At 43.5% G+C, this 260147-nt stretch overlaps 2 protein-coding genes across 3 annotated transcripts; one reads left to right on the forward strand and one right to left on the reverse strand.

Moving 5' to 3' along the window:
• Positions 1–256: 256 nt before the first annotated feature.
• Positions 257–149562, forward strand: MAP3K15 (mitogen-activated protein kinase kinase kinase 15). Of its 2 annotated transcripts, none has more exons than XM_064364478.1 (29): positions 257–892; positions 24267–24406; positions 26627–26650; positions 46541–46734; positions 50342–50510; positions 53451–53557; positions 79602–79772; positions 85157–85269; positions 85825–85984; positions 91051–91201; positions 92832–92939; positions 96367–96416; positions 99053–99148; positions 108738–108825; positions 111017–111150; positions 114079–114206; positions 117073–117203; positions 117439–117544; positions 129617–129774; positions 135530–135713; positions 136496–136655; positions 137340–137514; positions 138940–139125; positions 139385–139490; positions 141211–141376; positions 147126–147238; positions 148361–148461; positions 148539–148615; positions 149110–149562. In XM_064364478.1, exons 1-29 carry the CDS (start codon positions 517–519, stop codon positions 149192–149194), a joined length of 3957 nt encoding a protein of 1318 aa, XP_064220548.1. In that variant the 5' UTR covers positions 257–516; the 3' UTR covers positions 149195–149562. The 2 variants fall into 2 exon arrangements, with proteins under 2 accessions (XP_064220548.1, XP_012289493.1); XM_012434070.3 differs by lacking the exon at positions 257–892 and adding an exon at positions 20997–21049.
• A 532-nt stretch (positions 149563–150094) lies between these two features.
• Positions 150095–165744, reverse strand: PDHA1 (pyruvate dehydrogenase E1 subunit alpha 1). Its single transcript, XM_012434083.3, has 11 exons — positions 165583–165744; positions 160344–160403; positions 159616–159789; positions 158429–158555; positions 156724–156815; positions 155367–155459; positions 154422–154577; positions 154181–154252; positions 152247–152314; positions 150928–151036; positions 150095–150464 (listed from the first exon to the last, which is right to left on the reverse strand). Exons 1-11 carry the CDS (start codon positions 165637–165639, stop codon positions 150300–150302), a joined length of 1173 nt encoding a protein of 390 aa, XP_012289506.2. The 5' UTR covers positions 165640–165744; the 3' UTR covers positions 150095–150299.
• Between the last annotated feature and the right edge of the window lie 94403 nt (positions 165745–260147).

The following is a 260147-nucleotide window of genomic DNA, read 5'->3' on the forward strand; positions in this document are numbered from 1 at the left end:
TTTTACCCTGCTCGAAAGCTTCAAGTTATTTTGAGGAAAAAAGAAATTAGAGCTCATAATGGTGGTCAGGTTAGAGGGATGGCCAAAAAAAAAAAAAAAAAAAGACCCCCAATTCCTGTTCCCGGTACGGCGTCCCCTGGCTGCGAGAGGGCGCTGCCTGGAGGGGGCAGCAGGGGGCACCCTCCCCGCTCCTGCCCTGCAGCCCTCCCCGGCCCCCTCCCCGCCCCTCGCTCGCCCTGACGTCCCCAGCACCCGCCTCTTTCTCTCCGGCCTTCAAAGGGCGCTGGGGGCCGCGGGGCCTGAGCTTCAGGCTGTAGCCAAGCGGCACTGCCGTCTTCGGCCAGCCGCGGGGCACCTAGTGCACGCCGGGTCCCTGGATTCCCGTCGCGTCCCGCGCCTCGGGAGCAGGTGCCAGGACCGCCGCGCGGCCGCAGTAACTTGTGCCTCCTAGCGGATCGTAGCCGCGGGCCGCTAACGCAGGGGTGGGACGGAGGAAGGGCGCGCAGGTGGGGGCACATGGAGAGCGGCAACGGGAATGCTACGGCTGGGGCCATCGGGGCGGCGAGCGAGTCCCCTCAGTGCTCGCCGCTGCCGGGTGTGGAGGGCGCGTTCGCGCCGGCAGAGCCCGACGGGGCGGCGGAAGGCGCGGAAGGCGCGGCAGGCGGCAGCGGCTGCGGCGACGGCGAGGGCGGGGGCGGACCGCGGCGGGCTCTGCGGGCAGTTTACGTGCGCAGTGAGAGCTCTCAGGGCTGCGCGGCCGGCGGCCCGGAGGCGGGGGCGTGGCAGTGCCTGCTGCGGGCCTGCGAGGCCCAGGGCGCTCACCTCACCTCCGTGTCCTTCGGGGAGCTGGACTTCGGGGAGACGGCCGTGCTCGACGCCTTCTACGACGCAGGTGAGAGCGGCTTCGTCCCCACCTCAGTCCTACTTTACCTCCCCTCACAAGAGCCAGGGTACCCGCCCTGCCCCCTTGTTCCCCTCTCCTCGCCCGCCTCTCCTCGCCCCCCACCCTCTCGGCCCTCTCCCCCTCGTCCCCTCTCCTTGCCCCCTCCCCTTAGTCTCCGACCCCTTCCCCCCTCCCCTAGTCCCCGCCCCTTAGTCCCCCTCCACTCCTCCTGCAGTTCTCCCCTCTTCCCCTTGCCTCCAGTCCCCATCCCCTAGTCCCCCTCCCCCAGCCCCCCTCCTATCCTCTCACCCCCTGAGTCCTTAACATTGCGCCCTTTTACAGATAAGAAAATAGAGCCCACGGGCATTTAGACTCTCATTCTTGAGGCGTTTTAAACATCAGATAACCCAAGAAACAGCCTGTAACCCAGACCCTACCAAGCCCCCCTTCTCCCGAGTTATCCAACTTTTGCATTCGCACTCCTGGCAGGTCTCTTACGGGACGTGGGTCCCAACGCAGGCTATACATTAGAATCACCTGGGGAGCGTTTAAAACTCTGGCTGCCCAGATCGGATCCCAGGCAAATGATATCAGCACCGGAGGCCTCAGAAGTGTGTCATGCTTCCCAGGCGATTTCATTCTGCAGCCAGGAGTGGAAATTGGTGTCTCACGTGTGTGTGTTGCTTCTACTTAGAAATACTCCAGTGTTCTTTTGCACACTTCAGTTCTCGTCCCCAAAACACTGATGGTGGAGTGTAATCCACCACCCTGTGATGTATATTTTATCCCATAATGCCCAGCATTCACGGGTTCGGGGGTACCTTTGCTGGAGTGGGACTCTAGGTCTTTAAACTCACTGTAATATATGTGCCGTGAGAATCCAGCCTTAAGAACCGGACTTGAGGTTGGCAAGAGTTTCTTTCGGTGTGGAATAAATTGTTGCTTGGTGTTTTTTCCCTTACAGCGCATTTGGTGACAAACCTCTGGCTCTTGGGTGACGTTCAGAAGCATTATATGTGAGACAGTAATTACCTGGGAGTCCTTGTGCCTCAGTTTCTCCACTGGTCAAAGGGAGTAACAGTGCCTACCCTACACCTAAAAGCAGATGAGCTAGGAAATGGGAAGTTACTTTGCTGTAATAGTAAGCTAGGATTATTAGGATTCAGCCTCTGCTGGAGGCAGCACGGATCTGTTTTTCTTGCAGAGCAAATTCTCCCCAGCTGGAGGGGTGGGGGGGTGGGTGTCAGGCTTGTTTAAACAAGTGGCAGCTGGACCCGTTGAAAGCAGTCTCCTGACACTTCTGACCACACTGACGATACTCTTCAGCACAACATCTTTTTAGAAAAGTCGTTCAGGAGCCCACTTCACCTAGAACCACTCCGTTTTCTCGATTTCTATTCATTCTGCTCCAAAATTGGAGTTTGAACAGATTCTTCTCTGAACGGTTACATGTTCCTTTTGCCGTCAGGCACAACACTCTCCTTCCTGCTGGTGCCAGTTCTGAAAGATTCGTGTGCAGTGGCTTTTGCTTTTTCTGGGGTGGTGTGTGTGTGTACGGGTCGAGTGTGAAACTACAGGCTTTCAATTCTAGAGCCACACAACAGACGTCACCTTGGCTCACTCCAGCCCAGATAGCCTAGGATGTTGGGCTGCACTATGAGCTCCCTTTGGTTAACCTTGTCCTGGTCTTGAGTAAATCATTTCTCAGTGTATTAGAATTACATTCAGAGATTTGAAAAAGTACCTACACAGTAAGTGGGTTCCTGGGCTAAACAGATGACCTCCACTGACTCCTGGATTCCTCCTCTATCACTCACAGCTTTTTGGTCTTTGCACCAAAAAGATACAGAGCTCTCACTCTGGCTTCTTTGTAAAAATTCTAAAACCACGCTGTCCAATTTGGTAGCCACTAGACACAGGTGGCTCTTGACAGTTAAATTGGTTAGAATACAATAAAAATGGTCAGTTCCTTAGTTGCGGGAGTGGCTTTTAAGGTACTTGATAGGCCAGGTGCAGTGGCTTACACCTGTAATCCCAACACTTTGGGAGGCTGAGGCGGGAGGATTGCTTGAATACAGGAGTTTGAGACCAACTTGGGCAAAAAAAAAAAGGCAAAAATTAGCGGGATGTGGCAGCATACATGTACCTGTGGTCCCAGCTACACGGGACGCTGAGACAGGAGGATCACTTAAGCCCAGGAGGTCGATGCTGCGGTGACCTGTGTTTATGCCACTGTGCTCCAGCCTGAGAGACTCTGTCTCTAAATAAGTAAATAAATGCGTGCTCTGTAGGCACAAGTAACTCCCAGGTGAGACAGTGAAGTTATAGAACCCTTTCCTCATCTCGGAAGGTCCCGTTAAGCAATGCTGTTCTGGAAAAAATGCTTGTCGGGGAGGGGAACTGTTGAATGGCCCAAGTTTTTTGTACTTTTTTTAACTTTAAGTTCTGGGATACATGTGCTGAACGTGCAGGATTGTTACATAGGTATACATGTGCCATGGTGGTTTGCTGCACCTATCAACCCATCATCTGGGTTTTAAGCCCCGAATGCATTAGGTATTTGTCCTAATGCTCTCTTTCCCCACTTCCATCCCCCACAGGCCCCAGTGTGTGATGTTCCCCTCCCTGTGTCCTTGTGTTCTCATTGTTCAATTCTCAATTATGAGTGAGAACATGCAGTGTTTGGTTTTCTGTTCCTGTGTTAGTTTGCTGAGGATGATGGTTTCCAGTTTCATCTATGTTCCTGCAAAGGACATGAACTCATCCTTCTTTATGGCTGTATAGTATTCCATGGTGTATATGTGCCACATTTTCCCTGTCCAGTCTATCATTGATGGGCATTTTGCTACTGTAAATAGTGCTGCAGTCAACATGCATGTGCATGTGTCTTTATAGTAGAATGATTTATAATCCTTTGGGTTTATACCATTTGACCCAGTAATGGGATTGCTGGGTTAAATGGTATTTCTGGTTCTAGATCCTTGAGGAATCGCCACACTGTCTTCCACAGTGGTTGAACTAATTTACACTCCCACTAACAGTGTAAAAGTGTTCCTATTTCTCCACATCCTCTCCAGCATCTGTTGTCTCCAGACTTTTTAATGATCGCCGTTCTAACTGGCGTGAGATGGTATCTCATAGTGGTTTTGATTTGCTTTCTCTAATGACCAGTGATGATGAGCTTTTTTTCATATATTTGTTGGCCTCATAAATGTCTTCTTTTGAGAAGTGCCTGTTCATATCCTTTGCCCGCTTTTTTGATGGGGTTGTTTTTTTTCTTGTAAATTTAAGTTCCTTGTAAATTCTGGATATTAGACCTTTGTCAGATGGATAGATTGCAAAAATTTTCTCCCATTCTGTAGGTCGCCTGTTCACTCTGATGATATTTTCTTTTGCTGAGCAGAAACTCTAGTTTAATTAGATCCTATTTGTCAATTACTTCGTGCAGTATGTCCATTTTCATGATGTTGATTCTTCCTATCCATGAGCATGGAATGTTTTTCCATCTGTTTGTGTCCTCTCTTATTTCCTTGAGCAGTGGTTTGTAGTTCTCCTTGAAGAGGTCCTTCACGTCCCTTGTTAGTTGTATTCCTAGCTATTTTATTTTCTTTGTAGCAATTGTGAATGGGAGTTCACTCATGCTTTGACTCTCTGTTTGTCTATTATTGGTGTATAGGAATGCTTGTGATTTTTGCACATTGATTTTATATTCTGAGACTTTGCTGAAGTTGTTTATCAGCTTAAGGAGTTTTGGGGCTAAGACCATGGGATTTTTTAAATATACAATCATGTTGTCCACAAACAGAGAAAATTTGACTTCCTCTCTTCCTATTTGAATACCCTTTATTTCTTTGTCTTACCTGATTGTTCTGGCCAGAACTTCCAATACTATGTTGAATAGGAGTGGTGAGAGAGGGCATCCTTGTCTTGTGCAGGCTTTCTAAGGGAATGCTTTCAGCTTTTGCCCATTCAGTATGATATTGGCTATGGGTTTGTCATAAATAGCTCTTATTATTTTGAGATATGTTCCATCAACACCTAGTTTATGGAGAGTTTTTAGCATGAAGGAGTGTTGAAGTTTATTGAAGGTCTTTTCTGTATCTATTGAGGTAATCATAGTTTTTGTCTTTGGAACTGTTTATGTGACGGATTATGTTTATAGATTTGCATATGTTGAACCAGCCTTGCATCCCAGGAATGAAGCCGAGTTGATGGATAAGCTTTTTGATTTGCTGCTGGATTCGGTTTGCCAGTATTTTATTGAGGATTTTCACATCGATATTCATCAGAGATATTGGCCTGAAATTGTCCTTTTTTGTTGTGTCTCTGCCAGGTTTTGGAATCAGGATAATGCTGGCCTCATAAAATGAATTAGAGAGGAGTCCCTCTTTTTCTATTGTTTGGAATAATTTCAGAAGGAATGGTACCAGCTCCTCTTTGTACCTCTGGTAGAATTAGGATGTGAATCTGTCTGGTCCTGGGCTTTTTTTGGTTGGTAGGATATTACTGCCTGAATTTCAGAATTTGTTATTGGTCTATTCAGGGATTTGACTACTTCCTGGTTTAGTCTTTGGAGGGTGTACGTGTCCAAAACTTTATCCATTTCTTCTAGATTTTCTAGTTTATTTGCCTAGAGGTGTTCATAGTATTCTCTGATGGTGGTTTCTATTTCTGTGGGATCAGTGGTGATCTCCCCTTTATCATTTTTTATTGTGTCTATTTGATTCTTCTCTCTTTATTAGTCTAGCTAGTGGTCTGTTTTGTTAATCTTTTGAAAAAACCAGCTCCTGGATTCATTGATTTTTTTTTGAAGGGTTTTTCATGTCTCTATTTCCTTCTGTTCTGCTTTGATCTTAGTTATTTCTTGTCTTCTGCTAGCTTTTGAATTTGTTCGCTCTTGCTTCTCTAGTTCTTTTAATTGTGATGTTAGGGTGTCAGTTTTAGATCTTTCCTGCTTTCTGATGTGGGGATTTAGTGCTATAAATTTCCCTTTAACAACTGCTTTAGCTGTGGCCCAGAGATTCTGGTATGTTTTCTCTTTGTTCTCATTGGTTTCAAATAACTTATTTATTTCTGTCTTAATTTTGTTATTTACCCACTAGTCATTTAGGAGCAGGTTGTTCAGTTTCCATGTAGTTTTGCAGTTTTGAGTGAGTTTCTTAATTCTGAGTTCTAATTTGATTGCAATATGGTCTGAGAGGCTGTTTGTTATATTTCCATTCTTTTGCATTTGCTGAGGAGTGTGTTACTTCCAGTTATGCGGTTGATTTTAGAATAAATGCTATGTGGTGCTGAAAAGAATGTATATTCTGTTGATTTGGGGTGGAGAGTTCTGTAGATGTCTATCAGGTCTGCTTCGGCCCAAGTATGTTTTAGGGGCCATCATCTATGGGAAATTTAAGCACTTCCTGTCTCCTGTTCTCACAGCAAGTCAAAGCCAGGTTTGACTGTGGCTTTTCATCTCCTTGTACTGTTTCTTGGGGTCCTGTGTGGGTCTAAATCTTGAGGCTCTGTGTCACTAGTGCATATGGTGGATTGGCTGAGCTGCAGGAAAGTGGCAGGCAGGCCTTGGACGTAAGCAAGAACAAGTGGATGCTGTTGGAAAAGGAAAGTCCCATGGGCTAGGAGGGGCGGAGCATGTCCCATTTGTGTTTTCTAAACTATTTTAAAATTATTTATCTTTAATTTTTGTACATATATATATATATAGATTTTTTTTTATACAGGGTCTCACTCTGTTGCCCAGTCTAGAGTGCAGTGGCGCGATCTTGGCACACTGCAGCTTCAACCTCCCAGGCTCAAATGATTCTCCTGCCTCAGCCTCCCAAAATGCTGGAATTACAGGTGTGAGCCACCCCCATGGCTCATTTTGTTTATTTTTTGTAAAGATGAAATCTCACTCTAAGAGATCTTATGGACTCGAACTCCTGGGCTCAAGTGATCCTCCCACCTCGGCCTCCCAAAGCACTAGGATTACAGGCGTGAGCCACCACCCCTAGTCCTTGTGGTTTTTTAAATTGTGACAAAATATGTATAACAAAATTTACTATTTTGACCATTTTAAGTGTTCATTTCAGTGGCATTACATATATTCACACTGTTATGTGACCGTCAACAATATCCATCTCCAAGCTGGGTGTAGTGGCTCATGCCTGTAATCCCAGCACTTTGGGAGGCTGAGGTAGGCGGATCACCTGAGCTGAGGAGTTTGAGACCAGCCTGGTCAACATGGTGAAACCCCGTTTCTACTAAAAATATAAAAATTAGCCGGGCATGGTGGTGTGCACCTGTAGTCCCAGCTACTCAGAAGGCTGAGGCAGGAGAATCGCCTGAGCCCAGGAGACGGAGGTTGCAGTGAGCCAAGATTGCATCACTGCTCTCCAGCCTGGGTGACAGAGCGAGACTCCATTTCAAAAAACAAACCCCCCCCCCATACCCTGGCTGGGTACAGTGGCTCATGCCTATAATCCCAGCACTTTGGGAGGCTGAGGCGGGTGGATCACCTGAGGTCAAGAGTTCGAGACCAGCCTGGCTAACATGGTGAAACCCTGTCTCTACTAAAAATACAAAAATTAGCTGGGCATGGTGGTAGGCACCTGTAATCTCAGTTACTCGGGAGGCTGAGGCAGGAGAACTGCTGGAAGCCGGGAGGCGGAGGTTACAGTGAGCCAAGATCGTGCCACTGCACTCCAGCCTGGGCCGACAACAGCGAGACTCTGTCAAAAAAAAAACAAAAAACAAAAAAATGCATCTCCAGAACTTTTTTAATGCATCTCCTAGTATGCATCTCCAGAACTTTTTTTTAAAGACTTTTTTTTTTTTTTTTTTTAACAGCAGTTGTAGATTCACAGCAAACTTGAGAGGAAAAGTTCAGAGTGTTCCCATCAACACCCCTGCCCTTATCATGAATATCTTCCACCAGACTATGGCACTTGTGACAATTGATGAACTTACACGTATGTTGACACATCATGATGACTTGAAATGTTTAGTTTACGTTAGGGTTTAGTTTATGTTAGTTTTTTTTTTATTTTTTTTTATTTTTTTTTTATTTTAAAAAAAAGCAAGGTCTCACTCTGTCACCCAGGCTGGAGTGCAGTAGCGTGATCACGGCTCACTGCAGCCACGACCCACCTCCCTGGGCTCAAGTGATCCTCCCACCTCAGCCTCCCAAGTAGCTGGGACTTACAGGCAAAGGCCACCATGCCTAGACTTTTTTCAGCTGCATCCTGTGTCTCCCTTCTAGAGGTTCTCATTGTTTGCTAATGTCTTAAAGACTTGAGGCAACTTGCAGGAAGCAAAGAGATCTGTGTGATTTCATCTTAAGCTTTCCCAAATGTTGTGACTGTGGAAACTATTCTCCTAGGATGCTATAATTGAATACACTTACTGTAGTAGGAAATCTTAAAATGACTTCAGGACTGGAAGAATACAATGCTTTTATCTTCGGGGAGTACACCATTTTGTTTACTCTTAGAATAGTTAGGTGGTTAGTTAATGACCAGTGTAAATGAGACCTCCACCTAGATGCTAATTAGCAGCCTTCTAGAGTTAGCTATTAACTGCTTAAATGACAAGAACAGCTTCTGAGGCACAAGTGATCTTCCTATACCTGTTGTGTCTGGCTTTGCCTAACTTCACTCTTCTCTGACCTCATTTAAATGTCACTTCCCTGATCCAAGAGTCCTGCTTCTGATTTTTTTCCTTTGGTTATGTGCACAGAAAAGTTGTGAAGTATTGCAATAGACACTAGGACATTTTCATATTTTCTGAATATTGATAGAAAAACTAAGTCTAGGCTGGGCGCAGTGGCCTCGTGACTAGTGCTGGCCAATGCGATGTGAGCAGCAGCAGCAAGCGTCACTTTGGGCTTGAGGCAGTTAGATGGTGCGGTCCTCCGTGTCTCTGCCTCTATTGTGGCAGACTTGAAGATCAGGGATTGAAGATAGCAATTAAACCATTGAAGCGTTGGGGATTTGCCTGTTGTGGCAGCATAGCTTAGCTTATCCTGACTAATAGAGCTTGTTGTGCGTTCTGCTAAAAATGCCTGAATGCATCTCTTTTCTCTTTCTTTTCTTTTCCTTTCCCCCTCCTCTCCCCTCCCCTCCCACAGGGTCTTGCTCTGTCACCCAGGCTAGAGTGCAGTGGCGCAAACAGGGCTCACTGTAGCCTCACCTTCCTGGGCTCAAGCAATCTTCCCACCTCAGCCTCCTGTGTGTGTGATTGGGACTACAGGTGCATGCCACTATGCCCAGTTATTTTTATCTTTTTTTGTAGAGTTGGGGGTCTCACTATATTGCCCAGGCTGGTCTTGAACTCCTGGGCTCAAGTGATCCTTGTGCCTCAGCCTTCCAAAGTGCTGGGATTACAGGTGTGAGCCACCATACCCAGCCCAAACGTACCTGTCGTTTCAGCTCATTTTAGTGGGCTCAGCCCAGGTGTGCATTTGCTGCTACAAGAAGGAGCCTGAAAAATGCCTTAAGACTTCTTATATCCTGTGGCCAGGCATGGTGGCTCACGCCTGTAATCCCAGCACTTTGGGAGGCTGAAGCGGGCAGATCACCTGAGGCGAGGAGTTCAAGACCATCCTGGCCAACATGATGAAACCCTGTCTCTCCCCAAAAATACAAAAAGTAGCCGGGCATGGTAGCCCATGCCTGTAGTCCCAGCTCCTTGGGAGGCTGAGACAGGAGAATCTCTTGAATACAGGAGGTGGAGGTTGCAGCAAGCTGAGACGGTGCCACTGCACTCCAGCCTAGGCAACAGAGCGAGACTCTCAAAAAAAAAAAAAAAGAAGATGACTTCTTGACTTCTTATAACTCGCTGAATATTCCTTCCTCATCATTCTGGAGAATGCATAAAGTTCAGATGAAGATGGACCTGTGGGAGATGTGGGTTCGATGGCTGTGCAGTGATGAAACACGCAGCCCTCTGATTTAGCGCATACATTTTGCATGCCATCTACACATGGTCGGGACACTGGCCACATCTATTTAGCAGAGCATAGGGGCAGTTGTTAATTTAGACACTGCCTTCTGTAAGGTAAGTAAACATGGATGAGGAAAATCCCCTACCTAGCAGTTCATGTCAGAAAGCTAGGAGTCAGCGATTCCACTCCCTCCCTCATTGTTAAATCCAAGTAGTTCCAAAATGGTTCTCAAATCTGCCTGCTTCTCTCTATATGTCCTGCTACTGTCATGGTCTAAGCACCATTTTCTCTCCAAGTTACTGCCAGTAGCTTTGTAACTGGTCTCTCAAAGTTGGGCCAGTGTTGCTGCATTCAAATTTATGTATCTGCCTAGAGGCCACTGTATCCTGGTTTCTGTCCCCATATTAGTCCATTTTCACACTGCTAAAAGATAGTACCTGAGACTGGGTAGTTTATATGCAAAAGAGGTAATTTTGTTTTGTTTTGAGACAGGGTCTCACTCTGTTATCCAGGCTGGAGTACAGTGGCACAATCTTGGTTCACTGCAACCTCTACTTTCCTGGATTCTCCAGCCTCAGCCTCCAGAGTAGCTGGGATTACAGGCATGAGTCACCAATGTCCGGCTAATTTTTGTATTTTTTGTGGAGGGTTTTGCCATGTTGGCCAGGCTGATCTCGAACTCCTGAGCTTAGGTGATCCACCCGCCTAGGCCCCCCAAAGTGTTGGGATTGCAGGCATGAGCCACTGTGCCTGGCCCCAAAAGAGATTTAATTGACTCACAGTTTGGCATGGCTGGGGAGGCCTCAGGAAACTTACGATCATGGCAGAAGGGGAAGGGGAGGCAAGGCACGTCTTACATGGTGGCAGGAGAGAGCACAGGAGAAACTGCCAGTTTTAAGCCATCAGATCTCATGAGTACTTCCTCACTATCATGAGAACAGCCTGGGGGAGCCGCCCCCATGATCCAGTCACCTTCCACCAGGTCCTTCCCTCCCACACGTGGGTTTTACAATTTAAGATGAGGTTTGGATGGGGACACAGCCAAACCATATGAGTCCCCACCCCCACCTGTAGTCTTCCTCTGAGCAGTACCTGTTCACCTTTCATATCCAAGTTCTTCAAGGGAGCCTGCATGGACTCCCTTCCTTCTCCCTGTTGGCTTTCGTATGCTGAGGTTTTCTTTCCTTGCAGGCAACACAATTGTGATTAAATAATAATAATTATTATTTTTTGAGACTGAGTCTCGGTCTGTCACCAAGGCTGGAGTACAGTGGCATGGTGTTGGCTCACTGGAACCTTCACCTCCCAGGTTCAAGCAATTCGCCTGCCTCAACCTCCTGAGTAACTGGGATTACAGGCATGTACCACCTCACCTGGCTAATTTTTGTATTTTTAGTAGAGATGGGGTTTCATCAGGTTGGCCAGGCTGGTCTCGAGCTCCTGACCTCAGGTGATCCGCCTGCCTCGGCCTCCCAAAGTGCTGAGATTACAGGCGTAAGCCACCGTGCCTGGCTCTTAAATAATTATTGATTTAATGATTGATCTTCTGCCAGACAGTGAACTCGTCAATGGCCGGGAGCCAGGTACAGTTTTCTTTGCAACCATTTGAGTGATTGCTAGGAATATCTACCCAGCTCCTGTTAAAAATAATCATCAGTGGGCACAGATGACAGCTGGCTTCTCCTGTTGAGATAAAGCAGAACTTATGTGGTGCCCTCAAAAGAAATTTAGGATGCAGTTTCCAGTGGCATGTTGAAAATGGTAGCCAGGCCATAGATAGAGTGCGCTTACGATTTTATTAAGAAATAACGTCCATCCTAATGGCACATTTCTACGTCTGAACCTTTCTCTTCAGTGGTGCATATCTGACAGAAGAGACTAGAAGAACTCACATTGGACGTGCTAGGATGGAAGTAGTGGTTTCAATTATATGCTGGGAATCCTGGTTCCATTTTGGTTTGTCCATATTTTCTATGCTGTATTTTCTAGAATATAAGTATGATTTTTACTTTAAATAAGTACAGTAGGAGATTAAAGATAGGGTTGTAACTCAGAAGCTTTCTCCCTCTCTCCCTTCCTGCTGGAGAGAGTAGCTGGGTATGCTCAGTCTAGACAGCAATGACTGCTCCCAGGGACCTGGCTGCAGAAGTCCCTGGCTGGACCTTAGCTGTCTTCTGCTGGACTTGGTTGTTGCCTTGCCCATAGGGGACCTTCCCTGAGCCTCCTTCCTTTTGATGCTGCTGTTAGTGCTACTGACTCAGAATTGAGCCTGGAACTTCCCTCAACTTAGTCATGTGGGCCAACTTTGAAACAAGTATTGCACCTGCAGCGTTTAATGGAGACATTGCTGTCTCAGGCTTGAGTCCATTTTAGAGTAGATATCTGTGGGCTGGGCTGCTACCTTACTGGCTGTGTATTATCTGTTACTAGGGCAAAATGCATTTTCAGTTCCCCACAGTCAACTTCCAAACATAGTTTTGGAATACGAACCATAAACTGTTTTTTAAAAGCCTTCTATGTATCTGGCTTTGAAATAGGTGCTGTTTCAATCTTGGCCAAATAACATGATTGGAATAGGACTGAACTTTCTATAAAGTAGGCTGGAAAAATTCTTGTTTCCCAGTAACTTGCACAGGTTTTGGCAATTGAGTGTGGTGGGACTGGCAAAAATGCCTGTCAGTTGTTGGGGCTTGGTGTGGGGAGAAAGAGTGGTTGCGGAGCCGAAGGGAGTGGAGTGGTGGGTGAGTCTTGGCAGGAAGGAGAGCTCATTCAGGAATTGGGGTCTGTGGCAGGCCATCCCAGGGGCCAGGCAGAACTGGACACACACAGGGAGGGGAAAGAGAAGGTAGAGAGAAGCAGGAGAATTTGATGTAGATAACTTTCTCTCTTGGTTTTTTATATCATGGAAAATTTCAAGCATGTACATTACCCAGCTCTGACAATTATTAACATCCTGCTGTTCTCATTTCTTCTTTACCTCTGTCCATTCCCTGATTATTCTTTTTATTTTATTTTATTTTATTATTTTTTTTTTTGAGATGGAGTCTTCCTCTGTTGCCCAGCCTGGAGTGCAGTGGCGTGATCTCGGTTCATCGCAACCTCCATCTCCTGGATTCAAGTGATTCTCTTGCCTCAGCCTCCTGAGTAGCTGGGATTACAGGCATGTGCCACCATACCCTTGTATTTTTAGTGGAGATGGGATTTCGCCATGTTGGCCAGCCTGGTCTTGAAGTCCTGACCTCAGGTGATCTGCCCGTCCTGACCTCCCAAAGTGCTGGGATTTCAGGTGCGAGCCACTGTACCTGGCTGATTATTCTTTTTAAATATTTTGAATGTAAAATGTGTAGACATTGTGATGTACAAATCTCAGCTGAGAATATGCCAGTTAGTTTAGGCATTCTCCTATTGGTGAGTGTTTAGGTTGCTTCTAGTTTGGATTTGTACAACCAAAGAAGCTCTGAACATTTGCAATTTGCAAGTCTTTTTGTGAACCAATGTTTTTATTCCTCTTAAGTAAATACCTACAAGTAGAATGGCTGGATCAAAGGGTTATGTGTGTGTTGAAATATATCAGAAACTTCCAACCCTTTTTCTGAAGTGGTTGTACCATTTTATATTCCTAGCACCCATGCCTGACAGTTTCAGTGGCTTCACATCATCTCCAACACTGTATTATCAATTTTGTCAATTTTGGCCTTCTCATAAGGGTTGTGGTGGTTTCTCCTAACAGTTTTAATTTGCCTTTCCCTCATGATTAATGATGTTGAATACCTCTCCATGTGCTTTTTGGACATGGAGATATCTTCCTTTGTGAGGTGTCCATTCTAGCCATTGACCTATCTAATTGGTTTGTCTGTCATCTTATTATTGAATTATGAGAGATTTTTATATATTTTGGGTTTAAGTGCTTTGTCAGAAATATATATTGTGAATATTTGCTTCCAGAGTGTGGCTAGCTCTTCATGTACATAATGGTGGCTTAAAAAATATATATATATATGTGTGTATACATGCACACACACTTTATTGCACTTTAGGTTCTGGGGTACATGTGCAGAACGTGCAGGATTGTTGCATAGGTACATACATGGCAATGTGGTTTGCTGCCTCCATCCCCATCACCTATATCTGGCATTTCTCCCCATGTTATCCCTCTGTCGCTCCCCTAGTTTTCCCCCACAGACCTCAGTGTGTGATGTTCCCCTCCCTGTGTCCATGTGTTCTTATTGTTCAACACCCACCTATGAGTGAGAACATGCCGTGCTTGATTTTCTGTTCTTGTGTCAGTTTGCTGAGAATGGTGGCTTTTGATGAGTAGAAGCTCTTTGTTTTAATGAAGTCTAATCTAGAATATTATTACTTTATGGTTGTCGGCTGTATCTTCCTTAAGGTTGCAGTTGTGCAGATACTCTTTTTATGTGTTCTTCCAAAAACTTCGTTATTTCAGATTTTACACTTAGGTCTGTGATTCATCTTAAATGAAGTTTGACACAGGTGCCTCTTGACAAACTGAGCCTGACACCTTAAACACATGGGACGCCTCTCAATGAGTGCCCCCAGGCACTTTGAGTCCGGAAGGCAGGACTACTACTGCCTCCTTTTCATCTCATTATCCAGGAAAGTACAGGAAGTGCAGGTTGTCCTTGACACAGTGGCCTTCCTGCCTTCCAGAACAAAAACTTCCACCAGAGACCTGTAATGAAACCTTCTCAACATGTCTTCTATCCTTGTGTCCCACTGGCCCTGGTGGTACAAGTGGTGATGGAGAAAGAACATTCGCTTTATTGGCCGAGTTTGGATTTCTACCTTCTCTTTTACTGACTGTGCGAGCTTGGGTAACTTACTTATTATCTCTGAGCCTCATTTAAAAAGATTCCTGTGTAGAGATTCAAACTCTATGCCTTGAACTCAGTAAGTGCTCAATAAATGTCAGCACTCTCTCACCTGCACCACTCCCCTCGACCCCCACCAATAAACATACCAGAACCCCAGTGTAGAATGAAATGTGCTTTGTGAAATGATAAATTGCTGAACCCCAGTGTGTGAATTTTTTCACTAAGTATTAGGTTAATGTTTCCATAATTTAGACTAGTTTATTGGAATAACTACATTATGAAATATACATGCCAAAGCTTGCATTTATGTTTAAATTAATGGTATCGATCAATAGCTATATATTTCCATTTATCACATTTCATTTGTTAGTATATATTCTTTTTATACATTATTTAAAAGCAACAAAGTTATATAGTAAAATAAAAAATGTAGGGCTCAGATCCTCTGGGCAGTTATCATGTAATGGGGTTGCCTTATACACCTAGAGTTTGGAAGGAAAGAAATTTTGAGGTTGAAGATTTCATTCTAACTCCATTCCTTGTCCTGTGCAGAGGAACTCAAACTTTTGCCATTGGATTTTGAGGTGTTTTGTCAGGTAGTAGTAGTAATCAGAACAGAAAAATATATCTCTGCATCTTACTGACAGTGCTTACTAATGCACCAGAATGTCCTAATGCCAGCCATGTCACATCAGCCCGGTTCTAGCCATACCAGATGCCTTGTAAGGCCATTAAGGTTGAGGGTAAAAGAAGCAGAATAAATGGGACAAAAAGGAAATGGAAATTGTTGATACTGTAAAGGTGGTCCATTGGTCTCCAGTAAATCCCACCAAATATGGTCGAGCTGGAAGCAAAGACCATTTTGATGTTCACAGTGACCGTTGGATTGTCATTGGCTCTCACAAGGCTAAAGTTTCAACACTTGTTAGATGGGTTTATTTTTTTAAAATGTGTTATCTGGGCCAGATGTGGTGGCTTATGCCTGTAATCCCAGCCCTTTGGGAGGCCGAGGCGGGTGGATTACTTCAGGTCAGGAGTTTGAGACCAGCCTGACCAGCATGGTAAAACCCCATTTCCACTAAAAAGACAAAAATTAGCCAGCTATGGTGGTGCATGCCTGTAATCCCAGCTGCTCAGGAGGCTGAGGCAGGAGAATCGCCTGAACCTGGGAGGCAGAGGTTGCAGTGAGCCGAGATCACGCCACTGCACTCCAGCCTGGGCAACAGTGAGATTCTGTCTCCGAAAAAAAAAGCGTTACCTATCCTGAGAATGGGAATGCTGCAGCCAATGAACTTACCATTCCTAAGAAGCAAATAGATAAGTTTTGTAAAGCACTCTGGCTATGGAGTGCTTGATGCAGATCATAAACTATGCACATCCTTTCTCAAAGGACCACCTACAAAAAAAGAAATTGGTACATGAAAAGAAAAAGGAAATTAGAAGGGGTAAGGACCAAGCAACATGGCCCGGTATCCGGCAAGAGTCACCACTCCCTCAGGCTATAGGGACAGATACTGCTGAGGAAGCATAGAGCACAAAGTGGGTGAAATTGGCAGTCAGGCCGAAGTCCGGATGCTTAGTGATGATCTCTAAGGACCTGCTGATTTTCTTAAGGAGAGAGTGTATTATTGTGGGAGGAGTATTCATACAGGCGATGGTTCTCTCCAGCCGACTGACATTCAACTGAACGAGACAATTGGAGAACAAATTAAGAAATGCAGGAGCTACTTACTGTGATTTTGTCACTGCAACAGGAAAGCTCAGCGGTACTCTTGTCAGGGTCTACGGCGTGTGGCTGCAGTACATCAAACTCTGCACAACTCTAGAATTGTGCACAGTTTGAAGGTGATGTGTGACATGGACCTTTTGAAAGAAGAGGTTGTTATCTGCTGGTCAGAAAAGGCTTCTCAGAATATGTCTCCAAAAATCTTGCTACAGAGAGTCATGTCAAAGCGCTCCTTTAGAAAAGGGTTGAGGAAAACTGAAAAGGAATCTTCAGATGATGAAGATGAAAATATTGGGATGGTGGCCGGGCATGGTGGCTTAAGCCTGTAATCCCAGCAATTTGGGAGGCTGAGGCAGGTGGATCCTTTGAGGTCAGGAGGTCAAGACCAGCCTGGCCAACATGGTGAAACCCTGTCTCTCCTAAAAATACAAAAAATTAGCCCGGCGTGGTGGTGCACATCTATAGTCCCAGCTATTCAGAAGGCTGAGGCACAAGAATCGCTTGAAGCTGGGAGATGGAGGTTGCAGTGACCTGAGATCATGCCACTGTACTCCAGCCTGGGCAACAGAGCGAGACTCCATGTCAAAAAAAAAAAAAAAAAAAATCAGGGTGGGTGTTCACAGGCTTCCAGGGAACCCAGAGCTGAAACTGTGAAGTGTGGCAGCAAGGATAATGATGATGATGATAAAAATACTCATGTATTTTTATTTTATTTTTTTTTTAGAGATAGGGTCTTGCTCTGTCGCCTAAGCTGGAGTGTAGTGGCACGATCATAGCTCAGTGCATCCGCGAAGTCCTGGGCTCAAGCGATCCTCTTGTCTCAGCCTCCCAAGTAGCAATATTGATAGCTTTTAAAGTGATGAATGCAGTCTAGCTTGCGGTTATCATGCTGCATATTTTTTCTGCATTGTCAGCTGGAAGAACAATATGTGCAAAAGATAAAATGGCTAAATTCATGCTATACTCTATATTGCAAATGTTTCGTGGTGAGTGGTCTGAAATTAAGCCCAATGAGTCCATCCATCTTAGTGAGTAAAACATAGTTGGCTTATATATGCTGAATTTCTTTTGGAAAAATTGGTAGTGAACACATGTTAATCACACACAGTTAAAAAAAGAGATTTATTTTCATTCTTACAAAAAAATTTGATACTGGGAAGCAAAAGATAGGAGGCCAGGTAGATTATTGATGTCCTCACGCTTCCTGTCCTTCCTCCTAGTTAAAACCGGATCCCCCAGGCAAGAGGACCCACCTGCTGTGACAATTGTTAAGGACCTGCTGATGTCCTGACACTGAATTGGTATATTGGCTCCGCCTTATGAGATTGGAAAATAAGATTCAAGTGACACTTCAGGCTGGGCACCGTGGCTCATGCCTGTAATCCCAGCACTTTAGGAGGCCGAGGTGGGCGGATCACTTGAGGTCAGGAGTTGAAGACCAGCCTGGCCAACATGGGGAAACTCATGTCTAATAAAAGTACAAAAACTAGCTGGGCATGGTGGTACATGCCTGTAATTCCAGCTACTCGGGAGGCTGAGGCAGAAGAATCACTTGAACCCAGGAGGCAGAGGTTGCAGTGAGCCGAGCTCGCACCATTTCACTCCAGTCTGGGCAACAGAGGAACACTCCATCTCAAAAAAAAAAACAAAAAAGAAAGGACGCTTCACAACTTTCTTCATTGACTTGACCTGAAGTATGTTGGAAATAAGCAGCAGTGGAGAAGTAAGATCTAAATTATGGTAGGAGTTAAGAGAAGTGCCTTCTGTCCAGTACATCTGGGCTTTTTTTTTTTTAAGGTAGCTTTCAGGTGACTAGTGTTGTCATATGTCCAATCTGATTTTTGTTTTAAAGTCTTTGGCCGAAAACTTGTAAAATCTAGCGCTTTTCATTTAGACAAAGCCAGTCTTATTTACTTTCATAATTTCTCTTTTTCTGCAGGGAGTTAGATAGGCTTAAGGATAACCTGGTATGAATTTAAAGACTGGCATGAGCCAGTACAATCACAGAATTACTATATGGTAAATCATTTGCCATCGTATCACTTTGTTGACTAATACTTTGCTTCAGAAATCAGATGCTTTTAACCACACTAGAAAATTACAGTTTTATGTATTACCCATAAAACATTTAGCAAAAATAGTATTCAAGTTAGTGTTCAAAAGTTTTTAATGAACTAAAGTCCTATGCATCATTCATCTTTCTTATTTGTTACCAGCATGTTTCAAGGTCCTTGTAATTGACCTCATGCTTGAGATCATTGTAACTGGTTATTAAATTACATTCACTTTTCTGCTAAGCATAGATTACAACTGGAACATTGGCTTTTTGCAATCCTTGATGTAGTGTGTGTGTGTGTGTGTGTGTGTGTGTGTGTGTCTCTCTCTCTCTCTCTCTCTCTCAGTCTCACTCACTCACTCTCACTCTCTTTCTCACTCTTACTCTTACAAAGACAGAGTCTCATTATGTTGCCCAGACTGGACTTGAACTCCTAGGCTCAAGTGATCCCCTTGCCTCAGCCTCCAGAGTAACTGGGACTCTAGGCACACGCCACCATGCCTGGTATCGCTTCTTAAAGTTTGCTAAACCAAGATAGGTAGGGTGGTTGTGTGTGCCTGCCTCAGGCTCAGAGAAGATGGTTTATACGATATGTGTTTTTTTCCCTGAAGCTGGCCTGCATCAGTAGGAACTGGAAGGTAATGGTTGCTAGGAGCACAGGGTGTATTTGGGAAGGAAAATCTGAATTTTATCTCTTCCTTTTTACTTGTGATCTTTTTGCTTAAGATTTAGCCTGATATATAAATTTGTTTTGCCCCCAGGTAGTTCAGTTTTACAGAGTGTGTCAGGAATGTACTGAGCCTCATCAGGGTGTTGGGGAACACAGGACTTGGGGTTGGAAAAGCTGATTTTGAGCCCTGACTCTTTCATGCTCTCATTGAGTGACCTTGGGTGAGTCTATTAACCTCTCAGCACTTCATTTTTCTACCTGTGAAGTAAAGCCAGTACCTGCCCTGCCTGCCTGCTAGGGTTCTGAAATTCAACTGAGATGTCCGTGAAAGTGTTTTGTAAATGGCAAAGCATGTGACCACAGTGATGATGAAAGCTTTTAGGTAATTGGTGCTCTCTTTAAGGGATAAAGCCCTTTTATCTTTGTATAGAATAAAAGTTCCGATCTGGTGTTTTATCACAATTAACATTTATAAGTCAAATGCTAAATTCATGTCTTAGAAATTCTGAAAGTAAGCCATACTGTTTTGGTATAAATCCTCAAAGTGAACTTGGTCTACTGGCCTGAGTGACAGATGTCAGGCAAAAATTCCAGCTTTAGATTTGAGGCAGTTTTCCTATTGAACATGCATTGCTCAGAATGTTGTTTTTTTTTGAGTAGCAGTATTAATATGTTCCCTTTTCATTGACAATGAAAAGTCTCCCAGTCCTTGGTAGAGAGGCCAATGGGTCCCAGCACAGAATGTTGAGAAGGCAAAGGAAGGGAGAAACTCATGTCACTTGATCAAAATGGAATCTTCCTGGCAACAAGTTCCTCTGCCAAGTTCAAGGTTGCCTGTGAAAATGGGCTGCATGACTTCAGGGCTGCTGTCCCTAACCCTCCCTTCTGCCCCTTTCTGTGACTCCCCTTAGAGTCAAGATAACACACCACTGCAACTGAGTAAATTAGATATTCTGCCTATAGGATCGCTTCCTGGACACTTACTTATCTACATTAAAAATTGTTTCATATATATGAAACAATGTTTTTGTTATAAACAAGTTAGATGACTCCCCTTTATCTGTTTCTATTTGCTTCCTTGCCTTTATGGACTAATTATAACAGTCACCATGGCCTTGAAATTATTATCTATGTTTCTACTTTTTCATAGCATCACTATGAAACATATAATTTTTTTTTCTCTTGAGACAGAGTTTTGCTCTTGTTGCCAAGGCTGGAGTGCAGTGGCGCGATCTTGGCTCACTGCAACCTCCACCTCCCAGATTCAAGTGATTCTCCTGTCTCAGCCTCCTGAGTAGCTGAGATTACAGGTGCCTGCCACCACACCCAGCTGATTTTTTGTATTTTTAGTAGAGACAGGGTTTCGCCATGTTGAGCAGGCTGGTCTTGAACTCCTGACCTCAGGTGATCTGCCCACCTCAGCCTCCCAAAGTGTTGGGATTACAGGTATGAGCCACCGTGCCCAGCCTCAAACATAATTTTTAATGTAGATAAGTAAGAGTCCAGGAAGCAATCCTATAGGCAGAATGGCTAATTTACTCAGCTACAGTGGCATGTTATCTTGACTCTAAGCAAATGGGGAGTGGAATTATCCATTTGAGAGAAACTGATTAGGCTGGGTTGTAGAGAGTTTCCTCAGCATAGATGTGGGTCCTTTCATTACTAGGTGACCTCTAAAGGGTAAATTAGACTCTGAGAATCTTCTGCTAAAAAAACAAACAAACAAAAACCCCTCATGATTCTTTAAAAATATTTTTAGGTGAAACATTGATACTACTTTCAGTTCTCATCTTTTAGTGATATACCCTGAAATGCTGAGGGATGAAATGAAACGACATGGTGTCTGGTAGGATTTATTTCAACATAACACAGTGGGGAGGGGTGGACGTTGCGGATGGTTGTAAAGATGAAACAAAGCCGGCCTTGAGTTGATCCTTGTTGAGGTGGGAGGTATGGAGATTTCATTATACTATTCTATCTACTTTTAATGTGTATTTATAGTTCTGCATAATATAATGCTTTTAAAAGCCCAGGAGCAGTGGCTCACACCTGTAATCCTAGCACTTTAAGAGACCGAGGCAGGAGGATTGCTTGAGCCCAAGAGTTCAAGACCACTCTGAGCAACATAGTGAGACCCCATCTCTGTTAAAAAAATAAATAAATAAATAAATAATAAATAGCCAGGTGCGGTGGCCCATGCCTGTAATCCCAGCAATTTGGGAGGCTGAGGCAGGTGGATCACTTGAGGTTAGGAGTTCAAGACCAGCCTGGCCAACATGGTGAAACCCTGTCTCTACTAAAAATACAAAAAAATTAGCCGGGCATGGTGGCGCACGCCTGTAGTTCCAACTACTCAGGAGGCTGAGGCACAAGAATTGTTGGAGCCTGGGAGGTGGAGGTTGCAGTGAGCCGAGATCATAACAGTGCACTCCAGCCTGTGCAACAGAGTGAGGCTCTGTCTCAAAAACAAATAAATAATTAAATAAGTAAGTAAATAAAAATAAAAAGTTAAAAAACTCAACCATAGGTTTCCCATTGCCTCAAGTTAGGTCCAGCCCTCCCCCTCCAGGCTCATTTTCTGGGGTGTTCTGGCCCCAGTAAGTGATCTGTGGGTGGCCTTCACACTTACACCCTGGCTTTCCAGTGTCCCCTTGCACTAGCTGGCTTCTCTTCCTGCACCGCTCTTTCCTTCCCTTTCATCCCCCGCATCCTCATCCCATTTGCCTGCCTAACTCTTACAGAGTCTTGGGTCATGGACAATACCCCTTCCTCTAGGCCTTCCGTGACTGCCCTCTTCCCAAGTGTGGATTATGTACCCTCCTGTGAGTGCTCTGTTCACTGTGTTTCCCTCATTTTGGTCGCCCTCACGGTTATCCTAACCATCCCCTTTCTTCTGGTTACCCACATTCTATTGTAGTTGGTTTTTTCTTTTGAGAGAAGGGATTATTCCCTGTTGACACTTCTATCCCTGGTACCCAGCACAATCCTGCCATACAGCAGGCAATCCATAAATAAAGAATAAAAGGCCCACTCTGGGGCTTAGTGGCACTTGGCCTCAGGTTCCCAGCACCTCTGTACAGAGCCCGCAGTGTCTGGTGCTGATGTGCCGCCTGCCTGTCTTCTTGTTTCTTCATGCCCTTGTCAACTGGCCTCTTCTGTCCCATTGGGATTTTCAGTGACTTTCTAGTAGTCACAGCAGTGTGAGCGTGAGTTTGACACTACATTCCTATATCTGTACTGCACGTGGTGAAGAGCTCCCATCGAACTTGGAACTCTTACGTCCTTTAGAATATTTTGAGTTTTGAAATGGTGCCCCATACTACTAGGTATAATTTAAACATGCTCATTATTCAAGGAATAAGTTGCTCTTCTGTTTTGCATAGGTCTCTATTACAGGATGCAACTCCAGGGTGCATTTTATTTATTTTTTTTATTTTTTGAGACAGGGTCTTACTCTGTCACTTACGCTGGAAAGCAGTGGCATGATCATGGCTCACTTCAGCCTCTACCTCCCAGGCTCAAACTCTCCTCCCACCTCATCCTCCCAAGTAGCTGGGACTGCAGGCACACACCACCACACCCAGCTCATTTTTGGTATTTTTTGTAGAGGCTTCCTAAAGTGTTGGGATTACACTGCGCCCAGCCAGGGCACAGTTTATATTGTCAAGTTGATGGTGGGCATGTGAGCCAGGCGCTATGACAGGACTGCTTATTGCAGCAGTTTGAAATAGGAAAATGAATACAAATCTGCCATACAACAGAATTCTATACAGAAGCAAAAATGCATGAACTGGACCTAGATGTACAAATTGGCTGAATGCCACCAAAAAATAGAGAATATATACAATGCAATATCATTTATATGAAGTCTAAAGACATGCAAAATTGAGCAATATACTGTTAAGGAATATATATGTATATGTATACACACACACACACATATATATATATATATCTCTGCCTCCCAGGTTCAAGCGATTCTCCTGCCTAGGCATTTTTATAATATGCCTATACACGCCTGTACATATTGTCTTAGTTTGTTTGGACTGCTATAACATAATACCTTAGCCTGGGCATGGCTTCTAAACAACAGAAACTTATTTATTTATTTAAAGACAGAGTTCACGCTGTTGCCCAGGCTGGAGTGTAGTGGCATGATCTCACTTCACTGCAACCTCCGCCTCCTGGGCTCACACGATTCTCCTGCCTCAGCCTCTGGAGTAGCTGGGATTACAGGCACCTGCCACCATGCCCAGCTAATTTATGTATTTTTCATAAAGAGGGGGTTTCACCGTGTTGGCCAGACTGGTCTTGAGCTCCTGACCTCAGGTGATCCACAGCTTGCCACAGTGCTGGTATTACAGGCGTGAGCCACTGTACCCGGCCAGAAATTTATGTCTCATAATTATGGACACTAGGAAGTCCAAGATCAAGGCAGATTCAGTGTCTGGTGAGGACCTACTTTCTAGTTCATAGATGGGACCTTCTCTCTGTGTCCTGGAATGATGAAAGGGGGAAGGCAGCTCTCCGTGGTCTCTTTTATAAGGGTCCTAATCCAATTTACAAGGGCTTCATCCTCATTATCTAATCACCTCCCAAAGGCCTCATCTTCAGGTACCATCATATTGGGGGTTAGGTTTCAACATATGAACCTTGAGGAGACATAAACGTTTATTCTATAGCACACATACATGCATGGAACTGATAAATACATAGATGAGGATAGAAGTGTTCTCTGGGCAAGAGGGAGGAGATGTAATCAGGGAGGGGCATGTGGGGCCCTGAGAGTGCAGGTAACCCTCTGACTTGGGCTGTGCAGTAGGTGCGTGGTTTCTCATTGCATTATACTTTATGCCTCATATATAAGCTAAATATATTCTTCGGATGTATGATATGTCATAATAAAAATAGCATTAAAAATCCATCAGCAAGTTCTAAGTGAGGTTACATTCTCAGCACTTTGAAGAAGAAAGAGGATTAAAAAAAAATTCTTACTGCATTTCTTCCACAGTTCATAGGGTAATTTTAATCAAATCATTCCTTACTTTACCTAAAAGGCTGATGGCAGAAATATACATTGCTATAGCTCCCCACTGGTGATCACCAGTGAGTAGATGAAGTAGACAGATCATCTCCCCTAATCCTGTCATCTCCTTGTTCATTACAGATGTTGCTGTGGTAGACATGAGTGATGTCTCCAGACAGCCTTCTCTCTTCTACCATCTTGGAGTCCGAGAAAGCTTTGATATGGCCAATAACGTGATCTTGTACCATGACACCGATGCCGACACTGCTCTCTCCTTGAAGGTAAAGGGTATTGTTCTCCTTCTCCTGAGTACTTCTTTTTGGGAAAGCAGAATTATATGTCTAGCTGAAAAGCTACTGTAGCACAGAAAGTTGGAGAAAAACAAAGACTTGCTTGTGCAATTATTTCCTTCCCATCACAGGTTCTAGTTCATACAGATGACTTCCTGACCACTTTGTGAGCATCTGTGCTACAGTCATATGTTTGCAGGCAACTTGGGCATTTCCAGGCTCATTAGGGAAATGAAGGCAAACACTTCTGTTAGCTTCCATTGAAGCAGACACACTGTTCTGAATTCCTTCATGAGCAATCGGATCCAAACCTACACATAAAAAGCAGTTCTCAACTTGGATAATAATATGAAGACATTGAACAGTTACCGAAATGGACAGAATATTTTAGCATAGACACGATTGGTCTTTGATGTTATTTCCCCCAATCTGAAAGCAAAGCAAAACTGAAAACTTGTGTGTTCCTGCACAACTCATTCATTGTTAAGAATTTTTAAAATGTATTTTTGCAAGTTTGAGACAAGCTTTTTTGGATAGCGTAGTATTTTTTAAAAATCCTTATATTCGTATAATGGAAATGTTTAACATGAGTTATTCCAAATTCAATGGATATTGGTATCATTGAATATTTTAGTCAGAAAATCCTGGCCTATATTAAATCATTTTAGAAATAATGGATTAGTTTGTTTACAGCAATGCTTCTCAGCCTTGAGTGCACTTCAGAATTACTGGGAGAGCTTGTAAATATCCCCATGCCTAGCCCCACCCAAAACCAATTACATCACAATCTCAGGGATGGGGGCGGGACCCAGCTCGGAGAGTTTTTTTAACCTCCCAAATGTGCAACCAGGGGTGAGAACCGATGGTTTGGAGAGTCAGCCTTCACAGACGTTATTTCTAAAGGTTCAGTTCCGTCAGTATTAAAAATCAGTGGTAGATAATAGTACAAATTTATGCCGAAGTTGGACATTTTCATTGTGTTTCTTGAGATTTAATATTAACTAGATTTTCTGGGTTGTGTAAGGATTTGAGATTATTTCCTGGTAGAAATGCCACCTGCTTGAGATGTGTAACTTGTATGTACTCAACATCACATATACTTTACCTAGATATGTATTCAGTAATTATAGCAAAATACGTATTTTAAGAAGTCATTCAAATGACAGTGAAAGAAGAAACTTTTATTAGTGTACTTTACATTGTAGAATAATTTCCCCAGGGCTAGAAACCAATGTAAACTACATTAGATATTTAGATACTGACTTTTTCTTTTACTGATTTTCACCAAGGTAGCTATGCTTAGGAATATTTAGAACTTAGCAAGTATGAAAGATATAGATAATTAACCTATATTTTGATGAGAAACATGAAATTATAATGTGTTTTTTTTCCCAATTTAGGACAGTTGTTTCTTCAACTGTGCCTTAGCAAAGCCCTCTGGAAAGTTCTGTGGACTAGATATTTTAATTTTTAATGATACAGAAAAATATTTCCTAAAATGGAAATGGGTAGTCAGTTATATCTAATACCAGAAGAAGCAGTTTGTACTTGTTATCAGGAAATAAAAATCTCAGGATATGTAACACATGTTACAGGGCAGCTGTCTAACTATGCTTTCTCCCCTGGAAATAGTGGTTGTCAGTGTATAAATGAGACAGTCAAGGGGTGCCTAACTATCGCACTAAATTTACTGACTAACACTAACATTGTCGTCATTGAACTTGAAGATTCCTAGACAGTTGTAGTGAGGCGTCAGGAATTCTACCACCAACATCCCTTCTGTAGGTAGGCTGACTGTGGTGTGGCCTTCATGTTGATTGATTCAAAAAATGGTTCCATCAGGGATAGCATGTTGCCTTCCAGGCCTTTCCTTGCCATTGCTGACATTCTTCTCTGGAAAGGCGAGGCGCAAGGCACTGAGCCCCCCAAACTTGAAGCTCAAAATATCTTTTGGGCAAAAACACTGGCACTGTTCTGGGGAAATCCTTAAAAGCATAAATGCCCTCTAATAGTCCCACAGGCTAACCAGTGGTGATCAATTTTCTTTGGAACATGGGTGTTGCAATTCAGAGGTTCATTCTGTTAGCAGCTTTTGGAGTGGGAGGTTTCACATGATTAATTCTTGCTCTATAGAGGGGAATGCTGGCTAACGCTTATGGAAATTAACTGTTTTTAAAAAAAGCTATATTTATCTTTTCTTTTTCTTTTCAGGACATGGTAACTCAAAAAAACACAGTAAGTATTATATTTTCAGAATTTTATTTCTGAAATTAAATGTAAATGTCAATTCGTAAAATGCTTGCCTGAAAATCGCCCAGGTAGCAAGATGACTTGTAATCATGCCTGTGGGTTCTGTTTCTAAGGAGGACAGCTAGAAATCTCCCTATGCCTCAACCTGCCAGCTAGCCCCAGGCCCTACTCAGCCATCAAGTGTGTGGGCCAGAAGGCAAGGCCAGGCAAGAACGTGTGTGTTCTTCATTACCCACTAGGACTTTGAGCCGGCATCTTCTGGGTGATTCCTTGTGAGCTGGGTCGATGTTCCATGGACCACCAAGAATCTTTTTGCTGGAGTCAGTACCTTCCTCTCTCCAAGCAGAGTTTCCCTAATGATGGAGGAACGTGAACTTGTATCCCAGTTAATATGGGGCACAAGTTCCTTGCCACAAACTGGAAAGAAGTGGGATGGAATTCTACTTGCTTCTGTCCCATTTATGTACTGAGGTCTCCTGATTTGGCTCAAAAGTTCTTGAAATTACATAGTTTTATTGCCACGTTGGTTTGAATAGTATAATGAAATCACCACCCTAAAAATGTTTTTAAAAGATCTTGGCCTTGGAAATGATGCTAAGATGATTGTATACCTTTGAATGCACCCCATGCTGCCCATCCCTCCAGACCTATGGCATTGTGGTTTGAGAAACCATGACCTAGACACGGGACAGGCCCTTGGTCCCTCTCCTTGGAGCCTTAGTCTCCTTCCTGCTAGCCCTTCTAGAAGGAGCAGGCCTGCAGACTCTTCCTATTCCAGTTGGTGTTCCTAGGAGAGGGAGAAAGGGCCCAGGAGGCAAAGGTCTTCTCAGGGCGCCCTCTGCAGAAGGTCTCAACCTGCAGCTTGGGGGCCCAGACTTCCCCAGGACCCTGACAGAGCTCCCCACCTGACACAGAAGTTCCAGAAACAAAGCAAGTGGTATAGTGCACAGGATTACTATTGGAGCATGAATTTTACAGGCAGGCCTGGAAGATAAGGCATCGGGTGGTTTTAGGTTCCTTTTGGAAAAGAAATGGGATCATATGTGACTTTCTTTTGCCCATTTACATGCTGATGTTGTCTACCTGTGAGAGTCTTTCCTATTCTTCCTAGACCTTGATTTTTTTTTTTTTTTTTTTTTGAGGCAGTCTCTCTCTGTCGGCCAGGCTGGAGTGCAGTGGTGCAATCTTGGCTCACTGCAATCTCTGCCTCCTAGGCTCAAGCAATTCTCCCGCCTCAGCCTGCCGAGTAGGGATTACAGGCACCCGGCTAATTTTTGTATTTTTAGTAGAGACAGGGTTTCGCCATGTTGGCCAGGCTAGTCTCGAATTTCTGACCTCAAGTGATCTGCCAACCTTGGCCTCTCAAAGTGCTGGGATTTACAGGCGTCAGCCGCCACACCTGGCCTTGATTTTTAAAATTACCTAATTTGTGGAAAATGGGGAAGAAGTCCAAGGAGACTGGGCCTGGGGCCCAGGAGGTGCAGTTGTAGCTGCAGGCCTGTCTCTACGTAACACTGGGCAGTCGGTCATTCCACCTCTGCCTAGGCCTCAGGATCCTCAGCAGTAAAATGAGAAATGTTGAACTGTGCTATTTTGTTCATTGATGCCTTCCAGCCCTCAACATCTGTGGTTCCATATTTGCTATACAAGCAAGAAGATGTAACCTGGATTTAATGCAAGAGATGGCTATGAAATGCTGATTCCTTAAAACAGCACGAGTTACACTGAGGCAAGGGGCAAGAAGGCAACTTGTTTTCTTTCTCCATTCCTGACTGTTGCATGCTTCAGCACTCAGAAATATTCTGTCCTCCCGGAGACTTGGTGTCATGCTGTTACAGTTCCACTGCATACCTCCCTTCTGGTGCATTCTCCCTCCTCCCAAACACCCAGGAATTCCTTAACATCCTTGGTAATTCCAAGCATACTTCGGCACTGTTCTTTCTTTTTTTTTTTTTTTTTGTATGTTATTAAAATTTTATTGCTAATAATTTTCAGTTTTAATTAATAAGCATTTAATATTCAGCATTATGATACCCATATTTGAAGTGTAATTTCCCCTTGCTTAAATTACTTTTCAGTGCCCACCAATACTGTCTTACAACACTAGAAATTTCATACTATGGTACACAAATGATGGCAAATTTAGGATAAGATGTGTGGATTCAAGTTGTAGACGTCAGTGCACTTGGCACTGATTCATCTTAGGGCTGATCACTGTTAGCAGAATACTACAGTTTGTTATTCCTGTTTTGCTGAGGGGCAGCACGTTCAGAGCATGGGGTTTGCACACAGAACTCCAGTCTCCTGTGTTGCTAGTTTTCTCTCTTTAAGATCCCAGACTCTTCAGTCAGCTTCTCTTGCTATGTAGAATTAAATGGATGTTGGAAAGCTGTCACTATTTATTCTTACAGGACTTCTTTAGAAGGTGAGAAGAGCTTCTGCCCAGGAAGCTAGTTTGGCCAAAGGACTTCATGCATGAGAAGTCTGAGCACATTCACAGGTCCTTGGAGCTGTTAGCACCTGTCTGTGAGCAACCCTCGATCTTTGCTCTCTTCTGGTCCATGCTTTATTTTCTTTTCTTTTTCTTTTTCTTTTTTTTTTTTGGCTTTTTTTTTTAATTGTGTTTTAGGTTTTGGGGTACATGTGAAGAACATGCAAGATTGCATAGGTACACACATGGCAGTGTGATTTGCTGCCTTCCTCCCCTTCACCTATATCTGGCATTTCTCCCCATGCTATCTCTCCCCACCTCCCCACCCCCCGGCACTGTTCTTTCTAGGTATTTTGTTTGGTTTTTAGGAATAACCTTACTCTAAGGCAGTGGTCCCCAGCCTTTTCATTACCAGGGACCGGTTTCATGGAAGACAATTTTTCCACAGAGCAGAAGTGGGAGATGGTTTTAGAAAACTGTTCCACCTCACATCATCAAGCATTAGATTGATGCTCATAAGGAGCATGCAGCCTAGATCCCTCGCATGCGCAGTTCACAATAGGGTTTGCGCTCCTATAAGAATCTAATGCCACCAATGATCTGACGGGAGGTGGAGTTCAGGCAGTCATGCTGGCTCACCCATGGCTCACCTCCTGCTATGTGGCCTGGTTCCTAACAGGCCACTGACTGGTACCGGTCCATGGTCTGGGAGTTGGGGACTCCTGTTCTAAAGGATTTGGCAGCTAATCTCTTTGCTGTATTTGGCATTATGTTAGAATTTGGTGCCCAGTATTGGTTGTCATGCTTGGTGAGATATGACAATTTAGAGCACTCAGAAGAATAAAAAAGGATCCCAGGTGATGTGACGAGTGGAAAATTGTACCTAAGAGGAAAAGCTAAAGGGAACTAAGCCTTGAGAGGGACCATTAGTAGTCATCTTCAAATGCGATCCTCTTTCTGAAAGTAAAGAGATGTTTACTTTTTCCACTCCAGATGGGATGGAAGTAGGGTAAACAGAAAAATGGTTTGGGTCAGCAGAATGGACATCTTGCAACTAATGGTGATTAAACATTAAAATAGGGGCTGGGTGCAGTGGCTCATGCCTGTAGTCCTAGCACTTTGAGAAGCCGAGGTGGGTGGATCATCTAAGGTCAGGAGTTCAAGACCAACCTGGCCAACATGGCAAAACCCCATCTCTGCTAAAAATACAAAAATTAGCCAGGCATGGTGGTGTATGCCTATAATCCCAGCTACTCAGGAGGCTGAAGCAGGAGAACTGCTTGAACTCAGGAGGTTGAAGCGAGTTGAGATCACCCCACTGCACTCCAGCCTGGGCGACAGAGTGAGACTCTGTCTCAAAAACAAACAAAAAACCATTAAAATACAATGTCACAGTAAATTGGGTGGCTTCTAAGGAGAATTTGCTCGTTTGTCCCCTCCATGTGGACTGGGGTAACCCTGGAATCAGACACCTGGATCATCTGACCCCAGAGATTCCGAGAGAAAATCTGATGGAATTGTGGGTTTGTGATCATTTTGGAAAGATTTTTATTCAAACACACACACACACAGTCACAGTTAGTGAGTGGTAAATTCTTGTGAATAAGGAGTACAAATTAGATGCCATACCCTGAACATGTAGCCAGATGTTTGAAATGATTTATGAACATGTGAAAACCAAGGTGCTTTGAGATCTCTTTTCAGGGAGTCATTTGATATTTCGAAAATTGTACTTTTACCCAGAAAGGGAGATGGAAAAATGAAAAAATAATAACATTAAAATTGTGCTTGATGATGTGCTTCATTTGGCAGCAGAATGGGCACATTTGTCTCCATTTCTTTTTCTTTTTAGATGGAGTCTTGCTCTATAGCCCAGGCTGGAGTGCAGAGGCATGATCTTGGCTCACTGCAACTTTTGCCTCCCAGGTTCAAGTGATTCTCCTGCCTCAGCCTCCTGAGTGCCTGGGACTACAGGCATGTGCCACCATGACCAGCCAAGTTTTGTATTTTTTTTTTTTTTTTCAGTAGAGGCAGCGTTTCACCATGTTGGCCAGGCTGATCTCAAACTCCTGGCCTCAGGTGATCACCTGCCTTGGCCTCCCAAAGTGTTGGGATTACAGGCCACATTGCCCGGACATCTGTCTCCATTTCTAGAAGAAGTTGATTTGCACGGATGCCGAGGCCAGGAAGCTAATCTTCAGGCTTCAGAGTGGACCACCTGCAGCTCTTCTGGGCCTCTTGCTCTTTGGAAACATGCTAACAGTTTTTGTGCTCACCTCTTGATCAGATGATGCTCATATTCTTGTGTTCTGGTTTTGTTTTGTTTTTTGAAATGCTTTATGTAGGTATAATTTACATACCATAAAATGTACCTAGTTTAAGCACACACAATTCAATGACTTTTAATAAATGACAGAATTGTGCAGCCAGTTGTGGGTTGTTTACCACAATCTAGTTTTAGAGCATTTCCCTGACCCCAAAATGATTATTTGCTGACAATCTCTCGGCCCACACCCAGCCCCAGGCAACTGCCAATCTGTTTTTTGTCTTATAGATTTGCCTTTTCAAGACTTTTCACGTGAAAGGAACCATACAATACGTGGTGTTTAGCATCTGGCTTCTATCACTTAGGATGATGTTTTTGAAGTTCATCCATGACGTTGCATGGATCAGTAGTTCTTTCCTTTTTATTACTGAATTACCGTATTCTACTGCATAGATTTTGCACATTTTATCTATCCATTCCCTAGTAGGTGGACATTTGGATCGTTTCCACTTTCTGGCCGTTAGGAATAATGCCACTGTGAACATTCAAGTACAAATCTTTGTGTGGGCGCATGTTTTTATTCCTCTTGGATACATACCTAGGAACGGAATTGCCAAGTCACATTGTAAATATAGCCTTTTTTTTTTTTTAAACTTGAATCTCACTCTGTTGCTCAGGCTGGAGTGCAGTGGTGCTATCTCAGCTCACTGCAACTTCTGCCTCCTGGGTTCAAGCGATTCTCCTGCCTCAGCCTCCCAAGTAGCTGTGATTACAGGCATCTGCAACCACACCTAGCTAAGTTTTTTTGTATTTTTATTAGAGACGGGGTTTCACCATGTTGGACAGGCTTGTCTCGAACTCCTGACCTCAAGTGATCCGCCTGTCTCAGCCTCCCAAAGTGCTGGGATTACAGGCATTAGCCACTGTGCCCAGGCAGTAAATATACCTTTAACTTCTTAAGGAACTGTCAAAATAATCCAAAGTGGCTGTACTATTTTACATTTCCAGCAGCAATGGGACGTCCAGTTTCTTCACATCCTCGCCGATACTTGGTGTCATCTGTCTTTTTATTATAGCCATTCTAGTGAGTATGAAATGATACATGCGTGTAGTTTTAGTTTGCATTTCCCTAGTGGCTAATGATGTTGAGCATCTTTTCATGTGCTGGTTAGTCACTCATAGTCGTCTTTGGTGAAATGTCTATTCAAATCTTTTGCCCATTTAAAATTGGGCTGTGTTGTTATTACAAAGCTGTGTAAGAGTTCTCTATACATTTTGGAAGCAAGGCTCTTATTAGAGGTTTTATCAGTTATTTCTTTTATGGATCATGTTTTTGGTGTTGTATCTGTGAACTCTTAGCCCAAACCAAGGTCATGAAGTATGACTATGTTTTCTTTTAAAATTTTTATAGTTTTAGCTCTTACGTTTAGGTCTCTGATCCATTTTGAGTTCATTTTTGTGTTTGGTACGCGGTAGATGTCCAGCTTCATTCTTGCACATTTGGATAGCTAGTTGTCCCAGCACTGTTTCTTAAAAAAAAAAAAAACTATCTTGTCATCTTTGAGTCGTATTGCCACCCTTGTCAAAATCAATTGACTGTATATGTAAGGGTTTATTTTTGGACTCTCAATATTATATTCCATTGATATATGTGTCTACTCTTGTAGCACCCTGGTTTAAAACTTTTTTTTTTTTTTTTTGAGACAAGGTCTTAGTCTGTCACTCAGGCTGGAGTGCAGTGGTGTGATCACAGCTCACTACAGCTTTGCCCTCCCCTGGCGCAGGTAATTCTCCCACCTCAATCTCACAAGTACCTGGAATTATAGGCATGTGCCACCCTGCCTAGCTAATTTTTCTTTTGTAGAGATGGGTTTTTGCCATGTTGCCCAGGCTGATCTCAAACTCCTGACCTCAGGTGATCCACCTGCCTCGGCCTCCCAAAGTATTGGGACTACGGGTGCAAGCCACCACACCTGGCCTGCCCCTGGCCCTTTAAAAAAAAAAAAAATATATATATATATATATATTTATGAATGACAGGGTCTTACTCTGTCAGCCTGGCTAGGGTGCAGTAGTGTGATCACAGCTCACTGCAGTCTGCACTATTTTGATTACTATAGCTTTGTAGTAATTTTTGAAATTGGGAAATGTGAATCCTCTTTGTTCTTTTTCAACATTGTTTTGGCCATTTGGGGCCCTTTGAAGTTCCATATGAGTTTGAAGATCAGCTTTTTCATTTCTGGGGGAAAAAAAGCCATTGAATGTTGATAAAGATTACATTGTATCTGTGAATTGCTTGGGCGATATTGACATCTTAACAGTTTTAAGTCTACTAATCCATGAATGTGGGATGTCTTTCCATTTATTTAGATCTTCTTTAATTTATTTCAGCATTATTGTTTAGTTTTTAGTATACAAATCTTGCACTTTCTCGGTTACACTTACTCCTGTGTATTATTCTTTTGGATACTCTTGTGAATGGAATTGTTTTCTTAATTTCCTTTTCAGGATTGACTTTAAAAAAAATACCTGTCACAGAAATTTTTAACACTACATTTCACTTCATATTTCAGTATTTGATTGAGTTGAAAATGTAATTGACTTTTTGGTCGGAGTTCTATAAAAATGGCTTCTGTTTTTTCCTGTATTATTTTCATCCATTTTAATTCTTACCCTATTTTATGCTGCTTTGGAGATGACAGAGATAGCCACTTTCAGCAGTTTATCAGTTTAGAAAACATGTTTATGTAGTGACAGATCAAGGTTGAGCCTTTATGAAAGTAAAAGAGTGAAAAAAAACAGCCAACCTCAAGGCTACTTTATCTGTTTAACCTTGGAACTTCTTAGTACTTTGCCACTAGTGTACATGGTCCATAGGCATTGCATAGCTTCATTTGTTTTAATTTTCCTTAGCAAGGGTAATCATACCTTCATCTTTACAGCTTATTTTGCAGGTTGATTTCCTTTAGACCCAGACTCTGAGGCTGAGGTTGGGGTACAGGAGGTTTATTAAGGGATGCCTTTGGGATGGCTGCTGGGGAAGGGGGAGTAAAAGAAGCAGGACTGGCCAGAGGGACACATGCAGCTGAGATACAGGCTCCATGACAGCCTTGGCTGACCACATCCGGAGGGAGGTCTGGAGCTGAAATGGCCTTTCTGAGTTGTCTTGGGTTGGGATGAAATGGCCAGGCCTCTATGTTCCTCCGTTTGTCCTGCTTCACTGAAAGGAATGTAGTTTGGATGAGATACTCTCTGGAATTGAGGCAGTTCAGAAGGGACTAACGGTAAGGGGCTGCTAGTTAGAGCGCTCTCAGCAACTAGGGCAACACATCCTTCCTTGAAGCAGGAGTTCTGGGTAGCATACCTGAGCTGAGTGTCCACTGCATTATAATTATTTCATTTGAGAAATGTGTGTATGTATGTGTGTCATATATAACCCAAGACTAAGAAACACATTTCCCAGGCTTAGAGGCACAGCCATAATTTTTTCCACTGAATTGGTGGGTAAATTACCTGAAAGCTGTGCATAGTGTTGCTAGAGATGCACCATGGAGACATGCACCTTCTCTGTCTGCCAGGAGAATTACTGGGAGAAAACAAGGTGTTCTACCCAGTACTTGCAGAAGGAATTGTTAAAAGTACATTGGACTTTATTTTCATTTGTCATGTCCTAAAGCCAGAGTTCACAGTTGTTTTTTTAAAAAGCAGAGTTAAATTTCCAAGGTAGGATCATGTTATTTTTTTAAAAAAACAAAACCTTATTAAAAAACGCATTATTAAAAAACTAATCTGATTCTTGACCTCTGGTCTAGGTGATTTTTTTTTTCTGGAAAGCCAGTGGGATTTAAGAGAAACTCATTGTTCCCATTAAAATAGTTATCTTTATAATCGAAATAAATTAGAAATTATTTGAGAAATAGTCACTGGCAATATTAGGGACATCGTCTTCAATACTGGAAGTCTTTCCTCTGGCCAAGGAACATGTGTAGGCCTCGAGGTCAGGGTAACAAAATTTCTCCTGGTTTTTTCCTGTTGCCTTTCTCAGGTCTTCAGTTTCCTGTGGCTTAGGACTCAAGACGATCAAAGATGATATGGATTGCTTAGGGACACTTTGGTGGAAGACAGTTAAGTTTCTTTTCTCTTTTCTGTATCCTTTGGATTTTCTGAGTTCAAAATCAAGATTTCTAGTCTTTTATTAGCAAAGACTCAATTTCAGACAAGAAAGCTACATCTCGTAATAGAGAGGGATAATTTTATTTTACAAATAGAACATAAATCATGTAAAAATCAGTTCTTTGCTTCCTCCCTCCCCTCCCCTTCCCTCCCCTCCCCTTCCCGTCCTCCTTTCTTTTTCTCTTTCTCTTTTTCTCTCTCTCTTTCTCTCTTTCTCTTTCTCTCTTTTTTTCTTTTCTTTCTTTTTTCCCTCCCTCCCTCCCTTCCTTTTCCTTTTTCTTTTTCACAATCTTGCTCTGTTGCCCAGTCTGGAGTGCAGTGGCATGATCTTGACTCACTGCAAACTCTACCTCCCAGGTTCAAACAATTCTCCTGCCTCAACCTCCTGAGTAGCTGGGAATGTAGGTGCCCAGTACCATGCCCAGCTACTTTTTGTATTTTTAGTAGAGATGGAGTTTCACCATGTTGGCCAGTCTGGTCTTGAACTCCTGAGCTCAGACGATCTGCCTACCTTGGCTTCCCAAAGTGCTGGGATTACAGGCCAGAGCCACCACGCCCGGCCCCTTTGCATATTTATTTTATTTGTGTATGTTCTCTTATTTCTGCCTCATCTTAGATTGTTAGTCTTTTTGTCTTTTTTGTCGTTGTTGTTCCTGATTGTGGTCTTGCTCCTGTGTGTTCTCTTCAGTTGGAGTACTCTGGGTCTGTGAACCATAAAACTTTTCTCTGAACCTCTTGAATATCATAGGGGTAATGTCAGAACCAAATTATTTATATTTAATTCTATCTACCAACTGGATATGTCTTTCATATCCATGGCACCCTTCGATTTTTTTAAATTGAGACATAATTCACACACCATAGAATTCACCATTCACCCATCTGTTGAGCACTTCGTACAGCTTTATTTATTTAAGGATATTTCAGAATTAAGCGGAAGTGAAGGTTAGTGACAAGAATCATGGTAGGGCCTGAGATTGTCTGGCTGTGTGGTCTTCTGTAGGCCAGTTGGTTAACCTTGCTGGGTCTTGGTTTCTTTCTCTGTTAAATGAAATGATTTTAATGAGGTGACTTTTGAGATTTGTGCCAGCTCTGAAATAATCCTGTGACTTTGTGATGGCCATTCAGTTGTATAAACAAAGTAAATCAACTGTCGCAACAGCTTAGTTAGCACTCCATGGCACATTTCCAGCAGGGATATCTTCATTTACTTTTAAGTGGCACAGTATCCTGATTATTCTGGTGAAATTGTTATATAGCTTCTGATTATTTTCTTCCTGTTATGACCACATAATTAGGCAAAAGGAGTAATGTAGAATGCTATTTGCATTGATCTAAAAAGAAAACCACTGCATTTTTCTGGACAATGTATACATGTGTATCTAGCTGGCTGGACAATTATCTCTTGAGCCTATGTTTTTTGGAGTTGTGTCAACTTGGATTTTCTTCTGTAATAAATTAACTTTGTTATACCTGGTCACATGAAATAATTTTTAAAATCTATTGTCCCATATTTGTTCCTTTGCTCCCTAAATTTTCCTGGAAACAATCTTCTGTGTTTTTTCAGTTGTGGTTTTCACTAAGTATTTGTGACCCACTTGTATTACAAGATACAAACTCCAAAGTACCACATTGCGCCAGCAATTGAGATGTGCATTCTTCTGAAAGTGCTTAGAAATCAGTTCATCTCGAGTAATATTAAGTAGCTTTCCATCTACCTTAGATACTTTTTCCCCCTCTTCTTACTCGGCCATTTATTGACTGATTAAATGTATGTATCACTATAAAAAATGTTTTCTGGAAGCTCAAGTCACAAGTCTCATTATGAAGTTGGCTGGCACAAACTCAGACATATCATACTTGCTCCAAAGAATTAATTTATAAACCCTGTGCTGCTGTTGACCAGCTTTGCCACCTGCTGTGAGCCATAAATAAAAATAAGTGCTGGTGTCATGAGGGACCTTGGCTTGTGTATCCTTCTTGGCCTTCTTGGACCTTTGGATGCCTTACATGGGGCGCCTGCGGAAAAGAGGGAAAATACAGCCAAGCCCAAGGCTGCTTTATCTGTTAAAGCTTGCAGTTTTTTAGTAGTTTGCCACTAGTATACATAGTCCATAGGTATCGCGTAGCTTCATTTGTTTTAATATTCCAGCTGCAGAGGAGCCAGCTGAGGAGCAAATCCTAGGTGTCCTTAGTTAGTGGCCATGATTGAAGCCAATGGACAATTGAGTGGAGGCTCTGACATGCTCTGCTCTCCTGGACTGTCCTAAAGCACCTAGGAAGTTGTTTGCAGATCTGCCTTACACTGTTTATTCATGGAGAGCTTTGTACGTGCAGCCCACTGAAGAAACTCTGACATTTTAGGCCTGCAGTTAGGATGTTCTACATGAAGCATCTAAGAGTCATGATTGGGGGTTTTTAGCCTTTTAGGGGTCACAGGACCCCTATGCCAGTCTGGAAGAACCTATGGGCTCTTCCCAGAATGTGTTTTTTTTTTTTTTTTTTTTTTTGAGACAGTGTCACTCTGTCACCAGGCTGGGGTGCAGTGGTGTGATCTCAGCTTACTGCAACCTCTGCCTCTGGGTTCAAACAATTCTCCGGCCTCCACTTCCCAAGTAGCTGGGACTACAGGCGGGCACCACAACACCCAGCTAATTTTTGTATTTTTAGTAGAGATGGGGTTTCACCATGTTGTCCAGGATGGTCTTGATCTTTTGACCTTGTGATCTGCCTGCTTCGGCCTCCCAAAGTGCTGGGATTACAGGCGTGAGCCACTACGCCTGGCCCACAGAATATGTTTTAAAGCAGGGGTCCTCAACCCCTGGGCTACCAATGGGCCACACAGCAGGAGATAAGCAGCGAGTGAGCAAAGCTTCGTCTGTATTTACAGCTGCTCCCCATTGCTCGTATTACTGCCTGAGCTCTGCCTCCTGTCAGATCAGCAGTGGCATTAGATTCTCATAGAACCGCAAACCCTATTGTGAACCATGCATGTGAAGGATCTAGTTCACATGTTCCTTATGAGAATCTAATGCCTGATGATCTGTCACTGTCTCCCATCACCCCCAGATGGGACTGTCTAGTTGCAGGAAAACAGTCTCTGGGCTCTCATTGATTCTAAATTATGGTGAGTTGTACAATTATTTCATTATATATTACAATGTTATAACAGTAGAAATAAAGTGCACAATTAATATAATGCACTTGAATCATCCTGAAACCATCCCCAACCCCCACCCATCTGCTCCATGGAAAAATTGTCTTCCATGACACCAACCCCTGGTGCCAAAAAGGTTGGGGACCACTGTTTTAAAGTGTTTAAATATAAGGAATTACAAAGGAGACCCTTCATATAAAAATATAGTTATCAAAATATTTTAAAGTTATATGTAATTATGTGCTTCTTTAGTAATGTCTTAAATAATGAGATCAAACAGCAAGTCTTAAAAACTGTCATAATATTTGGAGTAGTGATGGGTATAAAAGTTATTTTGAGATCTCTGCAGGAACTGTAATGTGATATGAAAAAGTCTGTGACTTCTATTACCAACAAAGTCTTAAGTCTCAAGTCTACTACTACTAGGGTATGTTACCTACATTCCTAAGTGAAGGAAACGTTACTCAATTGAGGGCAAATGATAAAGGCTGAATTTTTTTCTCTTTCAAGTTCACAGACACCCCCCCACCACCACAAGAATGAATGGATCTCAGGTTTAGAACTCCTAGTCCATTCTAGAACTATTGCACATAGAGAATATTTGTGCAAGACAAAGGGCCATGATTAAGCCTGTATTGTCTAATGAGGCTGACGCTATTATAATCTCCATCTTAAAGATGAGAAAACTGAGGTTTGGATAGATGAGTACATTTTCTAAGGTCATCTGTTTAGGATGGGATGAAGCTGGAATTCAATCCTTGGCCCTCTGAATTCTTCACTACATTGCTATGCTTGAGTTGAGATGATACTTTGTTTCTATATTGATAAAGTATTTCTTGTTCACTAAACTGCACACGTGAAAAACAACACTACTGAGTTCAGCTGAGAGGAGGAAGAAATTAGCATGCCCTTATACACTGTGGGTAGGAGTGTAAATTGCTCTATCCTTTTTGACAGCAGTTTGGTCAACATATATTAAGAACCTTAAATTCGTTCTAGTAATTTCACTCCTGGGAAGCTATCCTTAGGAAAAGACCACAGTACAAAGATGCCGTATGCAAAGATGTTCATCTCAGTGACACAGGAAATTTCAAAACAAACTGAAAGTTAAGCAATAGAAGAATGGTTAAGTATCTTATATATATTTACCAGATGGTGTATTGGGCAAACATTGAAAATTATGGCACTTAATACTATATAACTGAGCTTTTCTAATGAGTGCTTATTAAAAGTACCTCTTATTTAATCTGAGTGATGACATGGGACAGTCTTTTCATGGTGGTAATATTTATAGATGGTAATATGGAAAATGTTAATTGCTAGGTCAGGAACTAAACCCTTTAGAGGAAAAATTCCTCTACTTCCTAGCCCTACACTGTCAGAAACCAGTGGCTTTTCCTTGGCCCTCTGACTTCACTTACTATATCAGAATCACCCTTTTGGAAATATTTGGAGAGAGTTTAGAATAAGAGTTTACATATTAATGTGGTTAGCATACTGGTTCAAATGCCTCTTTATGTAGGGAACTAAACTGCCTTTGTTAAATTTGTTTTGATGAGTTGGATTCTTGAGATGTTTCCATTTATAAATGTAACAACTACAGATAACTGATCCTAGTTTGCTATTGAACATGTGTTATGCTAATCATTGTTTTTATTTTTAATTTCTCGTCTCTTGACCAACAAGAGTCTGAATGTGTTCCATCTCTTGAAGATCTTTAGTTCTATTCTTCCTTGTTGTAAGAACAAAAGTACTGTACTTAAGAGCTTGTGCTTTCGTTTGGAATTCTGTGAATTCCTTTTAAAAATGTAGTCATTAGTCCCAATTTCTGTCAAATTTCTTAAACTTTCTGGAAGAGTTTCTCAAAGGAAGTATTCTTACCTTCCCGAGTCTCTAGCTTCCTGCTGTCTCTTCAGTTCTTTTCATTAAACTCACTCAGCTGGTTTCAGAGTTCATGCATTTCTTCTCTTTCTCCTTATTTTTCTCTTAACTATGGCTAAACATTTTCTCCATGGATCAGATCCTCTGCTAACTGGCGGTAGTCTTCATCAGTCTCTGCTGCTACTGCTCTGCCTTCTTGAACAGTACTTCTTGTTCACCAAGGAACTTGTGATGGCACATATCATGTTTGTCAAAATCCACTTTTTTACACTTCATTATTTAGGATTTGAGCAGAACTGAGGCAAAGTTTACTCTTGTAATATTTGGGAAGACTAGGTTTGCTAAAGGAATAACGTCAAGATTTCAGCAGAAATGTTTGTTTTGGAAACAATTTTAAGACATAATTCTATACAAATAGGTTAGAGTCTTGTACCTTCAATTTACCTACCTGTTAAGCTCAGAGTTATATAATTGTAATGTTTATAAGTATGTTTGTATTATTTCTATTAAAGAAACAAGAAAAGAGAATGTAGGTGGGGGGATAGAGAGAGTTGAATTAATCTTTTAATTAACCATTTCTGGTACTTTTCATTTGTTCCTGTGGATTCAAGTTACCATTTGGTGTCATTTCCTTATTCCAATATAGCCTTGTTCCTACCAGTATCCTTTTGCTGTTATTTTCAAATATATTATATTTCTGTATGAGCCCCAATACATGATTATATATAGCATTTTCTGCAATTCCGTTTTAAATCAGTTGAGAGAACAGAGGAGAGGAAATTTGCAATTATACTATCTTTTATAGTTGCATACATAACTACCTTTACTGGTATTCTTTGCTTTTTATCGTGTGAATTCAAATTACTGTCTGGTGTCATTTGTTTTCAGCCTGAAGAAATTCCTTTAGTATTTTCATAAGATGGGGTCTGCTAGCATTATCTCAGCTTTTGTTTATCTGAAAATTTTCATATTTCATCTTCATTTTTGAAAAAATAGTTTTAGTGGACATAAAATTCTTGATTGACTTTTTTTCTTTCAGCATTTTGAATATGTCATCCCGTGGCCTTCATAGTTTCTGATGAAAAGTCAGACATAAATCTTACTGGAATTCTCCTGTGTGTGACAATATATTTTTTTTCTTGCCGCTTTCAGGATTTTCTCTTTATCTTTCCAAGTTTTGATTGTGACATGTCTGGGTGTGGACCCCTTTGCCTTTATTTCACTTGGAGTACATTTAGCTTCATGGATATATAGATTTAATTTTTTTTTTAAATCACATTTGGGAAGTTTTCAGCAATTATTTCTTTGGGTATTTTTCTGCTCCTTTCTCTCCTCTTCTGCGACTCCTATTAGGTGTCATGTATGTTGGTGCACTCAATGTGTCCTGTGTTCCTTTAAGACTCTGTTCATTTTTTCTTTTTCTCTGTGTTCTCCACGTTTGCTGATTATTTCTTCTGCCACTCAAATTGCCCGTTGAGCCCCTTGAGTGAATTTTTCATTTTGGCTGTTGTACTTTTCAACTCCAGAATTCCTTCCCCAGTCCCTTTTTTTTTTTTGGTAATTGTTCTTTATATTCTGCATTTGAGATATTGTTATAATACCTTTCCTTAATTCTTTAAGTATGGTTTCCCTTAGTTCTTTGAACATATTTGTAATATCTGCTTTCAAGTCGTTGTCTGCTACATTTAATAGCTGGGTCCTTTCAAAGACAGTTACCATTGCCTGCTGTTTTTCCCATATGTGGATCACACTGTCCTGTCTCTGCATGTTTTGTATTTCTTTGTTGAAAATTGAACATATTAGATAATATGTTGTAGAAACTCCAGATACTGATCTTTCTCCCTTCTGCCTCTGGGGCATGTTGTTTTTGTTGTTTGCTTGTTTATTTGTTTGATGACTTGACTAGTTCAGTGAAGTCTATTTTTCTGCAATGTGCAGCCTCTGATGTCACTCCTTAAATGGCACAGTCTTGGGCATGTGCACAGTTACTCTGACTCTTGTATCCTCACCCAGGAATGACAGTAGTTGCAGCTAGGCTCTCTTTGACTCACTGTTTCCCTGATCTCACTGTTAAGTTTCTGACTAATCTTCTGTATTGGTCTTATACAACTGGTATTACACCAGTTGTTAATTTCCCTCCTTAGCTGATTGCTCTATTGTTTTTGACAATACCCTGAGGCATAGTTGTTCCACAGTTTGATTCAATTAAAGATTTGCAGGAATACTCCTCAAATCTAATCCCTGAGGCTTGCTCTGACCTTGGGAAGGTTACTCTTAGCTGTCTCTTTCCTAGTTCTCTCTGTTAAACTTCCACCTGGTCTATCCTTTACTTATTCCTATCCTAGACCTACCAACCTTCTCTTAATTGCCATCCACCCAAATCTCCATGATGTTTTGTACAGCACTCATATATGTGAACTTCCCCATGCCATGTTCCGCATAAACTCACTCCCCTTGTGAAGAGCTGCAGTCCTTACAACCTGCCTTTCCCCTGGGCAGAGCTCTGCACTACAGCTGTGGAGATGACAGTGGAGACAGCAGCCTGCTTCTCTTGGGGTGACACCCTGCTCTGTGAATGGGGTGCTGGGTAGAGGTGACAGCCTCTGGTCTTCTCAGCTTGCCTCTCTTGGCATGGAACCTTCATTCTATGAGGGATCTGGGGCAGGGTCTTGGCCTGTTTTGTTTTGTTTTGTTTATTTGAGTCAGAGTCTTGCTCTGTTGCCCAGGCTGGAGTGCAGGCTCATGATCTTGGCTCACTGCAACCTCTGCCTCCCGGGTTCAAGTGATTGTCTTGCCTCAGCTTCCCAAGTAGCTGGGATTATAAGCACCCACCACCACACCCGGCTAATTTTTGTATTTTTAGTAGAGACAGGGTTATACCATGTTGACCAGGCTGGTCTTGAACTCCTGACCTCGTGATCTGCCCGCTTCAGCCTCCCAAAGTGCTGGGATTACAGGCATGAGCCACTGCACCTGGCCTCTTGGCCTGTTTTGCCTAGGGTAGAGCTTCTGCCCTGTAGGTGTAGACTGGGTAGAGCACAGAAGCCCTGGTCATCTTGACCACACTTGCCTGGAATAGAGCTTCTACAATACCAGGCTGTGGGGGATAAGAATGCTGGTGGCGTGGTCTTCCCAGGGAGAAACAGTGACTCTGGACAGCGTGGAAGAAGGAGCCCTGTTTTGTCTTGGCCACACCTACTTAGAGTAGAACTTCAGTCAGTCTGGGCTGGGTGTGGGGGCAGGGGAGCAGGTTATGACCCAAATGCTGCAGAATCTCACTGTTATTACCAAGATTTAGATATTCTTGAATAAAATGTTTTTCCATTTGCTGCATGCTCTTAGCACAACTTACAGAGACTTAAAATCAGGTGTGTTCAATCTTTTGGCTTCGCTGGGCCACATTGGAGGAAGAAGAATTGTTTGGGCCACATGTAAAATACACTAACAATAGCTAATGAGCTATTTAAAAAAAACTGCATAAATCTCATAATGTTTTAAGAAAGTTTACAAATTTGTGTTGGGCCACAATCAAAGCCATCCTGGGCCATATGTGGCTGGTGGGCCATGGTTGGAAAAGCTTGCTTTAAATGGTTTTTAAAAAGATTTTTCACCAGTTATGGTTGTCTTTCTGGGGATAGGATCTGGGAAGCTCCTTACACCTCCAGTCTAGCTTTAACTTTTTGAAAATAACAAACTACGTTTCTTCAAAGATATTTTCCCTTCTAGACCTCACTGATCCACACAGCCCTTTTCTCCCTCTGTCTGAACTAGGAAGGCTTTGACCATAAACTCAACCAATTTTTCATTTTCATACTGCTATAAATAACTGCCCAAGACCGGGTACTTTGTAAAAGAAACATGTTTAATTGACTCACAGTTCAGCATGGCTGGGGAGGCCTCAGGAAACTTACAATCATGGCAGAAGGGGAAGCGGGAGCAAGACACCTTCTTCACAAGGTGGCAGCAAGGAGAACTGCTGAGCTAAGGGGGAAGAGCCCCTTATAAAACCATCACTCACTACCAGGAGAACAGCATGGGGGAAACTGCCCCCGATGATCCAATTGCCTCCACCTGGTCTCTCCCTTGATACATGGGGATTACGGAAATTATAATTCAAGATGAGATTTGGGTGGGGACACAACACCTAAGCTTATCAAGGTGGAAGAAAGAAAGTCTAACATTTGAATATATAAATGGCATTTAATTTAGTCTAGGAACGTGGCTTCCTTGGCATGGATGAGGGAGAAATTTATTTCTAACTTACCAAAACCTTAATGTTGGATGATTTGAGTCTCTTTAAGAACTTGAAAGTATTACAAGACTGGGTGCAGGGGCCCACACCTGTAATCCTAACACTTTGGGCGGCTGAGGCAGGAGGATCGCTTGAGCCCAGGAGTTTGAGGCTGCAGTGAGCTGTGATCACGCCACTGTACTCCAGCCTGGGTGACAGAGCAAGACTTTGTCAAAAAAAAAAAAAAAATTACCAAAGGTAGCAAAGGGACTTTGTCCCCATGGGGTAGGCAATTCCTAATGGTTGTGAAGTAGATATGAGCCCGCTACCCCACTTATCACACACACACCCCTGAATTTTTACCCCTTCTGCTTATAGCACTGGTATTTGTGGGTTTGGTTTTGTTTTGAGATAGAGTCTTGCTTTGTCACCCAGGCTGGAGTCCGGTAGTACAATCTTGGCTGACTGCAACGTCTGCCTCCTGGGTTCAAGTGATTCTCCTGTCTCAGCCTCCTGAGTAGCTGGGACTATAGGCATGTGCCACCATACCCAGCTAATTTTTTTTTTTTTTTGTATTTTTAGAAGAGATGGGGTTTTACCATGTTGGTCAGGCTGATCTCCAACTCCTGACCTCAAATGATCCACCTGCCTTGGCCTTCCAAAGTGCTGGGATTACAGGCGTGAGCCACCGCACCTGGCCAGTATTTGTATTTTGATGGGCTTAGTGCCAATAGCTGGTACTCTCTCCAGCTGCTGTTTTGCAGCAGGGTGTAAGTATTCTCAGAAAACCCTATTTTCAGGGATAATAGAATATCAGAAGCTTTGTCTAAGAGAACATTGACTTGCCACCTGTTTTTGTATGGCCTGGGAGCTAAGAATGGTTTTTACATTTTTTAATGGTTGGAAAATATCAAAATAAGATGATGATTTCAGGACATGTAAAAATATGAAATTTAGGCTATGTATGGTGGCTCAAGCCTGTAATCCTAGCACTTTGGGAGGCTAAGGTGGGCGGATTGTTTGAGCCCAGGAGTTTGAGACCAGCCTGGGCAACATGACAAAACCCCAGCCTCTGCAAACTAATAGAAATAGTAGCTGAGCACTGTGGCATGCACTTGTAGTCCCAGCTACCAGGGAGGCTGAGGTGGGAGGATTGCTTAAGCCTGGGAGATTGAGGCTGCAGTGAGCCATGTTCGTGACATTGCACTCCAGTCTGGGTGAACAGAGCAAGACGCTGTCTCAAAAAAACAAAAGATCTGAGACTTACTATATTAATATGTGTTTCCTAGAAAACAATTTTTATTCCACAAAGTTTATAATGGTTCACCTACAGTTAAATGATCAAATAATATGCCTTTTTTATCTATGCTGAAAGAAAAACAATATGCCATGTTGCAATCCTTGCTTATGAGGGGGATTAAGTTCCCTCTGGTTTTGGGTACATATACAATATGATTTCTGAGATTTAAAACCCTAAACTTTCTGCCAGTGAAGTTCAGAGATACATACAGGTCAGTTCAGTATTTGAAACCAAATTTTTGTCGTATATCTATGTGGTAGAGCTTTTGAAATTGGGCGGTTTCCTGTTTTGTGCCTGGTAGATCCATAGTTGTATTGCACAAATTGTTTTCATCCTCAGGCATTTTCTCCGTGCCTGCCCCACCAGGTCCCACCTGCCCAGACCCTACACTTCCACGTCCGTTACTTTCTGGAACATCTTTGTTTCTTTTTTCCAGGCATCCAGTGGAAATTATTATTTCATCCCGTACATCATGACACCGTGCGCTGATTATTTTTGCTGCGAGAGCGATGCCCAGAGGCGAGCCTCCGAGTACATACAGCCCAACTGGGACACCATCCTGGGCCCGCTGTGCATGCCTTTGGTGGACAGGTTCATTAGCCTCCTTAAGGACATCCACGTGACCTCATGGTAATTCCCATCAGCTACCAATAACCCTTGGAGACTCACTAAGATATCCCCCTCAATTTCAGGGAAGCGGTACACCTCCAAATGACCAGAGTTGCTGGAGAACCCACTATTGTCCCTTCCTGGCTCACTTAGCTGGGCCACTGAGATGAAGCCAAAACAGAATAGAACTGGAGTGAGGAAGTCAGGATTGAGCCTGTGGCCCTGACTCCCTGTTTGATCTTGACATGTAACTCTTCTTCTCTGACTGGTCTCCCTCTTGTAGATAAGACAACTTAAAGGATGTTGTCAGTGATGTTTTTTTGAAAGATCTCTTTCAGCTCTGAGATTCTGTGTTTCAAGATTATTTCTGAGCGTGGCTTTACACTCTCGTGGCTGTTGAGGCTCTTGAAACATCTTAGTGAGGTCATTCTGACCTTATGCTCTTGTGCTTTAAAAGTCTGCATGCGTTGAGTGGAGCTGCAGCCATCCTCGGGATGTACTGTGCTGTGTTCTCTTTAGGGTTACATTAGGTGAGGTGAAGTATGCAGACAGAGGTGAGTAGGTTTTAGATTGGAATCTTGGCTTAGGTGATTCCTACCTGTGTAGCCCTGAAATAGTGAGCTCGCCTATTGGAGCCTCAGTGCCCAAGAAACCATACCTTCAGATGTTCTTATTGTGAAAGTGAAAGACAGAAAAATTCTTCTTAACCAACGGATCCAGTTATGTTGCTTGCAGCCAATTTAAAGGATTTAGTCCCGTAAGTTGTGTCACAAGGAGAAGGATTTGTCCTTCCAAAACAAATGAAAATCCCAAACACTGGCAGAGCTGACCTGAAATGAAATGTAGAGGACCTCCTGTCCCACTGTGGCTCAAATAGTGGCACCCTGAACCGTGGAGTGTTGGACTGTAGTGTTGGTGTGAGGGACACACTTGTTAATGGTCTCCTTTTCCATCGCATCACCTCTTCTCTGGCTGCAGACCTTCTACAGACTTTAATGGAAAAGGAGATTGGGAACCTAAACGTGTTACCACATGCCAACATAGAGAGCAAATGGGGGACATTTTATGGCACATTCCTGGAAAACCTCATGCACTCATGCCTTGCTAACTATTGTCTGGTTGCAAAACAAACACTTCGATGAAATTTTATGGAAGGCTCTCCTAATATCATATTTTCAGGTCTGACAAGGACGTAGACTTGCTTGGATCTGCCAGATGATTGAGGTCTTTGCAAGACATGGATTCAAGTTTGTTTCTCATTCAGTGTGTGTATGTATCAGTAGGCAAACAACTCTTGTGATTTCGTTTAATTTCAGAGGACTTGAAATACCTGTTGGTGGATTCCACCCCATGAGCTGGCAGTGTCTGGCAGCAGTTACTAAGAGGGGAAGTGGTGCTTATAGTTTAAAACATCTATAACACAGATGGAAAGTAAGTTTTTAGCTCAAGTGCCAACTCTGATAGATTTATAAAGTCTATTTTGAGTCCTGTGCTGAAATTGCTTTGAAGCCATTTCCAAGTTCTTATTGATCAGGAACATCTACCCTGGTTACAGAGGCAGAAATGGCTGCATGCTTATTACATATCTGATGTCTCCAAGCCATACTCAAGTCAGTGTTTAATTTACCTAAAAGTTACTATTCTTTTTAGGTTTCTTAGTTTATTAAAATCATTTTTCAGAATTACCCTTGAAAAATAAGGCTGAAGTACAACTTTTTACTTATCAGGCTAACCAAATAACACTTAATAGCTTTGATGCCTTTATAGTCCACCAAATGGGCAATGGCTGGCATCCAACTTAATGACTCATTCAATTAGTGACATAATTTTAAACACTGGCAGAATCTGCTAATTTGTTAATCAATGGGATGACGGCGATCGACAAGGAAATAGAAAACTAAAGCAAGGCATTGATGTTATTCTATCAGAATCCTTTCCGTGGGCATCACTTCATTCTTTAAATGTTAATGGAGGTCCTCTTGTGAGCATTGGACCAGGTCATGTAGTGTATGTACACTTGTTTGACATTGTTTTGTAATTATCGAAAGTAAGCACTATTTGTTCTTCTCCTATCTCATTGTTTTTCTCTCTCTGAAGACTATTATTAAATTTAGCTTACTCTCTTTTTTATGGACAGCCTAATTTTACACTCTGCAGTTAGACCATTTCAGCTTCTTTTTTTTGTATTTTTTTAAATTTTGAGACTGAGTCTCACTCTGTCACCCAGGCTGGAGTGCAGGGATGCAATCTTGGCTCACTACAACCTCTGCCTCCTGTGTTCGAGCCATTGTCCTGCCTGGACCTCCTGAGTAGCTGGGATTACAGGCGCCTGCCACCACACCCAGCTAATTTTTGTTTTTTGAGTAGAGACGAGGTTTCACCATATTTGCCAGGCTGGTCGTGAACTCCTAAGCTCAGGTGATCTGCGTGCCTCGGTCTCCCAAAGTGCTGAGATTACAGGTGTGAACCACCGCTCCTGGCCCCATTTCAGTTTCTTAATGGGGGCAACAGTATTACTGTCAGACAGTGTCCTGTCTCCACTTAAAAATTCCTTTGGAAAATAGACAAGATATTTTAAATCAATCTACGGTTGTTGTAACCTGACCTCTGTATATGAAAGTAGGTCATTTTTCAAGGTTTTAAACCAAGTACCAGATAATCGTATTGACTCTTTGAGAGCCTATGGTGATATTTCAGTGTGAATTTAAACTACTTTAAGTGTTTTTAAACTTCCTTGTGCTTAGCTAGGTGCCCACCTGAAGGAAGTTTTGTATTTTACATTAGAAAAACCATTCTTGGGGCCAGGTGTGGTGGCTCATACCTGTAATCCCAGCACTTTGGGAGGCCGAGGCGGGTGGATCACTTGAGTCCAGGAGTTTGAGACCAGCCTGACCAACATGGTAAAACTCCATCTCTATTAAAAATACAAAAATTAGCCAGGCATGGTGGCACATGCCTATAGTCCCAGCTACTTGGGAAGCTGAGGCAGGAGAATCACTTGAACTCAGGAGGTAAAGTGAGCCAAGATCACGCCATTGCACTCTAGCCTGGGCAACAGAGAGCAAGGCTGTCAATAAGTTTCCAGGCATGACCTCTGTGCATCCCATCTTGTATTGCTCAGGGACACAACACCAGTTTCCAGCTCTCACCTCAGTTGGAGAAAGCTTAATGACTACTAACGAGAGACACCTGATAGAGAAATTCACTTGAAAGACATTCTCATGTATGTTTCATGGGTTTTGGAGCTCTGTTTGGCTTTGTTACTAGTAGGGAAAATAAATATGCAAGAAAGGTACCTTCTTGCCCTGTATATATTTGAAAATGCCAGAGAAAGTGGGTTTGGTTGGCAGCAAGTCCTGTGTGTTGTCCAAGTACAGATGGGAGTCACCTTTGAAAATATCTTCAAGGTTGAATGAACTGATTTTTGTTTGTCATTTATTGGTCAGTTTATACAAGATGTGAATAAGTAGAAAGCATCTCCTGTTTATTGGTGCAGGGAGGCTCAAGTCTGGGCCGAGGTCCCCATGTGTTAGCCTAAATCACATCAATGTGAACCATTTTGGGTGCAAGATAGTCCTGGGTGTGTGCGTAGCTATGACTGGAGGTTTTCGTGTTTTTCTTTCTCTAGTGTTTATTACAAAGAAACCTTGTTAAATGACATCCGGAAAGCCAGAGAGAAATACCAAGGCGAGGAACTGGCGAAAGAGCTGGCTCGGATCAAGCTCCGCATGGATAATACTGAGGTTCTGACCTCAGACATCGTCATTAACTTACTCCTGTCCTACCGTGATATCCAGGTATGAAATCCACCTAGCTGAGGCTCATGTATGCTGCATTCTGTCTTGGCTTGAGGAACTTCTTGTGAAGTATTTGAATACTCAGTGTGTGGTGAGGTGGCTTTTTTTTTTTGAGATGGAGTTTCACTCTTGTTGCCCAGGCTGGAGTGCAATGATGCTATCTTGGCTATCTGTAACCTCTGCCTCCTGGGTTCAAGCGATTCTCCTGCCTCAGCCTCCTGAGTAGCTGGGATTACAGGCATGCACCACCATGCCTGGCTTATTTTGTAATTTCTTTAGTAGAGATGGGGTTTCACCATGTTGGTCAGGCTGGTCTCGAACTCCTGACCTCAAGAGATCCACCTGCCTTGGCCTCCCAAAGTGCTGGGATTACAGGCGTGAGCTACTGCGCCTGGCCAGAGGTGGTGGCTGTTTTATAGACAAATAGGTATGTGGCTAGGTCATAGGTCATCCAGCTTATCTGTTACTGTGGACATTTTGGAGAAGGTTTGGTCACATGGAGGCTGGTGTGACGACTCCCACCAGAAGAGATGTCATAAACAGGACTGTTTAGCAGAAGGAGCTAAGAATTTAACAGTTTATATGAACTTTAGGCATTGTTCCAAGCCCTTTGCCAAATCCGAATTCATTTAATACTCTTAACAACTCTATATAGGGTCTGTATAGTCTGATTATCCCCATTTTACACATGAGGAAACTGAAGCACAGAGCCGTTAAGTAACTTGTCCGAGGTCACGCAGTTAGGTCAGTTAGGTCAGAATTCAGACTGAGACTGACTGGCTCCATTGTCCTTCTTTCTAACCCCTCTGGTGTGTGACTTCCTTTAGGCTTTTGTCACTTCCTTCTTTGTTTACCCCTATACATCAGTGACAGGGAGAACAGGTCTAGCGAAGACACATTCAGGACCAAGGGAATGTAGGTGTTTATTCTAAGACAAGCATCAGAAGCTACTGGAGAGTTCTGAGACTGGGCTTTGGTCTATGGTTCCCTGAAGGAAATTGAACCTTTCCTCCCTCCAAGTTGAATGCCATTGAGCCCCCTCTAAATGTGTCTTGCCTTCCTTCCCTTTGGAGGAACACAGGGTCATGTACCTTACTTGTAGATTTCCACAATGCCATATTGAGGGTTGCTGGCGAGAAGTCTTTAAATTGAAGGGATGGAGGCATCCATTTATGACCTGGATTAAAATAGAGTCAGCCACTAAGGAACTCCTGCCCCTAGTGATAGACAGATGCAACTAGCTGATTGTATTTTATTTCTGTTTTTTTTAATATTTATTTATTTATTGAACCAGATTCTTGCTGTGTTGCCCAGGCTGGAGTGCAGTGGTGTGGTCTCGGCTCACTGCAACCTTTGCCTCCCAGGTTCAAGTGATTCTCCTGCCTCAGCCTCCTGAGTAGCTGGGATTACAGGTGCCCACCACCACAGCTGGCTAATTTTTTTTATTTTTAGTAGAGACGCAGTTTCACCTTGTTGGCCAGGTTGGTTTCAAACTCCTGACCTCAAGTGATCCACCCGCCTCAACCTTCCAAAGTGCTGGGATTATAGGAGTGAGCCCCTGCACCCAGCCAGCTAGCTGATCTTAATAGCAGGTGCTACTAGGGATGATGATAATGATTAGGTCATGTCCTCCAGGGCAAGAAAATGGGAATGGCTTTTCTTGAAGCCTTTCTTCCCTCCAGGTGCTTCATTTTGTCCTTCCCTTCATGCATCCGTTTTTTTCATAACCTTCCATTCAGGCTCAAAGATGGGCCAAGATGTTCTGAGAATACACCACCTTCTCCCTTGTGGGGCAGCAGCATCGAGGTGCAGAGCCACAGGACAGGCGTGGGGTTTCAGTGGGAAGCGCTGCTCTGCTGACTGCAGCTGGTTGTCAGCAAGTTGGCCAGTTCCAAGGAGTCTAAGCCTGGGCTGAAGGAGTAATAGGTGGCACTACTAAGAGGGGGCTTAGCTGAGACATGATCTCAGCTTTTTTTAAAAAAAGAATGGTCGCATTTTTTTCCTGGGTATTTATGAAGTTTAGAGCAATGGTTCTCAACCCGAGGACATTTTTGGCAGTGTCTGGAGACATTTTCAGTTGTAAAAACTAAATGTGTGCTGGGGGGGGGGCATGAGGGGGTGGTGTGCTGTTGGCTTCCTGTGGGTCAAGGCCAGCACCCTACAGTGCCCAGGACAGCTCCCACAACAGAGAATTATGGTCCAGAAATGTCACTAGTGCCAAGGTTGAAAAACACTCGTTTAGATTAATGTATTTGATTCTGGCAAAATAGGAAGGACTGGCGTCTAGCTGCTTTGACTGTAAGCCTGTGTGTATTTGTCCAGCTCGCTTTAACACACATCTCTGCTGACACTGTTTTTTTATTTTGTTTTGGTTTTCATTTTTTTGACAGAGTCTTGCTCTGTTGCCCAGGTTGGAGCATAATGGCATGATCTTGGCTCACTGCAACCTCCACCTCCCAGGTTCAAGCAATTCTCCTGCCTCATCCTCCTCAGTAGGTGGGATTACAGGCAGCCACCACCATGCCCAGCTAATTTTTGTATTTTTAGTAGAGACGGGGTTTCACCATGTTGTCCAGGCTGGTCTTTAACTCCAAACTTCAAATGATCCACCTGCCTTGGCCTCCCAAAGTGCTGGGATTACAGGTGTGAGCCACCACGCCCGGCCTCAGCTGTTTCCTGGCTGCTGGGCTCATTTACTTTGATTGCCTTTGGATGTTTCCTGCCCCTTGATAGCAGGGATTCCTTTTCTGTTCTATCATCCCTCTTATTTTCTGGTCTTTTTCCCTCCTGTTAAAGGTTGCAAGTAACTTCACTAAATTCCCTTTGTAAGAAAGGCCCTGTCTTTAAGTGCTGAGGCTGTCTCATGGTTATAACAATTCAGAAAAATCAGTGAAGAGCTGTGTCTGTTCTCTTGCTCACTCTGGGACCTCTTGCCAACAGGACTATGATGCGATGGTGAAGCTGGTGGAAACACTGGAGATGCTGCCTACGTGTGATTTGGCCGATCAGCATAACATTAAATTCCACTATGCATTTGCACTGAATAGGTAAGAACAATAATGTATGTGCAGGGTTTTGAAACATGCCACCTGTTGAATTCTGCTTCCTTCTTTCGTTCAACATTGAGTATGAGCCAGGTCACGTGCTAAATGCCAAGGTTATGAAGATGGACAAGGCCCAGTCTTTGTCCTCATGGGCTTTGTATTTGGAATATACATTCTAGCTGTGAGATCAGACAGATCATTCCATCCTGATAGCTTAGGACAGCAGCAACACAGGCACCCCCTGGCTTCATGCATCTCATCGTCACACATATGAGGTCACATCTCTTTTAAATTGAGGTAAAATTTATAGTCAGTGAAATGCACAGATCTTAAGTATATCATTTGTGTTTGATAATTGGCTGTACGCATAGAAATAACACTCTCATCAAAAAAGAAAATGTTTCCATCACCCCAGAAGTTCCCTTGTGCTCCTTTGCAGGCAGTCCTTACCCCCTCCATAGGCGACCACTGTTGCAGCCTTTATGTCCATAGATGAGTTTGGCTTGTCCTTGAACTTCACATAAATGGAATCACACAGTGTACACTCTTTTGTGTCCTTCAGCATTGTATTCGTGAGATTAGTGGTTTGCTCATTCCCATTTCTGTCGCGTAGTGCTTTGTATGGCTATGCCTCGATCATCTGTTTTACTGCTGATGGGCCTCTAGGTTGTTTCCGGTTTGGGGATACTGAGAACAGTGCTGCCGTGGACATTGTTGTATGTGCTTTTTCTACACATATTAGATACATTTCTCTTGGGTATATAGCTTGTTTGTAGTAGACATCGACAAACAATGATAGGATTCTGATTCCTTTTTGGGAGGAAGCTTCGTGTCACTATAGAAATGTGTCTACTCTCTCCCCAGCAGCCTTTAAACCCAGCATCCCAAGGTGGGAAGCATTGTTGTGTATTAAGGCCAGTCTTCATTTAGCCTGAAAAAGCAGTCTTGTAACCTTGTTCCCCCAGCATCGTGAGCTCCATTCTTATTTATATTTACCTGTGCTTGATTTATAACAATTAAATGAGTTATCACTTCTAAGGTTCTTGGGAGAGTGCCTGGCACATTGTAAGTGCTATTAAAAAATTGGCTCATTAAATAAAAATCATAAGGGCCTTTTAAGTTAGTCTTCACTAAGTCTTTTTCCCAGAGGTAGTAGAGGTAACTGTTGTCAAACAGAGAATGAAATAATAGATTGCCATCTTCTCAAAATAACAAGAATCAAACAAGATTTGAAATGGAAAATTGGGGCCGGGCGCAGTGGCTCATGCTTGTAATCCCAGCACTTTGGTAGGCCGAGGCAGGCAGATTACTTGAGCTCTGGAGTTTGAGACCAGCCTGGGCAACATGGTGAAATCCCGTCTCTACGAAAAATACAAAAGTTAGCCAGGTGTGATGGCTTGTGCTTGTAGTCTCAGCTACTCAGGAGGCTCAGGTGGGAGGCTTGCTTGAGCCTGGGAAGTGGAGGCTATAGTAAGCCATGACTGCACCATTGCAATCCAGCCTGCGTGACAGAGTAGAGACCCTGTTTCAAAAAAAAAAAAAAGAGAGAGAAAGAAATGGAAAATTGCTATTTAGGAGAAACAGGTATAGCAGAATGAAGTGATCCTGAGATGAATACGGTTCCAGTTTGGAAGCAGAATGGCTGGGATTGCACACCGGAGAGCCACCTTTCTCCTTGATGAGTCTTTTCCTTCTAGTCCAATTATCTCCTATTAGACAGTGGCTCTATTTAATAGGGCCAGACAGGGTCCTCAGTGCTGAGAACCTCATTTTCTCCAAGAAACTAAGGCTTTTCTGTAGGATTGCCATACTTGCTTCATTTATACATGTAATCTGATCCTGAATTTCACATTTTTGCTTTAGGCTTAACTTGGCCAGCCATCAGCGTAGTAGGAGTTTGCATTACACATTGAGCATCTCTAATCTGAAAATCTGAACTCCAAAGTGCTCCTAAATCCAAAACTTTTTGAGTGCTGACCTGATGCTCAAAGGAAATGCTCATTGTAGTGTTTTGGATTTCGACTTAGGGATGCTCAACTCATAAGTATAATGCAAATAGTCCCAAATCTGAAATACCCCAAATCCAAAGCACTTCTGGTCCCAAGCGTTTCGGATAGGAGATACCCAACTGGTATATATAGTTTTCAGGGAGTTTATGGCATTACCTTTTATCTGTAAAGGGGAAAACAGTGGTGAACAAGAAACAAGTTTTCCTGCATTAAAGTTGACCTTTAGCTCTCAGAAAGTGGAGCAAATCATGGCCAGAAATGAGTTACTGAAGGTTGGCAGTAATGGATGTCTTTTGACCCTCAGATGTCAAGAGCTCTCTGTTAGTGGGAAAGTCGGCTCCAACCGGTCAGCTTTCCCTGCTACCTCCCACTTCACTGAATTCAGGAGCCCATTCAGGGCTACTTTAAGTTAAACTGCTTGCTGCTTGATGGCATGGAATCCTCTATGAGTAATTTTTATTTGCTGTTGCTTTTACAAATGGGACTTTGTTAGATACATGAGTGTATTCAGAATTTTCTGACCAGGGATCCAGCCAGTGAGCTGGATGGTCTAGAAGAAGAAAATCAGAATCAAAGTCCCAGGTTAAAAACAAAACAGAACTTGCCAGTCGCAAAATAGAAGGCCCGTACTCGTGTTCTACTTCCAGCATCTTTGGATAGAGACTGCCAGCTCTGGCAAAATTGACCTCTTTGAATTACTCATCAAGTGGCAGGGCAGTTGGATGTGTGCGACACTGATTGGAATGTCTGATGTGTCATTCTGTAAATAAGGGGAGTGCTAGACAAGGATGCTCTGCAGACCCTAGAAATGTGTGCAGGGGACATCAGATGAACGTGACTGAACCCAACCCATAGCAGAGGGGCTGCATGCTTGTTCCAGAACCTACAGTAGTCACCTGGGCCTTAGTCTCTGAGCTTCCCAGCCAGGTCATTGCTCAGGTAGAGGGACACATGTCCCTAAGAGGGCAGAGTGGGCTCATCACTACAGTAGCCACGAGCCTCCTTTCGTCTCCTCTATTTGTGTTCACTGTTTGATCTCGCTGTCTTAATTTCCATGTTGATACAAGTAGCATTCTTTATGACATGTTTGTCAAAATTAGAAAAATGATGAAATATTCTCACTTTTTTTTTTTTTTTTCCTGAGATGGAGTTTCCTCTGTAGCTCAGGCTGGAGTACAATGGCCCAATCTTGGCTCACTGCAACTTCTGCCTCCCAGGTTCAAGCGATTCTTCTGCCTCAGCCTCCTGACTAGCTGGGACTACAGGTGTGCACCACCACCCCTAGCTAATTTTTTATTTTTAGTAGAGATGGGGTTTCACCATATTGGCTAGGCTGGTCTCGAACTCCTGACCTCGTGATCTGCCCGCCTTGGCCTCCCAAAGTGCTGGGATTACAGGTGTGAGCCATCGCGCCCGGCCTGACATCTTCCTGCTTTTCTAAGGCATTGTCTCCAGGCACCTAAAAGGATCTTGCAAAAGAAGGATATGTACTCGTTGCTTTTCTGGTGAAGAGAACCACACAATCTGCCAACTTAAAATGAATCATTTAGTCCAAATCCTTTGTTTTGGAGAGGAGAAAGAAAGAAGCAAAAAGGCAAGTGCCCAAAATATAACAGCTGGTCAATAAGAGATCTAGACCAGATCGCCCTAATTTTACCACAGCATGCTGCATATACTACTTTTTAAAGCTGATGTTAATAGTATCATGGCAAAATCAATTAAACTCTTTCCAGCAGGCTTTAGCTTATATATATTTTGGTTGTCTGAAGGACAACCAAAATAAGGCAGGGCCCTCCACTCGAAATTGTGTCATTCTGTAAGTAAGGGGAGTGCTATCCCTTTACATGTCCTGGGCTTTTCATATGCAGTGAGAGCATTGGAGGATAGCTGAATATTGAAGCTGCCGTCAGAATAGAAACTTTTGCTTTGTTTTGTTTTCTTTTTTGTTTTTTTGAGATGGAGTCTCGCTCTGTCGCCCAGGCTGGAGTACAGTGGTGCGATCGTGGCTCACTGCAACCTCCACCTCCTGGGTTCAAGTGATTCTCCTGCCTCAGCCTCCTGAGTAGCTAGGATTACAGGTACATACCACCACGCCCAGCTGATTTTTGTATTTTAATAGAGACGGGGTTTCACCATGTTGGCCAGGCCGGTCTCGAACTCCAGACCTCAAGTAATCCACCCACCTCCGCCTCCCAAAGTGCTGGGATTACAGATGTGAGCCACCGCACCTGCCCTTGGCTTGGTTTTTATTGTGGCAAAAAAAATACATATAAAATTTACCATGTTAACCACTTTTAAGCATATAGTTCAGTATGGTTAAATATGTCCACATATGGTGAAACAGAGCTCTAGAACTTTTCATGTTGTAAATCTGGAACTCTGTACCCATTCATTAAACAGCTGCCCACTGCTCTCTTCCCCAGTCCCTGGCAACCACCATTCTCCTTTCTGTTTCTGTGACTATCCCAGGTACCTCATATAAGTGAAATTGCACAGCACTACTGTCCAATCTTCTGGCTTCCCTGGCCACATTAGAAGAAGAATTATCTTGGGCCACACATAAAATACACTAATGATCACTGATGAGCTAAAAAAAAAAAAAATTGCAAAAAAATCACATAATGTTTTAAGAAAGTTTACAAATTTGTGTTGGGCTGCATTCAAAGCCATCCTGGGCCGCATGGGCCACGGGTTGAACAACCTTGTTGTACAGGATTTGTCTCTCTCCGATTGCCTTATTTCACTTAGTGTAATGTTCTCAAGGTTCATTCATGGTTGTAGCTTGTGTCAGAACTTCCTTTCTGAGGCTGAGTAATCCATTGTATGTACAGACCACATTTTGTTTATCCATTCCTCTGTCAGTGGACATTTAGGTTACCTCTTAAGTATTGTGAATAATGCTACTATGAACATAGTGTGCAAATATTTCTTCTAGATCCTGCTTATAATTCTTTTGGATGTATGCCCAGAAGTAAAATTGTTGGATCATACGATAGTCCTATTTTTAATTTTTTTTCTACTTCTTTTTTTTTCTTGAGACAGAGTCCTGCTCTGTTGCCCAGGCTGGAGTGCAGGGGCACGATCTTGGCTCACTGCAACCTCTGCCTCCCAAGGTCAAGTGATTCTCCTGCTTCAGCCACCTGAGTAGCTGGGACTACAGGGGCACCACCACGCCTGGCTAATTTTTTTTGTAGAGATGGAGTTTCACTATGTTTCCTAGACTGGTCTTGAACTCCTAACCTCAAGCGATCCATCTGTCTCAGCCTCCCAAAGTGCTGAGATTACAGACATGAGCCACCATGCCTAGCCTATTTTTAATTTTTTGAGGAGTCTCCAAATTGTTTTCAATAGTGCCTGCCCCATTTACATCCTACCAGTAGTATACAGTTTCTCAAATCCTTGCCAACACTTATTTTCTGTTTTTTTTTTTTTTTTTTTGAGACGGAGTTTCGCTCGTTACCCAGGCTGGAGTGCAATGGCGCGATCTCGGCTCACCGCAACCTCCGCCTCCTGGGTTCAGGCAATTCTCCTGCCTCAGCCTCCTGAGTAGCTGGGATTACAGGCACGCGCCACCATGCCCAGCTAATTTTTTGTATTAGTAGAGACGGGGTTTCACCATGTTGACCAGGATGGTCTCGATCTCTTGACCTCGTGATCCACCCGCCTCGGCCTCCCAAAGTGTTGAGATTACAGGCGTGAGCCACCACGCCCGGCCTATTTTCTGTTTTTTTTATTAGCCACCCTAATAGGTATAAGATGATAGCTTATTGTAGTTTCAATGGACATTTCTCTGATTGGTGACATTGAGCATCTTTTCATCTGCTTGTTGGCCATTTGTATATTATCTTTGGAGAAATGTCTATTCAAGTCCTTTCCCATTTTTTTAAAAAGGTTATTTGATTTTTTTGTTGTTAAGTTGTAGGAGGGGGTATGTGTGTATTTATATATATTCTGGCTATTGACTCGTGATCAGATACACAATTTGTAAATATTTTCCTGTATTCTATAGGTTGATTTTTCACTCTGTTAATTGTATCCTTTGATGCCCAAAAGTTTTTAAGTTTGACGTCTCATCTAATCTTTTTTTTTTTTTTTTTTTGAGACAGAGTCTTGTTCTGTTGCCGTCTGGAGTGCAGTGGCATGATTTCGATTTCTGCTGACTGTAACCTCCACCTCCCAGGTTCAAGCGATTCACCTGTCTCAGTCTCCAGGGTAGCTGAGATTACAGGCGTCCACCCCCACGCCCAGCTAATTTTTTAATTTTTAGTAGAGATAGGGTTTTGCCCTATTGGCAGGGCTGGTCTCGAACTCCTGACCTCAAGTAATCCACCTGCCTCAGCCTCGCAGAAGTGCTAGGATTACAGGCATGAGCCACCCCGCCTGGCCAGATGTCTCATTTACCTAATCCTGCTTTTGTTGCCTGTTTTTTCAGTGTCATACCCATGAAACTTTTGCCGTATATATACTTTTTATAGCAAAAACCCAGTTGTATTTTTTTGCTTGTTAAAGAACTGTCTTATCTTCTGAGCAGCGGCCTTGCCAATAATACATGTTATCTTCTTTTACAAAAGTATTTACTCAAAGAGCTCCGTCTTTATTCCTATTCACTGGCCTCCTTGAGCCCATGATATCTTCCTTTTCTGTTTCCTTCTTCAGTTCCCTCCTTTTTGTCCTTCCTCCTTTATTTACTAACTTATTCATGTGTCAGTGGAAGGTCTGTGTGTACAGGAAAAGAGTTCATGAGAGGTGACTGAAGTTAACAGGTGGTTTTTGAAAAATCACATTTTCAAGTCCAACAGAGCTTAAAGGTAAAATTTAAAAATTACACATGTGTATATTTATCTCACACACACACACCTGAATTTATACAGACAAGTGAATTTGTTTGATTCAAATGAATTTCACTGCAGTGTTCTGCATTAACTTTGGCAATGCTGCCATTATTCAGCCTATTATGGCATCAGAGTGGAGTTTTTTCTTTGGAATTGCCAGCTTGCTTTATTTTTTCATCTCTTCTCCCTCTTCTTCTGTCCTCCTCTACTCTGTTGCCCATGCTAGAGTGCAGTGGCATGATCATGGCTCATTGCAGCCTTGAATTTCTGGGCTCAAGTGATCCTCCCACCTGAGCCTACTGAGTAGCTGGGACCACAGACACACGCCACCATGCCCAGCTAATTTGGAATTGCCGCTTTTAAGGCACATAGGAAATCAATATCATTCCAGTGGGTTCTAAAGACAGATCTGGGTTCCAGTTCCAGCTTCTGTACTTCAGTGTTACGGCGTGGTCAAGCCACTTAACCTCCTGAAACATTAGTGTCCCTATTTATGAAATGGGATACTGGCTTCTGCCATGTAGTACAACTTGGAGTACTCCTGGCATGAAGCGGGTGCTTGGCTATGGCTATTACTGTGTACCTCAATCACCGATATCCCTCTACCAGGTTTGACCATTTCCAAATACCAAAACTACTAGCAAACTACAGAGATTGCCACCACAGACAATATTTAAAATAACATACCTTTGGCTCTGAAAAAAATTCTTAAGAGAAATTTATAGATGTGCTGTTAGCACAAGAACATTGTTAGAATAAGCATCTGGACCTCTGAGATGACTATTTTGCATGGGATGGGGTTTATATGAATATAGATATTTATAGGAAAAAAGGATCGTTTGGTAAATTCACAGTTTATTGATTTAGAGCAGGTTTCTTCACCTTGGCACTGTTGCTATGTGGAGCTGGATAACTCTGTCATGGGGGCTGTTCTATGTAGACCAAGATGTTTAGCAACATCCCTTGTTTTTACCCACTAGATGCTGATAGTACTCCCCCCACACCTTGCCCAATGTAACAACCAAAAATGTCTCTAGGCATTGAAAAACACCTAGGTATTGAAAAAAACATAGGGGACAAAAATCACTCCTGGTTGAGACGACTGCTTTATAGGGAGGCATTTGAGGTATAGAAAGAGCACACACTTTGACATTTGCATCAGCAGCAATATGATGTTGCCAAGCTAATTAAACTCGTTAAGCCTGAATGCATTCATCTGTAAACCAGGATGGTGATGCCTATAGTGAGGATTAAATACGATATGCCATATGCAAATGACTGTACCACCCCTGGCAGCTAGAAGGCAGTTCATAAAAGTTTGATATCTCCTCCATTTATCCCTCATTTACACTTCTTCATTCTAATCGGGAGATAACCTAGTGTTACATAAAAAGATTACAGAGTCAGCAGGGCAAGTGCCAAGTGGCTTAGTCTGTAGGAATTACGGTTGTTTAAAGTAGACAAGAAAAACTGCTTGTAATGTGGCCAGAAAGTGATCCGGAGCTCTCAACTGGCTGTTGGTCATCCAGAGAGTGTTCAACTGGGGAATGGTTTGAGAAATATTCCAGAACCACTGTGCTGTGTACAGCCCACAAAACTGTGCACTGGACTGCTGTGAAAAAAAGTAGGATGATGGGAATTAATTAGAGGCTCTAAAAATCAAATAAGAATATCATAAGTAAAATATTTAGCATGGTGCCTGGTGCATAGATAATGCTGGATGAATGTTAATTGCCCTTCTATTTCCCAACAAAGAATTCCAACCACCAGTGTTAGGTCATCCTCAATGATAGTCTGAACTGAAAACAGTGTTATGACCAAGCTTTCTGTCAGACTAAGAAAATGCAACACTGAGAGAGCTAAGACTAATGAATACAATGAGTAAAGGACTTTCAAGTAAATTTTTTCCTGACCTGACATCAAATTTTCCGTCAATGAGATTTAAGAATACAGTTCCTTATGTTTTTTTCATGCATTTTTTATTTTTTGAAAAAAACTTCCTCTAGTGGTTTAAGGTATTTTTCCTCCATAACAGTAAGGTCAGATACAGGAGACTTTGTTTTAACATATCTTTTGTGATTGGGCATCTAGAAAATTAGTTTACAGTGTTAACAGCCTTGCCAGTTGCTCACTTGATTAATGTTTTGAGGCTCATGATAGCATGTATTGCAGTTACCAGTCTCAGGTATCAGTTGAGGACGTAAGGACTGGGAATTTATTTGTAATACATTTTGACATACAGGGTAAACCATTAATGATTAACCATTCCTGAGGAAAATCCTGACCCATGTAAGTTGCTACCAGGGCCTCCACTTGACACTCTGAATCAATTGCTTGTGGACATTCCCTGTTATCTGCATTCTGAAGTTCTGGTTGCATTGTTGAATCTGAAAGACCAAACTGGAAATTCAGGAGACACTAACCCTGGAAAAACTGCCTTCTTTCCCTCTGCCTGAGGATTTCACACAAATGAGAAAAGCCACAGTTCCACTTAGGAAACATTGACTTTTCTGTAGATTCAGCCTCCTAGGCCTTAGAGCGGATGTTGAGAGACTTCACATGCGTTCATCCCGGTCGCTGTTGCCCTTGAGATAAGGACATTGATAAAGAGAAACTGGGAGGGAGACAGCCTTTCAGATTTTCCTGGACGAGTTTCTAAAGAGACACAAGAGCCACTAAATCAACCCTATATAACCCCCTTCTAAATTCAGGATGGGAATTTACATTTTACTTTAGATAAAATATTATCAGTAAGTGAATTTGGACAATGCTTCACTTAGGATTCAGAACAGTTGTGTTTCAGTGTGTGTGAACACTTTGTAGTGTATCACAGCTCTTATTTCAGCAATGCAGAAAGGATACATTTATATCTGTGTTGAAGGACTTACAAAGAAGGGATTTTGTGTTGTAGGGAAAGTGTTGGTTTGAGAGTTATGCAGCCTGTATTTTTTTTTTTTTTTTTTTTTTTTTTTTTTTTTTGAGACAGAGGAGTCTTGCTCTGTCGCCAGGCGCCAGGCTGGAGTGCAGTGATGCGGTCTTGGCTCACTGCAACCTCTGCCTCCCGGGTTCAAGCAATTCTCCTGCCTCAGCCTCCTGAGTAGGTGGGACTACAGGCACACGCCACCACACCCAGCTAAATTTGTATTTTTTAGTAGAGATGGGGTTTCACCGTGGTGGCCAGGAGGGCCTCAATCTCTCGACCTCGTGATCCGCCCGCCTTAGCCTCCCAAAGTGCTGGGATTACAGGTGTGAGCCACTGCACCCTGCCAGGCAGCTTGTATTCTATCCCAGTTCTGCTACTAACTAGCTGGGTATCTGTGGGCAAGTCACTTTACTTCTCAGGAATTAGTAGAAGTGGACATACTGAAGATAAGAAATAAAAAGGGCCAAGCACAGTGGCTTGCACCTGTAATCCCAGCAACTTGGGAGACCTGAGGACAGGAGTCTGAGACCAGCCTGGGCAACATAACAAGACCCCATCACTACAAAACAAAATTTAAAAATTAGCCGGTGCGGTGGTGTACAGCTATAGTCCCAACTACTCAGGAGACTGAGGCAGGAGTATTACATGAGCCTGGAAGGTCGAGGCTGCAGCGAGCTATGATTGCACCACTGCGTTCCAGCCTGGGCGACAGAGCCAGACCCTGTCTCAATCAATAAATCAATAAGTTTAAAAAATAAATTACCTGATTAATTTTAAAAATATAGAAATAATTTTTTAAAAAAGGAAGGCTGCAGGTTGGGTACCAGTTCCAGTTCAGGGTGTCTCTTTAGTTGTACTACATGTGCCAGATTACAGGTTCACCCGATGCCACCCAGTGTATTTCAGTGGTTGATGTTTGACGAGACTGGAGGGGAAGATGGGCGCTGACTACAATGAACAGTGCAGTTTTGCCTGACTGAAGGGTTTGTTTAGGTGATAGGGAGAAATGGGTGGCCAGAGGGAGGCTGGCCCCAGGGGTTGAGGACCTTGACTGATAAGCTAAGGAATTTGGATTTTGTTCTGTAGGCCCCAGGGAGTAGTTACTGAAGGTTTTGTAAACAGGGGACTAACATTTGCCAGGTTCAGACTCCACTACTGTCTGCGTGGCCTGAGGCAGGTCACCAAACCTTGCTGGACCCCATAGTCATCTTTTTTAAAGGCAGAGTGATTTGGACCAGATGATTTGGAATATTGCTCTCCTTTCAAAAGTTCTAAGTCTATATCATGAAGCGTCATTGTATTGGTTGAATGATTAGAAACAGATCCTTTAAGACCTTGCTTTATGATGGATGCTTTATCCTATCGGTGATCGATCTCAGTCCTATTTGTTGTTGTAAACTCAACTATGTCACTGCTCCAGCGAGAGGAAAAGTTACTCTGTGTGCTTTCTCACTTTGCTTCCTAGTAACATGTGAGAATAAAAAGGAATTTTTGCTTAAACAGTAAAAGATTTTGTTAGAACACAGGTTCAGTGAACTAAAAGGCATAAATACAATTTATTTCACTGCCAAATGCCACATTTCCCTCAAATTATGTGCCCGCTGCCTCAGCTAGTCTCTGTCTAGTTTTGTTGCTGTTGCTGGCTGATTTTATGTGTGTGTGTGTGTGTGTGTGTGTGCGCGCGTGTGTGTATATATATATATATTATTGCATTTTGGGTTCTGGGGTACATGTGCAGGTCATGCAGGATTGTTGCATAGGTACATTCATGGCAATGTGGTTTACTGCCTCCATCCCCCCATCACCTATATCTGGCATTTCTCCCCATTATCCCTCCCCAACCTCCCCACCCCCTCTGCTGTCCCTCCCCTATTTCCCCACAACAGACCCCAGTGTGTGATGCTCCCCTCCCTGTGTCCATGTGTTATCATTGTTCAACACCTGCTTATGAGTGAGAACATGCGGTGTTTGATTTTCTGTTCTTGTGTCAGTTTGCTGACAATGATGGTTTCCAGATTCATCCATGTCCCTACAAAGGACACAAACTCATCGTTTTTTATGGCTGCATAATATTCCATGGTGTATATGTGCCACATTTTCCTTGTCCAGTCTATCGTCGATGGGCATTTGGGTTGCTTCCAGGTCTTTGCTATTGTAAACAGTGCTGCAATGAACATACGTGTACTTGTGTCTTTGTAATAGAATGATTGATAATCCTTTGGATATATACCCAGTAATGGCATTGCTGGGTCAAATGGAATTTCTATTTCTAGATCCTTGAGGAATCGCCACACTGTCTTCCACAATGGTTGAACTAATTTATACTCCCACCAACAGTGTAAAAGTGTTCCTTTTTCTCCACATCCTCTCTAGCATCTGTTGTCTCCAGATTTTTTAATGATTGCAATTCTAACTGGCATGAGATGGTATCTCATTATGGTTTCTCTAATGACCAGTGATGATGAGCATTTTTTCATGTTTGTTGGCCTCATAAATGTCTTCTTTTGAAAAGTGTCTGTTCATGTCCTTCACCCACTTTTGAATGGGTTCATTTGTTTTTTTCTTGTAAATCTGTTTTAGTTCTTTGTAGATTCTGGATCTTAGCCCTTTTGTCAGATGGGTAGATTGCAAAATTTTTACCCATTCTGTTGGTTGCCAGTTCACTCTAATGATTGTTTCTTTTGCTGTACAGAAGCTCTGGAGTTTGATTAGGTCCCATTTGTCTACTTTGGCTTTTGTTGCCAGTGCTTTTGGTGTTTTGGTCATGAAATCCTTGCCTATGCCTATGTCCTGAATGGTTTTGCCTAGGCTTTCTTCTAGGGTTTTTATGGTGTTAGGTCTTATGTTTAAGTCTTTAATCCATCTGGAATTAATTTTAGTGTAAGGTGTAAGGAAGGGGTCCAGTTTCTGCTTTCTGCACACTGCTAGCCAGTTTTCCCAACACCATTTATTAAACAGGGAATCCTTTCCCCATTGCTTGTTTTTGTCAGGTTTGGCAAAGATCAGATGGTTGTAGATGTGTGGTGTCGCCTCTGAGGCCTCTGTTCTGTTCCATTGGTCTATATCTCTGTTTTGGTACCAGTACCATGCTGTTTTGATTATTGTACACTTGTTCAATTTTTTTTTTTTTTTTTTTGATACGGAGTTTCACTCTTGTTGCTCAGGCTGGAGTGCGATGGCAGGATCTCAGCTCACTGCAATCTCTGCCTCCCAGGTGCAAGTGATTCTCCTGCCTCAGCCTCCCTAGTAGTTGGGATCACAGGCGCCTGCCACTACACCTGGCTAATTTTTGTTTTTTAGTGGAGATGGGCTTTCACCATGTTGGCCAGGCTGGTCTTGAACTCCTGACCTCAGGTGATCCACCTGCCTCAGCCTACCAAAGTGCTGGGATTACAGGCGTGAGCCACCACACCTGGCCTTTGGCTGGTTAATTTTAAAAGCAATTTTAGTTAGATATTTTCATCACTAAATTTTTTCTTTTTTGAGACAGAGTCTCACTCTGTCACCTAGGTTGGAGTATAGTGGTACAATCTCAGCTCACTGCAACCTCTGCCTCCTGGGTTCAAGTGATTTTCCTGCCTCAGCCTCCTGAGTAGCTGGAATTATAGGTGTGTGCCACCCTGGCTAATTTTTATACTTTTAGTAGAGGTGGGGTTTCACCATGTTGGCCAGGCTGATCTCGAACTCCTGGTCTCAAATAATCCACTCACCTTGGCCTCCCAAAGTGCTGGAATTACAGGCATCAGCCACCACACTTGGCCCCTAATTTTTCTTAATAAGAACTTTTAATATACATCTAGAGTCATAATCTAGATCTCCCCCCACCCTGAAACAGCCCCTGAGAAAAGAATTTGGGGGCAGATGGTTTATTTGGGAGGTTATCCTAGGAAGTTTCAGAAGGGGGACAGGGAAATGAGACAGGGAAAGGAAGAAAGGCAACAGAAGGTGTGTTAATGAGCAGATGATCATTGTGTGGGAAACTGGGGCTCTATAGCATTGAGGAGCTTGGGGAGGCTCTATACAACATTCATAGAACAACATATACAGTTGTCTCACCCAACGGGCTAGGAAGCTGGGGACTTGTCCACTAACTCGCATCCATCACTGGATGAGGGCTGCTCTGGAGGTGAGACACTCCCAGAGCAGGTGGGGAGAGGGAGAATGGCAGTGGCACTAGAACCCATCAAGCCTGTATGCACAGGTGAATGCCAATGGGACGCAAGCGGGCCGTTGTGTGTCTTTTGCACCTACTGCCCTTGTGGGAGTTGATGTTGGTTTAAATCTCTAATGCCTTCTTTTTCTGATCAATCATTTTTCTTCAAATATCAGTTTCTGGGGAGCTTCTGAGTCTTTCTGTGTTCTGCTTTTTAGAGAATTCTAGGGAGAATTTAACTTTCATTTCTTGGTAGTTTGTTCTGCTGTGCAGAAGATGCCAGGAATGACCTAAATGTCGACTTCAAGACGTATTGATGCCATAGTTGCCTGGCTACTGTATTGAAGGTTTTTCCTTTAGATGTTTCTTTATTCAGAAGTGGTTCTGTTTTTTTAATGCATGATTAAGCGGCTAACGAATATCGTTCTGAGCAGGCAGAAAAGTTTTAGTGGCGTATCTCTGGATTTTGCACACATAGATTTGGCTTCTCCTCACAGCAGCTCGGGAGAATCACTGCAGAGAGAAAACTCTCCTGTGATCCCTGCCTTTAAGAACAGATGGCGATCTTGGCTCTGCCATCAAGCCAAAGGAAACATCAGTGATATCCACCAGAGGACCTGCGTGAGATGAGAAAATTCCCCTGAAAAATGACCTGGACGCTCACTCTTCGCAGCACATCAGAATAGGTCTCGTGGTGATCTTAGGCGGCATGCACTAAATATTACTTTAACAACAATGCCACTTGTCTTGAGGTTTTAAAGAATAGTTGCTCAGCAAGTCAGATGAAAGGAAGTTCTGACCATCAGCCAGCCACTTGGGTTATTCATAGATGGCAGGAATACACAGAAAAGGATTCAGGAGACATGAAGGAGCTATCTATGTGCTAGTTTTGCTGTGCAGTTGGGGGTGGGAGGAGGGCCTGGTGAGTAGGGCACATTTATGGCAAAATAGCTGTTCCTTGGGTATTTGGGGGAAGGCTTCATGGGAGGAGCTAGAATCTGGAGAGCCATTTAGAGTGACATGTGAAAACTAGGAATAGCTCCTGAGTCCTTTGGGGTAGGAAGTTTCTTGATTAGGCAGAGCCTTTCAGAGACAGCGTAAGAGGAATAGAAATGACTTCGTGTGGCCTGGCCTGGCCTCCCCTTCTGTCCTGTCCTTCCCGGTTTGCTCCTCTCTAGCTGCTCTCATCCACCTTCAGTCTTAGGGTCAGCGGGCTGTTCTCACCTGTGGGTGTTAGCATATGCTGTTCTGCCACATGGAACACTCTCCCTCATCACTTACCTGACTGAAACTGATGATCCTTCCGGGTCTAGTTTCAGTGTCTCTTTCTGAGAAAAGCTGATGTCGCAAAGAATGCCAAGTCTGGAAAGGATGTCCCTGTTGTTACTCATTCTCATAGCGCTTGCTATTTCCCTTCATAGCACTCAGTTTCTGTGTTTACTTGTTTAATACCTGTCATCTTTCCTGCTGGGCTGTAAGCCTGAGGGGGCAGGGGCCATGGTATATACTAGGCCATGATATAGCCAGTGCCTAGAAACATTGTGCCACCCACAGAGTAGGCACTCAGTAAAGATTTGTTGAATGGGGTTAGGCGCAGTGGCTCATGCCTGTCATCCCAGCACTTTGGGAGGTTGAGGCAGGCGGATTACTTGAGGTCAGGAGTTTGAGACCAGTCTGGTCTACATAGTAAAACCCTGTCTCTACTAAAAATACAAAAATTAGCCAGGCATAGTGGCATGCTACTCCAGCTACTCAGAAGGCTGAGGCATGAGAATCACTTGAACCTGGGAGGCAGAGGTTGCAGTGAGCTGAGATTGTGCCACTGCACTCCAGCCTGGCTGACAGAGCAAGACTCCATCTCAAAAAAAGAAAGAAATGGCCAGGCACGATGGTTCATGCCTGTAATCCCAGCATTTTGGGAGGTTGAGGCAAGTGGATCACTTGAGGTCAGGAGTTTGAAACCAGCCTGGCCAACATGGTGAGACCCCGTCTCTGCTAAAAATATAAAAAATTAGCCAGGTGTGGTGGTGTGTGCCTGTAATCCCAGCTACTTGGGATGGCTTGAGTCCTGGAGGCTGAGGTTGCAGTGAGATTGCACCACTGCACTCCAGCCTGGATGACAGAGCCAGACGTTGTCTGAAAAAAGACCCCAAGAACAACCCATTTAGAGTGTACAAGTCAGTGGTTTTTAGCATAGAGGTGTACAACCATCACTACAATCAATTTTAAAATATTTTCATTATCCTCCCCCTGCCACCAAAAGCCCATACCCATTACCAGTTACCCCCACTTCCTGGTTTCCCTCAATCTTTCTCCTCGTTCCTAAGCAATCACCGATCCATTTTGGCAACCTGTTAGTAGTTACCTCCTCTTCTCCCACCTCACTCTCTAGCCTGAGGAAACCACTAGTCTCTTTTTCTGTCTCTATGGCTTTGCCTATTCTGGCCATTTCATATAAAAGGAATCATACAATATATTGTTTTTGTGTGTCTGGCTTCCTTTACTTAGCATAATATCTTCAAGGTTCATCCATGTGGTAGCATGTGTCAGGACTTCATTCCTTCTTATGGTTGAATAACATTCCATTGTACAGATAGGCCTCATTTTATCAATTGTGGCCACCTCATCAGTTGATGGGCATTTGAGTTGTTTCCACTGTTGACTATACCAGAGAGGGTTATAGGAGCGCTCAGGAAGTGATGTTCATTACTTCTTTGCATGTTTCATTGGCCACAAGTGAGTCTCGTGTCCTAATCTCACTACAAGGGAAGTTGGGAAATGTGGTTTGGCTGAGTGCCCAGGAAAAAAAAAAAAGAAATGGGGCTTGGTGATGCTGCTCCAGTTTGCAAACAAGGAGTAGATTTTAACTGGATCTGTCAGCGTGGGGATTCCTGGTGACATGTCACTGAGTAGGACAGAGAGTTTAGGCAAGGCCTCTCTTCAACTCCTGCTGCATTTGTGTGAATGGGAAAGCCAGCTTGAGAAATGCCCAGCTCCATCAGAGGGCCTGCCAGCCCACTGGAGAGCCTAGCCTTCACAGGTGGTGCTTTGCCATCCCAGGAGACTGGGGAAGGTTGGCATGATGGGAGCTAGAGTGAGTGACTTAATGGTGGTTGTACCCTGATACATAACTGGGTTCTATTTGTAGAGTAGAAAAACAACCATTCGGGTGTGTGCATTTCTTTGGTGCTGAACATTGTTCACACTAAGACACCGGTTGCCTCTAGTTGTTCCCTTCCATCTATGTAAATACAAGGCATCTGGCCAGAGCAGGGCACCTGCTTTCTTGTGGCAGGTGTGTATCTGTCAGGGTCCAGTCAGGAAACAGAACCACTCTAAGTATTTAAAGTAGAGGAAACTGATTATAGGAAATTGGTTGCACAGGTGATAGAAGAGCTGACAAACCTGACAGGAAACGGTGAGGCAGTCCTGAATTTAGCATCAGCAGGAAGCTGCTGTCACTCCTTGGCTGGAGGGACCCAGAGAAGAGGTGATATTACCAGGGCCCAGGTGCCAGGATCCCCTGGAACAGTTGTGTGCCAGCCCAGTGGGAGCTGGGTCTAACAAAGAGATGTGGCTGTTGCTGCAGTGACCATGCACACCAAGAAAAATAGGGAGAAACTGCACTGCCTTCTTCCTCCTTCCCATCCTCCAGGGCCCCACCCGCTGCCTCCAGTGCCTCCCACCGGTTGCTGTCAGCTGAGCACAGCAGCCTAGAGGAGTCAGCTGCCCTGTAACACACAGCAGGGCCACAGAAAGACCAAGAATGCATTTTAAGGCAGACACCAGTGATTGCCCAGTAGGACACTATCAGAATTACTGCCCAGTTTCTAGTATTTTTAAGTGGACTTTATTAAGGTATAACTTACATACAATAGGCCAGACATGGTGGCTCACGCCTGTAATCCCAGTACTTCAGGAAGCCAAGGTGGAAGGATCACTTGAGGCCAGGAGTTCGAGGCTAGCCTGGGTAACACAGCGAGACCTTGTCTATTAAAAAAATTAAAAGAAAAAAATTAGCTTGCTGTGGTGGTGTATGCCTGTAGTTCCAGCTACTTGGGAGGCTGAGATAGGAGGATTGCTTGAGCCTGGGAGTTCAAGGCTGTAGTGAGCTGTGATCATGCCATAGTACTCCAGCCTGGGTGACAGGGTAAGATCCTGTCTCAAAAAACTACTATACGATAAATTAAAATTTTAAGTGCACAATTTGATGAGTTTGGTCAAATAAACACACCCATGAAACTACTACCACAATCAAGATACAGAATATCATATCCCTGTGTTAGGCTGTTCTCATATTGCTATAAAGAAATACCAGAGACTGGGTGATGTATTAGAAAAAGAGGTTTAATTGGCTCCCAGTTCTGCAGACTGTACAAGCCTGGCACTGGTGTTGGCTCAGCTTCTGGGGAGGCCTTGGGTAGGTTTTATCCATGGGGGAAGGTGAAGAAAGAACAGGCAGCTCAGATGCTGAGAGAAGGAGCAAGAGGGAGAGTGAGGGCAGGTGTCACACACTTTTTTTTTTTTGAGGCAGAGTCTCCTCTGTCGCCCAGGCTGGAATGCAGTGGCGCAATCTCGGCTAACTGCAACCTTCACCTTCTGGGTTTGAGCAATTCTTCTGCCTCAGCCTCCTGCCTAGCACCTGCCACCACACCCGGCTATTTTTTGTATCTTTGTAGAGACAGGTTTTATCTTGTTGGTCAGGCTAGTCTCAAACTTCTGACCTCAAGTGATCTGCCCACCTCGGCCTCCCAGAGTACTGGGATTACAGGTGTGAGCCACCACACTTGGCCTCAGTGTGATTTTTATATTTGTTTGGGTTTTTATTGTCACTACAGGAGTGAAGGCCTTTCACATTCTTCTACATCTTAATTGGAAGCAGAAGTCTCTTGTAAGGTTTTTGACTGGTGACCCAATACAAAGTGCACTGTAGAAAGGACACTGGTCTAATGAGACCTTTTGTGTGTTAAAGCTCAGGGCTGGCTTAAAAGAAGGATTTATTGGGATTCTATCTGTCTCTTGTCCTGTGAATTTCCCCTGGTTGATAGACACACAGTATAGAAAAGAGGGCCAGGCAGACGGGATGCTTGGTGGCAAGTCAGTGCTCTGGCGGATCCATAGCTCATGGCAATGCTTTGAGGTAAGCAAAGTCAGACACTTCAGATGAAGCACTGGGGCACAGAAGGGCTGAATGCCTGGCTCAAAATTCAGATGGCTAGTAAATGGTGCGAAAATAACCAGAATCTAGCTCCATATGATTCCCAGTTCAGTGTTCTGTTTTTATTCTGTGCATTTGATTGCATAAGTAATAGATGAAGCCAGGTCTGTTGGCTCATGCCTGCAATCTCAGGACTTTGGGAGGCCGAGGCAAGAGGATCACTTTAGCCTACGAGTTCAAGGCAAGCCTGGGCCACATAGCGAGACCCTGTCTCTACCCACCCCTCTTGACCAAAAAAAAAAAAGCTGGGTGTGGTGGTGCATGCCTGTATTCCCAGCACTCTGAGACAGGAGTTTCGCTTGAGCCCCAGAGCTTGAGGCTGCAGTGAGCCGTGATCACACCACTGCATTCCAGCCTGGGCAACAGAGCAAGACCCTATCTCAAAAAGCAAAAACAAAAGAATAATAGATGAATATATTTGTATATTACTGTGAAAAACTGAAAAACAACCCATCTAAAGCAGTTACCCTTCTGAACTCTAATCTGTTATCCCATCCATATTCCAGAAGTAACCTCTCTTGTCAGTTTGGTGTATATCCTTGGAGACAATTTTCTATGCACTTACATATTGTGAAAACGTCATACTGCAGAGTTTTTAAGCTATAGGACCACACAGGAGGTATTCTGTTGTGTTTTTTCACTTAGTAATCAATGCTTAGAGATCTTTCCATGCCACTACACTAACCCTGCTCAGTTAGTCATTCATTTAACGACACTTATTGATCACCTACTTTGAGCCAGATCCAGTTCTAAGCACTGGGGCACAGTAGTTAACAAACCAGACACAAAAGTCTCCACCCTCTTGGAGCTTGCATTCTAAAATGAGGAGATAGAATTATTAAAAAAACAACCTGGCCCGGCACAGTGGCTCACGCCTGTAATCCCAGCACTTTGGGAGGCCGAGGTGGTTGGATCACAAGGTCAAGAGATCGAGAGCATCCTGGCCAACATGGTGAAACCCTGTGTCTACTAAAAAATACAAAAATTAGCTGGGCGTCATGGCGCGTGCCTGTAGTCCCAGCTACTCAGGAGTCTGAGGCAGGAGAATCGCTTGAACCCAGGAGGCAGAGGTTGCAGTGAGCCGAGATCGTGCCACTGCACTTGGGCCTGGTGACAGAGTGAGACTCTATCTCAAAAAAACAAAAAACAACTAAATTTATTAAAACAGTTTAGGATGATGGGGGGCCAGTAAGTAGGGTGGGAAGATTGCAATTCTAAGTTGAGTGCTGAGAGAAGACCACACCTACTAGAAAGTGACTAGAAAAGATCAGAAAGAGGCAAGGGAACATACCATGTGATATGTGGGGGAAGATCATTTCAGGTAGAGGGATCAGCATGCGGAACAGCAAGGAAGCTTGTGTAGCCGGAGGATAGCAGGTGATGGGGGTGGGGGCAAGAGTGGTAAGAGATGAGGTTGGAGAAATAACTAGGAATATATCTTGTAGATCCTAACAGGCCATTTAAAGAAAATTGGTGTTTGCTCTAAGATGGGAGCCACTGGTGAGTTTTGAGTAGAAGGATGACATGATCTGCCTTACAGTGTAGAGGATCACTATGACTTCTGTGTTGAGATTAGATTGTAGAGAGGCAAGGGTGGAAGCAGGAAATGATGTGGCTTAGACCAGAGTGGTAAAGGTGGGCCTCATGAGAAATGGGTCAATTTCATATATAGTTTGAAATAAAAGCCAATGGAATCTACTGGTACAATGAAGGATGTTAGAGGAACCAAACATGACTGCAAAGTTTTTGGCCTGAATAGGAGGAAGAATGGATTGGCCATTTAACAAGAAGGGGAAGACTGTAGAACCGGCTTGGTGGGACAATCAAGAGTTTGACTTGGGGCTGGGCACGGTGGTGCACGTCTGTAATCCCAGCACTTTAGGAGGCCAAAGTGGGCAGATCACTTGAGGCCAGGAGTTCAAGACCAGCCTGGTCATCGTGGCTAAACCCTGTCTCTACTACAAATGCAAAAATTAGCTGAGCATGGTGGTGCATGCCTGTAATCCCAGCTACTTGGGAGGCTGAGGCATGAGAATCGCTTCAATCCATGAGTTAGAGGTTGCAGTGAGCTGAGAATGCACCACTGCACTCCAGCCTGGGCGACAGAGTGAGACTGTCTCAGGGGAAAAAAAAAAAGTTTGATTTGGGACACGTTAAGTTTGAGGTATTAAAATGCAAATGAGATGCTGAGAAGACAGTTGGATATGTGAGTGTGGAGTTTAGGGGAGAGGCCTGGGCTGGAGATAGAAATTTGGAAGTCATCAGAATATGGATGGTTTGAAAAGTTATGGCAATGGATGATATCAAGGGATCTAGGGTAGTTACCAAGAAAGATGAAATGCCCAAGGGTAGTGCCAAGTGACACTCCAATGTGAAAAAATCAGAGAGAAGGACTAAAGTAGGAGAAAATCAGGCAAGTGTGGTGTCCAGCAAATCAAATGACAAAAGTAGTCCAGGGAGGAAGGAGTGCATGGTTGTGAAATGCACATGTATGTGAAATAGGACAAGGAGCGAGAAGGGAGCGGTGGATTTAGCAATGATGCCAACCCACTGACTTAGAAAGTCCAGCGTGAAAAGCACTGATGTCTGGGTCTCATCTCCAGAGATTCAGATTTAAGCTCCCAGGTGATTCTATTTTTGTTTTGTTTTGTTTTGTTTTGAGACAGAGTCTCACTCTGTCACCCAGGCTGGAGTGCAAGGGCACTATCTTGGCTCACTGCAACCTTCACATCCCGGGTTCAAGTGATTCTCCTGCCTCAGCCTCCTGAGTAGCTGGGACTATAGGCACCTGTCACCACGCTCAACTAATTTTCGAATTTTTTTTTTGGTGGAGATGGGGTTTCACCATGTTGGCCAGGCTGGTCTCGAACTCCTGACCTCAGGTGATCTGCCCGCATTGGCCTCCCAGAGTGCTGGGATTATAGGCGTGAGCCGCCACGCCCAGCCTCCCAGGTGATTCTGATATGTAGCCAAGGTTCAGACCCACTGTCAAAGTTTCCTTCTCTTAATTGTGAAATGGCCTTAATTGTCAGAAACAGATGTTGCTGACCGATTCAACATAGGAGTTTTTATCTGTAGGCTTGTTCTTGGATACCTTGGGATCTGAAAATGATAAGCAGATCTAAAAGCTGATTATTAACCACTAAAGGGATTAGCTATTTAACACCTGTCTTAAAATGGCTTTTAAGCTGAAAATCTCTTTGCTTATAATTTTTTCAAATGTTTGATTTTTGTTTTGTTTATACTCAAAAGACCTTTTGTTTCGAGTAACAAGGGTAAATTTCAAGTTAATGAGAAAATTCAAGAAAAATCTTGATGTAACTGGTCCAAAAAACTAAAATCCAAACAAACCTGAACTCATATCAATAATTAAGCATTAGCTTGGGCAACATGGTGAAAGCCCGTCTCTACAAAAAATACGTGAATTAGCCGAGCATGGTAGTACGTGCCTGTAGTCACAGCTACTTGGGAGGCTGGGGTGGGTGGGGTGGACCTGGGAGGTCGAGGCTGTAGTGAGCTGAAATCATACCACTGAACTCCAGCCTGGGCAACAAAGCCCTATCTCAAAAAAAAAAAAAAAAGAAAGAAAGAAAGAAAAGGCATTTCAGTGAGTTTATTGAGTTTAGTACATTCTTTTCAGAATCATGAATATTTTACATCTCCAAAGTTGGCTAATTACAGATGTAGAAATGTGCCTCATTAAAGTTTCAATCTTTTTCGTATTCTTGCCACAGACATTAGAAATTATGTAAATGCTCTATAAATTTGAGTTGGTGTCTGTTGGCTCTTAAAAATTAAAGAATATTATATGATGGCTGTGCAACAAGAGATCTGGTTTGCAGGTTAGTTCAGTTGGATTCTATATGACAAAAAGAGGAACGATCAAATACGTTAGAACAGGATCAAGGTAGAAAATGGGAAAAGTCCGAGTCAAAATGCAGGCTTAATTATTACAGGTTTCCAGAAGGTCGCCAAGTGTCTAGATTAGCCGTTTTCAAACCAGGTTGGGTTCCACAAGAGAATTAAGCCCTAATGCCTGCTGGCATCCATTGTATGAAATGATTGAATTTCTCTTCTGCATCCAGTGAGGCTGGCTACATACCATCCTTGGGAGCACTGAAAACATAGTCACTCAAATAATCAAATAATTTTTTCCAGAGGTTAATCCTGTCATGGAACCCCAGTTGAGAAAGACTGGCTGTTTTAGGTACTAATTTGACATCTTGAATGTTGAAGTAGTTTTTGAGATGCATGTCCTCAGGAAAGAAAACACAAAAGGAGCCTGTTGTGGCCAGGCATGGCGGCTCACGCCTACGATCCCAGCACTTTGGGAGGCAGGCGGATCACCTGAGGTTGCGAGTTTGAGACCAGCCTGGCCAACATGGTGAAACCCTGTTTCTCCAAAAAAAAAAAAAAAAAAAAAAAAAATTCAAAAATTAGCCAAGTGTGGTGGCAGGCATCTGCAATCCCAGCTACTCGGGAGGCTGAGGTGGGAGAATTGCTTGAACCTGGGAGGCGGAGGTTGCAGTGAGCTGAGATCGTGCCACTGCACTCCAGGCTGGGTAACAGAGTAAGACTCCATCTCCAAAAATAAAAACAGCCTATTGTAAAATCACCAAAAAATTAAAAAGAATAATTTATTTATTAGAATAGTTATTAATAAAATATACCTAGGACCACCTTGTATAAATCCCAGCAGTGATTTTCTGAACATTTTAATATGTATCCTTACAGACTTTTGTCTGTGTGCATAAACATATGTGAATACTGTTTATTTCAAAGAATGTAGTCATGCTTTTCACTTAGTTCAGCAGGTTTTTTCCATGAAATGTTACTATTACGGATGTTCCTCTGTGTAATTACATGTGGATCTGCCCCTTTATAATGATTACATTATTCTGTAGTCTGGTTGTTGCAAAATATATTTTGCTGTTCTTCCATTAATGGACATCTGAGTCATCTCCAGTTCCTTAACTATTACAGGCAGTGCCATAATAAACATCTTTGTTCAAAAAATTCTTGAGAAAAGAGAAAAGATGTACATATTATAGATTCTAGAAGTGTAATCGTTGGGTTGGGATGGATACCTTTTATGTTTTTGTTTTTATTATGTAAAATCACAAATATATTTAAAAGTAGGGACTAGTGTAATTGTTTAGGCAAGTTTCTTCCGAGGAACAAACCAATAGGATGTATAGCGATCTAGAGGAAGAGATGGATTATGAGAATTGGCTCAGGTGATTCTAGAGGCTGGCAAGTGCCATGCAAGCTGGAGAACCAGGAATGCTTGTGGTATGATTTGGTCTGAGTCCGAAGGCCTGAGAACCAGGGATGCTGCTGGGGTAAGTCCTGAAGTCTGAAGGCCCAAAAGCCAGAAATGCCGATGTCCAAGGCCAGGAGATGATGAATTTCTCAGTTCAAAGAAAGAAAGAAAATGCGCTCTTCCTTGACCTTTCTTTCTGTTCTCTTGGTACCCTCAGTGGATTGTATGATGCCACCTACATTGGTGAGGGTGGTGAGGGTGGTCTTCTTTACTCAGACTGTTGATTCAGATGCTAATCTCATCCAGAAACCCCCTCATAGACACACCCAGAAATAATGTTTTACTAGCTGTCTGGCCTTCCTTAGCCCAGTCAAGCTGAAACATAAAATTAACCATCACAATAATAAACCCCCGTCTACCCCGTATCCACTTCGATAATTATCATTGTATGGCCAATTTTGTTTCCCCTTTGCCCCTACCCAGTGCTGGACTTATTATGAAGACATACCATTTTATCCCCAGATATTTCAGTGTGTATCTTTAAAAGTTAAGGACACTTATAAAACATAGTCATGATTACATTATAATACCTAAAAATGAATAGTTTTCAGGTTTTACATTATACTGAAAAATTAACGATTTCTCAGTATCAGGACTCAACTTTTCCCAATTGTCTCTCTCTCTCTCTCTTTTTTTTTTTTTTTTTTTTGAGACGAGGTCTCACTCTGTTGCCCAGGCTGGAGTGCAGTGGCATGATCTCGGCTCACTGCAACCTCCACCTCCTGGGCTCAAGTGATTCTCCTGCCTCAGCCTCCCTAGTATGTGGGACCATAGGTGTATGACACCACGCCTGGCTAATTTTTGTATTTTTGTAAAGACAGGGTTTTACCATGTTGGCCAGGCTGGTCTGGAACTCCTGACCTAAAGTGATCTACCTGCCTTGACCTCCCAAAGTGCTGAGATTACAGGCGTGAGCCACTGCACCCAGCCTCATATTTTTTTTGGTGGGTTTGTTTGAATCACAATCCAGACAAAGTCTGTACGTTGCATTTAGTTGACATGACTCTTAAGTCTTATTATATAGGCTTCCCCTTTGCTTATTTTTTCATTTCCTTATGATTTACTTGTTGAGGTAGGATCAAGTAGGGACTGAGTATAATTGATAAGATTTACTGGTGTGGATCTTAAGAAGTGACTACATTGGAAAATGAAAAATATCATTTAGAATTAATTTTTCTGCTAAAGTACAGCATCCTTGCACCTAGTCTTTCAGCAGAATGAATGCATATATATTCTGCTTTCTTTTTTTTTTTAAACGGGGTTTCACTCTGTTGCCCAGACTGGAGTGCAATGGCACCATCTTGGCTCACTGCAACCTCTACCTCCTAGGCTCAAGCAAGTCTCCTGCCTCAGCCTCCCAAGTAGCTGGAATTACAGGCGCACACCACTACCACCCGGCTAATTTTATATTTTTAGTAGAGACGGGGTTTCACCATGTTGGCCAGGCTGGTCTCGAACTCCTGACGTCAAATGATCCACCCGCCTCAGCCTCCCAAAGTGCTGAGATTACAGGTGTGAGCCACTGCACCCGGCCACTATTTCAGTGTTTTGATTCAGACATATGTGACCTTATAACATCTGTCTTTCAGGAGAAACAGCACAGGTGACCGTGAGAAGGCTCTGCAGATCATGCTCCAGGTTCTGCAGAGCTGTGATCACCCAGGCCCTGACATGTTCTGCCTGTGTGGGAGGATCTACAAGGACATCTTCTTGGATTCAGACTGCAAAGATGCCACCAGCCGAGACAGCGCCATTGAGTGGTAAACCCGCAGCCCGAGTTACCAGCACATGCATCTGTTCAAGAAACAGAATCGCATAGGCTAAGCATGTGCATCTCTTCCCTATGTACATGTCTGTCTGCTAGCAGTGAGCATACATTTGTAGTAAATGTGGTCTGGAAATTTCCAGATTCTCTTTTTTGAGAGAAAACTATGAGAAACAGGGTTTCTACTGGTCACACTCTTCCCACAAGTACACTTGTTTATGGGCCAAGAAAGAGGCCCAGCACACTCCTTCTCAGCTCCTACTTCCAGAACCTTGTCCACCACCACCAGGGCATCATCTTCCCAGTGATCTGTTCATTCATTTGATTATTCATTCATTTATTTAACCATGTTCAGTGATGGCTTACTGTGTGCCAGAAACTTTTCTAGGTAGTGGGGATACAGACACAACAGACATGAATCTGCCCTTGGGGGCCTCACATTGCTGGTGAGTGAAGTCAAAGAAAGTGACACATGTAGGATGTCATGTGAGGGCTATGGGGAAAGGTTAGGCAGGGAAGGGGATAAAGGAGGGCTCAGAGGGGTAGTCTGCAATTTTAAATAGGGTGGTCAGTGAAGGTGTCTAAAGATACCAAAGTGATAAGGGAGTGAGCTTCACAGGTAATTGGAGAAGGTGTTCTTGGCAGAGGGAACAGCAAGAGCAGAGACTCTGAGGATGAAGCATGCCAGGCACACTCTAGGATGGTGAGCAGTAAGCGAAGGGCGGGTGGAGAGCAACATGAAATGGGAAGGGGGCATGACCTTCTTGCTCTGAGTGAGAAGGCACATCAAATGGAGGGTTCTGAGCAGAGGAGTGACAAGATTGGACGTGCATTTCAACAGGAGTACTCACTGTTAGGCAAAGAATATATTTTAGGGGGTGTATCAGCTATCACTTGCTGCATAACAAATAACTCCAAAACTTAGCAGCTTTGAACAGCAATGATTTATGATTTTTCATGGTTCTGTGGCTTTGCCAGGCAGTTCTTCTGCTGGTTTCACCTGGACTCACTTCTAAAATTGAAGTCAGCTGTAGGGTCAGGTATGGCTGGAAGATCCAAATGACCCCATACACGTTTGGCAGCTAGTGTTGGCTACTGATAATGTGCCTCAGTTCTCCCTCATGTGATTCTAATCCTGGTAGACCAGCTTTCTTATGTGGTATGCAGAACTCTCTGAGTGAGTGAGCAAGGGAGCTGCAAAGCCTTTGGAGGCTTAGGCTCAGGAACTCACACCTGGTTACTGTTGCCACATGCTATTGGTCAAAGCAAATCACATGGCTTGCCCAAGTTCAAAAGGGGAGAAATATGCCTCACCTCCAGATAGGAGGAATAGCAGTTACATTGCAAAGGTGCATACATATTGCAGTGGGAGGAATTTGTGGCCATAAACAGTTTATCACAGGGACAAGGACAGAAGCAGGGAACGGTTAGGAGAATCTAGCAGTAATTCAGGGGAGAGCTGGTGGTGGCTTGAGTCCAGGTGGTGGGGACAAAAGCGTTGAGAAGTTGGATGCAGGGTATATTCTGAAGGTGGAACCCACAGGCTCAAGTCGTTCATTTCCATCAGAAGAGCTCTTGTGTTGAGGTTCTGCTTTCATTCAGTTCTAACTGCTCCTTCTCTCTCTCTCTCTTCCTTTCATACACACAGGAGGCTCTGTCCTCCCCACCTTCTCTCCATCCACACTTACTTCTCTGGCAATCCCAGCCACTCTCACACCTAGGGACCCTTAGCTGGAGCTCTCCAGCCCAGCCTCCTAAGTGATGGCCTTACATCTCCCCCCTTTGCCCACCTGTTCTACCTCAAGATGATGCTGGTATTTCAGACTCAACATTTTGAAGGCTGAAGTCATTTCCTCTTCTCCACAACGTATGGCTTCCAATGTCTTGCCTTCTTCCTACTATTCTCTACCCTCCTAGCTGTAAACTTTCAGTCAGTGTTCTATTCCTTTCACTTAATTACCTCCCCGTCCAGTCGGGCCCCATTTCCAGCCCTTCTGCGAGGTTTCTTTCACTGCTTGCCAACCCTTTCCCCAGTCAGTGCATTTTTTTTTTTTTTTCACTTTCTTGCCAGGAATGTTCTAACAGTACCCAAGTAGACTCCCTGCTTGCTGTCTGGTCAGTCTCTCCTTCACAGATTTGCAGCTTACTCTTCCTAAAGCTCAAAAACCGACCATGGCTCCCTGCTCCCTATTATATAAAAATTCAGACTCTCAGATCACCATTCTACGTGTCCTGAACACTTTCTCCAATCTGCCTCTAGCCCCGTTTCTCACTATCTGGTGTGTGTCCAACTAAACTGAAGTTCCTAAGGAGTTTTCCAAACTCCTGTCTCTGTTGCTGCTGTTTTCTATGCTAGGGGTTCTCTTTCCAAATCACTGCTGTTTCATTTCTCCCTCCCTCCCTCTCTCTCTCTCTCTCTCTCTCTCTCTCTCTCTCTCTCTCTCTCTCTCTCACTCTCTCACTTACTCACTCTCAGACGGAGTCTCTCTCTGTCATTAGGCTGGAGTACAGTGGCACAATCTCAGCTCAGTGCAAGTTCCACCTCCCTGGTTCAAGCAATTGCTCTGCCTCAGCCTCCTGAGTAGCTGGGATTACGGGTGCATGCCACCATGCCTGGCTAATTTTTTTGTATTTTTAGTAGAGATGGGGTTTCACCATGTTGGCCAGACTGGTCTTGAACTCCTGACCTCAGGCAATCTGCCCACCTTAGCCTCCCAAAATGCTGGAATTACAGGCGTGAGCCACCGCGCCCAGCCTCATTTCTCTTTATCTGTATGCCATGTCTCAAGTCTCGAGGTGAAATGACCCTATATATCTTCTGTGAGTTCCCATAGACTTGGATTTGTGTGATTTTAAGATACTTACCACATTCTTGCTTCTATTGTCACTAATTATGTTTAGCTCTTATTCCCTTTCACCAGAGTGTAAGTTCTTGGAACATAATGACCTTATTTTCTTTTTTTAAATTCCCGGTACTTCCTAATGCACTGTGTGGTTGAGAGGAGTCACTCAGGGTAATGAAGGGAAGTTAATGTTTGGTAAAGCCAAAACAGAAAGCTCTGTTCCCACGATAGTGGTTGGGAATTCAACCCCCAGGTCAAAAAATCACTGCCTTTGGCTCCTTTGAGTAAGTCCTAGGAGTTTTTCTCCACCACCTTCAGAAGGAAGCGGCGGTAGGTGCAGGAGCAAATGAAGCTTCGTCTTCTGCTCAGGGTGTGGTGGCTGCAGCTAAGATCTATCTTGGGTATCATCTAACCCAGACCCTCCAGTGCAGACGTGGAGCGTATGGCTTGAGGAGGTGGGGGCTGGTCCACGATCACAGGGCTGGTTAGTGGCGAATCTGGGACTACAGTCCTGCCTGGACTTCAGATCTTCTCTGTCCCTAAGTTGGACCTGTTTGACTTCTGAGAAGCCACCCTCTCTGCCCTCTTCTCGATATAACTTTTCATAGTAAAATAAAATAAAACAGTCAAATCCAGAAGGATGTAGAATTTAAAATTCCCAAAACATACAGGAAAAAAAAAGGTTAAATTTTGTTGACTAAGGTAGGAAGGATTTTCTCAGTGTCCTCTGGTCAGTCTGAGGGTATTTGTATTATGCCTCAGAATTGATAAAGCCACATATATATTTTTTTGAGATGGAGTCTTGCTCTGTCACCCAGCTGGAGTGCAGGAGTGCAATCTCAGCTCACTGCAACGTCTGCCGCCCGGGTTCAAGCAATTCCCCTGCCCCAGCCTCCTGAGTAGTTGGGACTATAGACGCCCGCCACCACGCCCAGCTAATTTTTTGTATTTTAGTAGAGACAGGGTTTCACCATGTTGGCCAGGATGGTCTTGATCTCCTGACCTCGTGATTCGCCCGCTTCGGCCTCCCAACGTGCTGGGATTACAGGCATGAGCCACCGTGCCCGGCCGATAAAGCCATATTTTAACTGACTTCAGTGATAACTTCTCCTTTCAAGAATTAATATTTTGTGGTTGTTGAATTCTCTTGCCGTCACAGAGTGTCAAAATTACTACTAGGAAGTCTTTGGTATAAACTGTGCCACTTAAAGACATTTGTGTCATTACTTCATTATTTTCTTTTTTCTTGCCTATAATTTTCATACTTGTTCATAGAACAGAAATAAACCTTTTATGTAGAAAAGAATAAAGAGAGTGAAAATGGCACTGTTAATCTTTTGGTATAAAAATAGGATTCCCAATTTTGTATCCTGTTCCTTATCCGGATATAGTAGATCCCTGTCACTGGCCTCACTTTGTGCCACTGCTTCTGTAGTTATTTGGGATCCAGGATTTTGGCAATACTGCTTCATGCATGAAAAAACAACTCTATATTGTTCAAAGCAAACAAACAACTTGCAGAGAAATGGCCTACCATTGATGCTGTTTCGATGTAATAAAAAATACTCAATGCATAATTGGAATCCAACTTTAGAAACAAGGTTTAGGTGGGCACAGTGGCTCATGACTGTAATCCCAGCTACTTGGGAGGCCGAGGTGGGAGGATCACTTGAGCCCAGGGCTTCAAGGCTGTAGCTAGGATCATGCCACTGCATTCCAGCCTGGGTGGCAGAGTGAGACCCTGTCTCTAAAAAAATGAAAAAAAAATTAATTGGGCCTGATGGCACATACCTGTAGTCCTAGTTGCTTGGAAGGCTGAGGTGGAAGGATCGCTTAGGTCCAGGAGTTCAAGGCTGCAGTGAGCTATGATTATTATACCAGTGCACTTCAGACATCAAATCATGGTTATCTTTTGGGAGTAGGATTAGAATTGATTTTAAATTTCGTGTATGTCATGATGATTTCCCTATTTTATATAATCATTGAGGCTTTTATGATAAACATCTTATGAACAAAAACAATTAAAACTCCCTAGTGTAAGTTACTGTGTTGCTATTATGACTTTTTTTTTGAGACAGAGTCTTGTTCTGTCACCCATGCTGGAGTGCAGTGGCACGATCTTGACTCACTGCAGCTTCTTCCTCCCGGATTCAAGAGATTCTCCTGCCTCTGCCTCCTGAATAGCTAGGATTACAGGCACACACCACCACACCCAGCTAATTTTTGTATTTTTTTTTAATAGAGATGGGGTTTCACCATATTCGCCAGGCTGGTCTTGAACTCGTGGCCTCAAGTGATCCATCTGCCTCGGCCTCCCAAAGTGCTGGGATTACACGCATGAGCCACCATGGCTGGCCTATTATGACGTTTTTAAAGTACTAGAGAGCTGCGTGTGGCTGTTTGTAAAGGTGGTGGGAGGTGAGGGGAATGGGCAACAACAGATTAAAGAAATAAAACTTTTCATTAGAATGTTGGTTTATACCATTATTTACACATTTTCTGTTGTAATAAGACTTTGGTGGTTCTGTGATTATAGGTATCGCAAAGGGTTTGAACTCCAGTCATCTCTCTATTCAGGAATTAACCTTGCAGTTTTGCTGATAGTTGCTGGACAACAATTTGAAACTTCCTTGGAACTAAGGAAAATAGGTAACGCTGTTTATTATTGCAGATGTTATACAAGTTTGGCATTAAAAAAAAAAGTTCAAATAACTACCATTGTATCATTCTATTTCTTTTTTTTTTTTTTTTTTTTTTTTTGAGACAGAGTCTCACTCTGTTGCTCAGGCTGGAGTGTAGTGGCATGATCTTGGCTCACTGCAACCTCCACCTCCCAGGTTCAAGCAATTCTCCTGCCTCAGCCTCCTGAGTAGCTAGGATTACAGGTGCCTGTCACCACACCCAGCCATTTTTTTTTTTTTTTTTTTTTGTATTTTTAGTAGAGATGGGGTTTCACCATGTTGGCCAGGCTGGTCTCAAACTCTTGACCTCAAGTGATCCACCCGCCTCAGCCTCCCAAAGTGCTGGGATTGCAGGCGTGAGCCACCACGCCTGATCTACTAGCATTATATTTCAAAAGGAGCAATCAGTTATTTTTTCCAATAGCAGGCCTGAGACAGCAGCCAAAACAAAATGCCTGCTTATCCTCAATATGACAGAAACTAAGGAATGTTTTTCTGACCATCTAAAATACAAATTCTTAAGGTGTCCGGCTGAACAGTTTGTTGGGAAGAAAAGGGAGCTTGGAGAAAATGAACAATTACTGGGATGTGGGTCAGTTCTTCACCGTCAGCATGCTGGCCAGTGATGTCGGGAAAGCTGTCCAGGCAGCAGAGAGGTTGTTCAAACTGAAACCTCCAGTCTGGTGAGTTGCGTCTGTGTGTTGTCATCATCATCTCAATGTATGACCTTGTTCTTAAATGTCTTCCCCCCAGGGGAAAAACATGGAAATGCAAAAACAGTAATAATCACTATGTTTCTCCTTCTGACTTTTCATTAAAGCAAAGTTAGCACAGACCCAACTGCTCTGAGAATTCCCTTTTATGTGAAGGGAGGGAAAGACAGATCCACACAGAATATATCCCTGCCTGCTCCAAACTCGAGATTAGACCTTATATCCTGTTAATTTCTTCAGGTTGTCTAGGTTCTCAAGAGAAAAACACTCTTGCTTACTAGTATGTATTATGCATTTTGTGAGAAAGCATATAATAAGGTGAAAAAAGGACACCAAGAAAATGTTTATCACAAATGAAAACTGGAACTAAAGGAACAATAATAAGGTATGGTAAATAAAACAGTGGCACAGCAACAGCCTTATACGGCCATTTCAACGTGCAGGAAAGAATACTTGGAGATGTGAAAGTGTGTTTGTAGTTTGTTGTAGAATAAGAACAGCCAGTTCCTGGGTGGGTTTTACTGTATCAGTGGTTCTCAAATTTTATTGTGTGTCAGAATCAACCTATGTTGATTACAACACAGGCTGGGCGTAGTGGCTTATACCTGTAATCCCAGCATTCTGGGAGGCTGAGGTGGGAGGATTGCTTGAGCCCAGTAGCTTGAGACCAGTTTGGGTAACAGAGTGAGACCCTGTCTCTACAACAGCAACAACAACAACAACAAAAATAGCCAGGCATCATGGCGGCGCACCCCTGTGGTTCCAGCTACTCGGGAAGACGTGGGAGTATCGCTTGAGCCCAGGAGGTCAAGTCTGCAGAGAGCTGTGATCGCACCACTGCAATCCAGCCTGGGTGACAGAGTGAGACCCTGTCTCAAAAATAAATAGATGAAATAAAGAAATAAAACACAAATTGCTGGGCTCACTCTCAGGATTTCTGGCTCAGTAGGTCTCGGGTGGAGCCTGAGAATTTGCACTTACAAATTACAAGCTGCTGCTGCTGTTGCTCTGACAACCACACTTTGAGAACCACTGTTCTGTTTGATGCTTGTTTTAATTAAAAGTATATGCTTGGTGTGTGACTCGTAGGGAAAGGCCTGGGAGGGCTGGGCAGAATCGGATTTCCCTGTAGGCACGAAGCTCTGTTAGAACTGTGGTTATCTTACTGATTGCTGTAGTCTCATAATAAATGCTCAATAGATATTTGTATAATCAATAAATGATGAATTATTTTCTTCAGAATATTGACAGTGGTTATCTCAGGGAGATAGCCTTATAAGTAGTTTTTTGTTTTTTGTTTTTTTTTTGAGACAGAGTCTCGCTCTGTCACCAGGTGCCAGGCTGGAGTGCAGTGGCGTGATCTCGGCTCACTGCAACCTCTGCGCCTCCCAGGTTCAAGCAATTCTCCCACCTCAGCCTCCTGAGTAGCTGGGACTGCAGGCACGTGCCACCACACCCAGCTAATTTTTGTATTTTTTAGTAGAGACAGGGTTTCACCATGTTGGCCAGGATGATCTCGATCTCTTGACCTCGTGATCCACCTGCCTCGGCCTCCCACAGTGCTGGGATTACAGACATGAGCCACTGTGCCCAGCCTATACGGAGTTTTTATTCTGTTGTTGTTTTTTTTCACCTTTGTTTTCTGATTTTTCTTAAATGCATATGGATTATTTATATAACTTAAAAAAACATATTTTTAACGATTTGTTTTCATTAGCCATCTCTTACATCCTAGTTCAGCAGGTCAGTCTGGATTACCACGGGTAGGAATCTCTTCAGTCATATCTAGTTTGACCCCATTTCTTCCCAATCTGAGGGAACTTAAATTTGGCACGCAAACCTCTAGAAAGTTATCTGAGGCTGAGGGAACACAGAGCTAGGCTGGGCCTCCAGCCCTCCTGGAGTGGCTGCTGTTTGAAAAGTCCTAATCTTAAAGTGCAGTGCTGGTATCTGGGCCAGATGGAGCCGACTTTAGGGAGTGGAGACCCCAGGGTTGGAGACAATCCCATGACATCAGCACCTCGGCTGACTTATAGGCCTTACAGTGTTAATACCTGTTGTTAGGGGTTCCCGAGACCCTTCTCAGGTTCATGGTTTGCTGTAAGGACTCACAGAACTCGGAAAAGCTGTTATACTCTCAGTTATGGTTTATTACAATGAAAGGATACTGATTAAAGTCAGCAAAGGCAGAAAGGTACATAGGGCAGAGTCCGGGGGAGACCAGGTACAAGCTTCCAGTAGTCCTTTCCCAGTGGAGTCATATGGACAGTGCCTAATTCTCCCAGCAACAACGTGTGACAACATGCGTGAAGTCTTGCCAACCAGTGAAACTCATTGAGCCTTAACGTCCAGGGTTTTTATTGGGGATGGGTCACATGGTCATGGAGTCCTCATGCAGCTGATATGAATACCTTAGCTCCAACCTCTCCAGAGGTCAAACTGATACAATGTTGCCCAGGGCCCCGACTATGAATCATATTGTTAGTTAGCATCAACTATCTGGCGTGGCCCAAGGCCCCAGATAAACAGAGAGGCTCTTAGCTGGCAGTATATCCCAAGGGCTTAGAGGTGATCTCCCAATAGCTAGTCCAGGGCCAGATCTTTCTTTTGAATGTGTAGAGTTTGGACAACCCAGGCCTGCTGAGTACCCAAGCAAGTCGGTTGGAGTCTAGCTGGTCTATCTTCCCAGGAGAACTCCAGCTTTCTTTTCTTTCTTCTTTTTATTTCTTTTTTAAAAACAAAAAAAGTTTATTTACTTTTTATCAAGATGGGGTTTCACCATGTTGGTCAGGCTGGTCTTGAACTCCCAACCTCAGGTGATCCGCCCGTCTTGGCCTCCAAAGTGCTTGGATTACAGGCGTGAGCCACCACGCCCGGCTGAGAGCTCCAGCTTTTGTTCTCAAATGGCAAAATAATACTATAGTGCTTTCAGTGGAACCAATCCATTTAGTACCAAAGAGGATGTGATCACTACTACCTGGCAACTATATTCCAAAAAGTTGAATTTGCCTGAAAAGAGCAAAGGTATGGTCAGAGTCAAGATGTCATAACATCAAAATCTACCTGGTCAGATTCTAATTTTTTTAAAAAATGAAAGACAGTGAGTTTGACTAGTGATTGCCGGGAGTTAGGGAGGGGGGTTGCATGGGAGGGAAGTAGGCGTGACTATGGGAAGGCAACGCGGGGGTCCCTGTGGGGATATGGAACTTCCTCTCTCTTGTCTTGTATCAGTGACAACATCTGGTTGTGATATTGTACTATAGTTTTCCAAGATGTTACCGTTGGAGTAAACCTGTCAAAGATACATGGGTTCTCTCTATATTATTTCTTAGAACTTCATGTAAATCTAAAATTATCTGAAAATAACATGTTTAATTAAAAAGATAATGAGATTGAAATTTTGTCATTTTGTAATAGCTTTGATCTTTGAACTACAGCTGACCCTTGAACAATGTGGGGGTTAGGGGCTTAGTTGAAAATTCACCGAAAGCTTAACTACTAATAGCCTATAGCCTACTGTTGACCGGAAGCCTGACTAATAACGTAAACCATATTTTATATTTTATATTTTGCGAAAAGTGCAGGGTTTTCACAACCGCTGACATGGTGCATGGATTTCATTTTTTATTTTTCCAACGATTTTTACACTGGATTCATTTATGTTGAAATGGCAGCAGCCGTAACTGCAGAACTTAATCTGCAGTATCAAGCAATTCAACTTTTTCTAGTAATGTCCTGACTTTTCTCTGCTTCTTGGGAGTGTTTCCAGTATCACTAGTGGCACTCTTTATGCGTCCTATGGTATTATTATTCAAGGTTTATGGTATTGCACTAAATACAATGAAGAATGCTCGAGAACCATGAGTGATCACATTTTACTGTGATCTGCAGTTTACTGGAGAGGTGAACTGCTCATGCAAAAGTGATCAGTTTCACACAGTGGAGTTTTTTGTTTTTGTTTTTGTGATTTAGACGGAGCCTTGCTCTGTCGCCCAGGCTGGAGTGCAGTGGGGCAATCTCAGCTCACTGCAACCTCTGCCTCTCAGCTTCAAGCAATCCTCCTGCCTCAGCCTCCCAAGTTGAGACTGTAGATGCCTGCCACTGCATCCAGCTAATTTGTGTACTTTTGGTAGAGACAGGGTTTTGCCTTGTTGGCCAGGCTGGTCTTGAACTCCTGACCTCAGGTGATCTGCCCACCTTGGCCTCCCAAAGTGCTGGGATTACAGGCATGAGCCACCGCACCCCACCACATGGTGGAGTTTTAAGCAGATACAACACGAGCTCACCACAATAGCAACAGGACGTGGCTACGAAATTTTTACAGTAGCGCAGTATGCACTACAGTTAATTTTATGCAGTCTTGATTTAATACCACATCTTTACATTTGTTTATATTCTCTTGACTGGGAATGGTGCCATATGCAGTCCGTTAAGTGTTTGTGTGTGTAAGTTTTGATACATTTTTAACTTTCTATAAGAGATTTGTAGATATTTTGGGTAGAAAATGATAAAATAGACCAGTATCCACATATATATATGCATTCATGGCATACCTAACTTTTTGATTTTTTTGATATTTCTAGGCTCCACATTTCATCTGCAAAGTTTTTCAAATTGTCGCAAATCTCCAGAACATTTTCCAGTGTATTTATTGGGGGAAAAAAATCAGTGTAAAAGTATACGTGCACGGTTCATACCTTTGTTGTTCGAGAGTCAGCTGCGCTTGCCCTTGTTATGTAAAACAGTTATCACATGCTTTCCAATCTCCGTATTTTAGACAGTAGGTACCCAAATTGAGGTTCAGCCCATGTTGGTGAAAAGCCACATTATGTCCTTTTGTTGGATGGACTTACTTTATCTACTGCTTGGGTTTTTCTTAATAAGTTTTGTGGCTGCTGAGCAATCGTTTATAAAGCACTCATGACATAATATGAATTTAAGAGAATAAAAGCTTTTGGAAAGCTTCTTTTAAAAGGAGATGAATTGAATTCCATTTCCTTAGGAATCCAATATATTGCTGTTCATGATTTTTCCAGGTACCTGCGATCATTAGTTCAGAACTTGTTATTAATTCGGTGCTTCAAGAAACCTAATATCGAACACTCACCCAGGCAAGAGCAGCTGAACTTCTGGTTAGATATAATTTTTGAGGCAACAAACAAAGTCACTAATGCACTCAGATTTCCGGTAAGATATGCTAAATATATATATTCTTTTTAAGATTAGGAAAAAAAACTAAGAATTGGTGCTATTTAATTACTGAATACTCTGAGCTGAAGAAAACCGTAACATCAGTCTTCTGTGAAATCAGCAAGTGACAGATCAACTCACTGGTAGATAGTTGGCCGTATCCTCTATAATCGTCATTCTCAATCAGAAGCAATTTTGTCCCCCCAAGGTACATCTGGCAATGTTCCGAGACATTTTTGGTGGTCATGACTTGGGAAGAACGTGGCGCTACTGGCATCTGGTGGGTAGAGACCAGGATGCTGTTGAACATCCCACAGTGCACAGGACAGCCCCTCCAATAAAGAATTACCCAGCCCAAAATGTCACTAGTACCAAAATGGACAAACCTTCCTTTAAAACAATATGGCATCATGAGTGGAAACTTGGAATTCAGCGTGGTTTCCTGTTAAGCTTTGGTTTGCCTCTAAGGCCACTAATTAATATTTAAAACTTTATCAAAAAGGCAAAATTGCTTTTAGCTTTTCATTGAGTTTTGCTTTAATGTTATGACCATCTTAGAGTCATGAGTGAAATACGTGAGTGTTTTGGAAATGGAACGTCAGATAATTGTGTTCCATATTTATGCTTTGAGAGTTTGTGAACATGCCCATGCCATTTGCAAGAATTTCATTAAGCATCTCATAAAAGATTGCTTGAAATGATTATGGTAATTTTTTGCCAGTTAATAATACATTTTAAAATCTTCTTTTAATTATGACTATTTCAAACCTACTGAAAGGTACAGAAAAATAACGGAGCAGACACCATGTAATCTCTAACCAGGTTTAGTGATCTTAAATATGTTGCTTTATTTGTTTTGGAGATTTATTTCCTCTCTGCCTCCCTATCTCACTCCTCCTCTTTCTCTTCCCCTCCTTTTATTTATTAATTTATTTTTTTCGAGACGGAGTCTCATGCAGTGGTGTGATCGTGGCTCACTGCATCCTCTGCCGCCCGGGTTCAAGCAATTCTCCCACCTCAGCCTCCTGAGTAGCTGGGATTACAAATGTGAATGACCACACCTGGCTGATTTTTGTATTTTTAGTAGAGACAGGGTTTCACCATGTTGGCCAGGCTGGTCTTGAACTCCTGACCTCAGGTGATCTGCCCACCTTGGCCTCCCAAAGTGCCTTCCTCTTTCTCGCCCCACTTTCTTCCTTTTGCTGCCTTCTTCCCTCCTTTTTCCCCTCTTCTCTTTCTTCCCCCCTCTTCTTCCTCCCTTCTCCTCCTCCTAGCTCCCTTTCTCCCTGCCCTTTCTGTCCCCACTCTCCTCCTCCTCACCCTTTTCCCCCTCTCTCCCCTCTTCTCTCTTAAGAAAACAACACCTTACTGATGGGCCATCACCTCCTTTTTTATCTCCTTGCATCTTTTTTTTTTCAAGAGATGGAATCTTGATATGTTGCCCTTGAACTCCTGGGCTCAAGTGATCCTTCGATCTCAGCCTCCCAAAGTGCTGGGATTACAGGCGTGAGCCACTGCGCTTAGCCCTCAGTTAGGATTTATTGAGGATGGACCTCCTCGCCTCCTCACTGGTCAGGGTGCGCCATGTCTACCCATGCACGTTAACAGGCATCTGTTCTTGTTTCAGGTTCTGGTGATAGAGCCAACCAAAGTGTACCAGCCTTCTTACGTTTCCATAAACAATGAAGCCGAGGAGAGAATGGTTTCTTTATGGCATGTCTCACCCACAGAAATGGTAAGGAGGAAAAATTGCAAGCAATGGAATCAAATATTCGATTTTCAAATAGGATAATCTAGATGGTAGTATTTGAAGGAAAAGGCACACATGTTGAACTCCTGAGTTGTGAGAACATATGAGAGAGTATGATCACAGATGAGTAAAAGTAGGTTTTTCCATTGTGTGTGTGTGTATGCATACATACATGTGTGTGGGCATGTGTGTATGTGGGCATGTGGTGAGGTGTTGGGGTGTGGGAGAGTGTGTGTGTGTGTGTGTGTGTGTGTGTGAAAACATTAAAACAAATACAGGTTTTTGGGTTTTTTTTTAATAGTTAAACCATAGGGAAGTGGGTAGGGGATATAGGCTGGTGTGTTGGCTTGTACATGTAGTCCCAGCACTTTGCGAGGCCAAGGCAGGCTGATTGCTTGAGCCCAGAAGTTCAAGACCAGCATGGGTGACCCAGCAAAACCCTGTCTCTACAAAAAAATAAATTTAAAAAATTAACCGGGCATGGTGGTGCACACCTGTAGTCCCAGCTACTTGGGAGACTGAGGTGGAGGAGGATCGCTTGAGCCTGGAAGGTCGAGGCCACAGTGAGCTACGATTGCACCACTGCACTCAAGCCTGGGTGACAGTGAGACCCTGTCTCTAGAAAAATAAAATAGTAATATATTTTTAGAAGCATCTATACTGCCTTTCTGATACCCCTCAACCACTACTGGATCTTGTGGCTTTCCACATAAAACTCAAACTCTTTTACTAAGTGTTCAAGTCCCTCCCTCTACAATCCTGCCCCCCACTTCCTCTTTCTCTCCAACCGTCGGGGCCAGTCAAACTGTCCTCTTACCAGCCCTCAGCTGTCCCTGTGGGAGCTCCTGTCTACCCTTTTATTTCCATCCTTGTTTCTTTTGGGAATTCCTTCTTCCAATTCTCTAAGTCCTAGCTTTTGCAAAGTCTTCTTTAACCACCCTTTCATTCCTTCCACGGAATGTCTCTAGGCTACCAATGCCTGTATCATGCCCAGAAGAACATCCTAAGAATGCCCATACGTGACTTCTATATGTTTGTAGCCGTAGGAGCTACAGAACGGTTGCCCACTCCGGAACAAGTGCCATTGATTATGACATAAAATAAAAGCAGCGGGGGGAGGGGGGTGTCTGTGTTGTGTACTTAACTAGTAAATGTTTCTCCCAAATCAAGAAATTCTCTAAAGCACCCTGGAATAGACCTGCCATCAGGGAATACTTTGGACACTCATGTGGTTAAGCTTTCTGTATATGTGCAGCCTCCTGCAGGTGGCTGTGGGTCAGACAAGGCTCTCTTGAGTCTGCCCTGGTTCCCATTTCTGTGCCTGAATCCAAAGACAGACTCCTGCTGCCCACCACCGTCCTCTCTGCATGACTTTGGACTCATGTCTCCTCTGAAATACACTCAGCTTTTCTGTGCAGTTTGATGTGATTTGATGGCTTTCATATTCTCATACCCTATTTTGAGAAGTCCCCAATGGCTTCCTGTCTCACGCACAGTAAAAGCTGAAGTCCTGAGGGTGGCCTAGAGGCTCTGCGTGATTTGACCCCATGAGCTCTCCAACCTCCTCTTTCACTCTCACCCCACTTACTTCACTGCCGCCATATTCGCTCTTTTGTTGGTCCCCAGACGTGCCAAGTGTACTCCTGCCTCAGGGCCTTTGCCCTTGCTTTTCCGTCTTCCTGGAACTCTTCCCCCAGACATCTGTGTGGCTCCCTCTTTCCCCTGCTTTAGCTTTCTGTTCAGAAGTCAGCAGCGACACCTGCCCTCAACATCCTGCTGAGCAGTGCGACCCGCTGCTGTATCTTAATGCCCTTCCCTGCTTTATTTCTTTGTCTTCACTTTTCACCCTCCCTCATGCCATGATTTTACTATTTAATCTATTGTCCATCTCTCTTCACTCACATATAAGGCCCATAAGGGCAGGGACTTTGTGGTTCTCTGCTGTGTCTTCAGTATTAGTACTTTGCCTAGCACATGGTAGGTGCTTGATCAACACGTATGACCAGAGCTTTTCCCGTGGGGAACCATCTTCCCAGCCTGTTCCTGTTGTCATTGCTCCAGGATGGCAGGAAACTAATCATGTGCCTGCTCATGGCAGTTCTCTTGAGTCATGCTCAGTCACGTGGCTCTCATACTTTTTTTTTCCCTGGGTGGCTTAGTTGGTCACTTGTGATATTCCTCAGGCCAACCAAATGGATTTTTTTTTTTGAGATAGTCTCTCACTCTATCACCCTGGCTAGAGGACAGTGGTGTGATCTTGACTCACTGCAAACTCCACCCCCTGGGTTCAACTGATTCTGCCACCTCAGCCTCGAGATTAGTTGGGATTACAGGTGCATGCTACCACTCCCAGCTAATTTTTGTATTTTTAGTTCAGACGGTGTTTCACCATGTTGGCCAGGGTGGTCTTGAACTCCTGACCTCAAGTGATCTGCTCGCCTCAGCCTCCCAAAGTGCTAGGATTACAGGTGTGAGCCACCACACCTGGCCCAAATGGATTTTCCTACTTAAAATTATTTTCTGTGGTTGTGATGTATTGATTTTATTGCCTATGGATTTTTGAAACTGGAGTTTCAGATGTTCCTTCTGAGGCTTGGCTTTGTGCAAAGTTTAATAGTAGTGAAGGAGGGTACAGAGTTGGTTTTTGTTTGTAAGTGCATCTTGTTGCTGCTTGAAATCCCAGTTTTTTCTATTAGTCATGGTAGGCTAGCTTCTAAAACAAAGACAGCCCCCAAATTTCAGTATCTTGACATGATAAAAGTTTATGCCACATGTTGTATCCAGGTTGCAGAGGGTGGCAGTGGGGGAATATTCCATCTTGCAATGGATGGGAAAAGAGGAAATAGAGGATTGCTGTGGAGTTTATGACCCAGGCCTGCAGGTGATGCACAGCATTCCTGCTCACATCTCATTGGTCAGACTCCATTGTATAGCTCCCTAGCTGCAAGAGAGCCTGGGAAATGTAGTTCAGCTCTATGTTCAGGGAGAAAAGGAAGATTGATGAGTGCTGAAACGTGTCTGCCATAGCCTTGCCTCTCCCAACATTTTTGCAAGTCACTCAACTTAGGTGGGCTGTTCCCATACTTGTTTTAGAGTTTGCCTACTATGTTGATAGAAGATGAAAAGCCACTCACTGTGTGCTTATTCTGTGCTTATCATATCTATTTGAACCTTAGATTATTTGAAATTTACATCATTTAAACTGTTTTAGAGATAGAAACAAATTTTTGTAATACATAAGAAAATGTTTCTGTTGTTTCAAGGTTTGCAAGGTATATTGCTGTAACCCCTAGAAAAATCACTACTGCAGGTAAAATAGCAGAAATGATTGACCATAGAATAAAGCAAAACAAAAAAAATCCTTTGCTTAGAAAAACTCAAACTATTAACTTCTGTCTTTGATAACTTACAGAAACAAATGCATGAATGGAATTTTACAGCCTCTTCCATAAAGGGAATAAGGTAAGAACACAGGAGAAAATGGAGTTACTGTTCTAATGCAAATGATGATAATGTTTTATGCACTTTAATGTTTCCACTTACTCATAATATGGAATGTTCCTATTTTTAATGGGATCCAGAACGGACTCTCTTCTGTTTTGTTGCCCTGTCTGAGCTAGTTATTAATACTAGAGTGCTCCTAGGAAGAGCTTCTTGGGTTGTTACAAAAGAGTAGCTTTGCTCATACTCAGCAGACTAAACTTACTTGTGTCAATTTTTTTTTTTAAAGTAATCTGCAGAAAGAGAAGATAGATGTATCTTTTTTGAGCCAAAGATGTTCCAGTGCTCAGCAACTCTGAGAAGTGAAGCCAGGAGATAGTTGGTAGCAACACTTGGATTAGGGTCTTGTGAACAGAGTAATGGAGCTGGGAGATTGTTTTCAGGGAGGGCATGAGGTGGTGTATTCTGGGGAGAGGCGCAGCTCTTGTATTTTGGATCATGAGTGGTGACCATTTGGGCCTGAGCCGTGTGGCCTTACCCAAGCAGGGCTAATACATCTCGACTGTACTTGTCACCCTGCCAGCTCATTTGAGGGTGAGACTGGCTCTGAAGTAGATGTGAATTCTAGTCTCTCTCTGCTGTGTGACATTGGGAAAGTCCCTCAATTTCTTTAAGTCTCAGTTTTTTCACTATTTATATCAAATAAAGGGCTTGCACTAGGACATTCCTTTCTCTGATTCTGAGGCTATCTCAGGCACTGAATGAATCCTCAGTTACTTCCAGACACAGTGTGGTACTGTCCTGGACACATCAGTATTGAAATGAGAATGCTGTCAACATCACTTAAAAGGAGGGAAATAATTTAAGTAGAGAATAATGCATTGGGATGATACTGCCCAGGAAATACAAGGCAATTTGAAATACACTAAGCAAAGCATACACAAAGCAACAGAAAAGGGAATAAAATATGATCTCTGCCCTCAAGGAGTTTATAATCTCATGAAAAAGAAAGGCAAGGTATTTGTGAAATAATTTATTGTGGTATTAAGGGAATTTCTAGACTTGGAAAATTTGTGGCCACACAAGAGAAATGGAAATACACATGGCGTTGTAGCTCAAGAAAAGCCTTGAAATGTTGTCTGGTCCATCTCCACCCAGGGTCTCTACATGACTCTACAGCTTGTCCAACAAAAAATATTCAGCTTGCCTGGACATAGCCAGTGACAGAAAAGCTGCAAGTAGATTGTATGTTAGAGAGTTCTTCACCCACACGGCGCTAGAGCCTCTGCAGTGGCCCTCATTCTGCCAGGTTAGGTATTACGAAGACGAAGACTACATTCTCTTCTATAATTGGCCCTTCAAACAACTGAAGCCACTTTATCTCACCCCTTCTAAGTTGTCTCTTCCTGAGATCCAAACTGCCCTAGACCGTGCTTTATGTCATAGATTGCATGACAGATACTGAGTTGGAACTCCAAGAGTGCAGGGGAGATTTAAAAAGAATTAGAACTAGATTATAAGTGAGCAGGTTTTGAAAATCAATCTGTAAAGCAACTACCACAGTTAGCTGGAGAGCCTCTGGAATGCGCAAAGCATATGCTTCAGGTCACATCAGTCCCAGGGAGGGGTGGGGCATGGCTGATACACCTCCAGGCCCTTTGTAAATCCCCACTGATGGTTGAAATGGCACCTAGAGGTATCTCTATGAGGAGGTACAAACAGAATGTTCTTGACTACATGCTCTAACACAGCTTAATTACTAAGAAATACATTTTTTAAAATCGTCGCCAGGCATGGTGGCTCATGCCTGTAATCCCAGCACTTTGGGAGGCTGAGGCAGACGGATCACTTGAGGTCAGGAGTTCGAGACCAGCCTGACCAACATGGTGAAACCCCAACTCTACAAAAAATACAAAAATCAGCCAGGCGTCGTGGCGCATGCCTGTAGTCCCAGCTACTCAGGAGGCTGAGGCAGGAGAATCGCTTGAACCCGGGAGGCAGAGGTTGCAGTGAGCCGAGATTGTGCCATTGCACTCCAGCCTAGGTGACAAAGCAAGACTCTGCCTCAAAAAAAGAAAAAAGAAAAAATCTTCCACTAGCATATTTTCTGTCACTGACTGTGTCCAGGCAAGCTGAATATTGCTTGTTGGACGAGTTGTAGAGTCAGGTACAGACAGTGTGGGGAGATGGACCAGATAATACTTCAAGGCCTTTCTTGAGCTACAATGCCGTGTTTATTTCCATTTCCCTTGTGTGGCCATAAATACTGTGTCCTGATATTTTCTGAGTTTAGAAATTCCCTTAATGCCACAATAAATTATTTCACAAATACCTTGCCTTTCTTTTTCATGAGACTATAAGCCCCTTGAGGACAGAGATCATATTTTATTTCCTTTTCTTTTGCCTGTATGCTTTGCTTAGCACTGAATTATATTGAGTAAGTTCATATTAAAGTCAGTTGATAAATACAAACTCAAATATAAGTAAGATAAGTTCTCTGGTATTTAAATTTCATAGAGAATTAAAAGGCAGACTTGGGGGGTGTTTGTTAAAACATTAATGAATCTTTCAGAAACTGGTAAAATAGAAAAGATTGTCTCACATATGTAGAATTGGTATCATAACAGGTATAAACATTATGCTTTGAAATTTTACAGCCTATCGAAGTTTGATGAACGGTGTTGTTTTCTATATGTCCATGATAATTCCGATGACTTTCAAATCTACTTTTCCACCGAAGAGCAGTGTAGTAGGTGAGTTATAGCCAGTTCAGGTATTTGTGATCTGATTATGGTGAATCATTTTTAAAGGCCTTTGTTTTGAAAGATATTTACCTTCTGTGCTGTCTTTCTTGAAATGTTAACTTACATCTCAAAAAAACCTCTACAATTTTCTGTAATTCACATAGCAGGCAATTCAGCCATTTAAAATATACAACTTGGCTGGGCGCAGTGGCTCACACGTATAATCTCAGCACTTTGGGAGGCTGGGGAGGGTGGACCACCTGAGGTTAGGAGTTGAGGCCAGCCTGACAAACATGGTGACACCTTGCCTCTACTAAAAATAAAACATTAGCTGGGCGTGGTGGTGCCTGCCTGTAATCCCAGCTACTTGAGAGACTGAGGCAGGAGGATTATTTCAACCTGGGAAGCAGAGGTTGCAGTGAGCCAAGATTGCGCCATTGCACCCCAGCCTGGGCAGCAAGAGTAAAACTCCATTTAAAAATAAATAAATAACATAACATAATATTCAGTGTTTTTTAGTATATTTATAGTTTTCCAATCAACACCAGAATCTAACTTTAGAATATTTTCATCACTCCCACAAGACACCCAGTATTCATTAGAGTCACTCCTCCTTCCTTCAACTCATCCCCTCTTGGCCCCAGGCCTAGGCAACCATTAATTTTTGTGTCTCTATCATTTTGTCTCTTCTGGCCATTTCATATAAATGGAATCATACAGTATGTGGTCTTTTACGACTGGCTTTTTTCACTTAGCGTAATGTTTTTAAGGTTTATTCCTTTGTAACAGGTATCAGTACTTCATTTGGTTTTGTGGCTGAATTACATTCTTTTGTATGGCTATACCACAGTGTATTTGTTTGTCAGCTGATAGGCATTTGGGTTGTTTGCACTTTTTAGCAGTTATGAATTTTACTTCTGTGAACATTCACATGCAAGTCTTTGTGAGGATATGTTTTTATTTCTCTTGGAGTCAAATTGCTGGGTCTTATGGTAACTCTACGTTTAACCTTTTGAGGAACTGCCAGACCATTTTCCCATTAACAATGTATATTGCTATGGGAACTGTCTTCCAATAAGCTATGGCTTCCAATTTCTCTATGTCCCTGTCAACACCTGTTATTATCTGTCTTTTGAGTATCATAATCCTAGTGGATATGAGGCAAAATTTCATTGTGGTTTTGATTCGCATTTTCCTGATGACTAACTGTACTGAGTATCATTTCATTTGCCTACTGGCCATGTATTTATTTATTTATTTATTTCACATACCTATCCATTCTTTCTCTTTTCTACACACATAACAAGCCACCTCCTGTCTCAACTCCAGGAGAAATTACGTATATAAAGGATAGATGAAATGCTAAGAGGCAGGTAAAGGGATGTGTTCTATGGGACTAAATATACGGGCCCCTGCTCTAGAAGCCTTTTAAAAACCATAAGCACTAATTTACATTCCTACCAACAATGTAAAAGCATTCCTATTTCTCCATAGCATGGCCAGCATTTACTGTTTCCTGACTTTTTAATAATTGCCATTCTGACTGGCATGAGATGGATCTCACTGTGGTTTTGATTTGCATTTCTCTAATTACCAGTGATGTTGAGCTTTTTTTCTTTTTCTTTTTTTTTTTGGTATCCTGAACTTTACTGAGATTATTTATCAGTTTCAGGAGCCTTCTGGCAGAGTCTTTTGGGTTTTCTAGGCATAGAATCATATCATCAGCAAAGAGAGGCAATCTGACTTTTTTTCCTACTTGAATATTCTTTATTTCTTTCTGTTGCCTGATTTCTCTGGTGAGGACTTACAGAACTATTAATAGGAGCGATGAGAGTGGGCATCCTCATCTTGTTCCAGTTCTTTTTTTTTTTTTTTTTTCTTAAGAAAGAAAGAAAGAGAAAGGGGGAGAGAGAACAGGAGTCTTTCTCTATTGCCTAGCCTGGAATGCAATCTAAAAATAGGTATTAAAAACCTCTTTTATGCCGATAATTGTGAGGAGACAGGAAGGAATAAGGGAAGAAAATAACAAACAGCCAACCAATATTTCATTTAAGTCTGTGAAATGCTATGCAAATGCTGAAGAGTGATTTACTTCCAATTATGTGGTCACTTTCAAAATAGGTGTAATGTGATACTGAGAAACATGTATGTTTTGTGGACCTGGTGTGAAGAATTCTATAAATATTCACTGAGTTTACTTGTTCCAGGTCTGAGTTCAAATCATAGATGTCCCTGTTAATTTTCTATCTCGTTGATCCATTGAATATTAACAATGTGGTGTCAAAGTCTCCCGCTATTATTGTGCGGGAGTCCAAGTCTCTTTATAAGTCATTAAGAACTTGTCTTATGTATCTGGGTGCTCCTATATTGGGTGCATATATATTTATGATCATTGACTCCTGTTGTTGCATTGATCCTTTTACTATTATATAATGTCCTTCTTTGTTTCTTTTAGTCTTTGTTACTATTAAAGTCTATTTTGTCAGAGACGAAAGTTACAAAGCCTGTTTTTTTTTGCTCTCCATTTGATTGGTAAGTCTTCCACCAACCCTTTGTTTTGGGTCTTAGTGTGTCTTTGCTTATGAGATGGATCTGGATACAGTGTAATGATGGGTTTTGACTTTTTATTCAATTTGCCTGTCTGTGTCTTTGATTGGGGCATTTAATCCATTTAAATTCAGGATTAATATTGATATATGTGAGTTTAATATTGCCATTTAATGCTAGCTGGCTATTTTTCCCATTAGTTGATATAGATTCTTCATTATGGAGATACTCTTTACCTTTTGGTAAGTTTTTGGGATGACTGATACTGGTTGTTCCTTTCTGCGTGTAATGCTTCTTTCAGAAGCTCTTGTAAAGCAGGCCTGGTGATGATGAAATCTCTGCTTGCTTGTTCGTGAAAAATTTTATTTTTCCTTCATTTATGAAGCTTAGTTTGGCTGGATATGAGATTCTGGGTTGAAAATTATTTTCTTTGAGGATATTGAATATTGACCCCCACTCTCTTCTAGTTTGTAGGGTTTCTACTGAGAGATCTGCTGTGAGTGTGATAGGCTTCCCTTTATGGGTAACCTGACCTTTCTCTCTAGCTGCCCTTAGAATTTTCTCCTTTATTTCAACCCTGGTGAATCTAACGGTTATGTGTCTTGGGGTTGCTCTACTTGAGGAATATCTTTGTGGTGTTCTCTGGATTAGCTGGAGTTGAGTATTGTCCTGCCTTACTAGGTTAGGAAAGTTTTCCTGAATAATATCCTGAAGAATATTTTCCAGCTTGGATTCATTCTCTTCATGACATTCAGGTACACCTATCAAACGTAAATTAGGTCTTTTCACATAGTCCCATATTTCTTGGAGACTTTGCTCATTCCTTTTTACTCTTTCTTCTCTAATCTTGTCTTCTCATTTCATTTCATTAAGTTGGTCTTCGACCTCTGATGTCCTTTCTTCTGCTTGATCAATTCGACTGTTAAAACCTGTGCATACTTAGTGGTGTTCTCCTATTGTATTCTTCAGTTCCATTAATTCACTTATATTCCTCTCTAAATTGTCTATTCTTGTTAGGATTTCGTCAAACCTCTTTTCAAGGTTCTTAGTTTCTTTACATTGGGCTAGAACATGTTCTTTTAACTCAGAAGTTTCTTATTATCCACCTTCTGAAGCCTAATTCTGTTAATTGAACACACTCATTCTCCATCAGGCCTAGTTCCCCTGTTGATGAGGAACTGTGATCCCCTGTAGAGGGAGAGGAATTCTGATTTTGGGTATTCTCAGCCTTTTTACGCTGGTTTCTTCCCATCGTTGTAAATTTATCCACTTGTCGTCTTTGTAATTACCGACTTTCAAATTAGGTCTCTGAGTGGACGTCAAACTTGTTGATTCCCCGCGCTGGAATCTGAGCAACCCACTGCGCCAGCTAAAACAGTGGCATTAAGATTCATGGTGCTTTTCTGCCTGGGAATCTCTGGTCTGGCTTCCCTCTTGAGTCCCTTTTACAATCAGCTGAATGGGCGACTCTGCCTTCCCGGAGCTCCAAATGTCAACCGAAAGGGGACCCAGTCCCATTTACTCTGCACCGAGAATCACCGTGCCGAGGCGCTGGCAAAACTGCCGCGCTGGCCACAGAGTCGCGCTGGCGACCCGTGGAGCTCCTCCGCTGGGAATCTCCTGGTCCATGAGCAACAAAAATTCGTCTGAAAGTGTGGCATCCTCTCGTTCTCTGTGCTTTCACTGGGAGCTACAATCCTGAGCTGCTAGTAATCGGCCATCTTGGATCTCTCTCTTGCCTACTGGCCATTTATATACCTCTGGAGAAATGTCTATTCAAATTCTTTGCCCAGTTAAAAAAATTAAAATTTTTATGTTTGAAAATATTCAGAACCACAGGAAAGTTTCCAAAAAAAATGCAAATAATTTCCATATATGTTTCACACAGAATTTCTCAGAGTTAACCCTTTACTGCATTTGTTTTACATTCTCTATGCATATGGTTATTTTTTCCTGAACTGTTTAAAAATAAATCGTAGATATAATGCTCCATTACCTCTAAATACTTAAGTGTATTTCGCGAAAACAAGGATATTCACTTATGTAATTACAGTACAGTTATCTAATGAGGAAATTAAGATAGATATAGTTCTATAATCTATAACATTTATCCAAATTTTACTTAGTGTCCCAATTATGTCTTTTATAGCGAAACAAAAGGTTTTTCTTCTGGTTCACGTTCCAATCCAGGATCACATGTTGCATTTACTTGTCATGTCCACATAGTCTCTTTTCATCTGGAAGAGTTCATCATCAGTCTTTTTTTGTCTTTTTTGACTTAATACTTTCCAAGAGTACAGTCAGTTTATTTTGGGTAGTCCTTTGACTTGGATTTGTTGATCGTTTCCTCATGAGTACGCTGATGTTATGTATCTGGCAGGAATCTCACAAAAGTGATGTTGTGTCCTTCTCAGTGCCTTATAACAAGGGACACGATATCTCTGTGTCAGTATTGGTGATGTTAACTTGGATCATCTGGTGAAAGTGGTGTTTGCCAGCTATCTCCAAACTTTGCCCACTTATAACTGGGTTATTTATCCTTTCGTTATTGAGTTTTAAGAGTTATATATATATATATATATATATATATATATATATGTATGTATCTATGTATTCTTTTTTCCTCCATGCAATTTCCTTATCAGATGTAATTTGCAAATGTTTTTTCCCATCCCATAGGTTGTCTTTTCACTCTCTTGACGGTATCATTTGCAGCACAAAAGTTTTTAATTTGGACAGAGTTCAACTTGCCTACTTTTCTATTGTCATTTGTGCTTTTGGTTCCTGTCTTAGAAGGTTTTGTCTAACCTGAGCTGTTCTATGGTTTTTATGTTTTCTTCTAAGAGTTTTATAGTTTTAGCTTTTATTTTTAAGTTTTTGACCCATTTTGAATTCATTTTTGGATATGGTGTAAGGTAGGGGTTCCAGCTTTATTCTTTAATATGTGGATATGTGGTTGTCCCAGCATCATTTGTTGAAGACTATTCTTTCCCTCATTGCATGGTCTTGGTACTCTTTTAGGAAATCAGTTGACCACAAATGTAGGAGTTTATTTCTGGAGTCTCAATTCTGTTTCATTGTTTTGTATGTCTATTCTTATGTAAGCACCATACTTTCTCGATTACTGTAGCTTTGCAGTAAGTTGTAAAATCAGGAAATGTGAGCCCTCCAACTTTGTTCTTGTTTTTCAAGATTATTTTGGTTATTGTGGATGCTTGCATTTCCACTTGAATTTTAGGATCAGCTTATCAATTTCTGTTCAAAAATGGCAGCTAGGACTTTGACAGGGAATACGTTGGATATCTAGATCAATTTGGAGAGCATTGCCATGTTAACCATTCTGGCTTCCAATCCATGAATACAGGATGGATTTCTCTTTACTTAGCTTTTCTTGAATTTCTTTCAACAATATTTCTGTAGTTTCCGCATACAAATTTTGTACTTATTTTGTTAAATACATACCTAAGGATTTTATTCTTTTGATACTAAATGGAGTTGTTTTTTGAACTTCACTTTTGGGTTGTTTCACTGATGATGTATAGAAATACACTTGATTTTTTAATATTGATTTTGTAACTTACAACCTTGCTTAACTCTTATATTGTTTCTAATGGGTTTTGAATTAGGATTTTCTGTATACAATATTATGTCATTGGCAGATACAGGTTTAGTTTTTCCTTTCCAACCTAGATGCCTTTATTTTCTTTGCCTAATTATCCTAGCTAGAATCTCTAGCATAATGCGGAATAGCAGTGTAAGAGTAGACATCCTTATTTTGTTCCTGTTCTTAAGAAGAAAGAAGCTAGTCTTTCATTGTTGAGTATGATAGCAGCAGATTTTTCATAGATAACCTTTATCAGATTGAGGAAGGTCCCTTTATTCATAGTTTGAGTATTTGTATCATGTAATTTGAGAAAATCTTAATTGATTGTGTCTCAGACAATCATTGTCACAACATATTTAAAGATTAGGCTAGGCTGGGTGTGGTGGCTGATGCCTCTAATCCTAGCACTTTGGGAGGCTGAGGAAGGAGGATTGCTTGAGCGGGCAGTTCAAGACCAACCTGGGCAACATGGTGAAACCCTGTCTCTACAAAAAGTACAAAAAAAAAAAAATTAGCTCAGTGTGGTGACATACACCTGTAGTCCCAGCTACTCAGGAGGCAGAAGTGGGAGGATCTCCTGAGCCTGAGGGGTTGAGGCTGCAGTGAGCTGTGATCATGCCACTGCACTCCAGCCTGGATGGCAGAGGAAGACCCTATCTCAAAAAAAAAAAAAAGCAGACTAGGGAATCCTTGGATCATAACCTTCAATTGACAGTAGAAAAAATTCTGCCAAATATAAATTGGTGTAAAAGTAATTGTGGTTTTTGCCCTTAAAAACCTAATATTAGCCAGAACATACTTTTTTTTTTTTTTTTACCACAAAATATGCCCTTTTGACCCTCATTCAGTACTCAGTACCTTTTCTGCCATATATTTTAATAATTTTTTATTGATGTGTAACATACAAGTAAAGTTTGAAATGTGCACTTAAGTGTACAGCTTGATAATGTTTGGTACATGTCTATGCCCTGTACCTGCCTCCCAGGGCAGCATCCCAGAAGTTGCTTTGTGCCCCTTCCCAGTCATTAAACTCCCTCTAGTGATAACTATTTTGATTTTTACCCCAACAGTTAGTTTCACCTGTTCTTGACCTACAAATAAATAGAATCATATAGTTTGTACTCTTGTTTCTTACATCTTTCACTTAAAATAATATTCATAGCTGGGCACAGTGGCTCACACCTGTAATCCCAGCACTTTGGGAGGCCAAGGCAGGAGGATCGCTTGATCCCAGGAGTTTGAGATCAGCCTGGGCAACATACGGAGACCCTTGTCTCTACCAAAAGTAAAAAAATTAGCTGGGCATGGTGATGCACGCCTCTAGTCCTAGCTACTCGGGAGGCTGAGGTGGGAGGATTGCTTGAGCCTGGGAGGTCAAGGTGACAGTAAGCCATGATTGCACCACCGCACTCCAACCTGGGTGACAGAGTGATACTCCGTTTCAAAAACAACAACAAAAAAATGAGATTGAACTGTGAAATGTATATCAGTTCATTCTTTCTCTGTGTAGCATTCCATTGTGTTCCAATTTGTCTGTTCTTCTATTAATGAAGACTTGGATTGTTTGTGTTTGGGAGCTATTATGAAGAAAATAACTATGAACATTTTTATATATGCCTTTTGATGAACATATACATTGATTTCTATTGAGTGTGTACCTAGGAGTGGATTACTGGTTCATAGGGTAGGTTTATTTTCAGCTTTGGTTGATACTGCCGAGAGTTTTCCAAAGTGGTCATGTCAATTTACACTCCCGCTAGCAATGTGTGAGAGTTCCAGTTGTTCCATATTCTTAAGAACAGCTGATATCACCTTACTTCATTTTATTCTATTGAGACAGCGTATTGCTCTCTTGCCCAGCTGGAATGCAGTGGCACAGTCTTGGCTCACTGCAACCTCTGCCTCCTGGGCTCAAGCGGCCCTCCCACCTCAGCCTCCTGAGTAGCTGGGACTACAGTCATCTGCCACCACCACGCCTGGCTAATTTTTTAAAAATGTTGTAGAAACAGGGTTTCGCCACGTTGCCCAGGTTGGTATCGAACTCCTGGGCTCAAACGATCTTCCCGCTTCGGCCTCCCAAAGTGCTGAGTTTACAGGCATGAGCCACTGGGCCTGGCTGATACAATCTTTTAAATCTTAGTTCTTCTGTAAGTGCATACTGTATGTCTCTTAAGAAGCCCGACTATTGGGTTTCCCAGCTTTCAAATATTAGAAGAAGGTGAAATGGGTTAGCTAGAAAAAAGAGCATTTTAATGGTTTATAGAAGTTATCCTGAAATGTACAGTATTCCTCCATGACTTATTAAGAGAATTGTGAGTAAAAATTTTCTAATGAGTCAAAATGACTCATATCCAAATAAACAAGTACACAAGTCTAGGAAGTGGCCCATGTGGCCCAGCAGAATTTGTGAGAAAGATTTATGGGTCAGTATTAAGCTTGCTCTGTTTCAGCAGAATGATGTGGCCGCCTTATGCGTTTCCTCCTCATCTTTCCCCTTACACAACACCCTATGTCTTACTGAGAACTAGATTGTCTACACCTTGAAAGGTGATAGTCCTACTATCCTTAGCATTGATTAGATCACTTTTGAACACTGGTCTTGCAGCCAGACTTCAAGAATAATACAGGAGGCTGGGTGTGGTGGGTCATGCCTCCCAACACTTTGGGAGGCCAAGGTGGGAGTATCAATTGAGTCCAGGAGTTCGAGACCAACCTAGACAACATAATGAGACCCCCTCTCTACAAAAAATACAAAAATTGGCTGGGCTCAGTGATGGGTGCCTGTAGTCTCAGCTGCTTGAGAGGCTGAGGTGGGAGGATGGCTTGTGCTCAGGAGGTTGAGGCTGCAGTGAGCCATGATCACACCACTGCACTCCAGTGTGGGTGACAGAGCGAGACCCTGTCTTTAAAAAAGTAAATAACACAGGGACAGCATTTTAAGTATTACCTGCTAGTGGAGTAACTCACAAGTCCTGGGGAAAACTGTGATGGGACAGAAAGGGAAGACTTAACGGGACATGATAAAATTATGAGCATTTCTAATGGAGTGTTGTATAGAAAAGTGGTTATTTCTAAGCAAGCTGTGGATGGAACCCACATAAAAGAAGTCTTTGGTTCAATAAAAGGGAAACATTTCTCATTAAGATCTTTCAAGAATGAGCTGTCTTTGGGAGATAATCAGTTCCCTGTTGCTGGAGGTACTCGGGTATCAGTTGGCCAACCAGTTGGTGGAGATACTGTATAGAGGGGATTCAGGTGTCACATCGGTAGTTGCCCTAGATTTGATAACCACTAAAGTACCATGTCAAATCAAGGAGGGGATCGATTGTTTCATGGACTTGTAAAAATCTGGTTTATATTTAAGTACAGTTTAATAAAGCTAAGTAAAAAACAAGGAACAAGAGCAGTCCTGATTTGGCAACATATTTGTGACATTTGCTGTTCTAGATTTTTCTCTTTGGTCAAAGCAATGACAACCAATACAGTGGGCAGTACAGTGGAGCTGGAGGGAGAGACCGATGGAGACACCTTGGAGGTGAGTCGTGGATGATCCAGAATATGGAAAACATGACTGATTGTGTGTTTGATGCTTCAAGAAAATGTCCCGTCTTTCTCTAAGAATCCTGTTGAGTATGTTTTATGAACCAGCCAGCCATCACTGCATGGCTCTCAGAGATAAGGTTTAATGTGTCTCCATAGAGGAATCTCATTAGTTTAGGATTCTCTCCGTTAGAATGCTTAAGAAAAATTTGGTCATGGACTACTAAAATTTCCTTTTGTGTACAACCTACGGAAGTTTTCTGTAAGCTAATTAGTGATGTTGATGAGACTACAAGAGAATTAGCCAACTGGAAGCAGACTTTTTCATTTATGCCTAAAATGACTTTAGTTATAGCTACGTGCATATAGTATATTAAATATAACAACTTTAAAGTTATTTTCAAAAGTCGGCTCATCATAAGCACTTTTGGCGCACGGTTATAGTCCGCAGTTATTAAACCACTGTACATGTGTTTAAATCTTGAAGAGTTATTCAGATTTGCCACTCAGGTTCTTCCAATGATTACAATTTAATGAGATTTTACTGTACTTTCGGGTTAGAGCGAAAGGAACTCCTTAAGGTTTCTTTCAGAAAATATCAAAGGCTTCATTTTAATAATTGAGTTAACTACTAGAATTCTTAGGTCAGGACCAAAGTTTGTTGTAGAAATGAACTGAACAATGGTGCTTTGAGGGCAGCAGGTGTGGGAAATGGAAGAAAGCGTGAGATAAAAGTCTTCTATGGAGCAGGCTCATTGCTAATTACATCAGACAGTGATGGAGGTCCTTTAGTAATCTTTTTTTTTTTTTTTTAAGACAGAGTCTAGCTCTGTCATCCAGGCTGGAGTGGAGTGCAGTGGTGCAATCTCGGCTTACTGCACCCTCTGCCTCCTGGGTTCAAGTGATTCTCCTGCTTTGGCCTCCCATGTAACTGGGACTACAAGCATGTGCCATCATGCCTGGCTAATTTTTATATTTTATTTATTCATTTATTTAGAGAGGCTGGAGTGCAGTGGTATGGTCTTGGCTTACTGCAACGTCCACCTCCTGGGTTCAAGTGATTCTCCTGCCTCAGCCTCCTGAGTAGCTGGGACCACAGGCGTGTACCACCACACCTGGCTAATTTTTTTGTCTTTTTAGTAGAGATGGGGTTTCTCTATGTTGGCCAGGCTGGTCATGAACTCCTGACCTCAGGTGATCCGCCCACCTTGGCCTCCCAAAGTGCTGGGATTACAGGCATGAGTCACCATGTCTGGCCTAATTTTTGTATTTTTAGTCGAGACAGGGTTTCGCCATGTTGGCCAGGCTGGTCTTGAACTCCTGACCTCAGGTGATCCTCCCGCCTCAGCCTCCCAAAGTGCTAGGATTACAGGTGTGAGCTACTGTGCCTGTCAACCCTTTAAGCACTCTTAATTGTCATGAGCATCCCTAGAAGTAGATGGGAAAGGACACCCACATACCCCCGACTATTCCGTGTATAAACTGCACTTCTGTAAGTAGACGCAGTGGAGCGTGCAAAATAACAGAAAGAATTGATTGCTGCCTCTCTGCTTTAAATAAGTGTTGCTCAGCCTACAGTCACATTTGTTTTAGTCATTGAAAAGAATCAAATGCATCTGTATGTGACAGCTTTTGATGGTAAGATGGGGAAACAAAATAGTAATGCTAATTGTAAATCAAGTGTTTGCACTAGGTGTTTACCGCTAGATCCAGATGCCTGAAAGAGTGGGGAAACCCCAGCATATTTACTTTTTGTATTAAGGTAACTTTAATTATATTGACCTTTAATTCCTTTCTGGGCTATTGAAAGAGATTTGTTTCCTGACAAGTTGATAAGGGATTATGCAGGAAGACACCTATTTTGGGTATTCAGTGTGCTTAGAAGCAGTTTTAAATTGCAGCATTAAAATGGAAAGGAATTTCCAAAAGTGAGCCATTTATGTTCAAACTGTATTTTTAATTTTCTTGGATTTCATAAAGTCATACCACAAACATGTGAACAATGGAGAATTCTACCCCTTTAAAGTCATTTAATGAAAAGCACCTAGGCTAAGCACTGTGACTTGCCTGGCACTCAAATAATGATATTTGTATTTTTTTTAGTTGCTAGACAACTCTGAGGCCCTTAGAGGGCTTCTCCGCTACAAGTTGTGTGCTCTTTTGTCCTGTTGTTTCTTCTTCTTCAGTATGAGTATGACCATGATGCGAATGGTGAGAGAGTTGTGTTGGGGAAAGGCACGTATGGGATTGTGTATGCTGGCCGAGATCTGAGCAATCAAGTGCGAATAGCCATCAAAGAAGTCCCGGAGAAAGACAGCAGGCAAGTCCAGGCAGGCCTTCCACATTCCGGGTGCCATCTCTACACACCAGATTCCATATCCACCGCCGATGGTGTGGAGGAGTTAAGGATGAAAGCATTATGTTATCACAAAACCTGCCATTCTCTTGTAATAGGGGTGGTTTGCTTTTTTTTTTTTTTTGGAACAGAGTCACGCTCTATTGCCTAGGCTGGCGTGCAGTGGCATGATCTCCGCTCACTGCAATCTCTGCCTCCCAGGTTCAAGCGATTCTCATGGCTCAACCTATAGCTGGGATTATACCACACCTGGCTTATTTTTTTGTATTTTTAGTAGAGATGGGGTTTCACCATGTTGGTCAGGTTGGTCTCAAACTCCTGACCTCAAGTGATCCACCCGCCTCAGCCTACCAAAGTGCTGGGATTACAGGTGTGAGCCACTGTGCCCAGCCAGGGTGATCTGCTTTTGTTTTGTGTATTACAGATTGAGAAAATGGAACAACTTCACTTAAGAGGCACGTGGATTGCAGAGGATTATAGTTTAAAAGAAAACTTTCATTGTGTTTCCACCCGTTGACTAGGGCTAAAGTTTTACATTTTTTGCATAGTTAGTTGTTTACAAGTATGATTTATATGTATTTTTGAGACGAGCTCTCACTCGTCACTCAGGAAGGAGTGCAGTGGTGGATCTTGGCTCACTGCATTCTCCACCTCCCGGGCTCAAGCGATCTTTCCACCTCAGCTGCCCGAGGAGCTGGGACTGTAGACGCACGTCACCATGCCTGGCTAATTTTTGAGTGCAAATATAATTTTTAAATGTGAACGACTTATTTTAAATTCACATTGTAACAGTTGAAAATGGCTATGATTTGTTCAGATGCATCATTGTGGAAAATTACATGCAGTTAAACAAAAATCAGATTTTTGCAGTACAGACTTTTTCAACATCCTACCCTTCAACCTCACCCGTGGATTTTGGACTATTTTTCTTCCATCAGTACTGCTAATTTATTCCTTTGACTTTTTTTAGTTTTAAAAAATGTTTGTTTCTAGCCGGGCACAGTGGATCACACCTGTAATCCCTGTACTTTGGGAGGTTGAGGCGGGCAGATCACTTGAGGTCAAGAGTTTGAGACCAGCCCGGGCAACATGGTGAAACCCCATCTCTACTAAAAATACAAAACTTAGCTAGGCATGGTGGTGCACACTTGTAGTTCCAGCTAGTTGGGAGGCTGAGGCATGAGAATCATTTGAACCCGGGAGGCGGAGGCTGCAGTGAGTCAAGATTGCACGACTGCACTCTAGCCTGGATGACAGAGTGAGACCCTGTCTCAAAAAAAAAAAAAAAGTTCATTTCTTTTTAAACTTATACCCCCACAGAATTATAAATAAGCATTGCAATATTGACTGCGAAGTGTTTCTGTAGAGAAGCTATATACACAGTTGGAATTAATCATCCCGTGGTCCACAGGTGTGTCAGACCACAGCTGTACAGTTGCCTTCAGTGCCGAGTGCTGAGGAATATGTGTAAATACCCCTTTATCTGGGTGATTGCTGATATATTGGGGATGAATTACAAGGGATTTCTGCCAGCTGTAAGACCCATCATTCATCCATTCATGTATTTGTTGATTTTCAGTGGGATAGCATGTTATGATACATGAATTATGAGACAGGACCTGAAATGAACTATTTCCATTTCTTCATTTCACCAATAAGAAAATCAAGACTGAGGAAGATTAAATGACTTTCCCAAAAATGCTTAGAAACAAGACTAGGATCCAAGTCTCTTGAGTTCCTCATCCAGCATCTAGTCTCTTTCCTCGTGATGGATAAAGGGTTGCATTTGTATATATTTGGGGAAATTTCTGGCATGTACCATCTCCTTCAATTGGTAGGAATAGGCTGAACTTATGATGATACCTTCTCTGTGTCAGACTCTGGGCTGGCACTGGGGACCAGCAGGTGACTAGGATAGTGTCCCAGGATGCTGCTGGTTTGGCAGGAAATGCAGATACTTTGCCTGTGAGTGAAAGTGACAAGTGCCACGATAGAGGAGTTCACAGAGTGTTTTTTAGAACACAGAAGAGGAATGAATTACTCTCCTTAGTGAGTTGTGGCAAGTTTGAAAAAAATAGATCAACTTTGAGCTGGCCTTTGAGGGATGAGTAGGAGTTTGTTTAGCGGAAAAGGAGGCCTGTGCTGTTGGAAAAACAGAGTTGTTAAAACACGAAGTTTATTCAGAGAACAACAGGTTGTCTGATATGACTTGAATGGAGGCTGCAGAGCAGTGAAATGCTCTTGAAATGAGGGCAAAAAAAATTTTTTTAAAGGCTTAGCCTGAACGGATCTTTGAAAGTCCTTGTATATGACATTAAATAGAATGGTCTTGATGTGGAATTTATGTGGGGAAGTGATGTGGTGAAGTGTGTGTTTTAAGAAGAGGTACTATAATGGCCAAGGGTAGGGAATGGATTAAAAAGGCCAGACGCTGGGGCTGGATGGCCCATGAGGTGGCTGCTGTTGTGGTCTGGAGCGACTCTGTAGAATCAGACTAGAGGGCAGCTGAGGACAGAACCTTCCAGAACACCACCCTTCACGGGAGGCAGAGGAAGAGGGGCTGCTGAGAGAAGTAAAGAATGTTTGGTGGGTTCAGGCCTTAACAATAACAGTAGTAACAATAGCAGTCATTCATTGAATATTCACCACATACCAGCTACTCCACTGAGTGCTCAAGGAAATGGACATGGCTTACCCTGGCAGTCCTGCATGGCTGTAGGCTTGTCTGTCCACTCTCGTACACATGGGAAATTGAGTGGTCTCATGGAAGCCAGAAGAGAGGGTTTCCAGAAAGGAGGGATGGGCAGCAGTGGGGCAGGTACTGGTGAGGTGAGATGGGGGTCTGGAGCCCTGGGATTTGGCATGTGACCCTGGCTCTGCTTTTCCCAATAGATATTCCCAGCCTCTGCACGAGGAGATAGCCCTGCACAAGTACCTTAAGCACCGCAATATTGTTCAGTACCTGGGCTCTGTTTCAGAGAACGGCTACATTAAGATATTTATGGAGCAGGTGCCTGGAGGTGAGTAGTCGCTGTGTTCTCATCTCACATTCTGAAAATCACTACAACATGGATAGCATTTGTTGTCCTGCCATTTACAAAACAACAGACCCCTAAGCCAGGCCTGGAGGGCGCCTGTAGTCCCAGCTACTTGGGAGGCCGAGTTGGGAGGATCACTTGAGCCCACGCGGTCAAGGCTGCAGTGAGCCGTGATCACAACACTGCATTCCAGCCTGGGTGACAGAGCAAAAGCCCATCACTCTAAAAACAACAAAACAAAAAAGCAACAGACCTTTTAGATGTTGGAAAGTTGGATACTTTCCAAATGTCACATAAGCGTCTATTTCTTGATGCAGTTTGTTCAACCCACAAGTATTCATTGACTGTCTACGGAGAACACATAGTCTGGCCTTGAGGCCTTCACAGTCTAGGAGTTTAAAGATGAGTTTGGACAAGGGTGCAGAAGAGGGAACATAGGTTTTAAAAGTGACAATGCAAAATGGCTTTTTGATAATGAAATCAAGCACCAGTGTCTTATCCACAAAAATCCCTGAATGCAAGAGATAGGGCAGGGGAGGCGTGTTCCTGGGATCTGGAGCCAGACCATCTAGTTTGAATCAGTTCCTCCATCCACAGGCTGTGTGATCTCAGGCAAATTTTCACCTCTCTGTGCCCTCAGCATTCTGTTGGAATAAATGAATGATAAAATTGGAGTAATAATGACTAATAATTGGAGTAATAATTACTGGGATAACATTAGCCCTGTCTCAGTGGGCTGTTGGGTGGATTCTGCCTGGCAGAGAACAAGAGCTCAGTAAGTGCTCATTGAAATAATAAAATCAATCAAACTCTTTAATTAAATAATTATAGTTACTATCTGAATACAGATGTTAAAACTTGAGTTGGAAATCTGCATTCATTCGTTCATTCATTCAGCCGACAGTTATTAAGAGTCTACTATTACAGGAAGAGTCTTAAGTATATTCATTAAAAGCCAAGCAGTCAGTCAGGTACAATGGCTCATACCCGTAATCCCAGCACTTTGGGATGCCAAGGCAGGTGGATCACTTGAGGCCAGGAGTTCGAGACCAGCATGGCCAACATGGTGAAACCCCCTTTCTGCTAAAAGTACAACAAATTAGCCAGGTGTGGTGGCGTGCACCTGTAATCCCAGCTACTTGGGAGGCTGAGGCACCAGAATCGCTTGAATCCGGGAGGTGGAGGTTGCAGTGAGCCAAGATCACACCACTGCACTCCAGCCTGGGTGACACAGTGAGACCCTGTCTCCAAAAAAAAAAAAAAAAAAAAAAAAGTCAGCAGTGGGCTAGATTTTCAGGGATAAATGAAGTAGTTTCTTTTCCCCTTAAGTTGCTCATAGTCTAGCAGAAAACTTGTCCATTGCTTTTTTTTTTGAGTCAGAGTCTCTGTTGCCAAGGCTGGAGTGCAGTGGCATGATACTGGCTCACTGCACCCTCTGCCTCTTGGGTTCAAGCAATTCTCCCTGCCTCAGCCTCCCCAGTAGCTGGGATTACAGGTGCCCACCACCATGCCTGGCTAATTTTTATATTTTTAGTATCTGAGGTTTTGCCATGTTGACCAGGCTGGTCTTGAACGCCTGAGCTCAGGTGATCTGCCTGCCTTGGCCTTCCAAAGTTCTGGGATTATAGGCGTGAGCCACTGCACGTGGCCCATTACTCTTCTCATTAGTTGATACCTCATCCCAGGTGTTAGGTTTAAGGGTATCGACAGAATTAGAGACAGACGTGTTCATCCCCTTTTACAGATGGAGAAACCAAGGTAGATCAAGGTCCTATAACATTGGGTAAGTGGGAAGCTGAGACCAGCCGATGTCTGAGGGCCCGTTCCTGCCAGTGGACAGGACGTCCTGCAGCTCACATGATGTCCTTTGAGACATGTGGTCCAAGTATCCTGAAGGGAGCTTTTCTTTTGGCCCAAATGTTCAGTGTTTAATAGCGTAATTGGGGGAAGTGGTTGTTAATTAAGACAGTCCCGCCCTGTGACCTGCCTCTGTGGCTTTCTCACACTGAGGACAGAGAGGCCCATCTTCCTCCATTCCTAGTCCTTGTTACCCTAAAGGGCCCCTCACTCTGGACCTATCTACCTCTGATTCCAGGCAAGATATAAAACGTGGCTTTGACCCAAGCAGAATGGCTGAGACAGACCTCCTGTAAACAAGTGTCATGGGACCTGCGTTATCTGCGCCAGCAGGCCGTGACCCTCGAGTTTAGAGAGCATTGTTTTGCTCTCCTAACTTCATGCAGCTGAACAGAGCTAAACCCACAATTGGCCCCCACTGAATTTCAGGGGACACAAGGTGTTCGTGTTCACCCTCCGCCTCTGCTCAGGTTCATGTTCTGAATCGCTTTCAGTTCATTCCCTGGCTGTAGCTATAGAGGGGAGGAAATACACTACATTTAGCCCAGATCCGATGGTCTTGGTTTAAACGCTTGTTAGGTTAGAAACCTCACCTCACTTCATTTCCCTGAATCCATTTTTTTTTTTTTTTTTTGAGGCAGCATCTCGCTCTGTCGCTAGGTGCCGGGCTGGAGTGCAGTGGTGCGATCTCGGCTCACTGCAACCTCCACCTCCTGGGTTCAAGCAATTCTGCTGCCTCAGCCTCCTGAGTAGCTGGGACTACAGGCACGTGCCACCATGCCCAGCTAATTTTTGTATTTTTTAATAGAGATGGGGTTTCACCATGTTGGCCAGGATGGTCTCAATCTCTTGACCTTGTGATACGCCCGCCTTGGCCTTCCAAAGTGCTGGGATTACAGGCCTGAGCCACCCACTCCCGACCTCATTTCCCTGAATTCTTATCATTGAATCTTTCTCATCCTGATAAGCTTTTTGCTGTGACTGTCTCTAGGAAGCCTTTCTGCTCTTTTGCGATCCAAATGGGGGCCGATGAAGGAACCAACGATCAAGTTTTACACCAAACAGATCCTAGAGGGCCTTAAGTATCTCCATGAAAACCAGATCGTGCACAGAGACATAAAGGTATTTGCTTTTCTAAGCTGATGAAGTTGCCTTTGCTTGAATCAGATCATGAGAGCTGTGGGTGGTGTCTGCTGAGTGACTGGCTGACAGAGGGGTATGATTGAGCATGACAGTCCCCAAAATGCAAAGTTTGGTTTTCCTAGAGACTTGTGACAGTTTCTCAAGGTCCATATCTGTTTCATATGAGTTTGTTTCAACCTGTCTTTTAAGCGCTTGATGTTGTTCTTTTCCAAAGGGCGATAATGTTCTGGTGAACACCTACAGCGGAGTGGTGAAAATCTCTGATTTTGGGACCTCGAAACGTCTTGCGGGTGTAAACCCCTGCACAGAGACTTTTACTGGTGAGTGGACCAGAGCTTGGCACGGGGTGCCCATCCCAGAGTTAGGCTTTCTGTACAAGCTGCGACTGTTCAGCAGTTACTTACTGAGCGCCTTCTTGGAGCACAGCGAGCAATTGATACTTGAAGTGGACAGTGTATCATTCCCAACTTCAAATTGTTTTTAACTTTATCATACTGATGCAGCTAGCTAGCTACTTGTGGCAAGATTGCCCTACTTTTTCTTCTTTGTCATCCAAAAGTTGGGTAGATGTAGTGCTCTGCAAAGGTTTTTTTTTTTTTTTCTTCTTTGAAACAGAGTCTCTTTCTGTTGTCCAGGCTGGAGGGCAGTGGTGTGATCTCGACTCACTGCAACCTCCACCTCCTGGGTTCAAGCAATTCTCCTGCCTCAGCCTCCTGAGTAGCTGGGACTACAGGCACGTGCCACCATGCCCAGCTAATTTTTGTATTTTTTAATAGAGACGGGGTTTCACCATGTTGACCAGGGGCTGCTCTAGAACTTCTGACCTCAAGTGATTCGCCCACCTTGGCCTCCCAAAGTGCTGAAATTGCACGTGTGAGAGCCACCGTGCCTGGCCTTTGCTTAGGTTTTTTGAAGGTCCCTCAACCAATCGGCAAGATGGCAGCACATCTCTTTAAAGTTAATGGCCCATAATTTGAAATCATGGGTAATGCTGAATAACAATATTCCTCAGACAACCGATTAAGACATTTTATTGGTCTGTCATAAAAATAGCCTGTTACCGCAGTGAATTCTGGTGCCTTGTGTTTTGATATGATTGTGTGTCCCAGAGAGGCTATTCTTCCAGGGGAGTGTGGTATTCCAAGTGATTTTGAGGAATTGGATTTTCTTGTCCATGTGTCGATGATGGAGTAAGTTGAGCATTGACAGGGGCTGGGTTCAAAGGGTGGTGTAAAATTATCAACTAGTTTTACAGTTGCAAGACCAGTAAGTAGAGTGATGGTCAGAAGCTGCCTTTGGCTTTTGGAAATTCCTGCTGAAACCTGACTAATAACAAGAACTTTGATCCTTGGAAAGAAGTTCTGATTTTTGATTAAGTAAAGGTTTATAGTCCTCCAAGGAGTAACATAAAGATCACAAAGATCTTGCTTGACAGAACTATGAAACAGCTGGGGCCTGGCACAGTGGCTTGCGCCTGTAATCTCAGCACTTAATGTAAGAGGCCAAGATGGGAGGATCACTTGAAGCCGGGAGTGCAAGACCTGCCTGGTCAACATAGTGAGACCCCATTTCTTAAAAAAAAAATTCTGAAACGGCTTTCATAGGCTGAGCACTTTGTGAGACTGAGGCATGAGGATCTCGCTTGAGCTCAGGAGTTCAAGACCAGCCTGGGCAACATAAGGAGAACCCCATCTCTACAAAAAATAAATAATAATAATTCTGTATTATATTATAGATAATAGATTATAGATAATATATCATTTGTAACTTTGTCATAGCAATGCACTTAGCCAGCTACTTGTGGCAACAAGATTACCCTACTTTCTTCTTTGTCATCCAAAAGATGGGTAGATGTATATTATATATCACATATTACATATGATGTATATATGTTATATATACATATTATGTAATAATATAATTATTATTATTACTAGCTGTGTGTGTGCCTGTGTTCCCAGCTACTAAGGAGGCTGAGGTGCTTGAGCCCGGGAGGTCGAGGCTGCAGTGAGCTGTGATTGTACCACTGCACTCCAGCCTGGATGACAGAGCAAGACTCTGTTTCAAAAAAACAAAGAAAAGAAACAGCTCTTACAATAATACAGCTCAGAAATGAGCTATAAAAGATGGGTGACTGTTCTCTATCTCTGCAGTCACCAAAGCTTTAGAGTAGACAGCTTGGGTCTTACTTTTGGTGAATAATGTCTCAGCTTTGAAAGACTTTTTGTCAACGAGAGAGTTGTTGTGTGTCAGCCACTGGACACCCACAGTGGAGACACATTCACCATCTAAAAAGAATTTTAATACATCACAAAATGACTTCTCACTTGTAACACAAGAGGAAGTAAGCACATGTGCCTGAAAATGGGAAAATATTCTACCGGGGACACTATCAGAATCTCCCAAAGAAAGAGTGCATTGAATTTTCATTCATTGTTTCTGGTGTAAATATACATCTATCAATATGTGTATATGAATATGTATGTATGACTAGCACTTTATTTTCTTTTAGCATTTTACTACCCTAATTGAAAATGACTTGTATCCTCCTCTTTGGAAGCTACCAATTAGCTTAGCAATACGTAGCAAGAGGGGCTCTGATATGACAAGGAGTTATTTCAAGACATAAAACCCCCAACAATTTATCTCATAATTAGCATCCCTGAGGAGGAAAAAACTCACAAGGAAAACACATGCATAATTCATCCTTGCATCTCACATTTCCCAAGTAATTGGCTTGGGGAGGCACAGATTTTACATTGCAAAAGAATGCAGGGGTGTTCGGGGGATAATGAAGAAGGGGTCTCATTTTGGTTAGGAAATTCCCCCGCATATAATTGCTCTTTGCAAAACAGAGCAGTTCTGTAGCTGGCTGGTGCAGAAGTCTGGGTCGGTGGTTGCTCAGCCTGGCAGGAGAGCCAGAGGGTTTCAGGCAACTTCCTGGCCTGGAGCCCTCCCCTCCTGTGTTCCTCTGAAGGGTTTGCCCCACACATGGGAACCTGCGGGAACAGGAGGAAGGGCCGTTGTAGCCAGGGTCGGCCCTGCCTTATCTTTTTTTTTTTTTTTTTTAATAGCCTTATTGAGGTATAGCTGACATATCATCAAAGCACCCATTAGAAGTGCCCAATTCATTGGTTTTCAGTAAATTCACTGAGTTGCTCGGCCATCACCATGATCCAGGGTCTGAACCTAGCAGACCCCTGTGCCCCTTGGAATTCAATCCCCATTCCCACCACAGCCCCAGCTCATCACTTTTCTACTTTGTTGTGTTTGTGTGGCTTGGCCTGTTGTGGATATTCACACGCATGGATGTGGGGTTTTGCACTTGGGGTTTTGCATCTACCTTCTTGTCCTTTGAGTTTCCGCAGTTCCTCCATGCAGTGGTATGTATGGGTACTTCGTTGACGTTCTTTGGGGCCGAATAGCGTTCCATTGTGTGGAGAACCACGTTTGTTCATCCATTTACCGGTTAATAGTCATTTGGGATTGTTTCCGCTTTTTGGCCACTGTGTATAATGCTGCTGTGAATATTCGCATACAAAGCTTATGTGAACATGTGTTTTCTGCCCTCGGGTAGATACCTAGGAGGAGAACTCGGGATAGGAACTCTGTTCTCGTCCGGCTGCAAACGTTGGTTTAAATCCTGGCTCAACCACTTGCTAGCTGTGTGACCTTGGGCATGTTACTTAACCTCCACGTGCCTCAGTTGCTTCATAAGTAAAATAGAAATGCTACTCATAGGGCTTTTATGAGGGTAAAGTGAGTTATTGATGAAGTGCTTTGACTGGTACCTGGCACATAGCAGGTGCAATTGAAGTGTTTGCTAATTAAATACTCACTTGTACTCAGAAGTCATGGGTTATTAGAGCTGGAAGGAGCCTTTAAGAGAACAGAGTTTATGTGCGTAACTTAACATGTTGAACCCATTGGACTCAAAGGGTGTAATTACAAAAGCAAGTGGCTTTTTCTCTCCCGCTTTTCCTCCTGCCCAGGGCGGGAGTTCTTTCCTTGCACTTCTCCAGCCACCCTTACATAACGGAGAAAGTCATAACGACACTTGAAGGGGCACGCGCAGTCTGAATTCAGGAATTAAAAAGGATTCATCACTTGAACCCGGGAGGTGGAGGTTGCATGAGCCAAGATCGTGCCACTGCATTCCAGCCTGGGCTACAGAGCAAGACCCTGTCTCAAAAACAAACAAACAAAAAAAGGATTCAGGATAACATACTGATCAATGCACTGTTCCTCATTCAAAAGGCAGACTCCTCTCCCTTCTCCCCGCAGGCAGTGACTTGTGGTCAGGAGCAGGGTGTTGGCTTTTTCTCCCTAATCACCAGCTGCAGGAAGGAGAGGACAGGGGCAGGGAAAGTTGTCACCTGACTAGCATGATTGGAAGCTGGCTTTGTGCGCTGTGGGCCTGGCTGATGTTTATCTTCCCTTGCTGGCTCCCTCTGGATGTAACTTCTGTGTTGTGGGCTGGGGCCTGCCCTTTGGCTGACTGCCCCTCCCCCCAGTCATTTACCCCTTACATTATATCCTCCATCTCGTTCTGCTGAGGGACTTGGGCTGTGGAAGACTGCGTTTGAGCAGGAATTCCTTTTCTTTTTTTTCTTTTCTTTATTTTTTATTGGGCAGCCCCTGGAACCAGACTAGGTTCTGAGAGAGACTCCCAGGATTCCTTTTTAAAAGATCGTAGGCTGGGCGCAGTGGCTCATGCCTATAATCCCAACACTCTGGGAGGCCAAGGTGGAGGATCGCTTGAGCTCAGGAGTTTGAGACCAGCCTGGCTAACATACTGAGACCTTGTCTCTACCAAAAATATAAAAATTAGCTGGGTGTGGTGGTTTGCACTTGTAGTTCCAGCTACTCGGGAGGCTGAGGTGAGAGGATCACTGAAGCCTGGGAGAATGAGGCTGCAGTGAGCCATGATTGTGCCACTGCACTCCAGCCTCGGTGACAGTGCGCGACCCTGTCAGTTAATCAGTCAATCAAATAAATAATAAAGATAAAAGATAAACCCTAAGCCAGTATTTCTACAATAGGTCCCATATCTGGTGTCTGGGGTTCATGCAGCTTCAACGTACTGTTGAGAGGGTGTAGCAGTGTCCCCAGACCTCACAGTCCCCTGTCTGCTGCTGGGAGTTACCTTTGCTCCCTTGGGAGCCAGTGCACTGTGCAGTTTACCTGCAGGAACATATTCACATGGAGCAGAGTTGGCTCAGTGAAGCCCCCTTCAAAGGCTTTGGGTTAGGAACAAGTGGCACCCCCTTCCCACCAGGCTCATCCCGTGGGCAGGTCAGCTAGGGTAGTCCCTGGGGCCATGGGAAAATCGTACCTTACTTCTCTTTTCTGTACTTGATCAATATGAAATTTTGACATTTGGGCTCTAATAGTATCTCCAGGGGCCTGTGGAAGATGTGATAATCCTGAGTTGGTATTGAGTGGCTTGAGTCGCCCGGGGCCCACACCCTTTTGGGGACAGTCCTGCCCCAACTCCTGTAACTTGGGAGAGGGTAGGCAGCCCAGCATAGCTCTCTCTATAGAAGCTGCCTCAGCACTACCCCCAAAACTACTCTCTCAACTCTCTCAGCCCCTTGATCAGAATAGAAGGCCGCTGGGCCTCAGTGATTAACTGTTGTCTTCCGCCGTGTATCTTCTTTGCTGGTAATCTGAAAATCCTAGCGACAGTTATCCAGGAGCCCCCAGTGGACTGTATGCCCTAGCGGGGCTGAGTCAGTGCCGGTGGGTCTCCTTGTCACCTTGTTCTGAACTGCCCCACTGCACCGGTGTAGGTGCCTAAGAGCCATAGCCGGCAGTGACCAAGCTGTGTGTGGAAGGCCACACCTTGGAGGAGATATAGTTTAGAGAGCATATGGCACCCCGGGAGAGCCATGTTCAAATGATCCTCCTGCCTCAGCCTCCCGAGTAGCTGGGACCACAGGCACATGCCACCATGCCTGGCTAATATATATATATATATGTATGTATGTATTTTTTTTTGAGACAAAGTCTTGCTCTTATTGCCCAGACTGGAGTGCAGTGGCGCAATCTCGGCTCACTTACAACCTCCACCTCCCAGGTTCAAATGATTCTCCTGCCTCAGCCTCCCAAGTAGCTGGGAGTACAGGCATGTGCCACCACACCCAGCTAATTTTTTGTATTTTTAGTAGAGACGGGGTTTCTCCATGTTGGTCAGGCTGGTTTCGAACTCCCAACCTCAGGTGATCTGCCCGCCTCGGCCTCCCAAAGTGCTGGGATTACAGGTGTGAGCCACCGTGCCCGACCTAATTTTTGTATTTTTCAGTTGAGATGGGATTTCACCACGTTGGCGAGGCTGGTCTTGAACTCCTGACTTTAAGCAGTCTGCCTGCTTCGACTCCCAAAGTGCTGCGATTGCAGGCGTGAGCCACCATGCCTGGCCTATGAGAGCCAGATTTAAGGCAACCCAATTTTCCAGGATCTGTGCATGATTCAGATGCCCCGCAATGCCATCTTCAGTTGCTTTTCTCGACAGAATCCAGCCTTTGGGATAGCTAAGGTACACACCAAATAGGCATCCCACCAGGGGATGTTCCCTTGAGTATTTGAAATAGTTGTGTGCGTCCGTCTCTCTCTCTTGGCTGTACTGAGAGTGGATGGTTACCCTGTGAATACAGTAGTGAATAAAATAGAGCGCCCAGTTTTTCATTATTGCCTGTACCTTCCAGTTATATGGAAAGAAGCTCCATTGTGGCTTTGGAAATCCTTACAACTGCTGCTGTTATTCAGGCAGCTTTGTTTTCAGCAGGGCTTCTTGATGTAGCATATAGATCAGTGATGTTATGGTGTGTAGTTGTGAACTTGGAGGTAGAAGATGTGGGTTCTAGCTTAAGCGAATCCTCTAGCCTCTGTCAACCTCAGTTGCCTCCTGTGTAAAGTTGGAATAGTGGTAGATGGTGCTTCCTCTGCCTAACCTCCCAGAGTCATTTGAGTTAGATGGACAAAGCTGTGTGGAGACACTTGGCGTAAGCCATCAAATGCTCACCAGAAGTCAGAATTTGTGGCAAGCAGCCTCCAAAATGACCCCCAATGATCCGTACCTCTGTTAGTCACACCCTTGTGTGGTTCCTTCCCTTCGAATGTGGACTGTACTTAGCAACTTGCTTCTAATGATTAGGAAGAAGTAGGACTGATGGTGTGTGACCTGGAGGCTCGGTCATAAAAGGCAGTGTGCCATTCCTCTTTCCACCAAGGGATAAGTCCCTTGGCAGAGGAGTAGTTTGCAAATATTTCCTCCCATTCTGTTGGATCACTCACTCTGGCCATGCTGCAAGCCAGTCCTATGAAGGATCCCATGTAGTGAAAAACTGAAGCCTCCCACCAGCTCCATCCTTAGTAAGTGAGCTTGGAAAATGATCCTCCAGCCCCAGTCCAGCCTTCAGATGACTGTAGCCCCAGCTGACATCTGGACTGTAACTTCCTGGGAGACCCTGAGCCAGGTCCAGCCAGCTAGCTAGTTGCTCCTGGGTTTCAACCCATAGAAACTATGTAATACCTATTTGTTGTTTGAGTTGATAGATTTGGGGGATCATTCCTTAAACAGCAATAAATACTACGAATATTATTATGGAGTCCTTTCCTTTAGAAAGACATTCACCATGGCTCCATATAAAGAAATCTGCAAATTTATTTATAACTTTTGTGGGTACATAGTAAGTGTATGTTTATGGAATATAGACTATTTTGATACAGGCATGCAGTATGTAATAGTCACATCAGGGTAAATTAGGTATTCATTACCTCAGGCATTTATCCTTTGTGTTACAAACAATCCAGTTATGCTCTTTTCATTTTTTTAACATACTTTTTTTTTTTTTTTTGAGACAAGGTCTCCCATCCAACCAAGCTGGAGTACAGTGGCATGATGTCGGTTCACGGCAGCCTCACTTCCTGGGCTAAGGTGATCCTCCCACCTCAGCCTCCCAAGTTTCTGGGACTACAGGTGCACACCACCACACCTGGCTAATATTTTGTACTTTTTTAGTAGACAGGGGGTCTCACTCTGTTGCCCAGGCTGGTCTCAAACTCCTGGGCTCAAGTGATTCCCCCCACCTTGGCCTCCCAAAGTGCTGGGATTACAGGCATGAGCCACCAGGCCCGGCCAAAATGTATTGACTGTAGTCACCCTGTTGTGCTATCAAATACTAGATCTTATTCATTCTTTTTCTTTTGTACCCACTAACCATCCCCACCTTACCTCAGCCCCCACTGCCCTTCCCAGCCTCTGGTCGCCATCCTTCTACTCTGTGTCCCTGAGTTGAATTGTTTTGATTTTTAGCTCCCACAAAAAAGTGAGAACGTGCAATGTTTCTCTTTCTATGCCTGGCTTATTTCACTTAACGTAATCATCTCCAGTTCCATCCGTGCTGTTGCAGATGACAGAATCTCATTCTTTTTGATGGCTAAATAGTACTTCATTGTGTATATGTAGCACATTTTCTTTATCCATTCATCTGTTGATGGACACTTAGATTGCCTCCAAATCTCAGCTATTGTAAACAGTGCCACAGCAAACACCAGAGTATAGATATCTCTTGGATATCCTGATTTCCTTTCTTTTGGGTATGTACCTAGGAGTGGGATTGCCGGATCCTATGACGACTCTGTTTTTAGTTTTTGGAGGAACCTCCAAACTGTTCTCCATAGCGATTGTACTAATTTCCATTCCCGCCAACAGTGTGCAAGTGTTCCCTTTTCTCCACATCCTCGCCGACGTTTGCTATTGCCTGTCTTTTGGGTATCAGCTGTTTTCACTGCGTGAGATGCTATCTCCTTGTGGTTTTGATTTGCATTTCTCTGATGATTGGTGATGTTGAGTACCCTTTCGTATGCCTGTTGCCATTTGTATGTCTTCTTTTGAGAAATGTCTATTCAGATCTTTTGCCCATTTTTTGATGAAATTATTAGACTTTTTTCTTGTAGCGTTGTTTAAGCTCCTTACATATTCTGGTTATTAGTCCCTTGGCAGAGGGGCAGTTTGCAAATATTTTCTCCCATTTTGTGGGTTGTCTCTTCGCTTTGCTGTTTCCTTTGCAAAAAGGAAAAATCTCCAAATTTAGAAGTAAGCAGACTAAGTAGTCTTCAATTAAGAAATAATTGTACCAGGACGGACATCTATTTGACTGGAGCCAATTAGCCGTTGACATTTGGTTTAGCGTTTTTTTCTACTGCTGGATACATCTCTAAATGTATTCTCTTGCTCTTTGAAGAAATAAATTGAATGATTATATTAGAGTCCAGGCAGAAAAACAAAAATAACCCCACTTATTTCCACAGAGAGAATTAAATAGAAATAACTGTTTGCTGGGTATTGAAAACCAAAAAGGCAGAAAGGGAGGCCCTGAGGTGTCAGGAATCTCATACCCCTGGGGCTTGGGGGCAGATGGGAGGGTGAGATTAGAACTTGTTGAGAGGGAGTGTCACCAGGCTGGAGCAAGTACCTCTGAGGGGCAGGATGAGGCTGGTTCTGGAAGTACAAGGTGACACAGAACTGGAGACTGGGGCCAACTGAGGGTCCAGCTCGAAGCTTAGGGCCACAGCAAGTACCTAGCAGGTCTCCGCTCCCTCCCCCATCCTTCCAGGGGTTCTCTTTAGCGCCACCTGGTTGCAGAGCCCTAATAGGGAGCTAGCTGCAGGCGAAGCAGTCCGAGACTCAGTATCAGAGAGCAGAGCTGAGAGAGGATCGCTTCATAAGCAGCACGGTGTCAGATCCTTCCTCAATTATGGATTCGTCAGAAGGCACATTCCCTGCCAGGCCCTCTCCCTCTGTTACTCACAGCAGCAAGAGCCCATAGGGGATATTGTGTCACCGGACGTTCCCTTCCTGGGGCTCTGGGATTTCCTAATGGGGCATCAAGTGTAATGCGCCGCCATGTTGCCCAACTCTGCAACTCACTGAACACTTCCCCGCCAGGGCATCAGCTCTGGAGACCAAAGCCATCATTCGTGCCGCACGATCTCTTGTGCTCACTGATACAACCTGATTCATATTGAAACTTATATTGAAGTCACTTGGAATTGCATAAAATTAAAACTTGAAAATGCATTTCTTCAGTCTCACTAGCCACATTTCAAGGCCCCAACAGTCAAATATATGAGCGTAGTCACTGCCATATTGAACCACACAGAACAGAACGTTGCCATCATCGCCACACATTCTGTCTGTCACAGCTGCCCCTAGAGACTTTCAAATGGTCATGGGAAGAATGCTATTAAGACATTGCATCTTCCAGAGGGGGCGTAGTAGGTAGCTTCTCCAAACTTTCTTTTTAGCCAGTGTGCCCTTTGCTTTATTATGATTTTGTTTTTGTTTTTGAGACGGAGCCTTGCTCTGTCGCCCAGGCTGGAGTTACGGTGGCATGATCTCAGCTTACTACAACCTGCGCTTCCCAGGTTCAAGCGATTCTCCTGTCTCAGCCTCCCGAGTAGCTGGGATTACAAGCACCCACCACCAAGCCTGGCTAATTTTTTATTTTTAGTAGCAACAGGGTTTCACCATGTTGGCCAGGCTGATCTTGAACTTCTGACCTCAAGTGATCCGCCCACCTTGGCCTCCCAAAGTGCTGGAATTACAGGCGTGAGCCGCCATGCCTGGCCCTGCTTTCATTGATTAAAACTCAGGAAACCTTTGGTTGTGTGATCCTGAAATAGGCCTTTGAGTTTCTCTGGGTGTCAGTGTTCTGTTCATGCGTGGCCAAGGTCATCTCTGACTTTGCTATCTTCTTCTAAACCTCTTTGCCTGCCCTCAGTATCTGCTGTCACTTCCACACGTGTCCCCTTTGCATAGGCTGTGTTTCAAGGAAAACAGGATTTTCTTTGCAGAGCCCTTGACTGTCCTCCCTGCATGCTGTCTGCTCTCAACGACCCTTCGACTTCCTGCCTCCACAGCTGATCGCCACCTTCCCGTGGCACACCTCTGGTAGCTCATGACCCACAGGAGCACGTCCAAAGCCAGAGCCCTGGGCCCACGCAGCTTGCCACTGGGCCTGTGCCCTTGCCATTGCCTCCTTAACTCTTCCCACACCCTGCTCTGTGTCAGACACCACTCGTCCCGGACCCGCTGTCTATCTCACACCATGGTCCCCTTTGTCCAGCTCTCCAGCCTTCACAGCAGGACCCTGCTTCCCTGACAGCCCCAGGTCCCAACCCAGCAAAGTCACGCTTTACCCAGGCTGCTCCCCACCAAGGTCTGAGCCTGGCGGGGGTGCCGGAACCTAGGTGGGTCTCTTCCAGTGGACAGCTCTGGGCTGCAGACTCCCCAGCGGCCTGGCTGAAGCCCTCTCCAGGCTGCTCTGCCATCTGAGATTCTCCCTGTCTGAATCTGCCTTCCTCTCCACTCCCAGGTGTTGGCCTGCTGTGTGGTCTGCAGCTGGCCCTGCCTGCCCAGCTCCCTCCCGCGTTGTCATTCAGCGACCTTCTCCCCAATAAATCTCTTGTATGTTTCACCTTGCCTTGGCATTTACTCCTCAGAGACCCAAATGGACAGAGCCCTAGATTTCCCTGACCTGAACCAGGCAGAGAGTCAAACCCTGTTTTATTAATGTTCTCATAGCGTTCTGTTATTTCTCTGTCCTAGCACCTACCACAGTTTGCCGTTACTGCCACCGATGCCAGCATTCTGTCTCCTCCACTAGGCAGCTCCTTACCATCAGGCTGTGTTTCTCACATTCTGGCTTTCCTGTATTTGGCATGTACTAATACGTGCTTACAGAATTGCGCCATTTGTGCTTCGAGGGACCAGGCGGTCTTCTCTCATGTGATTAGTAGTAAAGGAAGGCATATTGCATGTCTCTGGTCAGAAAGATAGAACTGGGCCGGGCATGGTGACTCATGCTTGTAAATCCCAGCACTTTGGGAGGCCGAGGCAGGCACATCACCTGAGGTCAGGAGTTCGAGACCAGCCTGACCAACATGGTGAAACCCCGTCTCTACTAAAAATACAAAAATTAGCCAGGCATGGTGGTGTGCACCTGTAATCCCAACTACCTGGGTGGCTGTGGCATGAGAATTGCTTGAACCCAGGAGGCAGAGGTTGCAGTGAGCCAAGATCACCCCACTATACTCCAGCCTGGGCAACAGAGTGAGTCTCTCAAAAAAAAAAAAGCAACCATATTATTTATGCATGGGATAAGACTCCATCTGCCATTCATGAGGCCATTCATTTCACAGTTAGTGGTGGGTTTTTGTTTTGTTTAGTTTTTGAGACAAGGTATTGCTGTATTGCCCAGGCTGGTCTCTAACACCTGGGCTCAAGTGATCCTCCTGCCTCAGCCTCCCGAGCAGCTGGGACTGTGGATCACTTAGTTTCTAAGCAATACAGGTACCCACAGTCTGTTTGTTTATTTTCCAAATAGGTACCCTGCAGTACATGGCACCGGAGATCATTGATCAGGGGCCTCGTGGGTATGGTGCCCCGGCTGATATCTGGTCCCTGGGCTGCACCATCATCGAGATGGCCACCAGCAAGCCTCCGTTCCATGAGCTCGGTGAGCCACAGGCAGCCATGTTCAAAGTAAGTCGTGCTTCATGATTGAGGTTGGGGGTGGTTGGGAAGTCGAATTAAAAACAGTCTCCTCCCAATCCAGAAAACCTCTCCACAAAGATAGGAGAAAAGGAAACGGTTTTATTACTGAATAAGCATTAAACCAGAATGCAAGATGTATCACAGGCAATCCACTGAGACTGCAAAGGCGGAAAGCAACCTCACTCTTTGATAGAGCCGAGCAGATGCAACCTGTGACATCTGTGTTCTCAGAAGCCATAACTAGTCCTCAAGTACGACAGCTCAGCAGCGCCCCTGGTCACATGAAGCTCATCTTAGATTCACCCGTGATTGGGTGACCATTTGTCTTCCTGGTTTGGCTTCATTCAAAGGAAAAAATAGGCTGGGTGTAGTGGCTCATGCCTGTAATCCCAGCAATTTGGGAGGCCGAGGCAGGTGGATCACCTGAGGTCAGGGGTTTGTTGACCATCCTGGGCAACATTGCAAAACCCCTTCTCTAATAAAATATACAAAAATCAGCCAGATGTGGTGGCGTGTGCCTGTAGTCCCAGCTACTTGGGAGGCTGAAACAGGAGAATTGCTTGAACCCGGGAGGTGGAGGTTGCAGTGAGCTGAATTTGCGCCATTGCACTCCAGCCTGGGTGACAGAGCAAGACTCCGCCTCAAAAAAAAAAGGAAAAAATAAACTTCTCATATCTTTAACAGTAGGTAGTTTTGGAGTGAAGCTACCACCAAAGTTAGAAACCTACCTTCCTATTTCTGGGGAGAGCAGAGTTATGAAAAAATTAATAAAAGATGACAAGTTTTAAAAAAAAGAAAAAGGAAGCTAGGAGACAGAGGCCCTACCTTCTTTGATGATTACATTTCAAAGAGATGGCTTCCAGGTCCTTGAGAAAGACATTTCTGGCAGAGGCTTATTTAGCTGTTAAAAAGATTCACATGTGTCTCAGAGAAAAAACCTTACAGTTGTAAGTTCTCCGAAGTCAAGGCTCTAAGGAAGCTGGGCAGGGTGAGGTTGGGGCGGGGAACCTTTCCTCTTATTTTCAACAGGGAAAATCTAGCCCCTTAGTTTCCCTTCGTGTTTGCTCTTACAGTGGGTAGGGCTCAAAGCCATGTGGAATCTGTGCCTTTGGGGGACAGGTTTCTGACTGGCTTCTGCAGAGGTGGGAGTTTGGCTATCAGGTAAATATATCCGTTATCATTCCAGCACCCCTCCTGGAGCTAATAGGAAGGGCAGCCCATGTGCTGGGGCCAGCATAGTATGGTGAATCTTGACCATTGCGGGTGGGGGTTTTACTGCTGAGCAGCTGAGATTGTGGAAAAGGATGTCCTTTGTGACCACGGGAAGCTGATGCCAGGACAGCCCTGTGTACCAAGGCTTGGTGTGCGGCTTCTGGCTTCGTGTATACTTAGAAACGTTTAAGGGGCTTGATATGGTTTGGTTGTGTCCCCACTCAAATCTTATCTTGAATTGTAGTTCCCATAATTCCCCTGGTCCCTGGAGGGACCAGGTGGGGATAATTGAATCATGGGGGGGATTTCCCCCATCCTGTTCTTGTGATAGTGGGTTCTCATGAGATCCTGTGGTTTTATAAGGGGCTTCCCCCTTCGCTGGCTCTCATTATCTCTCCTGCCACCCTGTGAAGAGGGGTCTTCTGCCATGATTGTAAATTTCCTGAGGCCTCCCCAGCCACGTGGAACTGAGTCAATTAAGCCTCTTTATAAATTACCCAGTCTCGGGTATTTCTTCATAGCAGCATGAGAATGGACTAATCAGGGCTCTAGCCCTAGGATGCTGTTACCAGCACTGACCTTCCGTGGAGCATTTTTGCTTGCCCTGAGAGAGCAGGGTCACAAAAGGCCGAATGGCCATTGCTTATAGATGATGGGGCCACAGTGCATGGACACGGCCCTGATAGAACGTGATTCCAGCGGCCTCTTCCTGGTGTTTCTACCAAACGTAACATCTTCATGGCCTCTGTCTGTGCCGGGCTCCCTGCTTGGCCTCTTGGGCAGAAGGAACTTGGAGGTGTGAGTGCGGGTTTCTACCGGTTGAGGTGAGGGCAGCACATACAGTGCTGCATGCTTGGGTGCCTCGGCTGCTCTCTCCAGCCCGGCCAGACACCTGCGGAAGGTTCTCAGAGCTTCTCACCCTCCTATCAGTGGCTTGGGTTCAGCGCCAAGGCCAAGACCTCAAGTCGACAAGAGTCTTCTGACACCTGCAATTGCAAGAGGATGCTGAGCACCTGGGCTGGAAGACAGCCACGGCATTCCTTAGCACTTTGACCGTCTGCGGTGGACCCTATTGGGGCTATTGTAGATCTGACCCACAGCTTCCATGGCAGCCTTGGAATAAACAGCAGCTGGTGATGAGGAAAACATGAGGCCCACCTGAGAGCCACGGCTGGCTGCTTTCTGAGCCGCTGCTGACTTCTGGGGAGACTAGGGAGAGAGCTGAAGGCTGTGACTGGCTCCATTCATGCGCAGGGCATGAGCCCCGCTCCCTGCCTCCCTTGTTTTTGTTTAGCTAATTCATGGTGCAAAGGCTTTTTTTTTTTTTTTTTGAGACCGAGTCTTGCTCTGTCGACCAGGCTAGAGTGCAGTGGTGCGATCTTGGCTCACTGCAGCCTCTGCCTCGTGGGTTCAAGCAGTTCTCCTGCCTCAGCCTCCCGAGTAGCCTGGATTATAGACATGTGCCACCATGCCTGGCAATTTTGTATTTTTATTAGAGACAGGGTTTCACTATGTTGGCCAGGCTGGTCTTGAACTCCTGGCCTCCAGTGATCCACCTTCCTTGGCCTCCCGAACTGCTGGGACAACAGGCAAGAGCCACCGCGCCCAGCCTGTACAAAGGCTTTGAAAATACATTGACTTTTTTGAATGGCTATGAAGTCACTTTGCATTGCCAATGAGAACGTTATTAAGTAAGTAGTGGCCCCTGTGTTATTTGTTTCTGGGATCCTAGACTCTTTTAGAAAAATTCCAAGAAACTTCTGAGCAGTGCCTGAAACAAAGGAAACTCTCTTTCCCCCGAAGGGACTGTTACAGATTTATCTTGTGTCACCCGAAAATGATACATGGAAGTCCTAACCCGCAGTACCTCAGAGTGTGGTCTTCTTTGGAAATAAGGTTTTCACAGAGAAAATCAAATGAAAATGGGGTCTGGAAAGTGGCTCCTCATCCAGTATGACTGGTGTCTTTATACTTTTTGTTCTCGTTTTAATTTTCTTTTTTTTTTTTTTTAACTAGTCAAGTGAAACAGTGGGAGTGGAGAAGGAACAAGGGAATCTGTACCTGGTGGCCATCAGCTAGCTGCAAACGCCGCTGCACTCGGACCAGCCTGGTGTCTTTAAAAGGGGGGAAAATATTTGAGTCAGGTGCGGTGGCTCACCCCTATAATCCCAGCACTTTGGGAGGCCGAGGCAAGAGGATCATTTGAGGCCAGGAGTTCAAGGTTGCTCGGGGCAACATAGCAAGACCCCTGTGTCTACAAAAGATAAAAAAAAATTAGCCCATGTGGTGGAGCACACCTCTGTGGTCCCAGCTACTCAGGAAGCTGAAGGGGGAGGATCCCTTGAGCCCAGGAGTTGGAGGCTGCAGCGAGCTCTTATCATGACTGCACTCCAGCCTGGGCAACCAAGGGAGACCCTGTCTCAAAAACTTGGGGGTGGGGGTGGAGATTTGGACACACATGCTCAGATAGAAGGCAAATTGCAATTCCCAGGGGAATGCCTCAGGCAGGCAGAGGAGTGAGGGTGCATCTAGGAGCCAAGGAGCGCCAGAGACCTCCTGACGACCACGAGAAGCTGGAAGAGGCAAAGGGGGATTCCCTACATGTGTCAGGAGTCGCTGGTCCTGCCGACACCTGGGTCTTGGACTTCCGTGCTCCAGGACTGTGAGACAATAAGCGCCTGTTGTTTCAGCCACCCAGTTTGTGGGATTTTGTCACAGTGGCCCTAGGAGACCAATACGAGGAGCTTTTGGGTAACAGCTAAGTGCCCTTAAAGAGGACGTCCCGGCCAGATGTCGGTGTGCTGCCCACATTTGCTGTCTTCTTTCTGGAGGCCAGGGGAGAGGCCACCCTTTCCTCTTGATGTTCTTGCCTGGATGTTGGTCTTTGTGCCCCTAGTTCCTGTGGGCACTGCCAGCTTACCTCCCCACCGCTCAGGTGACAGGAGCCACCTGTCAGGCGCCCTGCATTGCAGAGCTGTCGGTGGGGTTTCACCCAGCATTTAGTTTTCTTCCAATCCCTAACTCCTGAGCTGTGCAGCCTGGCCAGGAGGAGCAGTGCATTGAAACAGCACGTGGCCGTGGCTGCCAGGTCGAGGGCCTTGGGGACATGAACTCGGGAGGCCCTGCCCTCTGCTCTCTGCAGCACCCTGAGCTCACTCGGCAGGGCTCCTGGAGGCCAAGCCAGCCCCCAGGAGCGCTGAGGAGCTGGGAATGGGCGTGGGTGTGGATGACAGAGCAGCTTCCACGCCTGGGTTGTTGGGTGGCCTGGGAAAAGACAGGGTGGACTGTGAAACTGAAGGTGACAAGTCCTAAAAAGATGAGAGGTCCACCCTGATGGGGACAGTTATGCAGGAGGGGGCTACGTAAGATGTCATGGAAGCATGCCCTTGTCACCTGGAGATGTGACAGCTCAGAACCAACTCTTGCTCCCCACAGGTCACAGGGACAGAGAGCCATTAGTTACGTTGGCAGCTTCAAGGCTTTGTCTGCTTGTGGTTTTGAGCTGGAGGCTGGGAATCTGGGCTGTGGATGCAGAGGGAGTGAGAGGTGTTAAAGGCATCTCTTGGGGACCTTGTGCTTCAGGGAACAGGTAACAGATGCCTTTGAGTATCCTTAGAGGACATCCCGCCCCAGGCTGTGGCCCAAGTCCTATCTCAGTTCTCTTCTGCTATGTACCAAACCATCCTGAAACCTCAGAAACTTAAAACCATGAGGTTTTTTTTGTTTTTGTTTTGTTTTGTTTTTGATACAGAGTCTTGTTCTGTTGCCCAGGCTGGAGTGCAGTGGTGTGATCTCGGCTCCCTGCAACCTGCGCCTCCCAGGTTCAAGCGATTCTCCTGTCTCAGCCTCCCAAGTAGCTGGGACTACAGGCGTATGCCACCGTGCCTGGCTAATTTTTTGTATTTTTAGTAGAGACAGGGTTACACCAAGTTGGCCAGGATGGTCGCAATCTCTTGACCTCGTGATCCGCCCACCTCAGCCTCCCAATATGCTGGGATTACAGGCTTGAGCCACTGTGTCCAGCCAAAATGATGAGTTTTTCTCACAGTTCTGTGAGCTGACTGTTGGCTCTTCTGTGGGTGTCGCCTGGGCTGACTCACGTGGTTGTAGCCAGTGCTGGTTTGGCCGGAGCAGGGTGACCTGAGGGGCCCCTCCCTCGTGGCTGGATTCCAGCTGGGATGGCTGGGCATCCTCTCACGGGTGGTGCCTCCTGAGCTTCCTCTCTGCGTGGCGGTCTCGGGGCTTTAAGGGGGACTAGCGGGGCTACAAGACCTCTTGAGGCCCAGGCTCTGAAACTCTCACCGTCTCACTTCTGCCACAATCTGTTGGTCAAAGTCAAGTCACAAGATGCCCGGGAGGGGGAAACGGACTCCACCTCAGAGTGGGAGGAGCAGGAACACGGCATCGCAAAGGGGTGTGGGTCACGCCCCTCCTGGGATGCCAGGTGTGTGGGAGCTTTGGACTGAGCCGTGGATCCCTGAGTTCACCAGAGGCCTCACTGACACGCCAGTCACCTCTCCCTTCAATGCAGGTGGGCATGTTTAAGATCCACCCTGAGATTCCAGAAGCCCTTTCAGCTGAAGCCCGAGCCTTCATTTTATCCTGTTTCGAGCCTGACCCCCACAAACGTGCCACCACCGCTGAGCTACTCAGAGAGGGGTTCTTAAGACAGGTGAACAAGGGCAAGAAAAACCGAATTGCCTTCAAGCCCTCAGGTGAGGCCTCCTCGGACTGCTGGGGCGGTGCCCTGGCCGGGTGAGCGCTGGGCCCCGGGCTTCTCTGCTGTTCAGGAGGGAGAGTTCCGGCTGTCCAGAGCGCTGGGCTGCCCACGTCATGCCTGTTTTTGTGAAGAGTGACGGGGACTGTGCAGTAGGTTTGGAGGTTGTCACAGTCCAACCTATCAGTGCACGAGGATCTCCTGACAGAGGCCCAGGGAGTCTGGGCGGCTGGGCTGCCCTCTGCTGGAAGTGGTTCCTCCGGATTGGGAGGAGAGGGGAGGGAAGAGCTACCTCAGCTGGGGTTTCGGGTCTTCCCCATGTGCAGAGCCTGGGCCTTCGCTTTTGCAGCCTGGCCTGTCATCCTGTGCCAGCCCTGACCTTGATGAAAGGATGTGTCAGGGAGGTTTGCCTGGGGTGGCTGTCCTGCAGGCCATCAAAGCCCAGTGACACCTTCTGGGGCAGTCAGTTCTAAGTGGCAGTGACGTAGAGTGGCCCCTGAGAAAGAGGCTGTTTGTCCTCTTTTCCCTGGTACGGATCAGGGTCAGAAGTTGCCACAGAGTGGCCCAGCAGCTTGCTCCATGAGGGACCCCACCCTGCTCCCGCCCCCCGACTGCAGACACCTGAGTAGAAATGCAGCACCTGGGGCCTGTCCCCCACCCACATTTCCCCAGGATCCTGGGAGCCTGCGTGGTTCACCTGGGCTTAAGGGGCTGCCGGGGCTCAGCCTCACTCCGCCCCTCTCTGAGCCTCCCCATTCTGTGTCTGGCTGTCCCCTACAGAGGGTCCGCGGGGTGTCATCCTGGCCCTGCCCACACAGGAGGAGCCCATGGCCACCAGCAGCAGCGAGCACAGCTCCGTCTCCCCGGACTCCGAGGCCCATCCCGATGCGCTCTGTGAGAGGACCCGGGCGCCCAGGCCTCACCTTGGCCACCTTCTCAGGTACGCCCACGTCCTGTCCCTCCTCTGCGGGCCCCCCCGAGAAGGTGCTGGCAGTCTTCTGCCATGGGGCACCTCCCTGATCCTAGCCAGATGGCCACGGAGAGGTTTTGCTTCCCTTCTGCAAGGCAGTAGGGTGGCCTGGCCACCCCATCCCAGCAGGGAGGGCACTTTGTTCACCTGCTGTCCCTTCCTGGCCCTCTCTGTCCTTTCATTCCCCATGTGTACCCTCCCCCACTTCTCCTCTTCCCTTCTCTCTCCCCTCTCCCCTCACCTCTTCCCCTCTCACCTCTCCCCCTCACCTACCCTCGACCCACTGTCCCTTCATCTTCCAGCCCCTTCCTCCCATCCTCCTTTTCCTGCCTCTGTCTTCCTCCTTCCCCTGTCCCCCTTACCTTCCCTCCCTCACCTCTCCTCCTGCGCTAGCCCCCTTCCCCCTCCCCGCCTCCTGGGAGGTTCCTTTACCCTGCCTCCCCCTCCCTCTGCTCCCCTCTGTCAAGGCCAGTGCTGTGGGGGTTGACCTAGCACTGCGTGTCCATGTCCTTCTTCCAGCAATTTCATCTTCTTGAGCACAGAGAGTGTGTCGTAGTTACCTCTCAGCCCCTCCTCCAGGGCATCCTAAGATGACATACTGCCAGGGACAGTGCTCTGGAACGCACAGCAATTGTCACACGTGTTTGTCCACAGTGTTCCAGATGAGAGCTCAGCCTTGGAAGACCGGAGCTTGGCCTCGTCCCCAGAGGACAGGGACCAGGGCCTCTTCCTGCTACGTAAAGACAGCGAGCGCCGCGCCATCCTGTACAAAATCCTCTGGGAGGAGCAGAACCAGGTGGCTTCCAACCTGCAGGAGTGCGTGGCCCAGGTACCTGCCAGAGGGAGGCCACTGGTTCCTCCCGCTCCCTCTGCCCAGGTCCCAGTCCTAGACAGGGACCGTGGCTCCTGCCGCCCTTGAACATCTGCATAGTTACAGTGATCACCGTGAATGTCTCCCCAACGTCCTTCCCTTCCCCAACAAAACAAAAGAAAATACAAAGAAAAAAAGCTCTGCCGAAACATGAATTTGGAGACACTGCAGTGATTCCAGGCGTTGGTGGGGTGGTGCTGCCCCCTGGTGGAAAACCAGCCAGATGGTAGCAGAAAGCCCGAAGCACCTTCTCTGGCCTCTCTCCTGATGGGGTTTTGAGTCCTGGAGTTAATCCTGAGCTGTAGGACGTTAGAGCTGCCCTCAGAAGCTGGGAGAACAGCCAGCCACCTTGGAGAGAGTGGTTATGGCTGAAAACAAGTGAGTTTGAACTAGGGCACAGGATGGCAAACCGGTCCCCCTCCCTTCTTTCAGTTTATCTTTTTTTCCCCTCCCAAGACAGAATCTCGCTCTGTCACCAGGCTGCAGTGCAGTGGCGTGATCTCGGCTCACTGCAACCTCCTGGGTTCAAGCGACTCTCATACCTTAGCCTCCCGAGTAGCTGGGATTATAGGCGTGTACTACCACGCCCGGCTAATTTTTTTGTATTTTTAGTAGAGACGGGGTTTCACCATGTTAGCCAGTCTGGTCTCAAACTCCTGACCTCGTGATCCGACCACCTCAGCCTCCTAAAGTGCTGAGATTACAGGCGTGAGCCACTATGCCCAGCCCTTTATCTTATTATTATTATTATTATTATTATTATTTTGAGACAGTCTCACTCTGTCCCCCAGGCTGGAGTGCAGCGGCATGGCCTTGGCTTACTGCAACCTCCGCCTCCTCCCAGGTTCAAGTGATTATCCTGCCTCAGCCTTCTGAGTAGCTGGGATTACAAGGTGCCTGCCACCATGCCCAGCTAATTTTTGTATTTTTTGTAGAGACAGGATTTCGCCATGTTGGCCAGGCTGGTCTCTAACTCCTGACCTCAGCTGATCCACCTGCCTAGATCTCCCAAAGTGCTGGGATTACATGTGTGGGCCACCACGACCAGACCCCCTCCCTTATTTCGGATGGAAAAGGGCCTTTTAGGAAGAGGCCGCTGCTCTGCTATGAACTATGTCTGTGTCCTTGATGGGGGCTCTTACAAGGGGTTCAACAGGAAGCCATTCACCGAAGGGCTTAGCTGTGTACCCACCAGGAAGAAGGGGCCAGAACCCTGACAGGAAGGTTATGGAGGGAATTCCAGGAATAGACAGAGACCCCTTCTCACCCGGGGCTTCCACAAGCTCCTTAGCAAATGGACCATCTCGTTTCCCATAGTATGTTCTGAGTTCTTGCTGTCTCTCTCTGACTGACTCAATGAAAATGATTTGTGTGTGTGGTCAGAGTTCCGAAGAGCTGCATCTCTCAGTTGGCCACATCAAGCAAATCATTGGCATCCTGCGAGACTTCATCCGCTCCCCGGAGCACCGGGTGATGGCGACCACAATATCAAAGCTCAAGGTGGACCTGGACTTTGACAGCTCGTCCATCAGTCAGATTCAGCTGGTGCTGTTCGGATTTCAGGATGCCGTAAGTGCTCCATCCGGCCCTAGGCAACACACCAGATCGTGGAATTCAGTTATCATCTCCTCCCATAGCCCACCATTTCTTCTTAACTGTGTACACCCGAATCCCGAGCTTCAGCAGCTCCTCCTAAACAATGAAGTCCAGGAAATGGCATCTGTGTGAGCGGGCCGACTGCATGCAGCCCCCAGGAGGATGAGTATAGGTTGCCATGATTCTCCGTGCAACACACTGGAAATCTGGATTTTTGTGATTTTTTTTTTAGGTGAATAAAATCTTGAGGAACCACTTAATTAGGCCCCACTGGATGTTTGCAATGGACAACATCATCCGCCGAGCGGTGCAGGCTGCAGTCACCATTCTCATCCCAGGTGAGCGCCCCCTTTGTGGTCAAGGGCAGCTTTAGGCCGTGAGAAGGTAAGACATATCCTCATCATGTAACAATTGTTGCTTTTCTCTTTTCCATCTTGGTTATCTACTTCCTTGCAATAAAATGCATGTTGTCATAGACCCCTTCCGGGGCCGATTCTGTGGTTCTGAGAGTATCTCATGGTGTTGTATTTACGTGTCCCCGAAGCATAATGAAGGTGACTGCACATAAACTAAACTCATGATCTCAAAAGGGAGCATGGGGCTGGGTGCAGTAGCTCACGCCTGTAATCCCAACATTTTGGGAGACTGAGGCAGGTGGATCACCTGAGGTCAGGAGTTCAAGACCAGCCTGGCCAACATGGTGAAACCCCATCTCCACTAAAAATGCCAAAAATTTAGCTGGGCATGGTGGCTCACGCCTGTAGTCCCAGCTACTAGAGAGGCTGAGCGGGGAGAATTGCTTGAACCCAGGTGGTGGAGGTTGCAGTGAGCCAAGATCGTGCCACTGCACTCCAGCCTGGGCAACAGAGTGAGACTCCATCTCAATTAAATAAATAACTAAAAATAAAATAAAAAGGGAGCATGATAAATGAATGAATGAACGAATAAGTTAAATAAAAAGGGAGCATGGGGCCGGAGGGGAACAATGCTCCAGTCCCCTGGTATCCACCTCAGCGTGCCCTCAGGAATGCCTCCCCTGTAGTCTCAGCTACTCAGGAGGCTGATGCATGAGAATCGCTTGAACCCAAGAGGCAGAGGTTGCAGTGAGCTGAGATCATGTCACTGCACAGCCTGGGTGACAAGAGTAAGACTCTGTCTAAAAAAAAAACAAAAAAAAAAAACAAAAAAAAACTTTGTTTTTTGTGTATTTCCTTTTTGAAACGTTACCAAAGCTGATTCTCTTTCTCTGGCTACTTCTTCCTGCTAAGGGAGGCTTTATAGCCCATTCTGTTGCCATCACTGTTTCCCCCTTTCCTTCAGCCCCTTGCTGATCGGCTCCGGCCCGCCCTCCTGAGTGCACTGTGTAGCCCAGGCTCCGCTGCAGGAGAGGCTTGGGAAGCCTCAGTGCTTAATTCCTCTCCCACTCCAAGCAGACACCTTCTGTAGTAACATGGCACAGGCTTGGGTGGCCTGGCTGTAGCTTTTTTTTTTGAGACAGAGCCTTGCTCTGTCCCCTAGGCTAGAGTGCAGTGGCTTGGTCTTGGTTCACTGCAACCTCCACCTCCTGGGTTCAAGTGATTCTCATGCATCAGCCTCCTGAGTAGCTGGGATTACAGGGGCACACACTATCATGCCTGGCTAATTTTTGTATCTATTTTTTAGTAGAGACAGGGTTTCACCATGTTGGCCAGGCTGGTCTTGAACTCCTGACCTCAAGTGACCTACCCACCTCGGCCTCCCAAAGCGCTGGGATTACAGGTGTGAGCTACTGCACCGGGCCTGGTTATACCTTTTGAATGCTGGCCTTGGCCAACTTCACATCCTTAAGCCTCAGTTTCTTCCTCTGGAAAGCGTGATCGGCTTATACGCTGCAGAAAACCAAATGGAATGGTCTCCTCTGCTTGTAAAGTCAGTAGTCCCCTGATGGAGCATGGCACGGGCCAGGCCAGCTTCCTAACATTCCGGTTTGCTGTCCCGGGGCGTTTGCGACCCCAGTCCCTGTTGACCGTGTAGACACACTGCTTTGCTCACCATGGTCACGTCTTGTGTGATTCGCAGAGCTCCGAGCCCACTTTGAGCCTGCCTCTGAGGCCGAAGGGGTAGATAAGGACACAGATGAAGCAGAAGAGGGCTATCCCCCAGTGGCCGGACATGGCCAGGAGCCCCAGCCTCACCAGCAGCACCTGAGCCTCCAGCTGGGTGAGCTCAGGCAGGAGACCAACAGGTGAGGAGCTTCAGGGCCCTCCACTGGGAGCAGGGGCTGGGACAGTGGCCTGAGCCACCAAGATGCTGATTAATCGGTTTGGCTGTTGAGTGTGTCACCCAGCTCTTAGGAAAATGCAGCTTCATCATCCGTGAACTGGGTAAGGGCGTATTCTCAGCCTCAATTGAGGGACTAGAGGAATACCTTCTTTTTTTAAAAAAAAAAGTCAGAATCAGAGAGGTGTAGTACCTTGCCCCAGGCCACACAGAAATTACCCATACTAAAGGCAGCAGCATCTCTGAATTCTTTCTCTGTCTCTTTTCACCAAGACAGGGCCCCTGGCATGGTACGTGGTCTCACAGGTGCAGCAGCCTGCCCCTGCAGGAGTAGCGGGCTTTGCGGGTTGGGTAGCACTTCGTCAGTGGATGCACATCCCATAACCTCAACCCCAAGGAAGCTTGTTCTGTTGTCATCTGTTCCATGTGGTTTGTCACAATCCCTAGACAGGCATTAGAGGACTACTCTAACCAGGGAACCCTGGCATCACCATCATATTCCTCTAGTGCACTGGTCTGTTTTGTTCACTTCCTGGCATAGTGGGTGCTTAATAAATATTTGTGAAATGGCCGGGTGCGGTGGCTCACGCCTGTAATCCCAGCACTTTGAGAGGTCAACTTGAGTGGATCACTTAAGGTCAGGAATTTGAGACCAGTCTGACCAACATGGTGAAACCCCATCTCTATTTAAACTACAAAATTAGCCAGGCATGGTGGGGCACACCTGTAATCTCAGCTACTTGGGAGCCTGAGGCAGGAGAACTGCTTGAACCCAGGAGGCGGAGGTTAAAGTGGGCAGAGATCGCACCATTGCGCTCCAGCCTGGGCAACAAGAGTGAAACTCCGTCTCAAAAAAAAAAGAATAAATATTTGTGAAATGAGTAAAATTATTCCCGTTTGCTCTTGGGAATCACATTACCAGCTGAGCTGCGTGATTGGGTTTTTTAAAGTAATCCATAGTTAGAGCAAACAAGTTGGTACTCAGTCCAAATGACAGTTCTTTGCTGTGTGATCATGGGCGAGTAATGCCGATGACTATGTCACTGGCAGACAAGGGGCCAGCTACGTATTTTGGATGAAAAGTTGTTTATGCTGTCAGGGATCTCTCAAGTTCAATCTTAGACAGATCATCTAATCATTTCTTTTTTAAAAGACCCAGAGTTTTAGTTAAATGGTAGAGGTGGCAACATTTTGAAACTTTAAAAAATATAATAGATATTAAAATTGGTAATGATACCTAGTATTTCTTTAATATTTTTTCCCAGTAAATTTGTTTTTAACTTTTAAGTTCAGGGGTACAACTGCAGGTTTGTTACACAGGTAAACGCGTGTCGTGGGGGTTTGTTGTACAGATTGTTTCATCACCCAGGTATTAAGCCCAGTACCCGTTAGTTATTTTTCCTGATCCTCTCCCTCCTCCCACCCTGCGATAGGCCCCAGTGTGTGCTGATCCCCTCTGTGTGTCTATGTGTTCTCATCATTGAGCTCCCTCTAAGTGAGAACATGTGGTATTTGGTTTTCTGTTCCTGTGTTAGTTTGCTAAGGATAATGGCCTCCAGCTCAACCATGTCCCTGCAAAGGACATGCTCTTGTTCCTTTTTTATGGCTGCATAGTACTCCATGGTGTGCATGTACCACATTTTCTTTACCTAGTCTATCACTGATGGACATTTAGGGTGGTTCCATGTCTTCACTATTGTGAATAGTGTGATATAAATATAAATCATTCTATTATAAAGATACATGCACGAACATACATGTGCATGTATCTTTATAACAGAACGATTTATATTCCTTTGGGTATAAATCCAGTAATGGGGTTGCTGGGTCGCCCAGTAAGATTTATCATCACCAAAGTCACAAATTGATTATATGTGGGTTTGAAGGTTGTTCCTCTCCACTGTTGATAGTCATCGTGTTATTTTCCAGTCTCAGTGGTTAGACAGTGGCCAGTCTGTGAATGGCATTGATGTGAACTGCACATTCCTGCGTAGGGTGCCTATCCTTGTGTGTATTAGTCTGTTTTCATGCTGCTGATAAAGACAAATGTGAAACTGGGGACTTTATAAGAAAAAGAGGTTTAATGGACTTACAGTTCCACATGGCTGGGGAGGCGTCACAATCATGGTGAAAGGCACGTCTTCCAGGGCAGCAGATGAGAGCATGAGAGCCAGGCGAAGGAGGCTTCCCTTTATAAAACCATCAGATCTCCTGAGACTTATTCACTACCATGAGAACAGTGTGGGGGAACCACCCTCATGATTCATTTATCTCCCACTGGGTCCCTCCCACAACATGAGGGTATTACGGGAGGTACAATTCAGGATGAGATTTGGGTGGGGACACCCAAACCATAGCACTGTGTTATGAAGTGCCTTGGCTGTGGGGCAGTTGAGCAGAGCTGAAGGAAGATGGCACCTCTTGGACAGGATGATGTGTCTGTCCTGATGAATGACAGTACTGAGAGCCTTTCCTGCTGGATACAGGCAAGAGCTTGAGCTGTCTCCTTCACTAACGCAGAAGGAGGGCTCCTACAGAGACCAGAATGATGGCAGGCAGGGGAGGGCTGGGAGAGGACTTCAGTTTGCTGAGCGCCAGTGTCTCCTCTTCGCTGTTGCGCTAGGGTGGAAGCATTCTCCTCTCCCCACCCCGCTTTGCCACCAAATAGCGCATGAGTTCGTGTGTTCGCATCTCTCTACAATGCAGTGACTTCTCATGGCAACTTCAGTAATTACCTTCAGTAATTCAGTAATTTCTTCTTCTTTTTTTTTTTTTTTTTGAGATGGAGCTTTTCCTCTGTCGCCAGGCTGGAGTGCAGTCGCACGATCTTGGTTCACTGCAACCCCCACCTCCCGGGTACAAGGGATTCTCCTGCCTCAGCCTCCTGAGTACCTGGGACCACAGGCGCCTGCCACCACGCCCAGCTAAATTTTCTAGTTTTAGTAGAGACGGGGTTTCAGTAAGTTCAGTAAAGCTTAGTTCTATATTCCCAAGTTTACCAGCATGGATCATATTAAAGGAACACACAGTTAAGAAACAAATTCTGTGTACCAGGTATGTCAGTAAACAACGGAAGTGTGGGAGCCAAGGCTCTTGGCCCCTGGAGGTTTGCTGAAAACCGCCGGCACGAGGCTGATTAGAGAAAAGGCATGCAGATGTATTTAACATGTATACACGGGAGCCTTCAGCATGAAGACCCAAAGATCCAGGGGAAATTGTCCATTTTTATGCTCAGGCTTAACAAAGTATGGAGAGCTGTGGAGAAACAGGGATAAAAAGGGCCTGATTGAATGCTGATAGACTGAGTGGGGAAACCCAGCAAGGCCTGTCTGTCTAGATCCTTCTCGGCCTCTCTGAGCAGCGTTCCTTTCTTCTGGATGTGGGGCAGGACCCTCTGGAATGGGGGTCTTATGACCTACAGTCAAACAAAGTAGGTCGAAGAACTTTTTTTTTTTTTTTTTTGAAATGGAGTCTGGCTCTGTCGCCCAGGCTGGAATACAGTGGTGCGATGTCTGCTCACTGCAACATCCGCCTCCTGGGTTTGAGTGATTCTTCTGCCTCAGCCTCCCCAGCAGCTAGGATTACAGGCAAGCACCACCATGCCTGGCTAATTTTTTATTTTTAGTGGAGATGGGGTTTCGCCGTGTTGGCCAGGCTGGTCTCAAACTCCTGACCTCAGGTGATCCACCTGCCTCAACCTCCCAAAGTGTTGGGATTATAGGCATGAGCCACCACGCCTGACCTGAAGAATTTCTTTGTGACCAATTTCTACACAGAAAGGCAGAGGGAAAGTTAGTCATATTTTTAGGGTTTTTGGCTGGCTTTGGGGAGAAGTTCTGGTTTCTATGCCCCACTTTGGGGAAGGTGGATTCTAGTTTTTATGGCGCCTAGGGGAGAATGGGACTGAGAAAGGGAGACAGGAGGTGGTCAGGGGAAAACTTCTGCTGCTCAGGCCATTTGGGGGCACTGTTGTCTAAGTCCCAAGAAAAGCTAGACATGGCTCCAATGTGCCAGCCCTCTCCTGCAAGGCATGCTATCCCCAAGCTGGCATGTGGGGACTCGGAAGTTTGAGGCACAACTGTGCCTAAGATCCCAGAGAGCCATGAGGAAGACTGGGTGTCAGGAGGCGGTCCTATGGCAAGAGCCTAGCCTGTGGACTCTGGGCGTTACTTAACTGCTCTTCCTCAGTTACCTCAGCCTCAAAACGGGGGTTTAGAACAACTGGTGCTTCCTAGAAGTGCTGTAAGGCATCAGTGATTGAATTCATGCAGTGTTTGGCGCAGTCCTGGATTCTGGGTAGGAAGTGCTTGGTGGATGTTGGCAGGAGCCTTTGTGCTATGTCTCACTGTCCCCGTCCTGCCCCAGCTGTTATATCAGAAGCTAGGGGCTGCTGGGTGTGGTGGCTCATGCCTGTAACCCCAGCACTTTAAGAGGCCAAGGCAGGTGGATCACTTGAGGTCAGGAATTCAAGACAAGCCTAACATGACGAAACCCCATCTCTACTAAAAAAACAAAAAAATTTGCCTGCCGTGGTGGTGGCAGGCACCTCTAGTCCTAGCTGCTCAGGAAGCTGAGGCAGGAAAATCACTTGAACCCAGGAGGCGGAGGTTGAAGTAAGCCAAGAGTTGCAGCAAGACTCCATCTTAAAAAAAAAAAAAAGACCCGGCGCGGTGGCTCACACCTGTAATCCCAGCACTGTGGGAGGCCGAGGCAGATGGATCACCTGAGGTCAGGAGTTTGAGACCAGCCTGGCCAACATGATGAAACCTCGTCTCTACTAAAAATACAAAATTAGCTGGTTGTGGTGGTGGCACGCGCCTATAGTCCCAGCTCCTTGGGAGGCTGAGGCAGAAGAATCGCTTGAGCCCAGGAGGTGGAGCCAGTGAGCTGTGGCGGCGCCACTGCACTCCAGCCTGGGCCACCCAGAAGACTCCGTCTCAAACAAACAAACAAAAAAAAGAGGAGCTTCTGTGGCCTTGGTTTAGTCCCCATGTGAGGAGGAAAGAAGCTTACCATTCTATTCTAGTTTCAGCTGCCTTATCTGACTTAGGTTTAAATAATCATGTCATCCTTCTGGCTGAGTTCTGATCATCAGTATCTTTTGGTTCACGGTATGTTTTGAGACAAAACTGACTGAGTGCCTTCAGACTGCTGCAACAAAATACCAGAGACCAGGCAGCTTGTAAACAACAGAAATGTGTTTCTCACAGTTCTGGAGACTCGAAGTCCAAGATCGAGGCACCGGCAGATTCTGTGGCCAGTGAGGGCCTGGCTCCCCGTTCACAGATGGCCTTTTTCTCGCTCTGTGTCCTCACGTGGTGGACGGGATGAGGGAGTGTCTGGGGTCTCCTTTCAGAAGAGTAGTCCTCTCACCTACCTCTCAAACCTGCACCTCCTCATCCCATACCTTGGGGGTTAGGATCTCAACAGATGAACTTAGGGCGGGTGAGGAGGACACACTGAGTCCACTGCAAAAATAAACCCAAACTGTGAGCACTGGCCTTTGTTGTCAAGGGGAGAAAAACACAAGGTTCCCCTCTGCAGACTGGAGTCTGACTCACAGAACCTGCGGAAACACGTTTCCCTCTCTAGGCTGACTCTTAGACTTGGCCCATTTTGCACTTTTTCAGTGTCTAATGTATGCACAGCAGATGCTTGAGTTAAACTGAATGGTGTTGAATGCTCTCTGGATAATGGCTTTTTTTTTTAACCAGACTTTTGGAACACCTAGTTCAAAAAGAGAGAGAGTACCAGAATCTTCTGCGGCAAACTCTAGAACAGAAAACTCAAGAATTGTATCACCTTCAGTTAAAATTAAAATCGAATTGTGAGTAATTTTCCACTTGCTCTTAGGTGTGTTTGAGGTGAAGACTTTAAAATCTAGCTGATATTCTAGTTAGCTTTGCTTTGAAGAAACAGTTGAGGTTATCTTCTGTTACACCAGGACTCGTGGATTTTAGACTACTCGATAATAAAAAGGGACTGCTGATACATTCAGCAACATGGCTGCATTATAAATGCAGTATGCTAAGTGAAAGAGCTAGATTCATAGCCAGTGTGGTGGCTCGTGCCTGTAATCCCAAGGCTAGCAGATCACTTGAGCCCAGGAGTTCAAAAGCAGCCAAGGCAACAGGGCGAAACCCTATCCCTACAAAAAATAGAAAAAAAACCAGTAGGCTTGGTGTTTGTGTACCTGGTAGTCCTAGCTACTCAGGAGGCTGAGGTGGGAGGATCACCTGAACCCAGATGGTCGAGGCTGCAGTAAGCCGAGGTCTGTGCCACTGTACTCCACCGTAGGTGACAGTGAGACCGTCTCAGAAAGGAAAAAAAAATAGATTCAAAAGGCCACATACCATGTCTTTTCCTCCAGAAAAGGCAAGACTACAGGGACAGAATCGGAAGAGGGAGGAGAGGGGACTGACTGTAAAGGGCACATGAAGGCTTTTGGGAGTGATGGTCATCTGTGCTGCCACCTTCACAGCACACTGGACACCTAAAAAGGGTGCTTTCCTGCATAAGTACATAAATATGCCTCTGTCAGCCGACATTCATTTTGGGCCACTTAGAAACGAGCTCCAGAGCTACCTCTTGGAATGTGGACCAGATAAGCTCTGACGTAAAACCTCAACACTAAAACCTATTTCCAGAGCAGTTAGGGATGTGGTTCCTAAGGAAAGGCATTTGAAAGATGTGGGGATAAACACTTAAAGTGGTAGACCTAACAAGTCAAATTCCAAATTAACTGAAGGCATCCTAGATGAGGCCTCTAGAACGTGAATCTCAGAATTAGGAATTGTGTAATACGAATTGGAGTGGCTGAGTGACAGAAGGTTAATTCATCTCTTTTTCACATCACATTTACATTCTGGAATCATGTATTCATCCAGCTGGTTACTTTGGAAGACTTTTATGGTTAGACTAATATGTAACAAATTGCCAATTGTTACAGGTATTACAGAGAACCCAGCAGCCCTCCACGGGCAGAGAACAGATAAAGAGCTTATAGACTGGTTGCAGCTGCAAGGAGCTGATGCAAAGACAATCGAAAAGGTAAACATACAACAAAGAAGTTCTTAGGCTGTTGTTACACAGCTGCTTCGCTCTTATGGATCTGATCTTTATTTCAGATTATTGAAGAGGGTTATACACTGTCTGATATTCTTAATGAGATCACTAAGGAAGATCTAAGATACCTTCGACTACGGTAAGAGCCTCAAAACAGTTTGTATAAGAGAACACGCCTTTTTATGTGTGAATATGCTTAAAGAGCAGAAAACAAAGGGCTGGGCCTCCCTCCAAACTCTGGAGTTCTGCTAGATTCAAGCTGGTAAAAAGCCAACACATGGCAGATACTGAAAGCCAGGCAGGAGCAGTCAGAAGTAGGCAGGTGACAGAGGAGCTGGCCAGTCAGTCTCCTGCCATGAATGCCTGGCTGGGAGTTGGGGAGGCACACGGCTTGAGGGCCCACACGCTGGACCCCTCCCCTTCTGTAAACTGCAGCCTGCCTTCTTGTTCCTGAGTCATTTGAAATAGCCAGCTCTCTGCAGGCATGTACTTCTAAGGCCATGTCCTAACACTGCTGGGACACAAGTGTCATGTCCATATGTGAAGAGAATGTTTATAAGTAAGTTAGGGGCTGCATTTCTAAGCACTGTTGGCTTGAGGCTCTGACTCTGAAGACAGCTGTTTGTTTCCTAGGGGTGGTCTCCTCTGCAGGCTCTGGAGCGCGGTCTCCCAGTACAGAAGGGCTCAGGAGGCCTCAGAAACCAAAGAGGAGGCTTGATGCCTATCAGCTGAGCTGGGGGCAGAGTGTGCCACCACGCTACATGTTTTGTTAAAGCTTCTGTTAGTGTATAGATGCAGTCTGCTGTGTTTACATATTTAAAAAAATGCCATTGTTCAAGAACTTAAAGTTTTAAATACTGTCCATACTGAGTTTCTTTTGAAACCTATTATTTATAAACATAGAACTGTGTGTATTGTGAGAACAGTGGAGCCCTGGTTTTGACCTCCCAGAATATTTATTAGGGAATTCACCTGTGGTCCCAGCAGCTTGGGAGGCTAAGGTGGGAGGATCGCTTGAGCCCAGGAGGTGGAGGCTGCAGTGGGCCTTGATGACACCACTGCACTCCAGCCCGGGCAACAGAGGGAGACTCTGTCTCAAAAAAAAAAAAAAAAAGTACCTCCTTTAGCACTTGCTGGAATGGTGAAACAAGGGGCGTTTAACATGGAAGCTGGGACTTGCTTCAGAACTGTTATGGTACTTAAATTTGAGAAACACAACATTGCTACAAATGTGCCTTGTATTTAATGTTTGATATGAACAGAAAATAGCTTCATATTTATACTGAATGTATAAGTAGAGAAAACTATGTGGCCTTTGATTATGAAACAGTCTTATTTTAAAATGGACCTGTCCTGCTGCCTGATTATAATAAATATTGTGTCTTAAAGAGAAATGATGGTCAGCGTGAACAGGCCGCTGCATGCGGCGGGGTGGGTGCTATGGCTGGAGGCCGTGGGCTGTTACCACAAGTATGCCTGTGAGGGGCCCCACGATAATGGTCTCCTCTCAAAAAGGTGGCGGGGCACAGGCATACTAGGAATCGTTCTTCCTTTTCATAATTAAAATAGTTGTATACTTTGAACAAATACTCTAAGTCAAAAATAATCTTTTCTAATATTCACACTAAGCACTCAATAACATCTTTTAATGCAACAATGTACAAACTGCATGCAATTACTACCTGCTCAATCTACACACTTAAGACTAAGTGGACGTTTACAAGCATTTCATTGACTGGGTTTTCTTCCTCCTTAACCAAGTTGAAAACACTGAACACTGTCTAGTAGCCCCTGAAGGTATAGCGGCTCACCTTCTACTCCCCTTAACTGACTGACTTAAACTTGATCCACTGATTGGCACCACGAACTTCGAAAGGTGGGTCGCTGGAGTAGATGTGGTAGCCCAGCTCCTCCAAAGGCGGCTCAGGATCGGCTGTGGCAAACTGGGCAGCATCCTCGATTTCCTTCCTCACTTCCACATCGATTTCCTAAAAAGTGTGAGAGGTTTTTGAATGAACAGCAGCTTAGGTACCAACCAGAGTTCTACTGAGGACCTGTTGCTGGTGTAACTCTTCTAACTACAAGCACAGTTGCTAACTTGGAAGATTCTGGAATACAGATTTCTAGTGTGTATCTTTTTTATGAATTAAAAATCTAAAGTATACTCTTGGGAAAAAAGAACTATGCTACTGAGGGGGCTTGGCCACTGTGATTAGTGATAGCATTTACTCAGGTGGTCCACAGTCCACCAAAATCTAAAGAGTAATAGAATTTGGAGGAGAGGAAACTAAAAGGAAACCCCGCCCCGAGGGACTTTGGAATTCATTATGCCCCAGCACATCACTTTCTGGGCTTAGAGAAACCTACACAAACTCTGTGCCCACCCAGGGGGTGGCAACTTTTTGGGGGGGGGGGCCAAAAAAAAGCCAACCTTCAAACGAGTGACTGTACCTTTAATTCTTCCACACTGGCAAGATTGCTGTTCACCATCCTGTCCTTGAGAAGCATAATAGGGTCACTCTTACTTCTTACTTCCTGAATTTCTTCTCGTGTACGGTAACTATGGGGAGGGAAAAAGAGTAATTGATCAGTAAGAACAGCTCCAGGAGAGCAAGGACAGCATGAAGAAATAGGATATTGGGTTGGACTGTCCCAATGAGGTGAGATACAGAAGTGTGTTTGTAAAACAAAGGGGCACATCAATGCCTATGTCACCATAGGAGTGGCAGAGTTAGTTACACTTTCAAAATACCAGAACACAGCTTAACATTCTGTAAGAACTGCTTCTGTCTTTTCTAGAAAACCATACACTGGTAAGTCACAGGGCTTCTCTGGCATTCTGACAACAGGGGCGAAGTTTGTGCTTGCTGCTTTAATTCAGACATAAGGGTCTAAAGAAGTGTCTCTTGTCCCACCCATTTGGGCTCCAGTATACTACATGGGTGGGGACAGCAGACATAGATAGTTTTGTGCCGATAATTAGACTTTGAGACATGAGACCGCCCAGCAAGAAATCCATGTGCCTTGCCTTTCTCCCTTAAGTTCCCCTAAAGAAGCACAGCCAGCAAAACCTTGGATACCAAGTCTTCCAATTCTATGATGTAGAATTTTTGCCTACATCATTTGAAGTATCACTACATCACTAAAAGGATTCTACCACTTTCAACAACAGATTTACACAAAGTACATTTTTCCATATACTATACTCTCTACATGATTTTCCCGTAGAAGTCCACTCTACGAAGGCTTGTTTATTCAACTGTGTCACACCTGGGATTCCAGAATTACATGCCACAGCTACTAAGCCAAAAAGTAAGATTCATACCTTCCTAGCGACTGATGTATTTCAACACATTGAACACCCAGTTAGCCTTGCTCTATGCCAGACAGAAGAACATCTCCAAATTCTGATCCTCGTCAGGTGGGGTATGCCATCTGTGGACTTGGGGTAATACCTACAAAAGCTAATGCCCCCAAAGATACTACCCTACCATCAGCCCTGTTTTATGTAACGATTTCCAATGCTCTTTTTAAAATCGCTGTTTGTGCTCACACACTACACACTCTAGGAATTTTCAGAAAGCTTTCTTTTTAGGAGGCACTGCTTTCAGACCAGGACTCCAGATAACTTGATGCCAACAAAACTAACTGCATACAAGAAGTGAACTGGTATGTAGCTGCAAAACCAAATGTTGAAATGTGTTACCTTTTGCCATGTAACACCATTCAAAGCCCACCACCTCTGGAAACCACATTGCCCATGAGTGTACCTGACTCCAGGATCACTCATGCTGTGTCCGTGGTAACGATAAGTCTGCAGTTCCATCAGGATGGGCCCCTAAAACAGAACCGGTAGGCAGTTAGGAATAATGATGGGAACAGCAGCCCGACGATCCATGGCCTCAAACACAGGCCCTTTATTAAGTGTCCAGTGCATTCTTATCAGATCTTCTGAGTTGTCACGAATTTATTTGTTGACTGATTATCTGTTCTTATTTCTAGCATGTATCGATTACATATTTCATCTTATTTTTAATAAGGCAATCTGGCAATAGCTTGTTTTGGATCAAAAAGGCCAGGTATGGTGGCTCATGCCTGTAATCCCAGCACTTTGGGAGGCTGAGGCAAGTGGATTACTTGAGCCCAGGAGTTCGAGACCATCCTAGACAACATAGCAAAACCCCATCTCTTAAAAAAAAAAAAAAATAGCCAGGCATGGTGGCATGCACCTGTAGTCCCAGCTAAGCTACTTGGGAGGATCACCTGAGCCTGGAAAGTTAAGGCCACAGTGAGCTGTGAATGTGCCACTGCCCGAGACCCTGTCAAAAAAGAAAAAGGCTTTGAACATGTGCTAGAGCCTCCTGATGTTGGCTAGGCAGATTTCCACCTCATGCTCCTTTCTCGTGGTGTGTTGTGGGGCTGGCAGCCACTTGTACTTCACAGATCTTGCTAGTGTGTAACAAAGTTGGCAGGTACCAACAACCTCTGCTCCCCAAACCCGAGGCTCTGCTGGGAGTCTGCCCAGTTGGGCTCTGTATCACCAAGTGGCCTGCTCATGCTACACTAGCCCACTTCCAGGAGATGGCTCTGAACACTGAGGGGTGGGGAAGCATTGCGGATCCTTGGTTGGTTTGGTGCAGCAGTTAAAACGAGGGAGTAGGGAGCTGGCTCAGAGTCCAGGTGCTTGGGTTCCAATCCGGGCTCCAAGGTAGAGTAGCTCTGTCCCTTTAACTGCTCTGTGGCTATTTCCCTGTCTGTGAAATGGGCAAAACAGTTAACACCTAACTCAGAATTGTGAAGGTTATCTGGCTGGGAAAGTCAACACCATGTCTCCAGCCAGGGCTGGCCCCCACGGATTCTTTTCAAGAATTGGGAGAGGTGGGGTCAAAACCCACTGTCAGGGCCTGGCGCTCCCAGCCTTAGAGTCCTGACATAGACTGCTCAGCCCCTCTCCCCAGGCTGTGGTCTTGGTCCTGCTCCAGTTCATTCTACTCACTAGCGCTTGTTTTATGCTCCATTTCCCGCCCTCGCCTCCCCATCTCTTCCATCATTCCGGCCACATCTGATACGCACCACCGCCCAAACATACATGGTATCGCACTGAAGTACAAACTGCAGAAACCTTGTTTCTGGGCTGGGGAACATTGATTTAGGGAGAACACCCAAACCTACTAAGCCTATACTAGCACCAAAGGAACTGAAACCTCTCTTCAGGCCCATCTCCCTCACTGCATACGCTGGGAGGGAAAGATCCTTAGGACTGAGCAAGACTAAGATTACAAGCTTCAGTCATTCTACTTAATGTGTCTAAGACACACACATTAAATGCCTATTGTAAACATGACACTCTATGCTGGACACTGCGGATCCCCTATCTGTTCCTTCAAGGGGCTCCTGATTAATGGGGGTTGGGGAGGAGGTACAGAATTAACCTAACTAAAAGGCAAAGTAGCTGTCATGAAGAAGACAGAGGCCAAAGCAGAGGAAGCACCAGAACAGATTTCCCCCAAATGAGAGCAATGTGGGCTTCCCAGCGGGTGAGCTAAAGACCAAGCTACTCAGAAAGGAGCCCTGCTCTCTTCACTCGCCTTCCAGCTCATGCACCTCAATTAGCAGCTACTCCCTAACAGCTTCAACAGACACATGGGAGGCAGTCTTTGAACTTCTAAAGATGTCATTAGCCCAGAGGCCTTTAGAGCCTTACCTTCCCAGATCTACAATAGGCAGCGGCAAACCTTGTCGCCTCTCGGACACACAGGATATCCATTCCATCCACCTGTGAATAAACATGGGAGGGGCAAAGCATGAATCCAACTGCCCCAAACCATTTTACTTTCACATGGCCTGCCCATGCATGAGAATCAAACTCTTCAATTTTTCTAAGATCGGTAAGGCTCTGCACAAGGGCATACCCTGGGCCCCAGCCCCACCACAGGTGTCCTTACTCTCAACCCAGGAATGAAATCCCCTCTCTTGTAGTAATCAGTGCTGGCTGCTGCTCTCTCAACAGACGTTCCCATTCCATAGCGGTTATTCTCACAGATGAAAATACAAGGTAATTTCCACAAAGCTGCCATGTTGTAAGCTTCGAATATCTGGCCCTGGAAGTAGTTATGAAAAGGGGTTTCATTTGGCTTCTTTCTCTAGGCTTCATCATCTGTAACAGCTGCTGCTCTGCCCGGCACAGAAGGCTTTCATCAAGCACAGAGAGCCCCCTCTTCTAAAACTGAGCTTTGGGTGGTGAGGGAAAGCGTGGTGGGGGGTGGAGGAGAAGCAGCAGGCATCACTCTTGTAGCTGAGGGAGGTGAATAACCAAATACTACCACTTGTTTCTTTGGGGCCGTGCTAGCAGTAAGGAACACACTGGAAAAAAGATCAATATGCAAAAACGTGTGGCTACCTAGTTTTATACTTTATTAGAAATCTACCAGGCCCACTGGGTAGCCAGAGTGAACCAGGACCTGAGAATCGGCCTCTAGGACAGGGCTTCACAGAGTGCCGGTCGCAGACTGCAGATTACTCGGTAACAAGAGAAGCACAGAAACTGAGTTAGGACTCAGACGCTATTATCTGAATCTGACACTGCCTGCCCTGGCATCCAAAAGAGTGGGTCTGTATTGTTTGGCACTAGGTTGGGGGGAGGGCCTTTACCAAGCACTGATGTAGAGCAAAGGCGAGCTCCTTCACAGGAATGCACCCCCATAAGGCTCTTGTGAAACAGCGCTAAGAGGTCAATCTCTAATCTGGCCATAAATCAGCCAAATTTGAGTTAGCCATAGGAATTGCTATTTCACCTAATAAGCAATACACTACTACTTTAGAAACTCAACTGTGAATATTAAACACTTTGAAAATAAAGTTGTTATTGGGAAGTTAAGAGACATAATTACCTGATTAGCAGCGCCATCGCCATATAAAGTCAGGCAGACCTCATCTTTTCCATTATACTTACAGGCTAGAGCAATCCCAGCACCCAGGGGCACCTAACATGAAGGACAACCGAGAAAGGAACCACAAAAATCCATGAGGGGAGATATAAATGCCCTGCATTTTAACTCCTGGCCAGAATCTGGCACAGAAATTACACTGCTGCTACAAACTCGCCTTCCAATCCCATCTCTCTGCTTATCCCACCCCCATTATTTTCAACGAACCAGTAAAGTAATACATAAATACTATGTTCTATTTTAACCAGTAAGCAATAACATTTCTGCATTCAAGAGTTAAAAAATAAAACTTGGCCAGGCATGGTCCCAGCACTTTGGGAGGCCGAGGCGGGTGGATCACGAGGTCAAGAGATCGAGACCATCCTGGCCAACATGGTGAAACCCCACTTGTACTAAAAATACAAAAATTAGCTGGGCATGGTGGCGCATGCCTGTAATCTCAGCTACTTGGGAAGTTGAGGCAGGAGAATCACCTGAACCTGGGAGGCGGAGGTTGCGGTGAGCCAAGATCGTGCCACTGCACTCCAGCCTGGTGACAGAGCCAGACTCCATTAAAAAAAAAAAAAAACCAGAAAACACATAATAGAATCTCAGTATGTTAGAAAATAAAAAAAAGTCTGGATATAATTTTGTGCTGTTAATTCTTCATCATTCACTAACTGATGAGAACAAGGACTCCATAATGAAGTTGACAAGATAAACCAATGAATGTACTGAAATAGAAATAAGAAGGGGAAGGTATGGCCCCACTGCTAGAGGCTCCTGCTTACTTAGAAAACAGCAAACACCTCAAAGGAAACATTATAAATCACCATCCAAGTCTACTTCTCTCTCAGATGGTGGGCTATGAGGCACTAGATCTTTAAAGGCAAACCAAGCCCCCAAAATACAGTCATGCATTGCTTCACAACAGGGATATAGTCTCAGAATTGCATCACTAGGCGATTTTGTCGTGTGAACACCTTACTGTACTTGCACAAACCTAGATGGTACAGCCTACTGCACACCTCGGCTGCAACCCTGCACAGCATGACTGTACTAAATCCTGCGGGCAAAATATTTGTGTACCTAAACGTGGAAAAGGCAATCTGTTGTGTCACTACATCACTAGGTGACAGGAAGTTTTCAGCTCCATTAGAATCTCATGGACTACCATCGTATATGTGACACTGACCAAAGCGTCACTGAGCAGCACAAGGCTGTGCTACTTCAGGGAAAAGCTGTCTGGGGCTGGGAACGTTTCTGAAGACAAAGGCCAGGGCCAAATCTAAGGAAGCACACAACCCTCGTCCTTGACTACCTGTGCTCCCACGATGCCATTACCCCCGTAGAAGTTCTTGGCATACATGTGCATCGATCCTCCTTTCCCTTTAGCACAACCTCCTTTTCGTCCTGGAAATGGCAGAACATACACATGTGCAACACAAACCAAATCTACGAAGCAAACCCAAGTGCACCCCAAGTATGTACTCCGAGGCTCCACCATTAGAACTCGGAGGCCAACTCAGTGGTCTAAGTACCTGTCCCACCAGCCAAACACGTTTCTCCTTGTCCTTCCACTAGTTCCATGTGCTTCGACCTTTCCAGCTTTTCCTACTCTAATCCCTGAGTCAAAAGTCCAGATGGTACCCTAGACTTTTTTGTTTTTCTGGCCAGTTACGATCATCTTAGGACCTCTCCTATACTGGTACACTAAATATATTCGATCCTTGAACAGGGTTTGAACTGCATGGGTACACTTATACACAGATTTTTTTTCAGCTGCACGTGGATCAAAAATACAATATTCTCAGGATGGAAACCCGAAGACATGGAAGGCTGTCTTCTGGACTTGAGTATTTGAGGATTTTGGTATACTTGAAGGTCCTAGAACCAATCCCCTGGATATATGGAGGGACAACCATAGTTAAATAGTCAAGGAGGGCTGGGCACGGGGGCACACGCCTATAATCCCAGCACTTTGGGAGGCTGAAGTGGGTGGATCACCTGAGGTCGGGAATTCGAGACCAGCCTGGCCAACACAGTGAAACCTGGTCTCTACTAAAAATACAAAATAGCCAGGTATGGTGGTGGACACCTATAATCCCAGCTACTTGGGAGGCTGAGGGAGGAGAACTGCTTGAACCCAGAGGGTGGAGGGTGCAGTGAGCTGAGATCACACCACTTCACTCCAGCCTGGGTGAAAGAGCAAAACTGTCTCCAGGGGAAAAAAAAAAAAAAAAAGTCAAGGAGAGCTGGGTGCAGTGGTTCATGCCTTAATCCTAGCACTTTGGGAGGTGAGAGCAGGCCACTGCACTCCAGCCTGGGCAACAGAGTGAGACTCTGTCTCAAAAACAACAAAACAGGTGGGGCGCAATGGCTCACACCTGTAATTCCAGCACTTTGGGAGGGTGAGGCAGGTAGATCACCTGAGGTCAGGAGTTCGAGAGCAGCCTGGCCAACATGGTGAAACCCCGTATTTACCAGAAATATAAAAATTAGCCAGGCGTGGTGGCACACACCTGTAGTCCCAGCTACTTGGGAGGCTGAGGCATGAGAATCACTTGAACCAGGGAGGTGGAGGTTGCAGTGAACCAAGATCACACCACTGCACTCCAGCCTGAGCAACAGAGTGAGACTCGGTCTCAAAAAAGAAACCAAAACGAAACAAAAAGGGGGACAAAGAAAAGGGGAATATTACGATTTCTAGAATTTACATCGCATACCATGGAGTGCCTCAACCCAATTTACTTTCTATGATCGCTAGACTTCTGTTGGCAAGCTTGAATGATAACCAAACCTACTGTGATTTTATAGCACTAATCTTTTTTAAACTTTTACCTGAGGGGCCAGAGGCCTTCAAAAATGGTCATTTAACTCAAGAGCACAACGGAGGTAACAGACCACCAAAGGAGAATTAAAAAAGAAACAAAACTTTTAACAAATATTAACTCAGTCAGCATTGTAATGGAAGATATTTAAAAACTTCATCCACTCATATCCCCTTCTGTAAATCAACAGCAAACCTGTCAGCTCTGCGAGAATTTCTCGGACAGAAAGGCCCCGGGTGAAGGTAAAGCCGTGAGCCCGGTAGGCTGTGATGAGATGGTCTGTGGGCTTTATGCCGGCTTCCAGGCCCACACAGCAAGCTTCCTGGTTAGAGGAAGGAGAAACCGTGAGGCCATACGATACATGTTTCTGAAGAAAAACATTTCCTAGACAGCAGTGAAATATTTAGGCTAGTAGAATTGTCACTAATGACCACACATGTGCCACTTCCTTTCTCCTGTATGACCTAAAACAAAATCTTACATCAGATGTCAACATTAAAACATCGGGGAATGTCACATGAAAATCCAGACTTCCGCCTTCTCTTGAAGTCATGAAAAACAGGAAGCATTACCCATGACTTCCACACGGCACCAAGTGGCTGGAACCAAGTCATGGCGTTCCTCTGGGTAGGGCATGCTGGCCCCAGTTCAGCACGAGTCCCTGTCACCATTCTTTGTTATGTATACCTAGCCTTATTCACCGATTTATTCTACCTGGCTGGCCCTTGAAGACATTTGATTCTATAACCCTTGACCTAAACCCACAAAACAAAAAACAAACAAACTAATCCTTTCTCCCCAAATTGTATACAGTACAGGCGATCACAGTGCCAGAAAGTTTTAAAATAGTAAAACTCTAAGAACAGGTACATAAACTGGCAATGTTATGTGTGAATGAATTGTTTAGCCTAAGCTTCATAGTGGGTTTTGGCGTTCTACTTTTTATTCTAAGATACTGGCTTCAGCCAGGCACAGTGGCTCACCCCTATAATCCCGGCACCTTGGGAGGCTAAGTTGGGCAGACTGTTTGAGCCCAGGAGTTTGAGACCAGCCTGGGCAACATAGTGGGACCCCGTCTCTACAAAAAAGCACAAAAATTAGCTGGGTGTGGTGGCGTGTACCTGTGGTCCCAGCTACTCGGGAGGCTGAGGTGAGAGGACTGCTTGAGCCCAGGGGGCAGAGGCTGCAGTGAGCCGAGATCATACCACTGTACTCTAGCCTGGGCAACAGACAGAGACTGTCTCAACAAAATAAATAAAGAAAAGAAAATTACATTACCAGCCTCAAATGCTGCCGATACATAAGGCAGGGTAAAGCCCAGTAAGTACAAGCCATACTTCAATACCTAAATAACACAGCTCTATCACAAACCTACCACTCACCTGACCATCACACAAGTGACAGAAACCGCGAATAATTTTCTGTTTATACAGCTGATCTGCTTTTAACTCCATTCGGCGCACAGTCTGCATCATCCTGTAGTATTTCAGCCCATCCTCCCTGGTGAGCACTGTTGTGACAGGTGGGCCTTCTTCCAGCCGGTGAAGGTCACATTTCTGAAATGGAGCAAGGTGGTTATTATCCTCCACATACTGCACTGCAAACACTGTTGACCACTCTGAGATCTAACTCCATTGCAAGTCACATTGAACTTGAAAAACTGCAAAGGAGCACGTTAGCAATGCTTCATACTGCCTCTGCTCCTTCAATCTGCAAACCTCACTGTGCAATGAGATGAGGCCTGAGGGGAAGGAAATCTTTCTAAGATGATTTTCACTGAAAGCGCCTAAAAGTCAACTGAGTTACAGGTTGAAAGAACCTTCAAAAAAACAACTAAGACTCTTCTTATTCAAAGATCTCACTGAATTACATTCTAAACTTTAAAATAGGCTTTTATTTTTATTTCTTAGCTTCTCCCCGTTCACCCCACAGAACACCAGCAAGCCGCTAATAATAAATTCTAGTTTTTGTGAAACTTCTCTGAACCTTTGATCTTGGAACGTTAAGAAAATGACTAAGCATGAACATCAAAATGTTCTATTCTAAAGGTGAAACTGTGTATCAGAGTGTACCTGTGAAAAAATTATTAACAAAGTAAAATACTTCTTACCTTAATTTCAAATGTAGCATCATTTGCAAAATTACGGGATGCTACCAGCACTCTGCTTGCCTGGAAAGACAAAAATATACAAGCAAATCAGTACTTTTTAATTGTCAGCAATTTTGGAAAGTATAATTGCTATTCATCAGTTACCAGGATGAAGTAAGGAAAGTTAATGAGCCCCAGCATATGCATGGACTTCTCTCCCACTCTGTGCACTGTGCCTGCAGCCTCCTTGTCCTCCAAAATGAATCCATGCTTTGGCCGATGAAACACCATCATACCGCCATCTGAAGGCGAGCAGTGCAAAGAGAAAGGGGCAAAAACCAATCCCATCCTTTGTTGTCAAAGAAATTATAGTGAGAATATAATGAAATTAGTGGCTAAAGAGACTGGAGCATCTGTGAGCTGAGTTTGTTTTTGCCACCTTTTTTTTGAGATCGAGTTTTGCTTTTGTCATCCAGGCTGGAGTGCAGTGGCACTATCTTGGCTCACTGCAACCTCTGCCTCCTGGGTTCAAATGATTCTCCTGCCTCAGCCTCCCGGCTAGCTGGGATTACAGGTGCTCGCCACCATGCCCGCTAATTTTTGTATTTTTAGTAGTGATGGGGTTTCATCATGCTGGCCAGGCGGGTTCTAAACTCCTGACCTGGTGATCCACCTGCCTCGGCCTCCCAAACTGCTGGGATTACAGGTGTGAGCCACCGCGCCTGGCCTGTTTATGCCATTCTTAGTCATAACCAGATACTGTTCATTTTAAGCAAGCTGAAATTATACTTCAAATAAAACTATGATTTAATCCCCACTCCAGGCAAACTTCACTCTTCTATCAAATTGGATCTGCAAGAAAAAATATTTTAAATTGGTTGAAGTATGAGATAAATACATTAGGGAGACAAGATAAAAGAACAGATACTTAGTCCTCTCTGACTTAAACATAATGGGCTTGAGCCAGCTGTTTTATAATTTACAATTTGAACAGCCTAAAGCTTGGGTAGGCTCCTCTTGAAGCCCCAGTGGAAAGAAACGTTCTTTTGATGTTTGGGTGGCTATCACTGTTTGGAGGCAAAAAGCTTTGGGGGGAAGCGGGAAATGATTCCTTTCCAGTTTTACAATTGAGCAAACCTGCTCACAGCAAGTCTTCTATGCGATGGCTCAGGTTTAGGTTAGACCACAAAAATGTATCCAGTTAGTATTATCATATTATTTTAGTCCCGTTCTGCCACACACTCACACACTGACATGTAAACCAAGATGATTTCTCCATAAAAAGCACATCTGATGTGTTCGTACCTTACCTAGTCCAGCACTGGACTGGATCTTGGTGAGAAGAGTTAAGACTGATCTGCCAAGTATATCCTGGAGTGTACAAGCCAACAGGCAGAAAGCTAATTATGTATCTCTTCACCCCTCAATAGACCATCATGGGACAAAGCCGACAAACACAGACTATGACACCGCTGGAAAACAGTTCAAATACTAGGAATCAGTGTTTCCGTTAACTTAGAGGTAGAGACAGTTCACCAACGTATCTCAGAAAAAGTGTATTTGAGAAGTAAAGCTGAGACAGGGTGAAATAGCAAATGAATGGTTATGCCTGGCAATCATCAAACAGATGTGTTCTTGGCAGTTAATCAATTATTTTGTGAGGTCAGAAATTGTTACTGTATTGTGAAATAAATTTCCAAATACACCTACAGAAACTGCAGTTTTTGGAATGCAGGAGTCCAAACCAGCCAGCTAACAGTAACAGGGAAAAGGTAACTTCTTTCTCAATCCCAGAGTTGAAACAGTGAGGCAGGATAATGCTATACAATGACGACTAAGAGGGGCCGGTGCCGTAGCACGTGCCTGTAATCTGCGGCCGGTGCCGTAGCACGTGCCTGTAATCTGGGGCCGGTGCCGTAGCACGTGCCTGTAATCTGGGGCCGGTGCCGTAGCACGTGCCTGTAATCTGCCGCCGGTGCCGTAGCATGTGCCTGTAATCTTGTGCCTGCAAAGATTAGGACTGCCAGAAAGCTACTCAGATACATTCTCCCCTTGCTTCAATATTGTGTATCTCAAAAGTAACCACTGAGATGAGTGAAAGCAACAAAGTTAAAGAAGCTAAAAGTCCTGTCAGAAGTGCAAGTATATTGTAATTTCTGAGTGAGAGCTTGTTGAAAAGATACTTTTGCCATTTATTTTCTCTGGAGAGCCATAAAAAGATTCTCTGTTAAATGGGATTCCTCTCTCACAGAGACCACAAACAACCCATTCAAATTAAAAAGAAATAAAAACTAGGCTGGGCATTGTGGCTCACACCTGTAATCCCCAGCACTTTGTGAGGCCAAGGTGGGAGGATCACTTGAGGCAAGGAGTTCAAAGCCAGCCTGGGCAACATAGTGAGACTGTCATCGCTACAAAAATAGAAATTACAAAATTAGCCAGGTGTGGTGGCGCACACCTGAGGCTACAGTGAACTATGATTGTGCCACTGCACTCTGGCCTGAAAAAAAATTAAATAAAAAAAGTAAAACTTTAACTTCCTAAATAGGACCTATTCGTGTGAAAGAGGAAAAATGTTTCAAAAATTCCAGATTCTAACACAGTGTAAATTAGAACTCTTACCTACCACTTATAAAGTCAAAAGAATACTGATAGTAAAGATTTCACAAAAGGAGTCATACAGAAATGCAAACAATAAAACAAAGAATAACATTTTAAAATGCAATTCCGTCTTCTTCCAGGAAATAAGAATTTTGAAAACGATAAACCTTATTCAAAAATGAAAACACAATCTTGTAATTCATTTCAAAGTTTCACACCAGACACTCTTTGATGAGACAATGGCAATGTTAAGCCTGAGATAAATCTCCCTGCCTGCCTTTTAGAGAGTGAGAGTAATCCCAGCACTTTGGGAGGCCGAAGTGGGAGGACTGCTTAAGCCTGGAGTTGGACACCAGACTGGGCAATAGAGCGAGACCATGGCTCTACTAAATTTTTTTTTTTTTAAATGGCTGGGCGTGGTGGTGCATGCCTGTGTTCCCAACTACTCGAGAGGCTAAGGTAGGAGGATCACTTGAGCCTAGCAGGCTGAGGCTGCAGTGAGCTGTCATCATACCACTGCACTCTAGCCTGGGTGACACAGAGACCTGTCTCAAACGAAACAGACACCAGGGAGAATAAAAAAACGAAAAAGGAGAAAACACACAGTGTCTTGGGAGGTTAAGGGGATTAACTTTGTCCCAGCCATCAGACCAGCTGCCTCCCCTTCTCTGCCCTTCATGGAGTACCACACAGATGGCGGGACTGCGGTGCAGTAAGTCTGCCTAATTTGGGTGAGCCAGTGCTCATCGTTTACTGTCCGGACTTTGGTCAAAGGCTTATATGCAAAATGTCTTACACGTACAATATAGAAAATTAAAACCTTGATCTATTTTGTGTTATTTATAGTTAAGTAAAAAGACATCCATATGTATGAAGAATTACAAAATACAGACAGTCAACAGGTTAGAGTTTATTATTCCACCCTTTAAAAAGATAAAGGTGAAACTTAGTTCTACCCTTAGAAGCTTCGGGAATGGTTCCTAATTAATTAGTGCATGACAAGTACAGTGACACAGAAAACTTCTAATTATCTGAAGAGTTTACACCACCAAGTGGAAAGATACCTGGGCACTTTTCTAAAGTGACTTCATATCTGGAACTCAATTTTCTTCCTACTGTAAGGTGGAGGAGGGGGAAGAACCCTGCAAATTGATACAGGAAACCTGACTTGCAGAAGAAACAACCTACATCAGGTGCCTAAGGGAAGGGTGCTTCTGAGCCCCTAACTACCGGCACAGCCCTCTACTCACAGATATCCCTAAAGGGAATGACGTCCCCCACAACTTTTTTTTTTTTTTTTAAGAAAGAGTCTTGCTCCTGTTGCCCAGGCTGGAGTGCAATGGCCTGATCTCGGCTCACTGCAATCTCTGCCTCCCAGGTTCAAGCGATTCTCCTGCCTCAGCCTCTCAAGTAGCTGGGATTACAGGGGCCTGCCATCATGCCCAGCTAATTTTTGTATTTTTAGTAGAGACAGGATTTCATCACGTTGGCCAGGCTGGTCCCGAACTCCTGACCTCAGGTGATCCACCCACCTCGGCCTCCCGATTACAGGCGTGAGCCACACATGGCCATGTCATAGACATCAAGTCCTGGGGGGAATTACCAGAGCCAGAATCAAGAGGGCTGCAGTTACACCAATTAACACGTCCTCACTGTGCCTAGGCGTCAGAATGCTAGAAGCTTAGGTGTTAGACAACTCTAAATGCTGAGGCCATGAAATAGCCCTAACTCTAACCCCTCAAGCATCGTTGCTGTTTGCTTTAGCTACTTGTACCCTAAGACTGTGTAGGTGAGGGGAGGGCAGTGTCCTCTGAGTTCCGCTTCAGCGCTCTTGAACTCACTGCCAAGAAGAGCTGAGATGTTGAGAGAGAAGGGGAGGAAGTTTGTTTCTGAAGAGGCTGACTCTCTGTGAACCCGCCTCCTAACTGAGCACAGGTGTTCAAGACATGTATACCGAACTGGGCACTCAATAAATAACACTATTCAACACACATGCTATCGACTATGTGCCAGGTGCTAGTTGGAACCGTTTCCACACGTGTCACTCGTTGAATCCTCAAGACAACCCGAAGAGGTGGGGACTCTCTATTATCTCTCCATTTTAGAGTTAACTGATAACATTTCAAAGACAACTCTTATCTCCACTTAGAGATTAACTCCATCTAGAGCAAACATTTTAGGAAAGAGGATCCCCAGGACCTTTAAAAACTTGCTCAAGGTCACAGGGCTAGTCAATGGTGAGGGTGCTGTTTGAACGCAGCCACCCCGTCTCCAGATTGTACGCTATTTATTACAAAGCCTCTCTGTCAAGAGAAATTAAGGAAGATGTGAAATGACTGGAGTTAATTGGAGACTCGAAGGAGGCCAAGGCCCCCCTTTCCGTGTCCTGTCAACCAAAAGGCACCTCTTGAGCACACCGACTTCGCCCGGCGCACAGCTGGGTCCGGGGGAAGGGGGGAGTCGGAAGAGGGAAGTCCACACGGACCTTGGCGGGATCCCTGTCCGCGCCGCTTCTCCTGGGGCCAGGAACGGAATGCAGGGCGTGGAAGCAAAGTAAAGGCTCCCTGACTCCCCTACAGCCTTCCACCCCGCGCTGGGTGGCCCGGCCCCCACTCCGGCCCCGCTCGCGCCCCACCCCGGCCCGCCCGGGAGGTCTCACCGGCTTCTGGGAAGCACCAGACAACACGCGGGAGACTGCAGCGAGCATCTTCCTCATGAAGCACAGGCAGTGGCAGCAGCGGCGACGCGTAACAGCCCAAAAGGCAAGACTCGGGTGCCCCCAAGTCTCCTTCAGGTGCCCCAGCAAATGCCACGCCTCAATCAGAACGCGGCGTAACCGAGTCATAATGAAGTCATGCGCTGCGCCGGGCCGCGGACCAACCAGAACGGCGTCCAGGGGTGCCCCGCCCCTACGAAAGGACTGCGGCTGCCCATTGGGCATCGGCGCCAGAGAGGAAGGGCTGCGGGCTCTCCGTCGCCACGCGGCGGGCGGGTCGGGAGGCGGGGGCCTGAGAGCGCCTGCGTGGGAAAGTGGGGTCCCTCCTCCAGGGCACCGCGGAAAAGGATGTTTCCTAGATTCTGCCCTGCAGACTGGCAGGGACCCCGGTCGTCCAGGCCCCGTCCTACCGAGCGCCTAGTCCTACCGGTACTGCAGCTCTGCAGCTTTCGCTCACTACACAAGACGATGAAGATTAGCAGCGTGCTCGAAGCCAAAAGACAGAACATCTGGTTTCTGTAAATGGTGTGCCACTAACTTGTCTTTAAAAGATCACGTAGCGGTTCGAAAATTCTGCCCTGTCTACTTGAACGCGGATCAAAAAATCAGTTTCCCGATATATGTCGAGAGGTCAATAAATTCTCTAGTTATTGGTTCACAGGCTCACTGCGAGTTAACAGAGTGGCTCAACGAATAAAAGCACACACAGAGACAAACACCAAAGCAAGGAGAGGGTCTATTCAGAGGATCAAATGGCTCAGGAACCCATTCTGTTGTGCCCTAGAGGGATTGCACCTGGGGTTCCGGGTTTAGATTTGGGCTCCACATTTTAAGGGGGATAATGACAAAACTGAGTGGAATCCAGGGGACAGTGGTCAGAATGGCCAGTGGCTGAGACTGTGACTTAGGAAGAACGATTAAAGAAGTTAGGAAGAAAACAGACTAACTAGAATTGGCTAGGTTATGTTGTGGCAACTGACTTCCAAATTTCAGGCACTTCAAGGATTTGAAGTGACAGAAGCCATCTTGCTCATAACACAGGTCCCTCACAGCTTGGCAACCCTCTGGAACTTAGCTTGTCTCATGATGAAGGGAAAGGGGATCATTTAAACCGGCTCTCAAAGCTTCTGCCCAGAAGTGACACACATGTCAGTTCCTCTCAGTTTCCACGGACCAGAGCTAGTTACTCAACCATGTCTGAGTTCCACAAGGTGAAATATAGTCCTCCTGCCAGGAGGAGACCAGAAAATTAGATGAACAGTAAAACCAGAGAAGATTGGATATGTCTTCACACGTTTTCAGATCAGTCATATTCCAGGAGGAAGAGCCTGCGTGTGTGGGTGTGTGTAAAATCCTTTCAGTATAACAATGGATTTTCTAACAATGAGAATGGTCCCCTGAGATAATTCTTTCCCAGTGTCACTGCAAGTATTCAAAGCAGAAGTTCAAAGCATGGCCAGCTCTCAGGATAGCTAGAGAAAGAATTTGGGGCCAGGCGCGGTGGCTCATGCCTGTAATCCCAGCACTTTGGGAGGTTGAGGTGGGTGGATCCCTTGAAGTCAGGAGTTTGAGACCAGCCTGGCCAACATGGTGAAACCCCATCTCTACTAAAAATACAAAAATTAGCCAGGCGTGGTGATACGTGCCTGTAATCCCAGCTACTCAGGAGGCTGAGGCAGGAGAATTGCTTGAACCCAGGAAGCAGAGGTCGCAGTGAGCCGAGATCATGCCATTGCACTCCAGCCTGGGTGACAGAGGGAGACTTCGTCTCAAAAAAAAAAAAAAAAGAAAAGAAATACAACAAACCAATTTAATGACATATCAAGTAATTGGCATAACCCCGCAGAGAATGATTTCAAGTTATTAAACACCACAGCAATCTGACTGTACATATTTGGTGGGGTATAGCCTAAAGACAAAAGGAACTAGAAAAAAAATCTTAAAGCCAGGCTGAGACCTGCAATCCCAGCACTTTGGGAGGCTGAGGTGGGAGGATCATTTGAGCCGGGAGTTTGAGACCAGCCTGGGCAACATAGGGAGACCCCATCACTACAGAAAAAAAAAAAACCTTTAATTGTTCTCAGTTGTCAGATGTTATTATTTGAGATGGCACATACCCATACTGATAAAGTAAATATATAATTACATTAATGCCATTGGGAACCAAGATTTTCAGTATTAAAAAAAAGAGAGACACAAATGTAAAATTCAAGTCAAAGCCTAGTGGTCCTGAATTTGAATTGGAAACATCAGTATAAAATCATGATTATTTCCCCCTTAAATATATATATATATAAATATATATATATATATATCTTGGCTGGGCACGATGGCTCACAATTGAATCCCAGTACTTTAGAGCTCAAGGTGGGCTCACTTGAGCTCAGGAGTTCAAGACCAGCCTGGGCAACATGGTGAGACCCTGTCTCTACACAATATAAAAAATTAGCCGGCCGTGGTGGCGCACACCTGCAGCCCCAGCTCCTAGGGAGGCCGAAGTAGGAGGATCACCTGAGCCTGGGAAGTGGGGGCTATAGTGAGCCATCATCGTGCCAGTGCACTCCAGCCTGGGCAACGGAATAAGACTGTGTCTCAAAACAATAACAAAAACGTGTGCGTGTCTGTGTGTGTGTGTGTGTGTGTGTGTGTGTGTGTGTATCTTAACTTTCTCCCCTGGAAAGACCTAGAAGCAAAGATCAGCCCAGTAGTAATTATTGTGAAAACTGGTGAAGGGGAAGAACCAAGAATTTCTCCTGCCTTTCTTACACAGTCTGAATTTCAATGTCAACAAATAGTTGATGAGGAATAGTTCTTTATAGAACAATTTCCAACAGTAAATAAAAAAGGAACCATATAATGTTAATACCCCTGTCTTGTAACCCCTGAGGAATTACTACATCAAGCTGTTGGGGGACTTCGTAATGTTTGGGCAGCTTTAACAAAATACCTGTGCCTGGGTAACTTACAAACAGCAAACACTGACACGGCGTGGTGGCTCATGCCTGTGATCTTAGGACTCTCCGAGGCTGAAGCAGATGGATGGCTTGAGCCCGGGTGGAACTTGAGACCAGTCTAGGCAACATGGTGAAACCCCATCTCTACAAAAAATACAAAAATTATCCAGGCATAGTGGCAGGTACCTGTAGTCCCAGCTACTTGGGAAGCTGAGGTGGGAGGATGGCTTGAACCCGGGAGGTCAAAGCCATAGTGAGCCATGATTGCACCACTGCACTCCAGCCTGCGTGGCAAAGCAAGACCTTGTCTCAAAAAAAAAACAACAAACAACAACAAAACCAACAAAACCAACCAACCAATGAAACAAACCCAGACATTGATTTCTTACGGTTCTGGCTGTTGGGAAGTCCACCGTCAAGGCATTCGGTGTCTGATGAGGGCCCTGTAGCTGAGTCCTCACATGGCAGAAGAGTGGAAGAGCCAAAAAAGGCCTGGGTGCTCCCTTTAACCTCTTCCATCAGGGTGTTCATTCCATTCAAGGCAGCCTGGTGGGGGCAGGGCTCCATCTCATCACCCAATCACCTCTCAAAGGCCCCGCTTCCTAGTACCCTCACATTGGAGGTGAAGTTTCAGCAGATGAATTTCAGGGGGCACATTCAGACCTCAGCACTGAGGAGGAGACCTTTTAGCTGTGGTCTGAGCGCTGAGCACGAGGTTGGCAGTAGATTGTCCTGGTCCTGTTAGACCTTATTAAGGATGTAGACACTTTTCCTAAGAAAGGGAAGCCAAAGAAGGATGTTAATGTCAACTCCGCATTTTGTAAACATGGATGATGAGCTGTGCCCTCTCATGACAGGACCCTAAAGGAAATTAATGGAAGGAGGAGCCATAGAGTGCTCAGGAGAGCATGGGGTTCCTGAATCTAAGCCGGGTGAGCCACAGTGAGTATGATCACATCTTTCTATATGATTTTTTAAAACAGAGACAGGGTCTCACTATGTTGCCCAGGCCAGTCTCAAACTCCTGGGCTCAAGTGATCCTCCCACCTCGGCCTCCCAAAGTGCTGGGATCACAGGTGTGAGTCACTGCACCTGGCCCTCCATGTCTTTCCATTATCCAGTGGAGATATGTGGAAAAATGGGTTCTTAAATCCTCCCTATTAAAATTATGGGAGTGCTCAAGCCAGAGAGAATGCAAATGCGAAACGCTGGAGCCATCAGATTTGTATCTGAGACGCAGTGCCACCCGTGACCAATTCTACATACCCTGCCAAGAGCAGGGACAGAACCTCTCGTTCCATCTGTGGTTGCATCACCCCGGGCTGGCTTTCAATCAGACTGCAGCTTGCAGCACACAACGTATCTGTCTAGGTCTGGCCCCGTTTTCCATCACGTACATCATGGCTGATGAGAGAGTAAACACATACGTGCTCAGTCTGGCCTGAAGTTACTATCAATCGTTTTCTGTGGCTGATCCCCAACCTGAAGCAGCCTTGGAAAACCTAAGAACTGTCCTACAGAGAGGCGGCCTAGCCTCTGGGCTCTGGCACCAGTCCGCCTGGTCTTAAATCCTGGCTCAACCACTTAACCAGCTGTGTGACCTCGGGCAATTTGCCTAAACTCTCTGTGCTTCGGTTTCCTTATCTTTAAATGGAGCACAGTGACAACAATCATCTCATAGGGCTGGCTGTCATAAAGCTTGTATGGATTAATATTTGTCAGGCACTTAAGACACTGCCCCATCTTTAATGAGCACTGTACTAGAATCTTGTGACTGTAAGTAAATATGCAAATCTTTTCACTTCTTGGTGACCTGGGTCCTCATCGGTAAAGCAAAGCTTAGAAATTTCTATCTTCCGGCCAGGCGCAGTGGCTGCAACCCCTGTGGGGAGGCGAGTGGGCGCTCAGCGCAGCCCACCCCATGTCTGCCATTGCCAGAAAGAAATAGCATCACTGGGCCGGGTGCAGGGATGCAGTGGCTCACGCCTGTAATCCCAGCACTTTGGGAGGCTGAGGTGGGTGAATCACTTGAGGTCAGGAGTTCGAGACCCACCTGGCCAACATGGGGAAACCCCGTCTCTGCTAAAAATATAAAAAATTAGCCAGGCATGGTGGTGGGCACCTGTAGTCCCAGCTACTCGGCAGGCTGAGGCAGGAGAATCACTTGAACCCGGGAGGTGGAGGTTGCAGCGAGCTGAGACTGTGCCACTATGCTCTAGCCTGGGCAACAAGAGTGAAACTCCATCTCAAAAAAAGAAAAGAAATACCGTCGCTGGCTGTGTATACTGCTTCGTGAAAAGTCCTGACCCTGCCATGATTCCCCATGAGATGGGACCTTGAGGTGGCCAAACAGCTGGGAGGAAGGGGAGGGAGCCAGTGAGGACCCTGCTGGGTTACTCGGGTGTGGTGGCCCCAGTCCCTTCTCACTTTGGCACACAATCTGTCTTGCCTCGGTGGCTTGGAGCAGCATGCCTTTACTAACTCCCAGTTTCTGCGAGCCAGGGATCTGGGAGCAGTGTAGCTGGCTTAGCTGGGCAGGCCGGGTTCGGGGTCTCTCCCAGCCAGGACGCAGGCAGCTGCCATCCCCTAAAGGTCTGGCCAGGGCCGGGGCTCCACTTCCCAGCTGGCACTCAGGGCTGGTGACAGTGCGTAGGGCCCTGCCCTTGCCCAGGCCTCTTCCAGAGCCAGTGGTCCGAGTCAGGAGAGCTGGGGGACAGTCACAGGGCCTCTTAGAACCTGGGCTTCAAAGTGACAGAGCATCACTGCTGCTGTGTGGCTGTTGTCACACAGGCCAGCTCTGGCACGGTGTGGCTATCAGGAGGCGGGACCATCTGGGCCTCTTGGAGGCTGCCAGCCCCACGGAGAGATATGGGGTCCACATCTCCCAAGATCTCAGGGGAGTTGTGGGAACCTTACCTTTGTGAAGCATTGCCCGTGGGGTGCCTGCCAGCCTCCTGCGTGAAGGGAAGGTTGCTGTTTTGTGCTGCCTCCAATTCCTCTCTCGTCCCTCTTTCAGTGCTCTTCTCTCTCCAGAAAGCAAGCCAGTCCTCTCTCTCTCTCTCTGCCTCTCTCTCTTTTATTCTTAATCTCTCTTTCTTCCCTCCAGTTTCTTTTTTTCCTCTTCCTCTCTTATTTTTGAGAGAGGCCATGAAGATTTTTATTTTCAAAATGATCAGGCCAGTTCGTGGTGGCTCATGCCTGTAATCCCAGCACTTTGGGAGGCCAAGGCAGGCGGATCACCTGAGGTCAGGAGTTTGAGACCAGCCTGACCAACATGGTGAAGCCTCGTCTCTACTAAAAATACAAAACAATTAGCCAGGAGTGCTGGTGCGTATCTGTAATCCCAGCTACTCAGGAGGCTAAGGCAGGATAATTGCCTGAACCTGAGAGATGGAAGTTGCAGTGAGCCAAGATTGCGTCACTACACTTCAGCCTGAATGACAGAGCGAGACTCCATCTCAAAAAAAAAAAAAAAAAAAAAAAGATCAAAAGGAAGAAGTCCAAGAGTCCAAGAGAATACACAAATAATAAAGCACGAATTCACTTTCCTCAGTTAAGTGTTTAATTAATTTTTTATTTTATTTTATTTATTTTTGAGATGGAGTCTTGCTCTGTCACCCAGGCTGGAGTGCAGGGGCTTGATCTTGACTCACTGCAGCCTCCGCCTCCCGGGTTCAAGCAATCCTCCTGTCTCAGCCTCCCAAGCAGCTGGGATTACAGGTGCGCATCACTACGCTTGGCTAATTTTTTGTATTTTTTGAGTAGACACTGGGTTTCATCATGTTGGCCAGGCTGGTCTCGAACTCCTGAACTCAAGCAATCCTCCTGCCTTGGCCTACCAAAGTGCTGGGATTACAGGTATGAGCCACTGTGCCCAGCCTAAGCATTTAATTTAAAGGCACGGGGCTCATCTGTGGGGGGATAGTGTCACACAGAAAGTCTCACTTCCCCCGTGGAGACTTCATCACAGCCCCAGGAAAAAGATGTCTTAGAAAGCTGCAAAGTTCCTTAAAATCCAGACACTTTGGAAACTGAGAATAGTCTCACGATCTCCTAAGGTGAGACTAATAGCTGTCATCCTAAGGCACTATGTGAGCAGGTCCTCCAGATGAACCCCATTCGTGTCACCCTGGAGTTCATCAGAAATGCAGTCCCTGCCCCCATTCCTGCAGAGCCAGAAACTCTGGGGGTGGCACTGACAAGCTACGTTTTAACAGCCTGAAGGTGACACGGACACTGGCTCCAGCTGGAGAAGCACAGATCTAAGAAAAGCAGGGGCAGAAAAGGTCCGGATCCTCTGCCACTGGGCCTGATGGGATTGCAAATTTTGGCTAATATTTTCTAGGTACCAGCAGATTGATATATAGGCCTGGCACCCCCAATTTTCCCACCGTCTACCCCAGTCAGGCCCTGACACACTAATTGAGACTTGGCCAGTTCAAAGGTGTCCCCTTCCACAGAAATGACCAAGATTCACTTTAGGGGATCCAAGAGACGGCAGATGGTAGACAGGGCTGAGAGCAACTCGGGGAGCTTTGTCCTTTGAATCTTGTAAAAACAAAACAAAACAAAACCCTGGTCATTGCCTTACCACATTTTGAAGCCAACAAACTTTTCAACCCAAGCAGCCCCGACCGAATGCTCGAGCTGCCAGCAGGGGTCACTAGCAAGCTGGAGGAACGCCCCACGCCTTCTCTCACAGCACGTGGGTTTAAACGCCCCCTCTACAAGCCAGAAACAAAATGTCTAGGTAATAGAGTCTTCCCACGCACAACAGCTTTGGATTTTTTTTTTGACTATCATATAAAGAAGAAATGATAGCCATTTGTTATAAACCATTATGCATGCTTGGACATGGTGGGCTGTTTATAATGCCGAAACATAGAATCACTGTGACTGTTTATTCAGTGGCTCGGATACCACTATTAGAATCATTGCTGCTGACAGGATTAGTCTGCAATGTTACAGGGAAAAAAAAATCTTGAAAAAGCTCAGAACAAAACTAATTACTGACCCAATCTTTCCTCAGTTTATCTAGTAAATATCTTTGTATTGCTGGCAGAGTCTAGGTCTCAGATCATTATATCCAGGTTTTATTTTTATTATTTATTTATTGAGACAGATTTTCTTGTTGCCCAGGCTGGAGTGCAGTGGTGCAATCTCAGCTCACTACAACCTCCGCCTCCTGGGTTCAAGCAATTCTCCTGCCTCAGCCTCCCGAGTGGCTGGGATTACAAGCATGCACCACCACGCCCGGCTGATTTTATATTTTTTAGCAGAGATGGGGTTTCTCCATGTTGGTCAGGCTGTTCTCGAACTCCAGACCTCAGGTGATCTGCCTGCCTTGGCCTCCCAAAGTGCTGGGATTACAGGCGTGAGTGAGCCACCGCACCGGGCCTTATATCCAGGTTTTAAACAAAGACTTTTCACTTCCCTAGATATCCAGGGGGACAATGGAACGTCATGTGAGAAACAGGAAAACTTTTCACTGTACAGGATGCCTGCCCTCTCTGGCCCTGCCCCCAGTCACTGTGACCACAGACCCCACCACCAGCCAAAGAAATGTGAAAATAAAGAAACCATCTATCTGTTCAACAATAAGGGACTGGTTGAATGAATTATAGCTACAGTGGAATATTAGGAGTTAACATCAGATTGTTAAAAATATTGGACCACATATTTTATAACATTAGTTACCTTCTGATATCAATTCTATAATTTTTAAAAATATGTAACTGTAGGAAAAGGCTAGAAGGTGACATATTGGCTTATTAACGGGTTATGTGGACTATATGATTATAGAATATTTTCACTTTAAAATTTTTTTGTCTTTGAGATAGAGACTCACTCTGTCGCCCAGGCTGGAGTACAATGGCACGATCTTGACTCACTGCAACCTCCTCCTCCTGGATTCAAGCCATTCTCCTGCCTCAGCCTCTTCAGTAGCTGGGATTACAGATGTGCACCACCATGCCCAACTAAGTTTTTTGTATATTTAATAGAGATGAGGTTTCACCATGTTGGCAAGGCTGGTCTCGAACTCCTGACCTCAGGTAATCCACCCACCTCGGCACGAACCAATGTGCCCAGCCTCATTTTAAAATTTTGATTTATCTTTAGTTTACAAAATTTCTACAATGAACGTTTCTCTTTTAAAATGAGAAGAACAGGCCAGGCACAGTGGCTCACGCCTGTAATCCCAGCATTTTGGGAGGCTGAGGCGGGTGGATCACCTGAAGTCGGGAGTTCGAGACCAACCCTACCAACATGGAGAAACCCCCATCTCCACTAAGAATACAAAAATTGACCAGGCATGCTAGCGCATGCTTGTAATCCCAGCTACTCAGGAGGCTGAGGCAGGAGAATCACTTGAACCCAGGAGGCGGAGGTTGCGGTGAGCCAAGATCACGCCATTGCACTCCAGCCCAGGCAACAAGAGTGAGACTCCATTTCAAAAAAAAAAAAAGAGAGAGAGAGAGAATAGTTTGGGCACGGTGGGTCACGCCTGTAATCCCAGCACTTTGGGAGGCCATGGTGGGAGGATCACTTGAAGCCAGCAGTTTGAGACCAGCCAGGGCAACATGGTGACATGTCATCTCTACCAAAAAAAAAAAAAATGTATATATATGTATATATGTGTGTGTTTGTGTGTGTGTGTCTGTATATATATATGCACATATGTATGAATTAGCCGGGCATGGTGGCACACGTCTGTAGTCCCAGCTACTCAGGAGGCTAAAGTGAGAGGATCCCTTGAGCCCAGGAATTTGAGGCTGCAGTGAGCCGTGATCATGCTACTGCACTCTAGCCCAGGTGACAAAATGAGACCTTGTCTCTAAAAAAAATAACAATTTTAAAATGAGAAGAATGCTAGTTATGAGATGATGAAAAAAAGCTTTATGGAAGGAATCCTATCACAACTATTTGGTAAAGACAGTGAATGCTGCCTACTTTGCATTTGATAAATCTCAATTTTAATTTCTTTACGATTGGCAAAGTTGATAGGCAGTTAAGATAGTTATGCAGACAGCTGGCGAATTCTAGCCATTTTTTTCTGAGCAGGGAACTTGACACAGAAGGAAGCTTTGAGCTGTGGTAATGGCGATGGGTGCAAGTGCCACTGAGGTCCCCACCCCATCTGCACGCTCCATTGGACATGATCGGCCTCTGGTTCGGCTGCTTAAGTCACATGCCCTCCTTTCTTCAGCAGCAGCTGCCGGTGTCCCCAGAAAGATGGCAGTTACTACTCAAATTTGCCAAGTGCCCAACTGATTCATTCCCAAAGTGCACCTAGAAGACAGAAATTCCCCTTCCCTCCCCTCCCCCTCCCCTCTCCTTTTCTTTGACAGAATCCTGTTCTGTTGCCCAGGCTGGAGTGCAATGGTGGGATCTCAGCTCACTGCAACCTCCGCCTCCGGGATTCAGGCAATTCTTCTGCCTCAGCCTCCCAAGCAGCTGTGATTACAGGCACACACCACCACGCCCAGCTAATTTTTGTAATTTTAGTAGAGACCGGGTTTCACCATGTTGGCCAGGCTGTCTCGAACTCCTGACCTCAAGTGATTCACCCACCTCAGCCTCCCAAAGTGCTGGGATTACAGGCATGAGCTACTTCACCCCTGCACCCGGCCCAGCGATGCTATTTCTTTCTGGCAGTGGCAGACATGGGCTGGTCTGTACTGAGCGCCCACTCGCCTCCCCACAGGGGTCGCAGCCACTGCTGAAGCTAAGAGTACAGCATTTTGGCATCCCTGGGATTCATCTGTGGCACCTCAATTGCGGGGCTCTGCCCAAGATGATCTGTAGCAAGCTTTGCACCCTTTCTCACGCCAGGGCCCTCATCTGAGCCACAAGGATAAGTTAATTCATGACCTAGGACAGGTACTCCAGGACTTTAGGGCCTAATCCTCACTCAGGCTGAGACAGGGGAGTGGACAACTGGAACTGCAAGTAGGGCACGGTGACTTTCCGAGAGAAGGCAATCATGCCATGGTAGACCTGGAGGTGGCTTTAACAATGGCCAGTCCAGGCCTCTTGCTCACAAATGAACAGACGAAGGCCCAGGGAGGTTAAGTAATTTGTCTGAGGTCACACAGCTAGTCAGTAACAGAGCTGAGACTAGAACTCAGGATTCCTGATTTTTGGCCCAAATTCCTGTTGTATCAGACTTTTTATAAAGAATGGGTGAATAAATGCAAGAACAAAACTTCATGTTTTCTGGACTTATACTGTCTGCAATTTACTTTAACAGAATATGGCATCAATGGAGTGCTATCAACGTGTCTGAAAATCAGCTTTAATCTTCCACACTCAGTGGGCACCCAGTTAACTTGTGAGGAAGTTCATTTCAGGGATAGGCCGTGGACAGTTGAAGGCCCATAAACAGAGAACCTAGAGAAGCTGGAAATACCCTGTCTCAATTTGCACCAGCGAGCTTATTAGGAATAATTTTCAACTGGTGAAATGAGTGGGGTTCAAGATATATGGTTAGCCAGGCTCACACCTGTAATCCCAGCACTTAGGGAGGCTGAGGTGGGTGAATCACTTGAGGTCAGGAGTTCGAGACAGCCTGGCCAATGTGCCAAAACCCTGTCTCTACTTGAAATACAAAAATTAGCCAGGTGTGGTCACGGACACCTGTAATCCCAGCTATTTGGAAGTCTGAGGCAGGAGAATCGCCTCAGCCAGGGAGACGGAGGTTGCAGTGAGCCGAGATTGCACCACTGCACTCCAGCCTGGGTGACAGAGTGAGACTTCGTCTTAAAAAAAAAAAAAGATATGCGGTTGGCTCAAAAGACTCTCAGGGCCGCCAGCCCTCGTGTGAATACAGTCTAACCGTCTGACAAGCCACCTGCTTGGGTCTGCCTGGGATCAACACTTCATGAAGAAGCTTGTCACAGCTCCCAGAAGGAGAGAACAGGCCGTTGCCAAGCGTGAGGGAACAGGATGGATGGCACATTTTGTGCCTGCATAAATAAATGATCTGGACAGAATTCTGTCTATGACTTCTTTTATTGTAGCATAATAGTGAGGTTTTAGAGAAGGAAAGAGACAAAGGGCTTCACCTGCTTTAATTGTGGGACACTACCCTATTTATCCAAGTGACATGATGTCGAAGGGCCATATTCATCCATTCTTCCAATAGATATTTCAAGAGTGCCTATTCTAGGATGAAGGACTATAAAAACCAGACAAAAACCCTACATTGTAAAGTGGTTTAGATCAGGTTGTAAAAACTGGTTTCAAAAGCAACTGGTAGATTTAATCAAAAGGTATCCCAAGCTGCACACGGTGGCACGTGCCTGTGGTCCCAGCTACTCAGGAGTCAGAAGGATCACTTGAGCCCAAGAGTTTGAGACCAGCCTGGGCAACATAGTAAGACCCCAACTCTTAAAAAACAAATGGTATCCTGAATTCTTTGCAAAACTCCAGAAAGCCAAGATTTCAAATTTCTACAGTTCTTCAAAGATGAAATAGTTATGAAATTTTGAGGGGGGGGGACGGAGTCTCACTCTGTCACCCAGGCTGGAGTACAATGGCATGATCTCTCACTGCAACCTCCACCTCCCAGGTTCAAGTGATTCTCCTGCCACAGCCTCCCAAAGTAGTTAGGATTACAGGCGCCCACCACCACACCCGGCTAATTTTTTGTATTTTTAGTAAAGACAGGGTTTCACCACATTGCCCAGGCTGGCCTCGAACTCCTGACCTCAGGCGATCCACCTGCCTTGGCCTCCCAAAGTGCTAGGATTACAGGCATGAGCCACCACGCCTGGACTGTGAAAATCATATAGGAAAAAACTCTACTTATGTGTGCAACTAAAATTTAAGGAGTGAGGACTTAGTAATTCTCAAAGTGCAGCCTCAGACAGGCAGCATCAACAAAAATGGGGAAATCTGTTAGAAATGCAAGCTCCCAGACCCCATCCCAAACCTCCTGAATAAGAAACTCTGGGAGTGGGGACCTGCAATCTTTGATTTAAAAAGCTCTCCAGGTTGGATACTCTGGCTCACGCCTGTAATCCCAGCATTGTGGGAGACTGAGGCAGGAGGATTGCTTGAGATCAGGAGTTTGAGACCAGCCTGGACAACATAGTGAAACACCATTTCTACTAAAAGTACAGAGATTAGCTGGGCATGGTGGCGCACCTGTGGTCCCAGCTACTTGGGAGGCTAAGGCAGGAGAATCTCTTGAGCCCAGGAGGTTGAGGTTGCAGTGAACTGTGATCACACCACTGCATTCCAGCCTGGGTGCTAGAGCAAGACCCTGTCTCAGAAATAAAATAAAATTTAAAGCTCTCCAGGTGTTTTGGATGCCAAGTTTGAGGACCATAGGTGTACTTTATAACAAAGGACAATTCCGCCAGGCATTCATTCCAGCATGAGAAATAACACCACATCTGTTCTGCAGTTTCAGAAAAATTCCACCAGGTGGCGCACTAACCTGCGTACAGCCGTCCCCTTTATCCACGGTTTTGCTTTCTGCAGTTTCAGTTATCCATGGTCAACCTCCGCCAAAAATATTAAACAGAAAATTCTAGAAATAAACAATTCATGCTTAAAATTACACACTGTTCTGAGTAGTGTAATGAAACCTAGCGCCATCCCGTCCTGTTCTGCCCAGGATGTGAATTATCACTTTGTCCAGCGTATCCACACTGAATGTGCTACCCCTCATTCTTCACTTAGTAGCCATGTTGGTGATTAGATGGAAAAAGCCAGTATACAGAGAGCTTAGTACTATTCAAAGTTTCAGGCATTCACTGGGGGACTTGGAACATATCCCCTGAAGATAAGTGTTGGCTGGGACCACTATAGTGGGAAAAACATCTGTCCTGCAATTACACAACAATTCCACCTGGTGGCACTCTAACTTGAGTAACGGAAAACTCTCAGATGCAATTGCAGGCACATTCTATCAGGAGGCTATGTAATCAGAGTAACAAGAAAAACATATCTGTGTGCAATTACAAGAAAATATTACTAGGTGGTACTCTAACCTCATTAATAAGAAAAACAGTGCTGCACTCCAGCATGGACAACAGCTCCAGACTGTCTCAAAAAGAAAGAAAAAAGAAAAAACTCTCACTGGATGCAGTGGCTCATGCTTGTAATCACAGCATTTTGGGGGGCCAAGGTAGGTGGATCTCTTGAGGCCAGGAGTTGGAGACCAGCCCGGCCAACATGGCGAAACCCCATCTCTAATAAAAAAGGACAAAAAAATTAGTCGGGCGTGCTGGTGTGCAACTGTAGCACCAGCTACTCTGGAGGCTGAGTTGGGAGGATCACCTGAGCCTGGGAGGTGGAGTCTGAAGTGAGCCGAGTGCGTTGCACCACTGCACTCCAGCCCAGGCAACAGAGTGAGACCCTGTCTCAAAAAAAGAAAAAAAAAAAATCTGCCCTACAATCCTACAATTTACATGACAACCCCACAGGGGGCATTCTAACATAAGAGATAAAAAACATATTCTGCAATTACACAAAAATTCCACATGATGACATTCTAACACAAGAAATTTAAAATTGTGTTATGCAATTATGTACAAAGTCCCATGTAACATAAGAAATAAAAAGCCAGCACTGCAGTTACATAAGAATTCCATAGGTGGTGCTCTAACATAATGAGAAAATTGGTCACAGGTCTGGCATTCTCTTGGAATTTAGTCAAAAACCACATTAATACGTGGTGAGAAACTTACAGAATTTATTTACTTGGTAAATTAAAGTGTAAGTTAAAATTTAGTACATACGATTTGAATATATCTTAATATAGGGTTTATTCTTGTACATTCTTCCCACCAGTAGCAGATCCTCTGGGGCAGAAATCAAATAATCTAATTTTTCAGTCTCCTCAACCTCTACTACAGTAGCTGATGCATAATAGGAATTCAATATTTATAAAACAAGTTGAAGAATGAATTAAAAACGTGAGGTCAGGCACAATGGCTCATGCCTGTAATCTTAGCACTTTGGGAGGCTGAGGCGGGTTGGAGTCAGGAGTTCAAGACCAGCCTGGCCAACATGGTGAAAACCCGTCTCTACTAAAAATACAAAAATTAGTCAGGCATGGTGGCGTGTGCCTGTAATCCCAGCTACTTGGGAGGCTGAGGCAGAAGAATCGCTTGAACCCGGGAGGCAGAGTGAGCCAAGATTGCACCACTACACTCCAGCCTGGGCGACAGAGTGAGACTCCGTCTGAAACAAACAAACAGTGAGTGGTTAGTGAGGATCAAATGAATGGAGGAAAGGAAATACGAATAGAATAAAAATCTAGAGCTTTTGAGCTCTATTTCCAAGACTTCTGCATCCTGCAGTTAGACAGGTAGAGTGAAATGTGATCAAGACTGGAATAATGATGTTCTTTTCAATGCCTTCAAGTCAAGATTTTTTAAAAAAGTTAGTGAACTAAAACATAAGAAAATTAAGTTTATTTTTAGAAAGTAAGACCTGCATCACTGTAATCCCAGCATTTTGGGAGGCTGAGGTGGGAGGATCACGAGGTCAGGAGATCGAGACCAGACTGGCTAACATGGTGAAACCCCGTCTCTACTAAAAATACAAAAAATTAGCCGGGCATGGTGGCAGATGCCTGTAGTCCCAGCTACCCCTCGGGAGGCTGAGGCAGGAGACTCGCTTGAACCCAAGAGGCAGAGGTTGCAGTGAGCCAAGATTGTGCCACTGCACTCTAGCCTGGGTGACAGAGTGAGACTCCGTCCCAAAAACAAAACAAAACAAAAACAAAAACAAAGTAAGACCTGTAGTCTCAGCTGCTTGGGAGGTTGAGGTGGGAGGATCACTTGAACCCAGGCGGTTCAGGCTGCAGTGATCCAAGATTGCAGCAGTGCATTCCAGCCTGGGCGATAGAGTGAGATCCTGTGTCCCCCGCTCAAAAAAAAAAAAAAAAAAAAGGAAGAAATTAAGTAAGAAAATTAGGTTTGCTTGTGCTTTCAGAAGCTATTGAAACTATTTCAGTAACTTAGTTATTCAGGAACATGGTTTTCCAATTAACTGGGTTGATAGCCCGGAGGAGCCTGGAAAAGCTGCCTTCAGGGTTCCCGCAGGATTCATCCCAGAAGGGAGTGTCTCACTCTGCCCAAGGCTGGGCTGCACCAGCAGCTGCAGGATGACCAGGCAAGGGCCTGGTGATTTGCAGACCAGACACACTCAAGGCCAGGCCGGGGCTCGCTTAGGAAACCTGGGACGCAGCCAAGCTCCCTTCCTGCCAGCTGGCAGCTCTTTCTGGTGCTAATTGCTGCATCCTTCTTTTTGAGATCCCCGAACCCACAGAGTCCTGTCCTCTCATCCCATCAAAACCTGCTTTCCCAGTGCTCACCAGCTGCTGTGACCCTGATGGCTTCCAGTTCCACAGCCCGAAAGCTGTTTCTAAATCAGAAATCCGAATCTTCTGTCCCGACCCGCCTCTCTGCCCGACTGCCCTCAAGTTCACGGTCACACCGCTAACTTCAGGTCCAGTTTCCCTCGCCACCTTCTGTTTTGCCTTTGGGAAGGGAATTTGCATTTTCTTCCGAGCTAAAGACCTAAACTCCAAAGAAATCTCAAATGGTGGTGTTTTAGGCATCAGCCACTGATTAGGGATTTGTCAAAGACGAATCTGGGGCTCTTCCCCGCACTGGGCTGCGCTTTGGGCTCCGGTCTGTATTGCTCACACAGCTGAGAGCTCCTGGGGCCCCGGGTTTTGCCTCGCAGGGATGTTACAGGATGCCCTAGTAGCCTATTTAACAATGAAAATGGGTGTCCAGGCCCCTGGCGTTCGCGGTCTCTGTCATGAGTCACCGCTTCACACCCTGGAGCTTTGCAAAGCCCTGAGTACCACACTGCCAGCACTCCTCAGCTGTGCGCCACAGCCCCTGAGTACCTCCCACACAGACCCAAACAGGACTGCCTCTGTCGCTGCCTCTGCCTATCTGCACCTAGTGGGGCCAGGCTTGTCCATCTCTCTCATCTGGGCTTCCGCGGAGGTGAAATAGCAGCCTTGTCCTGCTCCTGTCCACTCCCCATGTGGCAGTCAAGGGTGTCTTCCAAAAGCATAAACCACACCTTTTCCCTCCCCTGCTTACCGCGCATAGGTGCTTTCTCAGCGCAATTAGAGCAAGAGCCACAGTTCTTACCAAGACCTATTAAGGCATGACCTGATCCACCGACTTCTCCCCTCCTCACTGGCCTTCTGTTTGGCTGTAGCCTGGCCACATGGTCTCTCCCTTCTGTTCCACCAGCCCGCGCCCAGATCTCTGCATAGATGCCCACTTCCCTGCCCCGGGGGCTCACCAGATAAAGGCTGCCCTTCCCTGATGACTCCATGCGACTTTTCCACGTGACTCGACCCATCTGCTCTGTGGAATGATTTTGTTGATGTGTTGATCATGGGTGTTCCTCGCTACAATGGGAGGATCCCTGAAGGGTAGGTATCTTGAACATGATGTTCCTCTCAGAGCCTAGCATGGTGCTAGATGACATGTTTATGGAATCTTCTCCACTCAGACTAATATTCTATCACAAAACCCTTGGGGAATTCTCTTGCGTCAGTTGCATCTGTGTACATACAAGAAGCCACAGTCCGTCAGTGAGAATGAGGGTCCTTAGGAAGTCCTGGATAGAGAACATGCCAGAGGGTTGTGTTTCTCTCACGTTCTTGGTCCAGTGTAGGGACACATGGGAAACGGGTGCCCTGTGAGGCTGCCATGGCTTCAGCTTCTGGAGGTCTCAACCTCTTAGCACGTAGACAAATGAGTTTAAAAGGGGAAACGTGGCTTCTGCATCTTGGTACTTCTTGTTTGCTGCTCTTTTACACATTTGAGAATGCGGCCTCATCTTCTGTAATAAGTATGGCTTTAGGTTCAGTGTCGGCAGGATGTCGGTTTCTTCAAAATGAAAACAATATCATGCAAATCTGAAACAAAGTTGGAATGATCACATTTCACTTTCTGGTCATTCATTGATACGTGTTATGGTTTTAGGTTCTCTTAGACTGTGGTTCTCAAAATCTCAGGAGTGATTTTGTCCCTAGGAGCCATTTGGCAGTGTCTGGAGATATTTTCGGTTGTCACTGCTGGGGAGAAGGGCGCTATTGGCACCTGGTGCGACAAGGCCAGGAACACTGCTAAACATCTCACAGTGCACAGGAAAGCCCGCAACAAACAATAACGTGTTACCAAATGTCAGCAGTGCTGGAGTTGAGGGCCGTGGTCCTAGACTACAGAAAGAAATCACGCATTGCCTGAAAAGAAAAGGCACATTCTTTCTAGAGGGTGAAAAATACAGATAAACCCAGAGAAGAGAAACTGCAAGCAACTGTCAAACTTTCGGTGTTTCAGCTTTCTAGTATTTTTTTTTCTAAATACAAACATCAACAAAAACGATATATACCAGAAACAGTTTGTAACTCTTTTTTTTTCCTTTTTATTCTTGAGATGGAGTCTCACTCTGTCGCCTAGGCTGGAGTGCAGTGGTGCGATCTCGGCTCACTGCAACCTCTGCCTCCCGGGTTCAAGCGATTCTCCTGCCTCAGCCTCCTTAGTAGCTGGGATTACAGGCGGGCGCCACCATGCCTGGCTAATTTTTGTATTTTTAGTAGAGATGGGGTTTCACCATGTTGGCCAGGCTGGTCTCAAACTCCTGACCTCAAGTGATCTACCCACCTCAGCCTCCCAAAGTGCTGGGATTACAGGCATGAGCTGCCACGCCCAGCCACTGTAACTCTTTTTAAATTCTGCTGTAGAACCATGTACATGTCATTAAGGACATCCTACTATATAATTTTGAATGACCATAACATATTTTGTTGTATGGATGGGCTATTACTTAATCATCTCCCTACCATCGGATATTTACATTTTTCTGGTTTTATCTATTATTCTCAAAGCTTTGATGAAAGATGAACATTTTGTATACAAGTTTTTTGCACAAGTGTGATTACTTCCATAGGATATATTCTTAGAAGCTGGACTGCTGGATCAAAAGTTTTCAAGCTTTAACGTCTACCTTTGAAAACAACTAATTGGATGGTCAGCTCATTATGGGTGGAGACATATTTTGCAGTCCTTAGTACGCTTATTGTAACTAGCTGTCTCAAGATCTGCGCCCCCCAGCAGATCTTGAGAATAATATTTGAGGCCGGGCATGGTGGTTCACACCTGTAATCTCAGCACTTTGGGAGGCCGAGGTGGGCAGATCACCTGAGGCCAGGAGTTCGAGACCAGCCTGGCCAACATGGTGAAACCCCATCTCTACTAAAAATACAAAAAATTAGCTGGGCATTGTGGCACATGCCTGTAATCCCAGCTACTCAGGGAGGCTGAGGCAGGAGAATTGCTTGAACACAGGAGGGAGAGGTTGCAGTGAGCCGAGATGGTGCCACTGCACTCCATCCAGGGTGAGAGAGTGAGACTCCATCTCACAAAGAAAAAAAAAAAAAGAATAAGATTTGAGTGCAGGCAGAGCATGACGGCTCACGTCTATAATCCCAGCACTTTGGGAGGCTGAGGCGGGAGAATCATGTGAGCGTAGGAGTTCGAGACCAGCCTGGGCAATATAGGGAGACCCCTATCTCTACAAAAATAAAATAAAATAAAAACATTATCTGGGCATGGTGGAACTCGCCTGTAGTCCTAGCTACTCGGGAGACTGAAGTGGGAGGATCACTTGAACCTGGGAGGCAGAGGCTGCAGTGAGCCAAGATTGTGCCACTGCATTCCAGCCTGGGTGACTGTGTGAGACCGTGCCTCAAAAAAAAAAAAAAAAGAAAGAAAGAAAGAAAGAAAGGAAAAAAAAAAGATTTGAGTGTCAGTAGTTTATTTGAGAGAAGCATCAGTCAGGGAGTGTGGAAGTGAGATAGGGAAGAGAAAAAAGCCAGTATAAGGCATTTAAAGGAGCAAGTTACCTTTGTGGACAACTGGAGCTTCCTATCCCTGAGAAGCTCTGGGAGAAAGTGCAGAATACATCTTGGGGAGAGGAAGCTGGGGTATTGATCCTCCCACTCTCATTGATCACTGGTGGAGGGAGGGCTCTCCTGGGGGAATTCCCTGCTACCCTGGCCTTCCCTACAAGATGGCTCAGCACAGGCCCACCATCGCCAGACACAGCCCCTGGTTGGAGAGTGATGGGTGCTTGCAGGAAGAATCCACCATCGGGCATGGGAACAGTGAGTGCTAAGGGAGTTACCATTGGTGCACTGACAGTGTGGGCTGCCCTGGCTCCATAGTGAACACATAGCAGATGCCCACTCAGTATTTTCAAATAAACTAATGATACTGGCAGCTTTTTTCCTTGTAGGATGAAAGAGTTAGACCTTTTTAGAGTAGGAGGTGAACTGAGGTTCGATCCAAGTCAAACCTCCCACTTCACGGATGAGCCAGCAGGTCCAAAGAACTGAAACGCGATGTCAAAGCAAGGCTTCCTTTCTCACCCAGTGATGGAGCCTGCTTATGTGTGGGGTCGTGGAGCTGATCATTCTCATCGACAAGCATTCAGCTCTGCATGCTGGGTTGCATGGTTACTGTCTGTTCCTCAAACATTTCATCCAAAGTCTCCTCTCTTTCAGAGCTTTGAACCTGGTGTGAAAGATAAGGCAAAGCTAACTCTGCAGCTGGGGACTTATGGTGCAGAGTGGAAGGGGACTGGCTCCAGGGATGCAGCAGGAGGAGCCCACTGGCTGTGGGGTTGGGTTGAGAAAGGAGGAAATATGAGATTTTGGTTCTGTACAAGTTGCATTTCAAGTTCCTGTGGGCCATCCTGATAGATATATGCGATGTGCAGGACCCATCCTCATCAAAGCAGACCCAGATGGCTTTGCTAAAATAAGTTTTGTGTTTTTTAGAAATATAACTGGGCGCCATGGCCCACACCTGTAATCCTAGCACTTTGGGAGGTCAAGGCAGGCAGATTGTTTGAGTTCAGGAGTTTGAGATCAGCCTGGGCAACATGGCAAAACTCTGTCTCCACCAAAAATACAAAAAATTAGCTAGACATGGTGGCACACACCTGTGGTCCAGCAACTCAGGAGGCTGAGGTGGGAGGATCACTTAAGCCTGGGAGTTTGAGGCTGTTATGAGCTATGATTGTACCACTGCACTCCAGCCTGAGCAACATACTGAGACCCCATCTCTACAAAAAAAAAAAAAAAAAATACAAAAATTAGCCAAGTGTGGTGGTGCACGCCTGTGGTCCCAGCTACTCTGGAGGCTGAGCTGGGAGGATTGCTTGAGCCTGGGAGGTGGAGGCTGCAGTGAGTTGTGATCATACCACTACACTCTAGCCTGGGTGACAGAGTAAGAACTCCTCTCAAAAGAAAAAATATGGGGAGAGATCCAAGATGGCTGATGACTAGCAGCTCGGGCACGTACCTCCCAGTGAAAGCGCAAAGAACGAGAGGACGCCACACTTTCAGATGAATATTAGTTGCTCACGGACCAGGAGATTCCCAGTGGAGGAGCCCCACGGGTCGCCAGGGCGACTCTCGTGGCCGGCGTGGCGGTTTTGCTGGTGCCTTAGCACGCCAGTTCTTGGTGCAGAGTCCGGAGATTCCCGGGCAGAAAAGCACCATCAATCTTAACACCGCTGTTTTGGCCGGCTCAGTGGATTGCTCAGATTTTGGCGCAGGGAATCAACAAGTTGGACGTCAGAGACCCAGTTAGAAAGTCGGTAATTATAAAGACGACAGACGGACAAATATATAATGAAGGGAAGAAACCAGCGTAAAAACGTAGAGAATACTCAAAATCAGAATGCCTCTCCCTCTACAGGGGATTGCAATTCCTCATCAGTAACGGAACAAGGCTTAATAGATTACACGTGTGTTCCAATAACAGCAGCAGGTTTCAAAACGTGGATGATAAGAAACTTCTGTGAATTAAAAGAACTTGTTCTAACCCAACGCAAAGAAACTAAGAACCTTGAAAAAAGGTTTGACAAAATGTTAATGAGAATGGACAATTTAGAGAAGAATATAAGTGAATTGATGGAGCTGAAAAACACAACACGAGAACTTCGCGAAGCATGCACAAGTTTAAACAGTCGAATTGATCAAGCAGAAGGAAGGATATCAGAAGTCGAGGACCAGCTCAGTGAAATGAAACGAGAAGACAAGAATGCAGAAAAAAGGATGAAAAGGAATGAGCAAAGTCTCCAGGAAATATGGGACTATGTGAAAAGACCTAATTTACGTTTGATAGGTGTACCTGAATGTGATGAAGAGAATGAATCCAAGTTGGAAAATACTCTTCAGGATATCATTCAGGAAAATTTTCCCAACCTGGCAAGGCAGGGTAATATTCAACTCCAGGTAATACAGAGAACACCACAAAGATATTCTTCAAGAAGACCAACCCCAAGGCACATAATTGCCAGATTTATTAGGGTTGAAAAGAAGGAGAAAATACTAAGGGCAGCCAGAGAGAAAGGTCAGGTTACCCATAAAGGGAAACCTATCAGACTTACAGCAGATCTCTCAGCAGAAACCCTACAAGCCAGAAAAGAGTGGGGACCAATATTTAACATCCTTAAAGAAAAGAACTTTCAACCCAGAATTTCCTATCCAGCCAAACTAAGCTTTATGAGCGAAGGAAAAATTAAATCTTTTGCGAACAAACAAGTACTTAGAGAGTTCACCACCACCAGGCCTGCTTTACAAGAGCTTCTGAAAGAAGCACTATACATATAAAGGAACAACCAATATCAGCCTTTCCAAAAATATATCAAAAAGCAAAGAACTTTAACACAATAAAAAATTTACATCAACTAATGGGCAAAACAGCCAGCTAGCATCAAACGCCGGTATTAAACTTATATATATTTTAATTGGATAAAAAGCCAAAACCCATCGGTATGCTGCATCCGGGCCCATCTTACATGCAACAATACACAAAGACTCAGAGAGAAGGAGGAAGATTTACCAATCAAACAGAGAGTAAAAATAAACTAATAAACAAAAAGCAGGAGATGCAATTCTCGCCTCTGATAAAGTAGACTTTAAAGCAACAAAGATCAAAAGAGGCGAGGAATGACATTACATAATGGCAAAAGGATCAATGCAACAAGAAGAGCTAACGATTCTATAGATCAACGAGATAGAAAATTAACAAGGATATTCCGAACTTGAACTCAGACCCGGAACAAGTAAACTTAATAAACATTTATAGAACTCTCCACTTCAAATACACAAAACATACATTACCACCTCACACCTATTCCAAAGGTGACTATATAATTGGAAGTAAATCACTCCTCAGTAATCGCATAGCATTTCATAGGTTTAAGTTAAATATTGGTTGGCTGTTTGTTTGTTATCTTCTTCCCTTATTCCTTCCTGACTACATCATTAAGTATAATTATCAGTATACAAGAGGTTTTCAATACCCATTACTAAATTGCATTCTAGCCTGGGCAAGAAAGCAATACTCCCATTCTCTCTCCCTCTTTCTTTTCCTTCTCCATCCTCCCCATTCTCTCTCTCTCTTTCTCTTCCTTTTTCCTCCTTCCTATTCTCTCTCTCTTTCTCTAAAAAAAAAAAAAGAAAAAATATATATATGTGTGTGTATACAAATATATATGTGTATATATTTGTGTGTGTGTGTGTGTATATATATATATATACACACACAATGAAGGCTAATTTATAAAATATCAAAAAATGCAAAAAAGACAATAATCACAAATACTCCCATTATATAGACATCAGCATTGTTCATTAATATGCTGTATCTTTTCATACTTTTCTCTTTTCCTATTTTGGATATCTACATTTTTTATTTATCAGTGTTTAAGTATTTCAAAATTCCACAAATGTGAGTGAATTCTCTATTTTCAAAAACACAGATTAAAGTTTTTCTAGAGCTGTGATCAGCAAATTTTTTCTGTAAAGCTTCAGACAGTACATATTACAGGCTTTATGGGTCATATGGTCCCTATGTCACAACTGCTTGATTCTGCCACTGTAGTGACTAAGTGGCCACAGGTAATATGTAAAAAAAAAAAAGGGCATGGCTGTTTTCCAATAAAACTTTATTAAAAAGCGACTGGTTGGATTTAGGTCATGGGCTATAGCTTGCTGATCTCAGCCCTAGATTAATACTTTCTGATGGGCACTGTGGCTCATGCCACCTGTATCTCAGCACTTTGGGAGGCCAAGGTGAGTGGATTACTTGAGGTCAGGAGTTCGAGACCGGCTTGGTCAACATAGTGAAATCCCGTCTCCACTAAAAATAAAAAATTAGCCGGGCATGGTGGTGCATGCCTGTAATTCCAGCTACTTGCGGGGCTGAAGCAGGAGAATTGCTTGAACCCGTGAGGTGGAGTTTGCAATGAGCCAAGATCGCGCCTTTGCACTCTGGCCTGGGCAAAAGAGTGAGACTCTGCCTCAAACAAACAAAAAACAACAACAACAAAACCCTTCCAATTTAGTCCTCTTCTAGGGGTTACCACAATAGTCAGGTTTGTGGGCACTTTTCATGTCTGTTATTCTATGTGTTCACACAGAAATGTGTGTGTGTTTAAGAGAGAGAGTGTGTTCCGTGATTATCAACATTGGCTTTACATTAGAATCACCTGGGAGCTTTCGAAGCCCTTATACCTGAGTCCCATGCATGATTCTGATGTAATTGTCCTGGGCGCTGCCTGGACATTGGGAGTTTTAAAAGCTCCACAGATGATTCTAATGCATAGATTCTAATGCACAGCCATGAGAAAGACCCACGAATCTAAAGAAATACATCATATTTTTTTCTCTCTACATAAGTGATAATAGCAATTATTGTTTGGCAAACTTTTTTTTTCCCACTTACAAATATTTCTTAGAGATCATTACATGTCAGCACATACATATCTTCCTTTTTTTTTTTTTTTTATGGCGTCTCAGTCTGTCTCCAGGCTGGAGTGCAGTGGTGTGATCTCGGCTCACTGCAACCTTCACCTCCCGGATTCAAGCAATTCTCCTGCCTAGCCTCCCAAGTAGCTGGAACACAGGCACGTGCCACCATACCCGGCTAATTTTTGTATTTTTAGTAGAGATGGGGTTTCACCATGTTGGTCAGGATGGTCTTGATCTCTTGACCTCGTGATCTGCCTGCCTCAGCCTCCCAAAGTGCTGGGATTACAGGCGTGAGCCACCGCGCCCAGCCTCCCTCATTCTTTTAAATGCCACATTGCATACCAATGTATGGGGCCATCTTCATTTAGGTAAGCATTCTAATACTGATGAGCATTTCCTTGTCTTCTAGATTTTCATCCTTGCAAGTAATGCTGTAATAAACATCCTCCCACGTGTTTCTTTGAGAAAGCATGTGAGTGTTTTTCTTTTTTGAGAGCGTCTTGCTCTGTCACCCAGGTTTAAGTGCAGTGGCACGATTACGGTTCACTGCGGCCTTGACCTCCCAGGCTCAAGCAATCTTCCCACCTCAGCCTCCCAAATAGCTGGGACCACAAGTGTGAGCCACCACACCCGGCTAATTTTTGTATTTTTTTGTAGAAAGGGGTCTCACTGTGTTGCCTAGGCTGAGGGTGTTTCTTTAGGGTATATATCAGCAAGTAGAATTGCTAGGGCAATGGGTGTGCATATTTTGGATCCTATTGCCATTGCTACATTACCTTCAAAACAGCAGTGCAGCCTCACAGTCTCATCACTCCAAGACCCCATCGTGGGTACTATGCAACATATGGTGGGCACACGGCACTGCCTTTCTAGAATTAGAAGCATTGTAAACTCTGAAACACAGCTGGTCCTATGGATTTCAAATAAGTGTCTGTGGACCGCGCCCAGTTTACATCCCCAACAGCAGTATCTGAAAGCACCTCTCACAGCCCTGATGTCATACTTCTTAAGTTTTGCCAATCCGATGGGGGAATAGTAATAATCTCATGGTTATTTACTTTGCATTTCCCCATTCCTAATGATTTTGTGCATCTTTTCCTAAGTAATTGATCATTTATATTTCAACAGGATCTGTATAGCACCTTTAAAAATCCAACCCAATGAATGCTTTCTATAGCAACTCTAAGACTATTAAACACTCTCAATAGGCTCATGTCAGTTCAGGTAAGGTTTTGGAATCAGATGGATTCAGAATGAATTGGATTTTACTACCACACGAATCAGCAAAATCCTTTAAACTTTCAGAACTTTTTGGATATCAGGGTTGGAGTGATGAGATTGTGACCCTGCACTGCTATTTTAAAGGTAATGTAGCAATAGCAATTTATATGCTTTTATAGCAATAGCCTATTTATGTCCTTTGCTCATTTTTCTTTTGGGTGTCTTTTTCTAATGAATTTTTAAGAGTTCTTCATATGTGCAGTATATTTTTTCCCTGTCACATATGTTGTGTATATTTTATTCCAGTCGTGTCTCTAAGCCTTGTCTATGTCGCTGTCTTTTGTTGCACAGATTTATATATTTTTTAATCTCTGTTTTCTCTGAGACAGGATCTCACTCTGTTGCTCAGGCTGGAGTGCATTGGTGCAATCATGGATCACTGCAGCCTTGAACTCCTGGGCTCAAGTAATCTGCCTGCTTCAGCCTCTTGAGTAGCTGGGACTACGGGCATGCATCACATGCCCAGCTAATTAATTTTTTTTTCTAGAGATGCCATCCCACTATGTAGCCCAGGGTGGTCTTGAACTCCTGGGCTCAAAAAATCCTTCCACCTCAGCCTCCCAAAGTGCTGAGATTACAGGAGTGAGCCACGGCACCTGGCCTTATTTTTAGTTTTGATGCAGTTACACTTATTAATCATTTCATCTCGAATCATATCAACCATTAATGATTTTGTGGAGGGTTTTCTTGGTCTTAAGAAGGCCTTTCCTAACTCCGAGGTTATAAAGAGATTCCACATTTTCTTCTAATGTTTCTATATTTTTATGTCTTTTACTCACCTGAAATTTATGGATATATGCATACACATGTGTTGGGTTGAATGGCATGATATGGAAATCCAAACTCTTCTCCTCAAATGAATAGCTGATTATCCCAGCCCATTTATTGCATAGGCTATCCTTTCCCCACTGATCTGAACTACCACTGCTGTTATCTACTGTCATCTCTTGGTATAGGCCAGGGATTGGTTCCAGGATACCCTTTTCCCCACTGCATATAACAAAATCCTCAAATACCTAAGTCCCACAGTCGGCCCTGTGGAACCCATGTAGAACAAGTTGGCCTTCTGTATTTGCAGGCGTTGCATCCCAAGAACACTGTTTTTTTGTTGTTGTTTTGTTTTGTTTTTAAGATGTCGGTCAGGCTGGAGTGCAATGGTGTGATCTGGGCTCACTGCAACTTTCACCTCCCAGGTTCAAGCAATTCTCCTGCCTCAGCCTCCTGAATAGCTGGGATTACAGGCACCCACCACCACACCCGGCTAATTTCTGTATTTTTAGTAGAGACGAGTTTTGCCACATTGGCCAGGCTGGTCTCAAGCTCCTGACCTTGTGATCCACCCACCTCGGCCTCCCAAAGTGCTGGGATTACAGGCGTGAGCCACTGTACCCAGCCCCAAGAATACCGTATTTTCAGTCTTCCTTTGGTTGAAAAAAAATTGTGTGTAAATAGACTCTCATAGTTCAAATTCATGTTGTTCAAGGGTCAACTGTATTTATTTTATTTGTTTAATTAACAAACGCTTCAATCGTACTTGCTATGTGCCAGGTACCAGTCAAAGCACATCATCAATATTAACTCATTTAACCCTCACATAGAGATCCTATGAGGTGGGTACTCCGAGCATTTCCTCTTTACTTATGAAGAAACAGGTACATGTGGGCCCATCTAGCAAGTGGATGAGCCAGGATTTGAACCAAGGATGTTTGCGGCCATAGACCAGAACAGTCTCTGCCCGAAGTTCGACTTCTAGGTATCTACCCAAGAGGGATGAAAACATACGCTCACTCAAAGGCTCGTACTTAACCTCCAAATATACATGAGTCTCTTTATTAGGGGATCTGAATTCCTTTCTATTGCTCTATTATTTTTTTGTGCCAATACTGTACTGTTTTTAATAATCATAGCTATATAGCATGCTCTTCTATCTGGTAGGAAAAGGCATTCCCTTATTGCTCTTCTTTTAAACAATTTCATGCCTATTCCAGCGCATTCTTATTTCCATGTGAATTTTAGAATCATCCTATGAAGGTCTGAAAAATCCTCAGGCACAGTGGCTCACGGCCGTAATCCCAGCACTCTGAGAGGCTGAGGTGGGAGGACTGCTTGAGCCAGAGATTTTGAGACCAGCCTGGGTAACATGGTGAGACCCCATCTCTACAAAAAAATACAAAACTTAGCAGGGCATGGTGGTGCATGCATGTGGTCTCAGCTACTTGGGAGGCTGAGGCAGGAGGATTGCTTGAGCCCAGGAGGTTGATCCTGTAGTGAGCTGTGACTGCATCACTGGACTCCAGCCTGGACATTAGAGTGAGACCTTGTCTCAAAAAAAAAAAAATTCTCTTACAATATATGCTTCAGTCAGGTTTCACCAATTTCTCTTCAGAAGCTGATATAATGTAGTAGTTCAAACACCAGCTCCTGAGCCAGCTTCCTGGGTTCTGTTCCCAGCTCTGATGCTTACTAGCTGTGCAACCTTAAATAAGGTAGCTAATCTGTGTTCTAGCTTCTTCACAGGGCAAGAGGAGATAATAAGAGTGTTAGCTCTTTGGATTCTTGAGAGGATTATATTTAATCTTGAGAGGATTAAGTACTTAATTTGCTACTGCAAATACATGTCAATTACTTAGCTTTTTCTTGTTTTTTGCATTTTTTCTTAGACTCACTCAAAGATATTTTATCATTTTTGTAGCTACTGAAAATGAGATCTTTTTTTCTATTACAACTTATAATTTGTCATCGCTAACATGTCTGTTCATTTTCAGTGGATTCGCTGGAAAAGCATACTGTCAGCATATAGTCTGACAATGTTCTCCTCTTTTATTTGTATTTCATTTCTTTTTCTTGTCCTAATGCCTTGTCTAGGATTCTAGCACATTGTTGAACAGTAGTAATATTGTACTTGTCTTGTTCATGACTTTGTATGACAGAAACTATTGGTTGCATCTTGGTTAGGCCAGTTTGCGTTTCTTGTTTTGAAGAGAGCCTTGATTTTGTTCAGGTGTCAGACACCCCTGCCCCTCAGTTCTTGGGAAGAATCTTAATTTAAGCCAATCATGGCAATTCCATTCTGCTTGCTATTGATAGGTTTCAGCATGGGCCTCGAAGGCAGTTGTGATTAATGAGACATGAGGAAACTGGGGACTTCTGGGAAAGTTTCCCTGACTTTTAAGAAAAGATTGAAAGAAAAGAGATACTTTCCTTCCCAAGTCTAGCCTTTGGATGCTGTTGTATGAGGATAGGATTCTTAGAGCAAAAGAAATACAGAATGGGTAGTGAAGGAAGGTAGTTATAAATATCAGCTATGTCTATGTGACTAGTATAGAAACCAGAACTGTAATTGTCATGAGTATTTCTTGTTTTGTTGTGACTATGTGTATGTGAAATATCTTTGTTTTTTTCCCTTTCTTATCCACTTATTATGTAACACAAGATGTGTTGATTCTATATTATAGTATTTAGGTATTCTTAACTTTACATCATAGTATTTAAGTTATGGGATGTCAAAGAGAAGGGTAAACATCAAAGACTTTACCTTCTCTTCTGGGGAAGGGGTTAGTGGGTTTTCAGTTGTATGCAGGCTGGTTCTATCATGTTAGATGGAATTATGACCTTGTTATTATCTCTATTTGGAGATGAAATGTGGCTTAAGGAGATGCATATAGATACCAAGTTCACAACGGATGGACTTGTGATGTTTAATTTTATGTGTAAACTTGCCTTAGCCATTTTGCCCAGATATTTGGTCAAACAGTATGCTGAGTGCTTTCATAAGGGTGTTTTTTAGTGAGATTAACATTTAGATTGGTAGACTGAGTAAAGCACATTGCCCTTCATAAAGTGAGTGGGCCTCATCCAATCAGTTGAAGGCTTGAATAGAACAAAAGACTGACCTTCCTCAAGCAAGAAGGAATTCTGTCAGCATACTTCCTTCAAACTTGAACTTCAACATTGACTTTTCCCTGGGTCTCCAGCCTACTGGTCTACCCTGCAGGTTTTGGACTTGCCAGCCTCCATAATCACATTAATAAATCTTAAAATAAATCTCTAAACTCCAAGCCTGTTTCTCACATTTGGTAGCCTTGCAACTCTGGACTAGTTATCTTACCCCTCAGCTCTAGGATTCAGGATTCTCTTTTGTGTTTTAAGTTAATCTGTTTTGTCATGGTGTTTATCTTCTAAATGTCTTTCAGGGAGAAATGCCTTTAACTATGCTCTTAATTCCCAGAAGTGCATTGTTGAATTACAGCCATGCACCACATAACGACAATTTAGTCAATGAAAAAATGTACAGTGGCTCACGCCTGTAATCCCAGCACTTTGGGAGGCCAAGACGGGCGGATCACAAGGTCAAGAGATCGAGACCAGCCTGGCCAACATGGTGAAACCCCGTCTCTACTAAAAATACAAAAATTAGCTGGGCATGGTGGTATGTGCCTATAATCCCAGCTACTCGGGAGGCTGAGGCAGGAGAATTGCTCAAACCAGGACCCGGGAGGAGGAGGTTGCAGTGAGGCTGAGACCACGCCACGCCACTGCATTCCAGCCTGGGCAACAGAGTGAGACTCTGTCTCCAAAAAAAAAAAAAGAAAAGAAAAATGTATATAGGACAGTGGTCCCATAAGATTATAATGGAGCTGAAAAATGACTATCTCACAAATCCTTACATTGTGTTACAGTTACCTACAGTATTCAGTACAGCAACATGCTAGACAGGTTTATAGCCTAGGAGCAATCGGCTATGCCATGTAGCCTAGGTATGTAGTAGGCTACACCATCTAGGTTTGTGTAAGTACACTCTATGATGTTTGCACAAAGATGAAATTGCCTAACAGGGCATTTCTGAGAACCTATCTCCATTGCTAGGCAACAGATGACTGTATTTAGAATTAGATCACAGTCATGGCCATCCAGGTAATCAAAGGTCATTGAGTAAAATCAACCATTCATAGCAATAAGAGGCTAGAACTTGAAGTAAACATTCTAAGAAATGTAAGTTCCTATAAGAAGCATCCATAGCTCCAAGTTTACACGTCAACAGTCCTTGCAAGCAAACCTTTCAAGGTTTCAGGAAGCTTCTTTGGATTTTTGTTGTTTTATTTTCTTTTTAAGGGCAACTTTATGATGTCAACATACAGAATAACTACAGCTTAAGTAAATTTTTATGGCAACTGATATAAACTGATTTGCTCACACCCAGCTAAATAAAGGCTGATTGTTAATTTGGGGCTTTGCATCTTCAAAACAGTTTCTTATATTTTATTTAAAATTTCTGTTAAAATTGTGGTCTCTTTTTTGAGAGATAATTTAAATACAATAAAGTGCACAAATCTTAAAGAGTACAGCTTGATGAATTTTTGTATTTGGCTACACCCATGGATCTACCACTGAAATTAAGATATGGAACTTTCTAGCATCCCTGAAGGCTCCCTCATGCCTCTTGCCAGTCAATACCACCTTCCCAGAAGTAACCACTGTTCTGATTCCTTTCACCATGGCTTAGTTTTGCCTGTTTTTGAACTTCATATAACTGGAATCATATAGTATGTGTTCTTTCTTGCCTGACTTCTTTCATTTGACTTAATATCTATGAGATTTGTCCATGTTATTGAATGTACTCTGCTTCTAACTTGATCCTGATTAAAATTAAAATCATTTTGGTCTATATTAACTTGGTTACTTATTTGTAAAATGGGATATATGACAGCTACCTCTCGGGTTTGGAGAAGCGTCAAATTTATAGGCAGCTGTATTCATATTAGTTTCATGGTTTGATAATAATAGGTAATAAATATAACTGGAAACAGTAGGTACAGAACAAAAGCCCATGGTGCTTCTCTGAACAGAATGCAAATGTATCTTGGGAGGGCCTTTCTTTAGGTTACAGAGCATATCCTCTGCTGACTTTGTTGCCCTCTTTTCGGAGAGAAAAAGCTCTTTGCATCATTTATCCACCCAGAATGCCACTGAGCCAAACTAAAGACTGTTGCTAACACTGAGTCAGCTCATGAGGAAGATGTTATTTTCCATAGATCTCTGATCTGTGTGCTTTGGATCTGCTGAAAGGGTAGGCTCCCCGAAGTCCCATTCATACATATGAGCCTGCTCCACTGAGTCTTGGGAAAGCCACGCTCTATCTGAGCAATACCCTTGCTTTCTGTCATCTGGACCTCCTCTCCAGCTGGAGGCGGAAGGATCCTTGCCGCCAAGGAGTGCTCCATGCTGGCCACACATCTGAGACATCAAGGAGCTGAAGCATCTCCAGAAGGAATCTGCAATTCATTATGCTTCACAAGTTGCCGCCAGTGCAGGACCAGTTCTTTTAAGGCCCCGGATGAGGCGCGGTGTGCGACTTTGGCAGGCTTACCTAAGTCACACCTTCGCGGGGGAGGTGGAGATCACCAATGCCGCTTGGAAGAACCTCACTCTTTGCAGGAGGGGAGAGCATCACCAGCCAGGACATTTGGCAGTAGAGTCCTGCCCTCCTGGGCACAATCAGCTCTATCTTTTAGTCATCTGCAGTATGGAAAGTTTGGCTGCCTATTGAGAGGGATGGAATGAATAATTTTCCTGTGCTCTGTTGAGCTGGGATAGGCTTCTGACATTTGTCTTACACCACAGAGTAGTATCTTCCTTTAATAAACCGCAGGTTCTATTTTGCAGGCTGGGAGCTAGAAGTGGGAATTACACAGGGAGAATTGGCCTTATGGGTAGATGGGCAGCTACCCAAAAGCATGGCAGAGGGGATAAGAGCCTAGACTCTAAAGTCAGGCTGCCTGAGTTCAAATCCTGGCTCTACCAGTTACTTGCTGAGTGACTTCAGGCAAATAGCTATGAAACCCTTTAAGCTTCAGTTTCCCCATTTGTAAAACGGGAATTATTTTACCTAAGTCATAGAGTTGTGAGGACAAAACATGATCATCAATATCAAGTATTTAGCTTATCATGCATTTCAATACATGCTGCTTAATGTAATAGGAGTAACCCTCAGTCTAAAAATTCAAATATAAAAATATTTACTTTAACTTAATTTCAATTTTAGGCACCCATCTTGCCATGGTGGAGGGAAATTTGAGCTCAATTATTGAATCTTCTCCCCATTAGGGCTGTGCAATTGTTTTATGGCCATTGACCATTTTCCCTTATGGGATGGGGTCCTAGTTCTCTTTCAAGCCCAGCAGTTCTGGTGCTTCCAAGACACATTTGGCTAATGGGACTCCAGCAAAACTTGGAACCCCGTCCCTGGGAGCCAGTGTCCCTTAGCATATCACATGGCTATACCCTCCAGGTCTTGCCACCTTCCTGGGGCACTGACAAGGCAGCAGGGAATATGAGGCTGCCATCTCCCCTTCCCTCAGGCCCTCATCAGAGAACATTCCATCGTATTCTATGATAACTACAACCCGTCCCAGCAGAGCAAACACTTCAATTAAATTCACTAGACTATGCTAAGTAAATATAAGAAAGGATACTTTACATGCATGGTGATGAAATGAAGCAATTAATACGTTTCTTAGGAATTGAAATTCTGTCATTTTCTTATACACTGTCCAAGATAACTAGGGTTTTATGTGATGTGCATAGAAGGCACAACTAGATTTTATCTGAAAATTGTATTTTTCCTCTAATTTTTAAAACTTATTCGTAAAAACGTGTGTGCTCGCTTCGGCAGCACATATACTAAAACTTCTTTGGATACACAAAAGTAACAACAATAATAGTACAACAAATACTTGTACACCATTCACCTGGGTTTATGTATTGTTAACATTTTACCACATTTGCTCTCTCTTCCTCCCTCTCTCTCTCTCCATAACTTTAAATAAACCATTTGAACACACGTTGTAGACATGATAACCTTTTACCCCACCCTGAATACGTCAGGATGTGTCTTATGAACAAGGAAACTCTTATGAAAAAACAATATAATTATCAACGCCAAGACATTCAACGGTGGTAGACATGATACTATCTTCTACGTAGAGTCTCTATTCACATCTTACTAATGGTCCCAATAATGTCCTTTATAGCTTTTTTTCCCTTCCAGGATCACTTGCTGTATTTAGACGTCATGTTGAGATCAGCACTTATGACTACCACTAGAAAAGCACTAGATTAGGAGCTGGAAGCACAGAGTTTCAGTGACCTTTTAACCTCTCAGAGCTCCAGATCCCTCTCTTAGTAATGAAGAGAAATGCACACCCCTGCCCCTCTCTTAAAGTTGTTGGATCAAATGAGCCATTCTATTCTTTGTGACTAGCAAAGCACTATGCAAGTGACAAAAGTCACGTCAGAGCTTCAGGAGGCCTCATTCTCCTCAGATGACAATTCTTTCTTCTGTTCAATTAAAAAGGTTTCTTGAAGTTCTAAGAATCTGTAATTCTCATTCTGTAATCTTCTTCCCTGCAAAACTGAGGTAGACCCTTCACACAATATACAGATCATAAGTGCACAGCTTGAGTTTTATGGATCTATACCTACGACACCTCCATCCAGATCGAGATACAGAATGTTCCTATCACCTTAAAAGGTTCCCTCATGTCCCTTCTCAGTAAATCCCACCCTCATCCCAGGAGAAACTGCTACTCTGACATATTCTCACATACTCATTTGGTCTTGAATTTCATGTAAATGAAATCATAGAGGATATGTTTTTTTTGTGTCTGGCTTCTTTTTCTCAATATTGTTGGATAGATGCATCCATATCATTGTGTGTAGGGATAGTTCATTATTTTCTTGATTGCTGTATAGTATTTTATTTTGCTTATGTCACAATATATAGTTTTTGTAACAGGGTCTCACTTTGTCATTCAGGCTGGAGAGCAGTTGGCACCACGTTGGCTCACTGCAATCTCAACCTCCAGGTTCCAAGCGATCCTCCTGCCTTAGCCTCTCAAGTAGCTGGGACTACAGGCGTGCAGCACCAAACCCAGCTAATTTTCGTATTTTTAGTAGAGATGGGGTTTTGCCATGTTGCCCAAGCTGGTCTAGAACTCCTGAGGTTAACCAATTTGCTGGTCTTGGCCTCCCAAAGTGCTAGGATTACAGGCGTGAGCCACCGTGCCAGCCTCACAATATTTATTTACTCATTTTACCTCTGATGGACATTTGTGTTGTTCCTAGTTTTTGTCTGTTATGAATAACCATGCCATTTTCTTTTTTAGATAGGATCTCACTCTATCACCCATGCTGGAGTGCAGTAGCATGATCTTGGCTCATGGCAGCCTCAAACTCCCTAGGCTCAGGTGATCTTCCCACCTCAACCTCCCGAATAGCTGGGACTACAGGCACGCACCACGACACCTGGCTAATTTTTGTATTTTTTGTAGAGATGGGGTTTTGCCATGTTTCCCAGGCTGGTCTCGAACTCCTGGGCTCAAATGATCCTCCCATCTCAGCCTCTCAGAGTGTTGGGATTATTGTAGTCCCAGCTACTCAGGAGGTTGAGGCAGGAGAATCGCTTGAGCCTAGGAGGCGGAGGTTGCAATGAGGCAAGATCGCACCACTGCACTCCGGCCTGGTTGACAGAGTGAGAACCTGTCTCAAAAAAAGAATGATAATACTTCTGTACTGTCTTCTCGTAGACGTGAGAATGCACTGTTGTTGGTTATGTGTCAGGAGTGGTGTATAACCAATGGCAAGCCTCAATCATGGAGTGTACACAAATTCAGCTTTTACGGAGTGGTTGTATTTACACTCCCACCAACATGTGAGACTCCTAGTTTTTCACATTATTACCAATACTTGGCACATCAGCCTTTCTTTTATGCTTTAGCCATTCTAGTGGATACGTAGTGATGCCTCATTGAGTTCTATCTGCACCTTGGCATAGATTTTAACTGCACAGTGAGTAAGCCATGGCTGCTGATTCAGGGCCAGCCTTAGGGCAGCTGCTTCTGTGAAGAAGTGACTGGTAGAGCACAAGGAAGGCTTCTCAGACCCAGGCTGGGGCGAGGCCACAAAAGTCATCATTAGAGAAGAACTTTTTTCTTGGGGTGGTCATTTGTCCCATCTGTGGCCACCTGGCATCTTTTGTTCTTTATTTTTTAAAATTTCTTGTTCTATTCTACACCTGGCATCTTTTGAACACCTTTATACGTGGGATAACTTTCCACATGGATGCTGACTTCATAAAGATAGAAATAATACATTTTTTTGAAATATATTTTTGAGACAGGGTCTTGTTCTGTCACCCACTCTGGAGTGCAGTGACACAATCACAGCTCACTGCAGCCTCGACCTCCAGGCTCAACCTTTTCAGCCCTGGAGAAAGAAGTTGCAGCTATTTCCCACCAATTAGATGTGTCTGGGTAAGACCTGGATTTGTGTCCGAAATGTGTGGGAGCAGGTGCTATGAGGAACCTATTTTCTGGTGATGGGGGTGGAAATAATTTTACATTTATGTAAAAGTTCAGTTCACATTTCCTAAGAAAAAGGATAGTTCATATAACCATAGTTATATAACCATAGTTCAGTTATTGAGATATCAGGAAATTTAATAAGTTTTTTTTTTTTTTTTGAGATGGGAGTCCCACTCTGTTGCCTAGCCTGGAGTGCAGTGACACAATTTTGGCTCACTGCAACCCCCACCTCCTGGGTACAAGGGATTCTCCTGCATCAGCCTCCTGAGTAGCTGGGACTACAGGTGTGTGCCACCACACCTGGCTAATTTTGTATTTTTAGTAGAGATGGAGTTTCACCATGTTGGCCAAGCTGGTCTTGAACTCCTGACCTTGTGATCCACCCACCTCGGCCTCCCAAAGTGCTGGGATTACAGGCGTGAGCCACCATGCCCGGCCAATGTTAATATTTTTATAAATATTTGTGTTTCCATTTCATCATCTGATCTAATAACATCCTTTACAATATTTTTCACTGCCAGTACAAGATGCAGTCTAGGATCAGGCATTGCATGTAGGTGCCATGTTTCTCATGCTCCTTTAATCTGGGACATTTTTAGGAGCATTATAATTACATGGCCTTCAAATAGTTTCCAACAGTTTGCTTATTAGTTGAAAGGAAGAAAATAATAATTACACAGTGGAGAAATCCAACAATGCCTTGACTGGGTGATCAAAATTAACACTCACAGTGAGAAGGAAATGAACATCACGGACCTCCAAATGTGACACCTGGAGGAGGGTGTGTCTCATTCATTCTGTCACTTACATAATGTTCTCACTGGGAATGCATGACTGTAATCCAGTCATGAGGGAACATGAGACAAATGCAAAATGGAGAACATTTTATTTAATTAAGAAGAGGCACGTTAAACATTAAAAGTTATAATGAACTTTTAATGTTATAAAAGACAAAGACTGTGGAAATGTTCCTAATATTCTTTAATAACTTCCTTTAAAAAAAAAAAAAAAAGAAGCTAGCTAGGGAGAATTTTGTTGTTTTTCTTCAAATAATGCAAATATCATGGGAACAGATTATCCCTTGGCCCATTATCAGTCACTAGAACATAAGGGTGAATGAGCTTCCGAGATCTCTTCCAACAAGACAGGTAGCTGTGGAGAGGGAAATCTGAAGGAGGCTGAAGTTCTTGATGTGCCATACTAGTGTTACTCTGCCTCCTTCCATAAACACAGATACAATCAAATCAAAATCAGTATTCAAGACAGCAATGAACTAAAAAATGCATAGAAGGGCTTCCCCAGGGAAGATGTGTATGTATCTGGAAATTGGGGAAGTGGAGGGAACTTGGGGGCTGATGAGAAGCTTTAAAAATAAATTTGCTGGTCGAAACAGCTTCATTGCCTGCTAAGTCAGCATTGCCAGAGTAGGAGCCATGGTTAGCTATATCTAGAATCACTGCCATATTATTCAGCAATCCCACTTCTGAGTGTATACACCTGAAAGAAATGAAATCAGTATCTTGAAGAAATGTCTGCACTCCTATGTTCATTGCAGCAATTATTCACAATAGCTAAGATATGGAAGCAACCTAAGTGTCCATTAATGGATGAATGGACAAAGAAAATGTGGTATATAGATATATGATGGAGTATTATTCAGCCCACTAGAGAAAGAAATTCTGCCATTTGCAACACTGTGAGTGAAGCTGGAGGACATTACGCTAAATGAAATAAGCCAGTCACAGCAAGACAAATACTGCTGATCTCACTTATCTGTGGAATCGAAACAAGTCAAACTCGTAAAAAACAGAGAAGAATGGTTGACAGACATTTGTGTTGTTTCCACCTTTTGGCTATTTATGAACAGTGCTGCTATGGACGTTTGTGTACAAGTTTTGGTTTGAACGTCTGTTTTCAAATCTTTTGGGTATACACCCAGGAGTGGAACTGCTAGGTCATACAGTAAGTTTACGTTTAACTTATTTAGTTATCATCTTCTATGATTTAAATGTTTGTCCCCTCCAAAATGAATGTTAAAATTTAATTGCCATTGAAAGAGTATCAAGAGATGGGAGCTCTGAGAGGTAACAGGCCATGAGGGCTCCACCCTCATGGGTGGGATTGGTGCCATTATAAAAGTGTGAGTTTGGTTCCCCTCTTGTCCTCTCTCTCTCCTTCTCACCTTCTGCCATGTGTGGACACAGCAAGAAGGCCCTTGTCAGATGCTAGTGTCTTGATATTGGACTTCGCAGCCTCCAGAACTGTAGGCCAGTAAATATCTGTTCATCATAAATTACCCAGTCTCAGGTATTAATAGCAGCACAGAACAGACTACGACACCACAGAATTGTTTTCCGCTGTGGCTGCACTATTTGACATTCCCATGATTTGTGTGATTTTGAAATCCTTTTGAAATAGCTCCACCAAGATCTTTCCAGTCAAGTGTGTGTTTTGGTTTCATTCATTCCAGTCACAGTAATGGGGGTCTCAGGTTATACAGGGCCTTCTCTGGGGCAGCACAGGTTAATGTGCTGCCATCTTGGATGGGGGCCTCAAGCTCTGATCCCAAGAAGCCTAGGCAGTAATGTGATAGCACGAAGTGGGTCAGTGATAACACAACAAAGCACCATGTGACCAGGGTAACCTGCAGCCTGCTTGTCACACAGAAGCTGGGGCCTTCTGTGGACAGGATGAGATGATGGAGGAAGAACCTAACTAAAGAACCAGATAGCACTCAGTGTTTCAAGACAGTCCCTAAGTATTATTTTAAGCTCTAAGAGAAGCAAGAGAGTACGGATGTCAGGGACTAAAGTCAGTTTGCAAAATCCTTCTAAGAGCAAACCAGTTTCCATTGACCAGACCCATAGGGCAATGAGGATGAATGCTGCACAGCTAAAATCTCCAGGACAGGTTGGCTTGGCGAGTTGGGGACTGATGCTAACATGATCCTTTATTTTTCAGAATTCCTGGCCTTTCCCTGCTTTACTTGCTTCCAGGAGGTGCAGAACAAAGAAAACAAATACTCAGACCAGCTTTGTTTATAGTTTGGTGTCTTATATATTGCCTGCCTCTGCCCTCAAATCAAACATCTTATTTGAGCCTTTTGGGCACCTTGCTTCCCATTGTGTGTTCTTCCTCTTCTTGGCAGTGCTCCCTGCCTCGGAAGCCCACCCTTCCATTCCTCCTACCAAAACCTACTAGGGAAGGAGTCCAATGCCAGCCCTTTACATCTTAGTGAGAAGTTAAATCAGCCAACTCTTTGCACACCTCTAACATCTATTGCTGGATATATATGATACGGTTTGGCTGTGTCCCCACCCAAATCTCATCTTAAATTGTAGCCCCCACAATTCCCACGTGTTGTGGGAAGGACCCAGTGGGATGTAATTGAATCATGGGGGCGGGCCTTTCCCGTGCTGTTCTCATGATAGTGAATAAGTCTCAGGAGAGCTGATGGTTTTATAAAGAGGCATTCCCCTACACAAGTTCTCTCTCTTTGCTTGCCGTCATCCATGTAAGACATGATTTGCCACTCCTTGCCTTCTGCCATGATTGTGAAGCCTCTCCAGCCATGCGGAACTGTGAGTCCATTAAACCTCTTTCCTTTATAAATTACCTAGTCTTGGGTAAGTCTTTATTAGCAATGTGAGAACAGACTAATACAATGTGGTTACTTAAGAACATACTGATTCTTCTAGGAATGGAATCATTGCTATATGTTTTTGAGCATCTATTAAGCACTAGTGTATATGGCAGATTCTCCTTTAATCCCCACAACAATCCTATGAGGTAGGCACTATCGTCTTCATTCATAGATAAGAAGGTGAAGGTGTCATGAGGTTAAGTAAATTAGACTCAGTCCTACACTACATTCTAAACTCTGAGGTTCCAAGGAACATGGCTTCCCCACGGCCCTTGGCCCTTTGCTTTACAAACAATAGAGGTTTGATAAACATCTAGCTTTTTTTTTTCTTTTTAGAAAGTTAAAAATAAATTTCTTTTGGCTCCCTGATCAATACAGAATTAAATGTAAACTTACCCTGAAAAGGGTGGGAGGGAGGGATGGAGGAAGGGTGGATAAGGAGTTAAAACTCCCTAAAGTCCATCTTGCCAACATGATTGATTTGATGTCTAACGATCTTCCACACAGGAAATAATTGTATCATGAAAGGCCAAAATTTTCAGAAATTGAGCTTAGAGAACTGGTTGGTACCCAAGTGCTTGAATTGATTGTTTGATCAGTTCTCTAAAGATATGACATAATCACTCGCCTCCCACTTGATGTCTCCCTCCTTTTCTTTCCAACACACGTTAATTTACGATTTGCTATGATCTACCTGTTTTTTTTTTTTTTTTTTTTTTGAGACGGAGCCTTGCTCTGTCACCAGGCTGGAGTGCAGTGGCGCTATCTCAGCTCACTGCAACCTCCGCCTCCCAGGTTTAAGTTATTCCCCAGCCTCAGCCTCCTGAGTAGCTGGAACTACAGGCACATGCCACCATGCCTGGCTAATTTTAGTATTTTAGTAGAGACAGGGTTTCATCATGTTGGTCAGGATGGTCTTGATCTCCTGACCTCATGATCTGCCTGCCTCAGCTTCCTAAAGTGCTAGGATTATGGGTGTGAGCCACCACGCCTGGTCCGATCTACCTGTTGTACTGTGAGCTGGGATTGTGAGAAAGCCTTGGATTTGGCATGAGGAAGACCAGATTTGGGTTCTAGGTTTGGGATCTTGGGTGAATGACTTAACTTCTCTGAGACTCCCTTGGAGAATGGAGACAGTAGTACCTTCTTTGCCACTGTGCTGGGACCCGGTGAGTGAACCAATATGAACGTTCAGGTCAGGACAGTGCACGTATTTACCTCTGATGATTATGATCACCAGGATCCATTGGTGGGGAAGACCCGGCTCTAAATCCTACTCTTGCAACAAAATGGGTACAAACCATGACACAGGCAAGGGAGTCCTTTTGCATGTGGAGTGAGTACTAATGATTGCAGGGCTTTGCTCTGCAAAGCAGTGGTGTGTCCTAGCTCGGAGTCCATGTCCACAAGGCCTCTTGCTCCTCCTGCGGGCCTGTCTCCCAGAGTTCAGGGATGTACAGCTGCACAACCTCAAGAGGGTCATGGCCACGGGCTCAGAGGCTACTGGGTATCCCTAGCTGTGTATAGCCATGGCCTGTGCCCTCAGAACCCTTCTGGAAGGCAGGCGAAGCAGCTTCCTCACAGAGGCCTGCCTGCCTTCCAAGCTGCAGGACTGGAGCAGCTGTGGGGAGTAATGCCAGCTGATCACCCACCTGTCTGGTCGAGTGGGGCTGAGTCCACACCTACATGTCTTCTATGTTTTGATCCTGGTCCTCAGTGTTCATGACCGTGAGCCATTTGGTGGCCTACTCAACGTGCTGAGTCAGCTCTGGGTAAGACAATGATGAAGGCAAAGGTTCTTCTCTTCAACAGATACTGATTCAGTACCTACTACAGACTTCTTCCTCCACCCAAGAAGTTTTTTCCATTTTTCTCCTTTCTTTCTGCTGAGGCCAGGGTTTCCCACCACGCTGCCCATTCCAGCCTGCCCTAAGAGAAAACGCCCTGATAAACTTATTGGTACCACACAGCTGGGAAACTGATGTTCTATGTCTGCAACTTCAAGGAATGCCCAGAAAAATGTCACGTTTAATCTAAACAAATGAACCACTACCTCGCATGGGCGCCGTGCTAATCATGTTTGTATCCTTCTGATTGTAGTATATGTGTGAGGGAATTTCTAGAATGGGTGGTGGGTGGTGGGGAAGATATGTTAGGACAAGGTCCTTTTGAGACTTTTTTTTTTTAATTTTTGAGACAGCGTCTCGCTCTGTCACCCAGGCTGGAGTGCAGTAGCACGATCTCGGCTCACTACAGCCTCGACCTTCTGGGATCAAGTGATCCTCCCACCTCAGCCTCACGAGTGACTTGGACTACAGGCGTGTGCCACCATGCCTGGCTAAAGAAGATCTTCTTGATATGCTTCTAATTTCACCTCGTAGAAAGCCACCATTATTTTCTGCTTAGAATATTTCACAGTCTTTCCTTTCATCCTTCACCCCTCATCATCCTTGCTCCACACAGATGCCAGAAGGATTCATTTAAGTTCCATCAGATCATTCCTTGCCTTAAAATCCTCCAATCATTTTTTTAATCCCACTTAGAATGAAACCCCAGTGCCTTCCCATGTGTACAAAGCCTGGTACAATCTGGATGCTGCCTCTGATCCCACGTTTTGCTCACTCCAGACCAGCCACATTGGCCTTCTTGCTGTTGTTGGGATATATCAAGGTTATTCTCACATCAGGGTCTTTGCGTTTGCCATCCCCTCTGCTAAGAACACTCTCCTCTCCAGATACTCTCATGGCTCACTCTTCCACTAGTGGTTTTTTTTTGTTTTTTTTTGGAGACAGGGTCTCGCTCTGTCACCCGGGATGGAGTGCAGTGGTGTGATCATGGCTCGCTGCAACCTCAGCCTCCTGGGCTTAAGTGATCCTCCTGTGAGTAGCTGGGGCTATAGGTGCACACCCCCACACTCAGCTGATTTTTGTATTTTTTTGTAGAGATGGGGTTTCACTGCATTGGCCAGGCTGGTCTCAAATTCCTGCACTCAAGGGAGCCTCCTGCCTTGGCTTCCCAAAGTGTTGGAATTAGACAGGCATGAATCACCAATTCTGATATCTGCTTAAACAACGTCTCTTCAGAGAGGCCTTCCCTGACCATCCTATTAAGACAGCCACCCACCTAGCCACTTCCTATCCTTTCACACCATCAGAGGACTTATCACCCCCTGGAATGCCACTGCCCACTTATTCGTTGACCTGTTGTCGGTCTCCTCTATTGAAATATAATCAGGACATTTCCTGTTGCATTTACACTACATTCCTAGCATCTAGCACAGGGTCCCCCATATAGGAGGAGCTCAATTAATTTCTGTTGAAATAATAAACCAGTGACTTCACCTACATGTAAAACTGGTCTTGCATATAGATGGCTTTTGTTCCTCAGCCCTACCAGACTCTGAAGAGTATGTAGATTAGCAGATTTTGTGTCAACTTCAGGTGTGGCAGCGAATTCAGGTCTTTTTTTTTATCATAATGCCAGAGCATAATTTTAATTTTCTCAAACAAAAACACAAGCTACGGTATTATATATGTATCTGTGTGTATCAAACATACGCATAAACGTAAATGTAATTGTTAAAAACTTAACAGTAAGGATAGAGAGAATGACAATATTCAGGGATTATCTCTGCTTACACTTCAATTGTAAAAGCTAATTATTTGTTAATCTGAACTTTTAAAATTAAAATCATTGAAGTTGGTTAAACTTGGTTTCTTGCTTTACATATATTAGTGCTAAAATTTAAATATGCTTTTAAAATAAAAACTTTACTTATTAATGGACATTAATGACTTATCTAGGTGTAACCATCTCAAAATGATGTTTGTAGATTTCAGTGTAAACTGAAGGGTAACTCCTACAACTTCCCCCATTATTCTTGTCAATTGCGTTTTGATGATATGAACAGTAGTTTCGCATATTCATTTTCTTTGTGAGATTTACTTATTTTGCTATGTAAGAAGACTGCTACCAGGTGTGGTGACTCACACCTGTAATCTCAGCACTTTGGGAGGCTGAGGCAGGAGGATCACTTGAGCTCAGGAGTTCAAGACAAACCTTGGCAACAAAGTGAGACCCTGTCTCTATAATAAATTTAAAAAACTACCCAGGTATGGCGGCATGTGTCTATAGTCCCAGCTATTCAGGAGGCTGAGGTGGGAGGATTGCTTGAGGCTAGGAGTTTGAGGCTGCAGTGAGCTATGATGGTGCCACTGCACTCCAGCCTGGGTGACAGAGCAAGACCCTGTCTCAAAAAAAGAAGAAGAAGATGATGATGATGATTGCTATATTTAAATTAGCTTATAAATCATATCTTGTAAAACTCTCTTAGTAGTCAATCAGAAACCACACTGTCACTGATATTTCTAAGTAGTGGGGATGCTTTGAGAGATATTTCAAATTTAGGTAGGTATATACAATGTCATTCTGCTGTTCACTAGGATTTCACATTTTTTTGTAGTGCTATTAATTTGAGATGGTACCTTTTTCAGAAAGCAGTGTGATTTTGTGTGCGTCTCAGAAAAAACCCCCAATAACACTCCCCTCCCCACCCAAACCAACGAACCAAAAACCCCAGAAGCCTGCAGTTTACCCACGTGCTGGGGATGCCCACACTCTCCTATGAAGGAATATTCATGATCTCCCATGTGAAGTGAAATGCTTGTTATTTGTCAAATATACCTTAATAAAGCTGATTTTAAAGGTTTGCTTTACACAAGAATATTACATAGAGTTGAAGTGATTGTGAACACCAAGGTGAGGAGAAAACATATTAGCAAATGATCTTCCCGCAGATTCATGCAGAAATCAGAAAAACAATGAGTAAGTGGAAAAGGTATAGAATGGAATGGTGTTTGTAGAAGCTGGGTCTATTTCTGGGTAGTTCAGCAATGGAACCCTCTGCAGGGGGTTAGAGGGCTTTGAAAAATTCCATCATACTTTAAGGCAGCTTATCTCGACCCTAGAGGACATAGGGGAATTACCAGGGGACAATTTTCACGTGACATCTTTCCCTACTCCGAGGGCTTCAGATGTTCCTTGGGATTGCAATGTGGGCTAGATATCTTCCTTTTGTTCCCCAGATCCATTCTTCATCCTCCTCCACTCTGCTGTATGCCCAGGAAAGCTGCCCATATGGATGGCATCATCAGGCTCCTTTGCTCTCCCTCTTCTGCTTGGGTTTGACCAATAGAAGGTAGTGGCAGGAATTGGGGGGCAAGAGAGAGTGAGGTTGGGCTATTTATTCTCTAGGTCCCTTCCCTGTTAGGTCAACATGGTTTGTGGGTTTTGTGGTGTTACCAAGCAGCTCCCACAAGATGGCGGCCTCCACAGCTACTCTTCCAGGTTCTGGTTACTGCTCCTTTCTTTGCCTTTCCAGGCTTAGGGAAGTGGATGGAATGGTCAGCTGGTCTACAGAATAACAAGAAGGCCTAAGGCAAGAAGAAGCTGGATGGCGAAGGAAAGGGGAGGTGGGATAGAGGAGCAGTTATTAGAACAGAGAATGCATGGGATGCCACCATTTTCCTTTTACTCCAGGGCCTATGGAAATCCTGATGAGCCTAGAAATACTTGGACAGCAAAGACCAAACTTGCCAATTTGTAAAAGCAACTTGGATGTGGCCATTCATTAGACAACTGCATATTCCACTTTAAAAGAGAAAACAGTACACAGGAAACATTACGCTCCTTTTCCCCTCACTGACTATTTCAACTAATGGGGCCATAGATTAGTCACTTTGCTAATGAGTAGTTTTACCCTGGACCTCAGTGAACTAGGCCAGAGAGGGGCCCTCAAGCTCCTGGAAAACCTCATGAAAAGTCCTGCTCTTGTTGACCTGTTAGCAGAGAGGAGAGATGTGCAGGGACCAATGTTTATATATCATAACTATATTTGGAAATGTCATTGCTTTTCTAAAAATGTCAAACAAGAAAAGTAAAGGATTTTATAATAATAGAGTCAAAATAGGACATTCTGGGACTTAATGTGTTCTTATTTTTCATCGGATTCTAAGATTTTCATAGTCCAGAAAAGCAAGCAAGGCAAAGACTGTGTAAGTGGGTCCTGTACATCAGTGCATCTCAACCAGGGGGCTGTTTTGTCCCCCAGGGGATGCTTGGCAATGTCCTAAGATATTTTTAGTTGTCACAACTGGAATGGGAATTCTGTTGTCTAGCAGGTAGGGATCGGGGTACTGCTAAACATCCCATAATGCATAGGACCCTGAACACTACTCCCTAACAAAGAATTATCTGGCTCAAATGTCAATGGTGCTGAGGGTCAGAAGCCCTTCTCTGCATGACATTACAGCTCCATTAGTGAGGAAATTGGTGTTAAATAATATTTACAACTTTGCAATTGAAAAAACACACTCCAATTAAGTGGGATACCCCAGTTTACCAATATTACTACAAATCACTAAATATTATTGCCTTGGAGTTTGTGGTGTTTTGAAAATGGCAAGTTTATTGCAGGGCATAATCGATGTTTTTAAAAATAGAAACCAGGCTATTTGGTCAGATGGAATAAAATAATTTTGGAGCACATGAAGTCTTTTTAAAGATTGCCTCAGACTCTAATCAAAAACATTTTCCCCTTCAGATTTTAGTTCTAACTAAAGAAATGCCCAGCCTAAAAGGAAGTAGTCTTAGGTTCAGAGTACAGACTGAGGCAAGGGTAGTGTAATCAACATTTGACCGACCCATTAGCAAGTGCAAAGCAGAGATGAGAGTCTAATGCTATTTGGGAAGGATTTTACCATACACAAAGGTATCATGTCTGGTCTCCTTTTCACCCAAAATAGTTCTGACTTGAACATGAGGTCCTCAAGGTGTCTTGGAGTAAAGAGGAAAAAATCTGTTCTGGGAATTGACTACTGTACCCCCTCCCTCCCCACACAACCCCACTGTTGAGGCTTGCTGAAGCAGAGTCCAAGAATGTATTACTTACCATGTTGGTCACTAAGGGACGTGGCATGCTTGTAAAAATCCCTTGTTTAACTGTACTCTGTGCTAGAGAAGCAGGTTCAGGAGGAATCAAGGAGCTATCATTGTAAGAACCTAAAAACCTTTTATGGCAGAGAAAAATCAGCCTGGTATTAAAATTAATGAAGATGCTGGAAAATAATACATGAAATCGCTGGAAGGATGAAGATAGAGAAAGTATTTTAAGGTCAGTCTCCAAGAAGACGGAGAAAACAAATGTGGCCAGGTAGAAGGGATCGCCAATGTTTCCAAATTAATTATCCAAAGGGAGGGCTACGTTTCTTGGAAAAACTGATCTATACAAATGTGCAGCTCCAAATCCTGTTCTTCTGAGTCTATTAGAAGAATCTGCTCAAGAATTCACCAGTTCAGGAGTGTGAAAGGACTCTGGAGCTTGGTGGAATGTCCACCCCTCTCAAAAGGAACATTCCTAGAAGCAGAAACTGGTCGGCTCAGGCTGACGATGCTAGAATGATGATGAGCTCAGGCCCAAGTTGCAGGCATCCAACTAGGTTGTCCATGTGATGGATAGATAATGGGTAAAACTTGCTGCCAAGATTGTGCAACATGGCTTTTGTAGACCATGCAAGTCCAGCTCCCTGCCAGGTGAAGGCATCGGGGAGTGTCTGGCTGTCACTGCTGACCTCCATTATCCCGCCTGCCAGAAGTGAGTTCTCCCACTGATGCTTTAACGATGTCCTCATATCTGAGCCAAGGAGGTCCCATGAAAACATGGTGGTGAGTTGAGGTCAGCATAGTCCAGCAAAGCTAGTAATAATAATACTGGACAATAAGTAACTAAAGATGCTAAGAATCTTCTATAAAATCTACTTTTCGAGGATAAACCAATCAATGGTTTGTGTTTATTCTAATCAATGAGATAACAAAAGGTGATGATTAAAATAGCAGAAAGTATTAAAATAGCATTTGGTGATTTGGTTTCTTTTTTTTTTTTTTGAGACAGGGTCTTGCTCTGTTGCCCAGGCTGGAGTACAGTGGTGCAATTACAGCTCACTGCAGCCTCAAACTCCTGGGCTCAAGGGATCCTCCCACCTCAGCCTCCCAAGTAGCTTGGACTACAAGCAATACTACCGTGCCCTGCTATTTTTTTCATTTTTTGTAGAGATGGGGTCTCACTATGTTGCCCAGACTGGTCTTGAATGCCTGGGGTCAAGTGATCATCCCACCTCTGCCTCCCAAACTGTTGGGATTATAGGCGTGAGCCACCGCACCCACCCTAAAATCATATTTGAAAGCAAAAGAAAATCAAGAAGAAAAAATAATTTCATACGGTAGGAAACACTTCCAACAAGAATTAGCAAGAAAGTAAAGATGGTCATGTCCCAAGAGAGTAAAGTCAATAACAATGATTTGCCCCATGTGCCAGAGACTGCTAGGTGCTTTTATTAACATGATTGTACTGAATTTTCCTCCCAGCTCTATGAAGTAGATGCTATTACCTCCATTTTATAAACAAGAATCTGAAATGCAAAAACTATAAGTAACACGCCTGAGTTCCCATTGCTACAAAGCAGCAGAGCTGGGATTTGAATTCACGTCTGTCTGACTCCAGAGTCCAAGCTATTAAACACTATATTCTACTGGCATGAACTTGCTGGCTCTGTGGTGGAACAGGATGCCCCAGGGGAATAGCAGAATTTCATCACTTGAGTTTTTAGACCCAACAAAATCTCAGTAGGTATGTCATAGGAAGTCATCTCTAATGGCTCAGGGGTGGGTGAGAATAATATCTGGAACTTCCATTTCTGAATGTTAAGGACTCCTAACCAACAGCACTAGTCATGTTAGTGTAGCCCAACGCATCGTTCACAGTTCTCTCACGCACTTTCTCATCTGATCCTGGCTAAAAGCTTGAGACGTAGATAGGCAGGCCACAGATTACCACGCCCCTTCTTAAAGATGGAATGGACAGGCTCATCAGAAAGGAAGCACTGCCAACTTACTTATCATCAAAAATATGTGGGAGGAAGGGGAAATGTGATTCCAAAAATGTTGCTTATTTCAACACCGAGCAGTTCATAGGAGTTTATGATTTATTTCCATAACAGGGTGATTGCTTCCTTTTCAACAAGGGTTGACTCACACGGAGGAATGTATTCCATTACATGTCTGCTGGCTCCAGGCTTTATGTAGAACCCATTGGTTGCCATGACGACTGGGACTAACAAAATAGAAACCATAAACTCTTTCAATACTGGTCCCTAACTTGCTTCGAATAGTCCACCTCAGAACTGTGGAAACTGATGGTGTTTCTGAAGCAGTTTATATTAATATTCTCATCCATTCGGGGTGTGCTTCCTTCTAGTTTGAAAATAACCTGAAGACATCTGCTTTGGGTTCAAGGGAAACTTGGACATAAGGCTTTTTGTCTCTGTGACTAAAGAGTGTTTAGAGAGCAGCATCTTTAGCCATGGTAATCTATTCTTCAAAAAGTTGCATTTCTCATACCAAATGAATTTTAGCTGTCTTGAGGCAAATAAAAAGGTAATATACCAAAGTTCAGTAGTGACCTGATATAGCACAACCCCTTCAGCATTTACTGCTTAAGTACCTCACTCTTATCCAAAGATATTTATTCACAATACCAAAGGGATATAGGATAACATCGTTCAATTTTCAGAAACAAAATAACTTCTAAGATACCATAAAGCCTCCATGGTTGTAGCTGTATGGGAAGTTGGAGGAAAGAGAGATGGGGAAGTTTAATTTGAAATAATTTGTCTAAATCATGGTGAACCGGTTTTTCTTGGCTCAACATCTATCCCAAGTCTTCTGATAGCGATCTCCCTTTGGGTAACCACCCTCTACCCAACCCTCAGTCATGTTAATCAGGTGCAATTGACCCCACCCCGGTTCCAGGGATACACATGTGACAAAAGCCTGGGCAATCAGAATATGGTACCCCAGTGCATATGGAGACTGGCTCAAGGAGGGGCCCAAGCAGGCCAAACCGAGCCAGTAAGGCACTCTTGAGATGGAGTGAGGCTGAACAGCTGTAGGAAAGCCTAGAGCCCTGGCAGCCAGCTTGCCACCACGAGGAGACAATCTGCCTGAGAACGGCGTCTACTTGCAGGGAAAACAAAAGAGAGATGGAAAGGACAAGACCAGTATCTGATGACATTGTTGGAGACCCTAGACCCAGCCGTGCCTGAAGTCTATCTCTAGACTTTTCAGTCAATTGACCCAACAAATTCCTTTTCTTCTTAACTTTAAATTAATTGGATTTATGTGCAACCAAAAGAGTCCTGATTAATATAGAAAGGTATCTATATTATTTTAAATATACTCAATCATCAAATCTAGTTTGAAAAGTAGGCCAGGCGCGGTGGCTCTCGCCTGTAATCCCAGCACTTTGGGAGGCCGAGGCAGTCAGATTGCCTGAGGTCAGGAGTTTCAGCCTGACCAACACAGAGAAACCCCGATTCTACTAAAAAAATACAAAATTAGCTGGGTGTGGTGACTCACGCCCGTAATCCCAGCTACTCAGGAGGCTGAGGCAGGAGAATCACTTGAACCCAGGAGGTGGAGCTTGTGGTGAGTCGAGATCATGCCATTGCACTCCAGCCTGGGCAACAAGAGCAAAACTCGGTCTCAAAAAAAAAAAAAAAAAAGTAAAGAAAAGTAGAAGTGATCTTCAGGGATCTTGTTTTGGTGAGTAGATAATTATCGCATCTATCAAGTCTATTAATTCCCTTGTAATCAAGCCCTTGGGGGAAGTTGATTTGGTTAACCATTTTAGAGATCTCCCCTTAAAATTTAATTTATAATTTTAATTTGTCTTCCTGAGAAGCAGTTTTCTCAGAATAAATTTAGAATCCCTCTGTAACTAAAACACATCAATAGGATTTGATTGTAGAAAGCTCATGGAAGGTCTCTTCCCACCTGATGAATAACTGTACATGCTGATGTCCTGATCGTGACAATCCTGGACTTCCAAAAGAAAAACTGAAAACATATTATTTTTTAGCGTGCAGCTTCAAGCTATTATTACAATGGTTAAACTTTTGCTCCATAAGTCATTGCATAGGTTTTAAAAATATTATAAAACATTTGGAGGCCGAGCCAAAAGAGACCTTCATGACACGATTATCTTGTTTTTCATTAAACATCTCCAGGAAATTTACCATTTTTCCTATTCATTACTGTCTTATGGGGCTAATATATTTACTTTAGTAGGTTCTCTGGTGTGTTAATAAAAGGCGAAATGTTACATTATGACAGGGATTCTCAACCCTGGCTGCCGATGAAAATCACCTGGGGAGTTTTTCAAAAATACTAATAGCACAGCTCCACCCTAGACCAATTCAATCACAATTTTTTGGAGCGGGGTCCTGGCATTGGTGCTTTTTAAAAGCTCCCCAGGTGATTTTAATGTCCAGCCAGGGCCGAGAATAACTTGCATTTTTGGAAATATTGATAGACTCTATGATTTGATTCAGTAAGGAATCATTTAATAAGTAATCCTTTAAAAACACCCTTAATTTCTCAATATAGAACTTTAAAAAAATTATATATGTTGTGTGTGTGTGTTGTGTGTGTATATAAATAAATATATATATATATATATATGTAATTTGTCCAACATATGCATAAAATAAATTACCTGTATTTGACCTGCTCACATGATCTGGGGTACACTGAGGCACCTATCACCAAAACTGACCCTTCAAAGTAACATGTAAGAGGCTGGCCATCTGCCATGTGTTGGAAAATGATCCCTTCTTTCTTCAAGGTAAATGATTTCTGTTATTATCATTGAATATTGTCTGTTTGAAATTTTTACATAATTCTACAACTGTTTCTTTGTTAACTTCCCTCAACTTGAGTGCTTAAGTTACTATTTTTCCAACTCTGGCTAGTGTTTATACTTAGCTAAGACTTATGATTTCTATTTTAGATGATATTACTTTCTTCTCAGTTCCAAATCGTACATAAAACCTAAAAAGACCAAGAGAAACTTGCAGAGTGAGAAAAAGAATAAGATTTGGAAATAAAGATGGCAGGATGAAGCCAATCACAGAATTTGTTTCCCTTAATACAAACAAAAAGGAATGTTTAAAAAATAGCAAAAATTTAACAACAGCAACCATAGAAGAAAAGGGGTACAAGCTCGTGCCAAAAAGTAAAAAATAAAAATAAACCATCATTCTCAGCAAACTGACACAAGAACACAAAATCAAACACCACATGTTCTCACTCATAGGTAGGTGTTGAAAAATGAGAACACATGGACACAGGGAGGGGAGCACTACACACTGGGGTCTGTTGGGGGGGAGTTGGGGGGACAGAGGGGGGGTGGGGAGTTGGGGAGGGATAGCATGGGGAGAAATGCCAGATATAGGTGAAGGGGAGGAAGGCAGCAAATCACACTGCCACGTGTGCACCTATGCAACAACCTTGCATGATTTTCACATGTACCCCAAAACCTAAAATAAAAAAAAAATTAAAAAAAAAAAAAAAAAAGAAATGGTGGCCAGAGGAAGAAATGGATAATGTGGGCTCTAATTTTGGGCTCAGTGCAGTTTTGGAGCAATTTCATACTGGGGTTTGTCAGAGTCCACAGTCCAATTTTCGGAGATTTTTTTTTTTTAAGACAGAGTCTCACTCTGTTGCCAGGCTGGAGTGCAGTGGCGTGATCTCAGCTCACTGCAACCTCCGCCTCCCGGGTTCAAGCGATTGATTCTTTTGCCTCAGCCTCCCAAGTAGCTGGGATCACAGGTGCATGCCACCACACCCAACTAATTTTTGTATTTTTAGTAGAGACAGGGGTTTCACCATGTTGGCCAGGATGGTATTGATCTCTTGACCTCATGATCTGCCCGCCTTGGCCTCCCAAAGTGCTGGGATTATAGGCGTGAGCCACCGGGTCTGGTCTCAGATCTTTTGAGCCAGTTCATAAACACAGCAATTATTATACATTACATTATATAAATTTACAATTAATAAGTTATATTTAAGGCAAAGGTAGTAAATTCTCGGAAATCATCACTTCCCAATTGTTTTACTTCATCTTGGTTTTATCTATCCTCCTGAGGCTATTTACAGTTAGTCCGTGTGGTAGGAATACCATATAATGATGATACATGTGCGAGCTCCACTTAGTAATGTCATGTTGGCAGCTTGAACTTGGCTACGGTGGGAGTATTTATACTATGAAAACTGGTATACCTGATGCATTAGGGATTTTTATTTTTGAGAGTCAGCAGTTAAACATTTACCCCCACACCACTGCTCTTAACCTCACCCTTACCTCTACCTACAGTCACTTGAAGTCATACTGGCAGTGAAAAAGGTGAGTCAACAAAAACTCAAATTCTTACCAGTAAGTTTCAATTTAGAGAGAAGAGAATTGACAAGGAAAGTAACGAACTCTGGCTGGGCGCAGTGGCTCACACGTGTAATCCCAGCACTTTGGGAGGCAGAGGCGGGTGGATCACTTGAGGTCAGAAGTTCAACATCAGCCTGGCCAACACGGTAAAACCCCATCTCTACTGAAAATACAAAAATTAGCCAGGCATGGTGGTAGGCACATGTAGTCCCAGCTACTCAGGAGGCTGAGGCAGGAGAATCACTTGAACCTGGAAAGCAGAGGTTGCAGTGAGCTGAGAAGCGAGACTCTGTCTCTAAATAAATAAATAAATAAATAAAAATAAAAAATAAACTCTAGGAAAAAACAAGGAAAAGCCCCGAGTATTTTATTAGAGACAGAAAAATAAAATCCCCTGAGTGTGTCATTTACTATAGATTCATTTAAAATTTGAAGCACACATTTCAAGCCTAAAGATGCAACATATTAGGAACAGGATATATCCTCAAGTATGAGGTCTGAAGTTCCAGCATAGGACACAGAAGAAATTCTGCAGAGTCCATGTCCACTGGGGATACACAATTCCAGCTGAACTCTCTGCCTCCTCCCCTATGATCATATTGTCAGAGGAGAGAAAAGTGTATAGACCACCTGATTTAGACCTCGAATTGGAGCTATAAGAGAAAAATAAATAAATTTTAGGTAAATTGGAAGGGGGTCAATAATTTACCCACATCATGTCAGGAAAAACAGAAGATCTGGACAGCTGCCAACACAGAATGAGAAAATAAAAGTAAGACTAAGAAACAAGATGAAGTGCTGAAACAACAGATGTGGCTAAAAAGGGAAGTGTTGGAGATAAGGAAACATACGGAGGGTCAGAACAATACTATTAAAGGTTGAATGAATTAATTAGAAACAGCAAGGAAAATGGATACAAAGTATAATATCGAACTACTGACAGAGAAACGTTTGAGATTATGCAGCTGGAACAGAGGAAAAAGACAAACGTTAACATTTTAGAATATTAGTAATGCAATAGAATTGGGTAATATCTCAGCTAGGGGATTAGAATTAACATCACAAATGAGGGTCAGATAGACATCAGATGGCTGTGAGACCCTGAGAAAGACACAACAACATGTATATAGTATTCTGGGTATTCTGGCTGAGAATATAAAACTGGAATGTAAAGAACATTATAATTAAAAAAGCAAACGATCTGTACTCTTTTAAAATGTCATTGTCATAAGAGACAAACACCAATGAACTGGATCATATGAAAGGGGCTTAAAGAAGATGACAACTTAATGCAATACATGAACTTACAGAAGATCTTGCATTACAAGGGAATATGGTATAATAAACATTATTGAGTCAATTGACAAAATTGGAATATGCATGGTAAAGTATTGTCTACGTCACATCTACTGAAATTGATAACTCTGCTGAGGATCTAAAGGACACCCCTCCATTCTAGAAAAAAGATACAGAACTATTAAGTAATTGAGTTTCAATCAAGCATTCAAGCAGAAAGAAGGCAATCGCAAAAGAGGGATACAGGCAGACTGGTTTAATTCTTCTCCATAGCCATGTCTAACCCAAAAGGGAATGGGGCAGTATCTTTAGAGCTCTCAGCAAAAGAACATGTGGCCTGTGCATTTTATAATCAGCCAAGTTGTCCTTTGAATATGACAATTTAATTGATTCATTTAAAATAAGACTTCCACATAAAGAGGAACATTGAACAACAGTAAGATTTCAACCCAGATGTGATTAATTAGATGAAATAGAACTGATAGGCAGGGCAGGGTGGCTCATGCCTATAATCCCAGCACTTTGGGAGGCCAAGGTGGGCGCATCACCTGCAGTCAGGAATTTGAGACCAGCCTGGCCAACCTGGCAAAACCCCATCTCTACTAAAAATACAAAAATTAGCTGGGTGTGGTGGTGCACGCCTGTAGTCCCAGCTACATGGGAGGCTGAAGCACAAGAATCGCTTGAACCTGGGAGGCGGAGGTTGCAGTGAGCCCAGATCATGCCACTGTACTCCAGCCTGGGCGACAGAGTGAGACTCCATCTCAAAAAAAAAAGAAAAGAAAAAGAAAAGGAAAGAAAGAAATAGAACAGATAGTTCAGATTCCAGGTTGTGACACCTTTAATACGTTTGAATAGCAAGGTTGTAGGGTACAAGATCAGTATACAAAAATCAATTTTATTTCTATCTACTTGTAATGAATAATCCAAAGATGAAATTAAGAAAATAATTTCATTTATAAATAGCATCAAAAATAATAAAATGTTTAGGAATAAATTTAACAAAAGGAATATGAAACATGTACTCTGAAAACTACCAAACATTGCTGAAACAATTAGTGACCATCAACTGATAAAGTGTGTATCTATGGAATGGAGTATTATTTGGCAAGAAAATGAAATGAAGTACTGATATATGCTATAATCTTGACACATTATGCTAAGCGAAGAAGCCAGTCACAAAATACCACATATTATATGATTCCACTTATATAAAATGTCCCAAATACGCAAATCTACAGGGACAGAAAGTAGATTGATTGCCCAGGTCTGGGAGAAAATGGAGGAATACTTGGGTAATGGGTACAGGATTTCCTTTTGGAGTGATGAAAGGATTCTAAAATTGTATTAGTCTGTTCTCATGTGGCTATAAAGAACTGCCCAGGACTGGGTAATTTATAAAGGCAAGAGGTTTAATTGATTCACAGTTCTGCAGGGCTGGGGAGACCTCAGGAAATTTACAATCATGGTGGAAGGGAAAGCAAACATGTCCTTTTTCACATGGCGGCCAGAAAGAGAAGTATGAATGCCAGCAGGGGAAATGTCAGATGCTTATAAAACCATCAGATCTTGTGAGAACTCACTCGCTATCGAGAACAGCATGGAGGGAAACTGCCCCCATGATTCAATTACCTCCTACTGAGTCCCTTCCACAACACATGGGGATTATGGGATTACAATTTGAGGTGAGATTTAGGTGGGGACACAAAGCCAGACCGTATAAAACATTAATGGTGGTAATGACTGCGTAACTGCGAATATGCCAAAAATCACTGAACTGTACACTTTAAGTGGGTGAATTATATAATTTTTCTCAAATTGTTATTTAAAAAGTGTTTGAGCCGGGCTCAGTGGCTCACTCCTATAATCCTAGCATTTTGGGAGGCTGAGGTGGGCGGATCATGAGGTCAGGAGATTGAGACCATCCTGGTCAACATGGTGAAACCCCATCTCTACTAAAAATATTGTAGGGCTGTTGGGCCCCACAGGGTTGTAGGCTGTCCCTTATGCTGTGCTGAGGTGCAGGATCCGAGAAGTAAAAGGACAGGACGCTGAAGAACTGGTGAAGAGCATCTGGACTCAGAGGGCCACGCCACCTGTGAGTGGAGACAGGTGAGGTCCCGAACGCGTAGAAGCATCTGTATTTATTAGGTACAGGCAGAGGGAAGGGTCGTAAGTGAGGTCATCATCTATAGGCTTAGTGATAGGGCATACATAATCACGTGAGTCACAAGCGAGGGGGTCACCCCCATTATGTCACCTGGGCAGAGAGGTGGGCCGTGTGCAGTAGGGGGCTGTGCTGTGCACAATAGTAGAGGGTTGTGTACAGAAAAGTGGTCCACCCTCATTAGATCGCTGAGACAAGGAGGTGGGCTGTGTGCAACAGGTGTTGTGCGCAACACTTCTTATCTGGGGGCTGGAGACTTCAAAGGATTTCTAATAGAAGGATACTGTAAGCCAATGCAGTGGGAGCTGACAGACTTGTGCTCTTCTCTTAAGATATTTATGGGAGGATGATTTGAGCTAGCACAGAAGTGAGAAAAGACTGACAGGTTGTACAGCCACTGTGACTGGTCACACCAGAGGGGTTCTTCTCCCTCGGTTATCTGCAGGATCTCAGGCCTGAGGCCTACTTTCCACAGGAACTGGATAGAAGGTACTGCAACTCCTTTATCAGGAGGAGAGGCACTTGCTCCAAGCCTGCCTTACAGCATATGCCCTTTCAGGCAGGGACGCCACCGCCTGGGTCTTTGGTTCTTCTTTGCTTCTTGTTCTGGTCTGGCTGTTTTCCCACATACTGCTTCTGTTCTGTGACTGCTCTAGGCATTCCTCCTATTATAAACTACTATATGGTTATAAATCAGCACTAAATGTGTCAGTACAGCTCCGACTACAATACCTATATGAACTAAGTATGATTATATATACAAGCTAGATATAGTAAGCAGTAAGTTATTATATTATTATATAGAAAGATTATATGGGACTAAGTATGATCATATATATAAGCTAGATATAGTAAGCAGTGAGTTATACTTCAGGCACTAATTGTGCCTGCGGTCTGCACAGGTCTCCTTCCTCGGTGCCCATGGGGGGTGTTACCCACAAATACAAAAATTAGCTGGGTATGGTGGCATGCGCCTATAGTCCTAGGTACTCAGGAGGCTGAGGCAAAAGAATCACCTGAACCCAGGAGGTGGAGGTTGCAGTGAGCTGAGATTGTACCACTGCACTCCAGCCTGGCGACAGAGCGAGACTCCATCTCTCAAAAAAAAAAAAAAAAAAAAAAAAAAAGCGTTTGAACAAAGGGAGAAGAAATCAGATGGAATGTAACTAGCATAAGAACAAACCTTTTGCGCTATTTCAATATTGAATAGATTGGAATTTAGAATCACCCCACTTCAGCTTAAATGGAGATGAGGAATGGCAACTCACGCATGCAGTCATTTGGTAGGCAAGATACTTACTGAGTTACAACGTGCCAGGCACTGGGCTGGGTGCTGAGGAGAGTGATCACTAAACTCAAAATATTATACTTAGAGTATCTGCCAAAGACAGAAATTAAAGAACTAATTACACAAGTGAATAAATGTCCTAGAAAAAAAAATATAGATAGTAGGAAAAGGTATAATGGATGATCCTAATCTAATCTAGGAAGGCTTCTTTGAAGAAGTAATTTTCGAGTTGAACTTTTCAGCATTATTAAAAATAAAGTAGGTGAAGACTACCCGTGAGGTAGAGAGGGTTCTAGAAAGAGGGAACTGGGACTCCTCTGCCAGGGAACCAGAGGACAGTGAGAAGTAGCAGGCGGCATGGTGGATACTGGAGGGGCTGGCAGACCCTCAAGGTCTTGTAAGCCATACTAGGAATTTGATCTTTATTGCAAAAGCCATGGGAAACTGTTGACAGAGTTTAAGGAGAGTTTTCAGTTGACATCTCCAGTGTGCTTTGCTGTTAAATTCCCCACTGAGTAATACAAAAATGAAACTAGCAGACTATGCCAGTACAGATGATGTGGCTCCCCTACTTCTTACCAAATCTCCTAGTGCATGGTTCTTACATTTTGGTCCCTGGAAAACAGTTTATGCAATTCCCAGATGGAAAAGGGAGGGGAGAATGTACATAGGAACTCTTAGGGAATGAAGCGGGGCCACATGAGCTTTAGTGAGCTCAGCACCCCCAGTAACACAGTGATCCCGAACAACACACCGGTTGTCTTTAAGCTTCGGATGTATGTCTGAGAATGAGATCACTGCCCGGGACTCCGGGGTCTTGTTATTTACAGCTGCAATGCTAAAATTGGCATGATGGGCACTTTATAAAATACGGGTGGAGTAGCCCTTGGCCTCTGTCATATATTGCCTGGGCTATAGTCTGGTATCCTCAATTGAGTACAGGTGAAAACAGATGGAAAATCAATTATCTTACAATTCTCAGTGTGTTTTCATTGACTTATCATCTGTTGGAAAACTTGTTCTGAGAATAGAATCAAGGAACTGATCTACACAGTGGGTAAATGGCCAACGGAGGCCGCTGAGAGATGGCTTCTCTGTTGGCCAAAAATCGCTTTGCCAAAGTTTTCAAGGCCATGGGGTGCCTTGACAACACTAAGTAAAACAAGACACTGAAGTTCTTTAAATTTACCGTAAGTCATAAGTTACAGCTGCTCTTAAATCTGGACCTTTGGAATATGTGTTCTCTGGTTGATTTAACTTTTATTTTCTTGGCCGGATATGATGGTAAGATGTCTTCTGTGCTGTTAATGGCAACTTAAAAAGTTCTTTTTGTTTCTCCCTATTCTTGACCTTCCATTCTTTTTTCTTCCTGTTTTACTATGACCCTCTTTGTTTCTTGATCTCTGCCTTTGAGTGACCTGCTAGAATTCTGAGTTGTTATATGCCATGGTTCCAGCTAGATAAGGGTAATTTATCATGATCAACCACCAGACAATATGTTTTATTAAAAATAATTCAATTCTACTATGTGCAAAGTATGCACTCTCACCTCAATGCAGCTTCTGACTCTGCAGGTCATCTACTTTCTCCTTAGGCTTCTCTGACACTCATCTCTTCTGCTTCCCTTCCGTCATGTTTACTGTGATTGATACGTCAACATTCATTCAAACCCAAACACGATTAGTCTAAGTCAATCGTGGTGGTTCTGTCCTGCTATGACAATGAACAATTGCTTTAAAAACTTGTGCAGTCATTTCCCCTCCAGCCGGGGGAGGAAGCCAACGCTGTTCTGGACAAGTTGCACAGAAGTGAAGTTGAAGCCCTCATGTACGATGCCTGGAGCCCATGCTGGTGAACTTCTTGTGTGTGACATAATCAGTTTCCTTATTGTTTCAGCTGATGTGAGTTAGGACATTCTGCTACTTGCATCTAAATGCACACTTACTGACGTTCGTTTTTCGTTCTTTGACTTCCACTTCTCAGGCTCCTTTGTTAGTCTTGCCTCTTTCCATCTTAGGTTTTGTGCCTGTTCCTCTCTTCTTGTCCTTCAGTCTCCGTGAGTGAATGTATCCATTCCTCTTGCATAAGTACAGTTTGAATGTTAACGTTCTAAATCTAATGTCCAGCTTAACCTTTTTTTCAAGTTCTATATTTATATTTTTTGCTGCCTGGGGTCAATGATGGAGTCAATCTTGACTATACTTCACAATCACCTGTAGAAGTTTAAAAATACGTAGGTGTGCATACCCCATCCCTGGGATTTCTGATCCAATTTATTTAGAGCAAGGCCTAAGCATTTGCATGTTTTTAAAACTCCACAGGTAATTTCTGACACAGAAGCAGGGTTAAGAACCGTAGCCTGGGAACAGCTCTTTCTGGATATCTCCTAATCTTCAAACTTAACATGTCTAAAACTGAACCTTCTAGCTTTTCAGCTGAAACTTCTCAACTCTTCAGCTTCAGCTCTCTCAGTCCCCTAAATTTGCTCTTCTTCTTGTAGACAAAGATGAGTAAGGCAGGCTGGGTGCAGTGGCTCACACCTGTAATCCCAGCACTTTGGGAGGCCAAGGCAGGCGGATCACCTGAGGTCAGGAGTTCGAGACCAGCCTGACCAACATGGAGAAACCCCAACTCTACTAAAAATACAAAATTAGCTGGGCATGATGGCTCAGGCCTGTAATCTCAGCTACTCAGGAGGCTGAGGCAGGAGAATCGCTTGAACCCGGGAGGCAGAGGTTGCGGTGAGCTGAGATCACGCCATTGCACCCAGCCTGGGCAACAAGAGAGAAACTCCATCTCAAAAAAAAAAAAAAAAAAAGATGAGTAAGACACAGTGTCTGTCTTCAAGGGTCTCACCATCTAGCTGGACAGGCTGGGAATAGGTTGTGGGGAAGTAGATAGTACATCATTTCTCTAGGATTCCCAGGGCTCATCTGTCTGTGGGTATAGGCAGAAGCCAGAACAGTAAGTGCCTATATTTCACTAATTCTTCCCTGCTTCTGTTGATACGGAATCTCTAGCGTAGAGCTGTCCAAAAGAACCTTCTGGATGTTGGAAATGTTCTATATCTGTGCTATTCAATAAGGTACATGCAAAAAATGTACTAGCCTCTTTTGAGCATCTGAAATGTGGCTGGTACTACTAAGGAATGGAATTGTTACTTTCAGTTAATTCATCACCACATGTGCTAGTGGCTATTATAGTGGATCCTGCAGCTTGCTCTTACGAACCCCACTTGGTTACATGTAGGAATATTTATGAACTTAAATACAAGATTTAAGTTAACTACCATTTCTATCAGATACTACTGGTCCCCAGGCAATCCCTTTGTGATTTTGACCATGGTCCACAGGAAGGGATATATTTTATGTAATGACCCAGTACATTTATACACATCAGGCCAAGGGTGATGGTGAGTTTCTGCTAAGCATGGCAGTAAGTATACACATATACTCACACATGCACACACACTTGCATATACATATATTTCTACTTCCATAAAACACTACTTGTGAAGCACTCTGATTTTTCAATCCTATTCTAGTCTATTAAAAACTGCTGGACATGAGCCACCAATTTATTTTCATGACCCTCTAACGAATGCATCAAGCCCCACAAGGTAAGTACCCTAGGGATCTATCTTGTCCCACTGGGTGCTTGTCTTTCTACTTAGGGCATTGAAGTCTCGGCTGGGTGTCACTGCTGCTTGGCCAGGGGTTATTCCAGGCTCATTGGGGTCCCTGTAGTACCAGAGAAGTGGCCTGCAGTGGATAAAGGGAGAGGATGCCCGTTTCTCCTTTACGTCTCAGTCTGTTAGGGGGCTCCCGAAGCATGTAGCCAATATCTGACTCTCTTAAAGGTTCTTAGTGAAACAGTTCTTTTGGCTTTTATTCATAGCCCTCCAGCTCACACTCCAGCTGTGAGTTTGCATTGGAGGTTTAGAGGTATGAAAATCTGAGCGGCAGACATCCCGCCGTCCTCAGAATCGCTTCTCGTCCTTTAGCTTGTGGATAGCCTCTCCTGCCTGATGACTCAGGTTTCCCACTGGGCTCAGTGTGTCTGGGATTAGGTTCTCTCTCTGGAGGCTCCTCAGCTCACATGTAGCAGCCATCTGGTGGGCCTGACTCTCACTTTTCCTGACTTACAGAAATTTCCTAGACTCGAGGAACTTGATAGGTGTCATAAAAGGAGTGTGCTATGGGACCACAGTTCAGTTTGTTCTATGTAGAACTGAGGGAGCCTCAAAAAGGGACAGAGAGGAGAAAAGACAAGGACCGCATAACAGGTAAGTTATTCTCAAAGCATCAGTAGAAGCTTGCAGGAAGACAAGAAGGAGTCCTGTGATCTTTCTACCTTCTCCAAGTCAAGTCAGTAGCTTTTCTGTTTCCTTCACATTTTGTTTATACCTCATTACAACTCCTGACACTTTGTTTCTGTCTAGACTTCGAGATTCTCAGGTACAAAGACCATGCTTTTGTCATCTTTGTATCCTTAGAAACTAACACGAGGCCTGAGCCCCAGGACACTGGTATATTAAGGTGGAGCTCATCTGCCTACCTCTCAAGATGATGTGTCAATGGAAGTAATGTTGTAGATCCCAAAGTGGAAATATTAGGGAGTATTGTTATTTTTCAAGATCCATTACGCCAAGGGTGATGGTGAGTTTCCACTATCTGCTAAGCATGGCAGTAAGAATATATCCAGGTGCCTGAATGGATTGATGGCAAACAAAACAGGTAAAGTTTCTGCATTCGTGGAGCCTTCTGTATATTCAGGGGTGACAGGCAACCAACGAAGTAGTGACAAGGAGGTATGACTGGGGACATACAGGTGGCTGTAAGAGAACAGAAACCAGCCTAGGGAAATTAGGGGGCTTCATGGAGGAGAACGATGAGGAGTGACCCCATGTCAAAGATGGCCTGGGCAAAGAAGAAAGGAAAGAGTATTCCAGGAGAGGGAATAGCAGCTATGAAGGCCGGAAGGCATGGTGCAGTGAAGGAACTAAAGAAAATTCTGCAGAGAGTATTGGCATGTGTGTAGGAAAGTAGCAAGGGGCGAGGCTGGAGAGAGCGGCAGAGGCCAGATGTTAAATGACAAGCCCACCATGGAAAGAAGCGTGCCGTCCAACCAAATGCTAATGGAAAGCCAAGGAAAGGTTTTAGGAAAGACTATGACATGATAAGATTTGTGCTCTAGGATAGAAAACAGGTTGTAGGAGGTTCAAGACCAGACATTGCTGCAAGATCCAAGTGAGGTGTGATAGTGGCTGGGAGGCACCAGGGTTCATCTAGCTGGTGGACTACGCAGGGGCCACATGAGTGTATTAAATGTCTGGGAGGAAGAAAGGGAAAGAACAACATGGGGCCTGTGGGCTCTAACAGGGGCTACGGGGCACTGAGAGCAAACCTGCTTTATCATCCGTGCTAGCTCTAGATCAGTGTAGAGACTGAAGTGGATTCCCACAAGGGAATGGGCTTTGCTGGTAATTGCTTTCAGAGGCTCCAGGTCAACCCCAGGTCCTCTTCTAAGAGCCCTAGAGAGATGGATAGCTATGCCCTTCTGAAGACTTCCAGGGTAGGTTTGGGATCATCAATGGCAATCTCAGAACCACCCCGGGATTTCTGCTCGAACAGGGATCTTTGCCTCTAGCTGTAAAATAGACCAAATCAACGGAGGGATGCAGCAACCAATCACGTCTTTTGAACCCAGGAAGATCAGAAGCCAGGGTCATGGCCTGCACTGGTATACTACATCCTGTTCCCAATCCACACTCAAATCCTAGTGTGCAGGCAAAAACAAAATGCATTTCAGGACTGAATTGGCCTTTGAGATTGTCTAGTATGGTCTCCTGACTGAACTTTCATGAAACCAGACTACAAACCTAAAGTAGTTCTTTGATCAACTTCCTTTCTGTTTCATTTCCTGGATTTCCATGGAAATCTGTGATGAAGGAATGATCACTGTTCTGCTTCCTGCAAGTGTTCATATTCTCATTTCTTAGTAACATTTACTGGGAATACCATCAGTGAGGAAACCCAGGAGGAAGAGGTGCAGACAGAGTTGATGATATTTACAGGGACTAAATCTGAAGGTGCTTCTGGGGTCTGCTGGAAACCCTCATGTATACAGCTCACCCCATGCACAGAGCATCTGAAGAACACCTTGGCCATGGGGAACTGAGGTCCTGTGAGCTGTTGGAAGCCCAAGCACAGGTTGAAGCAGTGTGGAAGAGAAGTTTTGGCCCCAAGACTGACTCTGGCAGAGCATACTGCAGAGAGCATTTTTGTGCTTTTGCTTCACTTCACTTTTCAAAGACTGTTTGAGCTCATTTTGGACATTTGGAAGCAGCTACATCTAGCAAGGAACAGGATCATTGCCCTCTTCGTCTAATAGCATTTGTCTCTGCAGCTGCACTGCCTTCTTAGCACAGGTGTGCAGAGCATGATTAAGTGACCCCAGAAATCTGACCGCCTGGGTGTGGTGTTCATTTTTCCACCCTGATGCAATTATCTCAGGGTGTGGGGACGCTCTGTCTCACTCCCTTTTCTCCCCCGCCCCCAAACTCTGGATTTCAGTTAACTGTGAAAAATAACAAGGAGGTGGGGTTTATGGTGTTGCTGTTGATTTGCTTCTTGAACAACTTCCTCTGATCCCTTATAGAAGCTGGCCGAAAAAGCAGGAAGCCAGGCAGGACAAACTTTTAAAAAGTCTTTCAGCACCTTCGTGGATCCAAATTTTAGTGTGATTTGGCAGGCAATGCAGGGTAACATGTTCCAGTATTTTAACTTGCACAGAATTGCCAGATTAGCTATTGTTTGACTTGTCCAATTAATGAAATGTGGAAAAAAAAAAGGGTGGTAACTGTGAAGCCTGCCGCAATGTCTAGACATGAGGGTGGGGGTTGGGAGGTGGAATACCAAGGGAGACGACACAGAATTTCCTTGGCTTTCGGTTTTCTCGTACTCAGGATTTCTGCCGTGGCATAAGAACACGTGGGCCAAGATATTGATAGGTGAGAGATCATGTTTTGATTAAAGTGAAAAATCAAGTTTCAGGCTATACACAGGAGATATTTCTCACGTAACTGTTTTAAAAGAAAAGATGCAGTCACTTAGCCTGTAGGGTAAACACACACGTGCATAAATATACACTCCGACTGTGCCAATCCAGCCAAGAGGGAGATGCTCAGGGGAATTTGGTTTTTGGAGAGAATATTTGGGGTTCAGGAGAGCTTGTAAATATCACGCATGCACTTTGTGACCTCATGTCTCGGTCATAGGCAGGGTAGGTATTGTGACATGTAGGGTTCTAAGATAAATATGCCAACTGACTCTTAGAATTGGGAGGACAGCAGTATAGGAGATTGTGAAGTAATATTTACTCTTAGTGCCTTGGTGTCTCCATTGCCTGGCAACCTTCCTTCAAAGCCCACAACGGGAAAAGAACCCAAGAGAGAATTACACAAACACCCAAGAGTTTGGGGTGAGATCCCCATAGGCAAAAATCAAAACAAAACCACTTACGTTTAAGTACAGATATAAATTATTATGATCCTGTACATTATGTACATACATGCAATTACATATACTCTACCTCATTTGCATAAGTTAAAATTAAAATTTAAATGACTGATAGACTGGTTTTTTTTTTTTTTTGAGACAGGGTCTCGCACTGTTACCCAGGCTGCAGTACAGTGGCGCAATCTTGGCTCACTGCAACCTCTGCAACCTCTGCAACCTCTGCCTCCCAGGTTCAAGCAATTCCTGTGCCTCAGCCTCCAGAGTGGCTAAGATTACAGGTGTGCACCAACCTGCCTGGCTAATTTTCGTATTTTTAGTAAAGATGGGGTTTCACCATGTTGTCCAGGCTGCTCTTGAACTCCTGACCTCAAGTGATCTGCCCACTGCGGCCCCCCAAAGTGCTGGAATTACAGGCATGAGCCACCACACCCGGCCTGAATAGGCTGATGTTTATGCATTTTGGGAAAAGGTTTTCCCTTTGTTTTTATTCAAAGCCAGGCAGGCATCTCTCACCCTCAGTCTCTCAAACCACCAGGAACCTCCTTACAGACTCACATTAGAGGCAAGCACGCAAGCCTCGATTCTCACGATTCTCACGGAGCAGCCTCTGGCAGCATGGAACAGACAGCAGAACTTGACCTTTCCCCAACCTTGACCTGGCCACAGTAGCTCATATCCTCAGTGTCATTTCACTCCCTTAGGTGAAGGGACTGTTATTCGGAAAAGGAAATCCACGTGTAGAATGGCTCTGAGAAAATGGGACAGATCAGAGGAAGTTTTCATTGGAGTCCAGGAGGAAGAAGCCTGGGATAGGCACTACTGCCTAGGATGACAGATGTGACAAAGAATAACCTTTGACAGTGGGGGAAGTAGAGGCAAGAGTAACCTAGAAGCCTGGAATAGACGAGGGAGGTGTGGGAATCAAAGAGCTCTGGGGGAAAAAGAAGAAATGGAGCCACTGTATTTCAGAGGTAGGAAGAGAACCTTGAAGAATATTTTAATCCAATCCTTTCATATTCCAGATGTGCAAACCAAAGCTCAGAGAGGTTAACTGTTTTGTTTAAGGTCACGAGGCATGTAGTAACAGACCTAGAATTAGAATTCAGATTTCCTGTCTCAAGCCTAGTAGACTTCCCACTGTGATCAAACATTAAACGCATTAAAACCACAACACTAATATTGAGTTAATTTGTAATTCAAAGGAACTGTTGTTTCTCAACCAACTAAATGCCCTATTGTTCTTCATTAAGAAATCAGATAATTCTGAATCCAGATCATTCCATATTTCTCTAATGGAGTTTTATTGCAGTCATGCCAAATACTATGAGCAGATAATGAATGTCGTAAATTTTAAATCATTTCATTACACACTAATTTGTTGTACAGAATCAAATTCATGCTTTTTTATTTTAAGCACAAAATCACAAAGTGATTTTGCTAGACAAACTTCAAAAGACTGGGATTCTGTTTCTAGTATTTCCAGCTAAGACTTGAAAAGCCTAGAGGCTGGAAACTATATGGAAGAGTCAGCTGGTTCTGTCAAGGCTTCCAATGTAGTTTTGGCATCTGTCACAGCTTAAGCCTTGTTTGGACCGCATGGAACCTCACGGATTTTTTTTTTTTTTTACTGCTAGCAAATCACTTGGGCACTATGTATTAGTCCATTCTCATGCTGCTATAAAGAATACCTGAGACTGAGCAATTTATAAAGAAAAGAGGTTTAATTGACTCACAGTTCTGAATAACTGAGGAGGCCTCAGGAAACTTAAAATCATGGCAGAAGCTGAAGAGGAAGCAAGGTACATCTTACATGGCAGCAGGAGGTAAAGGGGGTACAGGAAAAACTGCCACTATTAAAACCTTCAGATCTGGTGAGAATTCCCTCGCTATCCTGAGAACAGCCTAGGGGAATCTGCCCCATGATCCAATCACCTCCCACCAGCTCCCTCCCTTGACACGTGGGGATTACAATTCGAGATGAGATTTGGGTGGGAACACACAGCCAAAGCATACCACACTGTAGAAGCAACAGTCTCTTTCCTGCCGGACTAGTAAGTCGGTCAGACTCGCCTCATTCCTTCAGAAGGGCTAAAGTCCCTTCCAAATCCAAAACTTTGGTAGTGATTCTACCCTAATATGATTTATCTTCACCTTTAAAGAGCTGTACTCTATAAAGCTGTACCAAAACCCGGCAGAGACTCAACGAAAAAAGAAAACTTCAGGTCAATATCCATGATGAACATAGATGTGAAAATCTTCAATAAAATACTGGCAAACCGATTGCAACAGCACATCAAAAAGCTTATCCATGACAATCCAGTAGGCTTCATCCCAGGGATGCAAGGCTGGTTCAATATACACAAGTCTATAAACGTAATCCACCACATAAACAGAACCAAAGACAAAAACCACATGATTATCTCAATAGACGCAGAGGTCTTTGACAAAATTCAACAGCCCTTTATGCTAAAAACTTTCAATAAACTAGGTATCGATGGAATGTATCTCAAAATAATAAAAGCTACTTACAACAAACCCACAGCCAATATCATACTGAATGGGCAAAAACTGGAAGCATTCCTTTTGAAATCTGGCACTAGACAAGGATGCCCTCTCTCACCACTCCTATTCAATATAGTATTGGAAGTTCTAGCCAGAGCAATTGGGCAAGAAAAAGAAATAAAGGGTATTCAATTATGAAAGGAGGAAGTCAAATTGTCTCTATTTGCAGATGACGTCATTGTATATTTAGAAGACCCCATCGTCTCAGCCCTAAATCTCCTTAAACTGATAAGCAACTTTGGCAAAGTCTCAGGATACAAAATCAACATGCAGAAATCACAAGCATTCCTATACACCAATAACAGACTTAAAGAGAGCCAAATCAAGAACGAACTGCCATTCACAAGTGCCACAAAGAGAATAAAATACCTAGGAATACAATGAACAAAGGATGTAAAGGACCTCTTCAAGGAGAACTACAAACCACTGCTCAGGGAAATAAGAGAGGATACAAACAGATGGAAAAACATTCCATGCTCATGGTTAGGAAGAATCAATATCATGAAAATGGCCATACTGCCCAAAGTAATTTATAGATTCAACGCTATCCCCATCAAGCTACCAATGACCCTCTTCACAGAACTGGAAAAAACCACCTTAAATTTCATATGGAACCAAAAGAGAACCCACATAGCCAAGACAATCCTAAGCAAAAAGAACAAAGCTGGAGGCATCATGCTGCCTAACTTCAAACTATACTACAAGGCTACAATAATCAAAACAGCATGGTACTGGTACCAAAACAGAGATATAGACCAATGGAACAGAACAGAGACCTCAGAGGCAACACCACACATCTACAAACATCTGATCTTTGACAAACATGACAAAAACAAGCAATGGGGAAAGGATTCCCTGTTTAATAAATGGTGTTGGGAAAACTGGCTAGTCATGTGCAGAAAGCAGAAACTGGACCCCTTCCTGATATCTTACACTAAAATTAACTCCAGATGGATTAAAGACTTAAACATAAGACTCAGCACCATAAAAACCCTAGAAGAAAACCTAAGCAAAACCATTCAGAACATAGGCATAGGTAAGGACTTCATGACTAAAACACCAAAAGCATTGGCAACAAAAGCCAAAATAGACAAATGGAATCTAATTAAACTCCAGAGCTGCTGTACAGCAAAAGAAATGATCATTAGAGTGAACCTGCAACCAACAGAATGGGAAAAAATTTGCAATCTACCCATCTGACAAAGGATTAATATCCAGAATCTACAAAGAACTAAAACAGATTTATAAGAAAAAAACAAACAAGCCCATTCAAAAGTGGGTGAAGGACATGAACAGACACTTTTCAAAAGAAGATATATATGAGGCCAACAAACATATGAAAAAATGCTCATCATCACTGGTCATTAGAGAAATGCAAATCAAAACCACATTGAGATACCATCTCATGCCAGTTAGAATGGCGATCATTAAAAAATCTGGAGATGACAGATGCTGAAGAGGATGTGGAGAAATAGGAACACTTTTATACTGTTGGTGGGAGTGTAAATTAGTTCAACCATTGTGGAAGAAAGTGTGGCGATTCCTCAAGGACCTAGAAATAGAAATTCCATTTGACCCAGCAATCCCATTACTGGGTATATATCCAAAGGATTATAAATTGTTCTGTTACAAAGACACATGCACAAGTATGTTCATTGCAGCACAGTTTTTTACAATAGCAAAGACCTGGAACCAACTCAAATGCCCATTGATGATAGACTGGACAGGAAAATGTGGCACATATACACCATGGAATACTATGCAGCATAAAAAACGATGAGTTCGTGTCCTTTGTAGGGACATAGATAAATCTGGAAACCATCATTCTCAGCAAACTGACACAAGAACAGAAAATCTAACACGGCATGTTCTCATTCATAGGCGGGTGTTGAACAATGAGAACACATGGACACACGGAGGGGAGCATCACACACTGGGGTCTGTTGGGGGGAAATAGGGGAGGGAGAGTGTGGGGTAGGGAGTTGGGGAGGGATAACATGGGGAGAAATGCCAGATACAGGTGATGGGGATGGAGGCAGCAAACCACATTGCCATGTATGTACCTATGCAACAATCCTGCATTTTCTGCACATGTACCCCAGAACCTAAAGAGCAATAAAATATATTTTTTTAAAAAGAGCTGTACTCTGTGAGTTTTAAACTACTAACATGGAAGGTGCTAATTACTTAGAAAATAGGCTTAAGACACTTTATTTCCTCTCTGAAGATTTGTTTTTGTTTTGTTTCAGGGTTTTGTTTTTTTGAGACAGAGTTTCACTCTGTCACCCAGGCCGGAGTGCAGTGGTGTAATCTTGGCTCATTGCAACCTCTGCCTCCCCTCTTCAAGCGATTCTCCTGTCTCAGCCACCTAAATAGCTGGGATTACAGGCATGCATCACCACACCCGGCTAATTTTCGTATTTCTAGTAGAGACGGGGCTTCACCATGTTGGCCAGGCTGGGGTCTTGAACTCCTGACGTCAGGTGATCCACCCACCTTGGCCTCCCAAAGTGCTGGGATTACAGGTGTGAGCCACTGTACCTGGCCCCTCTCTTAAAACTTCTTATAAATAACTAGGAGATGCAGGGCAGAAAATGTCAACAATCAAAATTTTAATTTCTAAAATCTCTAATTTATTCTTGCTTTTTATTCAATCTCATTTTCTCTCTTTCAGGGATTCCTATTTTCTAGCACTGACATGCATTAATTATTTTCAAAACTGTGTGCATATATCTGTTTGGTCATTTCAACAGCTTTAAAGTTGGAAGGGAAGGCTGGCATGTGGGTTCAGTCTGCTTTCTTGGTCTAATTGTTGTAAATCACATATAAAATCTTTGTTTTAATGATAATCTTGAGGAGTCCAGAAAACTGAACTCAGTTGATCTGATACAGACCATGCTAAAGTCTGTATTCTTTAGTTATAGGACTGAAAGACGCATTCTGGGTCCCCGATTCTCTGCAAGGTAGACCCAATGACAGCTATTTCCAGTTAAGACTCTCTTCTAAGACTATTGTTAATGAGCTAGACTAGAAACTTTTATAGAAATATTCTTGCAGGGCAGTGAATGACCAGTTCTGTCTTGCCACCCATTTCTGAGGCGAACATGAGAAGATAATGTGACTGGAAACAAGAATAGCCATGTGGAATGAGGTCTAGTTCATGGTGTTCCTGAACAATCACATGTGGTCCAGGGTTACACCAGGATTCTGGATTATATAACCTGCATCTTCTTTAATAGCCAACACAGGAGCTAATTTTGTATCTAAAAACAGTGGGAGTTTTGAATGAAATATATTGTTGCATGAATATGCTCTTTTCCATTTTTCTCTTTAGCGCCCCCACCTCTGAATCCTGGGGCATTTAACTGACAAGTCCTTAACTTGTCTTAACCTCTTGATGACAGGGAAGATACTGCAAGATAACTATACTCAATGCCCATGTTCTCTTTGACACACTTTTGTTCTGGAAGGTAGTGTGTCTAGCTAAAAATATCCTTCCAGATTCCCTTGCAGCAAAGTGAGGCCAGGTGACACATTGTAGCTGATGGGACTGGAACAGATGTCAACAAGGGGTTTCTGGGAATGTGTGTGATATTCTGATATGGATGCTACCGCCACTCCCCTGTCTTGTTGATGCTTTCTGGGGGGAACGCGGCCATAAGGCTGGTGATGGAGTCGCCATCATGTATCCATTGGGTGACAAGCACAGTATGGAAAACCATACTCTAAGGATGATAGAGTTCAAAGTGGAAGGATCCTGGGACAGGTTGCAGATCAGACTGCCAACCTCTGAATTCCACCAATGTGAGAAATATAAACCCCTATTTGGTATGTCACCATAGTTAGGTTATATGCAGCTAAACACAATCTTAACTGATGTTATTCAGTCAATTCACCTACAAACTTTGAAATTTACTACCTAGTCCCTAAACTATATCCTAGAGGTACTGATGAAAATTACGTAAATTCACTTTAACAAGCCTTGAACATATCTTGTCAATAATGTGAGGCATTAAGATATTTTAAGAATTCCCAAATGGCAATACCTGTTTAAGAAAATTTGCCGGCCTCTCAGCAAAGCAGCAAGTTGTGATGTGGTTGTGATTGTCTATGCCATATACAGTAATGATCTGACCATGTAAATGTTATGTTGGTAGTATTGGCATTTGTAATATCAGCCATGGTTGAATTTTAACTTAAATTTGGTTTCATGATTATCACTGAAAATTTTTAAAAGATGACATGATGCAGTTTTAAAGTGAAAAATGTCTATATAAGAAAATTGCCTGACATGTTGGATACAATAGAATTACAAGAGGTAGAGATTGAGAAATCTCTTGGGTCAGATCATAGAATTTTTCATGCAAGGAAATGTTAGTGGAATTGACTCATGAGTCATAAATATTACTCAGGTACTAGTATCTATCAATCAGTAAAGAAGCTTCCTACTAATATCTAAGAGAAATTATTTAACCTCTGGCAATGTATCATTCAATTAAAGAATAATGAAACTTCAAGTTTAACTAACAGGAAATGCAGACACAACTCCGTATCCTTTGATACGCTGCACAATTGCAAAGGTTTAGTGACCAGCCTCAACTTTAATGGGCTATAAAAAGGAAACTTTTTATAAACTTTTCCTACTTTTATCAACCCATGACTGTTGATACCTTCTTTGCCACAAGGTAGCAGGGGCTCTTAACGGTATTTCAGCATGATCCAAGAACTTTCCAGTGATTTTTGGTTATTAGAGTTGTGTCATTTTGTTTTCACAGACTTAGTCCTGTTCACCTAAGAGTGTGAAGTCATTTGTCTCTTCTCCATCCCCAAACACTAACAGGCTTATGGTTCCGCTGGTAAACATTTTTGTGTTTATATATTTTTTCCTTTGAGAATTTAACTTTTTTATTAGTTGGGCATGGTAGCACATGTCGGTAATCCCAGCTACTTAGGAGGCTGAGGCACAAGAATCACTGGAACCCAGGGGGCAGAGGTTGCAGTGAGCTGAGATCATACCACTGCACTCTAGTCTGGGAGACAGAGCAAGACCCTGTCTCAGAAAACAAAAATTAACTTTTTGAATAGATATTATATCTACTTATTTCAAACATCTATATATAATATATAAAATATATATTATTTAATATATTATAAATATATAATTTTATATAGAATATATAACATTTTATATATAAAAATATATAATTCATATATTTTATATGCATGTTATATATATTATATGTAAAGGTTATATAGCAGAAGTCTCCTTCCCACTTCCATCTCTCACTTATTCTCCACTCCCCACCCTCCTATAGGTACCATCTTTTAGTATTATATATATCCTTCCAGAGTTGTTACATGCATGCCAACAAATGTAGCCTCTGTACGCAATGTTCTGAATCCTTTCCTTTGCTTGATAATGCATCCTGGAGAGTTTTACATGTCAGTACATACAGACCCTCCTCACTGCCTTGCTTTAGCTGTATGGGTTCCATTGCACAGGTGTACCATAATTTATGTAACCAGTTCCCAACTGATGAGCATTTGAGTGGTTTTCATTTACTTGCTGTTACAAATAGTGCTTGAATAATACTGTACTTAAACCATTTTAGACATAAAGGGTATACGTTAGGTGAAATTCCCAAAAGTTGGATTACTGGATGAAATGATAGTATACATCTGTAACTTAATAGATATTGCCAAATTGCCCTCTACAGGGGTCATGCAGATTTAATATATGAAGATGTCTGTTTCCCACAGCCTAATAAGATGTGCTATGGATTTTTGCCACTCTAATAAGCAAAAAGTGGTATCTGAGTATAATTTTAATTTGCATCTATTTTTTTTTTACAAGTGAGGCTGAGCAGTTTGTCTCATATTTAAGAACCATCTGCCATTCCTGTTTTCTTGGTATCTTTTTATAGACTTAGCACATCTTACTATTGTAGTGGGGTTTTTTCCTTTGAAATTCTGAAATAACTTGGCCAAAAGTACACCAAACTTAAATAGGAAGCATAATGAAACATTATAAAGTAGACACCTGTCTAAATATTATTTGGGTTAAAAAAAGGAAACAAGGACGTTTTAAGCATCCAAGCCCTCCTTGCTATTTCCTTTCCTTTGCCCTAAAAGGAACCTGGCCTTTAATATAACCACTTTCTCACTCGCATATAATGTCATCATCTATGTGGTAATTTAGTCTGACCTGTTTTGGAACATTCTCTAAAAGGAAACATATTGTACAGATTCTTTTGTGAGAATGCAAAATATTGCTTTGTGCCATTCACTGGGTTGTTCATGTAGCTCTAGTTCATTCATTTCTATTGCTGTGCAGTATTCCACTGTAAGAATATACCACTTTAATGTATCATTTTATTGTTGATGGAAATTTGGGTGGTTTCCAATGGGGCTATGACGAACAATGCTGCTATTCTTTTACTTGTGTCCTGGTACATAAGTGGGCAAGTTTCTGAACAGTTTGTTTATAATCTGAGGAAAATATAAATCTTCAGCTTTAGAAGACAATGACAAACTGTACTTTTCAAAGTGCCACAGTTGTGGCAATTTACACTCATACCCCTGGTTATGAGGGTTCTCCTTATTCTTATCTTTGTGAACATGATATTGTCACACTGCCATTTTTGCCAGTCTTGCAGGTGTATAATATTTAATTTTGACTTTAATTTGTATTTCTCTGATAACTCATGAAATTGAGGATCTTTTCATACCTTTATTGGGTGTTTGTATTTTATTTGGTGAAATGCTATGGATCTTTTGCCCATTTTTGAAGAGTTGTCTTTTTCTTATTTAAAAAAATCTTCATGAAGGCAATTCTTCATGAAGAACATGGTGAGTCCTTCAAAGTTTTGCTTTCATAGATATTGTATATTAATATTTCTTGAGAATTTCATTCCTAGGTAGTGGAGAACTTTTATTACTTATTAAGCATGGTCATTCCCTTTCATTTTTCTTTGGACATACGACTGCTTATTAAATTTTTACCCTGCTGCTTTACTAAATCCTGTCAGTATTTGTAATCATTTTTCAGTTGATTCTTTTGATAGTTTACCTCTTCCCAATTATTATAATTATTATACTTCTGTTTTCTTTCCCCATCTAATTGTGCTCAATTGTACCTCGAATACAGTGACAAATAATGGTTTTCTTTGTCTTAATCTTGACTTTAGTGAGAAAGGCTCTAGTGTTTTTCCATTTAAGTAATATGCTGGCTTTTGGCCAAAGATAGCTATGTGTATGTGTGCACATCTTAAAGAGTCTATATCTTCCTATTTTTTATGGGTATTTTTTTTCTACCAAAAATAGTGGCAAAAATAGTGGCTAATTTCTACTAAATACTTTTTCAGTGTCTAGAGAGAGGATCACTTCATCTCCCACCAGATCTATTATTATGACAAATGATATTTTAAAAATTTACTAATATTGAATTTTTCTTAATCCTGAGTAAACTGTCCTTAGTCATTTGATCAATATGCTACTCAGTTGTTTGCTCATACCTTATTCAAAATTTTTGACTGAAATACATAATTGAGATTGGACTGTTACACTGTATGTATTTGAAATGTTTATCACATTTTAGTCCAACTTATATATAAAAAATTTAACTTTTTTTCTATAGTCTATAGCAATTTGAATAGCATTAGCATTATCAGATTTTTTTTAAAAAAACAGTTGGTATAATTACCTCCTTTTATTTTCAGCTTAATTGAAGTTAACTGATATAAATTGCACATATTTCAAAAGTATAATTTGATGTATTTTAACATATGTGTATGTATATATATTTATATCTACACACATCAATGGTTTCATAGGTGTGTTTTACACACACACACACACATATATATATGTATATATATGAACCCATCGGCACAATTGAAATAACAAATATATCCTCACGATCCTTTGTAATTTCTCCCTTCCCCATCCCTTCATCCATTCACAATGACTGATCTGCTGCTTTTTACTACCTAATAGTTTACTTTTGCTAGAGTTTTACATATATGAAATCTTTGGTGTCTGGATTCTTCCATTGCACTGACCAATTATTTTGGGATTCATCCATGTTGCTATGTGTATCAATAGTTTATTCCTTTTTGTTCCTGAATAATATTCCATAACTTGTCTATCCATTGACTTTTGTTGTGGGATATTTGAATTGTTTCTAGTTTGAGGCTATTACAGATAAAGTTACTATGAATATTACTGTATAAGCCTTCATATAGACATATGGTTTCATTTCTCTTGGGCAAATACCTAGGAGGGGAATTTCTGTGTGGTTTTCTTGGTATGTGTTTAACTTTATAAGAAACCACCAAACTCTTTTCCAAAGTCATTGTACCATTTTCCGTTCCCACCAGCAGCAGTATGAGAGTTTCTGGTGTGCCACATCCTTGCCAACACATCTTTTAAAATTTAGCTATTCTAATATGTATGCATGATGCTATAGGGTGAATTGTGTCCCCTTCCCTACAAATCCATACACTGAAGGCCTAACCTCTAGCATGTTAGAATTTGACCTTACTTGGAGATAGGATCAGATGTAATCAAGTTAAAATGAGATCATTAGGGTGTGCCCTGATCCAATATGACTTGTGTCCTAAAAAAAGGGGGAAAATGGTGGCACATGCCTGTAATCCCAGCTACTTGGGGGGCTGATGCAGGAGGATCGCCTGAGCCTGGGAGGTTGAGGCTGCAGTGAGCCCTGGTCATGCTACTGCACTCCAGCATGGGCAACAGAGTTAGATACTGTCTTAAAAAATAATAATAATAAGTGGAGGGAATTTGGACACAGAAATAAATATGTATAGAGGGAAGATCATCTGAAGAGACATAAGTAGAAGATGGTCATCTACAAGCCGAGGAGAGAGACCTCGAACAGATCCTTTCTTCACTGCCCTCAGAAGAAACCAACCCAGCAGACACCTTGACCTTGGAATTCCAGCCTCCAGAACTATGAGAAAATAAATTTCTGTTGTTTAAGCCATTCAGTCTGTGGTGTTTTGTTATGGCAGCCTTAGCTAATTAATATAGCATCTCATTGAGTTTTAATTTACATTTCCATAAAGATCATTGATGTTGAGAATATTTACATTGCTTATTTGCTATCTTTATATTTTCTCTGGTAAAGTATCTGTTCAAATTTTTTGCCAGTTTTTAAATTGTATTGCTTGTCTTCTTACTGAAGTATGAGAGTTTCTTCACGTTTTATATTCAAGTCCTTTTTCAGGTATATGTCTTGCAACTATCTTCTCCCAGACTGTGGCTTGCCTTTTCATCTTCATCTTTGTAGCTGACTTTTTTTTTTTTTGAGTCTTGTTCTGTTGCCAGGCTGGAGTGCAATGGCATGATCCCGGCCCACTGCAACCTCCACCTCCCGGGTTCAAGGGAATCTCCAGCCTCAGCCTCCAAAGTAGCTGGGATTACAGGCATGTACCACCACGCCCAGGTAATTTTTGTATTTTCAGTAGAGACAGGGTTTCACCATGTTAGCCAGGCTGGTCTCGAACTCCCAACCTCAGGTGATCCTCCCACCTCAGCCTCCCAAAGTACTGGGACTACAGGCATAAGCCACCCTGCCTGGCCATAGCTGACTTTTAGAATAGTTTTCATTTTGATTAAGTTCAATTTATCAAAATATTTTGTGCTTTTAATATCCCATTAAGAAGTCTATGGAGCCAGGCATGGTGGCGTGTCTGTCTCTGCTACTCTGGAGGCTGAGGTGGTAGGATTACTCGAGCCTAGAAGTTTGAGTCCAGTCTGTGCAACATAGTAAGATCCCTTCTCTTAAGTTTTAAAAAAGAGAAAAAAATATTTTTTAACAAAAATTCTTTCCCTACAATTGTCCCACACTTTCTTCTAGAAGTATTATAATTTTAACTCTTACATTTTTTACTTAAATGCTACATACGGTATGATGTAAAAGTTGCAAGGTTTTTGTTACATATGACTGTTTAATTGTTTCAGCACTATTTGTTGAAAAGATTATTCTTTCTGCATTTAGCCGACTTGGCACTTACTTTTTGAAAATTAATAGATGTTTTATATGTGACTTTATTCTGGACTCTATTCTGGTTCCATTGATCTAAAAGTATATATTAACCTTACTGCATTGTCTTCCTTACTTTAGCTTTATAATAAGTCTTGAAATCAGGTAATGTAAGTCTTCCAGCTTTGTTCTTTTTTCAAAATTGTTTTGAGTATTCTAGGTCATTTGAGTTTCCATATGCATTTTAGAATCAGCTTGTCAACTTCTGCAAAAAAGCCTGCTGAGATCTTGATTGAGATTGTCCTGAATCTCTAAATGAATTTGGGAACCGGTGACATCTTAACAGTATTGAGCCTTCTAATCCATGAACACAGTGTATAGCTCCTCATTCATTCTTTTCTTTCAGAAATGTTTTATAATTTTTACTGTATAAATCACTGGTCAAATTTATCACTAGGTACTTCATATTTTTGATGGTATTACAAGTGGCATCTTTTAAATTTCAGTTTTTGATGGCTTGTGGCTAGTACACAGAAATAAAATTAGTTGGCAATCATTTCTAGTTTGATTTTTTTGTAGATTCCCTAGGATATAAATGATTATATTGTCTATTAATCAAGACAATGTCACTTCTTCCTTTCTAATCTGTATGCCTTTAATTTCTTTTAATCGCTTTAAAGTATGGGTTAAGACATTCAGTACAATGTAGAATAGGAATATTAAAAATGGACATTTTTGCATTGTTTATAATCCTATGGGGAAAGCATTCAGTCTTTCACCAAAAAGTTAAAGATTGTAGGTTTTTGTAGATGTCCTTTATTGGGCTTAGTATGTCACACACTATTCCTAGTTTTCTGAGAGCTTTTATGAATGCATACTGAATATTGTCAAATGATTTTCTTTCTTTTTTTTTTTTTGCATCTATTGAGATAATATGGTTCTTCTTAATCTGTTAATATAGTAAATTATAATTGATTGGTTTTCAAATGTTAAATCAACATTGTTTTCCTGGAATAAATCCCTCTTAGTCATGCTGTATTATTCTTTTTACATATTGTTGGATTCAACTTGTTCAAATTTTAAGTTTTGTGTCTATATTCATATGATACTGATATGAGATAGTGCTCTATAGTTTTTTGTGTTTTTTGTTGTTGTTGTTGTTGTTGTTGTTGTTTTGTCTGCTTTGGGTATCACGGTAATGCTGGCTTTGTAGAATGAGTTAGAAAGTGTTTCTTCTGGCCAGGTGCAGTGGGTCACGCCTGTAATCCCAGCACTTTGGGAGGCCGAGACAGGCAGATCATGAGGTCATGAGATTGAGACCATCCTGGTTAACATGGTAAAACCCTGTCTCCACTAAAATCACAAAAAAATTAGCCAAGTGTGGTGGCATGTGCCTGTCGTCCCAGCTACTCGGGAGGATGAGGCAGGAGAATCGCTTGAACCCGGGATGTGGAGGTTGCAGTGAGCCAAGACCATGCCACTGCACTCCAGCCTGGACGACAGAGAAAGACTCCATCTCAAAAAAAAAAAAAAAAAAAAAGAAAAGAAAGAAAGAAAGTATTTCTTCTTCTTTATTTTCTGGAATATTATGTGTAGCATTCCCCATTGAGGGCATCTGGGCCTGGAGTTTTCTTGGTGGAAAGGGTTTTAACCACAAATTTAATTTATTTAATAGGTAAAGGGAAACTTGGGCTATCTACTTCTTCAATGACTAAACTATCAAAGCTCACTAAAGAAATGTGCCCATTACATCTTAGTTGTCTAAGTTATTGGTATAAAATTGTTTTTAATATTCCATTATTAACTATTTAATGTCTATTGGTTCTATAGTGATTTCCCCTCTATTATTACTGGTTCTGATTATTTTCTTTCTGTTTTCCTAATTGATTTAATGATGGATTTATCAATTTTCTTTATTAATGTTTTCAAATAATAGCTTTTAGTTCCATTGATTTTTCTGTTTCATTTTTATGTTTTCTGTCTCATTGGCTTCTGCTCTTTATTACTTAAGGTAGAAACTTAAGCCAATTATAAGAAAATCCTTCTTCTCTAATATAAGCATTCAATGCTAAATCATAAATTTTCTTTCACCTGCATGCCGTAAACTTTGATATGTTATCTTTTCATTTTCATTCAGTTCAAAATACTTTTTAATGTCCTTTGCTTTTTTCCCTCAGCCATTAGCTATATAAAAGTATACTGTTTAATTTCTAAATATTTGGAGATTTTCTAGATATTTATTATTGATTTCTAATTCCACTGTAGTCAGAGAACATACTTTGAATAAGAATAATTTTAATTTTATTGAGACTTGCTTTATGGCCCTGTATTAATCATGTCTTTTTAGTCTGTAATTTTTTTTTTTTTTTTTGAGACAAGATCTCACTCCGTTGCCCAGGCTGGAGTATAGTAGCACAATCTTGGCTCACTGCAGCTTTGACCTCCCGGGCTCAACCATTCCTCCCACTTCAGCCTGTGAGTAGCTGGGACTATAGGTGGAGGCCACCACGCCTGGCTAATTTTTTTTATTTATTTATTTTTATTTTTTGGTAGCGACAAGGTTTTACCATGCTGCCCACTAGGCTGGGCTCGAACTCCTGAGCTCAAGCAATCTGCCTGCCTCAGCCTCCCAAAGTGCTGCGATTACAGGCATGAGCCACCACACCCAGCCTCTTCTGTATTTTTGATGCATTGACATTTTAGGGCCTTGTTGACCCTAGAGGAGCCATCACTACCAGGGCTAGGTAGTTCCTAGAGATAGCAAACAACTAGCCTGGGACTGTGCTTTTCATATGCAAACCAACCAATCCAGAGTCCATACCCCAACCACCTCCTTTATGGAGCACTTACAATCCAGGCCACTCTGCCCATCTGCCCTAGCCATCCCAGGGCCAGGTAGCAGACAACTAGGGACAGACAACTACTATGGCCAGAGCAGGCTGAAATTATTTAAATTAGCCAGTTTTAAGCCTGCTTGCCCTGTCTCACTGTTCCTGCTCAAGGAAACTCACAATAAAGGCTCTTGCACACAGTTCCTACCTCTCCCTGGGCCTTCTGACTGACCCTGGTACTTCCCTGTATAGTCCCCTGTGGCATGAATTTTAAAACAGGTTCAGAATAGGGTCCATCTTGCTAAAAGGTTCCATGTGTACTTGAAAATAATGTACATTCTGCTGTTGTTGGATAGAATGTTTTATAATATCAATTAGGTCAAGTGGGTTGACAGTGTTTTTCAATTCTATATACTTATTGATTTTCTGTGTCTACTAGTTCTATCAACTATTTGAGGTAGGTATTTGAAATCTCTGAACATAATAAATGTAGAATATTCTATTTTTCCAGTTCTATAAGTTTTATCTTGAGTATTTTGCAACTCTGTTATTAGGTATGTAAACATCTAGGATTTTTATGTCCTCTTGATAAATAATGCTAAATAAACAATTAGGATTATGTCCTCTTTTGTCATTATGAAAAAGCCCTCTCTATCTCTGGGAATGGTCCTTGCTTTGAAATCAACTTTAATATTCATATAGAAACTTTGGTGATTATTCTGTCTTTTCCCTTCCAGTGATTCTTTCTCTAGACTTGGGTAGTCCCTTTATACATATACACACATGAGTACTTAGCTGAAGATTTGAGAGGAATTCTCTGCAAATCTCTGAAGCCCTCTCCATGTAGCTTTCTCTTTTATGTTACCTCCATTCTATCTACCTTGGCTACTCTGCATACTGAATTCTGTGTCCTCAAATCAGGGAGACTGCCACACGTGACTGGCTACATAATTACAAAGCCTAATGCAAAATAAAATGCAAGGCCTTTGTGTCTAAATTACTAAGAATTCCAAGACAGTAACAGCCAAGCATTAAATCAAGCTTGGGGACCTTCTGAACATAGGAACCTGTGTGTCTGCACAGGTTGCACACTGTATTAATCCATTGTCACACTGCTATGAAGAAATACCCGAGACTGGGTAATTTATAAAGGAAAGAGGTTTAATTGACTCACAGTTCCACATTGCTGGAGAAGCCTCAGAAAAATTACAATCATGGTGGAAGGCAAAGGAGAAGCAGGCACCTTTTCACGGGGTGGCAGAATGGAGTGAGCGCAAGCAGGGGAAATCCCAGATGCTTATAAAACCATCAGATCTTATGAGAACTCACTCACTATCATGAGAACAGCATGGGGGAAAACTGCCCGCATGATTGAATCACCTCCTACTGAGTCCCTTCCATGACACATGGGGATTACGGGATTACAATTTGAGGTGAGATTTGGGTGGGGACACAAAGCCGAACCACATCGCACACCTATGCAGCTGGCTTTGCCACTGGGGTTTGGTTGAGTTCCCCCATCCAAATGAATAAACACAGTATTAAAATCTACTATGAGCTTGCACTGTGCTTGATGTATAATAAACACAAAAATAGTCCCTCCTCTTGTGGAATTTACAAGACCACTGAGGAGACAAGATATTCTAGTAAAAAGTTAAATAGCAACATGAGGCAGTATGATATTAATGGCCAACCCAGTGGTGAAGTGGGTGGTTTGACTAGGTTTCAAGATGTAGGACTTGAGTGGGAATCTGAAGGAAGAATAGGATTTAGGAAGACTTCGAGATGGTGGAAAATTCAAGGCAGAAGTGAAGATAAAACCTGACAGGAAAGTAATATTTATCCTGGATGACATGTCTGACATATCAGCCATCTCATTTAATACTTAAAATAGAGTACTAATCTATCAGAACAGAGGTAGGTACTAATATTCTCATTTTAAAGATAGGAAAATCAGTATTAAGAAAGATTAAGAGACCTTATCAAGCTCACATGGTTAATAAATGGATCACATAGCTAATAAGTGGCCAAATGGGGAGTGAGAATAAACTTAATGTATGCTTTTTCTACTTTGCCACTCTAGTAGGAATAATAATATGAACAAAATTTAGAGATGAGAATTGGAGTCATTCTGAAGTCATCAAGTAGATAGGGTCAGTTGGACCAAAGAGCAAGTGTAGAGAAGTAGTAGAAGTATAAAAAAAGTATAAAACTTTGGATCAGATTATAAAAACCTTCAAATAATAGACTTAAAGTTTAGACTTTCTTTTATGGATAAGGGAAAAGTACTGCTAATTGAGTAAATAATTTTTTATTTCTTTCCAAAAGATGTAAGTATGGAATGGTAAAAGGTAAGTTCCCTGAAATCATAGGTATCTTTTTGTACTTAATGAAAGTGTTAAGGGCCATATCTGCATAGTCAGTCAACAAGCACAGTGATGATATAGTCCACCCCCAAAAAACCTTTCATCTTCTATGTTTATCTCTTAAGAAAAGAGGATGGAGCAAGATGGCAGAATAGGACTCTTCAGCGATCATTCCCCAGCAGGAACACCAATTTGAACAACCATCCACACATAGAAATACTTTCATGGGAGCTTAAAAAACCAGGTAAAAGATCACACTACCTGGTTATAGCATAATAATAAGAAAAGGTGCATTGAAGAGTGTAGAAAGAACAGTTTTACATTACCTATGTCACCTCTCCCCCAACCCCAGGCACCACAGAGTAAAGAGAGATACTGTCTGCTTGGGGGAAAGAGAAGAAAGTAAGCATAGGACTTTGCCTTGGACCTTTATACAGGGCCTACCACTGTAAAATTGGCACCAGGCAGATCCCCACAGTTCCTGACTCCAGGCCAGTACGTGTAGACTGAGCCTCCAGACCTGCCCTAGAGGCAGGTGGGAACCCATGCCCATGCAAGGTAGACCCAATCTGCAGTCTACATCACTGGTAACCAACTACAGTGACCTTGGGCTTCAGACAAACCTCAACAGGAGGCAAGCCTCAGTGGCCATGGGGCTTCAGGAGCATCTAAGCTGCACCAGCCTCAGTTCCATGGAATTCCAGCCCAGTGCCACACTGGCCATAGTGAGCTTAGGGCACCCCCTAGTGTTGCAATGGCCACAGCAATCCTGAGCATAAGGAGCACACCAGATGGTCTGCCCAGAATCTGGACAGGCACTGCTGAAGGGCATTCCCAGACAAAGCCAGCCTACAAAGATTGGAATAAACACCTACTTCTTTCTTCAAATGCACAGACATCAATGCACAGCCACAGGGATCAAGAACAATTACGTAACATGACATCACCAGAGAAACAAAATAAAGTGCCAGTGACCAGCCCTAAAGAGATGGAGATCTATGAACTGCCTGACAATTTAAAATAACTGTTTTAAGGAAGTTCAGTGAACTTTAAGAAAATAAAAAGAAACAATTCAAAGAAATGAGGGAAACAATAAGTGACCAGAATGAGAAACTTAACAAAGAGATTGAAGTAATAATTTAAAAGATAAACAAAACTCCTGGAGCTGAAAAATACAATGAACAAAATGAAAAATGCAAATAGAGTTCATCAATCAACAGAATTGATCAAGCAGAAGAAAGAATTTATAAACTCAAAAATTATTTTTAAATATGCAGTTAGAAGAGAAAAAAAGAATGAAAAGGAATGAAGAATACTTATAACACTTATGGGATAGCATCAAAAGAGCAAATTTTTGAGTCATTGGAGTTCAGGAGGGAGAAAGAAGAAAAACATAAAGGGATGAAAAGCTCATTTAAAGAAATAATAGAAGAAAAATTCCAAACCTGAAAAAAATGTAAATATCCAGGATACAGGAAGGTTAAAGGTCTCCAATCAGATTCAATCCAAGTAAGACTACACCAAGACATAATATAATCAAGCTGTCAAAAATCAAAGAGAAGATTCTGAAAGCAGCAAGAGAAAAGGAGTAAATAACATATAAGGGGGTCCCAGTATGTCTAGCAGCAAACTTCTCAGCAGAAACCTTACAAGCCAGGAGACTATGGGATGTTATATTCAAAGTGATAAAACTTTAAAAAACCCTGCCAACCAAAAATACTGTGCTCAGAAAAGCCATCCTTAAGAAATGAAGGAGAAATTAAGACTTTTATAGGCAAATAGAAGGTAAGAGAATATATCACCACCAAACCTGTCTCACAAGAAATGCTAAAGATTGTATACTAGTGGTGGAAATATCAATTAGTACAACCTCCATGGAAAACATTATGGCAATTTATTAAAGAACTAAAAGTAGATCTACTGTTGATTCAGCAATCCCACTACTGGGTACCCAAAGGAAAAGAAGCCATTAGATCAAAAAGACACTTGTACACGTATGTTTGTCACAGCACAATTCACAATGGAAAAGCTATGAAACCAACCAGTGTGGCCATCAACCAATGAGTGGATAAAGAAGACACGGTGTATATACATACACACACACACACACACACACACCATGGACTACTACTCAACTATAAAAAAGAATGAAATAATATCTTTTGCAGAAACTTGGTTGGAACTAGAGACCATTAGTAACTCAGGAATACAAAACCAACTACCTTATATTCTCACTTACAAGTGGGAGCTAAGCTATCAGAGTGATATAATGGGCTTTAGAGACTCAGAGGGGGGAGGGTGGGGGCGGGGGATAAAAAACTACATATTGGGTACAGTGTACACTACTCAGGTGATGGGTACAATAAAATCTCAGACTTCACTACTATACAATATATCCATGTAACCAAAAACCACTTGTACCCACAAAAGCTACTGAAATAAAAAGATTTTTCTTTTTTTTTTGAGACAGAGTCTTGCTCTGTTACCCAGACTGGAGTGCAGTGGTACAATCTTGGCTCACTGCAACCTCTGCCTCCTAGGTTCAAGTGATTCTCATGCCTCAGCCTCCTGAGTAGCTGGAATTACAGGCACCCACCACCATGCCTGGCTAATTTTTGTATTTTTAGTAGAGATGGGGTTTCACCAGGTTGGCCAGGCTGGTCTCAAACTCCTGACCTCAAGTGATCTGCTTACATTGGCCTCCCAAAGTGCTGGGATTACAGGTGTGAGCCACCGTGCCCAGCCAGAAACAAAAAAATATCTTTTTTAAAAAAGCAAAGGACTTTGGAGAGATCAATTTAAGACTGGGCCCTCTAAATGGGCACTTGTAAAGAAGGTGGCTTATGGGGTCTCCTGGGCATTAATTTTATTGGAGAGGATTCTCTTGATTAGGGAAACCAGTTACACTGAGCTTTTATCACTTGTAGAAGAGGTCAAAATGGGCACGAGTGCATGTAAGGGCAGCTTCCTCTCAAATGTTATTCGCTTAAATATGTACCCTGCTCAGGATTTTAATATTAATAAAATTGATCAGAATCAGTCATGAGAGTGTGATATGATATCTTTCCATTCTAGATAGAAGTATTTCTGGGTGGTTTTTCGTGGCTACAGGTGATGCTATAATAATTTATTGGTAATAATTGGTCTTTAAACAATTAGAAAATATTCAGTGTTATCACATTAATTTAAAATATTTTTATTGCCCTATTAAATTATGCTTTTTATTTAAGAAAGAAAAAATGCTGAATGGAATTCATCAAGCTGAAAGATAAGAATGTTAATGAGTAACATAAAAACATTTAAAAAGACTAAACTCACTGGTAAATGTAAGTACACAGTCAAATTTAGAACACTCTAATAATGTAATGGTGGTATATAAATTACTTATATCTTTAGTACGAGTGTCAAAAGAGAATACTATTAAAAATAATAACTATAATAATTTGTTAAGTGATATGCAATATAGAAAGATGTAAATAGTGGTATCAAAAATTCAAAATGTGGGCGAGGGGAGTAGAGTAAAAGTATAAAGTTGGGGTTGTTTTGCAATCAAAGTTGTTATCAGCTTAAAATAACCTGTTATATTTTTTGTAAGTCTTATGGCAGCCACAACCCAAAAACCTATAGTATATACACCAAAAACAGAAAGCAAGGAATCAAAACACATCACTAGAAGAAAATCCCAATCACAAAGGAAGACAGTAAGAAAGGAAGAAAGGAACAAAGAATCCACAAAACAACTAGAAAATAAAATCAACAAAATGGCAATAGTAAGTCCTTACCTAGCAGTAATAACCTTGAATGTAAATGGGTTAAATAGCTGAATGGATAAAAATAAAGACCCAATTATATGCTGTCTACAAGAAACTCACTTCACCTGTAAGGACACACATAGACAAAGAAAGATACTTCATGTAAATGGAAAACAAAAGAGAATGGGAGTAGCTATACTTATATCAGATAAAATAGACCTTAAGTCAAAAACTAAAAAGAGACAAAGGAGGTCACTGTATAATGATAAAGGGGTTAATTTGGCAACAGGATATAACAATTGTAAATATATATGCATGGAACTTCAGAGCACCTAAATATATAAAGCAAACAGATCTAGAGAAGTAGTGTACAAAACAGTCATAGAAAAGCTACATTTATTTTTTCTTTTCCTGCACACTTCATTTTTCTCCCCCAAATAGAAAGTTCTGTTTTATAGATTATCCTTGTTCTATTCTTCATTTTGGCTTTATAAAATGAACATCTGGAATTTTCCTGGATTGTTATATTCTTGAAATAAAAATGTATTAAAAAGATTCATTGTGGCTCCAAGGGTAATTTATTATTTTGTTTGACGTGCTTTCAAGTTGGTGGAATACTTATCATTGTCCCATGTAAATTTAGGATTTCAATCCTGATTTAAGCCCTTCCACTCCCAAATATAATCTTGTTGACATGAAATTCATCAAGCATGTATATAGAAATACTTTATTGTTGTGTTAAACTGGATGTACATTACTGTCATTTTCAAGGTGAACTAGTGGGAAAACTATTAGTCCACCTAGAAATGAAAATTCCTTAAAAGTTCCATCTGCCATTAAAATGCCTGAAATGGTTGCCCTTGAAAGGGCCTGATAAGAAATGTCACAGAATTAGTTCCTAGGATTACCTAGTATTTTATGGGAAAGTCTAATTCTTCTATGTTAAATCTCACACAGAGCCTGTTACACAGCAGGCCCCAAATGTTAATTCCCACCTTTCCCTCTATGGGTGTAAAATACTCACTTTAAGACCTAAATATGGCAGGTCATATTTGTGGTAATTGCTTTCTGATTGAAAAAAATGAAATATAACCGACATATAATAAAATGCATAGTTTGTAAGTATGCAGTTAGATGAGTTTTTTTTTTTTTTTTTTACACAATTGTATTCCCCACTCAGCACAAGACATAGAAAATTTTGGCCGGGTTAGGTGGCTCACGCCTGTAATCCCAGCACTTTGGGAGGTCAAGGCAGGTGGATCACCTGAGATCAGGAGTTCAAGACCAGCCTGACCAACATCGTGAAACCTTATCTCTACTAAAAATACAAAAATTATCTGGGCATGGTGGTGGACACCTGTAATCCCAGTTACTCAGGAGGCTGAGGCAGGAGAATAGCTTGAACCCAGGGGGCGGAGGTTGCAGTGAGCCGAGATCATGCCATTGCACTCCAGTCTGGGCAACAAGAGCAAAGCTCCATCTCAAAAAAAAAAAAAGATATAAAAAATTTCTCTCATCTTTCTTATTTCTATCAGCATAGATTGGTTTTGTCTGTTCTAGGATTTTGTATAAATAGTATTGTATAATATGTATTCTTGTGTCCAGGTTTTTTGTTGTTGTTGTTGTTGTTTTTACTCAGCATAATGTAAGATTCATCCATGCTATGAGTGAGAGTAGTATTTAATTGTTTAATTGTATGGATGTGTCAATTTGTTTATCCATTCTCCTGTTGATAGTTGATGTTTCCAGTTTGGGGCTAGTATGAATAAAGCTGCTATGATCATTCTTGCACAAATCTTTCTGGGGACATATTTTTGTTTTTCTTGAGTAAACACCTTGTAGTGAAATTGATGGGTCAAAAGATAGATATATGTTAAACTTTATTGAAACTGCAAAACAGTTTTCCAAAGTGGTTGTATCTTTCTACATCCCCACTAGCAGCTATGAGAATTCCAATTTCTATGTGGGCTTGCCAACACTCAGCATTGTCACTTGTTTCGATTTTAGCCATTCTAGTGGATTACTATCAAGTTTTGACACCAAGGATATCTAAGTGAGTGTGCAGTAGAGTGAGCAAAAATGTGTTTTCCAGCTAGGACTTGAGTTTCTTTAAAAGAGGGAACTGTCTTTTGAGAAAGGCCTTTGATAAGCTGCTTTATGCTGCTTTGTTTGGTGGAACACATATTGTCACAAGTAAATATAGAATTTCAATCCCAATTTAAACCCTTCAACTAATATATAAATATAGACAGGGAAGCCCTTATGCCATAGGTTAGAATGAAACACTAAAGAGATGGTAAATCATCTTGCATAAGAAAGGGACAAGAATTCAGGAGTGTAATGAGGAGACATGTGAGAGAAAAAAAGAGAGAGTCAGGAAATATGCTAGAGACTGGAGTCCTAGCATAAATGCCTAGTAGAAATGGCTGAGGGAACTTTTTAGGCACAAGGAAATGTATTATATTTAAAATGATCTCCTATATGGTGATTCAATATGATCACCTCTAGCTAGATCTAGCCAGATGCCTCAGGGAATTTGTTCTGGGGAGTGGGATGGAGAACCAGGAGAAGGGCCTGTGTCTCCCGTTTAAGCCATTCTCAAAGTAAAGATGAGAAAAAATAAAGTTCTAAGAGACTAAGCAGAGAATTCAACCAAAGTTGGAAATTAGAATTAAAAGAAATTAAAAGGATTTTCAAGTGATTCCAGAAACACTGGGATTTCCCAAGGGGTGTGGAGCTTTCATATGAGCTTTTGTAAATGTAAAGAGTGACACTAGCTGATGGCCAAAACTAGAGTGACTGTATACCCCAGTATAGCTAGGACTTAACTGGCTTACTTTACTGCCCCAAAGTAATCAGTAATAGTGTCACCTTTCACTCTTAAAGATGTCCTGGTTTGAATAATACATTAATATGATCACTCTCATGCAGTGATCTCCACTTTGACCACATATTTAAATTATCTGGGGACCTTTACAAAATCTTGATGCCTGGGTTTTATCCACCAGAGATTCTGATTCATTTGTCTGCTGCAAGGGCTCTGGGAATCATAAAAGCTCCCAAGCAACTCTAATGGGATGCCAAGATTGAGAATCACTGCTTTAGTTATAAGCCACAGAAATAAGGTTCTGTAGAGTAGAAATTGTACTTCTGGGAAAGCCAATCAAATGTGGACTGTCATCAAGAGACATTTGTTTCCAGTAAAGTTTATAGTAACATCTTCAACTTTTCGATCTGAAGGAAAGAAATATTGCAAAATTCAACCTTATATTCCAGCAAAATATTTAAATACCAAATACTCTTTATAAAAACAACAGATGAGCTGGAATCTTTTGTATAGTATGGCGTTTTCATTGAAACTTACTGAGTTAGAAATTCTACTTTTGACTTTTTAGTAGAGGCATTGGTGTAGCAATACTAAAATGTCCATCTTTAAATTTCTCCTTTATTTGGCAAAACAAAGATACAGTGCATATAGACCAACTTTTAATTTTTGACACATTCTTGACATTACCAAGATGAACCGCTGTGTGCCTGTATCTTTATTAGGGACATCATAAAGAGATTTGCGCAGGAATGGCGAAGGGCCTCCTGTTTTTGCCACATGGAGGATGTCTATTCACTTGTCTTATTGAATGTAAACGAAACTGCATCAGGCACAATTCTGACAGAATTTTCTGATTCCACTTCAATGCTCGCATGCTATATCCTGCCTGGTTTCCCCACAACTAAGGTCAATTAATTGCCCTTCCTTTCCTTCTTCTTTTCTTTTTTTCTCTCTTTCTTTCTTTTCTTTCTTGCTTTCTTTCCTTTTTTCTTTCCTTTCCGTTCTTTCTTTTCTTTCTCTCTCTTTCTCTTTTCTCTTTCCTTTTCTTTTTCCTCCCTCCCTCCCTCTCTTCCTCCCTTCCTTCCTTTCTTTCTTTTCCTTTTTTTTTTTAAATAAGAGATCTTACTCTGTCACCCAGGCTGGAGTGCAGTGGCACAATCACAGCCGAATGCAGCCTTGACCTCCTGGGCTCAAGCAATCCTCCCACCTCAGCCTACTGAGTAGCTGTGACTACAGGCACATGCTGCCATGCCTGGCTAATTTTTGTGATTGCATTTTAAAAATTTTTTTGAGATGGCGTCTCGCTCTGTTACCCAGGCTGGAGTGCAGTGGTGTGATCTCAGCTCACCACAACCTCCGACTCCCATATTCAAGCAATTCTCATGCCTCAGCCTCTGAAGTAGCTGGGATTACAGGTGTGCACCACCACGCCCAGCTAATTTTTGTATTTTTGGTAGAGACAGGGTTTCACCTTGTTGGCCAGGCTGGTCTCGAACTCCTGACCTCAAGTGATCTGCCTGCCTTGACCTCCCAAAGTGCTGGGATTACAGGTGTGAGCCACTATGCCTGGCCTAATTTTTGTATTTTTAGTAGAGACAGGGTTTTGCAATGTTGCCCAGGCTGGTCTTGTAAGTGCTAGGATTACAGGTGTGTGCCACTGCACCCAGCAGACCCATCTTTATTAGACCAGCTTGTTGTCCCTGCCAATTCTGACATTGGCAGGAGAGATTCTAGCAAGTGTAGTCTAGCCCTCTGAGACGTGGCATCAAGTAACCACTGCTGCTAGTTTAGCCTCAATTTTGTGTCCTGGTCCCGGTTCTGGCAACTGGGCTTTTGCCTGCATCCAAACGAGGCCCCACCCCGCACATTCCCAGTAGTTGTAGGGGCTGGATCCTCAGCCTCCACATCCTCATCTTGTATAATATCTCAATCATTCTAAGATGCAAGCCTACCTCCAGGCCCATGGCTGACTCCAGCCCAGTGAGTGGGTCCCCTCTCAGCCACATGCCTGCCACTTAGGTTCCTCTGTCACTCTAGGCTAAGCCTCCTGACCACATTACCAGAAGGCCATCCCTGAAGCTGAGGCTCAGCTGGCAATGCCCAAGACAACACAGTAGCCAGATCTGGCCTGATACCCTGGACCAGCTCCCGGGGCATGCTTTCAGGCATCCTCTGAGCCATGCGTGACTGTGTCCAGAGAAAAGACACCATCCATCTCTACATCACAACTGCTGCTTCTCTTTTGCTCCTCACCCCTGTCTCCCCTGCCCCCTTATTCCCTCCCTCGGCCGCTGCTGTCCTGTCTCCTAATATACTAGCGTACTCAAACACCATTAGGGACCTGGCATCGGGCCAGCCCTACTACTCAGAACCAGACACTCTGTAAGTCCTTAAGGTGATAAATGGCGAGCAAAGGAAACAAGACCGGAAACAAAGATTGTTTCTTGCCAAAGCCTATTTCTGAAATAAAAAACACCAATCTGTATTATGATCCTAAGAAGCAAAACATCTTCATCGTAGAGAGGACAGAAAGTACAGAAACACCCAGAGATAATCACTCTCACTGTATTTCGTATATCAAGGACACATCCTTGCATCCTTTTTTCTCTTTTATACACCCACACATTACACGTAAAATTACATATGTATTGGAATCATACTGTATACACACTGCATATAATTTATTTTTAACTCAATACTATATCTTAAATCTTTTCACCAAATTCTTATAAAACATAACTTTAACAGCTAGCTATATCCCATATTATTCATTATCCCAATTAAACAATTTGTTTAATGGATTCTCTGTTTTTAGATGGGTTTTTAGTATTTTGATATCATAGAGAATGCTGTGATGAGGCTCTGCACAAAAGTGTATATCTTCCTGTGCCTTGCTGATGATTTTATCAGAACACATTTCAAGAAGCGAAATTTCTGGGTTAAAGCTGTTGCATACTTTTAAGGCTTTTGATACATTATTGCCAAGTAGCAGAAAGGCCATTCCACCTCTCATCCCAAGTGTCTGGGGCTCACTTTGTGTTCTTACTACCACTGGATATTATTGTTTTAAAAATATGAGTTTTTTTCTGAGATGCATACTTCTCAACACGTGTCAGCTAAAAGAAACAAGATATTGTTATAAAACAACAGTGATAAATATGAAAAAGGAACAAATTCTGGAGTATTCACAGCATTGCAATTGCATTATCTTATGCCTGTGGCCAGTTCTTCCAAGGGCTTAAATTGGGAATCCGGTTAAATTAGATACATTTCTTGAATGCAGAATAACTTCTGATTATATTTATAGGTCTATTTTGATAAGCAAATCATCAAATCCCATCAATACAGACCTAAATTGGTTGAAGTCATTGACAATGACTTTACCCATTTTTGTGCTCTTTCCTGATCTTATTGCTCTCAGAATTTGATTTTTAAAAATACAATTAGATAGTAGCCTGTCTCCAAGTTCACCGGAGACCTGGAATCCACTTTAAAAGACCTTTCACTTACTAAAAAATGTGGTCATCTTGCGCTTAGTTTTGACTGGCGGAAGAATCTTGGCTAGCCACCGCAGGAAATATTCACATTGTGGAAAGGATCTGGAAGTGAAAAGGAAAAGAAGTTACAATTAATCATGGGGCACATGAGTCAGCTTCATTTTAAGGATTTACTCTGAAGTGGAGAATTCAAAAAACATGGGAAGCCCTAGGGATGAGGAAGGAGAAAACTCTTAGTTGTCGGAATAATTTTCTTCAAAGAAAATAATTCCTTTCTACGTGGACTGCCCTGAAAAACCATCTGAATGTTGAAATTAGCATGCATTTGAGAATGCTCTTTTCATCCCAGATGCTCTAGCTAGATAGATACAAAAAATAGGTGAGCATTTGGAACAGCTTGGAGAGCTTCAGAATTTGATATTCAGACAGACCACAGAAAAATGACTCAGATGCAATATGTCAATATTTCTCCTGAGATTATGGAAGTTCTCTATGAGGGAATGCTGTTTTCATTTAACACTACATATGAGTATGTTAGTGGTTAAAGCATTAAGATGGGAATTTGGATTTCTCTTTCTAGTTTGTCATTAGCTTCCCTGGTGGGCTTGGGCAGCTAAGTTTTGATTTTCCCCAACTTCTATAAAATGCCAAAACAAAAATAATTAAGAGATGCCAAGAAGATATTTAAGAATACTTTGGCCAGGTGTGGTGGCTCACACCTGTAATCCTAGCACTTTGAGAAGCTGAGATGGGCAGATTGCAAGCTCAGGAGTTCGAGACCAGCCTGGTCAATGTGGTGAAACCCTGTCTCTACTAAAAATACAAAAATTAGCCAAGCGTGGTGGTGGACACCTGTAGTCACAGCTACTTGGGAGGCTGGGGTAGAAGAATTGCTTGAACCTGGGAGGCGGAGGTTGCAGTGAGCCAAGATTGCACCACTGGACTCCATCTAGCCTGGGCAACACAGTAAGATGCTGTCTCAAAAAAAAAAAAAAAAAAAAAAA

This window comes from Aotus nancymaae, unplaced genomic scaffold, assembly GCF_030222135.1.
Source record: "Aotus nancymaae isolate 86718 unplaced genomic scaffold, 86718_ANA_hifiasm-v0.15.2.pri h1tg000058l, whole genome shotgun sequence".
Lineage (NCBI taxonomy): Eukaryota > Metazoa > Chordata > Mammalia > Primates > Aotidae > Aotus > Aotus nancymaae.

Excerpts from the sequence above, each read along its gene's own strand:
- MAP3K15 (XM_064364478.1), top strand. The coding sequence starts at position 517 with ATGGAGAGCGGCAACGGGAATGCTACGGCTGGGGCCATCGGGGCGGCG. Across the intron at positions 92,940-96,366 it reads ATGTCTCACCCACAGAAATG|AAACAAATGCATGAATGGAA; the intron begins GTAAGGAGGAAA and ends GATAACTTACAG. Across the intron at positions 139,126-139,384 it reads TGTTCGGATTTCAGGATGCC|GTGAATAAAATCTTGAGGAA; the intron begins GTAAGTGCTCCA and ends TTTTTTTTTTAG.
- PDHA1 (XM_012434083.3), bottom strand. The coding sequence starts at position 165,639 with ATGAGGAAGATGCTCGCTGCAGTCTCCCGCGTGTTGTCTGGTGCTTCC. Across the intron at positions 158,556-159,615 it reads GTCACTTGTGTGATGGTCAG|GAAGCTTGCTGTGTGGGCCT; the intron begins GTGAGTGGTAGG and ends TCCTCTAACCAG. Across the intron at positions 154,578-155,366 it reads GCGATGGCGCTGCTAATCAG|GGCCAGATATTCGAAGCTTA; the intron begins GTAATTATGTCT and ends AACTACTTCCAG.